A 268,508-nucleotide genomic window follows, 5' to 3' on the forward strand; every position below is an offset into this window, starting at 1 on the left:
ACCCTCCCCCCATTCATGCTCTGTCTCTCTCTGTCTCAAAAATAAATAAATGTTAAAAACAAAAACAAGTATTATTATTTTTTAATTTATTTATTTTGAGAGAGAGAGAGAGAGAGATGGAGGGAGGAAGGGGCAGAGAAACAGTGAGAGAGAATCCCAAAGGTTCCACACCATCAGCACTCAGCCAAACTAGAGCTCCAGGCAGGGCTCAAACTCATGAACCAAGAGATCATGACCAAAGCTGAAATCAAGAGCCTGACACTTAACAGACTGAGCCACCCAGGCAGCCTGCTAGAGTCCCCTCTAAACTCGTCTTCTCCCTATTTCCAATTCTGGACCTGCTTAAATGGAATTCGCTCAGGGTCTGCAAACCTACCCAGTCCCACATGGCAATTATACACAGTCCTTCCCTCTGGCCCCATTCTCTAGCTTCCACCCAATTCTGTTTCCAAATCTTGGACTGACCATCTCTGATGTCACACCCTCTGTTTACTCTCTCACTTCGAACTCCGTCTTAACTTGCCATATTTCCTACCGGCAACTGAAACAGTCTGCTTCCTCCCTCCTAGCCAAATCTGGGTATCAGGGGGTGGAACCAGGTTTTGTGGGGCTTCAGGTTTATTCAATTTGCTCTCCCCTGCTTGCACACTGTTTCTCTCTCTCTCAACTGTAAATAAACATTAAAAAAAAATTTTTTTTTTAGAGGGGCGCCTGGGTGCTTCAGTTGGTTAGCGTCGACTTCAGCTCAGGTCATGATCTTGCAGTTCATGGGTTCCAGCCCCATGTCAGGCTCTGTGCTGACAGCTCAAAGCTTGGAGCCTGCTTCGGATTCTGTCTCCGTCTCTCTCTGCCCCTCCCCTGCTCCCACACTGTCTCTCTCTCTCTCTCTCTCTCTCTTTCTCCCTCTCAAATATAAACACTAAAAAAATTTATTCAATTTGGTGGGTGAGGGAAGGGGTCTTAAAAAATATAATAAAAGCCTCCAAACACAAAGTTTGGCATAGGACTCAGAGGGTTCCTGCCAGTGAGGCTCTGCTTTTGTGTCATCGCCTTCAGGTAAAATCTATCACAATTGCCCTGCTCCTCCCGCTGGGCAGGACCATGCTGGGGCATCACCCTCTCTGGGCCCCATTTCCTCCATGCCCCCAGCACTGGTGAGTACATTCTTCCTGCCCATCCCACCAAAATTATAACCACCTCTGGAGTTCCTAGGCTGCCCCACCATCTCCAAAAGACACCTTCTACCCCAGCCTCTGCTCCCATTCTCCGTTCCAGAAGGCTCCTGCCCCGACCCCTCCTGGCTCCGTCCCAGGCTGACCTGCAATTAAACTTTAGTCCTAGACTCTTATTAATCTGATCAAAAGCTATTGACTTTAAAAGACTCATTGTGGTAGACAGAATAATATTCCCCCCCAAAGATGCCCACTTCTTAATCCCTAGAACCTGTGAATATGTTAGGTTACATGGCAAAGGGGAATTAAGGTTTTAGACGGCATTAAGGCTGATCATCCGTTGACTTTAAGATGAGGAGACTCTCCTGGATTTTCTTGGTAGGCCCAACGTAATCACAAGGGTCCTTAGAAACAGAAGAGGGAGGCAGAAGGGCAGGAGAGTCCGAGAGGGCGGCAGCAGAAGGAATCAGCCACACATTGCTGGCCTTGAATATTCTGAGGGGTATGAACTAAGGAATGCAGAGTCTTCTAGCTACAAAAAGGCAAGGAAATGGAATCTCCCCCAGAGTCTCCAGGAAGGAACGCGGTGCTGCTGACACCTTGGCTTTAGACCAGTGAGCCCACATCAGACTTCTGACCTGCAGAACTGTAAGATAATAAATTTGTGTTGTTTCAAACTACTAAGTTTGTGGCAATTTGTTACAGCAGCGATAGAAAACACATCATCAGGCAGACAATGTGCTCACACCGAACTGCAAAAGCCGGGAACGATGTGCGTCCCTGAAGTCTACCCCCAACTGAGACATGGCAGAGACGGGCTTTGCGGCCTGTCTAGCTGGCCTGGTCTTCCTCTCACCTGGCTAAGGTTTTGGCATTTTGCCTGCTGGGCAGGTGGCTAGCCCTCCTGGCCTCTGTTCCTGAGCTTTCCAGCTAGAAGGTTGCCTCTGCCACCCCCAAACCCTACTCACCTTTCAGCGCTTAGTTCCAGGAAGCTTTCCCATGCCCCCAGGGTTCACCAACCACTCCCTCCCAGTTCCCAGTCCAGGGTTGTTTATATCTTTTCCAGGCTCCTTCTGGTTCCCTGACAAGAGAAGGGAGGCTGGGCCTGAGAGAGGAGCCAGAAGTCGGGAGTCCGGGGACCTGTGTTCCCATCCGGGTTGCCACCCCCGTCACGTGATCCTGGAAGACCTCCCCTGTCCCGGAATTCCTCCCTCCTCTACTTCTCCACACTAAGAGGGAGTGAGAAAGTTCTTGCGGTGGGACGGCGGAGTGGTGGTGGAAATAGTGGTTTTACTCTTTCATCGCAGACAGCTCAAGTACAACCACTAGCCCCGAACGTTATCGATCCCAGCTCGGCGGGGCAGGCCAGGCGGGGCCGGGGCAGCGGGGTGGTCGGCGGGGCGCCGGGAAAGCGGAGCGCTCCGGCTGCGTCGCCCCCTCCCCGGCCGCGCGCTTACCCATGATCTTTATGGCCCGGGGCAGCTTCTCGTCGCTGTCCGTCTCGGCGCGGGGCAGCGGCGCGTCCTCCTTCTCCAGCCCCAGCTCCCTGCAGCGGCCGCCGCACGTGGTGGGGGAGCCCGCGGGCTCCGCGCGCCCGTCGGCGGGGCTGGCCCGGCCCTCGGCGTCGAGGCCGCGCTCCGGCCGCGCTGGGGTCCGCGGCAGGAGCGGGTGGGTGGGGAAGGCGTGGCGGGAGGAGGCCGGGGACTCGGGCACCGGCACGGTGAGGAAGCGCGTGGAGGGCGCCGGCGAGGGCGCGCGGCTGCTCCCGGCCGCGCCCACGGACTTCACGCGCACGTCCACCTGCAGTTCCACCGGGGCCCAGGCGCCGGGCAGCTGCTCCCCCGACACCAGCTCGGCCCCCGGCGCCTCGCCGGCCCGGGGCCGCTCGGCCACGGAAGGGCCGGGCGACGGCGGCTCGGAGTCCGCGGACGTCTGGCGGCGGAAGGCGCCGTAGCCCAGGCTGGATGGCGGCAGCCGCGTGAGCGCCGGGCGGGCCGGGGGCTGCTGCTTCCCGCCGGCGAGGTCCTGGCCCGCGCCCGCCGCCTTCTTTACGGCTCGGACCAGATTCGGGCTGCTCTCGAGACTCTCAAGCCGTAGTTCGTCGGCGGGGACCTGCAGCTGCTCCGGCTCCGCGACCTGGCTCCCCAGGGGCTCCATTGGGAACTCGGCCTGGTCTCCTTCCGATGCCACCTGGGCCCGCTTCATCACCGACAGACATAGAGCGGAGCGCACCTGGGCCCAGGTAGGCACCTCCCCGGTTTGGATTGGTCCAGCCTGGACAATTGTTTTCAGGCCACGCCCCTCACCCGTGCCCCCGCCCACCCCAAGGGCCCCGCCGGGATTGGCTGTGGCTAGGATTCTATTGGCCACGCCCCTTAGGCTACCAGAGCCTCCTTCACCTGGCACCAGGAATGGAGAGGGGCAGTGGACCTAGCGGAGGGGTAACCCGGAAGGCAGAGCTGGGAACAGAGACATAAGGAAGAACCCAGAGCCACGCCTGACTCCTCCCTCTTCTTTGCACCCAGTCCCACGGCCCTCTGCCATTGCGCTGATTTTGAGGGTTACAGCTTTGGGCTGAGAGCGGTTGGCCAAGCCTGTGAGAGAGCCTGGGACTCAGATTAGCAGGTACAAAGGAAATTGGGCGGCCTGAGGAAAAGGAGCAGAGCTGGTTGTCCTGACCGTGTAGTGGGGGAAGGGGCACCACACCTGAGAGGACTCCGCCACAGCAAAAGTCCCCGGGACAGCTACTCTGAAGGCCTGACTCCTACTAGCTTAACTCGTTGAAAACTGAGGGGTGTATAAGCATGAATGTGTATTTTCCACGGGGAGAGAATCCTGGTCCCCAGTCAGCCTGGTGTGGTGCAATATGGGGTGCCCAAACCTGGCTAGTGATCTGAATACCATTTAAAAATACACATATTCCGGGCTGGGCTCCACCCACACTTACTGAATCTCCTAAGGTGATGAGGCCACTTTTAACAAGTGCCCCAAGGTAGCAATGACAGGTAAAATAGAAGCCACTCTGTTAAATCTGAATTTCAGAAAAATAAGAGTTAGGTTTTTAGTATAAGTGCACCCCAAGCACGGTGTGTCCTTCTATTTAAAAATTATTCATTATCTGAAATTAAAATTTAATCTGCCTCCCATATTTTTATTTGTTAAATCCGGCAACCTTACCCCAAGGGCTTCTACTGGATTGGTTTTAGGAGCAACATTTGGAAAGACCAGATACTTGTTACTCCTAGGGGAGAGGGGAGGAAGGAGAATGTGGAAGAGGGATTCTAGGAACAGATGTCCACCCCACCCCCCACCCCAGAAGACAAGTAATGGAGAGAAAAAGTCCAGTGGAAAGAAAGTGCTAGAAGAAAAAGTTACGTTTAGGGGCTCCTGGGTGGCTCAGAAGGTTAAGTGTCTAACTTTTGATGTTAGCTCAGGTCATGATTTCATGGTTCATGAGATTTGGCCCAGCACAGAGCCTGCTTGGGATTCTCTCTCTCTCTCTCTCTCTCTCTCTCTCTCTCTCTCTCTCTCTCTTTCTCTTTCTATCTCTCTCTCTGCCTCTCCCCCACTCACGACCTCAATCTCTCAAAATAAATTAACTTAAAAAAAAAAAGAATACATGTTATGTTTAATCCCTTCAAAAATCCAGACCATATATGTAATGTGGGGACATATCCATGCATGAAAATACATTTTAAAAGACGTGAAATGATACGCCCCAAAGTGATAATAGTAGATGCTGCTGTAGATAGTTTGGGGAGACAGTCTAAGAGACTTTAATCTTATCTGTAATGTTTCTACTTTCTAGAAAGAGAATGTATGCATATTCTTAAATAAAAATCCATTTTTACAAAGGTGGCATATTGTAAGGTTCTTTTAGAGCTGATGGAGATTACTATAAAAATTAAAATAATGCAGATGTATGTAAAATATTATTTTATTTTTGTAAATGTTTTTTATTTATTTTTGAGAGGAAGACAGACAGACAGAGTACTAGCAGGGGACAGACGGAGAGAGAGGGAGACACAGAATCTGAAGAAGGCTCCAGGCTCAGCTGTTAGCACAGAGCTCGGAGCCCGATGCGGGGCTCGAACTCGTGAACTGCGAGATCATGACCTGAGCCGAAGTCAGTGTTCAACTGACTGAGCCACCCAGGCACCCCAGAAGTATATAAAATATAAAGGAAAGGTCTCTCCCCTCTTTTTCCCCTCTCAGAGGTAGCCACTGTCCCTGCTGACATTAGTTGCTTATCCATTTTTGGAGTGACCTGGGGTAAGAGAGGAGCAACCTGACTTTGCTTTCCTGTTTACATATCTTTTCCTGGGATGATGATTATCAAATAGTTTATAACATCAAGCATCTCTAATGTCCCAGGTGTTTGGGCTCAGAGTCAATGTCAGTGAGGAAAACACAATGTGCTTACCATTTAGCCATGCTCCCTTGACCTTGTCGGGGATACCCCAAGGCCTGGCTCCTCTGGCCACAGCCCACTAAACTGGGCTAGGCTCCTGACTCAGAGGCACCCAGGGGCATCTAATCCATCTTGAATTTGAACCGGGGTTGGCACTGGCATCAACAGTGCCACAGGTGGAGCCACCACCGGCCGCAGGAAGTATGAGCAGGAAGCTGCAGGGACTGAAGATGTGGCCGTGGCCAGTCCCTCCCACCTGTTTTCTGGATTCTGTCTGCAGTCACACTTTCATTTCACAAACACTCGCCGAGCAGGGTCCCTAGCCTGCGGGTATACGGCTTTGGCGCATTCAGGGGAGCTGGTGCCGAGATGATCTCTTCCCCTTTAATCTCTTCCTTTCTACTGGTTCCTTCCCTCATCGGTAAACATGAGCAGGTTGTAAATGCCTCCTAGGACCCTGTCTCTTCCTCCAGCGAACACTCTTTATTTCCTCCTTGCACGACCAACTTTCCTTATCACTCACTTTCTCATTCCATCACATCCCAAGCCCTCCCTAAGCCACTGCAGTGTTTCTTCTCCCACGAGTCTGCCAAATTTTTCCTTGCCAAGGGCACCATACATCACCAACTCCTGCAGGTTTCTTCAGTGCTCGCTTTATCTCTCAGAAGCCGCACGTCTGTGGCTTTCCTAACACTGCACTCTGCTGGTTTTCCATCTGCTTCCAGAGACTCCTCACATTCCATTAGGTCACTGACTCTCCAGCTCTCCCTCCAGCCCAGATCTTTCTCCGGACCTTGACCACACAGGTAAGCTATGGGTTGAATTTGGTCTCTCCAGCGTGTCCCGCCCCAAATTCATTTGTTAAAGTCTTAGTCCCCAGAGCCCCATAACGTGACCTCATTTGGGATTAGGGTGGTTACTGTGATGAGGTCATTCTGGATTAGGCTGGTTCCCTAATCCCATATGACTGGTATCCTTCTATAAAAAAGGGGAGATTTGGACACAAACACACACACAGGGAGAACAGCGTGTGAACATGAAGCAGGGATCAGGGTGTCTACCAGCCAGGGAAGGCCAAAGATTGTTGGCAAACCACCAAAGCTAGAAGATTGGCCTAGAACAGATTCTCTTCCCACAGACCTCAGAAGGAACCAGCCCTGCCAAAGCCTCGACCTTGAACTTCTTGCCTCCACGACTATGAGAGAATACGTTTCTGTCCTTCTGGGAGAGAATACATTTCTGTCCTTCGAGCTTCTCAGTTTATTACTTTCTTACCGCAGGCAGCCACTGCAAACAAGTCACCGTCCAGGAGGCTGCCCGCCCTGTGGCAATGGCTCTCCAGGATGCAGGTGGTCTCTGTGCCCCACCCTTCGTCACAGCTAACAGTTGGGCCAATCGGATTCTCGGCAATTTCTCGGAATTTGGCACGGATCTGAGAGAGCCAGGGCTGGGAGGTGTCAGAGCTCCAGGAGGGCAGCTCCTGGAGGGAAGACCCACAAACTCCTCTTCAGGTCCCTGGAATTTCTCTGGTCCCAGCCCTTCCTAAAGCTTGCTTGTCTGTATCTGTGGATGTCATATGACCCTGGAGTATCTGTCCCTTACCTCCCTTTTTTAAATCTCGAGTTAGCATGTAGCGTTCACCACTCTAACTGTAAGTAGCAGAAAACCCCAATTTAGCCACCAGCTGTGTTAGGCCCTGTGGGCTCCCTTAGGGTGAGGCCCAGGCTTTGGAGCAGTCTCCGTTGTGCCTTCAATGTAGAGCCATGGGGGCTTTGTCATCAGGAGGCCATTTACGGGCCGCCTGGGTGACCCATGGGTTAAACGTCGTCCAACTCTTGATTTCAACTCAGGTCATGATCTCACGGTTCACGAGATTGAGCCCTGTGTCAGGTTCTGCGCTGACAGAGAGGAGCCTGCTTGGGATTCTCTCTCTCCCTCTCTCTTGGCCTCTCCTCGCGCTCTCTCTCAAAATAAATGAACATTAAAAAATAAATAGAATCTTTTTCTGCTTATAACAGCAATACATGCTTGTGATTTAAATTTAAATTTTACAGAAATTTAAATATTACAGAAATACATGCTATAGAAAGAAATTTCATGCCCCCCAGACATCTCGGTTATTAACATTTCAATATCTTGTCTTCTGGATTTTTTTCCATGCCTGTCTTACCTACGTTGTTATTATATGTGCATATATTTTATTTCCAAGACATTGCTATTAAATACATACCCATACATAATTCATTTAAGGAGTCTCCTGCTGGTGGACATTCGAGTTGTTTCCATGTGGACAGGCAGTCCTGTTTGAGCAAAATCAATGCAAAAGCTACAGTTATAATTCAGTGACATCCTCGTGCACTGTTTTTAAAAATCAAACCGATGTTATCTTCAGAGAGCTTCGTTAAAATGAAACTGCTGAGCCAAAGGGTGGTCACAGTTTTGTATTTGATGGACAGTGTCGAAAGTCCCCAAATTCTTCATAAGAAGCTGAACAAACAGTGGATGAGGGGTTGTTCCCCACAGCCTCCCCAGCACTTGATATGATCAATTTTCTTAGTCTTTATCAATCTGATGGGCAAAAATGTGAAACTTCAACTTGCATTTCTTTAGTTATGGGTGAACTTGACCATCTCTTCGTTTGTTAACTGCGTTACTGAGCAGTGTCCTTACCAGTCTCAGGGGCTGGGCACAGGGCCTCTAAGTCCAGTTCCAGGTCAGGGGCTGATTCCAGGAAGTGGCTCAGCAGGCACCCTTGTCACTCCTTCCTGCCCCCACACCATGGCGTTCACTGGCCCGGGAAGAGTGATGGTATCTGACCCACGTGAACAGGCCCAAGAGTTATAAAAGCATAAACCAAAGCACGGCTGGCTTCTCCTGGGGAGGAAGCAAACATGGCCACGCCAGGTTCTTGGCTGATGTCCTCTCCTCTGGCTTCCTGAGCCCTTCCAGGGTGTGTGGACACCCAGATGAGAGCAGGAGGGGTGGTTTCTGCACGGCCGGCTCCCTGGCACAGTCCCCCTTCAGCCCACATTCCACCTGCTCAGAGGCTCAGGGGCACCCAAGCCAGTGAGTAGCACTCCTGTCCCTCACTTGGGAACTGTCCTCCCAGCACTTCGGGGCTATCTCTGGTTAACAAGTTCACGTGTTTGTTTTGTCGTTCGATGTTTGTCTCTGGCCTTCTAGAAATCGTTGCCATGTCCCCAGAAGAGTATCTGGTATGTTCGTCTCTGGTTCTTGGCTGATGTCACCCCCAGTGGCTTAGGGTATATTATAAATTTGTTTGAATGTTTTATTTATTTTTGAGAGAGAGAGAGAGAGAGAGAGAGAGAGAGAGAGCATGAGCGAGGGAGGGGCGGACAGAGAGGGAGACACAGAATCTGAAGCAGGCAAGCTCCTCCAGCCACACGCTCACTCTGCACCCCTGGCTTTGCCTCTGTTCCTGAGACCTTAGCTGTCATCTGGGAGTGACAGGCAGTCCTGTTTCTGCCTCATTTAGTGGAGGATCCACCTGCAGCTAACCTGGGCAGAGGAGAGACAAACCCGGCTCTGGGGGGAGGGAGGGGCGGGGGACATAAGGTGGCTTCCAGTCAGGCGTGTGGGTACAGCTGCAACAGGGATGGGAAAACAGTCCACCTGGGTGCATGCAAGCTCATCGAAGGAGACTCACAGGAGAGCAGGAAAACATCTCCCTGAGTCATCAGCTGCTTGCTCTCTGCAAGTCCAAACAGAGGCCCTCTCTTGCTGGGAGCTCCACCCCTGGAATCTGTTCCTGTAGACAGCAGCACATGCATGCTGGATGGTGAGCAGCTAGTGTGTGTGTGTGTGTGTGTGTGTGCACGCACGTGTGTGTGTAAACAGCCCTGACGTTAGTCACATCTGGGGCAGACCTAGCTCTCTTGTGGATAACGGCCCCCACCTTAGCTGATCTGTGTCAGGGGCTCAGCACTTGAAACAATCTGGATGGAGCAGGTGTGAGCCCCAGGAGACAGAATGGACAAGGCAGGGGGACATGAGACACCTCACCTCACGTGTGTGTAAAAGACTCCACCAGGCTGGGAGAGAGCAGCAAATGCCCTTGAGCACCTTGGTGAGCAGGCCCCAAATTTGGCCTAGTGGGTCTCCGGCCTTCCAACTATGGAGCTTGGGATTTCTTAGCTAATTGGGTGAGTTACCTCCTTATAATATTGCATAACATATGTATTTCCTTATCATATATGGAAGGAACTGGCTCGCCCTATTATAGAGGCTGAGAAATCCCAGGAGAGGCCCTGCTGGTTCTGTTTCTCTAAAGAACCCTGACTAACACGACCCTTGTGTGAGTGTCACAGACTCCTCTTCCTGGCTGTCCTTACACAACCGCACCGCCCAGAGCTGGCCTCCACACACAACCATCCCCTCCCCGCCCTTTGGGAGCAGGTCTCTGGCACTGTGGGAACACCTGTCTCCACCCCGTATCCTCCAGCCCTGGGCTGTTCTTTGGACTCAATCCAGAGTCCTCTATCCCAAATCTCCCGTGTTATGATTATTTTATAAGTCTAAGCTTTTAAAAATAAAACCCTCAGCTCTCCCCTGGGGCTAGGAACACGTCCATTTTCAGGACAAAAAGTCCAACTGCCCTGTGAAGAGGAAGAAGCAGAAAATCCCTCTGTTTTTTGGTAACGAGTCAGGAAGAAAATAAGATGGCTAACTCTGAATCAGGCTCTTCCTACCCATCGGCTTTGTTTCCTTTCTGCCGTCAGGAGCAGACGGGACGAGGTGCTCCGCTCCAGGGGGCTCGGTCCTCACTCACGTTAGAGTCTAGGTGAGCGGCAACCCTGGGCTAAAGCGGTTCACAGCCTGTGCTGCTGGTGTACAGCCTGCTCAAGAGTCCCTCTTCTGGACCCTGTGCCCGGGGCCCCAGGGGGTGACTCACTACAGAGAAGATGGGGGGCAGGGTCTTCCTGCAAGATCCCACTTCCCACTCCAGGCTGGACTGTGCAGAGCTCAGTGAGGACAGAGAACCAGAGTTCATTTCAATCCTACATGATTCTGTTTCCAGCTGGATCTAAACGAAGGGTCCCAGGGAAGTTGGGCTGCTCCAGCGTGGCTGGATGCCAGACTAGACAGCGGGTGGGCGCCAACAGGCAGCTCTGGGCTGCTCAGGATAAAAGATCAGACACCAGGCCTCAGCAACCCCATAGCCAGCTTGGGGGTCGGTCTCCCCTGACCGCCTTGGGCTCTGAAATTGGGTCTTTTGGGAACTGACCCGGCTGCCCCTGCCCGTGCAAGACACGAGGTCGCCTGTCCAAGGTATGCGCTTGCCTGTCCGAGGCATGGGGTCACCTGTCTGAGGCGTGGGTTGCCTATCTGAAGCTTGGAGTTCCCTGCCCTCCTAGGCCCCGGCCCTTCTCAATCCTGTCCTGCTTCTGTGATGGCTCCCTCTCACCTGCCTCCAACTGTCCCCTTGGTCCCCTCTGCTTACCTCAAGGTAGGTGGGCCTGCTTCCTGAAACCAAACCCCACGTCCCTTCTCTCTAGAGGCTTAGGGGTCTGATCCCCCACTCTCACCCACAGATCCAGCCATACCTCAGTGTCCCCAGTGACCCAACACTTGAGTGGCAGGGGAGGCCCAGACCCTGGACGTTGCTTGACCACAGACATTTGTGCCAACCTCTCCCGCACCTGTTGGGACCACCCTCAAGGTAGAGACTCTCCACGTCTGACCAAGTATGGCTCAGAAAGAGCCCGAAATCCCCTTCCTGCCCCCAAAGTGGGAGTTTTAGGGACCTTCTATGGCCCAGGTTAACAACGCAGGTAATTCCCATGTCCTTTAATGGAGACCAGGAGCACTCGACCAATATGACACATCGATGCTAACACTGCTGCCTAAGGTTTGGCTGGGGAAGGGGATGTCACTAGGCCATACTCTTGGCGGACGGTGCAAATGCTTTCCGAAAAGCAAGACTATGTGGGCAGACACTGTTCGGTCCTGCTCGGTTATGAGCATAAGATGATTGCCAGCCTGTCAAATACAAGGAGAGGGAAGGCCAGAGAGAGATAGTCATGGCACACAGCAAGGTAGAGGTCTTCCTGGGGTGCCGGACATGTGCATCAAAGTGACCCAAGCTTTCTAGATGACACTGCAGTGAAAATGCAAGCAGGTAGAGGAAACGAAGCTTCTCTCCCCAAACTAAAGGCCAAATTCATCAGTTATGAAGAAGTGATGTCTGACGGGGAGGTTACTGAAGATCTCTGGCTGTGAAGGAACTCTATTAAAGAAAAAAAACGGTTTGCTAAAATTTCCTATTTTATTTCTGTAAAACTGGATATCTGGTCGTCCTTTTTATAATGCAGGCAGAACTTTCCCTACCGTGTACCGTGAAAATTATCCATTACATATATATAATACATATCAAATCTCTATATATGTAATAGGGTAGAGTGGTGGAGGAGGGTCAGACAAATGGGAGTATGATTGAGAAACAGAGAGAGTATTGGACCAGTTTCTGTCCTAATTCTAAACATGTGAATCCTTTGGCCAAGTAGAAGTTGTCTGCCACTCAACTCCAGCTGATATGAACAAAAACCCTCCACAGAAGCAAACTTCTGGGGGAAGGGCCTTACATCCCTAACGATATTGAAGCCAAGTCCACGGGCCCCATCAAGGTCCCCTCCTTAGTGGGGACCCATCAGAGACCCCAGGCCACAGGGGACCACATCATATGCCAATTTATGGCCACAGGAACCGACCCTGCACATTCCAAATTATAAATTCATATATATAATCCTAACAGGACGTTCAAGGCCCAAACTGGGAGATCGACCATCGTCAAGTTTAAAGGTCTTGCTCCCTTTGCTAACAATTCTAAATTTCATGATGAACTTCTACACTTTAGAAGAAAATTGAATTTACTATTTTACCATAAAGATGTGCGAGGTTTACTTGGTTTGTATGTAGATTCCTTTGAGAGTCTAACGAAAGCTGGGAACCTTCTCCCCTATGTAGTAAAATACACACATTTTGCAGTTTTCAGTTTTAGGAGGGTCACAGATTCCCTGAAGGCCACCCATGAGCAGCAATGCTCTACAGGATGAAGCTCTAACCAGTGGCTTATTGATTCCACCACATCTTTGCCCTTGAAGTTTTCACAGGCCACTGGGGGTGCTGTTCTCCACCCGCCTCATCAGAGCCCCAAACTGGGATTATGGATGACTTCAGATGCCAACAGATTTAAATAACTCAAGTACCATGACTCAGATAACATGGGAGCCACTCTGGCCACAGGGCTTGAGAATTAAACACTGACTGTCAACCAGAATTACGACATTTCTGCAAGCAAAACACATCAGCTAAAACAGGCATTTAAGTTACTGTGAACCTTAAGGAGACCTTCACAACGATGATTAAGAGAAGTTATGAGGGTCGCCTGGTGGGTCAGTAGGTTAAGCATCCAACTTCGGCTCAGGTCATGATCTCGAGGTTCATGAGCTTGAGCCCCGCTTCAGGCTCTGCGCTCTCTCTCCCTCTCTCTCTGCCCCTCACTCACTTGTGCTCTCTCTCAAAGATAAATAAATAAATAAATAGAAAAGAGAAGAGAAGAAAAGAAAAGAAAACGTATGCTTTGGGGCACCTGGGTGGCTCAGTCGGTTAAGTGTCCAACTTTGGCTCAGGTCACGATCTCACGGTTTATGAGTTTGAGCCCCACGTCAGGCTCTCTACTGTCAGCCTAAAGCCCCCTTTGGATCCTCTGCCTCCCTCTTTCTCTCTCTCCAAAGTAAATAAAAACATTTAAAAAGGAGGGGGGCAAGTCCTGCAAGGTCTGTGACACTCACACAGACCAGGTCTGCCAGGCCTTGTACAGGCCCACGTTTTTCTGGCTACTGAGGCAGCTCATGGTCTGTTCCGGCTACTGAAACCTCCCTCTCCTTTGTGGTCTGGGAACACATAAGAGACCCTCTGGCTCGTCTGTCTGTCTTAGAGATTTCATTGGTTACCTGGGGATAAGATACAATCCTGATGCAAACCTGATGCAGAAAGAAAAACTCTCTTGTGGCTTTTTAAAAAATTTTTTAAAAATATTTATTTATTTTTGAGAGAGAGAGAGAGAGCGCAAGCAGGGAAGGGGCAGAGAGAAAGGGAGACACAGAATCGGAAGCAGGCTCCAGGCTCTGAGCTGTCAGCACAGAGCCCAACATGGGGCTTGAACTCACGAGCCGTGAATCATGACCTAAGCTGAAGTCAGACGCTGAACTGACTGAGCCACCCAGGCGCCCCTTTCTTGTAGCTTTTATGAGGTGAGTCTCCTCTTCCCTCCAACATCTCGTTTCCTGTCACCGTGGCACTGGGTAGAAGATGAGGGTTTTAGTGCCATCTTGTTTGCGGTTCTTAATGTTATCAGTTGAATAGTGTCCTCCCAAGTTCCTATGTTGAAATCCCAACCCCCAGCACCTCAGAACGTGACCTTATTTGGAGACAGGGTCACCGCAGATGTAGTTAGTTAAGATAAGGTCATTAGGGTGGCCCTAATATAGTATAACTGTGTAATTTCACAAGAGGAGATCTGGACACAGACATGCATCCAGGGAGAAAACCGTGTGAACACATAGACTGCGGTGATGTGTCCACAAGCCAAAACCCACCGAAGATCACCGGCGAACCCGTAGAAGCTGTGAGATGGGAGCAGGTTCTCCCTGATGGCCTCGGAAGGGGTCAATCCTGCTGACTCACTGTTCTTGGATTTTTCAACTCTGAACTCCGTTGTCTACCCCATATATTTTGTAGTACTTTCTTACAGCAAATGAATACATTTACCTGCTTCTCCGGTAGGCTATGAGGAAACAGCTCACCCATTTCAAACATCAAAAAGTGCTTAACTGCTCAGATTTTATAGACCAGATGGATGAAGCATAAATCTGTCTTTGGACTCACCTTAATCTTTGTCCACTGGGACTGTAATGACCTTTCAGTCTGGAGTTGTGTCTTTGCACATGAAGTATTCTGGGAACAAGAGAGAGGAAGCCTGGGCTTAAGAAACCAGAATGAACAGAAGAGGGCAAATACATGTCTTCTGCCTGAAAAACCTTATCAAACACCAGGCACGGGCGTTATTCCCCAGCAGTGCCCCCGTGGAGACCACAAACACCAGAAGAGGTTTGCCCCTCTGGCTAGTACACTGTGCGCCTCCAGGGGAGTTTCTACTTGTGGGAGAATAGAGTGGAGTTGTGGCCCACACAAACCAAAGAATCCCGGGCTGGGGCTTCATGCAGGAGCCTTTTCTCCAAAGACAGTCACCTAAATCCCTAAGGGCTACAGCCTGCTCCTATCTGTGCCTGAGAAGGAAAAGGGGGCCCCTGTGGGCAGGCTCATGGAGAGCAGGTAAATTTGAAGACTGTTCCCCTTCCTCTTAGCAGACACAGCGCTCGCCAGGTTGCATGGCTTTGTGCTCAAGCAAGGGCTGAATTCCAGATCCCAGGGTCCCACCCTCAACCAGGTGCCCTTGTGCAGTGAGCTACCTGCACAAACATACGTGGCAGTTCTGATGGCTCTCTCCGTCCCCAGTCTGCATCTGCTTCTATTAATGACCGCATCCCATATGGGTGAGGCTTTTGTCCTGTTGCCCAAGAATGGCAGCGAAGGTCCAAAGTTGTAGATAAGAGGTACTAAATACCCTATATTCTAAATCCAAGGAACGCTTGCAGTCAGACTAAGCCTATCTGCAGGGTTATTGAGTGGTGTCCTGAGAACTTTCTTTCCTTCCCAATATAAGATCACAGAGGGAAAGAGGTCATCAACCGTGGGGAGTATAGTGCCTATAGAGAGAAACTATTCCCTTGAAGGGGGTGGTGCTTTTGTGACAGCTTTTGTAACCGGTCTTAAGAGTTGCCTTGCTTCAAGCTTATGCACTCCTCGCTAGCTGACCTAAGTCCCTTCGTCTGTAGCAGAACTAACTTTGAGATTTGCAGACCCCTGGCCTTGAGGAGTGAAGGGCCAGACTTTTCCAGGAGATAAGGCCTGACTACATTTAAAAACAGGGGCCTCAGACGCCAGCAAGTCTGTTCAGGATCATGCCGATAACATAGGACTAACCCCCTGGGCACCTGCTTCTCCTGCACCCAGTGCCCCCTTCTCTCCCCTCCTCTCCTTTCCTCTCTAAAACCCTCGGGCTTCGCCAGGACGGAGAAGATGGTCTTTGACACATTAGTCCACCATCATCCCAGTTGCGGGCTTGCTGAAAAAAGCAACCTTTCCTTTCCCAGCATCACTTGTCTCTGAGTACTGATCTTTTGTCCGAGGAGTGATTTTTCCAGCAATGAGAAGCCCAACCCCAACTAGGAACCGGTTCTCTGTCCAGTAACACGTTCCCCCCATGAAGCCAAGCTGGGGGATGCAAGAAAACCCCCAGTAAAGTTTAGTGTGTGTGTGTGTGTGGGGGGGTGTCTAAAAATACGAGACTGGAGTCCTGTCCCCACCTGAATGTGTGCTGCGGAAGGCTCTTGTTCCCTGGGTCTGTGCCTGCAGACCCAAGGAGTGGGGTTGGGGGTGGGGCTGAGGTGGCTCTCCCAGAGGCTGTTTCAGGAACCCGAGAGTTCTGTGTTCCCCTGCCCTCTCTTCCGGAGGTGGCACTCAGGGAGGACAGGCCTGTTCTGAGCTCTTAGTCACTGGTGGAGCTCTCTCCGGGACCCCTGTCTCCCGGAACGCCTTTCCCCGCTCCCTCCCCCCCACCCCGACAAAGAATGGGCTTTCCTAAGCCAGACACCCTTGCAGACAGGTGTTCTGCAGAATGCTCTCAGAGCCAACCTCACTGGGGCCACGGGCCTGCCCTTTCAAAGACCAGGGCACTGTTAACACGAGGCCTTACTCATATGTGGCCAAGGCCCACCTTCCTCTAGGAGGTGGGCCCGGGCCGCGGGGTGCAGGTGAGCGAAGGGCCACCAATCTGCGCACCCCAGCCCCCCAACGGGGCCTAGGATTGGGTCTACTCCCCACCCTAAAGCGTTCTCGTACTAACCAGAAACGTTCCCAACTTGTAGCGTCGGCCGGCTTCGCGGCCGAACGCAGCAGTATATCCTGCCGTCACTAGATGGCGACCCTGCGTAAAGGTACCGCAGAAAGTCGCTACTTCGCGTACCCCGCCCCGCTGCCCGAGGCGGAAGGGGGAACGCGGGGCGCCTTCCCGGACGCGGGGTCCGCGGTGGGACTGAGCCCGCGCGAGGCCGCAGAAGAGTGCGCGGGCGTGGCCGGCACCCCTGCCCCGTGCTCGGAGGCGGGGCTCTGGAGCGCTGCTCCGCCTCCTGCCCCGCAGCGCCCCCTATGTGCTCCGCCCCCTGCCCCTGCCCCTTCCCTCCCGTTCAGCGATCCCTGCGGGATTTTGGTGAGGCAGTGTCTCTGGGCCTGGGACGTGAGCCCTAGAGGGGGAGAGAGCCGCTCCCGGCCGAGCAGGGGCCCCTGAGGCGTCGACCCCGGACTCAAGACCACCCAGGGTGGGAGCTGAGCGTCAACTGCAAGAACAGTTTCCTCGAAAAACCAGAGTGGCTCCCCGCCTTGATAGCTTATTGTCTTCTCTCCCTCTCCCGCCGCTGTAGCATGCACTCCAGGAGCAGGTGCACTTGGGCAGTGCATGACGTTGCCTGCAGTTCTCCAAACTAGCCCCCTCACCTGAGGTTTCTCCCTTAATCTCCCTCCTGGCAGGACAGCCCCAGTTACCAGTTTTCTGGACGGGTTCCCTGAAACCACAACCTTCTGCTCCAGAAACCAAGTTATAGGTTTACTTGTTTGCGGGGCTGCTGGTCCTCTGAGGACCTCTGGTCCGCTTTCCTTCCATATTAACCACTCACTCTGCCCCATGGTAGCTGAATTCAGGCTGCCGGTCTGGATGAGAGAAAACAACAAATAATAACCACCAAAAGTCCCAATTAATTGGTTCCTGTGACTGGGGTCAGAGCCCATGGCGGCTGCTTGGTCTTCAAGAGAGATACTTCCCAAGACCTTTTTGAATCTCCCGAAGTTCAAAAATGGCAATAGTTCGGGGCGCCTGCGTGGCTCAGTCTGTTAAGTGCCCGACTTCGGCTCAGGTCATGATCTCACAGTCTGTGGGTTCGAGCCCCGCGTCGGGCTCTGTGCTGACGGCTCAGAGCCTGGAGCCTGATTCAGATTGTGTCTCCCTCTCTCTCCGCCCCTCCCCCACTCGCACTCTGTCTCTGTCTCTCAAAAATAAATAAAGGTTAAAAAATTTTTTTTTAAAAATGGCAATAGTTCAAGAGACATTAACGATAGTCATAACTGCGTGGGGTTGCTCGTGACATCTAGTGGATAGACACCAGGGATGGTGCTGAACATCCTACAATGCACAGGACAGCCCGCCAGGACAAAGAATCATCCAGACCAAAAGGTCAACAGTGCAGAAGTTGAGAAACCCTGGAATATGGGAATGTTTATTTAGCTTCTGTGTTGCCCCTTAAAAAAAAAAAATCTTAGTCCAGGAACACAGAGTTTGGTCCTGTGCTTATTCTCATTCTATAAGTTAACTACCTTTTCCTTGTCTGTTTTTAAATTTTTTTTTAATGTTTATTTATTTTCGAAGGAGAGAGAGAGACAGAGCATGGGCAGAGAATCTGAGGCAGGCTCCGGGTTCTGAGCTGTCAGCACAGAGCCCAACATGGGGCTCGAACCCATGAACCATGAGACCATGACCTGAGCTGAAGTCAGACACTCAACCGACTGAGCCACCCACGCGCCCCTCCTTGTCTGCTCTTCCCTTTCAAACAGTTGTGCTCTTTCCTTTCCTATCACTTCTGGAACTTTGCTGAATATTCAGCGATGTAGGGACAAGAGCAAAATGCAGTGATAGCTGGCTAGCTGGCCAGGCCTGCTCACTAGATTGAATATTCTTCCACACCATTGTCTGAAGAACTGCACATGACTGGTTACCGTGGGCCTTTGGTTATTCACAAAATGCAAACACGAAGACTTGCTCAGACTCACTAAGACTTACCCAGAGTCTTACTGTGTTCGATTGTATTACATTTATTTAAGAAGAAGTTTAGACAGCAAATATTTACTGGGTGAGTTTGAGAATAAGTGAGGAACTGACCCCCAGCTTATTGTCTAAACAGGCAGGGGATCGGTCCCCGTTGTGTGAACACGGGGGCTGATACCCAAACTCGTTTTGGGGGCGCTAGTTTATCTCGCTCTGTGTGATCCAGCCTCACGTGGGATCTACCGATGTGTGCAGTTCATGACTAATCCTGATGCTGACACTGAGATTTTTCTCACCTTCAGGTCAGTGGCATCAGGGAGACACCGACTCAGGAACCGTGCCCTGCTCATTTCTTGTCCTAATGAGGAAACTGGAACATTTCCTTTTTAATATCTTTTTTTTAATGTTTGTTTATTTATTTATTTATTTTTTAACGTTTATTTATTTTTGAGAAAGAAAGAGACAGAGCATGAACGGGGGAGGGTCAGAGAGAAGGAGACACAGAATCTGAAACAGGCTCCAGGCTCTGAGCTGTCAGCACAGAGCCCGACATGGGGCTCGAACTCACGGACCGCGAGATCATGACCTGAGCTGAAGTCGGCCGCTTAACCGACTGAGCCACCCAGGCGCCCCAAATGTTTGTTTATTTTTAATATTTATTTATTTTTGAGAGAGAGAGAGAGAGCCAGAGTGTGAGCGGGGGAGGGCCAGAGAGAGGGACACAGAATCCCAAGCAGGCTCCAGGCTCTGAGCTGTCAGCAGTGTGGGGCTTGAACTCACCAATGGTGAGATCATGACCTGAGCCCAAAGTTGGATGCTTAACCAACTGAGCGCCCTTTATTTATTTATTTAAAAAAGGTGTGTGTGTGTGGGGGGGAATACGTGTGTGCATGTGGGGGAGGGGCAGAGAGATAGGGAGAGAGAAAATCCCAAGCAGGCTCCGTGCTGTCAGTGCAGAGCCTGACTCAAGGCTCAAACTCAGGAATGGTGAGATCACGACCTGAGCTGAAATTGAGAGTCGGATGTTCCACTGACTGAGCCACCCAGGTGCCCCCTGGGAGAAAAGTTATTTTAAAAATGTATATGTTGGGGCGCCTGGGTGGCACAGTAGGTTAAGCGTCCGACTTCAGCCAGGTCACGATCTCGCGGTCCGTGAGTTCGAGCCCCGCGTCAGGCTCTGGGCTGATGGCTCGGAGCCTGGAGCCTGTTTCTGATTCTGTGTCTCCCTCTCTCTCTGCCCCTCCCCCGTTCATGCTATGTCTCTCTCTGTCCCAAAAAAAAAAAAAAAAATGTATATGTTTGCATGAGAACAGCCTAGGTCGTACTTTGGTAGTAAAATATGCATTTATTTTTGTCCTTACAGAAAACAAAAACAAAAACAAAATCAGAGTTGATTTTTTTCCCCAGTCTGTACAAGTTGAGTTTTCTGTCACTTACTGGTTCCTGTCACCCTCTAGGGAGAGGGCTAATGCATGAGGCAGTGGTTTTGGCAGGATTATTATTGAAGACATCATTCTCATCCAAAAGTCAATGTTTTGGCCAGGACCAGCTTTTCTTGACTGCAGATTTTGGTTCCATCAGGAAATGCTAAACATAGCTGTCTCCATGCCGTCAGGGCGGGTACCCGGGGCACTCCCCCTTGTGGTGCATGAGGCCGGGTGGTCTCTCACTCAGAAACTTCTAAAGAGAAAGGGAGACCATGGAGAGGCTCGGCTTCCACCCACTGGTGCAGGACTGGGTATGCTGTCCACCGGATACACCGTCAACTTCCATATTCCCAGCACCCGGCATGGAACCCAGCACGTAGTTGGTACTCGATAATTGTTGAATGAATTTGTTAAAGGGGGAATTTTTTGATTCTTGTCGACTTGATTTTCATGTATCATGGGAAAAGGAGTGTCTGTGAAATGGCCAGCAGTTCCTGGCTGGTGAGTCAGCGTTGTCTCTTAGATCCCTCATTTGGCACAGTTGTGAGCAGGGGGGCCTGACTGCCCGTGTGGCACCTGAAGAAGATTTAACCCAGGAGCAGACACTGTCCCTGGACTCAGAAACAATACCACGGAGTTGATCTGACATGTCTTGGTGATTTGCAGAATGTTTCTAGTATTAGCTACATATAAACGTTCATCACCCTAATACTGGTGAGTGGTGTATATGGCCACAGCAAAATCAAGCACTTCTGGGCATCCTTGGGGGCAGGGTACCAAAAAAGGGCCCCAATAGGCCTCAGATCCCCCCAAAGACCCTTTGAACCCCAAATGCAGGCCCACTCTGTTTCTGAAAAGGAGTTAAGTCCCCAGCCTTGAGCCAAGGCTCAAGGCCCCAGAGAGCCAAGCCCTCTGCCCCCCTCTCCTGAAGGTCTCCCCAGCCTCTGCTCCTGACCAAGGCACATGACAGCTCTGTTTCGCCCAGTTCCTGGTCTGTGGCCTTGAGGATTGCTATCCCAGGCCAATTGCCTCGCAACCAAAATCTCAGCCACGTCACCAATTAAGTGCCCCCAGTAATCTTCCCCAGTAGCTATGAGGCAAAAATTCTAACATAGATGCTCTGAATACAACTTAAAGGTGATGCTTAAGGAAAATGTGCAGGTACTCAGTTAAACATTCAGAAGGATAGAAAACAAACAAAAAGAGTCTTACTTCTGCCCTCCATATCCAGTTCCGCTATGTGGAGATCAACACCCATGAACTGTTTCTTGGGTATTCTTGCAAAAATCTTCATAGAAGCACACACACACATCTTAGTAGACACACATGAGTTCACACCATGCACACCCTTCTGCATATTGCTTTCTTCTAACTTTTTTTAAAAGCTTATTTATTTTGAGAGAGAGAGAGAAAGAGCATGAGTTTGCAAGCAGGGGAGGGGCAGAGAGAGAGAGGAAGAGAGAGAATCCCAAGCAGGCTCTGCACTGTCAGCTCAGAGCCCAACTGGGGGCTCCGTCCCACAAACCGTGAGATTATGACCTGAGCTGAAATCAACAGCTGGACGCTTGACTGAGCCATCCAGGTGCCCCTGCTTTCTTCTAGCTTGATTTATCTTGGAGATTGTTCCAAATCAGTATATGCTGATTTACCTTGTTCTTTTTAAACAGCTGCATATTATTTCAAATATATGGCATATATTTGTTGTCTTTTCTTGCCAGCAGCCTTTCCTCTTTCTTCCGGGAATAGTAACCTGCATTTGCTTTGGGGAATCATTTCTTCCTCACGGTCAATCCTGCGATGGGTGGTCGTGAGGGGTGGGGGGGGATGACCCTGACCCCATCTCCGGGCTTGGACATATGTCCTGGACCCTACTGCAAGGATTGATTCAGTGATGGACATGTGACTCTGGCAATACCACTTGTCACATGTCACATCGGGGCAATGCCAGTCATGGCCAGGACTTTATTCAAACCGTTAAGGAAAGAGAAGTCAGTAAGGGACAGGGAAAGGACTGTGACTTGGGCAGTAGATGGCTTTGTGACCCTTCCCTTGCACTGGGAAGCAAACAGCCTACAAGCCCCTGAAATCCTAAGGGAATTGTGTTATCAGAGACACTGGCGTGTGACTCACGAAGGCTGGTGTTGGCTAACCCACACGGACATCTCCAGCCCTGCCGCACCAATGACAAGCAGGCTGTGCCTTGATCCCGGGTGCAGAAATGGTAATGTGGGGATTTACAAGCTACCGCCATGCCCACCCTTATCGTCACTGTCACATTCTTTAACTCTTATGGACTCTCTCCCTTCCTGAGGACAATCTTTGGAGCAGCTTAGGGAACCCCCTGGCTGTGCAAAATTATTTGTTCCTTCAAAGATTCCTTCACCACGATCATCTTTTGAAGTGCATGGGCCGGGGAACTAACCAAGCTCATGCTCATTTCCTGGGCCACAGTATCATTGACAGCGTGTCTCACACCTGGCTCTGGGGCTGGAAAATCTCTTGGCCAAAGACGTTTGATGATCCCCTCTATGTCCACTCCGAAGGTTCTATTTGTGTGCTCTAGTTGGGTGTGCAAACATGGGCTGCATATTCGGGCTAGGCTGAGGATGGAAAAGATTCTGGGTTGTCACTTGGCCTGAGAAGGGGCTGATAGAAGAAGATGAATCACACACATCACTGGGAACCTGTTGGTAAAAAAGGGCAGGACGAAGGAGTGGTCCTTTCCTCCTGGGAAGACTTGTTCCAGCAAGATGAGCCATGGTCCAGAGAGAAACACGACCCAGGGGAGGCTCAGCCCCAGCAGAGAAGCATTTCTTTAACAGAAAGATGCCTGGCGCCGCCCCCATCCCTCTCGCTTTCCTGAACCCAAGGAAGAAGGACCTTGCAGACCCTTGGCTGCAATCGGAGTTGTGAATCATACAGCAACACTCACATGCACTTGGCAATGAGAATTTGATTGTTGACAGCCAAGAATAGACTCTGTGAAGGGGATTCTGCCAAAATGCAACCACGAAATAAAATATGTTCTGCTACCAATACTTAGTTTTTCTTCTTTTTGGGTGGTTTTACAATTTTTCACTTTATTCACTTGTGTAAAGTGAAATGATTGTAAGTGACGTGTTCCTAGCCTTCTTTCTGCCGAGAGGGAAGACCTCCCTGGTGTCTCATGGTAACGTGCATTCTGATTGCAGATCTTAGGTGATTTGGTTGACTTCTGGGTGTAGTGTGGTGGGAAGGCAATCTGATTCCTCAAGTCCAATCCAAAAGAATAAGCCGAGAAACCTACAAACTTATATGTAGGGTAAGCCCTCATCCCCATGGAAATACAGGAGGAAATGAGAGTGAGGGACCATTAATGAGAGGAAACAGATGCGGGACTGGGATTGGAGAGGGAGGTTCAGAGCTAGAGGCTCAGGTGACCCTGGGGCAGCCAGGTAGGGGGTACAGGCTGAGTGAAGGCTATGGAGGAAGGCCCGGCCTGGGAGTCAGAGAACCCACCAAGCCCGCGCTCGCAGGGTGCAGCCTTCGGAAATGCTGTTGACTTGGGATTTGCAACCGAAGCCGAGGATGTTGTCAGCGCACGTATGTAAGAGTCCCCAGCGCTTCGTGGAGGTTCACCAATGCGACCTGAATCTGAAATGTTCCTCCACTTGTCCCCTCAGACCGTGGTCCTCCCGTCTCTCTCTCCAGTGTCAAGAGTCCGGGCCGAGTGGCGGCCTCACCCCTCTGCCCTGACTCCACGACAGCCCAGAGGAAAGCCCCTCATCTTCCTGGAATCTCACCGCGTCATCCCTGTAAACTTTATTCCCATTTTACAGAGGACAGGCGGGAGGCTGGGAGGTGCATGCCCCGGATTAGAGGACAGGTCTCCCGGCTCCAGGATCCGCGCTCCTCTCTCCGCAGCATCTGGCATCCTGCCAAGGGAGCGGGTGGCCGGCGGGGCCCGGGGCTGTGGGGCTGTCCCTGCTCCTCGGCGCCTCCTCCCTCCCCGTCCCCTCCCCGTCCCCACCCCCACCCCCCCAGGCGCCACCCCGCCAGCCCCGCTACCGCCTGCCTCCACCCGCTCCTCCCCGTGCCCCGGCTGTGCGCGGAGGCTGCGGCTCGGCCAGGGCAGGCGCGGCGCGCACGGCTGGCGGAGGCGGCGGCGATCGGGCACGGGGGTCCGGCGCGGGGAGCCGGGCTCAGCCCCGGCCTGCGCGAACCGCGGCCCTCGTCCACCCGAGGCCGGCCTGGGGGGCCCGCAAGGCGCGCGGAGCGCCGAGTGCGCGTCGGGCTGGGCCCCGCACCCCGGCGCAGGAGCGCGGGCGCGGCGCGGCGGAGCGCCGGGCATGGAGCCGGCCCGGGAGCCCCCCGCGCGGACCCGGCCGCCGCCGCCCCCCGCCGCCCGCCCCGCGCCCGCCCCCGCAGCGCCCAGGCCGCGCTCGCCGGCGGAGGCGGAGGGCCGCGGACCCGAGGGGCTGCTGCGGCGATCGGGGTCGGGCTATGAGGGCAGCACCAGCTGGAAGGCGGCTTTGGAGGGTAAGCGCCGAGCGGCCCTCCGTCCCCCGGCCCGGGACCCGGGACCCGGGAGGCGGGTCAGAGTCACCTTGGCCGAGCTCCCGGAGGGAGGGCGGGAGCGCCGGGAGGATTGATTTCAGGGCAGTCAGATGCCACATGGCGGAGTTGGGGAGGACCGTAGCTAAGGACCGCTACAGTTACAGCCTTGACCCTACCTAGGCAGCTGACCCACTCTTTGACCTTGGGAGCGGGTTTCATGCTCTGAGCCCCAATCTCCTCCAGAATGAAGGGGGACGGTTCCTGACCGGCCCTCACCTGATGTGCACGTTGAGAGGGTGGCTTCCATCTGTAGTGGTGGAAATGTTTTGGGCAAAGTGACAAAAGCTGGAGACGCCGGAGAAGGTGCCCCTGCGCCGTGGGAAGGGGAGGGGGCGCTGGCGGTGACGGGGCCACATAGGGAGGAGAGAGGTGGAGAATATGCCTCAGGCTCTTCCTGGCAAGGTCATGCGTGCCACCTTCCTCTTCCAGTCAGATGGGCCCGGGGAGTGACCCTGGTCAGCCAAGGGGGCAGGAACCAAGTGGAAAATAGAATTCAAGTTCATGAGCTCATTGGGGAAACTTTGTGGCCCCAGGGGGTGTGTGGTGTGGGAGATGCTAGACTTGTCAAGGGAGAGGGCTGGCCCTCTGGACTTCTGGATATTCCCGATGCCCCCAGTCCAAAGGCTGAGAATCTGGGCAGCATTAACTAGGGAAGCCCAGGGCCTGGGTCACCTAACCCTTGGGGGCAGAGTATTAGAAAAGGAAGACTTACGGGGCACCTGGGTGGCTCTTGTCAGGGACTCAGATCATGATCTCACAGTTGGTGGGTTCGAGCCCAGCATCAAGCTCTGCAGTGACAGCACGGAGCCTGCTTGGGATTCTCTCTCTCTCTCTCTCTCTCTCTCTCTCAAAAATTAATAAATAAGCATAAAAATGAAAAGGAAAGAAAAGAAAAGGAAGCCTTCTTGGAGTGGAGAGAAGGCAGGGTGCCCCAGGCTCGAGGAATGACATGTTCAGGGGCCAGGTGGCCAGAACCAGCTTGTCCCCGTGGCAAACTGAACTCCAGAGTAACAGAATGGAGGGGAAGGGATGGGAAGAGAGGGATCTGGAGGGTCCAGACTGTGAATGGTCACCCAGGCATTGGACTTTGTTCTGAAGAAACTGTTGAGAGTTAAGCATAGAATGAGACAGTGGATTTGCCCTTGGAAAAGTGGTGGCGATCAAGAGGGGTCAGGCCAAGACCAGGTCAGTGAGGAAGGCGGGGTGGTGGTCGGGGGCGAGACCTGGCCAGCGCTTGCCAGGGCAGGTACCTTGCCGAGAAGGTGGGGGGGGGGGGCTGTGATATCAGCTCTTGGCCCAGAGGCCGGTGGGCTGGGGGTCTGGGCTGCCTGTGTGGGGGAGGGGCTGTGCAAACTCTGGAGGGAGGGACGGTCAGATGCCTGGGTGGTGATTTGGGACAAAGGAAGCAAAGAAGTTGGGTCACAGAATAGAAGAGCCATTGCAGGCGGGGAAGAGTAGAGTTGAAAAAAGGTGGGCAAACCGCTTTCTCTGTCGGGCATTGTCAGATTTGCCTGTGATCCCCGCATCCCTCCCGCCCAAGTTATGTCTGGAAGTTGCTCACTCCTTTTGCCTGTGAGTCTTCATTCATTCATTCATAGGCATTCCTGCAGGGTCTGCCCTAGCCTAAGTCCAGCCCCCTGATGGTCAGGGCCGCTTCAGGGGTGGTGTGGCCGCATTCAATGCCTCTGGCTTGCTGGTTCCTATTTTACCTCCGGCCCTGACTTTGACCATCCTGCTTTCTGCTCCCAACCGGGGCTGGGCTGACCATCTGCGGTTAGGCTGAATAAGGCCCAGGCCCGGTTGCTCTCTTGGGACACGGATTCTTCTACCCGCGAAGAAGCTCGCTGATCTGTACTTAGTGTCTCTTGCAGTCCAGCCTTGTCTTGCCGGTCCTTGCCTGGCTCTGCGTCTCATCTCATGCCACCTCTGGTTCTCCCCCTGGTCGCCCCAGAAGCAGCCCCACCCTTGATGTCCTTGGTCCTTGGAGGCCCAGCATCTGTGGCCTATGGACTTTTTCTGCAGGAATTGTAGTATCTGGGGTCCGAGTCCAGGGCCCCCCGGTGCTCTGAGAGTCTGCTGGGTGCTCCCTTGGCACCCCCATCTCCTGTCAGAAGAGGGGAACTCAGGGACCAGGCCTGGTCTCTCCAGGGTGCTGCTGTGTGGGCAGAAATCACAGGACGGGGGCTGAGGCAGCTTGGTGAGGTACAAAGAACTCAAAGTCAGGTAAACCCAAGCCAGATTCTTCCCCCACCATGGGCTGGCCGTTTTCAAACTTGTTTGACTCAGTTTCCTTTTCTAGTAAGCTAGATAACTCTTTCTGCCTCTCAGGGCCACACAAAGGCACAGGGGCGTGGGCTGTGCAGGTGACTCCTGTCACCAGCTCTCTGGACTTGGCATCCTGCGCCCGTGACGGGGGAGTGCAATTGCCTACCTTGAGTCTGCTCCCTGCCCCCGCTGAAGTCCATGGAATGAGCCGTCAGCTGACACTGAGAAAACACCTGTGATGGGATGAGGGGTCTGCCCGCCCAGTACCTGTCTTGAGACAAGTGAGAGACTTTTTGACTTGACCAAGCTGAACAGTCGGGGCGGGGCTGTGCTCCTTTGGTACCAAGTGCCAGGCATTTCTCAAGCACCTACTGTGTGCCCCACCCCGGGCCAGAGGCTTTCATGACACTGTCTCATTTAATACCCCCCCACACACCCTTCAGGGGCTGGTGAGTATTGTTACCTATTTTGCAGATGAGCAAGCCCACTGGGACAGGCTAAGCTTCTTGCCCAAGAATACAAGTTGTTTGCTGTTTGCTAACGTGTGCTTGCCAGGAGGGCCTCTGACCTGAGAGTTCTCGGGCTTCATGAGGCTAATCGGGAAGAACTGAGTTGTGTTTGTGATGCGTGTAGCTCTCTGGCCCAGGCTCTCCAGACAACGCTGCTACCTCCCGCCCGGACCTTTTTTCCTCCTCACAGGTTAAGTGAAATTGAGGACTTCTTAAATTTAAACCAGAATTAGAGCTCACGACTTCTCGACTTTCCTTAGATGAACAATTAGCTTTATAAATAGAAAGCCAGACGGAAGTTCTCCTGAGCAAGCCTTCTCTCCCTGTGGCTAACCTTTCTTTCCATGCCCTGGCCTCGGGGAGCGGCCAGGAAAGGTGACCCAGCGCGCTGCCGAGGCCTGGGTTCTAGAAAGACTGGGGGTGACAGGAGATGGGGATATTTCTGGCCGCGGGGGTGGGATTGGGGAAGAGCGAGTAGCCTGGGGGTACGGGAGGGGACGATTCTGCACATCACAGGCTATAGATTTTTCAGAGCTCACCGATTCTGAATTTTTAATGTTGAAAGTTTCTTGATTAGACATAAACCCACAACTTCCTGGTCAAAACCACACACATGCATTTAGCCAAGCCTTTTAAAATTTTAAAAATTACCAAACTCTGCATTTGATAGTTTTGAACAGTCAAGACTATGCTTGCCAGACTGTGGCCCTGACAACTGAGAAAGAGGTCAGTGGTGAGTCTCTTTTGGGCTGTGGGTGTGAGGGTGATGGGGCATCTTCTGGGTTGGAGCCAGATTTTCAGCGGTTCCTTCTAACATGAGGCTAATTCATATATATTTATAAACGCAAATAAACGGCACCCTCAAACTCCATCTGTTGTGGAGTATTGCATAGAAGGAATGATTGAGTTAGACATTTGTTATGGCTTGAATTGTTTTTTTTTTTTTACTGTATTTTTTAAAGATTTTTTTCAACGTCTATTTATTTTTGATAGACAGAGAGATGGTGTGAGCAGAGGAGGGGCAGAGAGAGAGCACAAGCAGGGGAGGGGCAGAGAGAGAGGGAGACGCAGAATCCGAAGCAGGCTCTAGGCTCCGAGCTGTCAGCACAGAGCCCAATGCGGGGCTTGAACCCACAAATGTGAGATCATGACCTGAGCTGAAGTTCGACGCTCAATTGACTAAGCCACCCAGGCTGCCCGTTCTGGAGTGGGTGGGTTTCTAATCCAATATGACTGGTGTTCTTATAAGGCCACGGTCACAGGAAGACAGAGACACACAGGGAGAAGGTTCATGTGATGAAGAAGGCAGAGCCTGGAATGAAGGGCTGCAAACCCGGGGGTGAGGAAGGTCACCAGCAAACCCTCAGAAGCCAGGTGAAGAGAGCAAGGACTCCCCTAGCTTTCGGAGCAAGTGTGTCCCTGCTGGCACCTTGATCGTGGACTTCTTGTCCGCAGAAGCGAGACAAATAAATTTGCGGAGTTTTAAGCCATGTGGTTTGTGGTGTTTTGTCACCCCAACCCTAGGAAACGAATACAGCATTGTTTTGGATTGTCCAGCCCCACAGCCGTCCTCTGTGAGAGCAGTAGTGGGCAAGGAGTCGGGACTCCCTAGAGGGTCTTTTCTGTCCACAGTGCAACGTCCAGAGCAGTTATCCCTGTGAAAGTCCCAAGAGGCTCCCTGGTTCTGTGATATTGGAGATGCACGTGCACATCCCCACCCCCAGAGAGCAGCTGTTCATCCATGTGGCTTTTCCTACAAACTCAGCAGAGTTTAAGGCTGACTAAGGACATTGTCACTCAGTGTAGCTAAGTCCCCCCCCAGGTTTTTGAGTACTGGCGGGTGCTCTGTACCCTATGTAGGGAATCCAAAGGTGAGTAAAGCACGGGCTTTTCCCTAAAGGAGCCTGTGGGCTCATCATCATCATCATCGTCATCACCATGGTGATTGCTAACATTGAAGTAGAGCTTTCTAAGCCAGACACCTGCTAAGCACTGAATAATGATTTCTCACAAAATTTTAGGAGGCAGATACTACTATGACCTCATTTTAAAGGCGGAGAAAATGAAGTAAAAATAGAAGCTAAGTAACTTTGCCGCAAAGTTACTAAATCATCTAGAAAGCGGCAGAGCTGGGATTTGAACCTACCAAAGTGGTTTAAGATGCTATGCTCTTATCTTCAGTGCACAAAGCGTTATGGTGCCAGCGTGTATCGGCCGAGACGGGCGAGTAGAGAAGGGAGAGGAAGGATACATACAGGGCACTTGCCACAGGCAGTTACCAGGCAGCTCAGGGGGGATCAGCCCTACGACAAGCTGCCGTTGAGGACAACAGAGAAGGTGCAGAAAGAGCCCAGTCCCGGAGGGCACACGTGAGTCTCTGCTCTCACCTGCAGCCGCTTGCCCCTAGGCTCCTGGCCACTTGCCAGCAGAGAACTTGCTCATAGGGAGGATTCCAGAATGCCGGCTGCACCCGTAGGTAAGGATGGCAAACTGAATGCACACATTTATCCTCTTTCCTTCCAGAAGCCCACTAACACATTGGTAAAGGGATTTTTAAAAGGCCAGAAGGACGATGAGAGAAGGAGAGAAGACAATAGCAACACAACTGGGAGCTAGGGGTCAATGATGAATGCCAGCTGATTCCACCGGCTGGACAAGCAGAGGAATGGCCTGAGTCACATGCAGGAACCCCAGAGTATGGAGATGGGGACACCGGTCATCACGGCAGCGAGGGAAGATGGAGCTGAAACGGGAGAGCCAGTCGAACATTTTAGAAATGATTTAGTTCCCCAGAGCCTCTTTGCCAGCTGTCCAGCATCTTCCCAGCGCTGGCAGGAGTCTGAGGCTGTCTTAGGGAGGGTCTTGAGACAGCAGTACATTTGGGAGCAAGCAGGTAAGCGGACATTTACATACTGAATACTTAGCATGGTCTCCCGGCCTCTCTGCCTGGGAGGGAAACAGAAGAGACTTCTCCGGGAATTCTGGCCCACCCAAGAGGAAAAACCTGGGGCATTCAGAGAGCCCCACCTGGTCACTCTGTTGGGACCCCACAGTTAATAAGGCTTTTCCCAGCTTCAGAGGCCCCAGTGGACTCTTTCCTCCTGCATTAATCAGGAACAAATAACCAAGGAATTCCAGACATCTGAGGAAACTCTGACTTGGAAACTAGAGACCAAAACAAATGAACAGGAAAAAAAAGCAATTTGGAAGAAACCCAGACAATCCAAGGAGAACTAAGCTTTCTGTCCACCTCTCCTCTTTTTCTCCCCCTCCAAAAAACTATTAGCAATATCCTCAAAGAGATCAGAGCAAATATGGCACCATTAAAAACAGGATGCTTTGAGAATGGGTCTTCAGAGAACAGGAGCAGACCATAGCAAAACAAAAAAGCCACCCTGAAAATTAAAAATACTTGCAGAAATGGAAAAGTCAGGAGAGCAGGAAGATAAAGTTGAGAAAAATCTCCTAGGAAATAGAGCAAAAAAGGCAAAAAGATAGTTGATAAGGGGGGAAAAAAGAAAAAAAACTCAGAGGACCAATTCAGGTGGTCCAACATCTGAAGAATATGACTTCCAGAAAGAGGACAGAGAAAATGGACAAGAGGAAACCATTGATGATATAATTAAAGAAAATTTCCTGAAACCAAAGGACACGAGCTTCCAGATGGAAAGGGCCCATTGATTGCCTACTTTAGTGGACGCAAATGGACCCAAACTAGGACATGGCATGCATGATGAAATTTTAGAAGACCGAGGGATAAAGAAAAGATCCTAAAAGCTTCTGGCAGGGGGCGGATAGCAATTGCTACTATTTTTTTTTTCAACTTTTTTTTTTATTTATTTTTGGGACAGAGAGAGACAGAGCATGAACGGGGGAGGGGCAGAGAGAGAGGGAGACACAGAATCGGAAACAGGCTCCAGGCTCCGAGCCATCAGCCCAGAGCCTGACTCGGGGCTCGAACTCACGGACCGCGAGATCGTGACCTGGCTGAAGTCGGACGCTTAACCGACTGCGCCACCCAGGCGCCCCAGCTACTATTCTTTTTTTAAGTGTATTTATTTATTGAAGTGATCTCGACACCCAATGTAGGGCTCCGGCTCACGAGCCCAAGATCAAGAGGGGCATGCTCTTCCAACTGAGCCAGCCAGCACCCGTGGAAAGCAATTGATATGAAAAGGATCATGGGTGAGAATGGCTCTAGACTCTTCGAGAGCAACACTGGAGCTAGAAGACCGTTAATTAACGCCTTCAACATTCTGCAGGAGAATTCTGTCCAACCTGCAGCACTCAGGCCTCTGACTTCACAGCTCCAGGGGGGAGCATTCACCATAGGACACGGTGCGATGGTTTACCGCTGGTGGTTGTGTGGTGTGGTGGTCCTGCTCTGTCCTTTCTCTGTTGGAAGATGTGCTCCACCCAAACAAGGGAGTAAACCAAGAAAAAAGAAGGCGTGGGACAGAAAGTGCTGGAGAGCCAGTACCTGAGGGAGGCAGAGAGATCCTCAGGCTGCTGGTAAAGGGAGATTCCAGGGTGGCAGGGGGGCTTAGAAGGCAAAATTAGATTAGAGAAGCTCAGAAGGGTTTGGGGGGATGCTTCTTCAAGAACATTGTTATGGGTTGGATGTTCATGCCCCCCCCCACCAAGTGTCGATCAACAGATGAATGGGTAAATAACAACAACCGTATATACACATATAACATATATATGTATCTGCACAACGGGATATTACGCAGCCATAAAAAGGAATGACATTCTGGCACATGCTGCCACGTGGATGGACCTTGAAGTGAAATAAGTCAGACACAAGAAGACAAATATTGTATGATTCCACTTATATGAAATATCTAGGCTAGGCAAATTTGTGGAGACAGAAAGATTTCGAGATTATCAGGGGCTGGCAGGGGGAGGTGGGAGCAGGGAATGAATGCTTAATCAGAATGGAGTTTCTGTTTGGGTGACGAGAAAGTTTATTTGTAAAACTAAAAAGACAGTGGGGATTGTTGCCCAACATCATGGATGTAATTAACGCCATTCATTGTACACTTCGTGGTTAAAATGGCAACTTTTATGTGATGTCTATGTTCTGACAGTAAGAAGAACTTTAATAGGCTGTCTAAAGTCTCAAAGGGTTCTTCCCTTAAAGATAAAATAAAAATTTTCAGTGATAGAAAAAATCATTAAAAGGGGAGAAGGCAGAGGTATTGTGAAGAGGATGCCAGGTATAGACATGGGCAGGATTTCCAGAGGCAGCAGTGGAGGAGGAGAGCTCTGAGGGCAGAGACCCAGCCCCAGGGCTGTGAGGACGGGTTGGGTTGTTTCAGGGAGACCATGTGGCCAAAACCGGGGACCAGGCAGAGAAGCAGCAGGAGGTGAGGACTGGAAAGCCTAACAACCACAGAAGACGGTCAAGTGCAGAGCCTTGGAAGGAGGGCTTTTAAGCCGGGAGAGGGCAGTGTCACAGATTCAGAACTGTGTTCCAGCACACAGGCTCTCAGACTTCAGCATGCATCCGAATCACGCGGAGGGCTTGCTAAAACAGATTGACGGGGCGCCTGGGTGGCTCAGTCAGTCAAGCATCAGCCTCTTGATGTCAGCTCAGGTCACGATCTCATTGGTTCATGAGTGCGAACCCTGCATTGGGCTCCATGCTGAGCCTGCTTTGGATTCTCTCTCTCCCTCTCCCTCTGCCCCTCCCTCTCTCATGCTCTCTCTCTCTCTCAAAAACAAAAACAAAAAAACACAAAAAACACAGATTGCCGGGCTCAGGCCAGATTTTCTCACTATGAGGACTTGGGGCTGGCGATGGGGATTGGCGGTGGGGTGGGTGGCCGGATATTGAACCGCTTTCTTTTCTTCTCAGACACCACCACACGTCTCCTGCTGGGGGCCATCGCAGTCCTTCTGTTCGCTATCCTGGTGGTGATGAGCATCTTGGGTGAGCATGCATGTCAGAGCATTTATGCAAGTGTATACAGAGACGCCTATATCCATATACACCCCTTGTCAAATTAGGTAAAGTCTAATTAGGTAAAGAAAGGTTCCAGACATACTACGTATTCTGTGGGGAACAAAGCACAGAAAACAGAGTGCTGTTTCCAGATGAGAGTGTAGCCAAAAATAATATAGTCACACATTGACTCCACATGTCCCCTTTACTAAGCCATGCGGGGAAGGAGCGATGTTACTTAGGGACTGTTCCGTACGTGCTTCAAGAACACAAACCAGCTTGGGGTGAGTTAGGCAGACCCTGCTTCTTGAAGGAGATGGCTGGGGGATGAGGGCCTTTAAAGATCACGTTCATTCATTTAGTGAACATTTATTGAGCCCTGCTGTGTGTCAGTCCCCCTAAATGCTGAGGACAAAAAGAAAGAAGGAAGGGAGGAAGGAAGAAAGGAATAAAAAGGAGGAAATTGCAACTAAGAACAGGTGAGGCTATATGACCAGGAGATCTGGCTGCTTTGAATGGATTCAAGTCTAAGTATGTCGTGGGTTCTCAAGAGTCTGCAAAGTGATTTCAGTGCCTCTGGCTTTAATCTTTGAGAAGCACCCTAAGACCAGAGGCGGGCACCTTAAAATGGGAGAAAAGTCCAATGACAACATCGGCTCCTGCTAAATCCTCACCTTCGGGCATGCGTGATAATCAGGGGATTTGTGAGTGTTTAGAAAAGAATATGGTGACCACTGGTGCCAGCCTAGCCTAGAATAATCACTACAAATTAAATTGGTTTCCTGGTACTGGGTGTCCCAGTGCTGGGTTGGGGAGGTCAGAGCCATGCAAAGACATAGCATGTTGTGATTTTACTAAAGCACAACAGAGTCTCTTTGGAGATCCTTGTGGAAAGGCAGTTGAAAGTGGCCTCACCATGGTCAATACTCCCAAGTGATCGCAGTGCACTGAGCAGATAAGCCAGAGTGTCGATTATTTAATTGGTGTCGGTGTGGCTATAGATCCTTAGGGGCTGGAGAACCACAGGCCTGTTCTTGGCTTTGTCCTGGTCTACATTTTAATCAATCGCTCGTACGAACACAAACAAAAATATGCTTATGGAATTTGTAGGTGTTACAAGGATGTTTAGGATGACAGAGGAAGGATGCTTAGAAGACAGATGGAAAAAAAAAATCAAGATTAAAGTGTGTCTTTCAAAACTCAGATGAGCCCATGTGAATGAGATAAAGGTGGAAGAAATGAAAATAAGATATCCATATGGACTTACAAAGTGATTTATACGAGTTCAGGACACAGGGGAGACCTGGCTTGGAAACAGATCATATGAAAACGATCCAAGCGTATGTTCTGCCGGCCTAGGAAAGCGCACGTATGCACATACCCACTGATTCTTTTCATTGAAGCTGTCTGCAGGCAGGAAAGCCCATAGCAACTGGAAGGCAGTATGGCACTGTTGCTGGGGGTGGGGCCGCCTCTGTCTGTCCTGGTGGCAGCCTTTTGGTGACCATGCGGACATACCACAGTGAGCCAGACGGGATGGAGAAGGGTGCGGAGAGCATCTTTCGCAAGGAATTATGGAAACCTGGATGAGCGGAGTCTGGCATCCTTCTTCAAGTAGGCGGCAGAAGACGGGCTGGGCTTGCTCTGGGTCACTCCAGGGGCAGAACCTAGACCTGGAGGTCTAGGTCTTAGGAAGGCAGGTTGGGGCTCAACACTGAAAAAGAACCTGGCAGCAGTTCAGCAGTGAAACAGGTTGAATTGTTAGCTACCGAGGGCACAGCCAATGAGATGGGGTTGATGGTTCCCGCCCTGGCCGGGGAGAGAGCGCATGTGGCCTCTAGGTCTTTCCTAATTCTGCTTCTGGGGTTCCGAGCCTCCAGGAGTTGAGAGAGAGAGATGAGATCTTAACCCAGGGGCTAATCTGCTGTCACCTCCCCTGGCGGTTGTGGCCTTGCCAGCCTCCCAGATCTCCCTTACCGTTTATTTAGTCACCAACCTATTACCTGCCAGGCACTGCGAGAGCCGCTCACGTGGGAAGACAGCCTACCTGAGTCATCACTGGAGGGCACCCAAGTCAGGCGGGGGTGGGGTGGGTGGGATTTGGGGATCCTTCAGGCCCAGGCAGGGGCCAGGCGTGCTGGCAGACACTGAGTCCTCTCCGTCTTCCCGGCAGCTTCCAAGGGCTGTATCAAGTGCGAAGCGCCCTGCCCAGAGGACTGGCTGCTCTACGGAAGGAAATGCTACTTCTTTTCTGAGGAGCCGAGAGACTGGAACACGGGCAGGCAGCACTGCCATACTCACGATGCTGTGCTGGCTGTGATTCAGAGCCAGAAGGAGCTGGTGAGCCCTGGGCCAGGGGGGGACCTTCGGGGAGGACCACACTCCAGGGATGTGGTGTCCCCCATGGCATGTTTCCAGAAAGCACCCAGCCTGGGGTGTGCTGGTGGGCCCCACGGGGCGGGAGCCCAAGTGGCTCCCGTTTCTGGGGCTGTCGCGAAGGCCGATGGTTTCAATCCAAGGCCGGTTTGCCGAGCTCAACTCAGTTTTGCCAAGTGTGAGAATTACAAGTTACCAGGGCACTTGTGGATGAAGAACACGCTGGCATCTTCTACGAGTCCACATCAGGGCATGAGCTCTCACTTAACGCCCACAACAGTTTTATCAGTATAAATGTGACAGAAATGCAATTAGTGAGTCTGTGGTCCGTTTTGCATTTTGAGGGTAACAGTGGCGTGGCAATCCAAAATAGCGGATAATCTAACAATCACTTCTTTTTTAAAAAATATATATTTTTTAATGTTTATTTTTGAGAGACAGAGAAAGGGAGAGAGGGAGCACAGGCAGGGGAGGGGCAGAGACAGAGAGAGAGACAGACAGAATCTGAAGCAGCCTCCAGGCTCTGAGCTGTCAGCACAGAGCCTGAAGCAGGGCTCGAACTCACAAACCGCAAAATTATGACCTGAGCTAAAGTTGACACTTAACCAACCGAGCCACCCAGGTGCCCCGAAGAATCTGACCTCAGAAGATGAACTTTGTTCCAGGCTTCCCGGTTCAGCAGGCACGCTCCGGGCCCCAAGGCTAGTGCAGGCCAGTGCTGGGACGGAGGTCAGTGGGAGCGCAGGGCACTCTGTGACCCCAGCTCCTTACTTTCGGGATGCAGTGAGGGACCCCCTTTCAGTGTCTGTACTCCTGAGAGCCGGCCTTCTCAGCCGAGATTAGTCTTGGCATGTCTGAACAGTCAGGAGACCTCATATGACTCAGGTTTCCCTCTTTCCTTGGTACAGGAGTTTATGTTCAAGTTCACGCGGAGGGAGCCCTGGATTGGCCTGCGCAGAGTGGGGGACGAATTCCACTGGGTCAACGGGGACCCGTTTGACCCGGACACGTGAGCTGAGGCTTCATCTTCTGGCCCCTGAGCTTAGACTGGGGAAGGCCTAGCTCCCTGGACACAACCCCCCAGAGAGAGCCCCCCGGGTCTGGGCCAGCTAGAGCTACTAACCTCCGGGTTCAGCGGCGTGTGACAGAGAAAACGATAACGGCTTTACTTCCCTGTCCTCTCCCGTGCAGCCTGCTTTGGCGGCTCTGCTGTAATGTAGCCATCGGGGCTTTCCGCCGCCAGGCTTTTTCCATCTTGGGGCTCCCCGTCCGTGTAGCGGCCGGTCTGCGTGGCTCAGGGTGGCTCCGAGGAAGGGGAAGACAGGCCCCGGATGTTCCTCTGCATTGGCCAGAACTTAGCCACGTGACCACAGCTGCCGGAGATGGGGCCTCCGTTCCGGGCAGCTGTGCTGCTTAAACATTGTTATCATGGAAGAGGGGGGCTCCGAGCCCTGCGCGCTGTGCGCATGGTCTTAGAGAAAACATCTCCTGAGGGTGCTGGGGGCGTGTGCAGTGGTGGTGTCCCTCGTGCGACCCAAGTGGTGTGGATGGGAGTGTGTGATGGGGTGGCAGGTGTGCCTTCTCAGGGACTGGTTTGTGGGGTGCCGGTGGCAGTGGTCGTGGGCGGTGGGGGGTGTATGTCTGTGGCAGTGGGGGGTGATGATAGTGGTGGGGGGCAGTCCAGGCTTGGGGAAACACAGGGGAGTGCGTACAGGGGAATAAGAACCTCAGCTTCTAGTCCAGACCCGAGAGACCAGGTGCAAGCTGCTCACCTGATGATGGTGATGATGATGCAGGAGGGACCCCAAGGCAGGAAAGGCGGGAGGACTGGCCCCCAGCGCTCCACCATGGCCTTCCCATTCGAAACTGGCTGGGGGCTGCATCAGTCGCTGGTAGCCTCTAGGGGGCGAGCAGCTCATCAGCTCCTTCCCTCCGTTCCCATGGGCTCCCTTGCCCTTCATTCTGCACCCCTCTTTGTCCTCATTGTCTCTTCCTTTTTCTCTCTGTTTCCTGCCTTCACCCCAGGCCTATCCTTAGAGCTGCTGAGAAGTCTTGCATTTTCTGCCCCTTTCTCCCCTCATCTGGAAGCTTCCTGTTCTCAGAAGCTGGGAGAGCCCTGGAGGCTGGGGTTCCCAGTGTGCTGACCACCTGTCAACCAAAGGGCCTTTAGGCCACGTTTCTCTGGCACCGAGGTGGTCCTGACTGGCACTCTCACTTGAGGTCATTCCGGTGTCCTCTCTTGTGAGACCCTGGCTGCAGCCTTGGCAGGGAACTCAGATCAGGGTGACCAATGAGGTTAAGAAGCAATACTGAAATTCACAGGAATGATTTTAGGTAGAAAGGACCCCCAACCCCCACGTCCACCGATGATGTCAGTGAATTTGTGGGCAACACAGCCTGGATATCAAACGCTGGGGTTAATCAGGTCCACCCCTGTGAGCTAGTTTAATTCAGCTCATCTCTGCTGGGCTCTTCTTGTGCTGGACACCGTGTGCTGTAGGGGAGCCGAGATGAGGGAGGCATGGAGCCCGCTCTTCAGGAGCTGACTGCCTGGGGGGCTGGCGGGGACAGACACAGTCCCCACGAGCTGTGACAGGCGGTGCCCATGGTGTAGGCAGGTGCTTTGGGGAGCAGGGGGCAGAGGGTGGTCCTGAACTGGATACTGGCTCATGGGACGGATGAGTGAGCTAACTCTGGAAGGACAGGAAAGTGCAGTTGTGTTTAGGAGATGTCTGCGGACATCCCCAGTGTGCCTGGAGCCGTGGTAGACACAGTAGGGAAACAATGAGAGGCTGCACGAGAAAGTTCTTTTGGGGCCCAAGGCACTAGAAGGTGGCTCCGGAGGGAAGGGACAGGTCACAGGGCCTCCGGGGCCATGCAGCGACAGGCTGTGCGTGCCAGGTTCTAATTGCCTGCTCTCTTGTCTTCTGGCCCCAGATTCCCGATCTCGGGCCTGGGAGAGTGCGTCTTCGTGGAGCCCACCAGGCTGGTGTCGACGGAGTGTCTTATGACCCGGCCCTGGGTGTGCAGCAAGATGGCCTACACATGAGGTGGGTCAGGCCAGAGGCAGCTCTCCAGCCAGGCGCCGAGACCTGCCCGCCCCAGGCTGCTCTCCAAGGCGAAGCAGTGAGGAGGGTGGCCTGCGCTCCGGCCCCCATTCAGGTCCCACAGCCCTGGTTCCTGGCTTCCTTGGCCCCAGGCAGGTCCTGTGGTTCAGCCGTCAAATCCCACATGCTCAGTAGTGTAGGCGTTCCCCAAACACACACACACACATGCACACGCACGCATGCACGCACACGTCTGCACACGGTCCCTTCTCAAGTTCAGAGTCCACCCTTAGCCACCCCAACAAATCCCCCCCTGGCCCAGGCCTGGAATACTTCCTCCGACACCGTCACAGAGTGCATTACAGTCATTTCTCCGGGGTGCTGGGGAGGCAGGGAGGGAGGCCTTCCCCTTACCGGGCCCCCTGCATCCGCCCTGTTTGCCTCGCCTGGGGCTCTCAGGCAGGCCCCTGCCGCGTCTGTGGTGCTGTGGTGTTGGTCACTGATGGAATAAAGAGATGACTGGCGTCCAGAGAAATCTGCCGCTGTTTGTTCCAGGGCCACGGCTTGGGGGAGGAGCAGAGGGACATGTTTCTGGGTTCCTGTCTGCGGGAAGGCACCACCAAGATGCACTTGATCTGGTGTGGCAGGTGGCAGCGTGTGGGAACCGAGGACGAAAAGCACATTCTGTGGCCTCAGGGCACCCTTTAATTTTGCTAAGCTACCGAGTTATTCTTAGCTGTCGGAGGGGGGTATCCATCTGGCTCCTTCATTACTATTCCACTCAGTATGACAAACTTCTATTCACATCACACCTACCGCGTGCCGGACACCACGCCGGGCATGGGGAGCAACAGCTTTATCCCCCAAGGAGCACGCAGAGAGCAGAGGCAACAGCTTGGGAAGCACCAGAACATTCTGGAACACAGTTGAGGGATGGCTTATCCTGCCTTAGCGGAGGAGGGGGGTGACATGAGCGGGAGGATTAGCCGTGCAGAAAAGATGACGTTCATGTTGGGCGGGTAAGAGGTTGGGAAGGTCCTGAGGCCCCTTCCTGTCCCCCTTGGTCTGCCTGGGGAGGAAGCAGGGGCCTGGCAGTTCCCCTGGGCCTGCAGGGGCTCCAAGGGCGCCCGGCCCCCAGCACACACAGTGGAGCCCGGCCTCCCCGGCGTCCTCTCAGGGCCCTGGGCTGGCTGAGAGGGGTGGCCTGCCAGGGAGTGGCCCATGTGAATGTGGGTCCTGGCCCATTTTCAGAAAATAGCTCAGAGCGAAACCAGGTCCTGCTGTGTTCTGCTCAGCCCTTCTACTGTCCATTTTCAGACAAATCTGTCAACTTGGTGATGTTGAACTTTCTGCGTGCTTTCCAGGTATCTAGTAAAATATGGGCATTTTGAGAGTTCACATTTTGTTTTTAGTGGGAAGCCAGTGAGGAACCCAAGCGTACTATTATGAGGTGATAGGGATTCAGGGCAGTGGTGGCGCCTGGGCGGGGTGGCAGGAAGCCCGGCACCTTCTCAGCCCCGGTGGGGAAACGTGTTGCGGGGCCGAGCACCCAGGCAACGGTCGGCTGCCGCGGGGACTACTTTGGGGGACGGAGGGGGGAGTCTCACTTCCCCCTATTCTCAGTCATGCACAATCTCTTCCCCTCAAAGACGTGGGGCTCAAAAGCCTTGCCGGTGGTACGTCATTTAATTCTCACAGAAATGCCCAAGGCAGGAAAGGAGGAAAGGCTGACGCAGGTGGCCAGACTGCGTGTGGCAGGATCCCGGGGTCCCGAGGCGTGGTAGCGCCTGGCCGGGGCTTCCGGGCTGTGCTCTCACCTGCAGACAACCAGGCACTGAAGAGGGCTGGGAAGGGAGCACGGCCAAACTTCAGAAACGTAGGCAATCCTTCCAAAGCGTATACCCAGGCGAAGCACCTCGGTCTCCCATGTGGCTGAGCGGACCCGGTTGCCGGGCTGCAGGGCAGGGTGCTGTGCTCTTGGCGGCCACAGGGGGCAGCACCGAGGGGGGACACCCCGCCGGTGCTGGATTCCCCACCCCAACCCCCACCGTCGCTGGAGCAGGGACCACCTTACTTAGCCCCTTGCGAAGGTTTTTCCTTGCCAAGGCGACCCCCCCTGGAGTTGAGAGAGTGCTTAGCTTGGAGCCTGGGCTGCTGTGCCCTGAGCGGATTTGAGCCCAAACCCCAGTCCCATCCTCGGTGAGCCCCTGGAGCGGGCAGCGCCCCCGCAGAAGGCTGAGCCTGCACACCGGACCCTCCTCAGATGTCCTCTGCGACGCTGGAGGACGACAGGGAGCCCATTTTAAGCGTGTGGCGTTGTGCTGCCAGGTCATCTGGTGTCTGCTTGGTCGTCCCTGCAAGGCCTGCATTATCATCTGCCCATGCTTACAGATGAAGAACAGAGAGGTTAAGGGGCTGGCTCCACATCACACAGCTAGGAGACGGTGCAGGCAGGATTCGAACCCAGCCCCACTCGACAGGGCCCTGGGGAGGCCACCTATGTGGCAGGCATGTCCCCTGGAGGCAGCAGACAGCTGTGGAAGGCTGAGAATTGTAGACTGGCTGTACGCTCGTACACACTGAGATTCTCGATTCTGCAAGTTGATGTCTCGGAATCAGTTTTGGAGAATTCTTCACCTTTACCTCTTTAAATATTTCTCTTGCCCCACCCTTCTTTTCTCCTTCCAGGACTCCAAGTAAGGCTGTTTGATGTTATCACGTGGGTCTCTAATGCTCTAGTTTGTTGTTGCTGTTGTTTTATTTTTGTTAATTGTTAACAATTGTTAATTGTTTTGTAATTAACAATTGTTAATTGCATTGAATCTGTAAATCAATTTGAAGGGCTGTGCCATTTTAATAATTTGACTATTCTAATCAGCAGTGTAGCTCTCTCAATTTTTAAAAGTTTTTTGTCAAATCTCAGCAACCTGTTACAAATTTTAAGGGTAGAGTTTTGCACATATTAAAAAAAAAAACTTATCCTCAAGTATTTTTATTTTTCATGCTACTATAAGTTTTTTTTTAAAAAATTGTCACATTCCAACGGTTTGTTGCTAGTATACAGAAGCAGAATCGATTCTTGTACATTGACCTTTTATCCTATAATCTGGCCAGGTTGACCTGTTAGCTCCGGTCGATTTTTTTGTAGACTACTTAGAATTTCTGCATGATTATCCACTGTTTTATGAAAGCATAGCATGGGCTGCCACTTTTCCAGATCCTGAAATCAATTTCCTTCTTTCTCTGTCCAGCTGCTAAGCCAATGCCATGTATTCTTGTTAAAAAAAAATTTTTTTTTAGATGTTTATTCATTTTGGGAGAGGGAGACACACACACAGAGTGGGAGCGGGGGAAGGTCTGAGAGAGAGGGAGACACAGAATCCGAAGCAGGCTCCAGGCTCCGAGCTGTCAGCACAGAGCCCGACACGGGGCTTGAACTCAGACTGTGAGATCACTACCCAAGCCAAAGTTGGACGCTTAACCGACTGAGCTTAACCTGGGTGCCCCATGTATTGTTGTTTAGATGTTTTAGGAGTACCTCACTTCCAGGAACCAATGTCTGAATTAGATGGGATAGGTTAATTGCTATAATAAAAACAACCCTAATTTCAGAGTCTTAAATATAAGAGAAACACTTATTTCTTGCTCTTTTGTGATTTTGTCCGGTGTGGTTGTATTAGGAGGCCACCCAGTCATTCAGCACCCTGGGCTTCCTCCACTTGGTGGCCCCACCGTTCCCCAGGCCCTCAGAGTCCTTCACTGGATCTTCCATATCTATCCAGAAATTGAGGGAAGAGAGTGTGGATAAACGTGTGACAGTTTTTTAAGGGTCCAGCTTTGGTCATATATATCTGCAAAGCGTGCTAGGAGATACAATCTAGCTGTGTGCTCAGTAAGAAGAAGAAACAGCTTTGGGGAATATTGAGCCAGTCTTGTCACATGTAGTATTATCCCCATTTTGCAGATAAGAAAACCGAGGCTCGAGAGATTAAGCGATTTCCCAGCTTTCACAGTCATGAACAACAGTGGCTGGAGGTGGCTGTCCCCACATCCTTGCTCCGAATCACTATGCTGTCAATACTGCCTTCTCTCCTATTGCCCTACTGCCTCCCTCCCTGGCCGCCGCTATCCTTTTTCTTTTTTTCGTTTTTAAATGTTCTTTATTTAAAAAGAATGTTTTTTTTCTCAAGTTTTTCTTTAAATTCCAGTTAGTTAAGGGGCGCCTGGGTAGCTCAGTCGGTTGGGCGTCCGACTTCGGCTCGGGTCATGATCTCACAGTCCGCGAGTTCGAGCCCCTCGTCGGGCTCTGTGCTGACAGCTCAGAGCCTGGAGCCTGCTTCGGATTCTGTGTCTCCCTCTCTCTCTCTGCCCCTCCCCTGCTCATGCTCTGTCTCTCTCTGTCTCAAAAATAAATAAAAACATTAAAAAAGAAATAAATTCGTTAGCTAACATACCGTGTGGTGTTAGTGTCAGGCGTAGATTTTGGTGATTCGTCACTTTCACACAATGCCTGGTGCTCGAGGCCTGTGCTATCTTAAGACCTGTGATTTTTTTTTTTTTTTCCCCCAGCAGGGGCTGCCTCTGAACATCCACTTTCTCTTACCGGCTCTGGCCTTTTATCTATCAGTGGGTACTTGGTTCTCTCACAAGCAGCCTGGTCCACAGGCTTAGTCTGCAACTGCTAAGGCCCCTGAGAGCCACCGCAATAAACAGAAGGCATTTATACAGCACATGAAAAGACATAAAAGTACACGCCAAGTGGCTTCTCCACAAGAGTACCTATACTCCAGCGTTGTTTCCGAAGCACTTCAAAGGGCAAGTGTCACAGTAGAAAGGACTGTATGCCTCCCGCAGATGGGCATGGGTAAAACAACAGGAAAAACGGGAATTAGATGGGCTCCCCTACAGACTGTCTAGCTCCTAGCCCTGTTTCTTCCCTGAGGAGTGAGGATTGGGGGTGTCGCTGAGCCGGGGGTTTCTTCCATCTTCAAGCAGTGCCAGACGGTGTAACGGAATTAGATCTTCTGAGGGAGATCTCCTGGACGAAACAGATCTCCTAAGAAGAGCTTTGGGTGGCCCAAGTGGGACACAGTGTGCAAGGTGGGGGAGGGGGCCCAAGCGGCCTGCTTCAAAGCTTCGTACTGGCAGACAGGAGGGACAAAACAGGTAAGTTCAGAGATCACGAGGTCATGAGGACACCGTCCCATCAGTGTTATGTTTACAGTCTGTTCTTAGGGTATTCTCTGCTTGTATACGTATTTGATATTTGCTTAGGCTTAGCTATCCTAGGGCATAGTTACAAAACATGTAAGTCAGACTCACCCAAAATGGACACCTGGTGGTTTGGAACAGGCTCCGGGGCGTGTCCTCCATGGGCTGTGATCCCTGGTGGTGCATTTAGAATTCAAAAATATGATATATCCTGGAAGAGTTCTGAAGTTCTGTCGGAATCTTTTGCATCGGTTTTTATGTAACTTTAAGTTTGGCTGAGTTGTATTTAACCAAGTTCACGCGTTGGCAGCATTTAGGTTCCGTTGGTATTATCTGAATTCTGGGAGACCCAGAACTCAAAGGAAAAGGTGGGTTGGTAGGGCAAGAGAAATGGGCTGAGTAGTTTGCTGATTTAGCCAAATCAGCTGTGCCTGGCATTGTACGAGATGCCGTAGCAACAGAGGTGAAAGACAAAATCTGGCGGTTCCTTACCTGCAAGGGTCTCGTGGTTTTTGCGGAGAAGGGAAATCAGGAAGTGTTGACGGTGTGGCATAATGAGAACCAGGCACAGGGGTTGGGGACCAGGACGGGGTGGGGGTGGGGGTCACCGACCTCGTCAGGAGCGCGAGGGCAGGCTTCCGGAAGAGGACGCAGGCAGCTTCTCGCGGGGCACCGCGCGAGAAAAGCTGGAAGGTCCAAAGCAGGGACGCTTGGCAAGAAAGAGCCTGCGCAGTGAGAAAGCATGGAGGTTGAGGCCGATGGGTCTGTGGGAGGCGGTGGGGGTTGAGGGGCTCTGTGGCCCGGGTTTCTCTGGGTTACTCTGCAGACTAAGGGTTCCGTAGTCAAGGGCATGGGCACCGTGGGAGGCTTCCAATTACCCACAGCGGGGGTGCTGATGAGCACCGAAGGCGGGCGGAGGTCCACAGGCTTGGGGGGTTCTTCTCCAGTAGGAGCAGTGAAGCGGCTGGTTGGATCACAGCAGGCGCGCGTGGCAGAAGCAGAGGTGGCAGGAAGCGGGGGGTACAGGTGGGAAGGTGGGTGCAGTTTTGATTGGCTGGGAAGCCTGTGAAGCCTCGAGGAACTGATAATGGGGGGTGGGGGAGGGGGCCAGGAGCCTGGCGGTCCCAAGGCCTGAGAACGCTGGCGACGGAGGGCAGGACGAGAGCGCGGGTGAGGAAGCCGGATCCCTGTGTGTGGCTGGTGGGAATGTAGAGTGGTGTAGTCACCGCGGGTAAGTCTGGCGGTTTCTCAAAAAGTTCGGCGTTTCCATTTAATCCAGCAATCCCACTCCGAAGATCCAAAAGAACCAAAAGCAGGGATTCATTTTTACACACCGATGTCCTCGGCAGCATCATTCACAAAACCCCAAAGGTGGAAACAGCTGACTTACCCATCCACAGATGAATGGATTATCCAAATGGGGTATATACATAACAGTGCGATGTTATTCCGTCTTTAAAAGGAAGGAAATTCTGATATGTGCCTTGAAAACAGGGTCAAGTGAAATAGGCCAGGGCAAATAGATAAAGGGCAAATACTGTATGATGCCACTTACACAAGGTACCCGGAGACAGAAAACAGAAGGGTAGGTGCCAAGGGCTAAGGGCAGGGGGAATGGGGTTTTACTGTTTAATAGGTACAGAGCTTCTGTTTGGCTTGATGAAAGTTCTAGAAATAGCTAGTGGTGATGACTGCCCAACAGATGAGGTTGAAATGGACTCAAGGCCCTCCCTCTAAAGCCATCCCCAGGCATCCTGGCAAACCGTAGGTGCAGTGGTGGGTTATGAACGCGTTCAGGGGTATGAAGTAGTTTCTGAAGGGCTAAATAACTTCCAGAAGATGTTGCTTGTGACAGTAACCTCTTTAGTCTTGTAGTTCTAGAATAAATAAGCAAGGCAGGCCAAGTGTACAGTGATTCCAAACAGTTTAATGTAATTCCAAGACAAAGTGTGATTACATTTCTACACATATACAATATGCATATGTGAGTTTACAAATTTTAATTAATAACTCGTTTCACCTCAGAGACCGAAAAAATGATCAAAAAGAAACTGTGAGTAACAAGCTATAACATAGTTCACCACAACGGGACCCCCCTTTCTCACCCTACAGTTAGTAATATTACAATTAAAATAACTATATTCTTCTATAATTTTTTTCTGTTAAAATCATCTCATAAATTTACAATGCTATTATTAGTTTCCAAGACTAATATAAATTCACTCCATTTTTCTACAACGAAAATGATTATTAATTTAGAAGCACACGACATCATGATGAAAAACACAAGCATTTTTAGTAGCAAGGACTTGATCAGTTAAGAATTATTTTTCTTGTAAAACATTCTAAAGCCAAGTAAAATATCCATTCTTATAACATACCTATAATATGAGACTAAGGAATAGGTTACATATAGGTCTACAACACATTGGTTTGTTTGTTTTTTTTTTTAAAAAAAGTAGACATTTATAAATAAAAAAAGAAAAGAGGGACAATTCACATAGGAAAAAGAGGTACACGAGAAAATACTGTTGCACGCAATAATTTTCACAAAGATTAACATGGATTAACACTTTTCATTACAGAAACCGTACAGTGAAGGAACACAACAGACCGGGGCTTTCGTAGGGCTATTGAGCTGAGATGACCTGGTGGAGGAAGGTGGAGGCAAGGTGACCTTGGGGAGGGAGCCATGTTCCTTGGACTGGTGACCAATCATCACCGGGTCTCCTCTTCCCGGCTCTCATTCTGGGGAGTGAGTCTTTCTATCCAGTGTCCGGAATTCATGGGCAGTTGGAAGGTAAACGTGTCTACAGATCTGTTCTCTTTCCACCCTAATGGATCCCACTTTCAGAAACGTGATATAGTATCAGAGGCTGCAGCTCAATATGTGTGGTCAAAGCAAAATGGGATGGAAAATTCCAGTCATTCTGATTTGCTGCCCCCCCACCCCCTCACTCATCCATCTATGCCCTGGAGGCTGGGGACCCAGACAGAGCAGTAGCACCCTTCAGGGCCGCCTGCCTCCGCTGCGGCGAGGTGGGTGACAGGCACCCGGCGCCATGCCTCGGGCCCACTCAGGGAAGGTGCGGCCTGGGGCCGGCCCCGGCTCGTCTACGCTGCCGATGCTGCCTGACTTCTGACAGCTCCTTTTCCCCCTTATCGGTAAAGCTATACTTCTCCTATCAGAAATTTGGTTTGATATATATATACACTAACATATATATCAACATCTATATCTATACAGTGATTCTACTAAACTAGAAAGCCTGCCGCCCCAAAGTAGGACTTCCTGGGCTACTTCATTTGGTTAAAAAACGCACACAAACAGGATGGAGATGCTTTGGGGGCCAGAAATGATCGTGCCCTGGAAAAGCCACGGAAGACAGCTTTAAACGAGCAGTAACACAAAAGCCAGAGGGAGGGTGACAGGGCGGCGAGAAACCCCGAGACGGAGGGGGCGCCCACTGGGTGGGGGTGGGGGTGGGGGGGTGTCTGCTTGGAAGTAAGGAGAGGCGAGGGGGGCGGGGGACGCTTCATGTTCCATTCAGAAGTCACGGAAAAGCTACAAAGGATGGGCATGGTCAAGTCACTTTCCACTTCCCAAGTTCTTCCTTATAACCTGAGCCGAAAACTATTAAAATCATCATAATAATATTACTAATAACGAGCAATCCATTGCCCCTTCAACCAAGCGGGTGAACATCTGACAGGGAGGCAAGACCACCGCTCGCGAGGCCAAGGGGGTGCTTCTCCCCGGCTCTTGAGAGCGTCCTGGGGGTCCGGGGTGCCCGGGTGTGGGGCTGAGGTGGCCACGGAGACACCGACCCCACGCAAGAAGTGAGGAGGCAGTTCCAGGAGAGATTTGTGTGGACAGGGGTTGAAAGGAAACTAGAGAGAGCAATAGTTTTTGTTTTTTTTCAGATTACAGCATATTCGCTTGTTTTTCTTTTTTAAAGCTAAATTTGATGCTTCTAGTTTTTAAACACATGGCTAAGCCCCAGAGACAATGACGTAAAGTCAGTTTGGTTAGTTAAAGCAAAGGCAGAAACCAAACAGAGGAAAAGCAGAAGGATAAGTAGGAAGGGCGAGATAAAGAGTATTTTACCCTAACATTTGTAACGAGAACATACTGTCCACAGAGTTCACAGGGAAAACACACACCAACGGTTCCCTGGTCCCGGGTGTTTTGCAGTTTTTCAAGGTCTTCTCTGCTAACGGAATGCCCTTTGTCACAGCGGGTCCTCTGCGCTTCGGTTGTGGTACGAGGAAACAAGAAACAAACCCAAACTCTTAGGGGAACCAGCACTTTCTAGCCTGTTCCTGTAAGACAGTGGGGCCCACTCTCTGAAGCGTCCCAAGGAAGATCTCTACTCCTAGGGGCTCTCTGACCCACTCCCCTCCCCCAGCTGCCCCTAGGTCCCCCGGCGCCCCCCCCCCCCCCGCCCTGCTCAGCAGCAACTTACACAATCTCTAGGAAGCAATCTAGCTCCCCCACTCCCACTGGCCTAGGCTTCAACTCTAACTTTGACAGAGTAAAAGGTAAACACATCCTTTTGCGTTTATTTTGCTTTAAAGGAGAAAAGGAATTAATGACAGCAGATATATGGAAAACCCGGCCATTGAGTATGGGCGTAGGGGTGTATGACTCCCTCACTGCAAAACACCGATCAAAGTATTGCCGGGTGGGGGGGCCCAGAAATAGCAGCTGTACCTCCAGGGCCACCTGAAGCCCAGTGTCTTCTACTGCCTGGTGACTGGACGTCAGTGGATTGACAGAAATGAAACATTTAAATCAAGACAAAATCAGTGAACCAGGTATCTGTTCTGTCTGCCTCTTCCACGGTGTCAGAGAGAAGGCCTCTTTAGAGACAAGTCTTGATACAGCATGGCATGAGGTGTTCACATCTGGCCCAGGCTACGGACTCACCCCTTCCCACTCAGTCCAGAAACCCGTTCACAATCTCTCGCGTTCACGACCAGTAACGTGGAGGGAAATGTGTGTGTTGGGCTACATAAGAGTACGGTTAGAAAACACCTGCCTTGGAGGGGCAGTCGCCGGGGTTTGAAGATGTCAGTTATAAACAGAAATTTTCTTTAAAAAGTACCAGTTTAAATGTAAACTATAAAACACTTTAGCTATAAAACGTAGCCAGAAATATGATTCAGTATCCACAGTCAATTACTTAGTCTACGCATTTAAAGTGTGGCTCTCTCGAGATCTTAGAAGGCTAACAGCATTTTACAGTAGCTAAAAACATATATACTCAACATGTGCATTTGAATATCACATTTCATTACAACACACAGAGAATAGTCTCTTCCTTGGTTTAGTTTTTGTTGTAAAGATCAGCTGTTTTCAGAATTCACTTAAGCAACAATGACCAGGGTGTGCATTAATCATTATCTGCAGCCCACACAGAGTTCATAGTCTTTTAAATCCCAAGATCAAGCTGGCTACATGATTTCAAAAAAGGCTAAAACCAGGATGAATGCCCACAGTTGAGGTAATTATTGCCATTAGGTCACAGTTTGTGTAAGGTAATGCATCTAAAACCTTCTTTAAAAAAATCTTTAGGTGTTCTGTCAGAATTCCAGAATACCTATTGAAACCAACCAGGATCTTAAATGCTGATTAGTTGGGTTTGCTTCCAATGGAGTTAAAGTTCTAGAAGGTTCTAGAACTTGTGTAAACTACCTAAGAATCGAGGCAAACAAGCCTGGAGCCAGTCAATAAAGAAGTTTTTTTTTTAAATAAAAAAGAAACAAAAAACCCACCCCAAACAACTGAGGAGATGTTTCATAACAAAGGATAACAGGTTCCTAAAAAATTAACAATCTCGTCCTAAAGCATTTCTAAATTCTCGTCACCTTTCAACCAAATTAAAAATGCTTCGGTGTGACTGTGAATCTCATACTGCGGCAAGAGACTCTCCTTCCTTATATCCTAAAAGTTGGCTGATTTTTCTGTTTACACAACTGTTCCTTCCACTTCCTTGAGAAAGCTATCTCAAAAGAAACCCTTATTTGGTTCCTCTTTCCAAGAGTCATCTTGTTTTTCTCCTCCCCTCCCCCCCCCTTTTTTGTTGTTTACACAAAGAAAAAAAGTTCCTGGACACCAGACCCACACACGGTATTTACACATTTGGTGTGAATCCTGCATCTGGTTCTACCCAGAGCTGACAAGTGGATCGATTTATAGAGACCAGAATTGTCATGATATTTATCAGTGCAGTAAAAAATAGCATTTTAAAAAAAATATATACCTTTAGTATTGCCTTTCTAGAATTAACTATAAGCAAGAAAAAATTATTATTTTTTTTTTAAAAGAAGAAAAGAACACTTTTTTTCTTCACTCGTGAGAGTTTGTTGTAGCAGCACTACTAAAGCTAGTTGGTACGCTGGAAAGGAATCTAAAATGACTTCTACTATGAATCAAAAGAAACTCCCCTAAGACTTTCTCTAAAAGTCCAACTCACTCTGCCCCTTCTGCTTGCATCCAGGTCACGGCTCCCTCTTCACTCAGAGCTTCTGCTGGGGATGGCGCGGGGTGACGCTCCTTCAAGGTTTTCTCTGTGCACACGCACCGGAGGTGGCGGAGGCTGGCGGCCGCGGGCCCGGTTTTGGACCTGGGCCGACCCCGGGGGGCCCGGCCCGGCTCCCTCCCTAGCCGTGTAGCCCCGGGCATGCCGCCAGCTCTCCAAGCCGGGTGCCTCATCTGTAAAGGGGCTAATGGTGCCCCTTTCAGAGCACTGTGGTAAGACTGAATGACTCGAGATGACCGGTGAGCAAGTTTTAGCAGTGTTTGGCACACAGTAAACAGACGTACCGTCAAACGGTTCCTCGGAAAACACGAAGCCACTCATTGCTGTTAATGAAAAAAAGCGAAACGAAACGGTAGCTCAGTGAAGTCCCGAATAACAAAAATTTCACTAGAAACGTGGAGATTTTGGACCACCATTCTATTTCCTTTCTTTGACACGTGTCACTTTCTCAGAGCGTCGGCTTCCTCCTCTGTGAGTGGGGTGGCGACGAGGGTTCCAAGAGGTGAGCTGGTACAGGGCTTGGCGTGGGGCCTGGAGGACTGAAAGCATTCAGCAAATGCTGGCCGTTGCTTCCTTGAGGGACACTGCGAGTTTTAACAAACGGGAGGGAGTCAACAGAATGTTCTATCGCTGCGGTCTAGATTAGGGGCCCTCAACGACTTGCGGGGAGCCGAGCCGGGGGAATGTAGGAGGATCTCTGAGGAAGCGCACTCTGCAGGAGGGTCACTTCTCGGTGCTGCTCACTGAGTCCGAAAGGAGCGACTGGCCGGGAGCTGGCCCTCTGGAACTTCTGGGAGCCGCGAGAAAGATGTGAGGGCCTTCCACTAGCTTGGGCCACTCTAGCGAGCATTGGTGCCAAAAGCCTTCAGAAGTTTCTATTGCGTTTAAATGTCTTTCCGCCATCTTCAGCTCTCGAGTAGCCCAACTGAGATTCGACTGAGTCTAGTCTGTGCAGAGTAGAAGCGAGAGTCCTAAGGCATCCAAGTGGAAAAGTACTGACACCCCAAGAGCAGCTCCAGCGTGCGCGGGACCCCCCTCCGCCACCCCCCCCCCCCCACCCCCGATGCAGCTCAGCTTCCCCGTGGAGGGTCCGCTCCGGTCTGTACCCGTGGTGACATGACATCAGTAAAGCCCACGTGTTTGTGAGGCGCCTCCAGGTTGCCAATAGCAGCAGCATTTAGGGTTACTAATCTCCACTCCTCTTAAAAGATGAATACGGTTTGAAACGGACGCAATAAAAAAAGAATACAAGTCAGGAGACGGGAAAGAGAAAGACAAATGGCATTGCATCACTAATGATGTCGTTATTGCCCGGAAAGGAAAGAGAGGGATGCCATTTTGTCCCTGTCTGGAGGTGTCTTTGAGAAGGGTTCTTTGGCTAAAAAAGGGAACATTTCACCTTCCTTTCCAGTTTGGTAAGGACATCTCTGGCCTGCTGAATTTCTGAGGCTTCCCCATCTGAAACCTGCCAGACGCGTCGGAAAGAACGGCACGGAAAGTGCTTCCGGGGCTGGAATGTTTCCTGGCAAAGTGGCTCACGCCGGCGTCGTGCAGTCGCAGGCCAGGCCTGCGGAAAAGAGTCCTCGCCTCCCTGTCGAATTCCCTCTGCTACGTGCGGGCGCCTAGTGATCTTCTGGTTTCTGTTCCCTGTCCCAGCAGCTGCTGGGCAGGCCGGCAGGGGCCCCACGCCCCACCCGGGCCCTGGCACCAGAGGGCCTGGGGTGAAAGCCGGGGCCGGCTCACGGACACCTCGTTTCACCAACCACAGCCCATCAGCAGTAGCTCCTTAAGCCTCCTCATCTCCTTCCTCCAGTTTCCAAGAAAGTCTGCTCCACTCGCTCACACGCACTCACACAACCGAAATCCCCCACCACACGCTTGCTCACAAATGAGTGTCTGCCCTTCCAAAGATCTGGTCAAGGGAAGTCAGCCCGTTAGCAGCTGTGCTAATCTCACCTTCCCTTCCTCACGTCCAACCATCTGGTGTCTGGGCGGGTTGAGCCTTCCAGGGTGAAGAAGGCAAGGCCAGCTGGCTCCCCCAGCCTGCAAGCCACTCGCCGCCAGTAAGGCCAGAATGCAGATACAGTCCAGGAGACAACCGTCGGGTTTGCCTCGACCCTTCCTTTCCCTCTGAATTCCATCAACCGCCATGTACCGCTTCACAGTATTAATTGGCATCGAGCCTCAGACTCTCCCACCCGTCTGCCTGCTCACCCCTTCCCTTGGAAACAGCCAAAACGCCATCAAAGAGGCACTAAGCACAAGAAGCATTATCCACCTGTCCTTCCCGAGGCTGCAATTAGATGGTTCTCCTTGACCTGTCCTTTTGCATTTTTCCCCCTTCGTCTTTGCTAGGCTTCTTTATTTTGAGCCAGTGAAGAAAAGATGATGCTCTAGGTTATTTGTGGTCGAAACAAGGCTGAGGTTGGCATCCCTTTACTTGGGAGCTTGGTCCCAGGGACGGGCAGGCTTTCAGTCACCCGACTGGCCAGGGTGACTCAGAGCCGAAGGACGGGCCAGGAGGTCCGGGCAAGTGCTAAGGAGCGCACAAGGAGTGGGGCCTCTCCCACTGGGGTCTTCTGGTCCCACAGCTCTGTGCTTGGGACTAGAGGAGGAGGGGGGGGTGGGACGAGGGGAGTACGCGCTCGTGTTTGCCGAGCGCCTGCAGGGCTGGGTACCGCCCCGCAGCGCCCTTCGTCATAATCTTCCGCAAAACCGGCATTTCAACCCCAAGTCTATAGTTTCTGGGTTTGGTGGGCAGTCTGTGGGCACCTCGAGCCGATCAAAGAAAGCCCATCACGCACAGGGCAGAGCGCACTGAGGGGATGGCCGTGAGGCCCCACTGTGCCCCTCCGCTGGCCAATGCTTTCAGGTGGAGCTGCGCCCACAATGTTGAGGGGCTGCTTGCCGTCGCCAGCGCTCCTCTGGCCTCTGACCATCCCTCTACCTTTTTTTTTGGCTCCTAGTTCTGTCCCTAGAATTGCGTGCTGAGAAGAGGTACTTGGGGGAGGGAGGGGGGGAGACGGGAGAAGTGGGCAGTGTGGTGAGTGAGCGGAAGGCAGGGAAGTGAGGCTGAAACTTCCCAGGGGAAGGTGCCACCTGCCTAGCACCCTTATGTCAGCTCATTCCACTCAGTGGCTTCTGGGAGGGGACAACCGTCTCTGCACTGAAGGAGACAGGCCACACTCCTGGTGCGCTGAGGGGAAAGGGAAGGACATCTGGTCAGCTCTAGGCAGAGGGGCTTTCTTTTGCATGACAGGTAAGCATCAGATGCGAGGCAGGCCAAGAATGCAGTCAGCAGATTCCAGAAGCACAGGAGAGCACAGAGGACGTGGGGAAAAAACCACAGCTAAGAGTCCGGCCCAGGAGATGTCACCTCAGAACTCTTCCCAGGCCACTGAGAATCTAGACGGTGACCATGTTGTCGAGAGTCCCATCTGGCCTGCACAGAGACAAGGCCTTGATTCTTCTTCAAACTTTTGTTCTGTGGTCGATCTTTCTTGACGGCTCTTTGTGAACTAGAGATGACAAAAACAGTTTTCCTAATTCCTGTGTCTTTCCTTTTTATTTTTGTTTTTTTTTGTTTTTTTTGTTTTTTGTCTAACAAAACTGGACATCCATATGTCCTTCCTGCCTACTCAGAGACTCACAGATATAATAAAATAAGTTTAAATATTAAAGAGAAAACACAAAGATACTGGGAATAAATGTGCATTTAAAACCCCAGCTAAAATATCAACATGATGAAAACGATAATAATTACAATGGTAATAACCAAAATAATTAGTACAATAATATTATCTTTATGAGCAGCATGGAACTTTCATTCCTGATCTGGAAGAAAAGAAAGAAAATATCAGGTGAAAGAGTAAGAGACTTCCAACGTAAGTAGACGAAACGAGCTTCTTTAAATGGAAGGCTATGTTGTCTTTGCCCCTAAGAGATCAGATCTAGGAAGGGCTGGAAGTCGACTGTGCAAGGGGATCAGGATGTGACCCAGCAAGGCAAAGAGAGTCTCATCTGCAGCCAAGACTTCTGTCCCTGGTCATGAGGAAATGTTCTGGGGCTCTGCTGCACGTCAGGAACAGGCGGACTTTCCAGGCCGGCGTGGCCCTGGCTCCCATTTCCCCCACTCTCTCCGGACTGGCCATTTTCCCTGTGGTCTCTGACAGAGAGCACTTCCTCACTTCTGGGTAAAGAGTATCGATCGGCCGATCGGTTGGTGGTTCCACAAGGAGAGGGTCTTGTCCTGGGCTTGCCTGCCGGGGACATGGGAGCTGCCTGCGTGCCTCCAGTGGGCCGTGGGGTCCTTCCTTCCAGCCTAAGGCCTGGACTAAGTGGGTTCCAGTTCGGGGACCTATTTCTTTGTTAGATGAGCAGAATTTATGGTTGGGGAGGGGGAGTTTCCAGAGTTATTTTACATTTCACAGCTAACAGCTAAGGTAGTGGCTTGGCTTCATGACTGAATCAGGCTGGAGAGCACTATAAAACCACTGTTCACAGTAGATGGTTAAGGGAGACTGTGGAGGGGGGCGGGGAGCGTGAGGATGAACTGACAAAACCAGGAGCCATCTCTTTGCACCTTGGAAACTTGGCTTTGGGATCGGTTAGGATTCAGCATCGAGAATCAGACAATTAGGACCACCCTTCCGAGCCCCATCTGTGACCAGACAGCGTCTCCCAACATTCACGTATCCAAGAACAATTTGCTATGAATGGAGCTCTCCCTACTCCCCCCCACCCCCACCCCCTGCAGTGTTCAAAGCCTGAGAAAACTTCCAGAATGTATCAAAGGTGCAAAGAGGGCAAAGGGCAAATTTCTTTGGAAACTTAAGTGCCCGTGGGAGTGTTCCAAAGTGCAGTGTAAGACCCCCTCGTGACCCTCCTAAATGTCCCTCCGACCTTCTGCCCACCAGACCCCTCTAAAAACCAAAGCCAAAGTCGAGTCTTGGGTAGGCCTGGTAATGTGAGGAAAGATTCAGCAGCAAACAAAGGTTGATGGTTGTCTACAGAGGGAGGGATCTGGCAGAATCGTGAGAGCAAAACACAGCTGGTGGAACCAGAGAGAGGGGCAGGGCCGTGCATGAACGTGGGGTGGGCCTGAGAGCCTGGTGCTGGGTACCAGGCCTCCTCTCCTCTGTCCCTTTCATATTAGGAAGGAGGTAGCCGCCAGGCAAGGCCAACATTTCCACAAACACAGCTGGGACCTCTGCTCCCACAGTACTAGAGCCAGCCCCACTGGTGGACTGAAGGCAGAGTGGGGAGAAGGTGCAGGGTGGGGAGTCTCTCTTGTTCTTTGTCTCCAAGATAAAAGTCAAATTTGTCCACCCGCCATCCATCTCCCACGTCTCTCTCAAGATCCACGGGTGCCCCCCGCTCCTGCCAGCTCCCTGATGCCCCTCTGTTGGCAAACAGCTCAAAAAAGACAACAGGTATTAAAATAAAGTTAAAACTCAAAACAAAACAAAACAAAACAAGGAAAGACCAGAGTAAAATCTACAACAGCACAAGAGAAGAGCTGAGGTGATGTGACTCGCCTCAGTCAGCTTCTTGGAGTACCATGGAAATCAACCCTCACACCGCGTCTGTCGGTCGGTAAGGCACTAGGAGGGAACGGTGTAAAATCAAGGATGCGAGAGCCGTGATGGCGGCGCCGAGGGACACACAGGGAGGGTGGCATCCACGCTCACACCCACACACACTCGTTCGTGCTCACACACCTGGACCACCACACTGGTTACATGCCTATGTTATACCACTTTTTTTTTTTTTTTTTTGTGCAATTACATTGAGTAATAGTCTATTGGTATCATCGGAGTTGAACACAAAGTAGAAAACGGGTGTAGACTGCTACATTCTACTAGGGTGTCGGCGACGACCACTAGCCCTATGCTACGTGACTAGGGATTGATTCAAAGAGAAAATAAATCTTCAGGAAAGAAAAAAAACCCCTAAAGTTTGCAACACACATTATTAATGACACCGGAGGAGTAACATTGCTTAGGGATTTATCCAGAGTGCTCGGGAAGAGAAAATGCGCCCTCTGCTAAGGGGTCTTCCGTCAGCCCTGGCCACCCCCCACTCCAGTCCTGACAAACGAGCCAGAACTGGGCTTTTGCCAACCCCACACCAACCCCCAGATATCAGCCTCCTCAGGCCATGGCCTGACCTTCTAGAGGGCTGCTGACCCTTTAGAGTTCTGGAAAAATCCCTAATTCTTATGTTCCATAATTAAAAATCTATTGGATTTCCACATCAGGTGTCCCTGACAGCAAATTCTTAAATGTCACTTGCCGCCATATGAAAATAATCTTTGAGAAGTTCATAGATAAAGTTCTTCAAAAACTGGGGCCCCCCATTTCCAGAATTTTCCGTCGCTCTCTTCTTCTCCTTTCCAGTTTGGTGCAGAATGGGTTCGTGAGCTGTGTTTTTTGTTACTGACGTTTTCTTTTTTTTCTTTTTCTTTTTTAAAATAAAAAGCATAGATTTCCCCCTCCTCAATCCCTTCTTTTTAAAAACGTTCTCTTCTCTGCTCTAAGTCCCCCCACCTCCTAGTTCAAGTTTCATCTGTGTCTGTCCCTGCCCCCTGCCCCCCCTGCCCCGTTGCATTGTTTGTGTGCCGCATCTTCAGTATAAAAAGCCCGGCTCCCACCTCACCCCTCCTCCCTCCTCCCCTCTGGCCATCCTCCCTCCCCTCCCCTCCCCTTCCAGTGTTTATATGTAAGGGTACTGGTTGACCTTGGCGGGGCTCAGTGGGTATCCAGTGTAGACGGTGGAGGCTGGAGAGGCGCTGATGTAGGTCTGGTGGGCAAACTGGGCTGGATACTGACTCGGGTGGATGGTGGGCGAGGGCAGGACCCGGGGGCCCATGCTCACGGGGACCTGATGGACGATGCTGGCCGGGTAGGCAGTGTGCTGCACGGTGTGCCGTGCTGAGCCTTGGGAGGCCACCAGATGGGCCACGGTGCCGGTGGAGCCCAAGGCCGCGGGCGCCGTGTAGGTGTAGAGGTGGGGCTGGGTGGGGAGGTGGGCTGCGGCGGCAGCTGCGGCCAGGTGGGGGTGCACAGTGCCGTGGCTGGGGCTGTTGTGCGGGAAGGAGTACGGGGCCTGAGCCATCGTGGGAGTGATGTAGGCCTGCTGCCGGCGGTGGCTCCCGGCGCGCTCTGCGGTGATGTGCTGCTGAGCCTGGAGGAGGAGAAGCACCAGGAGAGGGCTGCATTGGGGGCCAGACACGTGGGAGGAGAGGAAGGGGAGGAAGAGGAGGGGAGGGGGAGGATGAAGAGGAGGGGAAGAGAGTAAAGTGAGGAGGGGGAGGACGGTGCGGGAGGGAGGGGGAGGAGGGGGAGGTTGGTGAGTGGGGAGGGGAGGAGGGAGTGGGAGAAGGAGGGGGAGGTGGGCGGGGGGGGGGAGGAAGAGGAAGAAGTGGGAGGGAGAAGGGGGAGAAAGGGAGGAGGGGAGAAGGGGGGGAGTAGGGAGGGAGGGGGAGGGAAAGAGAGAGAAGTGAGAAGGGGTAAGAGAGGAAGGGGAGGAAAGAGAGGTGGGGGTAGGGAGGAGGGGAGGGCGGAGGAGGAGGAGGGAGGAGGGAGAGGGGAGGAGGCCAGAGCCATTGGAGTGACAGCAGGTGTCCCCCTTGCCACGTTAGCCTGGACTGAGAAGGGGCCAGAATGGCCGTAAGATCAAGCCAGCTGAAAAGGTAACAGGAGACTGTGTCTCCTCAGAGCACATGGGTCCAGGAAGTGTCAAAGGAGCCCCTCTGAGTGACAAGTGCTTCCTCCCTCACTGTGAAATCCTGTCCTCTAAAATCCTAGGCTCTTGGAAACTCTGTTGTTTGAAGTTATGTTGGTATAAATCTCTTCCAGAGAGCCTGAGTCATGACGACACAGGGACGCAGCCTCAGGTTATCAAGTGCACCGCCTCGGATGAGGGGTTTCTGAACACAAACTCCCCCTTCACTGCACCTCCATGGTGTCTGAGGAAACAGGCCCCTGGGTCCGCTTTGCAATTCAGACCTGACCTAGACCCTCTGCACACAGGCTGGCTCTGTCCATGGAGACCCTGCTTCATGTATAATTCCACCTAAACGCCACCCACCCTCTCCAAATCCTCTCTTGCCCTCGGTTTGGGGTTTTCTGGGTGTGGTCTGGCCTCCCTCACTGCAATGAACAGCAAGCCCGACTCCGTCAGACTATCTCCCTGGAATCCTGGTCTGACTGGGCCAGGACACCGTGGCTTACCCTTCGCTAGGCTGAACTGGCAAGACGTGGGCCATCCTATTGTTAAGCTTTGGCACTACGTCACTAAGTGCTTTGTGACATCGGACAACTCATTTACTTTGGGCTGGCTCTGTGTGACCCAGTCATACCAGCTCCCCCAATGGTAACCCATGGCGGGAAGAAGTCAGAGGTCCCTCAGGATGCGTCCTGCCGCGAGGGGGGGCTGAGGCTCTGTGGGCGGGGTGAGGGGCCCCAGCGGTGACCTGCTACCGGGCCGGGGAACGGAGGGGATGGCACTGACGTGCTGGCTGCTGGGACAGGATCAGGAGGCACTCACCTGGCTGAGATTGAGAGGCTGCTGCTGCTGGAAATGCGGTCCCGGCCGCTGTTGCCGGTAGGCGATGGCTCCGGACGAGCTCCCTGAAGAGTGACCGCTGGTGGAGGTCACGTTGCTGGAGGACTTGGACTTGTAGGACGAGTGCTGGCCAGTGTTGACTGTGTGAGGAGGAGCGACAGGTCACAGAGGGATCACACGTCCTCCGCTGCCCAGAAGACCCCGCCCCTCCAGGAAACAACGGTGGTCTTCCGGGAAGGAATGGGTTCCCAAGACTGGCCCATCAAAGTCAGCCTCGTCTCCCCTGGATCCAGTTAAGAGTCTGCCCAGAGTCTGGACGGGCCGCTGGGCTTTGGCTCGCCCCAGGGGTTAGGAGCCCATCCCAGCTTGCTGGGCTTTAGGATTCTCATCTGGTGACATGGAAAAGCACAAGGAGAGTGTAACGCAGGAAAGGAGGAGAGGTCTCTGTAGCTCTTCGTGCCCCATGGGGCTTGTCTGCTGAGATCCAGAGACACAGTGACAGATAAGCAGGGCGTGGATAAACAAGCCTCAGAAAGAGGACCACACACGTCCTGAGGGAAAAACAACTCATGGTTGCTAGTGTGAACTAGGCGGGTATGAATGAAGACGCTAAGTATGAATGAAGCATCCGCCAGTGAGCAGGCAGGCCCTTGACGTAACTGGGTTGGATCAATTCCATTACAAATCTCAGGGTGGTGAAACCAAAGTCAAGGAGGAGATGGCTAGGGCCAGCAAGAGGGAACACTGAGTAACCGCTGAAGGAGAGAAACACGAAGAGTGAAGGTTTGGGACACCGGCAACTTGGGGATGGGAGACGGGGGTGCGCGCTGAAGTCCACGAGGAGCCTCCCTGCCCCACAGGCAGCAGAATGCCCTCCCCCCACCCCCACCCCGGAGAGCGAGGGCTGCCTCACTGGGGAGGGAGGTGGTGGGTCCTACCAGGGACCCCCAGATCTGTGCATTGGCACCTGTGGGTCTTCTCCTCCCACCCACTGAATCAGAACCCCATGGGGAGGTGCCTGGGAATCTGTATTAGTAATAAGCGCCCCAGGAGAGGAGGCAGCCAGGCCCTGGTGTACGGAGCTATGCTAAAGCCAAACCCATTCAGACTCTCAAAGGCCTTCCAAAACCTGGGGGGTTGAGGGGTTTGGGGGACCCACTGCAGGGTAAGAGAAGGAAAGCCGCAAATGTCGGCCATGGGCAGGGCCTGGTTTCTCCCCTTTGCTCAGCCGCAGTGCTACTGTGGTGGGGCCAGAGTCCTTGCTGGTCAGTAGCAGGCCACAACTGTGCTTGCTGTGTGGGCCCCAGCGGTGGAGGCTGTCTCTCTGTCCCTGTTCCAACTTTCCGGGCACTGCGTGGTGATTATATTTGAAGGAAAACCCTGAGCTCGAGTTATCCGTAGCTTGAGTCTACAGTGAAGAGGTTAGAAGTTGTAGATGAAATGGTGTGACAGAGCCCAGCATGCACCTCTTACCAGCACTGCGGGGACAGGGAACGGGGGGCTGGGTCAGAGAAGGGGACCTCCAGATAAGGGGTGGGGTCTTGTGAGGGACCAAGACATTAAGATGGGGAGCCAGACTCCTGTGAGGTCCAGCCGCATGGCCTTGGTCCACTTAATTAATCTCTCGGTGCTTCCATTTTCGTATCTGGAAAACTGGGAGAATAATGGTAACTCTATAGGGTGGTCATGAGGTTCATATGAGTTAATGTACATAGAACACTTAGTGTCTGTCATGTGTTAAGCTCTTAAATGCATTAGCTATTGTTAATATCTTTCTTATTGAGCCTTGTCTCCTGGCTAAAGCTGATGCTCAAGGAACAGGCGTCTCCTCCAAGCCGGGACAACCAAATCCTGTCTCCTGGAAATGGGAAGCTGGAAGCCTGGGAGTCACCGGGTCAGGGTGAGGCAGTGCTCCAGAAAGCAGGCGTTGGGCCTCCAACAGCCCAGGTCTTAGGAGTTCTGGCTCCTGCCCAGCCTGGGATGTAGTTGTTGAACTTTCCCTCAGCTCTCTTAATTCCTTCCAATACATTATGGGTCTGACGGCATAAGTGTAGAGTTCACTCAGCTGCCTTCCAAAGGAGCCTTAACTAACCCAAGAGATCTGGGAAGGTTATGTGAGAAATCCCCAGGGCTCCTTCCTGAGCTCAGAACCACAGGAGGGGTAAGTTCTGTGAGAAAACGGACTGCGGTCTGCACAGCATTTGTTGTGACTTGAGCCCAGGGAACACCTGGCTGGCTACAACCTGTTCACACCTCGGCCTCTGTGGGTCACCTGGGCACCAGGAAGCTGAAGAAGGCTGCTGTTTGGATTTTTCTGAGCCTGGGTGTTTCTCAACACCACAGGCTGGGGACAAGCAGGCATCGGAATGAAGTTCCTTCCTGCCTCTTACCTGTCACTAGAAAGACTCTGCAGCATGTCCCCACAGGGGAAAATAAATCTCTCTTCACAGTGGAAAGTTAGACCATGGGGTTCCCCGGAGACGGCAGCACTGGTTGCTTTAGAACCAGTAGTCTTACCGCGGGGAATGACCTCCCCCGTTCCAACCTTTTTTTTTTTTTTTTTTCTTGGTTGGAAATATCCCTCAGAGAGTCTCAGCCGTTCAGACAGCACGCAGTCCTTGTGGAAAGACAGTGGGGTAAGACCTCTGAGCCGCCCCGCCGCACGCAGGCACAGAGCGCGATGGGCCGAGGATGCAACCGGTTAATGTAACCTGAAAGGCGTGAAATGCGGCTCCACAGAGCTGTCCTCTCTTGCCTTGGTGGTTTCTCAAGACACACAACTGCTGTTATACTGGCAAAGCTGGCCCTCAGCCTCTTCACTCGTCTCCACCAAGGGTTGGACCAGGTGGTCTTAAAGTTTCAGTAACTCTCCTCAAAATTTTGTCACCTCCCATAGAATGGCACCAGCATCAAAGCCTGACAAAGCTCCAAGCTGGACGGTTTCTTTCTTTTTTTTTTAAACATCTTTCTTTCTTTCCTTATGTTTATTTTTGAGAGAGAGAGAGTGTATGTGTGTTCGCGCACGTGCACGCGTGAGGGTAGGGGAGGGGCAGAGAGAGAGGGGGCACAGAGGATTTGAAACAGGCTCAGCACTGCCAGCAGAGGGCCTGATGCAGGGCTTGAACTCACGAACTGCGAGATCATGACCTGAGCTGAAGTTAGACGCTTAACCGACTGAGCCACCCAGGTGCCCCCACGCTGGAAGATTTCCAACCTGCGGAAATCTGGCCGCTCTCTCATGCATCCTTCATCTAGTTTTAAAAGGCCAAGAAACATTTAGCACCAGCCACCTTTAAAAACAAATGAATTCGTAGATGACCTCAAGAAGATCCGTTTTGAGCCGTCATCCATCTTTTAAAGGGATCATTACTGTGACAGAGTCCCCCTGGGGTGTCTCAGAGCAGGGGTATTCCCGACATAACAGAGTAACAAAAATCACTGTCTCATGGTTGCAGGTCTCAATCCCTGATTTGAAATCCCTGGGACCACACATTCATTTTTGAAATGCAGAAGTTTAGGTTTTAGAAAGGTTCAACGTATTAGGTTACCCCCAGCAGAGCCTTGGGCACCACTTTGTAATCAAAGACATGAAGATTCTCTCTCCAAAACACAGGGATATTTCACTACGGGGCACAAATGACCACGACAAAGAGACTGTGCACGGCCCCTCGTTGACTCAGGCCAGGTTTCACCACCAATGAGTTTGCTATAAAGTTAAAATTTGGTGTTCAGAGTTTTTTGGATTGCAGATGAGGAAGGACTATCTCCTCTTCCTGTTCGATAAAAGGGCCAGGCTTCCTTGAGGGTTTCAACAACATAGTCTTGAGACCCGCTAATTAAGCAGGAAAGCCCTTCCCACTAAACCGTGTGCACCACAGGCTGCATCTTTTTTTGTTTTGTTTTTCAGATTTTGTTTTTTTTTAAGTAATCCCAACATGGGGCTTGAACTCCCAACCCTGAGATCCAGAGTCGCATGCTCTACTGACTGAGCCAGCCAGGTGGCCTCTCAAAAGCTGCAGTCTTAAGCCCGTGTGCGTAGGGCTACCTGAGGGCTTGAGGGTCCATGGCGATAAAGACTTAAGGGGTCAATTTCCAGATTCCCAATTTGCAAATGTATCTTTTCCTGAACTGATTTACCAGCACTAACATCTACTGGTTTTCCTTTCCCACCTTCTCTCTCACATCCACAGTCTCCTATTCCTTCTGGAAAGTTAATATGGTGTGTTGCCTCCAGGCATGCAAAGCCTGACCAGCTCCTGAGGGGCAGATAGTCCCCTGATATCAAAGCCAAGCCTTGTGCAGTAAGAAACACGGAAGGCTGTCCAGCCTTACCTTATTCAGGCTGCAGACGCTTTTGTAAACTCCCCACCCTATCCATCCATTCACGAAATAAAATTCGGAAGTGAGGCGGTGGTCACGGGGAAGGTGTCACAGAGGGGAGAGCGGCTTTGGCTGCCTGGCCGAGGAGGAGTAGTTGCTCACTAGGGGGTAAGGCGGGGTGCCGGGACCGGGGGAGTTGACTGTGCAGCTCCAAGGTCTTAACAAACATTTAAAGTACTTCAGTAATGACGCGACATACACAACGTGACAGAAGTGATATCTTTGCCAGGATGTGAACTTAAAAACATGCGATGGATATCGTTTTAAACATTGAAGGATTATATGAGCAGCACAGTATGAGGGCCGCTGCTCTGAGGAGTCCTCTCTCCTGGGCAAACCACTTTGTCTGTCTCACGGGTTCCTTTGGTCCTAGAGAGTGTTGCTTTCTGCCAAGGTTACCAGTAAAACCCTTGCCTGGGAGAGAAAGAGGGTTCTGGAAGAGAGATACCCTGTGTCCCACACTATGTGGGCCGGCCTATGGTGCTGGGCTGGGAAAGTTCCTAAGGACCCCATCCTCAATTCTGCTCTTCCCTCTCAGGGGCAGAACCAGAGTGGCCCATGACTAGTGGGCCTCACACGTGGCGACCGCCCCAAGAAGGTTCCAAGGTCTCCTGCAGCAGGTGACACAGATGGGTGTCCTTCCTGGTGAATAGCTCCCTGAATCTTTTTTTTTTTTTTTTTAAAGAAAATGTCTATTTTGTGTGTGTGTGTGTGTGTGTGTGTGTGTGTGTGAGAGAGAGAGAGAGAGAGAGAGAGAGAACAAGAAAACGAGTGGGGGGAGGAGGGGCAGAGAGAGGGAGACAGAGGCTCAAACTCACAAACCACAAGACAGCGACCCGAGCCAAAGTTGGACACTTAACTGACCGGGCCAGCCAGGGGCTCCAATAGCTCCCTGAATCTAAGCAAGGTCTTTTTTTTGGCAGTTTGTTCCTCTTCCCTTCTAAACAGTGCTTTCGTGAAGGTGCTGCCTTGGATGGGCTGGTGACGGTCTGTGGCGGGGAAGCGGATGGCTTTTGGTTTGTTGCCCGAATTCTGCCACTGGTGAGTGTGAACAAGGGAGTCACTGAAGAGATGCCACCAAACGTGGGCAGAGCCACTAAGTTTACTTGGAAGGTTACGTTCTCGGTCTTTATTCTAGAGTGCACTTGTCAGGGCGAGCCTCCAGGGGATGGAAGGACTCCTTTTTCTCAAGCCACTGTGAGAGCAAACAAACACACCCGCCACGACCTCTCCTCCCAACAGTGAGCCCCGAGGCGATGCGGAGCCGAACCTCCGTCATCCTCACCTGCCAAGACTCAGAGAAAGTTCTTTCCACCCAGGAAGCTGCTCTACCACTAGGGCTTCTTCCTGCTAAAAGTCAGTCAGGAACTCCCTAAAACGGGTCATCGCCGACCCGTGGATAAGGAACCGGGTGGCGTTTGTTTCGTCCTTATCAGCCTAGTCAAAGGGAGAGCCACTGTAAAGGTGGCAAGGTATTAATTATAGAACCGAAAACTGAAAACGCTGCTTATGCAAAGTGATGGTGAGCAGAATCCTACCCTGGCTGCCTGAGCGAGACCCTCGGGGGGAGGATCGACCACAACCCGGTGCTTATCAGCCTCACACAATTGCCAATAGCAGGAAAACGGGCAAAGCAGTGTGCAGAGAGAGGTTCCCGGCCTGCCCTGGCCCCAAGTTACCTGGCCCCAGGCTATCACATTCCACCAACACTTCGCTGGCCTGGGTTTTTAGGGGTGGCACGATGATAGTCCGGGGGTTCCCAGTGCAGTGATTCTCCAGGCTCCCCTTGGTGTCAAAGGTGTTGGCGTGGTGCCCAGTGCGGTGCTGCACGGAGTAGGGGCTGGTGTTGCTGGAGGAGTCGGAGTAGGGAGAGTCGTGGACCGTGACGCAACTGATGACGTTTTTTCTCTGCTTGGAGACAGTGCTGAAAATGGAAAGGGAGAAATCAGAACCACCAGAAAGCTGTGAAGTGAGACACCAGCCGGCGTTCCAGAACTGGCCTGTGGGACAAGCCCCTCTCTGTGCTCCGGGACAGGGCTGGGGAGCGGGGCAGGAGAGGGGGTAGGAACGGGGAGGGTGGGCACCCAAGTGTCACCTGTCCAACCGGCAGCAAGCGGACATGTGAAGACATGAGAAAGGGGCTGGAGCTGGGCCCACAGGCACTTCTGGAATCTGGAGAGAAGCTTCCAGGTGGGCCTGGGCTTCCCCCCAACGCCCTTCCCACAGCAGAGCTAAGCAGAACTACAGGGGAGGCGCCTGTAGCCCAGAGCTGTGTGGAAGCACCCCGAGCCACCAGAAGGGGACATCTCAGCAAGTAGAGAGAGCCCAGCAAGACCCTGGCACCCCGAGGCCCTGGTTTGGGAGGACATCGCTGGGCGCGGAGCACCATCAGCTTAGGCTCGGGGCCTGGGACACCCCGCAAACGGAGGCAGGGAGCAAGGTGTTCAAGAGGGAGCAGGATGCAGACAGAGGGGTGGATAAAGAGGGAGGGTCTGAGGAGGTTGACCACACAACGCAGTTCTGACATGCCGAGAGACAGAAGTCGGGAGCTGGCCGTGACACTCTCAGCCACCTCTTTGCTGTGCGGTATTACGTGGGATGACTCTGTGGCAAAGGCCACCAGGACATCTGAGAGTCCCCTTCTCAGGGGAGGCCTGGCCCTCCTGTAGCTTCCCTCCCGCCAGGGCCCAGGACGAGGGAGGGGACGACACTGTGCCTAGTGAGGTCAGAAGGGCTCCCGTGGGGATGATGCCTACAAAAGAGTTGCCTGGACTCTCCTGTATCTGAAACTTCATTCTTTGCTGACAGGGAGGAACCAGCCTTGGAGGGCTCTTGGCCAGCACACATCTTCTCTCCTGAGATATTTATGCATGCGCGGCTACTAGGGGAACCAATTCCGTCTGCCTCCAGGATGGGCTGGTGGGATGATGGATGTGGAATTTGTTGCTTATTGTGAAGGTTGTAAAAATGGATTCCATCTATTTTTATATACTGATCATCTATTTTTAAGAAATATCGATCACCCCAAGTAAGACGGTCAGTTTCCAGCTGATTTGCTAAGAGAAGAAGCTGCTATTTATGGAGTGCCTAATGGAACCACAACCCCCTGAGGTGTCTCGCCCAAGGTCACACGGTCAGTCACGGGCCAGACTCTTTCCAAGATAGATCTCTGCCACCCTAAGGGCAGCAGAGAAGTGGACGAGCTCAAGCACCCCGGGCAGCCGGGCAGAAGGAAGCTAAGTGGAAGGACACGCAGTAGGTGGCCTACAAAAGGCTGGAGGGCTGAGAGGTGAGCCCACGGAAGGTCTGAGCCCCTGTGCCCCAAGGCCTGACGCTACTGACATCCGGGCTGAATAATTCTTCTAGTGGCTGCACGTTGTGTCCTTCTTGCTTCAGGGTAGAAATGTCCCTTCCTACCAGTGTCTGTGGGTAAGAACACGGGCCCTGCGGCCAGGGGCCTACCTTCGGCGTGTGCCGGGCGTGTGGCTGTGGGCAGCTAGCTGCTCAGCCTCTGAGTGACTGTCTCATCATCAGTCAAATGTGGATAACGGCAGCACTTACGCATACAGGCTTATGTTGAGAAATGAGAAAACCCACAGGATGTGCTGTGAATGGCTTACGACACACAGTAAGCAGAGGTTAGCCATCAGGATCGTTATTGTTGTGCTGGCTCATTGAACATGTGAAAGCAGGTTTGCAAGAACAGATCTAGGCAAAGTGATTTCTATCAAAGTATGGACTCAACGGAGAAGTTTCTAGTCTGTGAATAAACCAGAAGATTGATATGAGAGAAATTAAAAACTCATTACTCAGAGATCTTGGAGATCTGGGGTAGGTGCCATGGGGAATTCCTGTACAAAGAAATATAACACGTGCCTCTGCCCTGGAGGTGATTACAATTTCAGTGGGGGACTGTGTAAAAACATGACAAGTTAAACAGTAAAAGCTTTAAAATAATCGGTTAAAGAGAATAATGGATGTCACAAAGCCTTCTGTGATGAACTGTCAAATGAGTCGTACAGACGGTAATTGTTAAGAACTCAAAAGAAGGCAAGGAATGAATTGACTGCATATATTTGCGGCTCTTCACGTTAACTTTGATGAGATACATTTTAATTAATAAAGACCGACACTTCCCACTTATAACAGTTGAAATGCAAAAAATCCATATGCTTGCTCCTCACAAAGCTAAACGCAGAACTACCACAGGACCCAGCAATTCCACTGCTGGCTATATACGCAAAGGAACCGAAAGCCGGGACTCGAACAGAAATTCATTTGCCAGTGTTCACAGTAGCCTTATACACAACAGCCAAAAGGTGGAAATAGCCTGGGTGTCCATTAACGGATGAATGCATGAGCAAAATTTGGTACATCCACACCGTGGAATATTAGCCATAAAGACCAACAGAGTCCCAACGCATGCTACGATATAGATGACCCTTGGAAACATGCTAAGTGAAAGAAGCCAGATACAAAAGGACAAATATTGTATGACTCCACTTACATAAGGTACTTGGAATAACCAAATTCATAGAGAAAGTAGATTCAAGGTTACCAGGGATTAGGGAAGGGAGGAATGGGGAGTTCTTACTTAATGGGTACAGAGTTTCTGTTTGGGGTGATGACAAAATTCTGGAAATGGTGCTGACGGTTGCACACATTGTGAGTGTACTTAATGTCACTGAATTCTATACCTGAGAGACAACAAAGCAAATGGGATTAGTGGGGAGGGGGGAGGGCACCGAGACCTGGCGCAAAACCTAGAAAGTGGGGAACCAGGAAAAAGTCCCTGAGGTTGTGGAATGAGGAGGGAGCGCTGCCTTAGAAAGGCAGATAAGGAAGGGGCACCTGGGTGGCTCAGTCGGTTGGGCGTCCAACCTCGGCTCAGGTCATGATCTCACAGTTCATGAGTTCGTTTGAGCCCTGCGTCGGGCTCTGTGCTGACGGCTGGGAGCCTGGAGCCTGCTTCAGATTCTGCGTCTCCCTCTCTCCTTGCCCCTCCCCTGTCACACTCCGTGTGTCTCTCTCTCTCTCTCTCTCTCAAAAATAAGGATTATTTAAAAAAAAAAAAGACATGACTTGAAGCTGTTTTCTGTGGTCGGGGGGAGGGAGCGGATGATGGAAACGACTGCCTGTGTGCATGGTCTGCTGTGTATTAAGATGTTACTAAAGGAACCCCCCTTCCCATACCACGCACACACCATCACAAAGTGCTCCCGGTTCCTGAGGGGACGCAGGGACTTGTGCTGCCCTGTCCTTCACTCTCAGCTTCCGCCACCGTCAGCTGTGCATAACTGACGCACACACACAGCGGCTCATCGGGTCACCTCGCCAGACGCAGACGTGTCCTGCCGCAGGTGCACAGTCCGTGGCTGATGAACCCCACACGAAGAACAGAGCCTGGCTTCCAAATGTGTCTCGGGGGCTGGTGTTCGCTCTGGTCCCGGCTCCACTGTCCATTCATCACCTGGACAGTGGCCTGATATTAGCACGACCCTGGGCATCCCTCCACTTCCAACTTGCTCTGAAATCCACCAGGGAAAGTGGCACGAAGGGATCCATTGTGAGGGCCCCACAAAAATGCATTATTGAAGGCATTGAAAATAGGATTTGGTTTACTCCTAATTCGGAGAGGAAATCAATCTCTTTAGTAAGTGTACCTTCTATGTAGACCCAGACATGGCCAATTTCTGCTGACCAGATCCTCCTCAGGTTCTGGGTAGTTTAGAAAACAAGCAAACACACGCACACCAGTAATTTCAGCCAAACTGGAACAAAATTCAAATTGGATGTACTTAAATTCTCACTTTTCAATTTAAATTGTGGAGCAGCTTCACCTCAGCGTGAGTCAGAATCTAAACACACAACGGGCCACTTGGCGGATCAGTGGGCTTCTTATTACCGAAGAAGAATGAGTTGCTGGCAAAGGTCTTATAGCAGCGGACAGCTTAGTCTGGAAGACCTGGGAGAATTTCCTAGGGAAACCCCCTAGGGAGGGAACCTTTCCGCCAGAGGCTGAGGGTCCCGCACGTCAGAGCCTTGATATCTACCAAGGAGTGTGGGATAAGATCTCTATGAACGGTTCATGGGTCTCATCCTTTGTTTTCAGAGTTGACAAGTCCCTCTGCCTGATGAGCAAATAGGTCGACACAGTCCAGGGCTAACTTACCTACCTCTTTGGATTTGCCTCTGACCGGTTTGGAAAAGGTGAATCAGTTTTGACAGCTCTGTTTTTACTCTCCTCTACCGCTAAAGATCTCTGTGCTCTAACTGAATACACTATGCAGATTCGACAACGAATGGGAAGCAGTTATTTCAATGAGTCACTTTAACAATGAGCACCCATGTGACATTTATTACTACGGATTCTTTAGGCTCATTTATACTGATTCTATTGGGATTCATTCCACTAGTGTCTAATTATTACTGATCGTTTATCAATCTCATCATGAATTGAGAATCGGGCGTAGAATGAGAAATCTATGCTTAAGTGGCCTCGGCAGAACATCACTTCTGAATGAAGAGCAGAGCTTCCAGATTTCCACAACTGCATTGTGTTGTGATGGCGATAGCTGATGTTCATCATTTTTAAACGATGACAAGAAACGAAGGGCTACGAGCCACAGAAATCAGCCCCGAAGGAGGAAACCTTGCTGGAGGAGGGGATGCTAGCCTGTGACTCCTCCCCGTAGGCCCCTATCCGGAGCGTGTCTCTGATTTCTGTTTGCCAATCTCAGTCAACCTCATCCTTCGAGACCAGGGTCAAGACTCATCTCCACTAACAAACTTTCCACGACGTACTTCACCGCCCCGATTCCACGGTCAATGCCGTATGTGATAAAAACCGGGCGTCTCTTACAACACTGATTAACAGTCATAGGCGGCGTTTATAGGATGCGCAGCGGCTGTTCGAAGTACTTCACGGACATCGATCTCTGATCCTCACAGCAAGACCGTGCAGTAAAGAACATTCCACTTCTGACTTTAACAATACTTAACATGGGATCCACCCTCTCGATCAGATTTTAAGTACACAGTACCGCGTGGCTGACTATGGCCGCAGGGTCGGTAGCACAGCGCATCTCTGAAGCTCGTTCATCTGGCTCAACTCAGAGCCGCTGGCAACAGAGATTCCTCTGCTTAAGTCTAAGGATTGACTATTTTAGGAACCTTGTGTTAAGAGGTTTTTTGCTCACTGTAGAATTTCCTTCTTTTTCAGGCTGAACAGCATTCCATTGTATGTACCTGCCATGGTTTCTTTACCCCTCATCTGTCTGCCCATATGATGGACACTCAGGCTGTTTCCACCTCTTGCCTGTTGTGAGTAACGTAGCAATGGACATGGGAGTGTGCAGATGTCTCTTCAAGATCCTGATCCCGCTCTTTTGGATAAATGCTTAGAAGTGAGATCGCTGGATCAATGGTAGCTCTGTTGTTAATTTTTTGGAGGAACCTCAATACCGTTTCTCATAGCAGCTGCCTGTTTACACTGCGTTCCCACCAACAGTGTGCAAGGGCTACAATCTCCCCATAGCCTCGCCCATACTTCTCTTCTGTTCTTTTGATGACAGCTATTCTGATAGGTGTAAGGTGATACTTGGTTGTGGTTTGATTTGTGTTTCCCTGATCGTTAGTGATGTTAAGCATTTTTTTCATAAAGCTGGCCACTTACGTGTCTTAAGAAATAACTACTCAAGGGCACCCGGGTGGCTCAGTCGGTTAAGCATCTGACTCTTGATTTTGGTTCAGGTCACGATCTTATGGTTTGTGGGATCAAGCCCTGCATTGGGCTCTGTGGTGATAGCATGCAGCCTGCTTGGGATTTTCTCTCTCCCTCTCTGCCCCTCCCCCTCTCAAGCACGCACATGCTCTCTCTCTCAAAATAAAGAAGCTTAAAAAAAAATCTATTCAAGTTCTTAGCCCATTTTGTAGTCACGTTTAGTTTTTTTGCTATTGAGTTATCGTGAGCATGCTGTCATTTTGTCACTATGCCATTTCCCTTTTACCCCACCTTTCCTACCCACAAGCCCTGAAAATGTAAACTGACTGCAACTCCTCTTTCTGGTTCCGGTGACAGTGTTCTTCTCTAAGCACGGGACATCTAAGCACCGGGCATGGAGTCCTTCACACTGACAGGTGTCTCAGCTGATGGAGAGGAGGGCTGCTGGCTCTATCACTTTCACGGGGATGCGTGTGGCTCGCTGTCCTATTCCCATGCCCCCTCCACCCAGTTAGAAATACATGGCTGAGTACATTTAATCTGCCCTTGTGAGGACAGGGATCAGAAGCTGATACCTCCAGGCTAATGTGCTCCTTCTGATATATTTCTTAGCTCTCAATTTGAAGTCATCAGTGAGAACAACAACAAAAAAAACCCTACATTTTAAATTTGGCACATACGTTCAAGTTATATTATTTACATGTTTGGAAAAAAATTTTTTTTAACGCTTATTCATTTTTTGAGAGACAGAGAGAGACACAGCATGAGTGGGGAAGGGGCAGAGAGAGGGAGACTCAGAATCTGAAGCAGGCTCCAGGCTCTGAGCTGTCAGCACAGGGCCCAATGCGGGGCTTGAACTCACGAACTGAGAGATCATGACCTGAGCCGATGTCGGACGCTCAACTGACTGAGTCACCCAGGTGCCCTATTTACATGTTTATATCTATGTGTAGGTCTCTCTCTTACCACACACACACACACACACACACACACACACACACCAGCAGGAAGACAGTCTTGCAAGACCACCTTCCTGAGAAATTGGAAGCAAGGTGTGGATGAGCCACGGGCCCGGTCCCCACCACACCACACACAGTACAAGCATGGTGTTCCTTGTCCTTCCACTTCCTTCTACAATCCAGCCACGGAACACCGCTCTGCCCGTGTGACACCCAGCACTGTCCCGCCCCTCTTCCCTCTGGCCTGTGGAAGCTGCCATGGGTCAGTGATGGCCTGGTCACAGGCTGCAGTGTTAGGACAGGCTGCTGGGAATGGTCGGGTGGAGGGTCCCTTCTTCAAGATGCTGCCCTTTCATAAAAGGCAGCCCATTGGCCACACTACTCAACCTGCGGGGGTGTTGTGAAGGCACAGAAGAGGATGTAGAAAGGATGAGTTGAGGTCAGCCTGACACCTTTCTGTCTCCTGAAAGGAGTCGGATGACTGAGAACTCCTCCAACCTGGGGCTGTGTTGCAACTTAAAACTGCAAAATTTGAGGAGGGTGCCTGTTGGGATGAGCCCTGGGTGTTGCATGGAAACCAATTTGACAATAAATTCCATATTAAAAAAACAAAACAAAACTGCAAAACAACAAAGCCCCTTCTCATGATGCCACATGTTGGGTTCCAGTCTCTTCTCTGAGGCTCATAAACCAGGAGGACGAGTAGAGGAGTGGCATGGCTGCAGGTGGCCAAGGACGTGGGGTCCACCTTGGGGTGGCTCCGCCTGGCTGGTAACACCTGAGCGTGGGTGTTCCCCTCTGCCAAGGACACGTCAGTCTTTCAGGCCCAACTCTTTTGAGCAGCAGCTTATCGGCGTCCTGACTACGCCTTTTGTCTGCAGTTATGGGTCCAGAATTGCAATTTAGTGGAAAGAAGAACATTTAGGATCAAATAGTTTTTATACAAACATTTTAAGAGTGATCCCTATCTGAAATACTGAGTGATGTTAATGAAGCAACTTTCTTAAAGTTTACATTTTGGTGACACCGGTGGTAATACTCTGGAGTGGCCGCCTACACGCACAAAGGGATGCAGGACGTCACAGAGCCCTGCTGACCTCAGGAGATGAAAACCTGTCTACCAGAAATATCCCGGTAACTGAATGAAGGAATACATGAAGGAATGGTTTCTAGCTGATCAGTCGACATGAGCCACTCTGGTCACACATTTTAAAAACTACCCTCGTGGGGCGCCTGGGTGGCTCAGTCAGTTAAGCGTCCGACTCTTGACTCGGGCTCAGGTCATGATCTCGCGGTTTGTGAATCGAGCCCCGCATCGGGCTCCACACGGACAGTGAGGAGCCTGCTTGGGATTCCGTCTCTCCCTCTTCCCCCCTCTCTCTCAAAGTAAATAAAAATAAACTTAAAAAAAACCTTCTTAAAAAAAAACTACCCTCATGACTGAAGCTTGTGTGATACGGCCTCTAAAGGGCAGTTTCAGCACAAGGCAAGGTTAGCAAAGAGTCTGAATAATAAGATATGCACCAATAAACTTCGTTCAAGGAGATTTCAAGGGAGAGAAGATGGCTTATTCAGCACATACAGTCAAATGTTCCTCTAATCAAAATCATTTATAAATGATTAAAATAAGACTGGTTCTATGACTTCCTCTCAGGGCACCCAGAAAAACTGCAGATTGGTGTGCTTTCTTTTTCTTTTTTTTTAATTTTTTTTTTTTTAATGTTTATTTCTGAGACAGAGAGAGAGCATGAATCAGGGAGGGGCGGAGAGAAAGGGAGACACAGAATCAGAAGCAGGCTCCAGGCTCTGAGCTGTCAGCACAGAGCCTGATGAGGGGCTCGAACTCACAGACTGTGAGATCATGACCTGAGCTGAAGTCGGACGCTCAACCGACTGAGCCACCCAGGCGCCCCTGTACTTTCTATCTTTACAACAATTCTCCAGCCATGCCCAAGGAGCCCCCTAGTCCAGCAGCCACTCATTGAGAAAAAGCAGGCTGCCGGGTCTTCATCGGTCCCCTCACCTTAAAACGTCTTCTCAAAGAATCAGAAGAGCTGACCTCTGCCCTTCTTGCTGCTAGAGCTCAGCACTGTGACTGACACCAGGTACCCAGTCGGGGCTCGGTGGACAGACTCTGGGCCCCCCATAGCCTTGGGCTGCTGCCCTGCACACAGCGGGCATGACCGCGTGAGGGCGTGGGGGTGGTCAGAGGAGGGGGCAGGACAGAGTTCACATTGGTCAAGTTCATAACCAAAGAGAAATCAGTTATTTTTGCCAGTAACCCGAGACTGCCGTGTCTTCCACGGCACGGGACCCGAATTCCAATTGTGCTCCTCAGAAACGTCATCAATCGGGGTGAGTCACTTATCTTTCCTGGGTCTTGGTTTCCTCATCTATCGAGTGGGAGCAGAACTATTTGCCTTGTATACTCTACTGAAAGACACACAGGACAGTGCAAATGGGAACACTCAGTAAATGTGTGTCATGATTTCTCTCCCCTTTAATCGGCTCACTCCCAGCCTGCACCTCGTGCTCTGGAACCTTCCTCACAGGTAGGAGCTGGTGACCATCCGTCTGCTCTGGCAACTAACAGCGTCAAATATGGGGGTCTGGAATAGTGACTTTGCCTTGCGTTCCCCTAAAAATTCTAGGCAATGTCCTCTGGTCCCAGAGACTTGGTGACACCCTCAAATAGGCCTAACATTGTGGGTTCGCCACTGTGTGCCTCGTACCGGCTCTAAAAGACACCGGTGGTGGAAGGGCCTCCATGTGCCACCACCATGATCGCCGTCTCTGTGAGCGTCATCGGCCCCCTCACCCTCTGGCTGCTGTGCGGGGGCTGAGTCACGTTAGGGGAAGCAATCAGCATTTTAGACAGAGTCCCAGGGCCGGTCCTGGGGTGAGTAGCAAACAGGAAACGAGGTCGGGAACACAGCAGCTCAGGATCGAGACGCTCACAGCACAGGAGACATCAGGTTTGGGAACGAGCAGGGAAGTCTTGAGTGTTCAAATGGGAACACGGACAGGCAAGAAAAGCTTCTAGCTGGAGGGAGGCCAAGAGGCTCCCTGATGGGCTGCCCTTGGGGGTACATCCTTGTTTTCCCAAGACTGGTGCTCTCCCGTGAGCTCCTTAGTATTTCCTGAAGTCGACCACCTCCATTGAAGGGGAGACCCTCAAATCCCCTTTCCATTCGGAAATCCCTGTCGTCCCTGCCTCTGCTTTGTCTCTGATCTGCGGCCCCTCTGCGCTCTGGATGCTACGAGCCCACCTCTGAGGCCCCAGCTTCCCTGCCTGCCACTGACCTCCTGGAATCTGCAATCTCACCCCCTCTCCTATTTTCCTGCACCCTTTGGACCTTTGAGCCCAGAAAGTCCGCTGTTCCTGCTATTTTGTCAAGCTATTTTCCCTTTGAATGTCCACAGCACTCTGCTAGTTTTTACGGGACTGATACTCCGTTTTGTGTTATGATTTGTACGTGTCTTATCTTGCTTCTTACCCTGCAAACCTCCTGAGGACAGAGACTGTCTACCTTATTTATGTAACACCTGCAGTTCCTAGCATGATCTCTCACACTGGTGGGGGCAATAAATATTTACTGTGTTAAATTTTATGGTAATTCTGATTTTTAAGAACGAGTAATCATATTTCCTCTCCGTTTTTCTCTCACTCCAAAACACAGTCACAATAATGTGATCACATTATCCAGTGGTTTGTCTATAAATAAAACAGCTATGGGGTTCTGCTTTATCCTACTCAGACTCAAATACACTTTCCTGTCTTCTTGGGTCTTGAGACACTTTTTCAAGGCAACAGTCATTTGATCTCTCTCCAGAAAACACCCATCCCCTCATTCTGCGAGCTTCCTGTCACAACTGCCGACTGCTGGAACCCTTCCCGATTCCTCTCTGGCCTCACTCTGCAGCTTTCCCCATGTGGTGTAACGTCCCAGGCAGTCCCCTGCATTTTTCATTTTATGAAGCTCCGATGCTCGGTAGGCCACCGTCACTACTGGTGGTTGTTCCTCACACGCGCACCTGCCACGGTCTCCTTCCATGCCCTCCCCTAGGTCTCAACTGATTTACAACAAGGTCCTTGCACGCTGCCAAGAATTTCAGTTCTGTTTCTTTCTGGGGCTTTGGGGACCACCGCGGAAGCAGTCTGTGCTTTGGCTTGGCGCTGTGCTCAGCCCTGGCAGCCGTCTGATTGGTGGACAGACGGCTCTCTCATCCTGCTTTTCCTTAGACACACTATTCAATTCTCTCCTGAGCACGTATGTTGAGATTCTGTGTCAGTTCGAATCTCATACTTCAAAAATGATAGTCCAATCTAGTTGATTGTCAGATTTTTAAATTGCTTTTTCTTTTTCCCAGTTGTAGCAAAGGGCTGTGTGGGGGCTGCTTGGCCCGTTTCATGGCCAATGCTATAAACGTGTGGACAGACCGCTCCGGGCTGGGAAAAACCTTTCTCTTTGTGATGGGACCACCTGAGCCCACGACATTCCTGGGCTGCGGGGCATGAGGCTCTGGGGAGGACAGAGTATTGACTCAAGTTGGGGGCTGTTATCAAAAAGGGAAACCGAGGCCAGTCCCGGAACAGGCAGGTGGGGAGTGAAACACTGCGCCCGGTCTCCCCAGTGCAGCCCACCCCCCACGACATCCCCCAGTGCTCCCCTCCCCCACCCCAGAAGTGTTCCGCTATATTCTCTTCTGAGACACACTGAAGGCCACGCTGAGACGTTAAGAGGGGAAGGAGGATACTGGAATGGGACATGTACTAGGTCTGTCATGAGATAACAAAACAAAATAGAGTTCATTATGAAGACAGGAAGGGGAGAGCCTGGACTGGAACAGCTATAGTGAGACTGTTTTAATTAATCTATCTGTACATTTGGTAATGATCTCAAGTGTGGGAATGTATTATTTAATCAAGAAGACTGGTGATTACTAATTAGCTACATTGTATCCAATCAGGAATGAATAACCGGGGCCGAATTGTGAACGTTAAGCTTCGCATCAGGGAGCAGTGTGTGTGCTGACCAGAAGCGCTGGGCTCGGCGGTGACAGGCCTCCCGTCCCCGACTCTTGGTCCCAGCGGGAGAGGCCAGCGGGTCGGAGTTGGGGTTGTGAGCCTTTGGGATCTACGAGGCCCGGAGGCCCCTGGGGATGCAGAAGGCCAGGGGACCAACTGTTCCGGAGGGGCTAGCTCCAGGGGCTCATCAGGCAGCCCAAGTACAAACCGCACCCTGCTGAAGTCTGGCTGGAAAATGTAGGAAAAGAGGCTTTGGTGCCAGGGTTAATAGTCTTGCAAATATAATAAATATTCCTTTCCCCTTCCCAGGAGGCATACAGAGCATAAAAGGAGTTCTTACTACTTTGGAATAAACAGTAACGCTCTCTGGGTGAAGAGCCAACTGGCAGCTTGAAAGATTGGGTTAATCAGACACGGAGAAATTTCTGATTAATTGGACAATGATTTCGAATTCCGAGAGAGCCAAGGCGATGCTAGAGAAATATCCTGACCAACTGGGAACAAATTCAACAGCCCAAGGCAGAGATGTTTAAGCTCACACAGGACTTGAAATACACTGGCGTTGTGCACAATTGGTCTCAAGTCACCCAAATGTATGGAGACTAGAACTATTTTTCGAGACCAAAGTGATTCCGGATTGTTTTGGCATTGAACAATTATGGAAACTCTGTTTGATGGTCCCTTGACATCACTTCAGGACTCTAGGACACGACAAGACCAAAACTTGGGGGCCAGGAGCCAGAGCTCATCACGTCTGACGATGCACAGCGGCCCGGGCCCACGGAGGACCCGGTGAGGCGGCGGCGCGCGGCGCGCCCCCGCCCTGCTCCCTCCCGCGCGTCCGAAGGTGGCACAGCCTCACCTGGTGGGCGCATGCTTCTGTTCCTCCTCCTCGTCCGTGTCGCTGCTGATGGTGATGACGCTGACCGTGGGGCTGGGGGTGTCGGGAATGACAATCGTCTGCCGCTGCCGCTCCCTGGTGGTGCTGGACGCCCCGTCGCCCCACCCGCACGTGACGGAGGAGCTGCAGGCGGGACTGCTGTGCACCAGGGCGCAGCGCGGAGGCGTGTTCTCCTTGACGCGCTTGGACCGCTGAGGGGAGCTGATGGCCTGCGAGGAGGACACCTCACAGGTGGAGACGTTTCTGTAACGACAAAGCCACGCACGCTCACGGAGGAAGGCCGGGCCCCGCGGCTCCCCCCGAGGAGGTCCACAGACACCAGCCTTGCCCGATCTCCATTCAAGAGTCGGAGGCTCGGGCGCTCGGGTGTCTTCTGTAATTGCAGAAGCGGCTGCCCCTGAAGCTCTTTCTTTCAGTTACTTGCTACGCAGATGGCCCTGTCTGGGCTCTGGTTCGGGGCCACGTGCCTGTTCCCAGCAGGACAAAGGGAGCGGCCAGGGCTTTAAGCTCGTGCTCAAGGACCCGGCTGGTCTGTGGGGGCAGGTGCAGTGCCCTGGGCCTCAGGGCTGTCTGCTCCACTGCAGCCCCGTCTTCGGGGGTCAAGGCCTGGCTTCCTGAGCTCCATCTGGTGGTTCTCTGGTCGTGTACTTGGGTCTTGTTTCGAAGGGAGTTGAAAGAAATGTTATTTGCCACATAAAGCTTTGGTGTCCTTGCTAGCGGCTGTTTTGCCACGCGTGGAACGCAAACACCCACGTCTTTTTACACCACAGCCTCCTAGGAAGTCTACCAGTCTGTCTGAGCTGGAATGAAAAGCTGGGCAGGATGCAGGAGGAAAAGGTGTGCTTAACCAGGGACCTGTTAATCTGGAGTTTTTGATCGACTCGAAATTCCTTAACAAACTGGCAGCTGTGGTTTCTGGTAACTTTGGGGAAAAAATGTCTTATCTTTCCCCCACCCACTAACCTTTGCCGACCTCGGTCATATCTGTACAGTGAGAGGCCAAAGAAACTTTTGAAGATGCTGGTATGTCCTTACAGGTTCTAGCGCTTTCTAGCTAAAAGGCAGGAAGACGAAAACAATTCTGTAGATTTATTGAATTTTCTATCTAGCTGGTGTCAGATATGTTGCTTGTTCCTTTCTGGGGGGTGGGCACTAACTTTTACCGATACCATTGGCCCACTGTTTGTAGTCAGCATAAATCTATATATTTGTTATTGCTTGCTTTGTTACAATTTTGAGATTATGTTTTCACTACCCCAGCAGTTAAAATAGCTCCACTTGGCACTGTTGAAAGGAAAGGGAGCCTGGCTGCACCGCCCAACAAGGGAGAGCCTTCTGTTTTGCCTAAGGCATTGGTCTTAAAAATAGGCAAATACAAAACTTTCAGTATAATTATACCGATCTTGAGAAGCACTGGCAATAAGCCGTCATAAAGCCAGCTGGGTGGTGACTTGGCAACAGGGAGGGGCTTGTCAACAGGTTGGGAGGCTAAGAGTTCTTACTGCCCCCGCTTGACAAGGTGAGCCATGAGGATGCTAAGATCAGCACAGGGTCAGGCTGGTATTCCGTGTGACCACCCACATGGCTGGGCATGACAGAGCAAAGGACTGAGGCGGTGGCCTCCGTTGCCACCCCGTCTAATAATGACATGGGTGCATTGTCACGGGGCTGCTGCAGATCTGAGATGGATTTCTGTGGGTTGTCAGAAACACCCAAATGAGGAATCTTGAAGAAGAATGACAACTCAAAGGAAGTCAGCTCTTGGGTTAATCTTCAGAGGAGAGTAATAAAAAAAACAAAAAACAACAAAAAAAAAAACACCATAGGCCTAATATCTGGCCCCTGGTTAAATGAGGAAGTAAAACCAAAATTCACTAGACATTTTATGTACTGGACTTCTTTCTCTTGATTAACCTATTCCAAAGAAACAATTAAGGGCCTCCAAAGTCAGTGCTGCTGGAGAAAGCTGTAGAAGCAATTCTGTAGCCACACAATTTTGACTATACACACACACACACACCACAGTCACCCTTTGTAAGTGTTTGATGAGTTTTGACAAATGTACATGTTGCCTCTGCCAATCCAGAGAACTTTTTCATCACCCTGGGAAGTTCCCTCATGCTCTTTCCTTGTCAATCCCCTCCTCACCCACCCAGTAGTCCCTGGCAACTCCGGATCCAGTTTTGCCTTTCCAAAATGCCATATAAATGGGATCATGCAGTATGTGGCCTTTTCTCTGCCTTGATTTTTAAGAGTTCATTGAGGTGAGACTGAATTGAAAGGGAATGAGTAAGATTATTCTGCTGGTAATGTCTAGGATTAACCAAAATTATTGCTTATATTTCAGGAAGCAGCTAAATGAGTTACCTTAGACCTCAGATTTCAAAGAAAGCACATTTTGGGGTGCCTGGGTAGCTCAGTCAGTTAAGCGTCCGATTCTTGGTCTCGGCTTGGGTCATGATCTCATGGTTGGTGAGTTTGAGCCCCATATCGGGCTCTGTGGTGACATTGTGGAGACTGCTTGGGATTCTGTCTCTGCGTCTCTCTGCCCCTTCCCTGCTCTATGCTCTCTCTCTCTCTCTCAAAATAAATAGATAAAACTTAAAAAACATCTCTGTAACTTGCAATCTTCTGAGGTTTTTCTCCTCAAGGGCAACTCTCACCACCTACCTTGCAGAGGACTGGTGCTGCTTACTCTTCCGGGAGGAGGTGGTGCTGGTTGGCTGCTGCCGCATCACGTGGGCCACGCCTACATTTAAGGGCTGGGCTGCTGGAAGGGTCACATGACCAGTCAATAGCGCAGGCTGCTGCATGATGGGATTGTAATGGCTGCCGTGAGCGTGGGTGTTCCTGAGCGGGAGATGGGAGAAACAAGGCTCTTTATTGATTTTATAAATATGGAGCTTCTTTTTAAGATAAAGCTTCCTCCCCGATTAAAAGCCAAATTAAAACTAAAAGTTGGTTCTCACTAGCTCAGGGAGTTGTTGAAGAGATGAGCTCACCAGGTAGGTCTCCCAGGTGTGGTGAAGTTTAAGTGCTGTTCTGAAGGAGTGGACAGCAACACGATTTGTGGGTAAGTGAGAAAGGTCGTTTCGAGGGGGAAGAATTGGCAAGTTGCAGGTTCAGCGGAGAGGAGATAACTATCCCCTCTACCTTTTAAAGTCCCTAAACAGATGACTGCGCTGTGCATTTTATTTTAGAATTTACAAGTGCTTTTAAATGGGTTATTGCACTCTGTGAGGTAGGATACTGTAATACCACTTTACAAACGAGGAATTTGTCGTTTCTGTTAAAACAGCTTTGGAAACCAGGAGTCGTAGGTTTCTGCTGTTTGGAAGTGTTACCATTCTTTTGAATTCTCTCGGTGGCTAGCACAATGCTCAGGCGTGTAGCAGCTGATCAGTTAATGACATGCTTGCTGAATGAACAATTAGATTAACCGAAGGTTGACGAGATGTGAATGGAACTTGGTACTAAGTCAAAGTTAATACGAGACACCTATCGACAGAAGTGCTGCTGGCAGCCATTATCCTGAAAGCCGGTTCTCTTTCAAAGTTCTTACGATCTGGGTTGTATGGAGCTCAGAGGGCTGTTTTCCCAACGAAATATTACAAGTGGTGATTAATTCAGCGACTTGCCCATCAAAGCCCATTTATCACACAATGAAATGAAAAGTTAAAGGAGACTTCATTTGAATTTTACAAATACTACAAAATTCATCTTTGCAACTTGGGGAAAAGGATGAATAAGGAAAAAGAAGTAAGTAGGTACTTGTGTAGAGATTTTGATAGAGTCTTGGACATTGACATTTAGAAACAGATGTTATGGCTTCTTTACTGTGTTGTTGCTATTTCTTCTACGGACATGGCATTGTTTTTCCTTTGATAGGAAAGTCTAGGATCTGTACCTCTCTCTTTTGTTTATATGATTGTGCATGTTCTTTGGCCCACACATGAAATGGAGAAGAGATTGGAAAGAAAGTGTTGTCTTTAAGTGTTCTCTGTGGTAACCAGGTAGGAGCTGAGGAGGGAGGAGGAATGAGAAAATCTGTGTGAGTTTTGCTGAAGTTAAATGAGTTATAAATGCTGAAAGACAAAGGAAAAAAGTAGCACGGCATGTGTATGGTCTTTTAGGAGAAAAGGGGGCGGGGGGAGAAAAAACCAATTGGTCAAATAGCTTTCCACTCGGTCACTGTTCCTAATGAGCTGGAGAGGGAAGGCAATCTCTGAGCATGAACCAGCGTAAATGGGGGAAGGGAAGATAACAGATTTATTTACTGCCTGTCATGTACCAGGTGCTAGTATAATATGTGTTAAATACAGGTCAAGTGCTTTGTAGTTTATCTTCATTTAAACCTCCCAGCAGTTCTGGGAGGTAGGCATTGTTATGCCCACAGTATTGAAGAAGAAACTGAGGCTCATAAAGGCCTCACTCGGATCATGCAGAACCAGAATGGAACCCAGTTTTACCTTGTTTGAACGTGCTTCCAATGAGTGGGGGTGGACTTGGTGGGTGTTGTCGGTGGGAAGTGAGTGGGGCTGCAGGAAAGAGCCTGCGTCCTCTCTTGTTTGTACTAGTCAGAACATTCAATGGAGGCATAGAGGAAGCTTCACTTGAGGCCTGACCTGGGGCTTCTATCTCCACGCCTCTTGTTTTACCAGGCGCTCTTCATTCACGACAGCCTCTTAGATCCGAAAAGAAATTACAAGGCGGCTCCACGGTTGGTATGGAGAGTGTCGGAAGGTGGAGAGACGCCGCATGTTCGGGCTGCACGAGAGAGCCCAGAGGGCCACGGGAAGCCGGAAACAACTTGGGGACTGCCATCGGTGCGGGGGGCACAGTGGTGGCGTTGGGACGGAGTGGGTGGAGAGTACAAGGAGAAGTGGAAAGTGGCCATAAGAACAACAGAGCAAGGTGTTGGTGAGGAAGTCAGTGAGTGGGATGGGTGGGGTTCTGGAAACATACAGGGCTATGGTGTGCTGGTGGCCGTCAGCACGTGCCTCTGGGGTCTGTGGAAAATGGACTTTGATCTATCAGCTATGACTATTAACTGAAGAGGCACGTTCAGCAAACATGCTAGAGTTTACCATTCCAAATAAACCCCATTCTGTCAGCTTTCCCCCGAGAGGGCAGATACAACTCCAGTGTGCCCATGTCTCAAAACACCTTGAGAACACTTTCTAGAACTGCGTAGGAGCCTCAGGGACTCTCTTCCGCATTCTTTCACTGCCGACAAATCTTTGTTTTCCGGGAGTGGAATTTAATTCTGAGAAACAAACCAAGAATCATCCAGATGCGGGTCCCTGGATCACACTGGCGATCAAATGATGTAACTGAATTTGGGGTCGAAAATGACAAGTGACCGTAAAGTAATGAAGCTGATTTTCTTATGTCCTGGTACATTTATTTAAAAATTCACCCTCATAACACTGTAGTTGTATCCCACCTAATACTCTGTTTAATTTCAAAAGTTCCCTGTAGGGGCGCCTGGGTGGCACAGTCGGTTAAGCGTCCGACTTCAGCCAGGTCATGATCTCGCGGTCCGTGAGTTCGAGCCCCGCTCAGGCTCACGAGTCAGGCTCTGGGCTGATGGCTCGGAGCCTGGAGCCTGTTTCCGATTCTGTGTCTCCCTCTCTCTCTGCCCCTCCCCTGTTCATGCTATGTCTCTCTCTGTCCCAAAAATAAATAAAAAAACGTTGAAAAAAAAAAACAAAAACAAAAACAAAAGTTCCCTGTAAAGCAGAGAATTCACAATGCAGGCCAGTCCGGCAGCTCTCCGGGTGAGCCGTGGACACAGACACACCTGCTTTCCTGCTTACCTCCAGTCGGCCAACTGCTGGGTGCCTGCCATGGTCTCGGGAATCACAGTCGCGTGCTGCACTGATGTGTGGGTGGCCACTCCGGTCAGCTGCTGCCATGCTGGGGGAAGCAGGATTTGCTGGGTCCCACTTGGCCAGGCCTGCTGCAGAACAGAGGACATGGGCCATCAACATGTTTGTTAATCACACAATCACTCAATAATGAGTCAAGCCCTTATTCTGTGCCCCAGGTTGTTCTGGACCCTGTGATGGGTGTCAAAGTGGAGACCTGGTCTTTGGCCTCAAAAACTAAGGTAAGGGGAGATAAAATTCACATCTGTGAACTACCTAGAAGATAATAAGTACATGGGCAAAGAGTCGTATGGAAGGGATTTATTCATGTTGAGGAATGATTTATTTATAATTTGCTCTAAGAACAGTGCTCACGGTTTCCAAAAGTTCGCATATTGATTTGTTCTGGCACACAACCATATGCAAGAGATTGAGACAGTTGAATTGGACCATACAAGGGTGACTTTTGCCCTCAAGAAGTTTTCCACCTAATATCCTTTATTTACTATTTTACCATTTGTTTATTAGAGTCGAGACCTCCAATTTGTGTTATCTTCTGAATCTAAGTTAGCATAATTCTTTACTTTTAATTAAAACTATGTATTTATTTAAGAGAGAGAGTGCGTGCATGCAAGCATGGGAGGGAGGAAGGGAAGGAGAGAGAGAGAGAGAATGAATGAATGAATCCCAAGTGGGCTCCATGCTGAGCCCAACATGGGGCTCGATCCCATGACCCTGGGATCATGACCTAAGCCGAAATCAAGATTTAGATGCTCAACTGACTGAGCCACCCAGGCACCACTAAGTTAACATAATTCTGAGATCATCAAATATCTACTACTTGCCCACATCTGAGAGCAAGCAAGCAAGCATGAAATAAAATTCTTAGCTGGGACTATAAGCTTAATTGAGAATTACCTTGACCTTACCTCAAAGCAAAAATGAGATGTAGTTGGAGGGTCATAGCTTGATTCTACATCAATATTAAGATTTTTCTAAGAAGTCTAAAATGAACTGTCCTGACTCTTCCGTGAAAAGACTCACGGTGGCGGGGGGGATATATGTGGTATTCTCTGCTTCCTATATTCTCAATCACTACCCTGCTTGCCTTTGGTTATCAAGTGATTCAGACTGAACACAGTTGTCCATAGTTGGACACTGAAAGGAACACCACTAAGGTAAAATCTCGGGCAGGTCAAGAATTTAAAGATGTATGATTTCAGTTATATCTCGTTCTTTCCACTGGGCTGGATATTGCTAACACTGGGTGATTTATGTAATACAGTGCTCCACAAACTGTATCTTTTTTTTTTTAGGCTGCATCTTTAATATGTGTGTTTTGGCTCATATGTACAAACACACACTTGGAAATGAATCACAAACTTGAGTCAAAGCGTTATAAAAAGTGATGTACATAAAAAGATAAAAGCACATTTTATTTTATTTATTTAAAAAAATTTTTTTTACATTTATTTATTTTTGAGAAACAGAGTGAGACAAAGTGTGAGAGGGGGAGGGGCAGAAAGAGAGGGAGACACAGGATCTGAAGCAGGCTCCAGGCTCTGAGCCGTCAGCACATAGCCTGATGCGGGGCTTGAACCCACGAACTGTGAGATCATGACCTGAGCTGAAGTCGGACGCTCAACCGACTGAGCCACCCAGGCACCCCAAAAGCACATTTTAGATCTGAGTGGATGGTTCACCTGGTCCATCCTTCTCATGGTGCAGAGGAGGCCCCATGAGGTCTCATATCTTTTTTACATTGCCTGTTTGCTTACTGATCTGTTTTGATACAGGCAAAAAGCTTAGGGACAACAGTTCATACAGAAAGTGCTTAATGTTTGTTGTAAGATGAAAGAAGCAATCCTACCAAGGCAATTAATTATAGTTAACTATATTTCAAGCTTACTGAATTCAGACACAGCAGAAAAATAATTTAATCGATCAATTAAAACAGTTACGAGCTCAAAAAGTTAAATGAATAACAATTTCGTTGGCAGTAACATTTAAACAACTTTGAAACTCTTTTCCGCTTTCTGGAAAAGCATGTGTTTTGACTGTCACTTTTAAATAATAAATCTTGATAACAGGTTAAGGACATTTTTTCCCCCACTCCCCTAAAATGGATGTTAGCATTTTACCTGTAAGAGACGGGGTAAAGGCTGTTTTTGACCCCTTTCACTGATGGACACGTTCAACTCATTTGAGATGACACTTCATACTTGCATAATGACTTGTATACACTTGTATAGTTTATAACTTATTATTTTGTAATACATTTTTAAGATTACAGCCCATACTTCTTGGTGCCAAGCACAGAGCTAAGACCATAGATAGGTTTCTCACTTCATGCTAACACCAGTTCTGTGAGCTAAGGACTATTATTTTTTCCCATTTCTCAGATGGATAAACTGAACTACACAGAAACTAAATAACCTACCCAAAAAGGCAGTAAATTAAACGTATACATTTATTGCACTCCTTCTCTAAACCCAACTGAAATGATAGTGAAGGAATAAAAACATAATACAGAGATCCATAAGAACAGAAACAACAGGGGAGACAATAACCATTAGCAAAATTTTGGAAGCTGGGAAAGAGAAGGGCAATTACGGAGTCAGAAGACTGGGGCATCTAAGGTCAAGTCTGCATATTAAACCGTGAGATTCCTTTACCCCTCAGGTTGCAGATCCCTGGTATGTAGGCTTACACCGTCCCTCCCCACTCCCCACCAAAGCAGGAGGCAGGAAGATCCTCTCTAGGAAAACCCACAAGTCCAAGATAAAGAACTACAAACACATGTGAGGAGTAGGGAGTCTGCCAATGACAATCACGGGCTCACCCCTCTCAGACTAGAGAGACCACATTCAACAGTCCTGCCCCTTCTGCAGCTTTCAAATTAGCTTTCCAGTGCTCCAGTCTTAAATACAAGTGAACAGCCAACGATAACCAGATGTTAAAGGAAGCTTCTAACATCAAAGTCTAAAGCAAAACAAGAAACTCAGAGGAAACAAAAACAGTGTAGGAATCAGAAGAAAATTTCCCCAAAATTTATACTGTACACAGAGTTAAAAAAATGTTTATTTTGTTTCAATCATATATATATATATATATATATATATATATATATATATATGAAACAAGGTCATATATAGGAATATATATTTATATATCCATACCTGTATTCAGAGAATAAGAATTCTTAGAAATGAGAACTATAACAAATTAATTCCATAGAAGGTTTTTTTTTTTTTTTTAAGTTTATTTATTTTTGAGAGAGATAGAGTGTGCGAGCAGGGGAGGGGCAGAGAGAGAGATAGACAGAGAATCCCAAGCAGGCTCCACCCTGTCAGCTCACAGCCCGACATGGGGCTCAATCTCACAAACTGTGAGATCATGGCCTGAGCCAAAATCAAGAGTCAGATGCTTAACTGAATGAACCACGCAGGCGCCCTTCCATAGAAGGTTTTAAAAAAAGCTGAGAAAATCTCAACTGTGGTAAGATAGCACAGATAGAATATAGAGAGAGAAAATGGTGGGGAGTGGGGGGAGATACATGAAAATCATTATATCGATTCAGGAGTGCCAACACCCAATGAAGAATTTCACAAAGAAGGAGTGAAAATGGATGGGAAAAAATTAACGAAGGAAAAATAAAAACTTCCATACTGACAGGGCAAAAACAGTGTTCAGGACAATGTATAAAGAATCACCCATGGGAAAGCATATAGATTATGAAATTTCAGACCATTGTGGACAAGGAGAGTGTTAAAAAGTTCTCAGAAAGAGAAAAAAACAACAGACACAACTTGTCAATAAGCTGAAACACGTCAACACATCAGACACCCAAACCGTGACTGGCTCTGGAGGAATCTGGGGTTGCATATAAATGTACAGGAGGGAACCAACCAAATGAAAAAATGAAACCGCCATCAACTCCAGGAAAAACAAGTTGTCTAGGAAAAGAAATAGAATCATAGTATGCTGTGAGGCTCAACTGAGAATATTATACAATACTGATGGTAGTAAGTATTAATAATGCAGAGTGGTGGAATAAGAAACTTCCATGGTAAGAATGGGGGAAAGGAAGAGAGAGAACGAGTGAGAGAGAGAGAGCATGACTGCGTGTGTGCTGTTGGGTTGGGGTGGGTTAGGGGGCTAAGTCTTTATCTTCCACAGTAGGAAGTCCATTGATACCCAAAATGGGAATATCAGTAAAAAGCAGTTTAAGCACGTTATTTAGAAACATGGGAGTTAAATAACGAAATTAAAGACTTGGGGCACCTGGGTGGCTCAGTCAGTTAAGCATCTGACACTTGGTTTCAGCTCAAGGCATGATCTCATGGTTCATGAGTTGAAGCTCCACATCGGGCTCTGTGCTGACAGAGCAGAGCCTGCTTGGGATTCTCTCTCCCTCTCTTTCTGCCCCTCCTGAGCGCGCTCTCTCTCTCTCTCTCTCTCTCTCTCTCTCTCTCTCTCTCTCAAAATAAATAAACTTTATAAACAAACAAAAGAGTTTAAAAATTATTTGGGGGAAGTTGAAATTAGGGGTGGGATAGAGCAGGCAACCACTATTTTCTTAGAAGTCTGTGGACTCATTTCACTTTAAAAATTAGGTACATGTGTTAATTTGAAAAAAATGTTAAATTCGAAAGTAGGTTCCCTACAGTTATGTAGCTGGTAAGTGGTGGGACTGGCTTCTCTGACTTCCAGGCTATCAAATTTCAGAGCCCATGTTCTCACCAGTGTACTACCTTACTTTATGGAGAGGATGCGCAGAAACGATGGCTCTATTCAGGATCAGGGCTGGTGGTGAAGGCATAAAAGTCACATGAAAAAGTGTTCCTTATTCATTAACAACCGAGGCACCAAGCAAGACAGAAGCAGATAGCAAGACAGAATGGCTGGAGGGACTGCTTGCTGAAAATGTTACCAGAGGAGGTAATGAATGAGAAGCACTGAAGTTTTGTAATTTTGACGGCTGAAAAAGTTCTAGGGAGACATTTAAAGGGATTCGGGTGCTAAGACTAGAAGCATGCATAGACCTTCAAAAGGCTGGGGTCTAGAAGGATATGGCAAACCTCCACCTCTTGGGGGCGCTCTGAATTTCTGTTCCAGCCTTGCGAGTCCAAGGGGGTTTTGGATCCTGCCAACTTGAAAAGTGAGCTAAATTCAATACCGTCTCAATCAAGAGCTGTATGTTCCATCTCTCTGCCTTTATCCACTTATCCACAATCTCTGATGTGGTCAAGGTGTGAGCGCAGGCCCCAGGCATGGGACGACAGAGGGGACAGCCCCCTGTGGGTAGTACCAGCAAGGCTGGGACTGGCAAGACAGTTGGTAAACATCACTCCCGTATCATGTAAACAAGAGGGTGTCATTTCACTCCGGCCTCCCACGCACACATCCTTGGGGAACCCCGGAGAGACTGCTTCCCTTCAAAGGACATGGGGTGCTGCTGGAAGGTGGGGAGGAAAAAGCAAAGCAAACACAACTAACGTGGGATGGATTCAAATGACTCTGTTCCTAAACCTTCACAAATAAAAACCTTGAAAAGATTTAAATATTTTAATATTTTTTAAATGTTTGTTTATTTTTGAGAGAGAGAGGGAGCGAGGGAGAGAGAGAGAGAGAGAGAGAGAACATGAGCAGGAGAGGGGCAGAGAGAGAGAGGGAAACACAGAATATGAAGCAGGCTCCAGGCTCCGAGCTGTCAGCACAGAGCCCGACGCAGGGCTTGAACTCACGACCCATGAGATCATGACCTGAGCCGAAGTCGGACTCTTAACCAACTGAGCCACTCAGGCGCTCCTAAGGTGTAAATATTTGTAAAAAGAACGATGCCCACTTTTCAACGATGTTTAAAGGAAAGAATAATATCTGGGGTGCCTCTGCCTGATACCTAGCAATTTACCCAGAGAAAAATGAAGGCACTAGTTTAAATGTTTAGTTATTGTTCTTTTATAGCCACCATACTAGTTTTATAAGTCAGCTTGCTTTTGTCCTTTGAAGGGATATTTAAAAATACCTAGGAGAGAGCTCCCCCTTTACACTAACACACTGGCACGGATTAAGTGACAAACAGAGAAAGAAAAAGCAACCAACCGACAGACACAACGTGATCCTGGATAGGGCAGGAAGTTGTTTTCACCTAATACAAGAAATCTTTGCATGTGGAGGCGCATTGGTGTTCCGTGTCCTTTTTAATGGCTATGTGGCGTTCCGTTTTGTGTACACATCCATTTATTTAACAGATCTCCTACTGATGGACATTCAAACTGCTTCCAGCAGCTCCCCGTTATAAACACTGCAGTGACTAAAATCTTTGCACATGTAATTTTTATTCCCGCTCCTGATTACAGCTTTGGGTTAAGCCCGCTTGGAGATTTACAGCACTCTAGGGACTCTTTTTCAAGTGGGCAAAAAGGCAAAGCTCTTCCCTGCTATGATTAAAAGACAAACAAATTCAGAAATGCTGAGCCTGTTGGTTTGCACCAAACTGAACAACGGAGAAAGCTGAGGTTAGCTAATAAGAATGCTAATTATTGTTTCTTTCAGAAATGATTTCTGGCTTACCGGGGTTAAGTGCGCCAACGAAAAAAGATCTGTAAGTACATGTGAGTTCTCTAGGTTTTGGCTCGCAGAGGAGGAGCACTGGGAGGCTGGTCTGGGTTTCTGCCACTCAGATAAAGTACGAACAAGCTATGCTGCCCCCAGAGTGAGCCTGTGGTTCCTTCTCTTGATCTTTCTCGGCTTTTTCCGAACTCCCTACTATGAAACCGTGCGAGCAAAAAGAAGCCATGAGGACCAGTGAGAGAGGGAAGAAAAGGCTTGTTTTAAGTACAGAAGATTCTCTGTTTATAAATTTTCAGCAACAAAATTTGGTGTGCCACCAGAAGCTGGTGTTAGTGGTCACTGCGGAGTCAATTTGCATTTAAGAACAGAGATGAAGAATGGTTAATATCAACCTGAAATAAGCTGTTCCAGGAAACAGAAGAAGAGGTTAATAATATCCAACACATTTTATGAGACGGGGTAACCTTGATGCTCAAGTTAGATAAGGATTCTATAAGAAAGAGAAAGTATATGCCATTTCTCACTTCTGGACATAGAAATAAAAACACTAACCACATATTTACAAACAGCCCAATACTGGAAAGCATACAAGCATATCAAACGAACATGATTAAAGCTCATCTTGGAAATATAAGCATAGTTTAACATTAAGAACCTATTAATGTAACGTGTCACATTAATAGATTAATGAACAAAAAACACAAGTATTTTAACAGATGCAGAAAGAACGTGCGACATAACTCAATATTCATTAAAAGATTAGCAAGCTTGGGAAAGCTGTCTCCACCAAGTATTGATAGCAGACCAAATATGGCAAAGAGCTAGAAGAATTTCCTGTAAAGTCAGGGACCAATTAAGGATGTCCAGTGTCAACACTGTTAGTGATCATTGTTTTGAGGTGCTGGCAGCACAGTAGAATAAGGAGTGTAAAGGAAGAAACAAAGCTAGTAAGATGGTCCGTAGAAGAAATCCAAGGGAATTCCCAGAAACAATCATAACTAATCAGAGTTTAGAAGGACTTCCAGATAACAAACTCAGTAGACCAAAATCAGTTTTAGTCCTATAAACCAAAACCAAATACTTGGAAAATAAAATCAATAAAATTATTAATAGCAAAACCTGTAAAATATTTAGGAACTGTTCTACAGAAGAAAACTTTAATAAAAAGAGTGAAAGATAACATATATGGTTATGCCGTGTTTGTGCCTGAAATGACTTAATGCCATAAGGATGTCAGCTTTTCCTAAAGTAAATATAGATTTAGCCCCAGTCTAGTAAATGCACATCAGGGTTTTCTGTTTTGAAAAGATGATTGCTAAAAAAAGAGAAAAGAAAAAAGAGAAGACAGTTGCTAATTGCTGTGCGACTCTGAGCCAGTGACTGTTTTGTTTGTAACAGTGACGTTTAAATTCATATGAAAAGTGAAGGGACAAGGACAGAGAGGGGACTTTTGAAAAACGAAACAGGAACAGGGCTTTCCCAGTCAGACAGCAAGACAGGTGTTAGTTATCACAGTTAAGACGGCAGGATGAGGAAGGCCGTGGAAAAGAAAGCACAAACAGACCTGTACAGTTTCACTACGTTAAAATTAAAACCAAAAACTTTTTTTTTTAATGTTCATTTATTTTTAAGAGACAGAGCATGAGCAGGAGAGGGACAGAGAGAGAGGGAGACACAGAATCCAAAGCAGGCTCCAGGCTCTGAGCTGTCAGCACAGAAGCCCGACATGGGGCTCGAACTCACAGACTGCGAGATCATGACCTGAGCTGAAGTCGGACGCTCAACCAACTGAGCCACCCAGGCACCCCCAAAGCTTCCTTTTTTTTTTTTTAAATAAAGTTTATTTATTTTGAGAGACAGAGAGAGAGAGAGAGAGAGAGAGAGAGAGAGAGAGCGTATGAGTGAGCAGGGGAAAGGCAGAGAGAGGAAGAGAGAGAATCCCAAGCAGGCTCCGTGCTGTCAGCGCAGAGCCTGATGTGGGGCTTGAGCTCATGAACTGTGAGGTCACAAACTGAGCCGAAACCAACAAGTCAGAGGCTTAACTGACGGAGCCACCCAGGTGCCCCCAAACCAAAAACTTCTATTCAACAAAAGATACCGTAAGTCAAGTGTCCGTAGGAACACTCTGAGAGAAGGCTTTGGGAACCTACCTTATTTAAAAATAAATGTGCTTCTAAACGGACAACATGTAGGTTAAGCTGTCCTTGATGCCCAGTGATAGAAATGAAAGTATGGGGGCAATGTGGCACGGTGGTTAAATACAGATGCCAGCATCCGACCTCCAGGGTTCGTGTCCTGGTTCTGGCACCTATTTGCTGGGGGACTCTGAGCCAGTGATTGTGCCTGCTCTCCGTATTTGTCAACTGGAGACAAATACCTTACGTATCGTGCTGTTGTGGGGATTGAATCAATTAAACAGTTACAGAGTGTCTGGCATAATGATGATGTATTTGTTCAAGTGCCGTTCAGGATCGATTACTGTTATCACTGCATCCCTACGTTACCTTAAACTTCCACAACACTTGACACATTTCCAACCACTGTCACCTCTTGTGCTCTCCCTCTACCATTGGAGTACCTATGTGAACAGATAAGGAAGGTTCCAGCTCACAGCTTCTGTGATCCTGGTTTTGCAACTCCTTATAAAATAAGGAGATAAATCTCCAAGGCTCCTTTTGGCTCTAAAAAAAAAAATCATTTCTATCTGGTAAGAAAGAAATTTGAGGCAAAGAAATGTTAACTGACTTGCCTTAGGTCACACAGTTATTAGTAGAGTTAGGATTAAAACCTATGTCTTCCATATTAATTTGCATTATAAAGCCACAATAGTTAATAATAATTTCCCCAGACTCTCCCTATGTCTAAATTTCTTCTTGGAATTATAAGCAAGATAACGTAGGGAGGTGACTCACCGAGGGATCATTCAGAATATTACCGGTATCTTCTAATGAGTCCAAGCACCTAACTCATTACCACGGAGGGAATTAGCAGAGATATATCTCTTTTGTGAACAACATTAACAGGGATAATGGCAATACCAGTAGTAATAAAGAAGGAATTACCTGGGCCAGCAGACCTGGTTGGATCTGAAGGGGCTGTGCTCCCGGGGCTTGAGTGACGAGGGGAACCGCATTCTCCATTCGCACGGAATAGCCAGCGTGCTTAGAGGGAGAGGCCTGCAGCCCTGTTCCGGACAGCGGCAAGGGAGAGAGGGGTTGGTGAGCGGCTGGAAACAGCTGGACGCGGAGAACCTTCCTAGCCAGCTGCGTCCGCTCCCGTCTCCCCTTCGCACCAGTCCCCGCCAGGTTATCACCTGGTCCTTTGCAAGTCTCCCCTTCAGTTTCCAACTTAAAAATGTTAAAGCCACAGAAACCAACTTGCAATGTTTTCGGAGACTAGGAGGTCAAATTAAGGAGTCTGTAAAGCCAAAGATGGAACGGTTATGCTGACAAATTACACCAGAAAGACAGCTTCTGACATGAAAATACACTGGTGAATGTCAGAGCAGGGGTGTCGGGGAATAGCCTGTGAATCCACTAGAAGCCCTCTGTCTGGAACTGAGCATCCACACACAGGCTCACGCCACAGGGTGTCACGTTTGGGAACAGATACGGAGCTTTCCGTAGACCCTGAGACCTCGTACACAGTCAACCCTGGCTGGTTCTTAGAACTTTCAGGAGAAGAGTGTTGAGGTGCATGGCTAAAGAATCATTTGGGGGACAGGCGTGGGAGGTCCTTTTTGGACAGATTCATATTCTTCGTGAGAACTGGACCCAGTTGGCTGTCAGAGAGTGGCAAGCCCCGAGGACATTTCACTGGAGGAAATACAAGCTGACATCAGCCTAACAAGAAGAACACAGACAACGTGGGTATTTACAGACAGCTGGCCTGGGACAAAAACACCAGCAGGTGGGGAGAAAAACAACTTGGTGCTGAAGCCTAAGTCCTATTGTTTCTAGGCTGGCCAGAGTAGGAGAGGGGCCCTGACGTTCAGCAATGCCAGTGCTCTCTCGGAAATGAAGAGGGCCTTGGCCTCAGCCTTAGTCCAGGGAGGTGGGCGTGACAGAAAGGCGTGGGCGCCGGTTCCCTGGAGGTGGAACAGGAAGGAGCAGGTGACGGGCCGGGTCTGCTCAGCCTTACCTTGGAAGCCGGGCGGACACACGATGAGAGCTTGCTGGAAGGGGTCAGGCCGGGCACAGATCTGGGCTGTTCCCGTCTGCAGGGGCAGGCTCCGCTGGGCCACTGCAGCCATGGACGCCGCTGAGGGCTGGTAGAGTGCAGATTGGTAGTTTAGTATGGAGACTTCGGGATTGGCTAAGGAAATAGTGGCACTGGTGGAGGTGGGAGCCTAAAGGAATGATGGGGATTGAACAAAAAATAAACAAAAATAAAAAATGAGGGACGTGGCATGTTGGGAGACGCGAGTTTAAATCAAATAAATGAACTCAAAGAGGAGTAAACAAATAAACAAAAACCAAGAGCCAAAAAAGCAAAAACAGAGGGGAGTGGAAACACAGTTGAAGGCTCAGGGAAAAGCAGGCACCTGCAGCCACATTCACCTCAGCATCTCCTTTGGTGCTTATACTCGGGCCAATGCCTAACCTGTGTGGGGCCTGGACCAGAGTGCAAACGGAAGCTTGCGTGCCGTAAGTCTACAAACTGCAAAGTTAAAAATCAGGCCAGAAACCGTTCATGTTCTGCCCTTCTACCTTCCAACAACCTGGAAGGCCAGGTTTGAGTTCAAGACTCTTGGATCCCTTGGCTGCTGCACTGGAACACGGTGACGGTGGGGAGAGCTCACCCCCTAACTGCCTTCTATTCCTGACCCAGCTGTGTCCCATGACTTGGGGGGCTCTCGGTGCACGTATATGGGCCTGCCAGCCTACACCTCTAAGCTCTGTTCACACACCCCTTCCCTGGGGCCTGTGGTGCTGTCCACACTTGGGAGGCAGAGCCAGGAGGAGGCCTCTGCGGGCACAGCGTCCTGGGTACCCAGAGCTTGGCACGGAAGCACACAGACATGGAGGGAGGCTGAAGTGGGCCTCGGAAGGGGGCCTTCCCGCTCAGGTCTGAGGCGAGCACTGTTCACACATACGCTCAGATGGCTGCGGAACAGGTTACTGCAAATAAACGCGCTACATTAACAGCCAGCCAGGGAGAGGGACACACCGATCCTGGGGTTTCTCATTGGAGTTTGGGGCCTTCTTACGCTGGTTCAGCTTCGTAGGCTGGAGGCCAGAGAGGAAAGACGCCGACGGCTCAGGGGAACTTAAATGGAGAGGGTTAAATGGATTCTGAAATCATGTGCTTTCTCCTGCCTCTTTCGGAAAGAGACCTCACTTGAGAATGAACTTCCATGGAAAGCAAGGCCACAGAAGGAAAATCGGTTCTAAATTGGGAATTTTCTAGCTTCTTCACACGGATCCTGCAGCAAGATAGGTGGAGGTTACCGGGGTCATCGAATTCAACATTGCCTAACACAGGTTTTGCCACTAGAGGTTATGGACGAGGAGGAAAGAGCCACATGGCATCCTGGACAAGTACAGGAGTAGAGTTTTAAGAAGGGTACGTACACATGTCAAATTTGATAAAAAGGCTACTCAGTTTATGTGTTTTTTGTTTTTGTTTTTTTTTGTACCTAGGTTTTATGCCCAATTTCAGTGTTAAGCAAATTAATTTGCTTGAAAGTAATCACTAAATTATGTAGCACACACGTTTGGATTTTAGAATACAAATTGCCACAAAGAGTGCGTTTTGGGCCTCTGGGTTGTGCGTGCCACGTGTAGGCCGGCGTCTGTGTTCTCTTACTGTTTCCTCTCTGTTCTCTGCCCAGAGAACCTCTCCTGGAGCCTCGCCCTGTCCCCATTTCCCACTGCCGGCTTGTGCCCCGAGCTTCCCTCTTTGGGGACCGGCACCCTCCAGGTCCCCACGCGGGTCCTCGACTCTTCTGTCTCCCCTACGCCTGCCTTCTTCCAATCGTCCCTGGAACCTGACTCTCAGAGTTTCTCCCCTGGTGGCTGGGCTCTGTTCAGTGAAGTTCTGGCCTCCGCTTTCTCCCTTCCAGTTTTTCTTGGGCACTGAGGCTAGAACATTCTTTCCAAAAGACTACACTTTGTGCATGTTGTCACCTCTGCCCTCAAATCTCCAATTACTGTCTAGTAAACACTATATGTGCATTTGGGTCTGGCACTCCTTACCCATGGTTTGGCCAACCTTCCCTTCCAAATTTACCTCCCTCTGCTTTCTGCGCTCATGGCACCAGCCGGAGAGCACAGGCCCTGCAGACTCACACAAATCCTCCCAGCACATTCTCTCCAAGCCTCTGTGCTTGCTTCAAGGCCTCGCCTGGGTCCCGTGTGCTCCACACTGAAACCCTCCCTGACACCGTCAATTTAGATGAACTTCTTTATAACATTAACCCATCTGCCAGCTGACGTGATGGGGTTCTGGTGCTGAAGGACAAAACTGTGGTGGTATTTTGTCAAGGCGTGCATATGTCTGGCTGTGGACACCTTAGCCTGAGTGCAGGGCCAGGCACCGGGAGGGACTGTTTGTTTCTTTGGACTCCAGGTCCTAGAGAGCACAAGCTCTTCTCTCTAAGGACAGCTTTAAGGACACCAGTGGTCCCGAGGGCGGCACATTCCACGTGGCCTCTCCTGGAGTTTAGGTGGGGGAGAGAGGGATGCCTAGAAGAGGGGGGATGTGAGGGAGGAGAAGCTGGAAGCTGGGGTCGGTGCCTCTTCAGTGACAGAGAAGTGAGTGGATGGCCAGGCGGAGGTATTCATACTTCGGGATTAGAACATATACACTCCTCTCCTCCTCTAGAACACACACACACACACACACACACACACACACACACACACACGGGAGTGTTGTGGCCACCGCAGACTGATACCAAGGCTGGAAAAATCTAGGGGCAGTTAGTTCTTTGGGGGAAGTGATAAGACTGGAATTTGGGAATAAAAGTAAAAGTGTCTTAAATAGCAGAGGCAGCCCAGACTAGGATTTGGAAATTATTCAACCAGTAAGTATTTCCGGTAAGTATGTTACCCCTATTTTAAACAGCATGTTAAGTGTGGGGTTCTGCTAATTTTTTCAAAAAGTTGGGTATCTGTGAGAAAAAAGCCTTCCTCTCCTGGTCCCTTCTGATGCCAGCTGCTGGGATTCTGGTGACAGACTGATGAATTGATTTTCCCTGTGACTTGGAGAAAGGACAGCTTTTATCTGTCCTGAAAGGAGATCATGTGGACCCAGCAGTGTGGGGACAAGGGGGAGAGACCCGAATGGGGTGACCGCCAGTGTCCCTTCCAGTGCTAGAATTCTTTACCAGGCACATGTCAGGCATAAAAGGATTATAGCAGGAGACTTTCCGTTATTCCCACCTCAGGACCAAGGGAAACACTAAGAGGTACTATCTCAGAAAGAGTACCTTTACAGGGTCCCTGGGTCTCTCAAAGGAAATAACCGTGGAACCAAACACTTTCTTACATAGTTAAACATGACAGGAGAGGGACTTTGTGCATATTGTCTCTTCTATATGATCCTGGAGGAGTTTGGCCTCCTGACTAGGTTTGGTGGGAAAATACAATTCCTGATGCACAGTCAGCCTTGCCCACCTTCCCCTTCGCTCCCCATTCACCTGGTTGTGGACAGTGTTCAGCTGGTTGTTGAAAGTCATGGTCAGGTTGGTGGACGTGCTGGGGGCCACATGCGTGATGAAAGGGGTCTTGCTCTGGTTCACGGTGTCATACATATTCACCCGACGCTTGCAAATCTCCATGTTCTGGAAACATGATTTGACGCTGTTCATGCAAAAGACAGAGGCATAAGGGAAAGAGAGGAGGGTAACACAGTATAAGGGGGGAGAAGACGGAGAGAAAGGGAGAGAACAGTTAATCTAGTAAACAAGACCACCGGGAAAACTTAACTTTAGGTCTAAATTTCCTGGATTTCTCATGCGAAGTCTGCATTTGCTCAAGTCAGTTTGATTCAGATGAATTTCCCCCAGGATGGGCAAAGGTTCTCCATAGCACAACAGACTTGACGGCTCTCGCTGCATTTCCTCATATCGCTGATCTGCTGAACCAACTTCACTGACCATTCTCAGCGTTCGGGGTGGTTTATGGTTTACTCTGGGAACATTCAACAGCAGCTTCCCGCCTCCACCTTACCAAAGACAACTCCTTGTGCTTCTGGGGCACCAGCGCCATCTAGGGGACAGCCGAGGAACCAGCCAAACCCGTATCCGGGCCCAGTTGGCACCCTCTGTCCCCACTGGAACTGCACGTGTTCCAGTGCAGTAATGGGAACAGTAATACCAGTAATAACGGATAATAGTGGTTAACATTTATTGAGAAGTGTGGCAGTTGCTTGCAAGCACTCTTTCACTCAGTCCTACAACACCTGCAGGACGGAGATGGGATAGTTGTCCCTGTTTACGAGTTAAAGGTGTTAAGTTTTAGGGAGGACAGGTCGGGAATCTGCCAAGGCGAAGAGCTAATTACTAGCCATCTTCGTGTGTACACACACATCCTCTTTAACCTCCTTCATCCTCCCTTTTGCTCTTCTCGTTCTTGCCGAGTTACACGAAATAGAAGTTCTCTCCCTCTTTTTCTTCCTCCATTTGTGAATCAAAACAGAACCCTAGTTGTGAAAGTCAAGTCTAAAAATGCTGCTGACACCAGCGTCAAGGAAAAGGAAAGCCACAGCGGCCTCAACCACGGAGTTCTTGAAAACCCACCATGAAGTGTCCTTCAGAATTTATACACTGTTTCTCATTCGCTTCTGTTTTCTTTTTTTAATTTTTTTTTTTTAGCGTTTATTTATTTTTGAGAGAGACAGAGACAGAATGCAAGTGGCTTAGGGGCAGAGAGAGAGGGGGACACAGAATCCGAAGCAGGCTCCAGGCTCCGAGCTGTCAGCACAGAGCCCGACGCGGGGCTCGAACCCACAAACTGTGAGATCATGACCTGAGCCGAAGTCGGACGCTCAACCGATTGAGCCACCCAGGTGCCCCGCTTCTGTTTTCTAATGAAACTTACTTTTCCTCAAATGCTAACATTCAGGATAGTAAAACACATTTAGATTTCAATTTTAAGTACTGATATTGATTATAAATAATGTAATAACTGAATATAAATAAAATATTAGTTTTCTACTCCTTTGAGATTACGCATGTGTGCTATAATTTGGGCCAAGCAGGTGCTTGAGGGCTATCCCGAAACATCCTTTCCATGACAGGCATTCCGAACTTAGACATGCCCGAAGAATCCTTTCTGAGCTCATGACTACTTAAAATGGCCACACAGTGCACACGAAATAAACGGTTACCGACTGATCACCCTGGAGAAAAAGGAAAACATATTCTATGGTAACGAGTAGCTAAAACATACTACTTACAATGCTGGTGATACCGACAGTTTTGGGCATGTACTAAGTGCCAAGCAAACTGCCAAGTGCTTTCACATGGAAGCTGAAGGAATAAAGCGATGTATTTTGTATTCTTTTTGGAATGTATTTAAAGCATTATATGGTTTTGTGACAATTCAACCCAAAGCTTTTAGACGCAGAATTTTCTAATTAAAATGGTCTGAGTTTTAAGTTTCAGGAAGAGCAAACACTTACACCCTGGGTTAATTCTGTCAGAATGGCTTTTAAGGAATTTGTGCACTAGAATCCTGGTGTGGAGAAAGGAGTGGGGTCGCTTTCACCTGTTAATCTATATGTTGGGGCAGCTCTGGCCCAGCCCCAAGGGTGGGGGTCTTTGGAAGGAGTGGGGGCTGGAGCATTCTTCTCACCCTGTTGTTCTCATGGTCTTCCCAGCCCGTTCTAGGGACCCTTAGGGGTTACGCCTACTCTCAGGGAAGCCTAGGTGTGCTTAAAGACCTGTCTTTCCTTCTGGGGCCCGTTTTCTGAATTCTAAATTGCCAGCGATTCTCTTGGATCTACACCAAATTCTGAATTTGAGGCTCATGCTCATGGTCTCCATGCTTGGTCTTCACCAAGTACAGTGAAGCATTCTATTGCTGCTTCCTTAACAGAATTCAGAGCTAGGCAGGACCCTGAGGTCATTCAGCTACGGCCCTGACGTCGTGCAGGTGACCGTCTCATTGACAGTGCAGAGGGCTAACTGGGAGCTGTCTGCAGAGCACCACTCCATCTCCCACATCTACTGTAGCTGGTTCACAATTGTCCCATTTCACCCCTGAATATAAAAAGACTGATCTCGTGGGAGTCCTATCCAGAAAATCACCGAGTCTGCCTTCCTTCAGTGGCGCAGACTGACTCCTTGACTTACCCCTACCACCCCAGAAATAAGACAAATCCTGTAATGAGAGTTTGCGAGGGAGGGGGTCCAACTTCCTTCTCTGAACTGGACATTGGTGGTTGTTGCCATGTGATCTGACTTGCTCAACATCAACTGATAAGGACCAGAACTGAAATCAGAGGCGGTAATTAGGGTACCACCCACTCATTTTCTGCAGACCAGATAGGGTCAAGTCCAGCCTTGAGACTCAGCCCAATCAGACTCTGGCTGTGGCAGGAACAGCCAGGATGTGCCAAGGTCTCTCATGTTCAGCCTCTTCACGTATTTCTGTTTCCTCCTAACCCCGTCTAAAATCTGGTGCTCCCTTGAGCATACCGCTTCTCCCTGCAGACTTCCAGGGATGGGACTATCTGTTCTTTCACATCCCAAGTGCCTCCAGGTTGAGCGGCTGAAATGAGATCCCTCATTACCCTCTGATACGGGCTAAACTCTGCCCCCAAATCCATCCGCTGAAGTTCTAAAGCCCCAGGGCTTCAGCACGTGGCTGCATTTGGAGATGCGATCTTTATAGAGGTAAAACGAGGCCATCAGGGTGGGCCCTAATCCAATTGCCCGTGAGGAGGACGAAATTAGGACACAGACGTGTCGAGAAGGACCACGTGAGGACACAGGGAGGAGCCGGCCATCTAGAAGCTGAGCAGAGCAGCCTTAGAAGGAACAGTGCTGCCCAACACCTTGATCTTGGTGTTTGGTGTTGGTCTTCCAGAACGGTCAGAACATGGACTTCTGCTGTTGAAGCAGGTCAGCCTTCAGCGTACTTTGTTACTACAGCCTCTGCAAATTCCTCCTCCCTCCGTTCTGCCACCCTGGCCTCTCCTCTCCCCGTCAGGCACCGGGGCCTCTGCCCCACTCCCTGCCCACCAGGCAGGGCTTCAGAGGTCAGACATCCTGGCTCCTCACTTCTTATCCCAGTGGCCTGTGGTCAATTCTGGCCACCCTTTCCCCACTTCCCCAAACTACAAATTCAAGTGTTTCATCCCCTGGCCACACTTTGGCCCATCTGGCTCATTCGGCTGTTGCTAAAGTCACCAATCTTGGAGGTGATCAACCTGTTCGGCCCCACTGGCCCCTCTGTCTTCACTTCCTTTCCCTTCACAGCTAAGCCTCCCACAGCCATCATTTGGGAAAATGACCGCTCTCTTGCCAACATCCTAAGCCTGTCAGTTTGTCTTATTCTCTCAACAGCCTGGCAAAGCTCCAGCCCGGATGACCCTGAGTAACGACCTGCTGTCCTCCTGACGTCACCTGGGGGCCCGGTTACCCTCCACACCATTCACATCTGCCATGCTCTGTTCCCCTATTGCTCTGTCCACTTGGCCCGGCCACCTCCTGCCCCGACCACCCGGGCTTTCCTCTACTTCTTCAGCCACCAACCACCTTGCTCTCCACAAGGGAAGACAGGAGCTGCCTGAAGAACATCCACTTCGCTGGCCAGGCCAGCACGCCTGCCGACACCCACGTCCCTCCCCGCCCGTGACGCTGGCCTTGCCATCCTGGCGCCTCCCCGCCTCTCGGAAACCTCTGCATCCTTCTCTTCAATCCCTCGTGCTGCAGACACGTCCCACCAGCACCCTGAACTGCCCTGGTCCCTTCGTATCAGAAGAACCCCGTCGGGCCCCTCTGGTCGCTCCTGTTTCTCCCTCCCCTCTCCTCAGTCCCGCAGCCTGCTCAACTGGCCGTTGCTTCCCCGCAAACGGCTCTCTCAGGCCACCAGCAGCTTTCACGTTGCCTCCCTTCATGGGCACTTTGCCCAGGCTTCTCTGACCTGATGGTGCAGCAGCAGGCCGGTCTCTGTCAAACGCAGCTCTGACAGCCATCCCCTGCTTAGAAGTCCCTCCGTGACTTCCGCTGCTCTTACGATGAAGACCCAGACCCTTAACACGGGGCCTTACCCGGCTCGTCCCGAGGCCTCCCCTCCTTCCGAGCCCCAGGCCCTGTGCTGGCAGTCACTGCGTGGGCAGTGCCCTCTCTCCCCTGGCTGGCCTTTTCACTGGTGACCTGTTGCTAGTCGTTCAGCGGTCATTTCCTCGGGGGCTGCCCTGCCGGGCCCCGACTGCAGCCCGCTTTCCCTGGTAACAGCCTGCTTCTTGGGGGATCACCCACGTGATGTCTTTCTCTCACCTACAGACTGGAAGCCCCGGTGGGCAGGGGCCCGACTGCTCTGCCCTACGCTGCACCCCAGCACACAGCCCGCTGCGGGGACGAATGAATGGACGAACAAACCCAGATCCAAACTAGAATGGTTCTGGGAGTGATCTCTGGCCCTGAAAGTGGCTTTGCTTCCCAGGTGCCGCCACTGTGAGCACCCCGTTTACGTACAGACCCCCGGGGCGGGTTCACCCAGACTTGAGCTCTCCCACGCTTCCCGTTCCCTGCTTTTTGGTGTAGAGCAAAGTGTGGCTCAGGGCCACCCAATCTGGCTGCCGCCTGCTTTTACAAATAACGTTTTATTGAAATGCAGCCTCCCTCATTGGTTTCTGTACGGTCCACGGCTTCCGTCAGCTACAACAGCAGAGTGGAGTGGTTGTGACACAGACCATATGGCCGCAAAGCCCGAAGTATTTACTATCTGAGGCTTTAAAGAAAAAGTCTGCTGACCCCTGGTAAAAAGCATCGAGCAAGACACCTACTGTGTGCTGTGGGGAAAATCGAGTAGGTGCGTCATGGTGACAAAGGGGTGGTTCAGGGTTTCAATTGGAGTGATTCTCTTATCAGCATCTATGGTCAGCATCTTCTTTAACAGGTCGATGAACTCCCGCCGGTCTGCCTTCTCCACCAACATGTCACTCCCTTCCAAATCCGTTGTCATGTTCACCTGGAGGCAAACAGGGACAGGTTACCAAAACCCCATTCGGCCACCCCTCCCCCGGCTTCCCTTCTTCTCTGCCGGGAACTCCATCCCCATGTCTGTCACGCCTTCCCAGTGTCCAGAAGGCTGTGCGGGTCCTGCTGCAGGCACTGCCATGGGCTGTTACTGCCCACAGGCGGTGGCTGCTTCCTCTCCAGGAAAGGCAGAGGGTGGCCATGCGTGGCGGAGGGAGCGGGTCGCTGCCCGTTCTAGAAAATACACAGAAGTGACAGGACGTGCCCTGTACCTGCTTCCATCAGTTAAACTGAAATGTACTTCACATCACACCTCACGGAAAATAATCCCAAGATGGAAAGACTTCTGGGCATTCGTTGTATAACAATGGGGTTATACCTGATACTACTGAATTATATACTTAAAAATGGTTAAGACGGTCAGTTTTTCTTTTCTTTTCTTTTTTAAGTAGGCTCCACGCCCGCCGAGGAGCCTGGGGCAGGGCTTGAACTCAAGACTCCGAGCCCCAGACCTGAGCTGAGAACAAGAGTTGGCCGCTTGATGGACTGAGCCATGCACGTGCCCCAATTTTATGCTATGTATATTTTACCACAATTAAAAAAACAAGAACTACAACCAAGTAGAAAAAATGAAATGCAAAAAGGGTTACGCATTCAACCTTCAGAGGCCAACCTTCTGCCTCCAGCTACAGTGTTATCTGTCCTCTGGTAGTGCCCTGTGTTAACGCCAGAACTGTTTTAGCCCCTGTGCTCACTGGGATCACCTCTGGCCAAGACAGCAGGGTATCTGAACCCAGGATTCTTCTTCCAAGAGTAAGCCTCGGATGGTTTTTGAAAGGCCTGTTGTGTGGTGCTTTCCGTTAATTTCCAAGGCATGCTATGGAAAGTAATTTCAGTTTTCTCAGACAATTTAAGCTTCTAATCAACTGACAAGTACCCTTTACGCAGAATCGTGATTTTTGGTTCCACTCACCCTCAGGAAGAAGTGTGCTTAGTGTTTATTGGTCTAGTGTTGTACTTCTCATTGCTTTTAGGAAAGACTCTTTAGGTTGCCCTGCTTTTAGACTAGTCCTTACACTAAAAACAGCTGAAGTTCTAGAATTTTCTCTGGGCACAAAGGTGAGAGAACCTGTGATCCCTCTGGTGAGCTGGAGTAGGATGAGTCCCAAATCCAGTGACTGGTGTCTTTATAAGAGAAAGAAGAGGGAGATTTGGGCATAGAGGCAAGAGGAAACCCAGGAATAAAGGCCATAGGAAGAAGGGTGAAGAGGTCGGGGTCAGTCAGCTACACATCAAGGGAACACTGAGGACTGCCAGGGGCCAGCGGATGCTAGGAGTGAGGCATGGGACAGTTTCTTTCTAGAGCCTTCAGAGGAGGATGGCCCCGGTGGTACTTTAATGTCAAATTTCTAGCCTCTTGAACTGTTGGAGAATAAATGTCTACTATCTGAAGCCACCCAGCGTGCAGTACGTTGTCAGGGCAGCCCTCGGGAACCATACACTGAGTCGTGGGCAGTAAACTCAGATGTACTAATGATCTTGAATTCTTCTCATGAAAACATCAGTAAGATTGGCTAGCACTTTCTTTTTCTTTCTTTCTTTCTTTCTTTCTTTCTTTCTTTCTTTCTTTCTTTCTCTCTCTCTCTTTCTTTCTCTCTCTCTCTCTCTCTTTCTTTCTTTCTTCTTTTTTTTTCTTACAAATGGGAACCAGTAAAGGGCGGCTGTAAGGTTCTGAAAACGTTCCACCAACCCAATGCTATTCTTACTAGGAGTGACCTATCATTGTTCAAGGTCAAGGTCAACCACCGCAGGTGAGTACTGTGAATTTCTACCCGCCATCTTCTATTACGCAGAACTCTTGCTGTGCTTGGTTTTTAAGGGGTAGCACTGCATACTCACCCATGGGGCTTACCTGGGCCATATCATCTAAACAGTTGAAAATGTACTTTCTTGCTTCTTTCGACTTAATCCCCGTCTCTGCTTCATGGTCATCCGGTGTCTGGTCAAAAGACGCAAAAGCTGAGTGGTCATGTGAATTATTTCCTGGTCACTGTGACTCAAACCCTGGTTTCTGCTTCTCACGGAGGGTCTTTTTCCCATCTTTCAGAGGACACTCGGATTCTTCTTAAAGTGCCCTGCACACTTAACTCGTCCTCCACACTAACTCCTCTCTCTTCTCTCCTTCCCACAAAGACCTGTCGAGAGCCTGCTCTGAATCATATCTAGAAGGTTCCAAGATGACCAAGATATGCCATATCCCTGAAAACCCTACATTCTCCCCTAAGTTTAAGGGATAAGGTAAGATTCCACAAGTGGAAAAGCAGAAGCCCTTTTCCACATGGTTTTAAGTTGTAATTTAATTTTATTTCTCAAGCTCTCATATAGATAGCTGTCACCGCATGCCAGGCACTATTGTAAAGCACAAGAACTCATTCGGTACTCCTGACAACCATCCTAGGGAGGACAAACACCGACCCACTTTCCAGGGAAGAAGCAGGAAGAGCAAGCTCCAGGAGTGTGCCAAGGCCACGTGGCCGGGAAGCAGCATCTGGCCCCGGCGTCTGTTCTGTGCTGCCCCTCTGCCTGGGGCTGGACCATGCACGTGCACTGCACTGGCCTTGGTCTAGGAAGCTGCTGTCTCCAGTTACTGTGGGTTTCTGGATGCATCCATGGATGCTCACATTGTCACTCAAGGAGGGCATACCAGGAGCTGCTAGGATCCAGGCTCTGATCCCGGAAACAGCTGGACAAGGAGGACCGAGGCTCCAGATGAAGACATAAAAGTGAACCCTGCCCCTGCCTGGCCTCACCCTCCTCCACCCCTGAACTCTTTTTTACTGGACGTGACCTTGAGCTGCTAGCTCTCACAGTTGTCGAATGCCAGCCCCCTCATCAACAGTCTCGGAGTGCTTGCTTAGCTCTCAAATCTCTTTTTAGATCTTCTGCAACTATTGGCCACACGTTCTCTTTAAATCCTATTAGAATTTGGCTGTGGTTTCTTGTCAAACAAACAAACAAAAAAAAACCCCCAACAAACAAAAAACCCCCACCCACTCTCTTGTCAAAAAACCCCCCAAAAAACAACAACAACAAAAAACCACCTAAAATGAACACAAAGCATACTTAAGACTTGCATTATCTTCTCCTTCTCAGGAAAATACACTAATTTTAATTGCTAGGCACAGATCAGAGTGAAAGCAAAATACATTTGCGTTAAAGTAAAACCACTCGGGAGTTGACAGTGTGCAGTGATGTGCTATACCACCTGCCGGCCGGGACAGACAGACCCCTCCCGGAGCCTTAGGACGTCATCTCTCCGAGGCCATTTCCTCTGCCTGGAAGACACTCTTCCCCCTTTAGGGCCCAGCTCAAATGCTCCTCCTGACCCTCTGGTTCCCTCCTCTTGGCCCCACGCTCTACCCCTACCAGCAACGGGGCACTTGTGACAGCGGGGTGGAGGGGTGGGGGGCTCCCTGCATGCGTCCCTGGAATAGGAGCTCCTCGAGGACAAGGTGGGGCTCATTTCTCTCTCTAGCACACACCCGACACGTCATTACGGTTCACTGGGATTTCATCCCAGGAGTTTAGCCACCAGAACTTGGGATCTGAGCTTCGCAGGCAGCTGGCCAAACAAAGCGGTGCTTTCGGACATTCGAATTCATCTACCTCATGGATCAACAACGGTCGCCCCCTCTCCCGGGCTTTTGGCCGAATCAAAGCAAAGTGCAGGATCAGTGTGGCAATGGCAAGAGCTCCCCGCCAACTGGATGGTGCCCCTCTTCCCTGAGCGTTGGGCATGGGTGAGGAGTGGTGGGGACGCTCTTCCTACCTTCAGCCTCCACAAAGGATACGGTGAATCTGTGTCACGGTTGAAAAACCTAGTCGTCTTTGTCCCTGCACTTAATAAATATTCAGCTGGCAGACCCTGTGTTTGTGAAATATACCGAATCTGCAAGAAAAGAGGAGAATGAGGTCAGGGCGTTTCCTGTAACTGGACACATGGTATAGTCATGGCTCTAGTGCCTTTGAGAAAAATGACAATTTTATAGGGAAAGAAAGAATAGAAGCAAGAGGGGAAAGAAAGAGGAATGAGAGAAAAGCAGTTATGGGAAGCAAGGTTTCAGAGACAAGGAAACACCCCACAATCCCACCCACAGGTCATGTTATAAAGGACGTGCTTACTGTGAAACCTGAGCTATCTGGACCCACCTGATCATACTCAGAAGCTCCTGGATAGAGCGGCCAGCCCAGGAACAGCTCAGCAATGACACAGCCCAGGGACCACATATCAATTGCCTCACAAAATGGTAGACCAAGGATGATTTCAGGGGCCCTGCAACGGAAGAACGAGAGAAATCATTAGCAACTTGAAAGTGCAGGTGGCAATTTGTGTATGAATTCTACATAAAACCCTATCTTTCAAATCTGGGGTGCCGTTACTGCTCCCCTCTAAAGGGCCTGTGGTTCTTGCACTGTGCGGCAGTGATCCCTCTGTTCTTGGGCCTGGTCCTCCCTGTCGGCAGGGAGCGTGGTCAGATGACTGGCTGAGATGAAGGGTAGATCTGTGGCTCTAGAAGGATCTAAGGGAACCACATCCATGGACTTCATTACCATTCTACTCCAGTTGGATGAGCTAATAACCGCTTTAGAGATACCTGGGAGTTACCTTTTGTAACTGAAAACCCAGGAAACCAATCATAGAGAATGCCCAGTTTTTACAAAGGAATTCTGAAATATAAATGTTCTATTTTCAGCAATATAGAAAACAGGTCGCTTCTACCCAGAACAAGGGGATTAAATCCAATATTGGTTAATGTCAATGATCCCCCTTCTTAGGAGTCTGAATCACACTTTTGTAAGGAAACATTATTATTATTTTTTATCATCAGCTTCTGAAAAAGTTAGTCTCCTAAAATGTCTTCAAATATTACAGTTATACAACCCCGTTCATGAATCTATAGTCTGGGTACCAGTCAGAACTCCATTATAAACCCATTCCTGCCTGTGGGATTATGTCCCTTCACATGAGAGACAAGGTTACATGCTGGAGCTTCCGAAGGAAACCACCTAAACTCAGAGGGAAATTTTCACACGCAGTTAGTAACGAAAGCCAAGGAGACCACACGGCGCCCTTTCTTTTCCGAGAACGTGTCATGATGAAGTAGGGGTACGTTTTGGAGAAAACCACGCTCAAATGTATGAGATATGAACCCAGCTTTGAAAAAAACGTGGCTCAAGGCGCTCGGCTGATAATGAAATGCATTAGCCCAGCTTCTGTTTTCTCTGTAAATTTCCCACTTGATTAAGCAATGCCAGAAGACGCCACTCTCCTACCCTTTCAGGAGCCTGGCACGTGAGCAGTGGGAGCTGGGGAGGCGGCTCTGTCTGGGTGATCTTCACCAGCTAGCACGGGAGGAAGGAGCGAGGCTGCGGCCAAAACAGCCCCACTCGTCTTGGGAGTGTCAAGCTGAATCTCCCCCACTTAAGAAAGCATCTCCCTACGCTACTCTTTTACATTTGCTCTCGTTGCTGATCTTTTTTCTCTAGATAACGTCAAAAAACAAAACCCAACATGTTTTGTCACAACGTCTTGGTTTTTCGGAAGAAGGAGTTCCCTCGCTTTCTTAGGGCTGGAGACTCAGCACTGCTGCCGGGTGCTTCTAGAGTGCCCTGGTCATCAGTCTGGGTGCACGACATCCTTTTGCCAGAGTCCAGGGCTGGGTGGGTCTCTTCCCAGGCTTGGCGGGAGGGAGTTACTCTGGGTGTGTGTGGGGGGGTGCAAGCTGCCACTGGCCCTACTTAACCTGTCTTCCCTGTCAGCTCACTGCTGGCATGGAGGCTCAGCCTGGCGCTGCACCCTAGCTCTGTGGTCTCTGTGTCCTCCCATCCCAGGTGCTGACTGTGCGCGGGAACACGGGATGCTGCTGTCGCCCCTGTGGTGCTGCCACACCGGGGATGCCCGTGCTGGTTCCAGGTACGTCTCTGCTGGACTGTCCTATGTTGTGGATTATTTAAACAACAACGACAACAACAACAACGACAACAACAACAACAACAACACATCCCTTGGAAGAGAAGGGGGTATCCGAAAAGAACATGACAGAGAAAACCACACACTCTTACTACGTGTGTGTCAGAACCTGCCCTCCTTTCTGCCCTCTCTGCTCCAGGGTCGGCGTGTCCACCTGCCTCCTCCCACATGCAGACTCAGACCTCTTCTCTGGAGAAGATGTCCTGTCCCGGTTCCCGCGAAGCCCCCCTCGGGCAGGCTGCTGACACAGGACAAGCTTCTCCGCACCTCTGTCTCCCTGTTCCTGTGACCGGGACCCTTGCCCCTCGTAGCCTCCAGGTCGGGTCTTAGGAACACACCCTGGGCTGCTCTCACGGGGACATCTCTGGATTCGACCATGGGGCCAACCTTCCTATCAGGTTAATCACCTGGTTCTCATGCCCCTAAGCAGGCCACTTGGAACCCGTGGAAATCCGTTTCCTGGCTTCTGTTCCCTGAGGATGTGCAAGACAGAACCCGACACATTAGAGTGACGCTTCAGTGACGTGCTCTGGCAAGAAACACTAGCCGTGGATTTTGCCAACTGACGTTATGTGAATAGGGCCTATGAAGACGGCTCTCGGTCCATTTTCTTTTCTTTTCTTTTTTTTTAAAGTTTATTTATTTCAAGGATGGGGGAGGGGCAGAGAAAGAGGGAGACAGAGGATCCCAAGCAGGCTCTGTGCTGACAGCAAGACAGCCTGCTGGGGGGCTCCATCTTACCAACCATGAGATCATGACCTGAGCTGAAGTCGGACGCTTAACTGACTGGGCCACCCAGGCGTCCCTCTACCTGTTTTCTGTTAGAACATGAAGTGGTAGCCATGCATGGTATCAGGGTATGTACAGCAGGATAGTTTTCTTGCCGTGACCATAATGAACGAATGCTCAAGTGTCAGGCTAGATGGCCGGGGGACAAAAGAAATAGAAGACGGAGTCTTGTCCCCTCGGGGCCCCACTGCTGGGACGCCAACGCCAGCACACGTGACAAATGAGGTCGAATATACTACTGGTATACAAGCCAAACCCGCGGACGTGAAGACAGAGCTAATTCAAGCATACGGACAAGCTCCAGCATCTCCCATTTTAAGAACCAAAATGGCACACAAGAACAAAGCGAAGCACACACAAAAGCAAGCCCTTTCTCCAGCCCTCCGTGTCCCTGCAGGTGCCGCCCTATTCCTGCCCCTGCTCAGCCGAACCTCACGGGGGTCTCCTGCAATTCCACTGTTTTGTGCCCCCCACCTCCCGTCTTGCCACCTGCCTCTTACTGGACTCCACCGAGGGGTCTCCACTCAGGGGCCACGCCCATCCGGACCCTCAGGGTCACGTTGTCATGTCGCATCCACAGGTCAACTTCCCTCTGTGACCCGAGAGCTGCATATTTCTCTCACGGTTGACATCCGTCCCGTTTTGAAACACACAGTGTGGTTTTCACGACACCATACACTCCCACAGCTGTCCTGCCTCTCCGTTTCTTTTGCTGGCTTGTCCTCTAGCTAGCTGCTGTGGGACGGCAAAGCCCTCGGACCCCTGGTCTCCTCTCTTTTCATCTTTGTTCTGGGTTAACCGTTATGGGTTGAGTTGTCTCAAATGCCAAAAAAGACATGTTGAAGTCCTAATCCCCGGTACCTCAGAACGGGACCGTTTTGGGGGACGGGGTTATTGCAGATGTGACTAGCGAAGATTATGTCATTGGAGTAGGGTGAGCCCTTAAGCCAACAGGACAGGTGTCCTTACGGGAAGAGGGAAACTGGGACACAGACGCAGAGGGGAGACAGCCGCGTGGAGATGAAGGCAGAGACTGGACTTATACTGCCACCAGCCGAGGAGTGCCTGGGGCCACCAGCAGGTGGAAGGGGCAAGGAAGGATCTTCCCCGAATGGCGTCAGAAGGAGTATGTTCCTGCCCACACCTTGATTTCAGACTTCCAGCCGCCAGGACAGCGGGAGAGTAAATAGCTGTTGTGGTCAGTCCTGTGTTTTCCGGGAACTGTTTCTGCAGCCTCAGGAAGCTGACAGAGGAATTGTATGGCAGCCCCATGTCCACATTCCATTCATATTTCCTAATGTCCATCTCCACGCTGGACTCTTCTCTGCTCCGCACTTACACTCTGAAGGCCCAGCACCTCCATGGGAATGACTCACAGTCGCCTCCAACTTAGTATGTTCGCGAGGGACGTCTTCTCCCCGGCCTCCCCTCCCCAATGGCAACGGGTCCCTGTCTCTGCCGGGCTCATCTCGCTGAATGGGATCCCGGCCCCTCCCGCCTGCTCCCCACGCTGGGAACCCGGGATGCTCTCCGAGCCCCTCTGCTCCCTTCATCCTCGCCACCAAGGCCTCAATGCGGCCGCCCCCGACTCTCTCGGCCCGGCCCCGACTCTCCACCTCCGCCGCCACCCCTCTGGCCCTGGCCACCCCGTCGCACCTGGAGCTCCCCGGAGGGTCTTTCCTTTCATCCTTCCGTCCTCCATCCGCTGTCAGCACAGCTGCCTGAGCAGACAGACCGCCTCTCCCTGAATCCCTCCGTGACCCTCAGGACCTCCCTGCCCTGCTCTCCACTGTCATTTCCATTTCCATTTCTAGGCTCCTCCTGGACCTAGAGCCTTCGTGCCGTGTTGTGCTGCTGCCTCGAAGGCTCCCTGCACCGGCGCTCAGATGGCCGCCTCCTTCTCATCCTTCAAACCTCAGCTTAATTGTCACCGCCGCAGACAGGCATCCCTCGACACCAGTTAGTCTCCATCTACAGTGCCGTAAATGTCACTTTACAGCACTTCTCCAATAACCCGCTACTGTCCGTCTCCCCCTGCTACGTCCACAGGGCAGCACAGGGTGTGCCATTTAGTAGCCACTCAATCAATAAGGATTTGCTGATTGAATAAACCTTTATTAAATATAAGAAAGCACTAAAATATGAGATTCAGGCAGAAAGTTCTAAGGCAGCATAAACAAAGGGGAGCAGAAGGGGTCAATCTTGGTGGAGGAATGGAAGCTTGGCACCAGGAGCGAGGTGTCACCCGCGGGAGAGAAGGCCTCTGCGGGTGGGAGTGGAGGCCCAGAGGACACCTGCCTGCCGTGGCTCCCGAATTCCAGCAAGGAGGAGAGTGGCAGGGGTTTACAGGTGGCTCTAGGGTCCCGGAGGGGCTGGAAAGGGCTCGAGGTTTAGGCCTCTACCCTAACCCCTACTGGTCTCTTGCCCTTGGTTTCAACCTGTTCCAACCCACCCCGAAACGCTTCCTCATTCCTTTTCTCTGCACACGTGATACCCTGATCACATCTCTGCCCCTCTCCTTCCTCCTCAGACACAGGCTGCCCACCTTCTCCGTGCTGCCCACGCCGGGGGATGAATGCGTCAGCACCAATAACCAGTGCGGTCCAGTAACTATGAACCGAGCACCTGCTGTTCCCAACCCATGTTCCCATACCTGCCCCCTCTTAAGCCTTCTGGAAGGCAGGGTCTGTGCCTCACTTGCTCCATAAATACCTGCTCAACACCCAGGCCTAAGTAAGGAAGGTGCTTTTTCACCCGGCTCTCAGTAATCCTTGGGGGACCGAAGACCGTTCTGCTGTGATCTCGCAGATGCCTTGTTCCCTTTTCTGCTGGTCCATAAGGCTCTGAGCTCCTGGAAGTTGAGACGCAAGCCTAAAATCTGTTTCTTTTTGTTCAGCGCACCTGAGGCTCATTCACTCCCGAGGGAGGTGAAAGCCATTCTTACCAATGGTTAGTGTGACTGAGAAGTTGGCTCAAGGTCCATCCTTTCACTTACTTGACTATCCAAACTGCCATTTCCTAAGTGTCTCTGTGTCAGGCACTGTGCTGAGAATCAAAAAATAAATAAAGCACACCCCACGGCCCCTCCGGGAGTTCACTGTTTAGCTGGAGGCAAGACGTGCCGACAGCTGATGTACAATGGGCCAGAGTGTGTGCCCAGTACATGATGGGAAACTAACTGGGGGGAGAAGGGGCAAAGCAGGGAGGGCTTCCGGAGAGACGTGTGAGCTGAGTCTTGGTAAGTGGACAGGCCAGGGTGGCCTCTGGGCACAGGGCAGGGTGAGTGTGTACCCCATCCCGCCCTGTCCCCACGTCACAGCTCTGTCTGTAGCACCTAGTACAGTACCTGGGCATGGTAGGCGCTGTCTCCACATTTGTACAGGAATCTTTCTGTGTCAACCCCACACCCTTCAGGGGCACCAGTTCCCCTGAAGCTGGCACCGTCCCCTCGGCAACATGCCCTATGACAAGAGGCAGACTACCTGGCCTTTCTGTTTCAAAGTTTATGCAGTTTAAAAAACAAAATCACATTCCGGGCTCCCCCATGGGGGCCGTTTCTGCTCTCGGTTTGGTTCCACCGCAGGTAGGGCTGCTGGCTTGGGAAACGGGCCTTTCTCACTGGGCTCAGAATCACCCAGGCTCCGTTCATGACTCACCCTTCCTTTGCCACCCCACGGAATTCTCTTAGAGAGTCTCCTCATTGCTATTTTGGGACATCAAACATACTTTCAACATACATGAAGTGTCAGACAAAATTTGCACCTAAGAAAGAGAGAGACTGTTCCTTTCCAACATTCCCACAGTAAGACACAGAAGATTCTATTTTTCTATAGAAAGAGAATAAACAACTGTCGTTTTTAGCACATCAATTATCGAAGCTTTGGTATTTCGCTCACTAGTTTTCCGAGCGGCACGCAGAGCTGGTAGGGTATTCCCAGGTCACGTGCAGACCACATGACCCTGTGAGGGAGTGACCCCAACACAGGTGTGGAGACCACAGAGTGGAGTGGGAACAGCACACACTCGGGGGCCCCATGCTCGTGGGCGGAACTCGGTGCTGGCGCATTCTAGCTGTGCCTCGACTTCCTCATACCGCTCTGAGGATGAAATTAAACGGCGTCAGGGGAAGCGGCCAGCATAGGGCCTGGCATAGAGCAGGCAGTCAACACGCATTCACTCATCTATAATACGCTCAAGTCCACGTCGTAGCAATTACACAAAGAGCATCCTTTTTCCTCCTTTTTTAAAGCCCACTTTCCTCCTTATAAGTGGAAACATTACTAGGACAACGGCTTAAGCATTTTTGTTCCATTTATTGCTGTAAAAGGTACAACAATTAATATAACCAGCAGCAAAACGCCCACCAACTAACTTCAGAAAGAGCACTGCCCAGCCTACAGGCCCCACGTCTCCCCTCGCACACAGAAACGCCGTCCTAAGCCTGCATCCCCTTTCGTGCTACCTGGCTTTGGCTCTCTGGCCTCACCTGGCCTCCCGGCCAGATGTACGACCAGAGTCCATATCTTGGTCGTCTTCATGGTGCACTAGTAAAACAAGAGCAGGGTTCACGGCCACTCCCAACTTGGGCAATAAATTTGCAACACTAATCAGAGAGCACACGGACAACCGTGCCTTTCTGGAAAAATGTTACTCAATTTCTCTTGAGTTTTTATTTCACCGTCTATAAAATGTGATTATTAATCTCTCTCTCTCTCTCTCTCTCTCTCTCTCTTTTTTTCTCTTGTCTCTACAGCAGCATATGAAGACAAATGATGGTCGGTAGAATTATAAAGCATTTTGAACTCCTTGGAAGCAAGACACTCTATTAGGCCATGGTATTTTATAATCACTGATATTATAAGGTGTACTTGAATTGAACTGCAGAGAAAAAGCCCGTTCCCACAAATATATGTAGATTGAAAATAACCTCAGTATGGCTGGGGCAGAAGCAATCAAAATGTAAAATTGTATTTCAGATGGGCTGTTCAATCTTACGTTTCCGCTGCAAAAATAAGGGGACTTGGAAATGCTGACACGAGCTCTGAGCCACTATGTGTGCTGGTGACCCGGGGTGGGAGGCAAGGGGTCACATCAAAGCAACACAGGACCGGAGAAAGAGGAGAAATCCGAGGACTAGAAGGAGGCTATTTTAGAGAAATTGAACCGCAGAGCTGAAGGATCTGCATGGAAGACAGCGTGCAGGGTGAGCGCAGGGGAGCACGGCAGGGCGGCCAGGTGGGGAGAGAATACACCCTCTGGCCACTGGCGGGCTGCGAGGAAAATGGGGAGCAGCGTTCCTAAGAGATGCATTCATACCACGTCTGGGGGACCCAGGAAGGTCCAGTGGAGATCGAAATAGTGATCGGGGGGCCTGGCGAAGCCACGGCCAACCTGGGATTTTTGAGAAAGACACAGCTTCCTTAGTGAACAGGAGACGTGAGAGAAAGAGCTTTGTCTTTGACCAGGGGGCTGGGTAGATGCGAAGGCCAAAGGGACCCAGGGATGGAGCTGCAGGGACGAGCGACGGGGTGAGGCCGACCAGGAGCTCCCTTGTTGCGTTAGCTTGTACTGAGCCGAGGTGATGTGGACCCTGTCTGCAGGTGATGGCCTGACCAAACGCTGTAGACCTTAAGGTTTCTAGACACAAGGAGTCTTGCCCCGTAAGTAGCTGAGGACGGCGCTGTGGTGGGGGGCCGCCGCAGGGGGCCAGGCTCTGACTCTGAAAGGAGAGCTAGCCAAGACGCCCCACTCATGCCTGTGGGTGGCTCCAGCTCAACGATATACATGCACCCAAATCCCTGCACAGATGTCTTAGAAGTGTTACCTCCGGCGACACTGTTGACGTCCATGACACCGTGTGCCTGCGTGCTGGTGAGCATCATTTCAAGACCCTCCCCAGCGATCCTGTTGGCTGAATGTCTCCAGCTATCACCAAGAGAAACGCTCAGGACGCGAGAACAACTCAGTGCATCCGTATGGAAGGCTGATTGCAATAACCACGGCTGGGTCTAGATGCCGTCATCATTCTCGTGTCACATTTGGACGGTCTCCCAAAGGAAGCTGGCTTCTTTGATTCGACTGACCATTTCCAGGGTAGTGTTAGAATCAGAGTGACAGTTTTATTTGTATTGGCCATGAGCATCTTGGCTCTGAGTAAGACTTTCCTGGATGTGCACTCAATACATATACAGTCGACCCTTGAACAACACGGGGCTGGAGCACCAAACCCCGCTCCCCCATGCAGTCCCAAGTCCACATGGCACTTGACTCCCCCAAACTTAATACTAACAGCCCATCGTTGACTGAAGCCTTATTGATAACATCAATAGTCGATTAACACATACTCGTATATGTGTTACATACCATATTCTTACAATACAGTAAGCTAGAGAAAAGAAAATGTTACTAAGAAAGCTGTAAGGAAGAGAAGATATATTTACAGTACTGTATTGTATTTACAAAACCAAAAACAAAAGCCTGTGTATAAGGGGACCAGGCACTACCAACCCACGCTGTTCAAGGGTCAACTGTGTGTTCCCCACCCCCACTCTGCCTCCATGCTGATCCTGGGGTCCTGCCACTGTGTTTCAACTCTGCAAAGCGCAGCACCGAAATCTAACTTCCTTGCTTGCACACCAGAAGAAAAGATCTGGAACCTAATCTCCAAAGGCTTCTAATGACGTTCGTATAAATCGGGAACCGCTTCTCAGATGTCTGGAGTATATTCTGATGTCAGCCTCTAAATTCCTTCCAAACCTCAATGAGAAATGTTCCTGGGAAGAAATCAGCTTGGACCCCACAATGGGTCATTTCAAAGACACTCACCCTGCCCTGTAATTCCTAGTCCTGTGGACATGCACTGTGCCGACTCTGCCTGTATCTCCCAGTCTGGTCCCTGGTGCCTTTGCCACGAAGCCAAGGGATGCTGGACAAGGCCTGGTTTTGCATCCCACACCCTGCTGGACCGTAATATTTTGTTTTATGTTCTCACTTTTTGCCAAGGTATGTGCTCAATAAATGTCTGTGGAAGCACCGTCAACCAGGGAAATGGAATCACAGGTTTCTGCACGTATCTACACATACCGATTCTTTTCACTCATACACTGCTTCAGGTTCTTTATTTTAAAGTCTTTTTTATCTTGATAAAATTACTTTTTATTGTATAAGATAAGACACATACAAAGAAGTGCACAAAGCAAAAACATATAGCTCAGTGACTTCTCAGAAAGCAATGACCAGTGTCCCCCTACCAGCCAGGTGAAGAAACAGAACACGGCCCGTGTGGCCACGCCCCTGCACATTCCCTCCCTCGGGCCGTCCCCTCTGCCCAGGCCACGGTGCCCGTGCTCCCTGTGTATCGGGGGGCGGCGTGGACCCCAGGCCTCGGGGTGCAGGCTCCTGAACAGACGGGCTAGAGGGAGATCCAAGCTCCGACCGAGAGGGCTCGGCACAAAGACCGGGAGCTGGGAAGACGACAGAGCTGGCTGACAGAGAAAGGAGACAAAAACCTCAGACATTCTTTTCAGTTCCTTTGGTTGATTGTTTTTCTTCTGCTTTGTTGTTAGTCTGTTGACTGAAACTGAGCGTCGCACTGTGCATTTAGAGCTTCCCTGGGGAGCCTGCCCACACTCCAGTCCCACCACCACCTGCTGTCACCTTTCAGTTTCCGGAGGCTGCACCTCTTTTCTCTGCACGGGGAGGGAATTTGGAATTTCAATTCCTGTGGATCAGTTGCAAATGCAGCCCCTTCACTTGATTCAGGGAGGTGATACGTTACCCACCAATGGAGTGAAAACGAGATGTCAGGCCAGGCGGGAAAAGGCTGGCCTCTTTCACACTAAACAATCAATTCAAAGCTTCCTCTCTACCCCAGATAAAAGCACACCAAGAAGGTAATATTACTTATGCGACTTAAATGTCAGTAAACATATGGTTAATATTTAGCTTCAACCGGTTCACAGTGAGTACTCTATGATGTTTGTTGGATGAATGAATGAATGAACTCACACAGGGCTGGAGAATCATGATGCTTTCCTGCTAGGGGTCCCGGGCCTGCACTGGAGAGGCCCCGGGGTTCACAACTCTTAGCAAGCGAACCGTAATGAAGACCAGGCTCATCCTTGGGGTATTTCCTTTCCTTATATAGCGCTATCTGATTATGCGGCCTGTGGGGCTAGATCATGAGGCATTCTTTATAGCTGGTGGCCTAGGATAAGGAACAGGGACCGAAGATGGAAACTTGCTCCTTCTTCGAAAGGGAGGTGCATTCAGTGTCACTGACTGGAGATACACCAGCTGAGAGAGCAGAAGCTGGAAACCTGAGATACGGAACAGAATCCACTCAGTAAAGATGCCAGACACATGCCGGAGGGTCAGTTTCCACTGCAGCAACAGGGACGTGCCCACAGCCTCAGAAGAGGCCTCCCTCCCTGCGTTGCGCTTTTAGGAGAGAAATTACGGAGAAAGATGTGCCGGCTAACACACCAGCTAAGCCAGTTTTCAAATAAAGCCAGGAGCCTTTGCCGGCCAGTGTGGCTGGTTCTGGCCCAGGACGTACAGGACGCGTCCTGTCTCTAAGCACCCAGGTGTGAGTGGGACCAGAGGAGCCAGGTGGCAGCGGCCGGCCTTGCTCCCCGGGCAAGGGCATACCATTCTGGCCTGGCCAGGAGACCAAGCCCACGGCAGAGGATGAGGGTGCAGCCTTCACCCGAGTCTACGGCAGGGAACGTCACATGGTAGACTTAGCCACAGCCTGTTAGGGCCTGCCGTGGTCGGGACGAGGAGGGACCTCCCAAGGCGGCTGGCTGGTTGCTCCAGAAGGCATTTTGCCAAACAAAATGGGCGTAAACGTTAGGGGTCCAGCCAAGGGCAGCTTGTTTAGGGAGAGCCTTCCAACAGCCAGCTTTTCCTAAAGTAGCTGAAACAAAACCAAACCAACAAAGCCCAAGTTTGCTTTCTTGTGTTTTGCTTGGGTCCCGAGGAAGAACTAAGCTGGCTCTTTCGAGCTCACACTAGGGGGTGCTGACGTGCAGCAGACACACGTCCCAACGGTGTCTGAACCTTCGACCCCAGGGGACGGAGGCACGGAAGCCACCGGACGGCCGCTGGACCTCACTGTCAGAAACGCAGGGCCGACTGTGGCGTGGAGCACACAGTGGAAGGGGCGGAAGTGTCCCTCTACATGAAGAGGGACCGCTGCCCTATCTTCCCATAAACAATGGGGCCTCCTTGTAGTCCCAGAACTGGGACTCTCCTGCACGCCTGTGAAATGGAGCACCCTCCGGCAAAAGAGATGAAGACGCTCATTTTGCTGTCTTGGGCACCAAACACTAGTCTAGCCAAATGAGCGAACCAGCACGTGGAACCAGGGAGATGCCACTCGTCGGTGGAGCCCAAGAGGCAGAGCGACGAGAAAGGAAGGAGGGAGGCAGGGACTGAGGCCGAAGCCTCCAGACTCGTCAGAGTGGTCGGGGTGGGGCCCCCGGACACCCCCGGTGCTCCCAGTTTACCTCTTTGGAAAGCACCTCTCCTGGCTACTGTCTGAAGACTTCTGGGCTCTCGACTGGAATCCTGCCTCCTCCAGAGGTCTACGCTGCCCGAGGTGGCCTCCTGTTCTGTGTTCCCACAGCTCACCGGCTGCCTGTTCAGCTCTTGCACTGACAGTCATCATTTTTTAAAGTCAGCTTCTCGGGGGGCGCCTGGGTGGCTCAGTCGGTTAAGCGGCCGACTTCGGCTCAGGTCATGATCTCACGGTCAGTGAGTTCAAGCCCCGTGTCGGGCTCTGTGCTGACGGCTCAGAGCCTGGAGCCTGCTTCAGATTCTGTGTCTCCCTCTCTCTCTGCCCCTCCTCCATTCACACACACACACACACACACACACACACACACACTCTCTCTCTCTCTCTCTCTGTCTCTCAAAAATAAGTATTAAAAAACTAAAAAAGAAATAAAAAACAAAATCAGCTTTTTAGGGCACTCGGGTGGCTCAGTCAGTTGAGTGTCCGACTTTGGCTCAGGTCATGATCTCACGGTTTGTGGGTTCCAGCCCCACGTGAGGCTCTGTGCTGACAGCTCGGAGCCTGGAGCCTGCTTTGGATTCTGTGTCTCCCTCTCTCTCTGCCCCTCCCCTGCTTGTGCTCTCTCTCTCTCCCTCAAAAATAAAGAAACATTAAACAAATGTTTTTTAAAAATCAGCTTCTCAATGAGACTGGATGCATCTCGAAGTGGCAGACTGCGTTATTTATCTCTGTTCACCTCACAGCACCCTGCAGAGTCCTGGGCCCTCCACAGACACCGGCTGTCACGCTTCATTCACACTCATGACCTGGAAGAAGTTATGGTCTCATCCTTCTTCCCCTACCGCTGAGCACTGTGCAAGAATAAAGTAAGTGCTCAATATGCCATGTTTGCTGAACTGGACCTATTATCTGAGAACGAAGTAAACACAGGGCCTTCTTACTTTTTGCTCGTTTGTTCATGCATGTGTGTATTTTAAGGTAAGAGAAGGGATAGGGAGCAAGCAGCTCTTCGGAGTTCTTCTCTGATAATGGGGATTTCCGTGGGGAAATCTGAACAGAGACCGACAAAGCTCTATTTATTTTTAATGGGAGAGGCTTGGCAGAGGAAGTTTGTATCTTTAAAATATACCTATAAGCGGAGAAGTGGTGGGTGAGAAAGGAGACGCTCTCTATCTATCTGGAGAAGAAGAAAGAAAGAACTAGAGAAGACAGGAAGAAAGAAGGCGCCCAGGGAGATTTTCAAATATTCAAATAAAAAAAGCCCCCATAAGCAATTAAATGGACGTTTGAAAGAATGGCAGCGATGACTGATGTGACGAGCTCAGCTTTTTTCTTTTGCCAAAGAATAGAAGTTCTGAAATATCACTTAAAGGCACTGAGTGCCTGCCTGTCACGCTCGCCTCTGTGGAGTGCCGGCTATGTAAGTAGGTCTAGGTACGTATGCATTCAGGCCTGCCCTGGATTCCCCCACGAGATCAGAAGTTCCTTGAGGAGAAAGAACCTATATTTGCTTCCTTCTGCGGGTGGTGGCTCTGCGCACAGCAGGTGTTCAATCAGCATTAACCAACTAAATGGAGCTAACTAAATTCTGTCCCCAGTTTGAAGGGCTCTGACACAGAACTGTCTAGTTCCTTTTCATCTGGTCTCCAAAGACTTGGGTTTTCAAGAAACAAAACAACCCCAAATACCCCAGACATTCAACTCTAGATTCAACGGCAAGGCTAACTGAAACTATCCCGCGGCCTCTTACTTGTGTGGCAACCAAACAGAAATCTTCCTTCTTCTCTCTTCTGGGGTTCCCTGACTTCACAGAGGCTGATGTGATAGGCTTCAGGTGATCACAGAGCCCAAAGTTACGGGGCAGCACCAGAGACTCACTGTTCAGACCAGGAAATCAGTACGGGTAGAGGGAAGGGAGGAGGGTACACGGCTGAGTATTTCAGGTTGCACGGAGGAAAGGTTGACGAAAGACACACAGCACACGTTCCCCAGCCTTGTTATTTCTTTTCCCCTAGGACTGCATCAATAGCTTAAATGTGAATGAGCGTGATTCCTGCGTGCACGTTAACATCTGGCTAAAACGACTCCATTCTGCAAGTGCGAGCTTGGCTCCTACATCTTCCGACCGAGCGGCCATGTCCCACACATTCCGTACTGGTCCGTCTGCACCGTTACCTGAGAGGACCATTCTCAGGAGTGCCCTGCGTGGCGGGGGTGGGGTGGGGGCAGAGGGAGAGAAAGGATGCTGCAGGGCTATTTCCTTTTCCTGTACGTACACAAATATTTGTGTAGCCTCTGTGCTTAGCATTAAGACTGGGATAAAGTAATTAGCAGCTGGATTTTTCTACGGGAAGCAGCAAAGCATGGCGGGGGGGGGGTGGCGGGGGGAAGCAAAACCCCAAACGGAAGAACAGAAATGCTAAAAGCTGGCATCTAAAGGTATTATTCAAAAACAATATGGGAAAAGGCAGAACTGTATTTCCTCTGTTCTTCTAAGGGGAAGTTCAGAAAAAGGTCAGAAAGAGAACAATGCAGGCCATCTATCACAGCAGCCTCTAACCTAGAAAGGTTACTTACAACACTGCAGCCTCATTTCTCAATTCTGTAATTACCAACCCCCTTTCCACAGATTGCACACCACCTTGGCCTTATGAATTATACATTTCATTTCCATTTACCAGCACCCCAACTCGGTGACCACCGCCAAGGCAAACTGGGTGGGGCTCGCCGTGTGTGTGTGTGTGTGTGTGTGTGTGTGTGCGCGCGTGATGCCAGACCCTCCTCCCCAGGTGCACATGCAAATGTGGCACGGCTCCGTAGCCCCGGTGCACACTCCTGGATTCTGCTTGTGTTGACCTTCAATTCCCAGCCTAAGGTTTTGTTTATTGAACAAATAAGCACTAGGTACCAAGGGGGATTTTCCTGGGGGAAATCACATTGGGGCACCTTTTCTTCCCCTTAACATTTTTATTCAGGTAAAATCTGGCTAAAATGAATACTAAGGGTGGTCTTGAAGAAGGCAAAGGTAATGTGCAGCCTGAGGGTGTGTGTGTGTGTGTGTGTGTGTGTGTGTGTGTGTGTGTAAGTCCCAGCAGCGTCCACTCTAGTCCTGCTGTCTGAGTTGGGGGTGGGAGGCTGGAAAGGAGGTACCAGAAATAGATAACCTGGCAGAACAGGGGTAACCCCTCTCCCTGTCTGAGGCCTCTGATTTATGGGCACCCCTCCTACCAATGCGGAGGGCCCCCGGGAATCTCTGGGGGCTATTTGTGTTCACAAGTGCTATTAATATATCAAAGGGGTTCTACTCTTTATTCAGGATGGTACTTCTTGGGGATTTTCCTTTCAAATCCTTAAAAAAACCTTAGGTTCAGTAGAGAAGTGTCATTTCAGGCAACTGAGAGAATATGAGAACAAAGAATACCCCTGTGAGGCGGACGGAGGTAAGCAATAATCGAAAGGGTTTCCTTGAAAAGCAGGTGTACATCTGTATCTAGCATTCTAAGGGGTGATACAGGTAGAATTTTAAAATTATTAAAAAAAAAATGATTTTAGACACATCTAGGGAAGACGTTTCTAAGATGTGTTAAAAGATGTCAATTTAATTTGAGGTTGATTTCAAGAACACAATAGTAAACGGGATGATCATCAGGTATGCATCACTATGACATCATTGTTATTCCCTTAAGGTTTTTGAAAAATTACTTCCAGTGCTGGATTATCTGCCTAAGAAGGATTTCCTGAGGGCCTATGACAGCCAGCCTCTAAGATGGCTCCCACTGATGCCTGCTTCCTGGTATTGGCAAGGTCCTTGTGTGGTCCCCTCCGACACTGAGTAGGATTTTGCAGAAATGACTTGTGAGGTCATAAAGGACGTTGCGGCGGCCGCCCTGCTCTCTCTCGGATCACTGGCTCTGGGAGAAGCCAGTGCCACGTTGTGAGGACGCTCACTCAAGCAGTCCCGTGCAGACACCCACAAGGCCTGGAGCGGAGGCCTCCTGCCAGCCGCCAGCACAGACTGTGAGCCACGAGCGTGAGCGGCCACGGACGGTCCTCCCCCCACCAGGCGAGTCCTTGGACAAGTGGCCGCCAAGTTCCTGGCCCAGAGAAACTGGGGAGAGAATACATGTAGACTGTTCTGTGGAGCCACGGAGTTCTGGGGTCATTTGTTGCACGGCCGTGGGTGATGCCCACGTATGGGCATATGCCTCTATGAGAGGACAGAGCACAGAGAAGAAGTTGGGGACTCATCCTTTCCCCAAGCCTTAGTGGAGCCTCTGCCTGGCACCCAACATTGTAGGAGACACCCCGTTTGGTCCCTTCCCTGCAGCCGCAGATGCCCTGGACGGGAGTTAATTAAATACCCCCTAAAAATGGTGGGTGGCACAATGAAAATGATACCTGAGGGGGAATTTCAAGTGCGTAAAGGCAGGAAGGCCTGAAGGGACGGAACAAAGATTGCAGACTACCCTCCCATGGAAAGTCTCCAACACAGAGCCATAAGCGGTTTGGCCTGCAGAGGATTTAACAAATTTTTGAAAATTACGTATTAACATTTAGAAATCAGGTGATATTTCCTAAAAGCCTGCCTTTCCAGCTTCTCCGGAAAATCCAAAGCCCTGGCAAACTCTGGGCTACACATTCGTGCTTAGCAACAGTGCACCTGGGCTGACGCGCGCGGCCCCTTTAAACGGCGCACCTGTGAGCCACCTGCTCTGACCTCACCAGCTCACCGGTGTTGGTGTTACCTGCAGCGTTACCTGCCGGGCCCTACAGGCACTTGAGTTTGAGACTCCTAGGAGAGAGGCGGACAGAGGCAGGAAGGCAAGGGGAGGAGCTAGGCAAAAGTACTGTTTTAGCAGAACCCTGGGGACTTTTGAGGGGCATGAAACTAGTTTTCTCTTATTAAACTACCCCAGAAGCAAGGGACACCTTAGAAGTTGAGAGACATGTGAAATCATTATTCCGCTTTACATTAAACAGCATGAACTTTAACAGGAGAGATCCCGCGTTAAGTTTATGCAACGTTTGTTTACGAAGGTCTTCATTATATAAGACCTGGGCTGAGAGGAAGTGCAATGCTGGAGTCTCACTTTGCTGATTTGGCTTTCTACCCTAACAATTTACAATAACAGAAGAAAGGAAGGCTGTGGCGCCATAACTCAGGGACTCTCTGCCGGATTCTCCCCTCCTACGAGATACAATAATATACCCTTTCTGGCCCTCTCCCAACTCTCCGTTTGAAACAGGATTATCATCAGTTTTCAAAGTGGCTTACTCAGGAATTAACTGGCCAACCACTGGATAACAGATTCTTGAACACTCCAAACAGTCCTTTGCAAATTTTTAGAAGAGGAATATAATGTTAACAGCATCATGGCCTTCATATCCTCCCTAAACAGTCAAATGCTGGGTAGGAGGAAGGGGGACCTTCTGCTTGCTTAAAACGCCGCTCTAGGTGGTTTTTATATAAGAGGGCGGGAGAAAGACGCCGTGCCTGCCTCCTCACCCCCACCCCACGCTCGGGGAACATTATGTATGAGTGATTATGCAATAAACTCAATCACCAGTATTTATTGAGCTCCTAGTGTGTCCCAGACTCTGTGAGAGGGCGCTACAAAGCCCTGCTCTCTGTTCTGAAGCTTAGCGTCTGGTGTATGTGTATAGAGAGACGAATGAAGACAGAAGTAATATAGGACAGATGCTAAGTTTATAGACAGCAATCGCTGTCTTCCTGTCAACAAATGTTTACTGAGCAACTACTGTGGGCTGGTTGGTCGGTATTTGGTAATTAACAGAAAAGATGCTTTCTGCCCTCAGGGAGCTTTAAGTCTAATGGACTGTGGGGGGCTTCACTCTGGGCTGGGAAGACTAGGGGAGAATTCAGGGAGGCAGGACTTCCTGAGACCGTCAGGGATAGGGAGACTTTAGAGAGTTCAGAGCATGGCCAGGGTCTGCAGCCTGGAGGACAGCGTGAGTGAAGGGGCAGAGGCAGCACCCAAGGAAAGGACACGGTGGGCTAGGCCTGTGTGAGTAAGGGGCAGAGGGCACCAGGGCAGAAAACACTACTGCTGTGCTCCTTGGGCCTCAGCTCGGAGGTAAGACAATAAGCTATTCTTTGATTCTTTCACTCACAAAGTGCAGACACAAGGGCATTTGTCTCTCAACATGAGTAACTGGAAAATGCGGTGCTGAGGACTGTGAAGTGCCGTGAGATGGACAGTGGGCTTAGAGATTTTATGGGACAACTCTCGCCTCCCCATCGCCACCGCATCCCACAGAGGCCTGACAGACCTATGGCAGGAGGCCCTGCGCTGGAGACGTGGGCCACTGAGGTGATCCGTGAGCAAAGGAAACAGCTTCTGGCGTTTCAAGAAGCACAGCCCGGGGACTACCGACCCCGAGCGATGGGACTCTGCAAGTTCTATGGTGTGTCGGCAAACCCTGCCCACCTGTGCGATGTTTGATCCTTCCCAAAGGTGGGGGGTGGGGGGGAAGCAAACCACGCCTCCCGGGCCCCAAGACTGTGCCTTTATCAATGCGGAGACGGTTTAATCTGTGTGCAACCCAGCATGCTGAACGAAGAAACGTCAAACGAGGTCCCAGAGGTGCACAGACCTGATGGGTCCACGTTCATACAGGTTGAATGCCACGGGACACATGTGCTGCTGCACACACGGGGCGCTCCAAGTTCAACGTCAAAAACCCATCTTTGGAACGGCCTACTGCGTTTGGGAAGGGGAGGAGTCCTTGCTGCACCTGTGCCATGGGCCGAGGCCTCACTGAGCCCGTCGCCTGGGTCCACTGGGCCTCCGCCGTGAGGGCACCCAGCGCCATCTCCACGGAGGGGGGCCGTGATCGGCAAGAGAGCGGAAGCCTGTGCGGGAAGGACCAGTACGACGCGGATCCTTCCAAGGCCAGCAAAATTCTGGTTTTCAAAAAAAGCCTGCTTCTCTTGCTATTCCTGGTAATATCAACTCTCAAACCGCTGCTGGGATCACCCACCCAATATTTATTTTGGGGAACAGCTTAAATCCAGAAAAAAGGCTATTAATAAGTTAAACAAAAGCTGTTGAAGGGAATTCCTGTGAGTGGGCGGTTGAATAGGGTGATTCTGAAGTCCTTGCCAACACCATGATTCTAGGGTGCGAGCTACGCTCTCCTCCTGATCACATGCAATCACGCATCCACAGGCAACAAAGAGCATCGGAAGAGAATCCCTCTGCACGAGGGCTGTTAGGACCAGGGAGGCACTCACTTGGATAGAAACGTGCCTCTAGGAATGAGGGTCCTAAGCCTGGGGCCGAGGTGCCTGGGAGCAAGTGACTGAATGCCCAGTGGCCACAAGGTGCAGCGTTAATGGCGTTAACCACATGTAGTTAAGGGACCACAGTTACGACAGAGGCAAACCAGGGAAATCGTGGCGGGAAGTACTGGGAAGGCAAACAAATCAACAACAAGTGAAGCAACTTATGATAAATAAGCAAATCTCAGCCTTCCCTTTGGAACAATGAAGCCATAAGGCGCGGTGCAAAGGAGGTTTGTAGGGACGTCACGGGGAGACTCTGCGTGAGAACTTTCTGCTGGACGGGGAGGCGGCTGCCTGCAGGCCTTGGGTGGGCGCAGGAGACAGAGGGTGGGGGTCTGACCCCACACGGTGAGGGGTCCCGCTCGCTGCCTTTTCCTTTTCTCCTTTCCCCTTCTCTCCTTCCTTTTTAAACAGTCCACATTCCCTTCCTCAAGGTTCTCTCCTTTTGTTCCCACTGACAGACTGCTCACAGGTGGTCTACACAACCTTCCTTCTCTTCCAAAGCAACTCACGAATCCAATCTAAGTGCATGCTTAGACTTCTAGTTTAGAAACATGACTATTAATTGGGTTATGATTTTAAAGCAAGAGCACTCTCTCCTGACAGGTCCCTGTAGAAGAGTCGGGAGTCCAGGCAAGGAGAGGAACTGCTCTCACACCCACCCGCCCTCTTCTGTGCGGCTCCCCTGGCCTCCTCCTCAGCTGCCCTCCTTTGCTTCCTCTCCCTTTCATCACAGACCCTGGCGGTCTCCCGCCACATTCACTGCCAGGCACCAACGGCCAGCCAGTCGCAAGCCTTGCACCGCCCTCTCCTTGGGTTCTCTGTCCACCCGGCCTTAAAACCTCAAAGACTGAAGAAGTCTCTCTTCGGATGCCTTGGGTGGAGCCATCACCTTTTCTCCTCCAACACGGGGTTCCTTTCCCAACCGCTTCATTTATGGTGGCAAAACCACTCTTCTTTCGTGTCCAAGGGAGGCCCTCCAGTTTTTGCTGCCTTTGGGGTATGTACCTCAAGGCCCCTTCCCCCCTCTTCGCTCTCAGTGCCAGAATCCCGTGGCCTCACCCGGGTCACTGGAGTGGACTCCCAGCTGGTTTCTGGGTACAATTCCTAACTTCCTCTTCCGTCAGGAACCGTCAGGCCGGGAGCCCCACTTCTCACCTCATTCTTCTGTGTGTTCGCTCTCCTCTTCAGACCCGAAACATCCTCAGAGTTCAGGTCTACTGTCACCTCTTGTTCCGGGCTCATCGGGGCTTCCGCCCCAACCGAGAGCCCCACCTCGTCCGCTACACTTCATGCCAGCCCGGAGTCTTCTGTGGGGCAATTGCCTTGGCGTTGCAGGTCATGACTGTGCTGTCAGAATGGCGGCTCAAGATGACCCAGATGTCCCTTCAGACCTTGCTGTTCCATTTTTCACTTTACTGGTCCAGATCCTCAGGCCTTCCCTATGCGGAGTTCTTACATCTCCCCTTCAAGTGCCTTCCTCTCTACAGACAGACAGCACCTGCACCTTCTCCCTTCAGCCAGATGCTCTAGCAAGCCCCCGCTTGCTAGCCTCTCACTCCTGTCGGCCTGTGTCTGGTTATGCAGGTCTCTGCTCAAGATTCACTTTCAATTCTTCCCCTAGGAACTTTCTACATGCGCTCCAGAACTCTCTTCTTTCTCTTCATCCACCTTCCATGAGAGGCCGTTGTTTGTGGGCATAGTTTGGTCTCTCCAATTGAGCTGTAAGCTTCCTGATGCAAAACTATGGCATCTTCTCTTTCTCGACATCCACGTCACTGCACACAGTGTCATTATATACTAGATGCTCACCAAAACACAACTGGCTGACTTATTTTGTCTCATACCATGTGACTGGCCACCATTTTTCTAGATGCCCTTAAAGAATTCTGGGTCAGGAATCAGGAGACCTGGGTTCCATGCCCAACTTTGCCACCAACCTGACCATGTGTTTTCAGTTGTGTCACTTAACCGTTATTTATACACCTAGGTTTACTCTACTTGAAACGGTGAGAGTAACTCCTACCGAGTCACCTTATATACTGGGGTAAGACCAACTGAGTGTCAATATATAAGATTTAATGATAAGCTTAATTCACTCACTCAATCATTCAATGTATGCTATAGAAACGACAGGGCTATTGAGCGACACGGAGCCAAGAGTTTTCAATCCCATTAAATTATTTTCATAGAATAATAGCCATGAGAAATGGGAAAGCAAAACCAAATTTTCTTCACAGGAGCAAAGTTCATGCCAACTCTCACGGGAAGGTTTGACACGGGAGAGCCTTCGGAAGCGCAGATTTGGTTTACTAATAAACGGATTTCATCCTGGGTAGAGATAGGAGACAGAGTTCTGATGGCAGAGCAAAGCCGGCAGATGTTTCAAAGGTGGGATGGGATCGGGTTCTGTACGTGCCTAGCTCCCAGTGTCCTCCATCACAGCTACTACCTACAACCTTCAGGCAGATCCCCGGCAGGTTGCTACCATGTTTGCTGATCTCACATGGGAAGGCCAGTCTCAGGTCATGAAGGCCAGTCTTTCTCAAGGAGGGTTCTCCATCTCAACCACAGATCACAGAAAATCATCTGAGTAACTATACCTTCTTATGTAGCACCAGGAATCTGGGGGGAAAGCGGATTCATTACACACGATGGATACCTTAGAGCAGGAGGACTTAATTCCCCTCCGACAGCCTGGGTGGTGAAGGCTAGATGCTGACTGGTGGACGTATTTCTCACCCAGGCCAATAGCATGCGGCTGACCAAAAACAAGAGGGTCCCTGTTTCTTTGGGGCCACCAAGGGCAAAGGAGCCAGGAGGGACATTATTCACTGAAGAGCACTACCTTACTGAGCTCAGTTGCTTTTCTATGCCCCTGGTGTCCACAATTCCCTCACTGCCCTACTTCTTTCCTGAGAGTATCTCTTTTCCTAACCTTTTCCCTGCTGCACATCACAATTAGGCCATTCAAACCAAACTGTCTGCTCTAGAAGCATGCTCAGGTACGCGTCTCATGCAGCTGAATTCAAAGGCATTCAGTCCATTCTTTCTGTACTCTTTCAAGTCTTAAGTAATCTTCCTCAAGTCCATCCTTTTGCTAGATTCTCCAGGCTGTGAGCCCAGGGGTCCGAACTCTGGTCAGTAAACCCAATTCCAGTCCTGGGCTGTGGCTGCAGCTTTTTTACCTCTAGAGTGGGATTCTTCCCTGGGCCCCTAGCTGCCCAGGTCAGGCCTCCGGTTAAAATGATCATCCTGTCAGGGGCGCCTGGGTGGCTCAGTGGGTTGAGCGTCTGACTTCAGCTCGGGTCATGATCTCACAGTTCATGGGTTCGAGCCCCGCATTGGGCTCTGTGCTGACAGCTCGGAGCCTGGAGCCTGCTTCGGACTCTGTGTCTCCCTCTCTCTCTGCCCCACCCCCACTCACACTGTCTCTCAGTCTCTCAAAAACGAGTAAATGTTAAAAAAAAAAAAAAAAAAAGATCCTCATTCCTATAGCTTCTGCCCTAAGAATCCTGTTTGTGTCTTTATTCCCTGTTCTTGTCCTCTGTCACAGACCGTCCTTCAAAGGGCATGTCTCTGTGGACTGTGAACTCCTGCTTGGCCACAGCTGCATTCTGTCTCTTTTCTGTCCTTTCTCCCTGTCTTCATTTCCTCATTCAGCTCTCCTTGACCCCTCTTCACACCCCATCACCATACAGGGACATAGCTCATCTTTGCTTGGTTTGGTCATTTCCGGGCTAGAGGTAGGCACAGGTTCACAGTACCTCACTGCACGTTAACAATGACACCTATATTCCTACTCTCTTGTTTACAATCTGAACATTGAGATTCAGAGTTGCCTGCTCCCGAGTTCTGAAATCACCTTTGGACCGGTTATTTAGAAAGGCCTCTCACAGTTATAGAAGCTCATTTCTGGTCACAGCTTAACCATTTCTGGGTGCTATTGTCTGTCTCCTGGGAAACCAAAAAAGGGAGGGAGTGGAGAGAAGGCATCATGGGGGAAACAGAACAGCCTCTGGGGTTTCAAATGGTACATCGTAGACATATCAGACCAGTAAGATAATTTTTTTTTTTTTACTTAGAGCCTTAGAACAAGCACAGATAGAATTTGCATGACCAGAGCTGAATTTGCCTATCAGATCTACCACAGGACATTTGCTTTTCCCTTACACATCACAATTCAGACTTTATTCAAATCCTCTCTTTAAAAAGAAACGAGAGATAAAACAAGAGAATTAAAATCACTATTTACTCGGCCATAAGGCGTGGGTGGGGACAGAGGCTGATCTGAGGTCGACTAACACAGCCCTATTATCTGGACAGTTATTGCCATGTGGCTTGCAGGCTTTGTTATATCCATGAGCTGGACCTTGCACCTGTACTCAACAGCGCAGGTGTTTCTAAATCCCATTTCAATGGCTGAATTCATTTGTGACTCACAGTCCTTTTGGCTAGCGGCTGACAACGGGGTGGGAGCCACCTCTTGTGTAGGGCTAGCCCAGCCCCGATACATAACAAGGAAAGAATTATTCCAAGAGACAGAAGACATTCGAGTTTCCCTGGCAGATCTGGTGACAGAGAAATTCACAGGCCCCAGATCTCAGCAGGAGATAGGAAGTGGTTTGCAAACCAACGAGGGGAGCTGCGTACAATGAAGAGAAACAGAATCTGGAAAGTCCAAAGGACACAAACGTGAGCGTTCCCTTCCCCAGTCTGCTCTTTCACATTCCAGAGGATTCCGGCTCCTAACAGACACTCTTCATTCTGGACAGTATCTGTGGTATGCTGCTATACTGACGCTGGGAGGGGGTGCGGTGGGGCGGGGCTGATCCATAACATTTGTGGACTTCTGTGGTATAAATACCGTCCCCGTGGCTGATTTCAAGCTACCAACAGTTTCACTACCAGCTTGCAAAATTCCTGATTATTTAACAATCAGCTCCTGCAAGCCGGTACAAGCCAGCTCCAGCACATGCTGGATAACATACACGAGAAACCATACAAGCACAGCCTTAGACCCGACATTAAAAGTCTCTTCTCCAGAATCCCCGACAACTGTTCATCAAACCTCTGTTAACGACGAGCTGCACACTGAGTCAGAATCTGCCTACCCTAGAATTCCCTGCACGTCCATGGATGAGTGCAGGATAAATCTACCTGTTGGTGGGGTCTCCAACATGGCAACTTTCTATGGATTTGAAGATAGTTTTTATGAACCTTGAGGTGTTTCTCCTCTAAGCTAAACAGCCCCAGATTCTTTAACCACCACCCTTCACATCAAAAGTAAAACTGCTCACTCCCATAATAAAACGAATGTGATCAAAATATGATAAAATGAGACCATTACCTCCCTGGTTGTAAATACCATTTTTCTCACTCTGTCCTAAGACTGCATTAAGCCTTGTGACAGCCATTTGATACGGGCGGACTGCTTATCCTTACATAACTCTACCCCAGAGCCTTTCCCATCCCAAAGTCTTTTAATACGTTTTACCATTAATTCAGGTTTCTCCCATTAATTGATTTTTTTCACATGCTAAGACTAAATGGTTCTTACTAAATGTTATAGGATTAATTTGGCCCGTGCTTCTGTCTTATTGAGATCTTTTTCAAAAATTTTTTAATGTTTATCTATTTTCGAGAGACAGAAACAGAGTGAGAGCACGGGAGGGGCAGAGAGAGGGAGACACAGAATTTGAAGCAGGCTCCAGGCTCTGGGTTGTCAGCACAGAGCCTGACATGGGGCTCGAACCCACGAACTGTCAGAGCATGACCTGAGCCAAAGTCAGACACTTAACCCACTGAGCCACCCGGGTGCCCCTAGATCTTTTTCACTTTTATCATTCAGGAACTTAGATGTTCTTCCAAAGTCTGTGTTCCCCACACACTTGAAAAATAAGCCTTTTGTGTCTTCGTCCAGTTAACTCACACAGAGTCCTGCGACATGCTTTAAGAGACTTTCCTCTGAATGGAACAAATCCGTGTGTAACCTATGCTCTTTGGGTGAGGTCCTCCGGCCATCTAAAATCCACCCAACTCTACCCCTGTCCAGCCTATATTTGTCCATCTTGCTCACAGAATTTCGAACGCTTATCAAATGCTGAGCTGAGATTCAGAATGTACGTGTAGCAGAAAAGCACTACATAAAGGTAAGGATTTGCCTGTTGTCTGCCCCTCCCACTGCAGATCTATCCCTCCAAGAATGCGGTGGAGAAAATAAATGGTTTTCATTTTGCATGCTTTTTTTTCTCAGGGAAGTCACATGGGCATCAAGTGGTTTCTTAGAAACCACTTGCCAAATGACCCCTATTAGAATCCTCTTGGGAATCAATGACAAGCTTACCACTCAGGTGCTGGCCTGGGTTCCTGCGGGTCTTCTTCTAGCTCTCGCTCCCATACCGGGTCCTAAGTCTGCTCCCTGACTGTCAGGGCCCTCTGTCATCTGGCCGGACCACACCCCTTGGGCTCTGTCTCTGGAAGCCTCCTTTCTGACCACTACTGGCGACCCTGATTCTTGCTGACACTTGCTGTAGCCCATAAACTCTTCCCCTGCTTTCGCCTCGCTAATTCCTACCCTATCTTCAAGGCGCACTGCAAGCCCCTTCTTCCATGAAGCGTCTCCCCTCGACTCTGATCCCTAGTGACTTTGATTTTATACAGTATTCATTTAAATGCTTCCAGTCACATAGGCACAGGAAAATGGCCTTTGCAACCTCGATACCGGACCGGGGAGGGTCACCAGGTTGAGCTCTCTCTCTCTTTTTTTTTTTTACACTCACAGAGGCAGCAGCAAGGTGCAGCTGGAGAGCCACAGGGCCCGGGTCTGAATGACAGTTCTGCCACTCGGGAGCTGGACAACATCACAGGTTCCTTAACTGCCCAAGGTTCAGATGTGGAGACTCTCATCAAAGCTCTTTGAAACTGAGAAGAGCCACACAGCTGTAGGCCTCTGGTAGCATTACCAGTACCACTTAGCTGGAGGATATAAACCACAGAGTGACTGCTGAGCGAAGAGGGGGTTTGAAGGGCAGGGTGGATCCTAACACTATTTATATGCACCAGGGACCAAATAAACACACTTTAAATAATAGCTTCTAGTAAAACCGGGCTCATGAGACACTGGATACAACACCATGTACAAATACCATGTAGAAGTTAAAGTCACGTAGACTCGGAGGTAAAATTTTAACTCTGAGAGATTAGTACTTTCCACACGCCCCGCCTTTGAAGCCTAGAGACAAAGTTATTGATGAGAAGCAACTGGCCCAGAGACCTCCTAAATTCTACCTTCGGTCCTGGCAGGCCCAATGTCCTTTGTTTCAAAGTGCTCAGGGCTTTTCATGGTCCTCCCTCCAGCAGACATCACGGGCAGGCAGGCTTGCTCCCCGAGGACCCGCTCTCCTCCCTTCTGGTCACTGGCTTCAGGGCTGTCCTTCCTTCATGCACAACCACATAGACTTCGCCGGAACTGACAAAATTCCCCTTCCATCTTTCCCCCATCGTCTGCTTTGCCTGTCTTCCTCTCTCAACTGCTCTCTCAAACGCCTTTCCCCCCAAACTCTCTCGGTTCCTACAGTGTGGGTTCCATCCTTACTGCTGTGTTGCAACATCCCTTTGGGAGGACGCTGGGCTCTGTAGCGAGGTGAGCCCAGAACCACACTGCGGCCCTACATTTCTCGGCCGTCCCTCCCCCTCTCCACCTTTAACTTAATCCTCCCCTTGATTTTCGACTACTTTTTCCTTCTGCATATGAATTCATCCAAACACAGACTGACAAATCTAATCTCTGGCCCTAATTGCTCCCAAATTCTATACCTTCATCGTCTACATGAACATCCTACTGATACTGGATGTTTACAACTTAAATAGGCAGCTCAAAGTCTCTCCTCTGATCTCATTAGAGGTACCCTGTCCCCAGCTTGTCATCCACACCAACATAACAAGTTTCCAGAGGCTTCAAATTCCTTTCGGCTCTATCCCTTAGTTACCCTTCCTCCTTCTGATCCCACAGCCAATACTTTATGAAATTGAGCAGATTCCTTTTCTGTACAAGATAGGACTTTGCTCTGTCTTCCCATGTCCCAGCTAGGCAGGCCCTGACCCGGTTCTCCTGACCGGGTTCCTGTTTTCAGCCTCCTGGCCACATTAGTCAATCAGCCCACTGCTTTTTATTCAAATTTTATTCCATTACCCACTTACCAAAAATCTACAACTGCTCTTTATTCTTGTCACATTACCAAACTCATCTGCTTTAAATTAGCACCTGGTACTTAACTTTCTCTGACATGCGTACCAACCCCGCCGGGGACACCCAGAGCCATCTGCTTAGCTAATCTGACTCTGCTGCTCATTTGTTCAAGATCACCCAGCTTTCGGTGCAGCAAATGCTCGTGATGTGACCTGTTCTTCTTGAGCTCTGAGAACGTTCTTTAGTTGTTCTGTTTTCAACTAGTCTATAAGCTCTCTTAAAATTTTTTTAACGTTTATTTATTTTTGAGAGAGAGAGAAAGACAGAGAGACAGAGCATGAGCAGGGGAGGGGCAGAGAGGGAGACACAGAATCCGAAGCAGGCTCTGGGCTCTGAGCTGTCAGCACAGAGCCCAACACAGAGCTCGAATCCACGAACCATGAGATCATGACCCGAGCCGAGGTTGGACACTTAACTGATCGAGCCACCCAGGAGCCCCTAGACTATAAGCTCTTTAAAATCAGAAGGCAGATCTATTTCTTTTTCAAACACTGAGACGCCCAGATGGTGCCTTCAATATGGCAATTCCTCAACAGGCCACGCTGGTGGACAGCGACTATTAGTAGCCAGAAGCCCATCTCTATAAGGGCGGGCAATGACAACCCATCAAAAACCCATCAAGAAAGAGATAGACAGGACATGGTAAGCATGTTTCTGGAGATGGCAATTTTCCAAAATAATTCCTTGGTGTACATGAAGAGCAAGTATGTTACCTGTTTGGGCCCTCCCTTCTTTAATTTAGAAAGTCAAGAAGAGTACTCGTTAAATCAGAGTTTTACAACGGGGTGGGAATACCAAGCTATTCTTTAACCCGCAACCCAGCGACTGAGGGGTTCAGGCGTCCTGAGACTGGAGATGGAGGGGGCTGGCCACGCAGTGTCCTTAGCAAGAGGGGGCTGTCCCCATGGCAACACAGAGAACCCGAGGCCGTGTAACCATGAGGGACCCTCTGGCACTTCTTAAAGGTCAGAGGTCAGGGGGCCAAACGGCAGTTCATGCCCTGGCAAAACACCACCTTCTTCGTTGGGGTTTTTAACTGGACAGACAGGAGCCTACGGCACGTACTCTCCCAGGGCGGGAGTGACTCTCTGGGAGTCGGCAACGACTGTTAGGACACACAGTCAAGGAAAGGACGGAGTCACTTGTTAAATGGCACCGACATGCCACGAGGTGCCTTATTTTTGCGGACATGATGTGCAGGTGTTGACTGATCTCTTAGGTTCCTCCTTGCAGCAAGTGCTCTATGGCAGAAACATGTCGGGGCGCCTGGGTGGCGCAGTCGGTTAAGCGTCCGACTTCAGCCAGGTCACGATCTCACGGTCCGTGAGTTCGAGCCCCGCGTCAGGCTCTGGGCTGATGGCTCAGAGCCTGGAGCCTGTTTCCGATTCTGTGTCTCCCTCTCTCTCTGTCCCTCCCCCGTTCATGCTCTGTCTCTCTCTGTCCCAAAAATAAATAAACGTTGAAAAAAAAAATTTTTTTTTAAATAAAAAAAAAAAGAAACATGTCAGGAAATGTAGCGAGCAACTTTGTAACAATATTAGAAAAAACTAAATTAAAAAAAAATCTGTATCCCTAATTCCATGGTTTTTCATTTAAATTTCTTCCATACAGATATGCACATACAATTCTGTGCTCTTTGGTCGCTCGATAGTTTACAATGACTCTTGTATATTTCTGGTCTTTACACGTGTAATCCAAGAGCCCACTGACTATTAATATCCCATTTTTCAAACTTTGATTCTTCAACGCTCGCTTGCTGATTTTGGTGGTCTCTAATATCCAATTTTTAAAAACCATGGTTGGGTAATGATAAATACTCATACGGCTTCCAAAAAATTAATGACTTATAATTTTAAGGAATGAGGTTATCAGGTGAAAGGATATAGAAATATTTATGGCTGCTGGTATGATTTGCTAAATTGACCTTTAGAGGGACTACACAAATATACAGTTTTCATTTCAATTTTATAATTTTTGATCTGCCTCTTGTGCTGAGTCACTGCTGTAGGATCCTAAAATCGTGACTGCCATTTCAAAAATGGCACTGACTTGTTGGCTTTTAAATAAGGAAACAACAACAAAGAATGAGCTCTTTAAAAAAAAAAATTTCATACGTTTGTATAATATACAAAACATAATTTTCTTTACACATGAGAACAATCTGGTTTCATACGTAGTAAGTAGTGAATACAATCTATTTAACTTTGGGTTATCTTCTCGGTAAGGGGGAAGGCAGCATGTATTTGCATATGATACACATCCCTTAATCCATAATATCTTAAGCAACGCAGTCCGATAACCTCAATATTAACCAAATAAGCTCGATTAATGTTAAACATTGTGGGAAATGGGCAGGACTTACTTTTGTAACTGGGTGTCTGCTTTATCACATTTATTTCTTCTAGACTGATTAGAAGAAATTAACAATTGAAATCAGTTCTGTTAGAGAGTAATGCCATTAAGTCTGTGATTAAAAGTTACAAATGTTATTCAGATTTTTGGGGATTGTCTGGTTAACGTTCAAATTGCACGTTAGATGAGACAGTGGCTTTTCTGTCTAGTTGAGACAAAATCCAGCTCTGAATCCAAGTGGTCAAAAATGGTGAAATAAAAAAGGGCTGATGTCTGTCCTTTTTTCTTCTAAATGTAACTATTTACATTGATTGGCTTTTGTCTATATGCCTTTCAAATGTCAAGATATTTTGAAAATAATCAAATAACCATAGAAGGACTCAAGTGGTAGGATCAATTTAACCTGTGCCTTCTTATATAAGGTAGTGAATTTACAGAAAGCCCAATTCAATTTTCTTATCAAAAACAACAAAACCAAGGACAAGGCCTTAAAATCCCTTCCTTTGGGTTAATCCCTTTAGCTAACAACTACATTCAAAAATTGAGGGCTTCTCATCCTGGGTAGGGAGTGACCTTTTCAGAAGAATCTGAGCCCTCCTCCCACCCAGGGGGCCACAACCTGTCCCCCAGGCCAGCAGGTCACTGTGCACTCAACCTGATTTTAAGTCCTTTAAAAGCATGAGCCATAAACAGGAGCAGTAGCCTCTCCCTTGGAGGAGGTGGGGATGTGGCAGGGGAGATGAAACCCAAGAAGGGAGATAGTTACACTCCCATAATTTGAGACACAGAGAACATTAATAAGCCCGTTTTTTTCTTTTGTAGACTGAGAGAGAAAGCTCTTAAAATTGTCTCCTTAAAATCAGCCTTTCAAGACTCGTTTGTGACTGAGAAAACAAGACTGTAACAGGTCCTCCAAAAACCATCTGTCGAATATGGTTCTTATGTGGACGAAATCTGGCAGACGGAGAGATGATCACGAAGCCACACACACGATGGGAAATTCCTCGGTCTCCCTGAAGGTTTCATTAGCCACCATACTCTCACAGCCACACAGGCAAAGAGGGTACCAGAGCCCAGAATAACCGCAGAGATTACATCTCACAAAAACTTCAATAACGCTGAACCACATCAATTATGTGGAGGAAAAAGGACTACAAACATTGTAAATGTGTTAGTACGGCTTTTAGAGGAAATGGATTAAGGAGAAAGAGCTATTGATGGCAGTCAGATGGCAATGAGGTCAACACTGCAGCCAGGCACAGGCATGCCCCCGGCTGACTTTTAAACTGGGATAATTAAGCTTTATTTACTTCATGTAATGCCCATTATTTTAACCTTCTATTTATGGAAGTGCGAAGACACAGCAAAACAGCACAGTTAATGGGTTAAATTTATTTTCACTAGATTTACTAAAATAAAAAATTTGGTTTAAATTACTGTCAAACTGCCTTCAGGCATTTGGCAAGTGGGAACTGATACAATAAAAACTAAACACATTTTCAACTCATTTGCTGGTTTGGGAGGCGGACCAGAGAAGGTTCAGAAATCATACAAGAAGGCTCTTCTACAAGCAGAGGCACAGCTGGTGGAGGGGTACAGGGTCAAAGGGTCGCCACAGGTCTGCACCCAAACTAAGATTCTGGAAGCTCCTGCCCAGCTCTGCAGGTGGTAAGAGCAACATCGTGTCATTGTTGATGATGCCTGCAGCAAAGGACAGGGTCGAGCCCCACCTCTGCTTTCGCGATAGTCCCGTGGACTTCTTGTAGTCAAGTTTCAGTCTCTTCTAGTTTTGATTGCGACTTGAAAAGTAACACTTTTCAAACCCACAATTCGAAACAATGAACCAAAAGAGTCATTTGCCACAGAAAGAACGTTGAGATATATTTATAATACTTAAAAACAAGGTATTACATCTGGAATTCAGCCCAATGAAACTGGCACATCAAACAATAATAGAAGATTATAAAAGTAAAAAGGTAGAATAATTGAAAGAAATAGTAATTAGACCAAAGACAGGTTTATAGAAAACAACACTGGTGAACTTTGTATTTATAGACTTCTTTGAAAAGAACTGCTAACGTGACATTTTCTCCAATATTGTGATTGCTCTGCACCTATCTTGACGCCAGTCTCTATAAACACTGCTGAATGCAGATCAGAAAATTAAAGCCGATTACGAACTATTTATATGATCTGGGTGCCAAAGTGGATTAGACTCTCTTAAAGTCCTTTCAGTTGGGAGTGAAGTTTTAATGAAGAGAGTTCAAATGCATTTATTAGAAATGGGCATTGCCAGACTCTAGGCATGGAATGCTCTAGTTCAGATGGGCAAGGAACTTTTCATTATTCCCACTTGTTGCAGATTTATGGCTCTTGTTTAAAATTACACATTCAAGGGGCACCTGGGTGGCTCAGTCGGTTGAGCGTCCGGCTTCAGCTCAGGTCATGATCTGACAGTTTGTGGGTTCGAGCCCCGCATCGGGCTCTGTGCTGACAGCTTAGAGCCTGGAGCCTGCTTCGAATTCTGTGTCTCCCTCTCTCTCTCTCTGCTCCTCCCCCACTCATACTCTGTCTCTCCTTCAAAAATAAATAAAAACATTAAAAAAAATAAAATTACACATTCAAACTTTTAACATAATATATTGCTCTGCATTTTTACACAAAGATTTTTTTATTGATTTCTTTTAGTTTGATGTCTACATTCATTCAATATTTATCCAGTGACCACAGTGTATGCTGGGTATTGTTTTAGAAGCTAGAGATAACACAGTGAATAAAAGAGACTCATCCCCTCCAAAGATCCCCGCCCTCATGGAATTTACATTCTACCTCATAACCCTTGAATATTAACAGAATTGGTCAGCCTCTGACTTAGTGACTTGAAAGGAGATGTTACCTTTATTTAAATTGGCAAAAAATTATAAAACATCTTTGATAGTCAAGTTTGGAAGAAGAACTAACTGAGAAAGTTCTAATTATGTCATATCAATTAACCATTAACTGTGTAAAAAGGTCAGTTCAAGTCCCAACTTCAGAACACGGGGACTTTAAAAACAATAATTAAAAGTACCATTTTATTATTAATCTTGGGAATTAATTAAGATCATTAAACCAGAATCACAATTATGTAATCATTGTGGGCTATCTTCTGTGTGCCTACCTCATCTTTAACCCCTATTATAAATATATATACATATATACTTATATTTTGAATGTTTATTTACACGTGTGTATATTTTATTTTATTTTATTTTTTTATTAAAAAAATTTTTTTAATGTTTATTTTATTATTTTTGAGACAGAGAGAGACAGAGCATGAACGGGGGAGGGGCAGAGAGAGAGGGAGACACAGAATCGGAAGCAGGCTCCAGGCTCTGAGCCATCAGCCCAGAGCCCGACGCGGGGCTCGAACTCACGGACCGTGAGATCGTGACCTGAGCTGAAGTCGGACGCTTAACCGACTGAGCCACCCAGGCGCCCCTACGTGTGTATATTTTAAACATTTATTTATTGAGAGAGAGAGAGAGAGAGAGAGAGAGAGAGAGAGAATCCCAAGCAGGGTCCTTGCTGTCAGTGCAGAGCCTGACGCAGGGCTCAATCTCACAAACCGTGAGTTCATGGCCTGAGCTAAAATCAAGAGTCAGATGCTCAGACCAACTGAGCCACCCAGGTGCCCCCTAACTGCTATTACATTTATAAAGAATTCACAGTTTTCTCAGTCACGGCGTGATTTAGTATTTTTACAACCTACTCAGTATCCTCCTTGCAAAAAAATAATGCAAGTTGGAACAAAGCCCATAAGGCAGAGTTTACCACCTGCAACAATTAAGACAAATATTTTAATAGCAATAAATCTGCCTAGAACAGAAAGTCCCAGTGGTTAGAACAGTGGTGATTACAAAAGCAGTGGTTAGAACATTTTGTATGAAGAAGAAAAAAAAAGGGGGTGGGGGGAGGATGGCCGCTAAATTATAGTAGAAACCTACAGAGCCGCCCCCCTGCTCCAGGGCCCGAGGGGAGGGGAACAGTGGGCAGAGGTTGAACTGAAAGACTGTCAATGGAAACAAACGGAAGGAGCATGTTGGCTAGCAACAAATGAAGACAGTAGTGCAGGCATCTGACCTTGACAGTGATGTACCCTCGTTCTCATTCATACTCTGTCAGGTCTCTCTCCCGTCACAGAGGAAAAGTCAGTCAGCCAGCAGTGCTCTTGAGCGCACTGCCAGATCTCCCTCTCTAAGCAGCAGCCCTGACATCTTCTGCTTCTTGTTGTAAGGCTAAACGTAGGACGATGAGGGCTGGGGAGCCCCCCGGGGACGGAGGTCTGTCAGGCCATCTGTGTGAGGGCTCCGGGGGGCTAGGAGGACCGCAGGGGTTTGCCACTTGAGTTCTCTATTTGTTTCAGGTGGGTCTTCTCTTTCCTTCTCCCTACAAGGGCAGTAGGCAACTTTGAACCCAGTTCAAAAAATTTTTTATTGCCAGCAAACTGGCCCAGGGTAAGGCCCATTCGTAAAGGGTGTTTACAAGCTTGTTGATTTCTGGTTTGGAGATCTTAAGTATCAATGCAGTGGAGACACTGAGATATATAGAGCCAACAATCATAATGATGCCAATAGCCAGAATTTGTGTGGCACTTCATGGTTTATGAAGAGTGTTCCCTTCCACGATCTCATCGCACCCTCAGAGCTGCAAGGAAATCTGTTCATCAGCTCAGGGAGGTCAGATTTCACACCATGTAAAATGTGGGGGAATATTTGCTTTTAATCTTTTAATCCTTTCCCATTATCCCATACGTACGCTAAACTGTATGGTATTGATTAGAGAAAATGGTGACTTAAGGAAAGAAGAGATCCGTAAGGGGGGAGATAGCCCGAATACACGGGGTTTTAGAAAGAGAGTGCTAGAGACACGGCCTTCCTTTGTGGGGGGAGCAGGAACCAAAGCACAGCGATGGGGGTCAGGCTGTGTGGAGAAGAGCAAAGCTGACTCCAGGCAGAATGATCTAGCCTAGCCCCAAGCACCAAACCTGGTGTGGGCTGAACGCCGGCTCTTTCCACAGAAGGAAGAAAAATGAACACAGGGATCATATTAATCAATTAGTCTCCTGTTTTCAACATCAATTCCCAGAGCGGATTAATTACTTCGTTAAGTAGGAGATTCTCCCTTGATTTAGGTCATTAATGAATATTACAAAGTAAAACCTGATTTATATTTCCAAAAACTTCTGCATTTCATACCCTTGAGAGGGCTTAGGGTCCCAATGAGAAAGAGGTGCTAGACGTGAACTTGAGGTCCCAGCCGTCCCTTTCCTTCCATCCCCCAGGCTCTCCTCTGTAAGAGCCATCTCACTGAACTGCACCTAAAGTCCAGATGCTTTATCATTCTGTCTCTATCAATCTGAAAACGAACACTGGGATAAATGTTCTCGTCTTGACTGTATTTATGCTGTGTCTAATTTTAGTTTTATTGTACCAAAATGACTGACGTGGGTTTAACTGCTTTTATCTGATGGATGTTGGTGCATCAGACAGACAGATGCTTGCTCTTACAATTACTGGCCTGATGTATTCTGACTAATTTATGGAATGAGATAGGGTATGTTTCCTCCAACAACACATCCTGTTCAGTGACTGTATATCATCAACGAACGTTTAGAAAGGTCTAGTTATATTCAAAATATTAGCTAACCACTGAGAGAGGTGTGGCCAAAGTCCCTGGCCTCGGGGTATGGACAGGTTGTGAGATAGGACACACATCTCCATACAAACAACACTAGAAGTAAGAGCGTGATCAGTTAGTTGGGGCTGACTTGAGTTTTCTGGAAGGAGTTTTGGGGTGGAACCCCAAACTAGTGGCACGAACCAGGAGAAAGGCGAGGGTTTCTAGTCCGGGGAACAAAGCGTGTGGAGCCAACTTTCAGATAAGACTCAAAATGATGCACTTTCTTCAACAATGCCTGAAGAGAGGGCTACCGGAGTATCCTCCTAACTGGTTTTTCTGCACCCACTTCCTTCCCCAAAGCTCCACCCCACTGAATCACTCCCATATTAGCTTTCCTAAACCACACTCTGGCCAGGTCAGTCCCCCAATCAAGACAGCCAAATACAGGCGGTCACTTTACAATATGGTCCTCAGGAAACTGCACTCATTCTTGTTTGTTCTTTTAGAGCAGAGGTCAGCAAACTTTCTGTAAAGCAGCAGATAATAAATATTTTTGGCTCAGCAGGCCATATACGGCGACCACAGTTGACCTTTGAACAGCACGGGTAAGAATTGCACCGGTCTAATTATACACAAATTTTTTTATAATACAGTCTTGTGAATTTGTATTTTCTCTTCCTTCTGATTTCCTTAACATTTTCTTCACTCTAGCTGACTTCAGTGTAAGAATACAGTCTGTAACACATACAACATACAAATATGTGTCAACCGACTGCTTATGTTATTGGTGAGGCTTCCGGTCAACAGTGGGCTGTTAGTAGTTAAGCTGTTGAGGGGTCCACAGTTGTATACAGATTTTCAACCATGCACAGGGTTGGTTCCCCTAACTCCTGCATTCTTCAAAGCTCGACTGTACTGATTTCTGCTGACACAGCACAAAAGTAGCTACAGACACCTGGCAGGTGGTCTGCAGGCCACAGTTTGCTGACCTCTCCATGGGAATCCCACGGTTGAACCATCCTGAACTCTAGGTGGTTCCCGTTCTAGGCTTTCCAGATGGGTCTCCTTACCTGGAGCACCCTCACAACTTACTGACTGTTGTCAAGGTCAAGGTCCTCAACTGTCCTCTGTTTGGCTTATAGGTCCTTACCTCATTACACCTTTCTTGTTCTCTCAATCAGCTCCTTCATCAGGCGTCTGTCGGCTGCTCGCTGTGTGCCAAACACTTGCTAAGTGCTGAGTACACAGAGTGAAAGGCAGACTCCTGTGTGTGAGAATTATAATCCAGCAGAGGCATGGACAGCTAGTAGAGGATGTCAACAGAAGTCCCCCTTCCTCGGACTTGCCACACCACCTTTTCTCTACAATGAAACACTCCATGCCTCTGCACCTCACACAGTTAGTTCTGTGCACGTAGTAGGTGCTCAAAAAACATTTACTAAATTGAAATTAACAGTGCCTTCTGTCCTCCTGACACATGAATACAAATTTTAGAGCCTTAGTGTTTCTCAGTGTGAGACACACCGTGTCAAGGTGAGAGGACAGACTTCTGAAGAACGTGGGTGTGAAAGAAATAGGAAATAAATAGGAGCTGAGGCTGACATACTTTTCTTTTTCACAAATACATTAAACACCACCACCACCACCACCACGCCACAACTCTGTGACCATCCTTCTTGCCAGGTGAAGTGATTTTCATTTAGCGGACAAGCAATTATGAAGATTGCGCTAAGGAGATGTGCTACCCCAAGTAGATTAGAAAGGCATAAATGGGGCCATGGAATCGTCTTAGCAACACCATATGCTTGGCAGGTACCAATCTTTAAATTAAACCACCTATCAAACCACCTTCCCGGGGCACTGCTGGTTATAAATGTGCTCCACCTGACTGGGAGAAAATTCCATGAGAGCTTACAAAACCTTGCTAGAAGCATTAAAAAAAAAAAAAAAAAAAAAAAAAAAATCCTAGCCATTTCATTGTCATTCAGCGAATGTTAATATTTCTTTTTGTGTTCCCACTGAAGCTTGAAATTAACATGGCTTTTTGTTTATTTCTTCATTTCTGCATCCTTGTCAGCTCATCTCAGGGATCCGGTTTGTAAGGTGGCTGCTGCGGAGCTACATAAAAAGGCCTAAAGACACTCATGCACGGACTAGTAAGAGGCTCTGCGTGAAAATACACTCATTTTTTTTAACCTCTCAGAAGTAGAACATTTACCTTAAAATAAATATTTAACACCTAGGACGCCTTTATCAAGAATCATTTTGACACGGACACTGGTCTTTCTCATCCCCACAGCCAGAAACCCTGGGGAGCAAAGCTTTCTGCAAATTATGACAAAGAAGAGTGTCTATGGGGTATGAGAAGGTGAGAAAGCAAGGGTGAATATGGGATTTTCTAAGGGTGAGCCCATCTCTGAAGAATGCCCCTCACCCTCCCCAGAGACTTGGAGCAGAATTCGGTGGAAGTGTAACACTTTCAAGCCAGTGTGGGAAAAAGGTCCACTCTATCCAGGTTTATGTTGGATTCTAGCTGGCTCCCTACTGACTTTTCCTAAGGACCTGCCTCCAGAAGGCTTCTTCCCCACAGCAAATCCTGATTTACACCCCAGCTTAGCTGGTGCCCAAACAGCCCAGCAGGCAGCAGGTGTGGGACCTTGGGACAAAGAGTCCTCCCCTGGGCTGCAGCACTTTGAAGAAGTATGGGCAGACCATGACTTAGGTGCCTGATGTTAAATTTTTGCTGTGGACTTAAAATGCTGCCCCACAAAGCACGCTGGGTGTTAAGGGAAGCTGTTTTATGAGGGCTTTTATGGGGCAAGAGACATTTTTTTAAAGTACAGACCATGACAAAAATGGGTATCTTGAATATCCCTAGGAACAGAATAATCAGGGACTACATTCAACACTGGCTTAAGAAATGCCAGTGTTGGCATTTCTTCAAATTTCTTAACTTTATGTTAGGATCAGGTAAGAGTCTTCAAAAGACAGAATCCTTTTCATGTTGGAAGGCACGTGTATGTTTGAATGTGCTTCCTGAATGTCCCAACTAGGACAAGAGGGCACAGACCTTCTGTTTTGGAACACGGTCACCTGACAAAGCTCAGAGGGCAGCCTGACAGTGGCTCTGCCTGTCCTCTGAAGACACAGAGCCCCCTGCGTTACAGAGAACGCCGCCCCCCCCCCCCCCCAGTGTGCCTGCCCGTGATTTCCCGTGCAGAATATCATGATGCTATATTCATCCTTCCTCTTGGCTGATGTTGACTCACTAGATGATAAAGCTGCACTGACTCACTAGATGATAAAGCCAGTCTTCAATCTCTATTTTGGGTAGGCTTTGCACTTTGGGGAAACTAGTAACACACCTTTCCCAATATAAATGTACAGGCGAGGCCATTAAACGCAGCTCTCTGATGGAGCCTAGAAGTTTCAATTGGGTCAGCGTCTTCACCACCACATCACATAACCAATTTGAAAATGAAACTTGCAAAGTTTTCTCTGGCTTTAGCTTGTAATCCTATTCCTTGGCTTGTTTTTGTACTAGAAGCACGCGGCCATCCCAAATGAGGACCGGGCGACAGGCTGGAGGTGAGCGGGGGAGGAGGGAGGAAGCGATCCTGCTTTTCAGTTGTCTTTATTCAAAGCTGATTTTGAAACTTTATGGTGAAACTTGAGAATACCAGGCACCTCTACACGTAAACACAAGCACAAATCCACTTCCATGGCCAAGAGGTTTCTGGATTCCCCGCCATTTTGCATAAAGAGGCCGGGTGCTCCGCCCACCTTCCCACTGCCTCCCCCTTCAGCGCGGACCGTCAAGAGGGGGCTATGAAAGATGACCTCCAATGGTTGCTAAACACCACGTAAGAAAAAAGGCTCATTTTCTGTGAATCCAAGTTAAGTTGGTTTGCTTTATGGGATGATTAAGGCTGTTGCGGCGACCGCTGGGAGCGCACCTATGCCCCTCACGTACCACTCACTCCTGGGACTCCAAGGAGAAGAGGTTCCCTTTAAGGGAAGTCTCAGAAGGCAGCTGACTGCACTGCAGCCGCCACGGCTCCTAGGAGAGGGAGGCCTGAGGTTCTCCGAGTCAGAATCTCCCTGCATTTCTTTGTCCAGGCACCCAGGGTCCTGCTTCTGGGACAGCCTCTCCTGGGACCTGGAGGCGCCCCAGGCCACAGTGGCTCTGCTCTTTCTAGTCCAAGAGTCACAATGGCATCCTTCAGGTCTGGTTCCTCCTCTTAATTTGCTACCTCTGTCAGCGGCATGCTTTTGGTGGGCAGACTGTGGGCAATGCCGGGGGCCCGGCCCACAGGGCTAGGCCCCAGCTTCCAGCCTAGAAGGAAAAGGGCCTCACTGCCAAGGAGCTTAACATTCCTGGCATTCCAGGCCCTTATAATTCAGTCCGAGTGACCTCCCCAGTCTCATCCATCACCACATATGTCCGTTCGGTTCATTCACTCGTTTGTGAAGCATCCTCTGAGGACCTACGGTGAGTCAAGAACCATACTTGGCACCAGAAATTCTCAACAGGGGCAGGGGTAGCCAGACCTACGAGCATATATGCATGATAAAGCGTCAGAATGAAGGTCCGGGGCACCAAAGAGGAAGCTGTCACTTCTACCCCGCTCAGGGCCCAGGCCAAATGCTACTGCCCACCGGAAGCTTTCCCCCGCTCACCCTCAGCTGCCCTGCCCCCTCCCCTCTGGGTCCTTTTGGGTAATGAATATGCTCTCCTGTGCCCCTCCCCAAGGATTCCCGGCCCTTGAGATCAGGAGCAATGTTTCCTGTGCTTTCCACTGAAGCTGGCACAGCGGCTTGTACCTAGCAAGTGCTCTGTGCACGTTAATTATCGATTTGAATGCACCTAATGGTGAATCTTAGAATCAGAGTCAATGGCAAGTGTGCTGAACACAGAACATTTAATGTTACTTGAGGATTTCAGTTTGAATTTTAACGAAGGCTCTGAACAGTAAGCAACCCCCACTGTCACTCCCTCATCCGTGCACCAAGCCCACTGCCGGGCACCCCTCACCGGCACCTGGAGGACATACTGGTCCCCCGGACCCTCAAACTTGCAAACCTCAAGCATTAAGGGTGGGTCTAATAACTAGCCCTTCCTTTCCCAAACGAAACAAAATTCTGGCTTCAGTAGCTCACCTCTGTGTTCAATGACGTTCTGAGGCAGTTTTGGGGCCAGTGGATGGGCGAGTGGGTGGGAGAGTAATCTAGATAAGAGATGGAACAAAATTTCCCACCGAGGGGACACAGGTTGTCTCCGGGGAGAACCAGGCCTAGGATCCTTCCCAGCCAAGCTCTGGGAAGCTGAGCGTGAACATATGCAGGGGTTAAGTCTGCCCTTGTCCCTGAGCACCCCCAATCTACTGTAAGGTGCTGCCAAGGTCAGCAAACACACATGACCCGTGAGACTCGGAAGGACAATCCAGTGGGCCATCGCGTGTGCAAGTGGGCACGCACACACACACACGTGCGCATGCTCTGTCCTCCTCACTGCCCCGGAAGTCTGGCTCCTTCTTGACCATGTGAGTCTCGCGCTGATGACTCTCAACCTCAAGCTGCCCGCCCCCCTGCATTCTCCTGGCTCTGCAGGTTCCTCGTGCTTCCCTACACCCATCCTTCCCAGCTCCTCTCCCTACGGCCACCACCAACTGGGAAGAAGGGCTGTCAACTAAATGGTAACGTGACCTCTGAATGTCAGAAGCAGCTGAGGGGCGGCCAGAGACTGGAAGACACAGAAAGGTCTGAAGGAACTGGCTTCTTCCTCTCTCACCTCTAGAGTCCGGGTCAGATGTTAAGGGCCAGAAGATGGAAGCTGATGGCTGCTGTCTGGTTCTCTTCCAAGGGCTTTTATTGGGGGATGCGGGGGAGGGGGAGGGGTCTGATCCCATTTATAGGTAAATACCTCAGAGGGCTGGTCTCCTCTTTATTTTCAACCATGGCCTACAATTTTAGCATCAAATGCTACCCCGAATAACGCAGTATGGGATAATATTGGTGTATCAATCATAGGTCTCCGTTGACTACTATTTTTAACATCAGAGATGAATTCCCATGTAAAATTACTTTCCCTCTTAACAACCTCCCACTCAATCAACACCCAGACAGCTAAGTTAAAAAAAATACTAATGTTCATTACAAGGAGAGTTCTGCCTATGTGTACGTTTAACGTTAGCAGTGTAGAACCTGAAAAAAAAAAAAGTTAATAAAAAGGACCATTAACTCATAAGACTTTGGAGTACTTTTGGGAGCTTATGTATAGTAAAATATATCACAATTTTATTTTCAGTTTAATTAAGAGCTCGTATCTTATGGTATCACTGCAAGTCAAACCCTAATATTCCCAAGACACACGAAGAGAAATTCTCGTGAAAACATTCCTAATTGCCAGTTGGCCACCCACAGCAATAGGTAAAGATTCATCTGGATACAGCTTGGAGGTGCCGCTGAGTGCTATGAACCCCATCGTCTCCTCTCCAAGGGCTGTCAGGGAGGCCCCGCTCTGTTATGGGCGGAAACTTACCAAGCCAGACACGTGCAATCAGACCAAAGTGGTCGCATTTTGTTGGTGTTAATGGGACCGCCTAATTCAATCACGAAATCAATCAATTCGATCAGGAAGCTCATGTACAAAGGAGAACCTATAGTTCTCAGGATTAAGGTTTAGCCGGTGTAAGCGCACCATATTGAAGTTATTTGTGTTATGTACTCTCTTATGAGAAAGAATCAGCTTGTTATCCAATTTGGAAAGAAAACAAATATTTCCTGTGAAACAGCCCAGAATTATTTTCATGCACCATCATTTATATGCATCAGGTAAACTGCTGAAGGCGTCTCGGACTCTGCCTGCTCCAGGGGAGCTGCTCCGAAATGTTTCTTGTCTAACAAGCCCAGGTGGAAATTCCTCCCCCTGCACAGACCTGCCCACCCCTGCCTGTCACCAGCTTCCTGCTGGCCCGAGAGTAATATTTGACCTCACATTTAATCATGTGGCTCAGAACTCCAAAGTTATGGTTTGAATGTTGCCAGAGTTAGGACTACTCGGGGTCTAGAGATTTTTAACTCACACAAAGCTCCCCTGACAAGGACGGGGACGGAGATGACACACGGGGGTCCAATGCCAGGTACCCAAGGAACAGGGAACAGCAGAGGTGACAGAGTTTACAGGGATGGCAGGGCAAGTACTTGGGAAAGAGCTGTGCCCAGAGTGCCTCCAGAGTACCACAGAACACCCGTTGGCTGGTGTAAAGGAAAAGGGACCGCATCAGCCCACAGTCCACTTGCGAGAGAACATCTGCCTATGCTATCTGCCATGAGCACTAGACGCGGAGTCAGGGGAGCTGGGCCAAGGTCCTGGATCTGGTCCTGCTCACTGGACAGAGGAGGGGCACACAGCAGGCCCCCTAACCAACCAGGTGGCTGAACCTGGCCGGTCGGCTTCACAGGCCTTCACGCCGTTCCTCCTCAGCACCTGGCCGAGGGCCTGAACCTAGCATGTGTTCAACATTAAGGGTGTTCAACAAGATCCGCACCGAAGGAGGTGGGATTAGGTCACTGCCAAGATCGTTTTCGGGGCCACAGTGCTGCAATTCTGTGGGAAGGGTTCTCCTTAGACAAAAGGAGAGCTCCCCTCCTCGTTATCCCAGTCCGGTAACGGCTACGTATGTGGTTGGCTGCACAGCCCGGTTTGCACGTCCCTGTAGCTCGATAGTGTCTATTGTGCAAACATCTGGCACTGTTGCTGATAAAATGGAGCATCCAATAACATGACAGTTGCTGGTAATTTAGCACTCAGATGAGCCCTTTACCATTATAATTAATAAACTTCAGCATTCATGTCTGTGGAGGGAGTGCCAATGGATTTATGTTCTCTTTTTATACAATAAGACAACAATAGTAGATATACGATGTCATTGAGGCTTGCTCTTTTGAGTTTTCGAGATTTTTTTTTTTTCCTCCTACCACGACCATGTTGTTTGGAACCATTTAAACTCTGACCTGGCATTACTGTATGGAACAGGATCTATACGTGAGAAACTGGACTAAAATGAAAGCCCAGTGGCAGGAGAGCTGGCTGCGGTCGGGGACAGGCTGGCTTCACTCCTTCCTGGCTCCGTGTTCTCGGCACGGCAGGTTCTCAGCTTCCACAGGGAGAAGTGGGGATGAGACAGAACTGTTCTGATGATTAAACAAAATAGTACCTGTGATCATACTCTGTAAGTATCAGATTATATATTAAAAACAAATAACGAATTGAGAACCATGTCTTATGAAATGAATCCAGATACTCTTTGGGAATAGAAACATACTATGAGATACACTTATTTCTCTTTTCAGGGAAGGTGTTGAGTCTATCATGACCAGATTGTACAAAAAGGGAAATTGAAAAAAAAAAAATTCCCATATTCAAAAATAAAGTTTATGAAAGATGAAAGAAAGGCTTTTAATGCACCAACATGCATAGCTACATACAGACAGCTGAGAGTGTGAGTGTGTGTGTGTGTGTGTGTGTGTGTGTGTGTTTTAAGTTTTAATAAGCCAGTGCTCAGAGAGAGGACCAAGGTGGTATAATTTCTAATTACCAAGTATCTGAAACAGTATTTTCTTTTTAGTAGAGATATACAAATCTAGTAACAGTTGGAACTCATTTATTTGGCATCAACAACTATAGGAACATAATCCAGAACCTGGAAGTAAACTCCACAAGGCCTCTGAGCACCACAAACAGATGTCCCAAAGTCCACACACGAAGCTCACGCTCGCTGGCCACAGAGAGGCCTTCTCCAGGAGCCTGCTTCATGCGAGCACCACTCTGCACGGCGCCCCCTGCATGGTACTTTCACATCCTAGACGTGCACAGCAATTCTATTAGGGTGTGCGGGGCAGGTGCTGTCCCTGTGGCGGGGACCACGGCCCTGGACATTTAGTGGAACTTACCTCTAAAAGAGTAATCAAAGCCACATGATAGTAACTGTACTTTTATTATTAATTTCCAACCGAAAATACACAATGCCAAAAGAGCTACGGCATCCACATAATGTTTTTCAATGTATTAATCAAAATAGCATCTGTATGCATCAGAACAAAGTTGTCTGGACGTGTACTAAACACAATCCAGCCTACACACATTATGTGGATGGAGCATACAGAAATTCTCCTACACGTGTGATCAATGCCAGGCCGGGAAGCAGGGACAAGGGATTTATACTTCCAAAATTCCAGGAGTTCATGATTTACTCAAGGTCGCACGTCCAGCCTGAAGCTGGAATCCAGGCCCTCTGGCTCCTGCGCACTATTTTTTCAGTACCTCTAACAAGTCTGGGGACTTGACTCTGCACTCGTCACATTGGGAGGGGGGAGGGGCTGGCACACTGACAGTAGCGAGCCGACAGCTGAACCCTGAGATGACCAGAGACCAACCACTCTGAGAAAACATGACAGCTCTCGAGGCAGAAAGACCCAGCTCTATCACTTAGTGGTTATGTGACTGCGGGCAGTGTCCTTAACCTCTGTGAGACTGTCTCCCCATTGATAAAACAGGCCAAGTATTTAGCTGCAAGAGTCGTGCACGATAGAGATGACGTATACATATAAAGTCCCTGGCACACGATAGGCACTTAATAAAAGGCAGCTCTAGTTATTATTTTAAGAATTCAATGAACAGAGATAACAAGAGCCTTTTAACTTTGGAGCAAAGAGAATTAAACATCTAAATAGAATGCATAAGTGCATCTCCATAGACGAGCACATTTCATGACACTCATAATGATAACCCGGAGGGATTAAGAAAAGGCTCCGTTGGAGAGGGAACACCCCTCGGTAGAAGGAGCGGGTATCTGAGAAGCAGACACATCTGGTTCAAATCCCAGCAGCTACTTACTAGCCTTGTCACTTGGCAATGGGTTTCTTGAGATTCAATTTTCTCATCTACTAAATGGGGATGAGAAAGCTCATGAGGGTTAAAGGTAGGCCCTTGGCCTTTAGCAGTTGCTCATTAAATGTCAGTGCCGTTCCCCCTTTGTCCTCTCCTCTGTATCAGAGGGCAGTGGGTGCAGTGGTGTCTTCTTGTTCGATTTCTGTCCAAAAAATGAAAACATTGTAAGTGTGGTGTGGAAATGGATTAAGTTGCAGTCACTTGGAAAACTTACACGTATAGGATATTCTTCAGTCTCCAATATTGTGACTTATATAACCATTTCTAAAAATACCTGCATTCATCAGAGTATTAAAATATAATATTCAGTAGGCACTCAATAAACGTGCTGCAAATCGAATACGTGAAAGGAGTGATAATCCAATTGTAAAAACAGGCAAGTTCTACGTGCATAAAGAGGGCAGTCTGTCTATGGAGTAATTAATTCTAACTGAGACAACATCGGGAATTGAAAAAGCGGGAACATACCCTCCCCCCCCCCCCCAATTCAATAAGAAATCAAGAATGGTTAAACCTCAGTATTCTCCGCTACTCAGCACTTTGGGTCTCTCAGATCTTTTGACCTGGCTGAAGTAGACTATTTAATTTCAAGTTAGCAGAAATGCACCTGATCTCCCCGACTGGTGGAACGAGTATGTTCAGTTAGACCTGTCCCCTACAGCTCTCCCACAGGCACGCTCCACGATCCCAGAGACACGTGCGCTCGCACGCTCCACAAGACACAAGGTTTGTAGCCGAGGTCCTGTCCCCTGGCCCGATGAGGAACAGCCCCATCTTCACCACAAAGATCAGGATGTGGCCTGAAAGTGACACATCCCAGCCACGCTCAGCTCAGAGCTCCAGCGAGCGTCTTCCCCTAGAGCAGGACCAAAGGTACTTGCTGAAGGATCATTCTTGCCCCACCTCCTGTCTCCGGAGCCACATGGCAACTCCGTTCTCATCTGCCTGGGTCTCAAAGGGCCAGCTGCCAGTGATACTGACAAGTCCACCGTTACCTGCTGGCCCAATTATTCCTGTAGGCCCAGGGGCATCCACGGTCACACAAAAACAGAGACAGGCCGTGAGACGCGAGAGATGGGGAGGTCGTGCCGGCTTTGGTTTGGTGGAAAGATGTCAGATGAGCAGAGGAAGGGGACGGGGAGGGCCGTGAGGTCCAGTGTGGGAGGAGGGCAATACTCTCACGGCAACCCCAGGCGAAGGTGACGGACTCGCTCATGGGGTGGGGTGCTGCCACAGCCACAAGAGAAATTCCCTGCAAAGCCCAGCGATGGTATTTATCTGCCACAGATGACAGTTACAATATAAAAATTCCCAGGCTCATCCCATTTTGTGTGGCCTGCCATGCTGACCGGCATTTCTCCTAACGAGCTGCTCCTAAGCACACCCCTGCCTCTGGCTGAAGCTTCGACATTTTGTCAAGGAAACAAAACGCCTGTCTATGGCTCAGCACTTGGACTTCACTCACAAACACCATCTCCATGAAAACCTAATAAAAAAGCAATAGAAGTGAAATATAGTTTATTAATATTCATACTGTCTCCCACTGCCAGCAGCCACATGTGTTCGGTCATTAAGGAGGAGGCTGCGCGTAGCCCGGATCCCGGGGAACGGCAGTCTTGGCCATCAAAGTGACCATCGCAGTGGGCGGCTCCGAAACGGAGGGAAAGGCCTAAATATAACTGCTCGACCATGAAGAGGTCCGGGGCCACCTTTTATCACCGGCTGGCTGGGTGGCCTTGGGGGATTCTCCACATCGCCTCCTGGGGCCACCTGGCCATGCGGTGGGGCTGATAATGCCAACCCAATTACCTGACATCTGTGCTACGAGGGAGAAAAACTTCTGTATCCGTGATACGGAAATGGATACATTTGAGCTTGAGGACATGAAAAAGTTTTCCAAGAGGCCAGAGGAAAGGGAAGAACCAGAATAAATTGGAGCTGTTCTGAAGAACAATTTATAGGGCAGTTTGATATAACCAGTACAAATTTCCAGGAAGAGAAAGAACACAGACTCAAGAGAAAAACTGAGGGAAGGGAGATTTACAAATAGTCACAAAATACACCCTGCAAAAGATATTTTGGACAAATTACCCAAAATTATGGGGAAGCATGACTAGGGAATAAAATGGCTACAGAAACAGAGTTTAATGATGAAATCTTATCACCCTCAACACAGCTTTGCTGTGATCATAGTGATTTCTCAGTGTCCTTCCTGGGTTCTCCTTGAGGGAAGGGCCTCCTTCTCTTCATCGTGGTGCACCCCACCCCGCTTAGAGTGGGGGCCCACTAAGTGCTTCCTGGCTGAAGGGGAGAGAGAAGGAATAACCAATCCAGATTTGGAGAAGGATGGACATACGACTGGTTCAGACTTGGGAGAGGTGGCCAGAAGGGGACAGTGTCCTGCGGAATAACAGATACCACGGCAAGGAGAGGGTCCCCGGAACGCCAGTGATAATGTCACATTTGTTGAACTTTGGTTTTCTTAATAGCAGCGGGGGACGAAGACAATGTGTAAATACACATGTGGTAATATGCAGGTTCCTTTCTCCTCTAAAGGTCTGGGAGAATAAAGTACCACTACCCGCACGGAATCCAGGGGCGAGGAAGACACGTGAGGAAAATCCAAAGAAAACCCAGGCACTCTGTGCTTCTTCCACACGGTAGTGCAAAGAAAGCGCACGACACCGAGGGGCACGCACGTAAGGAGCGGTGAAAGGATAAGGGGGTTCAAACGCGAGACTGAAGGGAGCCCCTGGCCTCCCTGGGGTCATCATTCCACAGGTGACACACTTTCACCACCACTTCCCCTTTGTGGGGGAGGCTGGCTATGGTTCCCATGCGCTCTCCCAGGCCGTGCACTTCAATGCAGCCTCACGGCGACAGGCCGGTATGAGCATCCCCAGTGCAGGGACCGGAAAGCTGAGACACGGGACAGTTGAGGAACCTGCACGAACACGGAGTCAGGAAGCGGCACAAGTGGAGCTTTGTTTCAGGGTCGCCAACTCTGAAATCAGTTCTACTGTGTACTTTAGCAACACTAACGTATCATAAATACAGGTCTTTTTTCTCCCCAGACAGGATGGGTCCTCCTTATAAGAGAGAGAGAAAGACACACGCGTGCACGCGCACACACACACACACACACACACACACACACACACACCCCCCACAGAGACTCTGGGAACCCCTGGCTCACTGTGCAGACGGTGCCTGGCCTTCAGGTAATCCCACGCTCATCAGGGCAACATCAACCTCCACTTTTACGCACCGGGGTGCCCAGGGGCCTCGCAGACAGCTAGGATAAAGACGCTCCTTTTCTTCCCAAGTCAGTGAAAAAAAAGAAAACCCCTAATTTACTCCACTGTTTCAACCTAGCACCAGAAAAGTATAAATCACCCTCAAAATTCTGCTTTTGCAAGGATTTTTAAATCCATTCCTGGAGCAACTACACAGATACAGCTCTCAAAGCTACTCATATTCTAGCTGGCATTTTTAACAATTCTGGGTCCCCTGTACAAACCCAAAAAGGCCTAAATCTCAGTTCACAGTAAAATCCCATCTCATCTCCACTTCTCAGCCTGCAAAAGTTCTTTCTTCTTTTTCAATGTTAATTTATGGAAGTGAAATCCACAGAACATAAAATGAGCCACATTAAAGCACACCAATCCGTGGCACCTAGTGGCCTCACAACACTGTAACCAGCCCCTCTAGCTAGTTCTGGAACGTTCCCATCACTCAGAAGGAAGACAGCTTCCCCACCAGCAGAGCCTCCCCTCCTGTGTCCCCCAGCTCCTGACATCAGCCACCAATCTGCATTCTGTCTGTATAAATTCATCTATTCTGGACATTTCATATGAAGGGAATAACACATTTTATTGTTGCGTCTGGCTTCTGCGGCCTGTTTTGAAGGTTTGCCCTCATGTAGCATCTACCGGTATAGCTGAGCCTCAGACAACACAGGTGACAACTGCATGGCTCTACTTATGTGCGGGTTTTTTTCGATAACGTATAGTACTATAAATGCATTTTCTCTTCGTTATGATCTGCTTAAGAACATTTTCTTTTCTCTAGCTTACCTTATTATGAGAATATAGTAAATAACACATGTAACGTACAAAATACACGTTGACTTTATGTCATTGGTGAGGTTTAACTCAACAGTAGGCTTTTAGTAGTGAAGTTTTTGTGGCGGTGAACATCATGTGTGGATTTTTGACTGCGCAGGGTGGTCAGCGCCCCTAACCGCACATTGTTCAAAGGGTCAACTGCACCCTGTTCCTTTTCGCGGCTGAATGATACTCCGTTGTATAGATGGACCACAATTTTGCTTATACATTTGTCCACTGATAGACATTTGGGCTGTTTCCACCTTTTGGCTACTGAATAATGCTGCCATGAACACCTCTGGACAAGTATTGGTTTGAGTCCCTGTTTTCAGTTCCTTCAGGTATATACCCAGAAGTGGAACTGCAGGGCTCATACAGAAATTCCACTTTTTGCGGAAGGGCCAAGTTGTTTTCCACAGTAGCTACGCTATTTTGCATTCCTACCAGCAACGTATGAAGGTTCTCGCAAAAGCTCTTTTAAACATACCTAAATTATTAAAAAAAAAAAAAAATTTCCTGAAATGATTTTCATTAATGCTGACCTTTGCAGATCATGAAGGGCTTAGGGGATTTATATAACAGCTTTCCTTTAACAGACCTTGTGAAATCTCTAATCCTCAACTCCCCCGATCAAGTATGGAGAATATGTTAATCACCAGAACGGACACCCAAGACATTTACAATCTAGCCGGCTGCCCAAGACTAACCCCCAGGACAAATTATAAAACAAATGGAAGTCCAAATGTTCCCTCAAATGCAAGGAAGCATAAAATACAGATTTTAAATGCAATGAGAATTTACAACAGACAAGGGAGAGATGCATGGAAAACACAGCAGCCAAAGAAAGATGAATAGGGAAACAAAACAGAAGTCCTTGAAGGGCGGTTTTAATAAAGAAGAAAAACAATAACTGTGCAGAGCACTTAGCACCACGGCCCGCCTCCATCCCGGCCAACGGCCCGCCTCACCGACGGGGGCGCCCAGCTCTATTAATGCGGGTTAGCTCAGGCAGCGAGCGCCCTGATCAGGAGACACCGAAGAGCTGGGACCCTCCGCCTCCCTCGCTGGCACCGGGCACTATCTCATTTCCCAAGGGCGGCGGGGAGCATATCTCCTGCAGAAGAGCCCTCTCCTACCTGCTAGGAAAGGCAGTGTTGTCATGTTTCCTTAGAAATGTTCAATTTCTGTGGCAAAACAAACCCAGCAATTCTCATGCTGTGCAGGCAAAATTGAAAGTATTTAAGTGTGGTGAGTCTTGCTCGCTAGATGGGAAGAGGGATAACATGAATATGTACAGAGTCCCTCCTGCTTCCTCTCTGGTACCCGGAGGACACGACCGCACGTGCCTTCCTTCCGCAGCAGGCAGTTAGACTGAGTGCAGGGAGTTTTACCAAAGAGCAGGTGGGCAAGGGGCTCGGCACACCCTGCCGTCAGCCGGGGGGGGGGGGGAGGGTGCAGCCCCACTGCCCTGTGCGCCAGGTGGTTCCTCCCTGGGCAGAAGCCCGCAGAGCCGGCACTTAGGCATCGCAGTTATCCGCATCCTTCCTGTCCTCACGTTTAGGGGCACGCTCTTGGGGCCAAGGCTGACTTGCGCCCGAGTACACCGTGGGGTGACGTGCGGACGCGTGGCCTGCCCTGGCAGACACGCACGTGCACTGTGGCCGCGCGCCCACGCCGTCCGGTCTCTGGGCTGGACGTGTCCGCTTTCGAGTGGGTGCGGACACTGCCCTGTCCGGCGTGCCAAGGGCACCCTTTCACTACCACCGGGACAGGGGCCGTGGCTTGTAAAAACCAAGCAGCGTGCAAATCCAGCAGCCGCACCAAACCAAGCCTCGCTCGGGGCTCCTGACGTGACAGGAAAAGGCATTGTGGCTCCACGGCACTCTCCAGAGGACAGGACGCCTGTCTGTGTGAGGCGGGGAGGGCAGGAGGACGGACAGGACGCTGCTCACATCACACGCATTCCTGAGCCTACCCACAGCCACTAGCCCTCTCCAGCCCTTGGGGGCAAGCCTGGAGGCCCTCTGCAGCGGTGCAGGGGTCACCAGACAGAGTGGACATACAGGCTGCACTCGTGGGTTGGCTACCCACACGTGGGTGACCCCGGGCAAGGCCCGGACCACACGGCCAGACGGGGAAGCTGCTGCTGCCCCAGCTCCCTTCAGAGTTATGATAACAATCACATGAAGCCACGTTCCTGGAACACTCAGGAAAGATGAACGGCCATCATCACCATCACAACCAAAGGCCTGGGCAAATACAAACTGGTGCTTCCCCCTCACAGAGAGTGGGGCCCACTCGGCCCTTCTGCTAATTTCTCTGGTGCCTTCCAATCCTGAGGCTTTCATCCAAACGTGCGTGCCCGTAAGAGATGTTCTTTCCAAAGAAGCCACGGCACCCCCTCCAGGGCCAAGGGTACCCTGCAGTGTCTCACACACAGTAGGGACTGTTCTGCTGAGTACAGCTTATAAAGTAATGCACTGAGATGAAAATACGGGCCTTTCCATACAAAGCACGACACAGAACATAAACATGAAAAGTAGGGGGAAAAAAATGCAAATGGCACAGTTCTCAGAGAAAATCATCTTCGGTCTTACATCTTCCGTCAGAAGCCTCGTTCGGATCTGCATGGCACCAAATTGAGAGTCAGACGTGAATACATTTCTTTCAGGGGCAGCCCTAACACAGGACAGGACAGCAATTAACTGGCAACATTCTGAAAGCTCAGTTCTCGCTTAACTGTGTCCCCGTGTCTAAGTGTGTGACTTGTGGAGACTTCCCGTCACTGCTGGTATGTCCACCTGGGTTAGCTTGGGAGAGCCCTGGGAACACAGGTGGAGGGAAGAGAAGAAAAAGGAAGAACGAGGAATGTTACAATTAATAACCTACAGGGGCGTCGGGGTGGCTCAGTCCGTTAAGCGTCCGACTTCAGCTCACATCATGATCTCAAAGTTCGTGGGTTCGAGCCCTGCGATGGGCTCTGTGCTGACAGGTCACAGCCTGGAGTCTGCTTCGGATTCTGTGTCTCCCTCTCTTTGCCCCCTCCCCCACTCACACTGTCTCTAACATAAATAAACATTAAAAAAAAGAATAATCTATACACGCAAGACTCAGAAGAGCTGTGGAAAGCTTCAACACAGTGCCGCTAACTTGCAGAGACTTTCACGGTCCCCAAGGCCTTTATGGAACATCACGGGATCCAGAAGCTAAGGAAATGGCTAAGAGACTCATCCTGCATCACATGGTTGGTGGGATGCTGGGACCCAGGTCTCTGTCCCCATGGCACCTCCCTAGATTGAGCTGGTGTTAGCTAGTCATTTCAGCTCATTGTAAAATCATTTGTAACATCAGCCCTGGTTCTCCCACAGGGTTTACGAGCCAGACCCTGGCCCCAGGAAGCTCACAGTTTCCTTGGAGATCAAATGGACGAATGACTAACAAGACGATTGCACTAGATCTAAATGTTTTGAGGAGGGAGAGATCACTTCTGGTCATGGCAGATTTGGCTCTTGAGTTTCAGAAGGGAAGTGGAACAGGGCTGGGTTCGGGGGTCTGGGTGGAACGCAGGGCAGGGGTTACCGGAAGCAAAGGCGGCAGCACCGTCTCCTGGCAGGCACGGAGGCCACACGGGGTGAGGGGAAGGCTGGGGCCCTTGGAACAGGACTTTGAATTCCAGGTTAGGACCCAGAATATGGGAGCTGTAGCCGGAAATAGAGGAAGGGCATAGAATCAAGGAAGGAGATTTGGGGAATGTCTTCTGAGGAAGAAAAGGGAATGATTAAGAGCAAGGAAGGAGATCTCCTTGGAACTAATGCAGAGAGAGCAGCCTGACAGCACGACGGGGAGAGGCAAACAGGGGTAGTGTGGCCATGAGCTCCGATCTGCAAACCAGCGGACCTCTCACCGCCAGGACGGTCATAGCAGAAGACCTGTGTCTTAAACTGGCTGCTCTGAGCTGCAGAGGGCACAGTGAAATTACATTTACATGCTGGTGACTCTCTTGTTTCTTCCACAGGAGCAAGCAGAAAGCTCCTGTCAGCGCAGAGGGAAAAGAAGGAATGTGGCTCTGCGCCCAGCATGTGGCCTTGGGCCATGGCCCAGTTATTGGGGTGCATGACCCAGGCCCTGCTGCCAGAACTGGTCTCGTCATGCCTGAGATCACTGCCGGGGACAGGGGCCCCTCTTCAAGGTCTGTCACTTAGACGTAGACGAGCTACCACACCGCGTCCAAGATGGCACGCAGGCACCCTCTCTCTGCGGAGGAAAGAAGACCTGCCCTGCAAAACCAGCATGAAAGCCCCCTCAGATGGGGGGCCTGCCACAGGGAAAAGCTGGTTTGGGGAAAAACTGGGCTGTTTCACACATGGCTGTGCTGGCCATGGCCACAATAACGGGAAAGCCAAGGGCAGGACCCCATAGGCATGATAAAGCCGCATGACCAAATTCCACAGACTTACTCTTCTTTCTGGACTTTGACACTTTAGAGGGAACAATGTGTCACTTCTGTTTCCGGCAGCCACTGTCCCTAAGTTTTAGAGGACAAGTCCATGACTTGTCCCACAAAGCAGCACATAAAATAAAGAAACAGCATGATAGAAATGCTGCTGTCATCAGCAGCTGTTTATTCCCCAGAGTTGTTTCTACAGGTTGCCCTGTCCGGCCATTTCCAGAAATGTCTGTTACCCTGCCGGCCATCCTGTTGCAGGATGAACAAATCTATCTCTTTTGCCAGAACACAACACAACACAACACAACCAGGAAGAAAAACCAGGCAAGATAAGGTTTAAGGGTTTAATGTTACCAACATTTTCCTTGGAGGTCTTTATGGGTGAAGAGATCTAAAATTTTTATTTAAGAATTTTTTATTTAAGTTTTGACCTAAGTGCCATGAGTTCTGGTCCACGTACAGATCTGTGGTGCCACTGCCACAATCAGGACCCAGAGCACTCCCATCTCCCTGAGTCCGCCCGGCCCTGCTGCTCACTTCCCCAAGTGACAAAATCTGATCTCAGTGCCAGGTCTATTTATATTCGGGGGGGTCACACTCAGTGCATTTTTATTTGCCACTATAAGTTCTCATTTACAGAAAGAAGAGAACTAGAACTCCTTCACTGGAGGGCAGTGGATGATGAAGAAGCGACACCAACAGTTTGTCTCTCGTGTGCTGGCCAAAAAATTTTATTCTGTGGTCAACGTTTACATAAATCAGGTTGTGACTGAAGAGCACACATCCCCAGTCACAAGCAGCAGGACCAGAGGGGGCTCCAAATATGGGAAATTCTATGGACCAGTCTACCTGCTGCCCATGAGCATGCACACCCAACACACCCGCACCAACACCCACTCACGCCAATACTCACACCTCCAACACACACACACGAAACCCACATTTGGCACACACACGACACATACTCACATATCCAAGACACCCAACGTCCACATCCACCAACACACACTCATACACACCAACACACTCACACCAACACCCAACACATATACACACACGCTAAACCCACTCAACACACCCACAACATACACTCACACACACAACACACACACAAAATACATACTCAAATATCCAACACACCGACACATCCAATACCCACCCCCGACACACAATCATACCAACACACTCACATGCCATGGGACGGTTTCTGAACAGTCTCTTGCATCACTGCAGTCTTCGCTCCTTGCCCTTCTGATGTCGGCAGAGATGGCGAGTGGACGCGGGAAGTCCGGCAGGTGTCAAACACAATACACCTTCACGAGGCTTCCAGGGTGCCGTTCTCCGCTCTCCCGAGGCCCCTGTGCCCGGCCCAAAGAGCGCAGTACTTCACAGCCTTCCTCTGGCTCACCAGTGGCAGCAGGGTGGCGACAGCCCATGCCCTCAAGTGAGGAACAGCACCCTGTCTTTCTATCCACACCAACACAGTCCCGTCACCTCTCCCTCCCGCCTCAGAGGGCGGATGTTGCTCCTCTCCTCCGATGCTGACCCCTTCACTGTTGAGCTGGACACCGTCCCTCCCTGACGCTGGAGGAGACCCACCAAACACACTCCCTGCACGCGGGCCTTCCTTCGTTTAGCACCTTGTCGAAGGTAAAGCACGGTAGCGGGCCTCCACGTCGATAGAAATGATGAAGAAATCATGCACGACCCCAAGAAGCTTGGGAATACTGGGGATGTTGATAGCTAATAACGACACACACAGGCCAGACTGAGTACAGGCTAGACCAGAGGCGCCTAACCGTGAAGGGAGCCCAAGGGAAAAGCATGATGGTTATGACAGGCGCCTCGGGCCAGGCTAGGCGCACACAGGTGAGTCAGACACACGCAGCTTGTTCGTTTAGTCCTTATAAAAGCTTCGGCAACGGCTGTGATTTTTCCCTCGTAAGAGGAAAGAACAAGGAGCCTCAGAGAGGAGTGGGAACTTGCCTAAAATCACACAGCTCTACGGGAGCAGGTCTGGAATTCAAAGCCAAGTCCGCTGCCACACACGGCGATGAGAAGAACGGTGGTAAAAATGCCCGCAGCTCACATTTACGCAGAGCTCACCATGCGCCGAGCTCATGTGCAGCAACGCTCGAGCAGCCGCGTTCTCTGCAGGAAATCTCTGTTCGCTCAGCTCACACGTATGAAGACAGAGTTGAGGGAGTCATGTCTAGCATGTGAGTAAGGTCCCCCAGGGAAGCAGGTAAGAGGTTAGAGGCCCAGAGGACGGCACCGTCTTCACACCTTCAAGGTTCTCTAGTCAGATCGTGCTGTGCTCGACCCCTTCTCCGTGCTAGGGGAGTCGCTTCTAATTTTCTGCAAAGGTATAATGGGACATGACAGATGTTGGCTGATTTCAGGGAACTAATCTGTTAAAAGCCGAGTCAGCTGTCTTCGGGTTTTAAATTGAAATCTCACAGGTGGAAAGGCAAGATGCGAACGGCTGTTTCTGGTGAGACGTGTATGTTCCCCCAAAGGCTGCCACTGCAGACCCATACGATCGGGTTCAGAGATGCCGGACGTCACGGGCCCAGGGTTCGGGTGACCAGTGACAGAACACAAGAAACCGGGTGTGTGAGGGTGTCTGCCGTGTGGCAGTGTGAGCTGGGCTAAAACATATGGGGCCACCAATGCCATCCATTCATTCACGTGGCCGCTTAGCCATTGACTCATTCAACAAAGGAGCCATAGGGACCGGTGCCCGCACACGTCCTGAGTGTGCTTGGAGAACACGGGAAGAGGAGCAGTTCCCTCCACCTCCGGCCACTGTGCCCTCAGGCACCTGCCCCTGCCCAGGTATTCTCTCTCAGAGCCCAGCCCATCTCCCACCTCCAGCAGGCACCTAGTCAGCTACAAAAGGAAGGTGGGCTGGAGGCGGGACTTGTTAATGTCAGCTCGTAAGTCCCATCTCCCACTTCTAAAACACCAAAGTTTGGAGTTCAACTCTGAATTCTTAGCCTATACCGTCCTTACATTTGCCTAAAAGGGCATTTCCCTTTTAGTGGCTTTCCATTTAAACACACCTCACATGTGATTGGATTGGCGGGGAGGACCCAGAAGGACATCTGGGCGTGGTGCTGTAGCACACACCCTGGGGCCTGGGGCCTTTCGGGGCACGGGTGTGGTCCCTCTGATTTCAGCTGGTGACGCGTCCCCTTTCTTTTCTGCTGCAGCCTCCTCTCAGTCTGCCCCAGCCCACCGGGTCCTCACACCAGCGTGGCCCCCACACAAAGGCACAGGACCCTCAACCTAGGGGGGTGGGTGCAGAGTCCCAGCCTCTGGCCCTTCCAGGGCCTGATCCCACAGGCCTTCAGTGGCCCCCTTGGAGGGAGAATGGGGCAGCTCCCTAATTTTCCTGTCACTTCCCCATTCCCTATGTCTCCCAGAAGGACTCTAGGCACCCAAGTCCTGCCTCAGGCTCTGCTTTGGGAACACCCAACCTGAGACCTTCATTCCCACAACGCCAGCATTTGCATCTCTGAGGGCCAGGGCCCAATACCCCAAACCAAGAGCCCGGATCCTCCAGCTGGCTTTAAGACTGGTCAGCAGCCAACAGGGCCGAGGGAGAGAGGCGACTCCGGGCCTGTCTTGCACACTCTGCCTCCTCGGTTTAATAAGAGATGTCCATGCCGGGGGACAAGGGCAGTGGAACCTAGCACACCCAACCACTGGCTCCCCAAGGACAGCTCATTCCGTTACAGATTTGGGGGCAGAGCCGCATAGTTGACGGCACTCCTACTCATTTCTTGAAACCTCAGCACAAAGCACAGTGTCTGGCACATCTTCGGAATTCAAAAAATTACTTGTTCGATGCATAAATGAGGATTATAGCTCCAAACCCGCTGTGGCTCGAGGGAGAGCCCAGCAGCTACAGCGCGGTAAATGCTACATCTATTGTAAAGCATGAAGAGAGTAACCCGCATCATCTCCTCTGCTGCTCATCTGCTTTCTCACCTCACCCGACCAACCCACCTCCTCCTAACCACCCACCTGCCAGTTCACCAACACACACGTCTCCTACCTCACCAACTACTTTTGGATCTTCACTGTCACCACCACTGGGACATAAGGGGTTTGATCACAGGTGAAGGATCAACAGCTCGATGCCAGGCCGTCACCGGCAGCTCTGTTCTCCCATCTCAACCGGGCACACGGTATGCCCACTGGGGGGTAGGCAAGGGATGAGAGATTTTGGAACCCCCGCCATCCAGAGGAACAGTCCTCAGAGGATAAAATGATAATGGTGGTGGGGATGGTGATGGTGATGAAGAGCAGGTGGAAGGCAACTTCTGGACGTGATGGATCTGTTTACGGCACAGACTGTGGTGACGGTTTCACGGTGCATACTTATCTCCAAACCCATTATGTTGCACACGTTAAATATGCACAGCTTTCTGTATGCCAGTCATACCTCATTAATGTTTTAACAGCAGAATTAGCTATAGAGCTTGTTTAAATGTATGTCACCTGGCCCCACCCCCAGAGAGCCTGTGCATTAGATTTGCTTTGCAACTCAGGAATCGCCATCTTATTTTTATTATTTTTTAATTTTTTCAAATGTCTTACTTATTTCTGAGAGAGAGAGACAGAGGGAAAGAGAGAGAGAGAGAGAGAGAGAGAGAGAGAGAGAGAGAGAGAGAGAGAGAATGAATGTGAGCAGGGGAGGGGCAGAGAGACAAGGGGACACAGGATCCAAAGCGGGTTCTGTGCTGAGAGCAGACAGCCTGATAACGGGGCTCAAACTCACCTACCGTGAGATCATGACCTGAGCCGAAGCTGGATGCTTAACCAACTGAGCCACCCAGGCGCCTCAGGAATGTCCATTTTTGAGAAGTACTTGGGTGGTTCTGGGGCAGGAGGATCCTTAGATTACACTTTGGAAACAACAGGCTTATGCCTCGAGGCCCAAAGTGGTTCGGGCCCAGCCCCAAAGCGGTCTGGCCCACTGTCCTCAGGTTTTGGGACACGTAGTTGGTATCCCTGCAGCAAGGCAGGAAGCTGGGCCAAGTTTCCGGGGCACTAACACTGCTCAATCTCTAGGGTTGCTCGGCTTTGCCCGTGTGGTCTGTGAAGGTGCAGGTTATTTCACGGTCTTTGAAGGTGTGCGTGTGTGTCTTTGCATGTACGTGCCTGTCCGCTGCATGTGTCCGTGTGTGTCCTTCCCTGAGGTGGTGTGGGGGACACCTGTGCCCGTTGGCATCTCTGCTGCAGCCGCGTGTCAGCTTCTGCCACCAAGGCGCTCACAAGGACACCTTTGTCTGCAAACGCCATGCACGGGTTTACGCTGTGGCACGCAGCTGGTGTGCACGAACACTTGCATACGTGGGTGCGCGTAGAAGGGAAGGGGACTTGGGCCGATGTAGTCGAGCACACACGAAGCTTCCCACTTGAGCTTTCCAGTAAGAAAATCTTAATTTCAAATTATTTCACCGTACGGTTCAAGGTCCCAGAGATGAGTAAAGGGAAATTGAAGATAACCTACCAGCTGGACAACTTACTGGTTACTTCTCAGACAAGCTGCAGCCCTAAAAGCTTTCACGTATTTATGGCCGTCTCCCTGGGTGGATGGGATTGTCAATGGGTTGAGTATTTCACTTAATACCCTCAAACTGGAGCCTTGTCCTGTTGTTATCTGCTAGTAACAAAAGACTCATTTAAAAAGCCAACGCCTGCAATGTGATTGGTTTCTACACTCTTCAATCAAACCTAACTTCTAGTCAGGCATCTTTTATACTTTATTATCTGTACAAGTTACGTAATTTTTGAAACTACTTATGTTTATGGCTTTATGAAGCTATGCCCCTCTTCTGAAGTGACTCAGAGTACGGCGTTTTAGAATGTGCCGTGTCCCCTCCTCATAGAGAGGCGATCATGGAGGGCTCCCAGTTTGGGGTAAGAAGGCCAAACTCAATCCACAGGAGAGAAAACAGTCCCAGGGCCACAGACAAAACCACCGACTCTGACCCACCATACGGCCAAACACAGGCCCTGGTCATAATGGGGTCCAGATGCAAGAGTGTGGATGGCCCCGTTGACATTCTATCAGTGACTCAGTAGAACACAGTGAGCTGGGGACACACAGGGCCAGGAGAGGGGTGGAAGCCTCCCGACTCTTCCAGAGCCTATCACTCAATAGCAGGGGTGGGATTTGAAACCAGGTTCCAAAGAGACGAGAGCTTCGGAATTGTGCTTTAGAGAAAGCAAGGTCAATAAACAAAAGAAAGCAAAACAAACGGATAGAAAACTATCCCCTCTAGGCCAATTATGCAGTCACAGTACCTGGAAAGGTAAATGCACTAAAAGTGTTCACATTTATACTGGGGGGGGGGGGGGGGGGGAGGCATCATAATCCAGGGCTTATTCCTAAACAACTAGTACTGTCTCCTAACCTCTGCGTTTCCCCAACTCTGTTTTTCTTTGCCATTCCCGTGGAATAACTTCATTAACATCCTTAACTTCGTTCAATTACTCTGTTGTTAAATCCAAGCCCCATATGCCTATGTTAATGTCCACGATCAGACCTGATTCCCCTAACCCTTACTTTCCGACTCAAGCCTTCAGCTCCTTCCAGATGTGACCATCTTCCCTTATTCATGCCAATCCTGGTGCCTCCCAGGCCCCCCTACCCCCATCTCTCATTTCCTGTAAGACCCACCTCAACATTCCTCCGATACAGCTCTTGCTCTATAAATCTTCCCTGTTAGCCCATCTTGCAAATTCTTTCACGGACTTTGAGTTTCTTGAACTGGTTTGCTCATGATTTGCTCCCTCCAAGGCTCAATGAGTGTCTGCAGCGTGATCAAACACTGGCAATAGCAAAACATCGGAATTACACTCCGGGTGATTCGTTTGTGTCCTGTGATCACCTCAGAGACACCATAAACTCCTCCAGATGAGTGATCTCTCCTTACCTCGTTCCCTTTAGATCTGCCACAGGACGCACAGTAGGTACCTAGTGAATGGCAGATGAATGGAACTGAATTAAAATAGACCTTCACCCCACCTAAAACAACCATGTAACCAATCTGAAGACGGACTCTGCAACCAAAAGAATCAGACAAAAAAAAGGTTAGATTATTCTAAAGAAGGAGATCATCTGGCCATTTTTTATGGCCTAAATTTTTATGCCCATTGTTTTTTTGAGGTTTTAGTAACGGTCTTAAGTGTTCCAAATTAAGTCTAGACGGAGTGTTCTGAATTGCCAGAAACAAAAAAAAAATCCACACATCTTAATCACTGACTATCCTTTGCCTGAATGGCATGTCTTTCCATTTGCTTTTCCTGAGAGTAGAGCTTAATATTTGGTCCCGTTTTTAGTTTGCTGATCACGCCTATAGTGGAAATACCCCCATGTCAATTTACCATTGGCTTTCCCTCCACCAGAAAACAACAACAACAAAAAAGCAAACAAGCCCCACAAAAACTGGTATGGATGTAGAATCAAATAAGGAAATGGCAGAGACTTCCAAGGTGAGGTAACAAAAGTAAGTTGCCTACGACTCCATTTCTTAGGGTGTGAGCATGTGAAAAGCGATACCATTAAGGAAATCTTTCTCCCTAGCAGTATTTCTTGGAGTGGACCTGAGGCCACCTGCACAAGCTCACCCCCAACTGTGTACAGTGAAGTATGTGTGCGTGTGCGTGTGTGTGTGTGGGGGGGGTGAGGTGAGGGGGAGTGGAGAGTCTCTCTGGAGGCGCTCCTCTGGAATTCTGATTTGGTGGGTATGGGGCAGGACCTTGGTAGAAATGTGTTCTTAACAAGCTCTCCTGGTGATCCTTATGCACAATACAGTTTGAGAAGCAACGGGATTTGGCAGTTAACTATGTAACAGACCTTCAAGTTGGAAGGTCAAGTAGGAAGGGGATACTCATGCATCAGATATAAAAAACTAAAAAAAGGAGCCTCTGTTTCCTGAAAAACTCACAGTTGAGCTTGCCGCTGCAGTAATATGCCCCCAACCTCGGCCACCCAAATGCCAGAGTTCCCTCCCCATAACACCACCTACTTTTCCAGGTACCTTGGGCCGAGGACAGGAACGTCTATGTCATACTGTTTCCACATCACACGTTGGGCAAGGGAATAAGATGATATTTAATACTGTCCCATTTAAAATAAGGAGTGACAGGCTTAAGCGTCCGACTTCGGCTCAGGTCAGATCTCACGGTTCGTGAGTTCGAGCCCTGTGTCAGGCTCTGTGCTGACAGCTCAGAGCCTAAGCCTGCTTCGAAATCTGTGCCTCCCTCTCTCTCTTCCCCTCCCCCATTCACACTCTGTCTCTCTCTCAAAAATGAACATTAAAAAAATTAAAATAAAATAAGGAAGGGCATGCAAGTGTCCTCCTCTTTTAAAGGGAGAGGGGCGCCTGGGTGGCTCAGTCGGTTAAGTGTCTGACTTTGGCTCAGGTCATATCTCACTGTTTGTGGGTTTGAGCCCCACGTTGGACTCTGTACTAACAGCTAAGAGTCTGAAGCCTGCTTCGGATTCTGTGTCTCCCCCTCTCTGCCCCTCCCATGCTCATGCTCTGTCTCTCTCTTGTCTCTCAGTAATAAATAAACGTTTAAAAAAAAAAAGAAAGAAAGAAAGGGAGAGATCCCCAGGGGATAATGTACCCAGCATAGATATAGGGGGATGCTGAGGGAACCAAGGGATCCACAGAAGGACAGATGCAGTGTGCTGACTTCCTTATCCCAGGCAGCTCAAACAGACACATTCTCTCAAGCTATGGCTGTAAATGTCTTCCTTCTCAGATTAACAATGGACAATTGCAGATTTTCTTTCCATCCCCAGTCCCCATAAGAGGCAATGCAATTGGGAAAATCAACTAGATAAATGTGGCCTGGAGTTGGCTGTCCCTCAGAGCTAGGACTAACACAGATAGAGCTGGAGACTGTCCTCAAACACCTGGATTGCTCTCTATGGTTGCCAACTACTCTGGGATTCAGATGAGGCCTGGGGAAGGAACAGAACATAGGCCTCAAACTGGGCTGGCTTTCATGTTGACTGTGCCCTTGAATCCAGAGCTGGGCGCAGAAAGTCACTATAAGGACCCGAAGCAAGTTTTGGCCAAAGTGACCCTGAGGAGGAAAAGGTCAGCCTGCTCAGAATTTTGGTTAACAGTCATCTAAGGGCCAAAGAAAAGGAGTTACATCACACCCAGGTGGAGGACCTTCCAAGAGTAATGGGGGTGCAGGGGCCAGAGGTGGAAGTTGGGGAGGGAGGAGCTAAAGAGAGCCCTGGGACTGTCTGCAAAGAAGCCTTCCACGCCCACCAGATGCCCCGAGCTGGGTCCCAGGCCCCAGGTGCAGACACAAAAGCAAAGTAAACTGCAGAGACCATCTGGTGGGAAAGGGACAGGCACAAGATGGTAAGATGTGAGGACATAAAGAATACCAAAGTCAAAGTTACTGGATCCATCAAGTTGTGCTCTGACAACTTATATGCATTGCCTTTTTTTTTTAAAAAAAAAAAAAAAAAGAAAGAAAAAGAAAAAGAAAAAAAAACAACAACAACAACAATCAGTCCCACAACCCTGGGATCATGACCTGAGCCGAAATCAAGAGTTGGATGCTCAACCGACTGAGCCACCCGGGCACTCCTGCATTGCCTTTTGAACAGTTTTTAAAGGTCCTTTTATAAGTCGCCACGTTCACTTTCTAGTAAAGGCAAATAACACTGGTACCTGTTCGCTGAATGGCAATTTAGGGTAACTGAGTAATAAAAGCCCGAACACCAGCTATTCCTGAACCAGACCTGCGAAGGTGACAGGGCGATCACGCCGCCCAGAGCTACCCCTGGAAGAAGAGCACTTTCTAAAGAGAACATGCGTCGGCTGTCTCACCCCCGCACGTCCTTGTCCTTCAACCCTTCCCTGGGGGTTCACGCAGGGCCCTATCCCGCAGCCTCCAAGCTCAGGCCCCGCCTCCCCCTTGGCCACGCGCGGCTCATGGTTTCCCTCTCCACGTGGCTCCAGAACAGACGGACAGACGGCAGACTGCAAGCACGTGAGCAGTAGAACCGTCCCTCCCGGAGCTGGCAGGGAGGCAGGGAGGCCAGGAGCGGAGGTCAGCAGAGGCTCCTCTTGGGCCGGGGAGATGGTGTGTCTGTGCATCTGGATGGAGTGGGAAAGGAACGCTGGGGAAGGACTGGGGTAGAGCCTGAAGAGCTGCTGTGGCCCAGCCTTCTAAAGGGGAGGGCGGGCCAGCAGGGGTGGGGCCCAGAGGCCGGTGAGGCCCCACTGGATGACGAAGGGGGAAGGGGCGGGGACACGACCTGTAGGCTCAGACCTCCCAGGGAAGGAGGTGTGAGGTTATCTGCGGAGGCCTGCAGGCTGAGGGCGGTAAACGGAGCAGGGAGAGGGCAGCCTCGGGGACGGGTGACCGGTCCGCGGGCCCACGCGCCTCTGGCACATTTCGCAGCCTTTCTCAGTGGCCGCGAGCATCAGGGCAGAAGGGCTCAGGCACACACGAGTCTTGGGACTTCGGTTTTATGGCCTACACGGCAACCTCTTAAATGTGGGTCGGCCCTGGCTTCTCACGGCAGCTCAGCTTCGCTCCTCGCCGACTTCCACCCTCGCGGGCCTGCTCACCGTCACCTCAAACACCGCCCATCACGGTCTCCCCAGAACGGACTCTCCTGCTTCCCGTTCCTTCCCGCTCCTCACACACCAACCACGAGCTGGACAGTGAGCGAGGCACTCGGGTGTGGTGACAGTGAGCGTCACCAGGGCGCATCGTCCCAGCAAGCCCGAGGCCGGTGACCGGACTTCCCCAGCTGGTGGGTGAGGAAGTGAAGGCACGGAGAAACAAGGCAACAAGCCCACGCCACACAGCTCAGCGAGAGGGGGGATCCGGTTCAACCCCGGCTCTCTCATCAGGGGACCCACCAGAGCTGCTGTTTCCAACCCTAGCTGCTGTGCTGGGATCCCCAGAAAAGCTGTTAAAATAACATCCGTGCATGACCCCACACCCAGAGAGGCTGATTCAGCTCGTGGGGATTAGGACCCCACCCGGCTTATTTTTCAACTCCACCCCTCACCCCACCCCCCACCCCCACCCCCCCCCGCCCCCACAGGTGACTGCAACACCCAGGCCAGGGCCGGGAGCAAGTATGCCAGAGACTCCAGAGGGTCTGGCCGGGGTCTGTGGTGCTGTACCCCGGGGCCCAGCAATGTGCCTGGCACACGCTGGAAGGGCAGTCAATCCTTGCTGACTGACAGAAGGAATGCAAACTCCACACACTCCCCATCCAGGGCTCCAAACCTGGAGCTCCCACCCGGCATGAGCTGACTGGCCCCTGGGCCACACCTCACCCTCCTGCCCTGCCTCCTCCCCGGGGACAGAAAAGTCATTCTCCCCGCCTCACCTTCGTCCTGCCACCCCGTTCACCCGCCTCAGGGCTTGCTCCATGTTTAAGGATGCAGCTGTGGCCCCTTGGTCTGGTATTTCAGACCCCAACACCCCAGTTTATCCTTTCAATCACATCTGCCACCACCCAGGTGCCCCGCTGTGCGGGCGGGGGTCCTCCTCATCTCCCGTGCAAGTCTGGAGGCTTCCTGCAGCAGTGACTTCAGTGGTGCCCGCCCCGTCCAGGCCTGGATCCTTCTCACCCACGAGGACCTAACTGCCCGGCGGTGCCCTTCACCCCAGCCTCCAGGGATTCCCTTCTGACTCCGAAGGTCTATGGCCGAGAAGCCTACTCGGCTCTGGTCTCGCATGGCCTCTGACCATCATTTCCACGTGCACGTGTCCTCGTTTTCTGACTAAACTAAGATCACTTGAGGGCAACAACCGTGGGCACGTAATTTGGCTTCTCCCACAGCGGCCGCCACCGCCCATGCTCCGTGAGCGCCACCGGGCCCTCGCCATTTCGTCTCTGTGAGAGTGGCCTTACCTGTAGTATCTGGACTGCAGGTAGGTGGAACACACAGCCTTGGACACGTGACTGGCCGAACCGAAGTCGATGACCTTCACTCTGTACGGCTGCCTAGACGGATCTACCAGCATGATGTTTTCCGGTTTGAGGTCGGCATGGATGAGACCGAGGCTTTTCAGCTTCATCAGGGCTGTGGCTACCTGCTGGAGGACTGGGCGGATGTACTTGAGGGGCAAGGGGCTGAACTTGTTCTGCTTCAGAAAGTCATAGAGGTTCTGCTCCAACATCTCAAAGACCAAGCACGTGTGGTTCTTGTGCTGGAAACACTCGTAGGCGCGGACAAAGTTGTAGTCGTCGGCGCTCTCTGTGCTCAAGCGGGCCAGGATGCTCACCTCGATCTGACCCTGCCGGGCATATGACGGGTGGTTCTTCAGGATTTTGATGGCCACGATTTCATTGGTGCCCCGTTTCCAGCACTTGACCACTTGCCCAAACGTCCCTCGGCCCAGGAATTCTAAAACTTCGTAAGTGTTGGTCATGGAACACAGCACCTCATGCTGGACCAGCTGGTAATCACCCTCGCTGTTGGAGCCGCTGTTTTTGGAGGTGGCGGTCGATGTGGCGGCAGTGGCTACAGTGGCCCCACTGGCATTATTCTGAATCATGGGTGGATGCTCTTCGATGATCTGCACGCTGCTCGTGTTCTCAATCTCCTCACTCTTACGCTTGAGTCCACATTTTTGGTAGGTATCGAGAAGGCTCACAGTGCTGCGACGCATCAGGTTATGGGGTCCGCCGAGGACTTGCCCGGTGACGGAAGCGCTACTTGCTGATGTTACGACTATGTGCCCGGTGCTTCCTGGGAAGATGATGGTCTGCTCGTAAGGTAGGCTTGGGTTTGGGATGGGCAAGGAGGTGCTGACGGTTGTGGTGGCTGGCTGAGAAGGCGGGATGTTCTTGCCCTGGCCGTACGCTTTGCCGTGGGAGCCGTACCCAGTCATGTCCCAGGCGGAACTCGGCTCCACTTTCAGTTTCTTCACACTACAGAAGGCACTTGATTGAAGGGTGTGAGGGGAGAAGACTTGCACATGTGAGGCCATACCTAGGAGGAAAAGAAAGGGAAAGACACACGTTTTAGTCGCCGCGAAACGGACGAGCTCAGCAGATTCATCTCAGTTGTGACCGGTGGCTTGGGTCCTAGAGGATATCTTCCTCCCACTTCAAAGCAAGGTTGGGAAAGTGAATGTATCCACCCCCCCCCCCCCCCCCCCGGGGAAGCACATTCTGGTCACTCAGTTTGCGGGGCCGAGGAGTTCGTGTTCCGCCTGCCACCGTGGGGGGTGGGGAGGGGGAGAACCGTAGAGTCAGTCAGGAATACAGTCAAGACTCAGATACAGAGTTGGAATATCAGGACTTTGTTCGTGACTTCTTTGTTTTTATAAATACCGTTTGGGATAGAAACAGATTCTTCCCCAATTCTCGCTGGGTTGCAATCCTACTAAAACCGAGGACTGTATCAGGTGGCCCAGGTAACTGTTAGACTTAATTGTCCCACATGGTCTGCTACTCCTTGTCACAGACCCTGTTGGGTTAACTCGTTCGAAGAAACATCTTCCTCTACGGGTCCAGGCATGGCGCCACTCATGATCCGGTAGCTTCTGGATGAACCGTAATTACCCCCTGGGATCTTAGTCACCTTAAATGAATTCTCTAGGGCTGAGTAGATCAGCAGTTAGTCTGATGCTTCCATTTAGATGGTCTAAATAAAACATTTTGTCATTTATTTTGTTTTATATCATTGAAACCTTTACTTTTTTTGTGGGGGGGGAGGAGCGGGTAGCACCATTTATGGGCTCTACTCACTAACTTTTCCTGCTGAATTCATCTATCCATAAATTTATCTATAAAGTACTGTTCTTTCGTACCAACATCTCAGCCACAATTTAGATAACCTCCGAAATCTATTAGACTGTAACTCTGGAATAGTTGCACAATTTAGAATTTTGATGATTCTAAAAACAAACAAAAATCATAGAAAAGTATCAAGGAAAAATAAGGCAATGAAATGAGGAAGGTAAGTTCTTAACGGTGAAAGTGAAAACAAACACTGCTCATCATCTAACTGTAGTTGATAAACATTCGTTTTTGAGAGAGAGAGAGAGAGAGAGAGAGAGAGAGAGAGAGAGAGAGAGGAGAGAGAGAGAGAGAGAGGAGAGAGAGAGCAGGGGAGAGGGGAAGAGGAGAGAGAGAGAATCCCAAGCAGACTCCATGACCAGCGTGGAGGCCAATGTGGGGCTCAGTCTCACAACTGTGAGATCATGACCCGAGCCAAAATCAAGGTAGATGTTCAACCAACTGAGCCACCCAGATACGCCATAACCATTTCTCATAGAAGCACAAGGACAGTGGGATTTCCATCAAGGACTGCTGGTGTCTAGCCATCCTTGTGTTCCTGTCTCAGACCCCTCGCATTACCTAGAGTGGTCATTAAACATTTTCCTTCACACCCTGTCACCTGTCACCCTAGCCACCCTCTCTCCCAGCAGACACCTTCCACTTGTCCAGGAGCCCAACACCTGCAATCTTGCTTTCCACCTTTATTCTCTTCATTTCAGAACATTCCTGAATCTACATCCAGCCCCCATCCTTTCTGCTTTCTCCCCGGTCTCAGAGGAAGCTGTGTCTCTCATTTCCAACCCCCAAATCTCCTTTCATTCTCATGATTCCTCCTCTCCAGTTCCCTCCACTGTCCTCTCCCTCTCCCAGAGCTTTCAATTTCTGCTTGTTAATTAGATCCAGGTCCTTAGTAGGTATTTAATAAAGTTTTGCCAAGCAAATCAATGACTTAATCTTTTTCTGCCTTCCTGTGTCACCGTGTCACACATTCCCAACTCAGAAGGTAAGAAGAGTAACAGCCATACTCTCCCCCTTTAATTTTTTCCTTCTCACCTGTCATCAGTGGTTTATGCTCCCTTTTCTTCAAGGCTCTCTCCTTAGTCTACGCCCCCATCCCGCACATCCACACACTATAGCGCTGTGTTCTGCAAGGTTCTTAAAGGTAAATGACTTCCTAATTGCCTAAACCAATGGCCCCTTTTCAGCCCCTATTCTCCTTGACCTCCCTGCAACATCTGATATGCTGACCACAACTTCCTTCTCGATGCTCTTATCTGTGCTTATGAGAATCTGTAATCTCCTCCTCCAGTGTCTGATCGCACACTGTGTGCCTGGGTGGTTCCTTTTCCCCTTCCTCCTTTAAAATGTTGGTATTTCCAACATTTTGACTCTGTTCTCTCTGGAAGATATTCATTCAAACAGTTTGAGCTGTCATTTTTATGCAGGTGACTCCCACCGTTTATCTCAGGCCAGGTTCTCCCTCTTATCTTCCATTAGGAAGTTCTGCCTCCTGCAACATCAAAGACTATCTCCCAAAGCTGAATTCCTTATCTTCTCCTAAAACTTTAGCCATCTCACGCCCCTTTCTAACATCCCCCATTCTGTTCATAGAATATTCTTCTAGTCACTTGGTTCCAAAAATGTGGATTTACCTTTGGTGAGTCTTCTTTTATCCACGGACAACGTGCTAATTTTATTAATTTCTCTTTCTTTCAAAATGTCTTCTGTAGCCATCTCTTTATTTCCGTTCTGGCTGCCACTTCCATGATTAAAGCATTTATTTATCACTTCCTAATAGGACTAGGGGCAAATGCCAACATCTGGTCTACCTGAGAAGTCTTTTCCTCTAACTTGTCCATATTCAGTCACCAGATTAATCTTCCTAGAATAATTCTAAGCACATTACTCCCCTGTCCAGAAACTTTCAGTGTCTTCTTAGTGTCTACAAGATAAAGCTGAGGACTCTCTCACTTAACACTGTCACATTCAATTTCAATTACCTTCTTGGTTTCATCTCCAACGAAGAACTATCCTCAACCCCCAACTTGAATTAAGCAGTTCTATCACTGTTTCTAGAATGTCTCTACGTGTCCTACCTCCACACTCCTATCTCCATTCCCTCATCTGGCACGCCTTCACTGTTTCTCTGAAGTTATTCAAAGACAAGACAATTCGGATCCCTCCTCTTCCCAGACCTCACCAACCCACAGTGATCATTCCCGAATCTCTTCCCCTACAGCACTTACCACATGCACTATCCATTTGGCCACAAATTGCACCTCTGCCTTGCAAAATCTTGTCTTGTTGAGCTGAATTACTTATGTTTTGTGCTATTTCACTTGTTACACATTTAGGTCATGTTTCTATAACCAGCTTATATTCTGGGTCCAAGAGATACAGTCTCTATTATCCATGGCAGGCACTCAGTTGATGGAATAAAAGCACTCTAACTGGCCAGACCTCCAGGAGAGCTTAGCTCTCTGGCCATAGAGCAATGACCAGTCATAGGCACCTATGGGACCTGGCCATCCCCTGGAAAGTAAAGAAAAACCTGTAGCTATCTTCCCACCCATACCAAGGCTTTTTAAAAAAAAAAACGAGGCAGGGGTTGGGCAGCTCCTGCCCTGATGTCAGCACTCACAGCCTATCGGTACTTTCAGTCTGGACATGCTCTGACCGTCCACAAGCAGCCTCAGCCTGACACCCAGCACCTGCTCGGAACCCCACCTTCATCCTGATCCCGTAGATCTAAGAAAGGCTTCCCTTCCTGTTTGGATCCTGAACTCCAATATCTACCTATGCAAAATGACTACACCTCCATATACATCTTTCTGCCCGGCAAGACCATTTTGGCTTGCTTATTCAGAATCTACACTTTACCTATTTTTTCCCCATTGCTCTTTCTGTTCAAGTCAACCTCCCTCTAATTCTGTCGTAATACTGAAAATGTTGTTTTCTACAGTCACCAGTACTAAATATTCATATTGTCCTAGATGTTGTCCACTATGTAGAAATAACCAGTCCCTCGACTTTCAGTAACTTATCTACTGGAGGCAAAGCGTTTCCTTTGTCCTTTGCTACCTCATGTGCCCCTCATTCCTCAACCCTCAAGTACTTGGGGAGGGAAGGGTCGCATGGCATTGGAAGAAAGTTGCTGATGTTACATAAGGGAGAAGTGGCTCTTTTCTCTATTTTCACTGTTTCAAAAACATTTTGTAGAAAGGCCAGAGTGTAGAAGTGGAAATTTACAGAGGGGAAGAGGATGGCTTATGACTTATTTGTTATTGGGATGACAGCCAAGGGTCATAAAATTGTGGAAATCATCGCTGGCTACCTCTGGTGACAGATGCCCGGGACCAGAGAGGAGATGCGCGTGGCTAACAATGCCCTTCATCGCGCCTGGGGCCTCAAACGCTATTCCTCAGGATTACCATGATTCTCCAGATTTTAAAATCTCAAGTACCCACTAGGCTCTGGGCCAGATGTACTATGGACAGGGTAAGCACACGTCCGACTTTGTCTGGGACAGTCCAGAGTTACTCTTTCCAATCCATTCTCACAAAGGTCCTAGTTTGAAAGCTAGGAAGACAATTGATGGGTTTAGGCTCCCAGGATTAAGCGGAAAAATCAGGCCCTGACCCTAGACATTCCAACCAAAACAATTCTATGTGCCTCTCTGTCTCTGTCTTAATGGTTTATTGATAAATTCCATTTTCTAGGATTAAGAGTAATTTTTTTCCACCTAAAAATAAGAATAGTTAAATATCTTCCTGATTTTCCTGAAGGATTAGTGCACAAGATTTTTTTAAATGTCATTTATTAAAGGACTGGCTCATTTAGTTCTTTTTTCTCCCCCCGCTTAGTTGCTTAGTTTCTTCATAATTTTTTATTTCACAACTAGAAGAACTGAAAAGTTGCTTCACATCTGAGTACATTTCCTTTCCATTTCACCACCCCAAAATTATCTACTGGAAGATCAGACTCTGGTAAAACCATGGGGATGAGTGAGGGTTCAACCATGATTTAAAAAGAAATTAAATTGAATTCAACTTCACTGAATTCTACCAAAGCTTGAGAGAAGGAATTGTAAGTAAAATAATGGCACCATTTCCCACAGTGGATAAGGTTTAATTGTGGTTTGGCAGATGTGAAATAGATTACCACACAGAATCCAGTTACATTATTCGCGAGAACACAATCGTGAGCACCACAATCGTGAGCACCTTGGTGTAGAAGGTACACACGTCCCCACTTCCCCAAATCCTCTGACACACACTTCTGCTGAGTAATGAGTGTTTGACAGGAGCAATCAGGAACTTAAAGGAAGGATTAATTCCCATAGCCGACGGGATGCCGTATCTGTATCATAAATCAAATTATTACATGAAGATATCGTCCAGTTCTAGAATATTTCAAAAGAAATGTCAAAAATATACGAATGTTAGAAATGAGCACCTGAATGGATATTTTCCGACATCTAGGGTTAATCTGAAAAACCCTTGATCGCCCTGTACAACATGATAATTGGACGCCTCGGGGCTTGAAAAGTACTAGGAAAAAAATGTCTTCGTGGACATGCAAAACCATATTCATACAATTTTAATGATAGTCTCCCTGCTTATCAAGTTTATATTTCACAACTAGTGCAAAGATAATTTCAGATTAGCCAATTTTAAATGATATATTTCCAAAATAGTGTACACTAAATGCCTGTGGGGCTTTTACATTGTTTTCAATCAAAGTCGGTTTATCCTCTAGTGGTGTCACGTTAAATATACAGTCTACTCCATCAGAGCACAGTTGAGAAGCAAACATACACTCGACAGAATTCTTTTGTCGATAATGACAATAACAATACTACTGACTGCATTAAGGGTCCTCTCTATAAAAAAGGCTGGGGCTGGGCACGGAAGGAAACACAAAGACATCTAACACGTCAGCATTGCCTAAAGGAGCCTCAAATCTCATGGGTTTGTCCAGTTCACTGCAAATTAAAAAACAACAGGCAATTCTAGGCAACTTAAGTAACCAGTCAAGCTAAACATGACAGGAGTTTAGAGGAGCTAAGACTTGAGCTGAGATTAGAGAGAGGGAGTATCTTTGAAATGTTCCAGGTCCTGCTGACGGGCGTAAGCAAACTGTGGGGAGCAGCCGGCACTATGGCCCTATGCCCTCAGGAAGTTTAGGATTTGCTTGGAGATGACAATGTAGGGGCATTTTACATAGGAAAACAACAACAAATGCTAAACAAATAAACAACCGTGTGTACCAATAGCCTACCCATCCAGAACTGTCATCTTCTAACTCAGTCTTTCAGAAGTAAGTTTTGAATACTCAGTAAGGCTGGGGTGAAGCCCGACCACTAAAGCCACTCCCATCCAACCTTTAGCCTTCACCCGGCCTTACTGACTGTCCTTTAACACAATTAACAAGTTGCAGAGGGACTATCATTGACTTTGCTCTCTGTGTCAGACCCCGGGTGCTTACACCCCACAACTGTAAAGTGCATTTTCCCTGTTTTACAGATGAGTTAATGGAGTCTGGGGACATGATCTAGTTTGTCCAAGGTCACTTTGCTACTACGAGCAGGGCTGGGATTTGATCTGATGTCCGCCTGACTCTCAATTCATGCTATTAACCATTCTTTTTCACTCTTCAGGTTCTCAGACTAGAAGTTCCAAACAAGGAGACCGGTCCAACAGGCAAGGAGAAATAAAAGCTGATACGGGAGAAGCGACAGATGTAAAGTATGGGGCACCCCCGACTGCGCACCACCTACTAAAATCACGGGCACCCACGACAGTGATCATCCTAAGCCATCTACCATTTCTGCATCATCTGGTTCCCATAACATCCGAGAAACACAACCAGTCAAAATTGGTCAAATAAAATAAGTGTACGTCATTAAAGAGGTAAACCTCACTTATCCGATGCAGAGGGGCCCCAGTGGGCAGAGCACTGGTCTGGAGTGAGACGATCTGGGCTGTCACAGCAGTCCAGGGGTGAGGCAATGAGGATCTGGACTAAGGGACTGTCTGAGGAAGCAGAAAGGAGGTAGCAGAAACACAAGGCTTTGTGGAGAAGAAAAGACAAGACACACTGACAGGTGGGATGTAAGGGCAAAGGAGAGAGAAATCAAATATGTCTGGGGGACTCAAAGGAGCAGGGGTCCACGGCCGTGGCAGGAAAGACGGGGAGTGGAAGCAAAGCTGTCTGTCCCGGGGGCGGGGGATGGGATAACAGAACAGGTTTTCCACAAGTGGAGCTACAGCACTGACAAGGTACCCAAGTGGCGAGAGTCAGTGTTGAACTCTTCACGCTGCAACTCTGAGGCAAGGAATTCCTTAATTTACCAAAACTAAAGTGTCAGGAGTCTCTGGTCACTGACCATCAGCATCTAGTGTCCATTTGCTCAGTTGAGTCTTCAATGAGGACAAACCATCTTGAAAAGAGACTGGATTCCAACAAGGTGTGCTAACCTGGCACAGGATTAGTCAGAGGGGGAAGAGGGCAGGGCGACCCTGGATCAGCTCACGCGTACACCGAAGACTGCTAAACAAAGATCAGCAAGACAAGTGACGAAGATACCAAAAGGGGAAAAGGCTAAAATCAAAAGTTCACATCCCAAAGAGACTGAGGCAGGAAAGGTGTCCTTGGTTTTGAGGGGAGAGTCCAGCTGGAAGAGCTCTATTTTGGATAGATTTCGTTGTAGACATTGACAACAACATAGAGGAAACGTTCTATACGTACTGAGAAAAAAACCAGGACAGGAGAATGAGCGAGAGATCGTGACTGGAGATATTGACCTTAAGGGCCATCACCAACATCTAGATGGAAATGGAGTCCGTGTGGGTAAAGCTGTTTCCCAGGAAATATGGTGTAGAGAGTAGGGCAGATGGCAAATAAAGAAATCCTTGGGGGCACAGACGTTGTCGAATAGTATGAGGAAAGTATGAGTCACGGGGAAAAGTCAAGGATAAAATGATGATAAACACAATTAAGGGATTGATCCTAGAGAAGGAAAACAGAGAAAGAGCTACTGGGCCTGGCTGGATATAAGCCAATAGCCCTCTTTTCCCACAGTGTCAGGAGGAGAGAAAGAAGGGGTGCTTTCCTGGGAAGAGAAGCAAACGCACCATGTTATCCTCTCGCTTTTCCAAGAAATGTGATTCTCTTCAGGACTCTCAAAATCCTTTACGTCATCTGCCTTGAACCTACAAATTCTACCAGAAGCTGGAGTCCTTCAATTGAGAAAGCATCCTGTCCTCGCCATTTGCAAATTCTCCTTATCTGTCTTCCTATGGGCTCGTGATGTGTCCAAATCGGCCCCTCTCAGGTTCAGACTTACTTCTTCTTGGAAGTTGCTAACCTCACCTATAACAGCTTTGAGCCTCTCTCACGTTCACCTTGCTGTGACTCTACCATATTGCCTGAACAAAGCCATAAACCGTGATAGATGAACCAGCCTTTCACGGCGGCAGGTGAGTACCACAGTCCACGAATGGATTATGTGGAGGCCATGTTACCAGGTGTTTACAGGCAATCTGGAAATTAGGAATCCAATATAATTCTGGTGAAGGAAAGAATGATGCCATTAAGACCCACATGCTTTCCAGTTTCTTTCTCTAGGAAATTGGCGGAATCCATGAAAGGAGAAACAAAACTAACTCAAAAACTCCTTTTTAAAACAATAGTTGCATGAATCAACACTCTTGTTAGTAAAAAAACAAGGAACAAAAAAACCCTAAACTCCTGAACATCAGAGTATTAGTTTCCTGGGGCTGCTGTAAGACAGGACCACAGACTGGGTGGCTGAAGCAACAGGAATTTGTTCTCTCACAGTTCTAGAGGCTGGAGGTCAAGATCAAGGTGTTGGTAGGTTCAGTTCCTTCTGAGGACTCGTTCCCAGAATCCGTTCCAAGGCTCTTCATGGTCTATAGGAGGCTGTGTTCTCCCTGTGTGTCTTCACTCCCTCTTTCCTCCATGCATGTCTCTGTGTCCAAATTTCCCTTTTTATAAGGACACCATTCATGTTGGATTAGGACCCACCCTGATGACCTTACTGTAACTTAATTAGCTCTGTAAAGATTGTGTCTCCAAATAAGGTCACGTTCTGAAGTACTGGGTGTTAGAACGAAGCATGTGAGTTTGGGGTGGGGGGCACAATTCAACCCATAATAATAGGTTTAAGGAAACCAAAAGCTTTTTACCAGACTTTAATCTTCTCAGGATACAGAGTCTGGATATTCCAAAAGAACTCCCTCCGTTTTTCCCTCCTTAGAGAGAAGGTATTTCATTTTGTGATTTCCCCATATCTTGCCTCGAATGACCTATGAGGGCATTTCAATTAGTCACATATTACATATGGAAACAAGCAAAAGCAAAGTGGTTATTTTCAATTAAATTCTGCATGACGTGCATGTTCTAGTGCTTCTGGAAAAGGCCATGCAGGGATGTACCTGTTATGTATCCTGAGGATAACTGCAGTCCACTCTGATATAAAGGAGAGTTGGCAGGGACATGTTAGTAACACCCAAATGGGAAAGAGTCAGCCAAGTTTCTAGTTCTGACTCTGGGTGTATCAAATATTTGTAAGTAGGACATGAGTAAGCTCAAAAGAGAAATCATTTGTGGGCTGGGCATGGGATGGAAGTTTTCTTCTCGGGCCAGTCTTGTGTCACACGTACTAATTCTCTTCTGCTGTCCACACTGTCCTTTTCATGCGAAGCCTGTGGCGGCTGTGACATTTCCCAGCTTTGCATTTTCCTTCCAACTGAGGATCTCAAGAAGAGAGCCCTTCCTAAACAAACTTGACGGGATGAAAAGGGTAAATATCCACCAACTGTAAAAACAAAACCAGCTTTACTCCTGGTTTCAACACAGATAAATTCCATTCAAATATACATTTTCCAAGGATCTAGAAGGATGCTCATTTTGTTCCTGAAATGTTCTAAATAAGGCGGTTGAACTTTCAATGGTATTAATTTCCAGGTGTTTGAGTCACAAATTTTTGCAAAAGCCTTGTCCTCGAATCTCTCAGCCACTCTCTCTCACTACCGCCCCCCCCCCATTCACTACTGCTCCAAAATCATGACTGACACCTCAAGAAACGAGTGAGCCAGAACTGGAACAGATCTTGGGGAGACCAGGTATGTATCTGGCAATGCTATGCAAGCCTCAGTTTCGAGTTTTCTATCCTTTAGAAATGTCTTACAAAGTCTAGTCTAAATCAAGGCTAAAAATCCATTAGGCTTTTTACTCTCGAGTGCAAAACAGAGTTATTCTGGTTCCATACTGGTAAAGTAAAATCAAATGGTCTCCTTACTTAACCGTCACTCATCCCATGCCCAGCCCACAACCGATTTGTCTTTCTGAGCTCATTTAGGTTCACCTCCGGAAATGCTTGGCACACTCAGCATTGGAACAGGAAACCTACTTTCCTCTTTCCCATTTGGTATTCTAATTACTGTGCCACGCCAACTCTCTGACACCAAAGAGTATGCAAATTCCATTACTCTATGGAATGCTATTGCTATGTGTCCCCTCAAAAGATATGCTGGAGTCCTAATCCCCAATACTCGCAAAGGTGACCTTCTTTAGAAAGGAGGTCTTGAGGCTGTGATCCAGTTAAGATGAGGCCATTAAGGTGACTCCAAATCCAATACAACTGGTGTCCTTATAGGAAGAGGAGGAAAGACACAGACACACAGAGAATTCTGCATTAAAGTGGAATTAAGAGTGGTGTGGCCGCAAGCCCAAGCGTGCTGAGGGCTGCGGGTGCCACCAGAAGCTAGGGAGCGGCCAGGAAGGCTCTGCCCGGAGCCGCAGTGGGAGCCAGGCCCTGCTGACACTCTGCTTTCCGACTTCTGGCCTCTGAACTATGAGAGAATAATTTTGTGTTGTTTCAAGCCACATTTTGGGTACCTTAATGCGATCATAGCGCTAGGAAACGAATATACTCTATAATATATTTCAGGATCTATTTCACCGAAAAAAATATGTTTGTACTCGAGCTGTGATAAAGCATTTGTAACAATCGCAGGGTCACGCGGGCCAAATGGAGTCTGTCTTTGCCGCCTCTTGGTTGAAAAGCTCTAGAAGCATCCTCAGCTTTACTCCCATGGCTTAGTCACCCATCCTGCCAGGGCGCGGAGCACCTCCCCTTTCCATGCGAATACATTTGTTCAGGGCAACCCACGTTCGACTTCAGAACAACAAGATTTGGGACGAGAGCAGGCGACAGTTCCATCTGTGCTCAGCTGCAGCCCACCAGCAGTTAAGGAGTCCGGGGAAGGCATTTCCTCAGACCCGCCCTCTTGAAACCTCAACTCCTTGCTGTTAGACAAAGAAGCCAGGACAAAGGCCCGCCGCCTGCAATCTGCTCCCGGTACAACACCTGTTCGCTGCCTCTTGTGCTGTTTATGTATGCCTCCTAACGTTTCTCTCCTAGGCTGTTATCTACCCGCAAAGAAAACTTCGTGAAAGCTGTCAGGCAGACACAGGATGCCTGTGAAGCCGGCCGCACACAGGCCTCTCTCCCTTGGGTTCTCTTCAAACCCAGGATCCACCCCACCCTCGGCCAGGGGCACAGCAGCACACCCCTCTTCCCGGACTTAAATGCCGACCGCCGCTCCCATCGGGAACTCTCCATTACTGCTCCTTTGCTCCCTGGCGGGTTTTTTCATTGCTCTCAGTTGCTTTAACTGACATCTGACAAAACTCCATTAGAGATCATTTTGGGGAAAGGGAGAGGAAGTGCCACTCCCGTGGTGGAAAGAGAAGGAAAGTGGGAAGACACAAAGGAAGAAAAGTCAGAGAAATGGGTGGAAGGCTGGCAGGGATGCTGGAGGAAGATAGGGGAGGAGGAAAAGGTAAAAGAAAAGATGGCAGGGGCGCCTGGATGGCTCAGTCGGTTGAGCGTCCGACTTCGGCTCAGGTCACGATCTCGCCGTCTTGTGAGTTCGAGCCCCGCGTCGGGCTCTGTGCTGACAGCTCGGAGCCTGGAGCCTGCTTCGGATTCTGTGTCTCCCTCTCTCTCTGCCCCTTCCCGGCTCTTGCTCTGTCTCTCAAAAATAAACAAACGTTTAAAAAAAATTTTTTTTTTAAAGAAAAAGATGGCAGAGAAGTGAGAAAACGCTTGTGTAGATTAAGGTGGGCTCTTCTGTCTGCCGCAGACACTTTCATGCTAGGAGTCACTGCCATCAGGCCAGCCCCGGTGCGGTTATTAGCCCACAGCCCGGGTGCTGGGCTACCCACAGGCGGCACGGAGGGGAGGTGACGCTCTGACGGTTACTGGCGCCTTCCTCCCGCAGCATGCCTCACGCGTAGGAGAGCCTGCCCGTGTCCTGCCTCGTAACGCAGGCAGGCACCTGGTGACGGGGCGGGGGGGGGTGTCACAGCGTTCTGAGAGCTCGTTCCAGACTGCTTCCGAGTTCCCCGGGAGCACGTCGGCCGCGGGCTCTGCCCCTCGCTGGCTGCACGGTCTCAGCCCGCCGCACGGCCTCTCTAGGCCTCAGCGTCCTCCTCCAGAAAACGGGCACGGCGAGAGCTTCTCAGGGGGTCGTGGTGAGGATTAACGGCGCGAGGACACTCGAGCACTCAGCCCGGTGCCTGGCCCACACACGCAGTCCGGTGTGCCATCTCCGGATGGACAAAGGAAACAGAGAAACAATGAAATGGGTCTCATCTATTACTTATCTCAAATGCCACTCCGTCAGGAAAGGCAAGTTTGATCAGGAAGAAAGCAACTTCTGATGACCCTGAAGAGGATGCCGGGAAACTTCAAGGGCTTGAGAAGATTCACACGCAGAGCCTATATTTTACCTCCTTTGCCTAAAAAACATGTGCCTTTTTTCCCCTTGTAACTCTTTTCTTCTTTTCAAGTTTTGATTTGTTTTATTTAAAACAAATTTGTTTAACGTTTGATTTATTTTTGAGAGTGAGAGAAACAGACAGACGGAGTGTGACAGGGGAAGGGGCAGAGAGAGAGGGAGACACAGAATGTGCAGCAGGCTCCAGGCTCTGATCTGTCAGCACAGAGCCTGACGCGCGGCTCGAACTCGTGAACCCCGAGATCATGATGTGAGTGAAGTCAACGTTTAACCGACTGAACCACCCAGGTGCCCCTCAAGTTTTTATTTGAACTCTCCCGTGACGTGGCTTCTTTTCTCTCTCTAGTTGTGTAGTTCTCTCAGCATTCAGACCGATTTCCTGGTGTTTGAAATGATTTGGTATTCACCTGCTGTGCTCGAGGGACGAGGTGAGCCTAGGCCACCCTAACTCCTCCAGGACTCCTTATAATGCTTTATACCAAAGTTCTACCCCTGGTCATAATTGGGACTCACTTTCTTTTTATTTTATTTTATTTTATTTTATTTTATTTTATTTTATTTTATTTTATTTTATTTTATTCATAAGCATAATTGACATACAGTATCATGTTAGCATCTGGTATACAACATGGTTAGTGACTTGACATTTGTAGACATTGTGAAGTGACCACCAAATAAGTCTAGTCACCATCTGTCACCTTACAGAGGTCCTACAATATGATTGAACTATATTCCCCATGCCACATGTTATATCCCCATGGCCTACTTATTTTATAACTAGAGGTTTGTAGCTCTTAATCCCCTCCACCAACCTCCCCTCCCCCCCCGCCCCCTTCCCTCTGGCAAACACCAGTCTGTTCTCTGTATCTGTGAATCTAGGTTTTGTTTTGGTTGGTTGGTTTTTGTTTCTTAGATTCCACATATAAATGAAATCATGCAGCATTTGTCTTTCTCTGATTTATTTCACTTAACGTAATACCCTCTAGGTCCATCCAAGTTGTAACAAATGACAAGATTCATTCTTTTTTATGGCTGAGTAGTATTCCATTGTGTGTGTGTGTCACATATTCTTTATCCATTCATCATTTGATGGACACCTGCGTTGTTTCCCCATCTTGGCTACTGTAAATAATGCTGCAGTGAACACAGGGGTGCATCTACCTTTGCAAATTAGTGTTTTTCTTTTTCTTTTGCTGGAAAGCCAGTAGTGGACTTGCTGGATCATATGGTGGCTCTATTTTTAATTTTTTGAGGAACCTCCATACCGTTTCCATAGCGGCTGCACCAGTTTATATTCTCACCAAGAGTGCACAAGGGTTCCCTTTCCTCCACATCCTCTAACCAGCATTTGTTATTCGTCTGTTTGATTAACAGCCATTCAGACAGGTGTGAGGTGACTAGACCCAGTTTCTAAATACAACGTGTTCATTGCAGATCTGTATCTGTTACATAAACTATGACCTTTTTTGATTGAACACTTGGTAAGAAAAAAAACAAAAACAAAACTTGACCACCCCTAATACATGATATTTATTTTTAATAAATTATACATGTTCTATTTTAGTACCATAGTATGCTTACTAAAAACACAAACATACAAGATTTAAAAGAATGGGATAAAATATATGTATTTCTAGTGTTTGCTTCTATTTCCCAATAAATTGTTCTGAGCCCCTCACTTTGAAAACCCCCGCCTAGGACTCAGATGTCCAAGCCAAGTGAGTTAGCCTTGGCCACATGATTAACTGCGGCCAATAAAAAGTGAGCATGAAATACCGTTTCTGGGCAGAGGCTTTGCAGAGCCAGTGTGCGGTCCCCCTATTCGATCCTCCCGCCAGCGACGATCCCCGGGGTGGAGACTGCATGGCCAGAGAACCGAATGAGGATAACCAGGAGCAGAGGGACCCCAGCTGAGTCCCCACAGGTACGCAGGCAGCATGACGGCGAAACACACACACCCTTGTTGTTTTAAAGTCCCGGGTTGCGGGCGGTTTTTGTGGCCGCAGTATAACTCAGCCCCTCCTAACTACAATGCAACTTCCCTTGATGCTGCTGTCCCAGATGAGTCTAAATGAACGAGGTCGAATGTAATTATATTTTGATGCTCGTCGTGCTTACCCGTCGAAAGCAGAGAGCACCATTTTTAGAGACAAATTTAAAACTTCTAAATGGTTCAATCCCTACCGCCCCTATTTAGGCACCAGGTCTGTGCCCTGTGAAAAAGCTTCATGAGACCCATGCGTTAAACGATGGCAAAGCTCAAAGCTTTGATGATCCTCAAAGCTATTAGTGATTTCAGGTGTGCGCACCCTTATCCCCACCCAGGAACGCTCCAAAAAAAGCAGAAGGTTTAGGATCATCTGTCACACATGCTTATTAGGCTTGGAACCTTGGAGACAAATGACATGCCAGCACTGAAATGGGAAGCTGCTCTTCAGACCGGCCACGGCAGTTTGGCCGAATTGACGCTGAGGTGCCCTGGTCGGAGCCTCAGCGCATGCCCCTCTGCTGCTGCTTTCCTGGGAAAAAGAGACTTTTTCACACCCTGCCCCCAGCTGCATGATGCAATGCTTCTGTTCTTGGGAGAGAATACCCAAGTTCTGACATCATAATAACCGTGGGTATTACTCACGATACGCTCACAAGCCTGGCGAGGCACAGTCTGTACCCTCTTTATCACTGAAGTCAGCAATGGGTTTAAAAATAGCATTTGCTCCCACACCCAGGGTACCACTGACTCATTAATGGAGGAACAGACACTATCCTGGACTCCTTACTTCTATGGGGTTTTAGACCGAGGCTCCAAGAACTGAGGTACAGCACGTGTCCCCGCTCTAATAGGGGTGCTGTGCTGTGCTAACTTACAGAGAGAGCTCGGCAGATCCCAAAAGAAGGAATCCTTAGAAATTGCAAAAGCAGGATTTAAGATGCTGTCATATTTGTGACTCAAACATGATCATCCTAAAATGTCATTAAGGAAGATATCTATAAACTTGGGAACTGTAACATGCTGAACATCCCAAAATAAAGAGGGATGATGTTACAGTGGTAAGTGACAGTGTCGGAGTGAAGTTTATAAATAAGTCGGAGAGTTCTCATTGTTAAGGGGGAGAGAGGGGATTTCATTTTAGATGTGTGATTCAGGTTCTTTAGAGAGAAACATCCCTAGAGAGCCTTTTTTAAATTTATAGTTATCTGTAAAAAACACATAATACCTTTTGCTCAAATTCTGTGCTTACTAAGCAATACGATCTCTTACTGGGATTCCAGAAAGGCCTCCCTGACCAAGGAGGAAATGCCCTTGGCATAAGCATGCCTCGCCTCTCTCTGTAATGATCCAGATTAATCAATCAGTCTTCTGTAAGATTAGTTACTGCAAGTCAGTCCTTCCCGACCTCATAATCCTTGATGAATTTATGAAGCCAGATTTACAGATCTGCCAGGCTGAGGATTCTAGAGGCCATGGTGAGCATCCAGAAATGTCTGCCGAGAGACCACCATGTTCAAGCACCATCCCAAGGGCTATGAGAACAGTACTACTGCTTTTGAAGAGAACACAAGGAGATGGGTGATGGGGAACCGGTAACTGACCACGTTAAGGCTGACATAACTGTTACTGATGATATGCCGTAAGGCTTGGAAGGAGGACCGAGCACAGGACAGAGCACCCCAAGAGGAAGCAGTGGGAGGCTGAAGCACAGAGGCCAGTGGGTCAGCAGACATGCACTGCAGTTAGGGAATAAGACTAAACATTTTTTCCCCAGTAGGCTTCACCCCCAGAGCAGAGCCCAATGTGGGGCTTGAACTCACGACACTGAGATCAAGACCTGAGCTGAGATCAAGACTGGACACTTAACCAACTGAGCCGCCCAAGAGCCCCTAAACCCATTATTATTTAAGATTTATAAGCCATCTACTTCCCACAGGACCTGGAATAGTTTGCAGATATAAGAATAAGATAACTTAAGATACAAGAGGAACACCACTATCTGAAGGGAACACAAGGAAGAATGAGGACGGCTGAAAGCATCTGAGGACTCCCGCAGGGAGTGGCACATGCATTTCGAAAGACGAGTTATAGTCAGACGTGGTTTCAATTGTATCCTGTAGGCAGCGAGGACTCGTGAGGTGTTTGTGAGCGAGAGGGCCAGTCGGCCTGCCAAATGGAGAATGGCCTTGTGTGGCCAAGGCCAAGAGGCTCCCAGCCCGCCTTAGAGGAGGTTCTGTGAGGTGAGGTCCTGAACGAAAGGTGTAGAGCTGATGGGATGGGAAGGCAAGGCCACAGACAAGAGACTGAAGGAGCAATGTAAAGAGTGTGGTGGCGGGCGGGGAGGGAGAGGGCAGGAGAGGGATTGGCCGTACCGTAGAGCAGTGATGAGTGACAGAACACGGGGCTCTCGCTGACTTGGAGCAGCAGAAGGAGGCACGCCCCGGTGTTCGTGGCCAGGCCCGAGGGCTCTTTGAACCAGGATGCTCCCTGGGAAGCAGCTGTGGCAACGACCCCTCCAGCCGCCCAGATTCTCCGTGAATGCGTCTCCGAGGCCGGAGCTGATCTAAAATGAAATCAGTTCTCACACCGGGTCTATGAGTTGCTGCCCCATGACGATGCTCTCCAGCCGTAGCCGGAAGGACACTACCAGGTAACATAAAGCCTTAATCCCTAGGCCAGGGCGGGGGGGGGGGGGGGGGGGGGAGGGGGTCCAGGAGTGACAGGGACCTATAATCCTCGAGCAAAACCACACAGCAACCCTTCCAGAAGCACTCAACCAAAACCATCCGGCCTATGAGGGTACCTTTTGTTACACACGAGATATTCATGGAGAACATCCAGATTTCTGTGTTCCTTCTGATGGCGGGTGCGGTGAGAACTCTCTGGTCTTTCACTAACATCAAATACATACACTCCATCTACTCCCCACACCACCCCCCGCCCCAGCCCAAGTGAGCCAAGTGGGCCCAGTGCTCAAAGTCCTCTGTATATCAGTTCTCAAAAGGTGGTGAAGGACGAAACTTCGCCGCCATCCTGCACCACACGGCTCTCAGCGGCTCGCCTTGTGGTCTTGACCCCGCTGGCCAAGCCCTTTTCATTCTTTTTCAGTTAAGCAGAAAATGAACCATCAGCTCCATTTCCACTCTCTCTGCATGAATCCTTTTCCCTTTTCTTTCTTGGCTCAAACTATATGGCTCATATAGGATTCCCACCGTGTTCTTCAGGGACTCTTACCTTGCTAAGTATTCTTCTCTTCTAAGAAAGGCTGAATCCAAATAAAAGGTGGGAGAGAGTATGAACACATTCTAAGGGGCAAATGGAAATACAAGAAGGCAAAAGAATAAACTTGTTGATTTCTTGTCCCCCAGCTTTGACTCCTACAAAATGCTAGAAATTACTGGGGGCGATGAAGGGACCTCTAAGGAAGTGAAGTCAGCAGCCCGGGAACCTGTGTTCCATGCTTTACTCATGCCGTGAAATCCCATTAAGGCACCAGGAATCCCCAGGAGGATAAGCTCTAATACCAGTTAGTTCAAAAGTAGAAACCACTGTGCAATTTGCTCATTTCTCCCCACGCTTCAACCAAAGCACGGGTGAAAATCATGAAGAATCAGCCTTTCCCTGGGCCTGGTGGAGAGTGAGCCACCAACGGCCAGGGCCAGGGCCAGGGTGGGCAGCACTCAGGAATGTGGGCCTACAGATAGATCTGGCCTCCATGCACACGAGCTGGGGGCAGGAAGCGCCTCCATGCCCCCTTGGTCCTGGGCCACACGAAGTGACTCAGAACTATGGCATCACAACTCAGCCATGAACAGAAAACAAACAAGGAACAAGGTGGGCCTCTCTTTAGATGCAGGCTAAAATCTGGGGAAACTTATCAGAACAAAGAAAAATGGTGTGCTTGCTGGCAGCCTGGTTTCTTTTTACGCACGGGGAAGCCTTTCCTGCTAGTTTAAGAGAGAGCCCCACCTGCTCAGAGACCGAATGTCAGTGCAGAAGGAGAGGGAAACTGCACCTTGAGCGGCAAAGACACCAAAATGATCCTGAGAGGGGGATGCAAGCAGGCTCCAGCATGCGAGTCAAGTCTGCGGGAGAAGGGCCGCCCTCATCAAAGCTTGACACAGTCTTTAGCTCAGATGCTTCCCCTGGGCACAAACCACACAGATTTGGGCCACAGACAAGACTGGAGACCTCATTCCAAAAGGAATGAGAACACTACTGGGTCAACTGACAAAACTGGGATACAAACTGTTGTGCGAAACTATCGCATCTGCGTCGAGTTCGCCAACATTGGAGCCCATGCTGTTACCAGGGAGAGCACCCTCCTGTCGGGAAACATGCAGGATGTGCTGGGGGAGGGGGGGGGGTTAGAGCAGCGCCGCCCCCTAGAACTCCGTGTGATCTCGGGAATGCCCCCTCACCTTTGCCGACCAGCACAGGAGCCGCGAGCCACAGGGGGCTACTGAGCACTTGAAAATGTGGCCAGTGTGACTGAGGAACTGACTTTTACACTTTATTCCATTGTAACTTAAATAACCACGTGTGGCTTGTGGCTGCTGTATTCAATGGTGCAGAAATAAGGGACCATGACACCTACAGCTTACTCTCAAGTCATTCCCTGGAAGTACATTTAGACGTAAACATACATGTGTATGCGCACGCACACACACACACGTGTGACAACAGAGGGAGAAAGTGAGCGTGCATGACTGCAAGCATGCAAATGATAAAGCAAATGGCGTAAAATGGTAACCGGTGGATCTGGGTGAAAGGTACGGGGCTCTTCTTTGTAAATTACGCTTAGTTTCAAAATTTCAGTAAGTTTACAATTATTTCCAAACAAAATATTTTTTAAGTGGATAAGGGTGAGCAGGTATTCATTAGTTAATGAAATCTACCTGGAACTTATTTGCAGGTAGGGGGTCGGGACTTGGAAGTTCGAGGCGTCCTGAAATTGAGAGCAGACATGATGGATCCCGCAATGTGTCCCCAAACCCCAATGTGTCCCCAAAGCATTGCTCATCCAAACCCATCACTTGGTGCTTCTTTCCAGGCGCACGATCAATGCTGCTCCTCTCCCACCATGGGCCTTCCCACTCCTTCCACTTGACCCTTAGCCTATATATGTCCACAAAGGACTTGACTACAATGGCAAGCTCAGGGCAGTTTTAATCTAACAGCTTTACTGACGTATAATTCACACACTGTAAAAGTCACCCTGTGAAAATGCACAGCTCAGTGGTTTTTAAGTACATTCACTTGTGCAACCACCATCACTAGCTAATTCCCCCAAACGTTCTCATCAGGGACCCCCCCACCCACCCACCAGCAGCCACTCCCCGCTCTCCCTCCCTCGGCCCCTGGCACCCTGTAATCTGCTCTCTGCTCTGTGGCTTTGCCTATTCCGGACATTTCACATAAATAGCTCCGTACGACAAGCGGCCTTTTGTGTCCACTTTCTCTCCCTTAATGTAATTTTTTCAAGGTTCACGCCCGCCGTAGTATGTGTCAGCATTTCATTCCTTTTTTATTGCCAAATAATATTCCACTGAGTGGAGAGAGCACATTAGTTTACCCATCCATCAGCTGAAGGACATTCGGGCTGTTTGACTTTTTGGCTGTTGGGAATGACGCTGCTACGAACTCGCTAACGAGAGACTGTGTGGACAAGCGTGCGCAGCTCCCTTGGGGGTACCCTGCAGCGGAATGCTGGGTCGTGTGGATACTCCAGGCTTCACCTTTTCAGGAGCTGCCACCCTGTCTTCTAAAGTGGCCTCCTGCTGTCCCCAGGAGTTGTGCCATCCAATACAGCAGCCCCAGTTAAAGCCCACAGAAGGCAACTCTACAGAAATGGCTGCCCTTCTGTCATCTGCGAACTACCGCAGTCTACATTCAAAAGCAGGAGTCAGGGTTTGTTTGACTCGAGGTAAATAAATTAGGGAAGCTGTGACTCGCTCGGTGCCAGCAGCACGCTTAGCCTTGTACCGTCCCGGAGAATGAGCCAGCACCTGGCATGGCAGACAAGGTCTGGCACATGGTGTGCCGTTGCCAGATGAAGCGGCTCTCTGTCACGGCACAGCTGCAGCGGGACGCAAGCTGGCACTCTCTGACTGTCCCCTCGCTGTGGCAAAGCTGTTTGTGCTACTGGTCAAAGCCTTGGGGAGAGTTATTTACTATCGCCCACAGATTGTGCTCCTATAAACGCCTGCCGAGAACCTGGCGGGGAGAAAACCTGGAGAGGGCGAGGGCCATGAGAAATCCAGACAGCAAGCAGGCGAGGAAGGTATCGATGAGGCCGGCCCTTTGGGGCCTGTCGCCTGTTGGTCCTGATGTGTTCCAGAATAAGGGCAAAGACCAGCAAGCACACAGGGACTGAAGCCCAGGAAGGCAGCCAGGCCCACCACCGATGCAACTGGTGATTCCCTATCAGGCATGTGGCCCCTCCGAGCTGGTGGCAGACACACACACGCCTGAGCTTCGTGTCGGGGCACCAGACTGAACTCCTAAGGCAGAAGTACAAATTCCAAAGCTCCGCAAGCAAGTTGGGAGGCTGGGGAGATGGGCTGGTGAGACAGGGACGATTTCTGCAGAGGAGAGAAAGAGAAGTCGTAGAATGGCTGGCTCTCCACTCTGCTCCCTTGGGAACACTGGCGGGGGGGGGGGGGGGGGGGGGGACCTCAGACCCAGGCAGCCCCTGGGGCCCTGGGGCCCTTCCGCCTTTCAGAAGCCATACTTTGCACCGTCCCAGCCCCTTGCCACATTCTGCCTGTCTGTCACCTTTCCCGCCTCAGGACCAACTTTGTTCCCAAACCATTTAAAATACGTTGTAATCCACAGGCAAATTGCTACCGATTTACTAAAAAGACCTCAAGCATGGTTTTGTGTTGTGGGATGGAAAAGGGGAAGGCAGCTAGCTGGCCTGAGATGCTGAATGTGTCTTGCCTTGGCCACAGCCTGTCCCTGGGGCCCCAGTTAATCTACAAATTCTAGCCCATCCCTCTGTCAGTTTCCCCCTCGATTCCATGAATATTTAGCAGCTCAGTGTAGCTCTGCGTGCTCCTAGGTAACTACTCCTAACTCATGCTCATTCATTCTTTCAGCAACCATTCAATAAATATCACTTGTGACCTGTACTCCACTTCTTGGCATCTGTAATATGCTTAGCCTTTCAAAATCCTAGATAACGGGGCCCAGTGCCTGCTCTGATGAGAAAAGTCTGAGGAAACAGGGGTAGAAACACAGACTGGATTTTCACATATACTATCTCAACTAATCCTCACAATAACTCTGAAGTCACCGTTGTTATCTGTGCTTTATTGGAGAAGAGACTCAGAGAGACTAATGGGCTTAGCCGCCCATGGTCACACACTAGTCAAATGACAGAACCAGGGTTTCAATGCACATCGGCGTTACTCTGAAGCCTGTATTTTTTTTTCATTAGTAGCATAAACAGCAACGTTGTGAATGTCATGCATTGTCATTCCAGCATGACAGGATTGTTATTTGTACGCAGAACAACGGATTAGGAGTTAGAAATCTTGATTTCTGCGTTGGCTTTGAGTAAGTCACTCAGTATTTCTGAACACAGGTATTTTTGTCCGTATGGGACTCAATGTTTCCAGAGTGTGCTTAGAGTCCCGTGAGCTATTAATACTCTTTATGGAAAAAGAAGAAAAAAAATGAGATTCAAACAGTTTAGGAACTGCTTCTTCACTGCAAGACTCCTTGGAGCCTCGAATCTACTAGTGAGCGAGCACCGCATCTCCCAGAGGGCCACCATGTGGCCCAAATGTCTTTACCAAAGGAAAAATCCCCCCCAACACACACACACACACACACACACACACACACACACACACACACACAGTCAAGAAAGGAGACCGGAAAACACTGGATTGGATAATCTAAGGAAACTTCCAGCTCTAAGAGTGAATAATGGATTCATCTCATCCTTCCAACCAGAGGGCACACCTCCCGAGGGCAAGGTGTGCTTCTCTATGAAATCAGGAAGAGGGCAGCCAGGTAGAGGCGGATCCGAATGTTCAGAGGAGTAAAAGGAGCCAGAGAAAGCTCCCCTGGGGACAGCTGTTCTAAAAGGACTCGCATTCCTAGAGGTACCTCCTATCCTTTTATTTTTTAAAAATTTTTATTTGTTTATTTTGTTTATTTTTGAGAGAGTGTGAAAGCGGAAGGGGTCAGAAAGAGAGGGAGACACAGAATTGGAAGCAGGCTCCAGGGTCCAAGCTGTCAGCCCAGAGCCCGACACGGGGCTCGAACCCACGAACCGTGAGATCACGACCTGGGCCAAAATCAAGAGAAGGATGCTTAACCAACTGAGCCACCTAGGCGCTCCTCCTTTTAAAATAAGTAAGCATCATCCAAATGCAGCTGGGCTGACTTTGTCCCCCCAAAGCAAATTCCCTGGGCGCTAAAGAGATTTCAACCTGTCTTGATGAACTTAAGGGGAGGAATCACTATCGTCAGTCTATGGCCCTTCAAAGCCATATCTAAGGAAAGAACAAGTCTTCAGGGCAAATCTGCGGCTTGGCAGTTTCACAAATTGGTGGAGGTGGCTCTCTGAGGGGCAGTCCAGGCCGTCACTGCCCTGCAGGCAACTTTCCCCTGGTGTGCAGGAAGAAGGGGTTCTAACTACAGAGATTCTGCTGGGCCTTGAGGAATGGTTACACACGCCAGGCTGCAGGGATGGAGGAGGAGGAGGATGGGTGTAAAGATGAAGGGGCAGCAAAGGATAGAACATGTCTCAGGGCACAGAATACAGTTCAGAACAGCTCTCAGAACAGAGAACGATTTCCAGGTCTTCAAAGGTTTCCCATAAAACTCCCTTGTTTTTAAAGGAGACCCACGATTTTCCTTGGGACATATTTATACATGGCTTAAAATCGCCAGATCACTCTTGGAAAATATGTTAGTCATCTTGGCCATGGCACTGTGGAAAGAGGCCGATGTTCTCCTATACATTTCCATGTGGTCGTCAGCCTCAACTTCCAGATGCCCACAGCATAGGCTAGAGGATACCAGAATGCAGTAGCAGCCAAACAAACAAACAAACAAACAAACAAACAACAACAAATCTGTACAATCACCCCCTAAGTCCTCCATCTAGAACAAGACTAGAAATAGACTTAGACTTAGAAGTAGCCCAAGACTTAGAAATAACCACTGGCCCAATGGATTCATCCAGAGCTCATTTCCAGACCCTAGCTATCCCTTGCTAGTCCCGGTTCCAGATTTGGGCTCCAGGATCAGAACGGCTCATCAGAAAGGCCCTGTGCTAAGAGCTCTGGTCGAGACATAATGGTAGGGGGTAGGACTCAGGATACTGGGGATGCAACATCTGAGCAATTAGTTCTAGATGTCACCTCAAAAGGTTACAGACTTCTGTGAGAAACCTGGGGACAGGAAGTGACACTGACTGCATGCCTATTTAAAACTGCATGCCAGGCATAGTATCCAGAATATACTAAGAACTCTTAGAACTCAACAATAAAAAGAAAAATAACCCATTTTTTAAAAAGGGGGCAAAGAACTTGAATAAGACTTTTCTCCAAAGGAGACATGCAAATGGCCACCAAGCACATGAAAAAGGCTCATCGTTATTAGCCTTTAGGAAAATGCAAATCAAAAGAACAGTGAGATACCAAGGGAACTGAAAACACTCCACACAGAAACTTGTGTACGAATGTTCACAGCACTATTCATAACAGCCAGAAAGTGGAAACAACCCAAATGTCCATCAAGTGACTAATGGATGAGCAAAATGCGGTACATCCATACGGCGGAGCATTACTCGGCAGTGAAAAGGAGCAAAGTGGGGATACACGAAAGAAGGCGGACAGGGTCCTGTTGAGCAAAAGCAGCCAGACTGAAAAGACCACATACTGTATGATTCCATTTACATGAAATGTCCAGGCCAGGCAAATCCAGAGACACAGAATACGGTTAGTGGTGGCCAGGGACTATGGGGAGGGCGGGATGGGGGGTGGGGGAGGACTGCTGATGGGTGTGGACTTTCTATTTGGGGTGAGGAGAATGTTCTGGAATTAGACACTAGTGATTAATGCATAACTTTGCGAATATACTAAAACCCAAGGCAAACTTGTGGTGTATGAGTTTCTCATATAAACATCTCAATAAAACTGCCTTAAAAAAAGGACACAAACGCAGATGCTTGACATTTATTATCACCCAATGAACCTGAAATGGGCATTATCATCCCCTTCTCACAAGCGAGAAAACCTGAGGATTGGCGAGGAATGGCTAACTCCCAGAGTCGCGCAGCGAGCCATGTGACAGAGTGGGTTTAAGATCGGGTCACTGATTCCGAAGGCCGTGCTCTGCCCACCTCTCCACGCCGCCTCTTGCCAGGGTGATACGCTAACTAGCAACTGCAGAACGGTTCCTATGGAAAAAATAGCACTCCCTGGACAAAGAATCCCTGACCGACATAAAATGCTAGCGTTGGAAGTCGTGTTAAAGGGCAGCTCGCCAAATCCCTTCAATTTACAGATGAATAAGCAGAGCTTCAAGGCAGTCAACTGACCTGTCCAACCAAGGCGGCGAGGCTGGTGGGAACGCTCACCCCTCTCGTTTGACAGAAGACAAGCTGATGTATTGTTCGCTGCGATTAGTTAGGAATCAAAAGGTAGATGGAGTTCACCCAGTTGGGGCATGCGGGTCAACAGGTATTCAGCAACCTTCAAACATGCCAGTCTCACATCCAGATCCCAGCTAGAAGATCACTCAAGCCGGTTATAGCTCACATTATTCTGCAGTTACCCTGAAATTTCTCTCCCAACCCCAGGAGTGCTCTGAAAAGTCCCACCAGGGTGCGACTGTTCCAAGGATCCCTCAGAGCTTTTGAACTACTTAGCAGGAACGGGGAGTTCTGGATTCAGCATTCAAGTGTGAGGATAAAGGCTCAGGAGACTTGAGCAACGTTCCCCCCGCCAATCCGAAGTGACTCTACGGGGAACCACTTGCCAAGGGAAGGAGAGGGAAGCTGAAGACTGGGCTTTTTTAATGCCTACCTAATGTCTCCACGGCGATGTCCTGTCTCATACGGAAAATGTCCCAAATCAAGGTCGTGACCCTGTTCTCCATCCCACAAACCTACCCCTCCCTTGTTTCCCTTTCTCCCACAACTATATTGTCCTCACAGCGCCCCCAGCGGCCTGGGCGAAATGCCCAGCTCGCCTTCCCCCTTCCCTCCCTTCCCCCTCTCCTTCCTCTCCCTCCTCTTCCGCTCCAGGCTGGAGTCCACCTCCTGGGCGGCTCCTGGCAAACACCGTCCTAGACTCAATATGTTTACTCAATTAGGTCGATCCCACCCACTAACTAGTTAAGTCCTTCACAGCAAGTAGCAGCCAAGTCTATTTAAACACAGCAAAGGAGAAAAAGACGAGACGGATGGCCTCACGTGCACAGGTCACAGAGGGTTATTAAATAAAAGGTAGAGCCAGGAAGAGCAGAGCAGGTGGGGCTGTGAGCCCTTCTTTGCGTGTATTCTGCTGGAACGGAAAGGCACATGGACGCACCGGGGCTACTGACTGCATCTGCAAATTATGAATTATTTCAGGGTAGTCCCTCTGAACTCTCCATCTGCTGATGGCAACCGCAGTCAAATAAGCACGTTCGGTTGGAAAAACCTGCGACCTGTGACTTATTCCAGTCGTGCCAAGTCTGACACCCACTGTCCCCCAGCCGTGCCTTGTGCACCGCTGCCTGGAGCCACCACGGGCTCCCGCGCTGCCCGTCCAAACCAAGGCCGTCCTTCAAAGACCAGACCAAGTAAGACATCGCTGGTCGCTTGGGACCCTCAGGGTTGCCTCTTCGGGCCTCTCTGATGGTGCTCAGCACAAATGACCTTGCTATCTTTTGTTGCTTTACCTAACCCCGTCTGCAGTGAGTTTATAAGTTCCTGGAGAAGAGAGAACTGGTGCTTAAGTGGGCTAATACAGCGTTAATGCTATATGAGCATTAGCACTATTAGCCCTCATTGCTTACTGGTGTCCCCCAGGTCCCGGGCACGTGGCACCAGTCACCAAACGTGCTAAGGGCTGACAAGCGGTTTTCCCTCAGCCTCTTCTCAAACGAAACCTCTGCCCTCCGGGACCCAGAAACTCCAGCTGAACATCCACCTGCTAACTGTTCAGTCACATGTACTCCCTCTTCCTTCCACAACACCCCCTACGCTGTTTTGAGTCCAGCCCGCCAGAGTAAAGGGGGGCGCGGGGAGAGGCAGGCACCATGCCACCGTGCAGCGTCTCTGTGCCGCACCCATCACTTGTCTCAGGAGCTAGAAAAACCTAAGACTGATGAACCATTTACTTCTCTGTGAAATCAAAACGATAACTAAGCAGAGCTGGAAAAAGAAGCAGTTTTCAAATTATACCGGGCACTGAGCCAAAGCCAGCGGTGATACAATGACAAGTCATTTGTCCAGGGCTGACCAAAACATTCACACAGACGGGCTCTTTTTCATCTAGTAATGCTTGGGATGGGGTTCCGTTTTCGACTCTGAAACATCCCACGTGCACTCTCTCCCAAACAGCATCCTCTGCTCGCACATCCTGCGACAGTGGCCACCAGGGCAGAGGGCTGGGCCGAGGGGGCTGCAGCCAGTACTTTCTGCCAGGCCATCTGCATAAGCCAGTCTAACACCAAAGACTCGGAGGGAGACCCTCCTCCCTCCAGAGAAGGTGGCCCAATCTGGACGTCCCTGCAGTCCTAACACTGGGACTACAGGTCCCTCGGGGTACATCAGGGCCCGTGCACAGCCTGAAAGTAAACGCAGTCCACCTGGAGCCACACACCCACCTTCTCCGTGCCCTCTTCACGCTCACTTATCTGCCCCATCTCTCTACTGAGCACTAACTACTGTAAGACAATTTGGGCTCTGAGAAGTGACATCTAACAAAGCTCTGTGTTAAGCGTCTTTTCAGTAAAGCATCTAGAAGATTCTGTTGTGTTCTTCACTTTTACTCCCACCAGAGCCCCTTTAGCTGAGGACAAGACCACACGTGAGGGTGACCAGTTAGCCCAGCCTTCCCGTGAGCCTTACTAAAAATCCAGGCACCGTTTTCGCCTCTGGGTCCTAGCCTAGCACCAGGCTGCTGTTCTAGACCCACACTGTCCAATACCGTGGCCACCAGCCACAGTGGCAAATTAAAATTAAATAGAATTTAAAATTTAGTTCCTCAGCCACACCAGTCACGTTTCAGGTGTTTAACAGTCACACGTGGCAAGTGACTACCATTTTAGTGTGTACGGACCTAGAACATTATAATCGGTGCAGAAAGTTCTATAGACAAAACTATTCTGGGTGGTAACATTTAAACTTGTAGGTGGTCTAATTTTTTGAAAGCTGTCACCTTGTAGTCTTGAAGAAAATACATTTCCAACCCCAATGGACAAATGGTTTTTCCTAAAAAAACCCAGTGAGGTAAAAGGTCACCTCAGAGCAACGTCCTTCATAGAACAAGCGCTCACATTCCTCAGATGTTGGTCTGCTTGTCTGTATTGCTTGTCTTCTTTCTACTTCCTGACTCTCAAGCTTACATCCAACTCCACACTCCAATGCAAATTGTAACCAAAGCACGTGAGGTGACTCGTTTCTCTGTCGAATCGGGGAAGTCACTTCGTGGGCCCTGTTTCTGTTTGCCAGGGCTGCTGTGACACAGGACCAGGGACTGGCTGGTTTTACCAACACTAGCTTATTGGCCTCTCTCAGCGCTGGAGGCTGGAAGTTCAAGATCAAGGCATCGGCAGGGCTGGTTTCTTCTGAAGGCTGTGGGGGCGAATCTGTTCCGGGCCTCCCTCTTAGCTTCTGGTGGTTTCTGACGATCTTTGGTGGTCCTTGGATTGTAGAAGCATCATCCCCCATCTCTGCCTTCACACTCTCATGCCGTTCTCCCTGTGTGTCTGAGCCCAGATTTCCCCTTTTTTATAAAGGACACCAGCCATAGAGGAGAAGTTCATTCTAGTATGAACTCATCTGAACTAATTATATCCGCAATGATCCTGTATCCAAATAAGCTCACATTCTGAGGTGTGAGGAGTTAGGACTTCAAATATGAATTTGGGCAGGGGGGACACAATTCAGCCCATGACAGGCCCTCAAAGCCCCCAAGAAAAAGCACTCCTCCTGGCATACCATCTGTTTTCCATTATTCTATTAATATGAAAAGATCCGTAAGAAGTTACTGGCTGCTCAGCTTTGTGGGAGCAGGTGGTGACCCCAGGCAGAAACTTATACCACATAAGGCTATTTCCATCATACATAACGTCAATTCAAGTCCACTAAGCCAGATTTAACAAGGTCCAAAAACACAGACTTTGGCAGAAGTACAAAAGGAAAACCACGACAACTGTCACAGTCACAAAATATAGGGCTGGTAAACTCCGCCACGTTCGTCTAGCCAAGCTCACTCATCGTACAGGTATGTTCTCCAGGTGGCATGGCAGACGCAAATGGGAGTCTCCCCTGACCCAGACCCCTCAGCATAATGCTTGGTGGTCACAGTCATGGCACAAACCAGTGCCTGAGCTTATCAAATGCAAACAGAAAGAACAGAAAGTCATCCAGCAGCACAGGGTACCCAGAAATGTGCTTGAGTTTACTGCCCAAGCATCTCAGTGTGAGATATGAGAGCCATCCATAAATTCAGGTAGCAAGACACAGAGAAAAACCAACGGGTTCCAGGGCTAGAAAACCGGGTTTGAGCCCTAGCTTTGACACTAGGTGAAAGATCTTAGACAGCGTAGTAAATTAACATCCTAAAGCCTCAGTTTGCCCATCTGTAAAATGGGGAGCTTGAGATCCGCCGCACTTTATATAAAGAAAGACCTACTGATGGCCATCATTCTAATAACTAACATTTACCGAGCGTTGGTGATATATTCGTGACACCTCCCAATGAGTCTGTGAGGTAAAGTACCACCACTGCCCCCATTTTTTGAATGAAGAAACTCGACCTTAGAGCCCGGAGCTGGATCCCTGTGATTGCAAAGCCACACTCCTGACCATTTTATGATATGCCCAGTACACAGTAGGAGCTCTATAAATGCTTCCCATCCCTACCTTCCCCTGGCATTGAGTAGAGTAGGCAGTAAAGCCTGCTATACTGCCATCGACTGCTCAAATCTGCACAAGGACAGAAAGAAGATCATCAAATGTCACTTAAAATAAAAAACTTTGGTCTGTCAGGACACAATTACTGTCTCATTTAACACTCCCCGAAGCCCTCTTCCATAACCTTTTGCCACATAACGTTCCTGGCAGTTGGTGGTGGTGTCACTTACTCTTCTCCCTTCCTCCCTACTAACCTGCCTCAGTCTACCTGGTCACTTCCCACCCTCTGTTTATATACTGGAGACTAAGATGGACCTGAACGGTCTTGGCTTTCGGCTTCTGCACTCTTTTGAACTGTTCAGCCTCCATACAGAGGACACTGTCCCTGGGTAAATGGTGGCTCCTTGGTTATGGACTCACAGTTTTAACAGTTAGGCTTTGTCCCTGGGAGTGGTTAAATAAAGATAGATATTAGCACAGTTTTCCACCCAATTATCCTATTTACAAAAATAGAACTCTCCTCTGTGAGTGTTTCAAATAGAATCCTTAATTTCTACAGAAGATGTCAAACTTACCAGGTCGATTCTTAAAGCCTCAATCAGTGAGCTGGAATACAGCAGGGTAGGCAATGGAAATGGAATATAACCCGAACTGTCTCTTCATATAGACGTACATATACACGTGTACGTACGTGTTAGTATCATGTGAGTGTACACAGATATACGTATATACCTACTCATACACACACACACACACACACACACACCAGTTAAAGAAGTAATGGTTATGGAGACTATCTGATGGATGTGGAGACCAGCACTTGCGCTGGGTGTTTTGGGTTCTAGCGTTGCATCAAATCGTACCTGTTGAGGCTAGCATTCCTTTTGCTAAGTTGCATTCTCAAGTTCTGCCTTGAGTCTCCCATCAGGAGGACTATGAGAAAGAGCTACAAGAACCCAGCTGTTCATCTGCTGTGGGAACGTCACACCCTGTTCATGATACCACTTGATTCTTCCGAGATAAAAACAAAAAGTCCACATGCACAATTTAGTTTATAAATGGGGCGCCTGGCTGGCTCAGTTGGTAGAGCCTGCGACTGTTGATCTCGGGGTCATGAGAGTTACTTAAAAAACAAACAAGCAACAAAAGAAGTAAAAACTCTGGCTTCTCTTAAAGACTCAGTATGTCTTCCTTCTCTGGCACCAAGAATTACTGAAGTGACCGCACTTCCCTCTTCTCTTTGACCCTATGACGCCTCAGACACACTAGGAGGCTCAGCCAGAGCAATGTAGGGGGTCTCAGTGTCTGCATACCTGTGATACTTTTTCCTCCTGGCCTTGAACTTTTATATTTATTTCGATTTTTCCTGTTCTTCAATGTTCTTTTGTATTGTATCGGTTATTGTAGTATATGTGTTTATACCACAAAACAAAGCGTAATTTGTAAAACAAGGTGAGGTGTAAACACTTGATTGAATAGAACTCAACGAAAATAATTACTATAGTAAAGAGAGCCAAATTTAGAAAAAATACAATTTTTTTTCAGTAAAAAAAATACGATGCAGAGTAAAAAGTAAAATAATTAATATGCTGAAGCAGGCACCATAAAGTTGCCTTCCTAACAGCCATTTCCGCTTTGTCCTCTGGCAGAACCCTGATTTGGTTCAAGTGTCACCCCCAACACTAGCACCCAGGGTGGTTCAGGGGCCCATCCAGATTAGTCTAGGCTAAGCACTTCCTGTGCCCGGGAGTCACTGGCCTGGGCTGGGCACTTACACTTCTACCCAAGGGGGAAGAGAACAGCGGGGGGCCTTTAGGGAAGGTTTCCTGGTTTGAGGAATCGCTTATTTGGATGGCTGGTGGGCTGGTGGGCTGGTGGGCTGGTGGGCTGGTGGGCTGGCTGGCTGGACAGACAAACAGGGATTTCTGCAGGGCCAACCACATACACTAATTTTTACCCTCATTAAGGGCTGGGCACGAAACCGCACACTCGGGGAGCTCTAAGGATAAATGAGACATGACAAAGGGCCGGAGGAGGCAGATGCCGTAAGAACCGTAACGCTCCTGGAAAACACCCTCCGAAGGCAGCTCTCCAGATGCTCCCTTGAACCACGGGAAGGCTAGAAGGTAAACCCCAGAGAGATGCTTTGAGAAACTCTGTATGAGTCCTGAATTTGCCACCACTACATACGCATAGCTCTTATTCTTCCCCAAAAGAAGAAGGGAGGAAGGAGGGAGAGAGGGAGGCCAGGAAAGCTTGCTAGTCCGTTTCAAAGCACAAAACAGTTGTGTTTTCTCCGGACCAGGCAATGGTGCTTCTACACTGCAATGCTGCTGCTCTTGGGTCACCGGCAATATGGCCTTTTCTATCTGCTTTTTCTCTTAGAGGCACCAGACACACATGGGCACACCCACACGCCCAGAAACTATTTTAGATGTTCTCTGACCCACCCACTCAGCCACCTCCTCCCGCACACAGACATATCTTCTGGTCGAGCAGGGACTGATGTCCAAGCTCCTTCCTCGCCGCCTCCCCGCTGTGCTGCCACGGCCCCCAGAGGTCAGCGGTGTCCCGCCCAGGCCTTGTTCCTCTTGCAGTCTCGAGGACACCCAGCCCGCCGAGGTGTCCTGGAGACACCTGAAGCGTAAGGCATCACGCAGCTCTTCTCCACTCTCCAGATAATCTCGCACATGACAAAATGAAAGAAGGTTCTCTTACGTTCTAGTAACCCCCAACAGCCAGACTCTGCATGGTCTCCCTTCAGCCATTACATCTGTCTCGTGCCTTCTCTTTACTCAGGGTGCCTGCACGCGACTTCTCACTTCCACGCTCCCCTCTCTCCCTCCTGTACCAATCACACCCATCTCACTTCTGAACTGCTCAAAACCCACAGTCTTCCCGAACGCACCCAAAGTTAACTTCTTGGGGTGAGGACCACTACACCCAACATTCCCTCCGTCCCCTTGTCTTTCGGCTTCTTTTGCTTTTGAGGACAGGATTCTCCAAAGTCACCTCCAGTAAGGCAAACCCTATTTCTCACTGACCCATATTTCCTCACGGCAGAAACCAAAACAGTAAACCGTGCGGAAGCGTGTGGAGAGCCGGCCGCACCTGCTCTCCTGAGACATGAAGGGCTTTCCTTCACAGATGCTCTAGAGCCCGACTGAACATTTCCTAACTCCCAGCGTCAGTCCGACACCGCTGCTGGGGCCTGCACGTGCGCACGCCAGATTTCACCACGAAGGGGACCTGGGTGGCAAATGAGGCAGACGTGAGCACAGATGTGTCCTCGCCGCCAGGAAATCAACTCCAAGTGCATGTCCCAGAAGAGGGCATGTCCACCTGTTCCAGGGAGAGCCCAGGTGGGCATTTGTCCCCAGGTTCTTCTGTTCGTCTCTAAAGTGATCCAGAAGCACGGTCACGTTTTCTATTCCGTTCTCAGCCGAACCACCTAGCACAGGGCTTTACACGCAGTGGGGCTCAAATGCGGCTGCGGGTCTGACTTCTGAGAGCGAAGGGCTCGGGAACCGCGGCCGCCTTCGCAGAACAGAGGGTAGCACCAGTCGCAGCTATGCCCTGAGAGAAGCCTCTGGTTTAAGCCGAGTGGCAGGTAATAAGAAGCCAGGTTCCAAAGGAGTCCAATGGAAGGGGCTGGCTTGTCAGCTGGACTGGGAGTCAGAGCGGGCAAGCGACCACGGGAGACGCTCTCCATCCCACAGTGTTCGCTGAGCCCGGTCCCGGCTCTGCGGATGAAGAGCAGCACGGCACCCGCCCGACACCGGGAGCGTGAGTGAAGGGCAAAGATTCGTGGAGGAAGATAACAAATGTCAGGAGGGAGCAAATTCTGACTTGGGACGATGCAGGGAGGAGGCTCTCTCTTGGCTCAACTTTCGTTCTGGCAAGATAAAAAAAAAAAAAGCCTCGTGCGTACAGTAGTAAGCCTGCTTAAAACAAAAAAAATTTTTGTTTTAGGTTGAGCACAATAGGGAAAGTGTGAAAAGTAAAACTTGGCGTCTGCCTACGACTCTGAGCACTTCTGAAAATGGCCACTCTGAGGGCTGGAGGACGGGATATTTGTGCACACGCATACACGGTAACGCGCGCACACCCTGACGTGGGCCCCAGCCACCCACCCCGATTTAGCACGGTACAAGCAGCTAACAAGGTGAACCTGTTCCTTTAATTATGCCAATCGTCAGATGGGGAAGGCGCCGGTTGAGAAGGCATTTAAAGCAGATTGCCCCATCTAGGGAGATACGATTCTTGGAAATGAAGACTGGCACTCTTCCTGGACTAAAGGTTGCGCTGAGTAACCAAGGAGCGGGAGGGCAGCAGCTCGGCCCGTTGGGCTGCAACCTGACTTCAAAGATGGGTGCCAGACGCAGGAACAGGGAAAGGGGCCGGGCCGAGCTGTTATCTGACTTCTCCCTGGGAGGCACCCTTCGGAAGCAGGGGGAAAGCTGCTCCACAGCGAGGCCTCAACAGGACTGGACACGAGAGCTAGGGCACCTCGGGCCCTCGTCCGGCCTTCGCAGCCATTTTAACAAGAGTTACTTTCTCTAAGTCTCCCGCAACAGAAGGCGCACGAACGCGAGATGCTCAAATAAGTGTTGCCATCTGGCTCTGGGTCAAGGAAACACACACCCAACCGAAGCTTCATTTAGCTGGAAAACAGAAGGGGGGGGGGGGGCGGGCATCAAGACCTTTTCGTGGAGGTCGCGAGGAACAGAGCCGGAACCACATATTTCGGACACATTGCGTCCTATCAGGACGATTACCTTCTCCCTCAGAAGAAATTTTAGAGCTCTTCACGTCCACCCATCCATCTTATACTGGATCCTACTCCCCAGCAGGCCCAGCGAAAGATGCTCATCTTGAATTCCTCCAGTACCAAAGGAATCCCTGCTCCCCAGAACTGTCCATTTGTGGAGAGGCTGCAGCATTATAATGTTCTTCCTTACAGTTTGATTAAATCTGCTCCCTGTGGCTTTCAAATCATTGGTTCAAGCTGGATCCACAGTTACCTTTTTTTTTTAAATCCATCTGCCCTTGAGATACTGCTTCTGTCTCATACAGTTCAATTCTCAGTTCCCTTCAGACAAATGTTTCCTTACAGCAAATGCACATACTTTTGACCCATGTTCTACTTCCCCATCTCTCAGGCCCAGACACTTCAGGGAAATCAATCTGTCCCAGTCAATGAATGAAAGAACGAATCAGCGAATTAATCAATCTTTCCCTCCCTCTTACCCCCCCACCCAAACATGCCTAATAATATGAGGGTAACAATCATGTTAAAAGTCACACATTTTGAACAAAACTGTGGCAATATAAAAATCCGGGATTCTTGGCCTCTAAATCCTTGGACAGTGACCCCAAAGTCTCCTGCAAACACATACACACACACACACACACTCGTTCTCTCTCTCTCTCTCTCTCTCTCTCTCTCTCTCACACACACACACCAATTTTTATAGTTAAAATATCTTTCTTCATACGCTGACATTAAAGTAATCATTTCTTATTCAAGATTATTTTTCTGACATTAATTATTCCCTTTTGCTATGAAAAATACGTATTTCAGCTACTTTCTCTCTTTTAAACAATTTTACTATAGGCTTTATTTTTCAGAGCAGTTTCAGGCTCACAGCAAAAATGAGCAGAAGGCATAGAGATTTCCTATATTCCTCTTGCCCCCACACAAGCATCAGCCATGATGCTAAATATTCTTTAAGGTCAGCTGGAGACCCTAATCTTAACTGATACCACTTTCTTCTATCGTTAAATCTGATCTGTGTCTATACAGCTGGTTTACAAAGGAAATTCTGGAACACAGACCTTAGTAAACTTAGGACTTCTCAAATATATGAGTTAATCTCATTTGAAACGCCATGTTTCCAGGCCCAGAATACCTTTACGTAAGTTCTCATCTCTACTGTTTTTTTAAATTTTTTTTAATGTTTATTTATTTTTGAGAGACAGCATGTGAGCAGGGGAAGGGCAGAGAGAGAAGGAGACACTGAAGCAGGCTCCAGGCTCTGAGCTGTCAGCACAGAGCCCAACATTGGGCTCGAACCCATGAATCACGAAATCATGACCTGAGCTGAAGTCCAGATGTTTAACCAACTGAACCACCCGGGCGCCCTGCATCTCTATTTTTAATATGTTGCCAAGTAGTCTCCAATAACAACAGAATCTACAGCTTAAAATCATCCTCCTGAAAAGATAATGAGTCTTCTAGACACCAGCTACTCTCAGTAGCTGTACCAGCAACTCTCAGTCATTCAGTCTAACGTAAGAAAAATGAATGCTGGGGTGCCTGGGTGGCTCAGTTGATTAAGTATCCAACTTCAGCTCAGGTCATGATCTCACTGCTCATGAGTTCAAGCCCCACCTCGGGCTCTGTGCTGACGGCATGGAGCCTGCTTCAGATTCTGTCTCCCTCTCTCTGCCCCTCCCCTGTTTGCACTGTCTCTCTCTCAAAAATAAATAAACATTAAGAAAAATTAAAAAAAAAAAAAAGAAAAATGAATGCTGATCATCATAAACCATATATCATACAAAATTGTCTTTACTGGGCTGCTGGATTCACACATGACTTTCCCAGAGGGGAGAAAAACACCCTCTATTTATGTTTTGCCTAGAGTAACTAAAAATCAACTTATATGTGCTAAACCACATTTTAACTTTAAAAAGTAGAGGCGGTATGGAAATATAACAGAGCCAATTATTCGTTAAATAAGACTTGACTGAATATCAAACATTTGCCGGGCATTATGGCAGTCACTGGGGATTTAGAATTGAAAGCTTGCTCCCTGCCCTCATGACAGTTCACTAGAGGAGGTGGCGAAAGGAAACTAAACATTACAAACAATCAGCAAATCAGAGCCACAATGAGATGCTGCTTCACACCCACATGGAGGGCTATGATAAAAAAGACAGACACCTACAACAACATGGATGGACCCTGAAAACATAATGTTAAGTGAAAACGGCCAGTTGCAAAAAAACCCACATGTTGCATGATTCTATTTACATGAAATTCCAAAATAGAAAGTAGATTAGTGGTTTCCAGGGAATGAAAGGAGAGTGGGACAGGGGTGCAGGATTTCCTTCTGGGGTGTGAAAATGTTATAAAATTGGATAGTGGTGAGGACTGCACAATTCTGTGAATATCCTAAAAACTACTGAACTATACATGTTAAATGGGTGAATTACGTGAATTACATCTCAATAAAGCTGTTCAAAAAAATACACATGGAAATCAATAGCCCTCATAGATGAAAACGACCAGTTAAAAGTCAATGACTTCGTTTACAAGAATAAATTTGAGATCTCTACACACAAAAAAAACCCTTAAATGTTAGGAAAGTATGAACAAAAACACGTGGAAAGAAAACGTGATCTTAGATGAGAAGAGCTGACTTTGTAAAGTAATTTATAAATTTAACGTGATCCCAAAAAGAAAAGCCAGTGTGTTTTTCTGAAATCAAGACATGTGGATTCTCAAATTCATATGGAAAAACGAACAAGGAGGAGGGCCAGGAAAACTCTGGAAAGGAAGAGCAATGGGGAAGAACTTTCATATCTTTCAGATATTAGCTAAAAGACAATAGACACCCCAATAACGGACAACAGGCCAACCAGTCAAAAAGTATAGTCTGGAAACACATCCATGCCTAAAGGAATTTAATACATGATAAAGTAGACCTTATTATACTGTGGGGAAAGTATAAGCTTTTTAATAAATGGTGTTGGGACAGTTGAGTATTGAAAAAATATACACTTGGCTCCAAACCTCAGAATAGACCCTAATATAAACACCAAATGACCCAAGATGTAAGTGGAAAAGATGAAATGACAAAAGTGCCAGAAAGAACTTTAAAACCTGAAATGGGAAGTATCTAACTCTGACTCAAAACACAGAAGCCGTAAACAAAAAGATAAACTCGATTACATAAAATTAAACAGACTTTCGAAGGGCAAACACCACCACCATAAGGGAATCAAAACATACACAGCCAACCAGGAAAAAAGTATTTGCAACTCAGATCACAGACAATATATAAAGAGCTCTAAGAAATAAAGAAGACCAACAACACAGTAGGAAAATGTATAAAGTTCAAAACACAAAAAAATATATATAAAATGACAATTAAGCAAATGAAAAGATCCTCAAGCTCACTTATAAAAGAACTATAAATTAAAACTACATCAAAATACCGTTTCTTACCTATCAGCAAAATCCAAAAATTTGACAACAGATCCTATAGGTAAAACTCTAGGGAAACAGGCATGTTCTTACATTGCCTGTGTGAGTGAAATACAGTACAAATCCTGGCAGAAGGAATTTGTCAGTATCTTTAAAAAAAATTACAGATGTACTCACCCTCTGACCATACAGTCCCATTTATAGGACTATATCCCATAGATACACCTGCACGAGGATGAAATGACATGGATATAAAGTTATCAATTACAGATGGTTTATAAATAGCAGAGAAATGGATACAAGCCAAGATTATGTTAATGTTCCATAAGTCATAGTATGTCAACAAAATGGAGTACTTTGTGACCATAAACAAGACTGAAGATAATCTCTATGTACTAATAGGGAAGAGAGCTCTAGAATACATTAAGAAAAAAAGGTTAAGATGCAGAATATACAAGGTAGGTTACCTTTACTATACACAAACAAAGGAGAATAAGAGGACACTTACACACACACACTTAATTTGAATCTACAAAATGAAAGACTTAAAGAGTTAAATGCCAAGACACTAACAAAAATGGTTATCTATGAGGAAACAGAGCAAGACTTCATTGCGCGTATCTTTCTATACGCACAGTCCCCTCTCCCCCATCCATGATTTCGCTTCCCCTGGTTTTAGTTCGAGGTCAACTGCAGTGGAGAAGCAGATAATCTTCCTTCTGACGTATGGTCAGAAGGTCAATAATAGCTTACCGCTTATGTAGCAGTGCCTACGTCATTCACTTCACTTCGTCTCATCATGCAGGCACTTTATCACCTCCCATCACCACAAGAAGGGTGAGTGTGGTACAATAAGATATTTTGAGAAAGAGACCACACTCACACAGCTTTTATTATAATATATTCTCATAACTGTTCTATTTTATTATTGGTTACTATTGCTACTCTTTTACAATGCCTAATTTATAAAGCAAACTTTATGGTAGGAATGTTATGTATAGGAAAAAACACAGCATCTATAGGGTTCAGCACTATTCATGGTTTCAGGCATCCACTGGGGGCCTTGGAACTTATCACCTGCAGATCAGGGGAGTCTACTGTAGTTAAAATTTAATTGTCTTAACTTTCAAACAAAAAGAAATGTAGAGAAAATAAATTCCTATATAACTGTCATCCAGATTTAATACCTTCATAGTTTTGACCTTTCGGTCACGCAAAATGCATTACTTATCCCAAAAAAGCTAAATTTAAAAATTTCTTCCATTTTTTTAATGTTTATTTTTGAGAGAGAAAGAGCATGAGCGGGAGAGGGGCAGAGAGACAGAGGGACAGAGGATCTGAAGTGGGTTCTGCGCTGACAGCAGCGAGCCCAATGTGGGGCTCAAACTCACAAATCACAAGATAATGACCTGGACTGAAGACGGATGTTCAACCGACTGAGCCACCCAGGCATCCCCCAAAATTTCTTTAACTGAAAAGAAACTGAAAGAAATGAACCTAATACATATGTCAAACTGGTGACACAATCACCGTGAGGAAGGCTTTATTTTTAAGTACTTTTAGAACACTGTTTTTAAATACACATACTTAGTTGGATGCATTCTTCTAAGGATGACAAAAATTACAAAGATGTGTTAAGCTTTCCTTTGTAGCTTTAGTATTTGTAATAATATACGTATTGGTATTTCAAAACTTTATAATTATATTTATAGGTTAAACAAGAAATAGATTTGGGGAGGGGGGGGCACCTGGCTGGCTCAGTTGGTGGAGTAGGTGACTCTTCATCTTGAGGTCATGAGTTCAAGCCCCACGTTGGGTGTAGAGATGGCATAAATAAAAAAATGAACTTAAAAGAAGAAAGAACCCATAACCAGTAAAGAAATCGAATTTGTAATAAAAAATCTCCCACAAAACAAGAGTCCAGGGCTGGATGGCTTTCCAGGGGAATTCTACCAAACATTTAAAGAAGAGTTAACACCTATTCATTTGAAGCTGTTCCAAAAAATAGAAATGGAAGGAAAACTTCCAAATTATTCTATGAGGTCAGCATGACCTTGATTCCAAAACCAGACAAAGACCCCAGTAAAAAGGAGAACTACAGACAAATTTCCCTGATGAACATGGATGCAAACAGTCTCAGCAAGATACTAGTCAACCAGATCCAACAACACATTAAAAATATTATTCACCACGATCAAGTAGGATTTATACGTGGGAAGCAGGGCTGGTCAAATATCCACAAATCAATCAATGTGATACCTCATATTAATAAAACAAAGAATAAGAACCACATGATCCTCTCAATAAATGAAGAGAAAGCATTTGACAAAATACAACATCCTTTCTTGATAAAAACCCTCTGTTAGTAGGGATGGAAAAATCATACCTCAAGATCATAAAAGCCATATAGGAAAGACCCACTGCTAATATCCTCAATGGGGAAAAGCTGAGAGCTTTCCCCCTAAGGTCAGGAACACAACAGGGATGTCCACTCTTGTCACTGTTATTCAACTTAGTATTGGAAGTCCTAGCCTCAGCAATCAGACAACACAAAGGAATAAAAGGCATCCAAATCAGCAAGGAGGAATTCAAACTTTCACTCTTCACAGAAGACATGATACTCTACAAGGAAATCCCAAAAGATTTCCCTACAACCAAAAAACTGCTAGAATTAATCCACGAATTCAGCAAAGCCACAGGATATAAAAATCAATGCACAGAAATCAGTTGCATTTCTATACACCAATAATGAAGCAGCAGAAATAGAAATCAAGGAATTGATCCCATTTACAATTGCACCAAAAATCATAAAATACCTAAACAAAGAGGTAAAAAATCTATACACTGAAAACTATAGAAAACTCACGGAAGAAATTGAAGACACACAAAAAAATGGATAAACATTCCATGCTCATGAATTGGAAGAACAAATATTGTTAAAATGTCAATCCTACACAAAGCAATCTACATATTCAATGCAATCCCTATCAAAATAACACCAGCATTCTTCACAGAGCTAGAACAAACAAGCATAAAATTTGTATGGAACCAGAAAAGACCCCAAATAGCCAAAGTAATCCTGAAAAAGAAAACCAAAGCTGGGAGCATCACAACTCCAATTTCAAGACATATTACAAAGCTGTAATCATCAAAACAGTATGGTACTGGCACAAAAGCAGACACACAGATCAATGGAACAAAACAGAGAACCCAGAAATGGACCCACAAACATACGGCCAACTCAACTTTGACAAAGAATACCAATGGAATAAAGGAAATGGTGTTGAGAAAGAATACCAATGGAATAAAGCAAATGGTGTTGAGAAAACTGGACAGCGACATGGCAGAAGAATGAACCTGAACCACTTTCTTACAGCATACACAAAAATAAACTCAAAATGGATGAAAGGCCTAAACATAAGACAGGAAGCTATCAAAATCCTAGAGGACAAAGCAGGCAAAAAACTCTTTGACCTTGGCCACAGCAACTTCTTACTCAACGTGTTTCTGGAGGCTAGGGAAACAAAAGCAAAAGTGAACTATTGGGACTTGATCAAGTTAAAAAGCTTCTGCACAGCGAAGGAAACAATCAACAAAACTAAAAGGCAACTGATAGAACGGGAGAAGATACTTGCAAATGACATATCAGATAAAGGGTTAGTATCCAAAATCTATAAAGAACTTATCAAACTCCACACCCAAAAAACAAATAATCCAGTAAAGAAACGGGCGAAGACATCCAAAGAAGCCAGCCAAATGGCTAACAGACACATGAAAAAATGCTCAACATCATTCATCGTCAGGGAAATACAAATCAAAACCACAATGAGATACCACCTTACACCTGTCAGAATGGCTAACATTAACAACTCAGGCAATGACAGATACTGGTGAGGATGCGGAGAAAGAGGATCTCTTTTGCGTTGTTGGTGGGAAAGCAAGCTGGTGCGGCCACTCTGGAAGACAGTATGGAGGTTCCTCAAAAAATTAAAAATAGAACTACCCTACAACCCAGCAATTGCACTACTAGGTATTTATCCAAAGGATACAGGTGTGCTGTTCCAAAGGGGCACATTCACCTGAATGTTTACAGCAATGCTATTGACAATAGCCAAAGTATGGAAAGAGCCCAAATGTCCATCAACAGATGATTGGATAAAGAAGATACGGTATACATATATACAATGGAGTACAGTATTACTTCACAATCAAAAAGAATGAAATCTTGCCATTTGCAACAACAGGGATGGAACTAGAGTGTATTATCCTAAGTGACATTAGTCAGAGAAAGACAAATATCATATGACTTCACTCATATGTGGAATTTAAGATACAAAGCAGATGAACATAAGGGAAGGGAAGCAAAAATAATATAAAAACAGGGAGGGGGACAATACATAAGATACTCTTAAATATAGAGAATGAACTAAGGGTTGTTGGAGGGGGTTATCAGTGGGGGGGAGATGGGCTAAATGGGCAAGGGGCATTAAGGAGGACACTTGTTGGGGTGAGCATTGGGTGTCATACGTAGGGGATGAATCACTGGATTCTACTGAAATCATTATTGCACTATATGCTAACTAACTTGGATGTAAATTTTAGAAAGAGAAAGAAAGAAAGAAAGAAAGAAAGAAAGAAAGAAAGAAAGAGAAAGAAAAGAAAGAACTGAGGAAACTGAGTGAAACCACAGAGAAATGAACACTAAACTAGTCAATTGGAACTCTAACTTTTTAACAATATGTATTTTCTAGTTCCGTCCACTGGAATTGCCTAGCAACAAGTCACCTCTGTAGCAATAACCACCCCTAACGCACAGACTGTGGTCTCTAATACCATTGTTTGAGACCACTGAAAAGTCCAAGATGAGCCTTGGGCATTTTGTGCCATCTAGTAAGAAAACTTTATGAAGGTCCTGTCAAAAGGTCACAGCAGCTAGCGAAGGGGTCCTCACTGCCTGAAGATGTAACAAAAAGATTAATGACTAAAACACCAAACCAATTAAAAGAAAAAAACAAACTCATGCCTATAAAATGATTTTAAAAAGACAGAAAAAAACCTCATTTCTCGCTATTTGAAAAGACTATTATACAACTCCTTACTTTGAAAATTAATGATTAAGGATGGAGTATTAGCAAAGATCCTGCCTTTCGCATTAGAAGAATTTTTTCCGGATAACCAGACAGCCCCCAAAGATGAGAGAAAACCCAGTACAAGAAATGAATTAGAAAAGCATCATTTCACAAAACTTAATGAACATAAGATGACAGGCAAAACTTATCATTTGGTGCTAAAACTGTTCGGCAAATGGTCTATATACCAAAGTTACACCACACAGATCGCTTTTGGTGTCAAGGGGGGGGGAAGAGAACTGGACAGTGAAGGGTTTGGGGCTGCCCCAACCCTAATCCAGGGGGTCAATCTCAGCTTCTCTACGAGTAGGCAAGTGGAAGGTAAATGAAGTGCACAGAATCACCTCTGGGGTATTCTAGCAAACTGGTGAACTTGATGAACCCATGGAACCTTTAGATTCAGCAAATCCAGGGGATGGAGAAGCAGGTGCAGCAATGCCCTAAAGAAGCGAGCCCGCAGATGGAAAAGGTGAGAACTTCTACAGGAAACTGTCCATTTTTTCAGAGAGAGACTGTGCCAGGCTGAGAGACTAAAAGAAAGTTAAATCAGACATGGTGCGTGGTCCCCAATTAGATACTGACTTCAACAAACTGTCTTCAAAGGACATTTGGGGGCCCATTAAGGAAATGTGAATATGGACAAGGAATGAAATGAAATGAATTTCACTGAAATACAAGACTGGAAACTGTTCACTGAAAAAAGCAGATTACGAGACAGTAATATATCATCTTGGTTTTTCTAAAAAAAAAAAAAAAAAAGTGCTCGTACGTTTATATGCACAGAGACCTGCGATGTATAACAGTGGTAATCTCTAGAGAGAAGAAAAGAGAAAGTGTGTGCATGTCTGTGTTGCTTGCCTGTATTTTCTAACTTTTTATAACGCACAGGTAGTGTTTCTAATAACAACACATCTTTTCAAAAGACATTAAACAGGCTTTAAATCTTACAATGCTAATCCACGAAAGACCATCTAAGAAATGATGTATCATCTTTCCAAAATATGCTGTCTGTCCATCTCTAGCATGCAGGATTCTTGAATGACTTGCGAACACTCTTTGATTTTGGATTTCAATGCTAAAACGATTCTCTGACAAATCAAAGGTTTCTTCCCCAGACTCACACTGTAGGCAGTCTTTAAAGGGGTGCCAAATGCCTCCTCGAGCACACTTGACCCTCTCTTCCCCTGGGAGAAGACGTTACCGGCAGGGTTCAATAACTCTCCAGGAGCAAAGGGAGCCTAGCAGGACTTAACCCAGCACTCAAGTCCCAGGGAAGAAACGTTGGGCCGGATATACCTGTTGGCAGGTATATACACCCTTGAACAATAAAGACACGCTCACACCCATTTACAAATCCACTTCTCAGGATGACTTTTCTCTTCAACTATCACTCTCAATTTTAGAAGATATATTGTATGCCCTGAAAGGGTGACTTCTTCAGGTTTCTATAGTGTAGAAAAATCTATATGAACAAAACTGTGCTGTACAATCATCCATTGATTTAGCAAGTCTTAGGAAGTGTCTGCAACATGCATGAAGGCAACTTGAGTAGAGAACAGACACAACCACAGACGTGTTCTTATCTTCACAGAACCTCCAGTCTAATGGGGAAGGCAGGCGGAAGTAGGTAGGTAAAGACTGTAAGTGCTGTGAAGGAAAAGAACGGGGCGCCTAGAGATCAGAAGAGGGGCATCTAATTCACACCAGAGGAAGTGACATTTCGGTTATGACTACAGAGTGAATAGCAGTCAGCCGGGCAAGAGGCAGAAGACGATTCTAGGCAGAGAGACTGGAAGTAAGGTGCTGAAGCAGGAAACAGCTGGGAACAGTCACAGACCTGGAAGAGGCTCGGACAGGGCAAAGAAGGGAAGCCTGGCATAAAATAAGATTGGACAAATCAGCAGGGACCGTGTTGTAGCCATGATATTCAGATTTTGGATTTTATCTGAAGTGTGATGGAAACAGCTGGACATCTGAAGTGGAAGAGGGGATCAGATCTAACTCACACTTCCTATCACCACGGACGTTGGCTGGAGGCTCAAGAATGGACATGGGGAATAGACAGGTCAGGAAGACAGTTCAGGTGAGACACAACGGTGGGTTAGACTAGGCTAGAAGATTCCCAACTGCAGCCTGAGGGCCAATCCGGCCGAAGCCTGCTTTTGTAAATAAAGTGTTACTGGAACCCAGTGCCATCCACTCATTTACGCATTGTCTACAGCTGCTTTCACCACAGCTGCAGAGCCGAGCAGCTGTGACAGAGACCATTCGGCCTGTAAATCCTAAAATACAGTTGACCCTTGAACAACACAGCTTTGAACCACACAAGTTCAATTATGTGAGTTTTTTTTTTACAATAGAGCCCCCAAAATGTATTTTCTCTTATGATTTTCTTAATAATATTTTCCCTTCTCTAGCTTAATCTATTGTAAGAATACACTATATAACACACATACAAAAAAAAGGGGGTTAATCAACTCTTTATGTTATCAGTAAGGCTTCCAGTCTATTAGTACAGTTTTTGGAGAGTCAAAATTTATACATGGATTTTTGACTGTGTGTTGACACCCCTAACCCCACATTGTTCAAGGGTCAACCGTACCTACTGTCTGACCCTTTCCAGAATGAGTCTGCTGACCACTGGGCCAGGGGACATCAGTATAGAAAGAAATGGATAGGTTCACCATATACAAGTGGTCCTTCGTTATTCGCAGATTCCGTATTTGCGAATTCACCAACTCACTAAAATTTATTTGTAATCCCAAAATCAGTGCTCAGAGCGTGCTTTCACAGTAACTTCCGGACATGCCTTGACACACTGTGTTCCCAGCTGAGGTCAAATGAGGCCATGCTCTGCCTTTTAGTTTCCGCTCTTATACTATATGCAAGTATACTCTCCACTGTCTATTTAGTACCGTGTGGTTTGCATTTTTTGTGGATTTCGCTGGGGATTTAAAAATGATCCCCAAGCACAGTGCTGAAGGACAATCTAGTGTTTTTCAATGCAAAAAGGCTGCGATGTGCCTTACAGAGAAAGTACATGTGCTGGTAAGCTTCATTCAAGCATGAGCTAATAGTGCTGTAGCCTTTGAGTTCAATGTTAATGAATTAACACTATACATTAAAGAAGACGTCTTTAAACAGAAGCACACATAGACAAGGTTATGTATCGATCGGCTGATAAAAATATGACTAGAGACTTGCAGGCAGCTAACCTAGGAGCAGTGCTTCAGGATTTGCTAATTCATGTTTGTGGCAGCTTTACAGAGCATAACTCTGGCGAGAAACAAGAATGGCTATATTTGGGAGGCAAAATCAATAAAATTTGGTGATAGATTAAATGTGAAGCAAAATGAAGTCAAGAATGACTCTCGGCTTTCTGACGTCAATTACTAGGTAGAAGATGATGCCATTCACGGAAACAAGGAATTCTGGAAAAGACACATATTTCAGAGGGTTGGCCAAAATTTTTTTCTTTGTACGTGTTCAATGTGATGCCTGTGGGACATCCAAACAGAGATGTCGGGTCGATTGTTGGCTCTGGGGCTCTGGAACTCAAAAATGTAAATCTAGGTAGAGATACAAGTTTGGGAGTTACTGATATGTATAGATTGTACCCAAAGCCCTTGGAAATGATACATCCCCTGAGAAGAGAGGAGCTCCTCCTTCCTGAAGGGGTGGGTAAACCTAAGCCTTTATCTAGGTGGTTGGATTTGTTTGATACAAAAATACTTCGGGAAGGAACATAATCTGGCGGCACATATCTAGAACCCGAGAAATGTTCACACCCCTTGATTTAGTAATTCTACTTCGGAGAACCTCTCCTGAAATTCAGACACACCGTAACGCTACACTGAATAAACACTGAGGAACATCTCGCGATCGTAAAACCAGAAATAACCTTAACATTTGGGGAATGTTACACTGACAAAACTATTGATTATTTTGCTCTGTGATTTTATCCACAGATTCTAAGCTTAGAAATTTCAGCTCCTCCAGAGGTTTAATAAATAGCTACTTCTATTTCTTTTAGGCTTAAAACAAAAACCAAAACCAAAACCAAAACCACTGGATTAGTTACCTTTATCTACTAAAATGCACACTGCTTCAGGGTAGGGCTGTTCATCTGTTTTGTTCACTGAAGTACACCCCGCACCTAGAACAGTACCTGGCATGTTGAAAGCGCTCGACAGATTTTTGTTGAATTTAACATCTTAATCACGTAGAATTTATGTTGGTATAATGGTGCGAGGTGAGGACGTCCATTGAGATTTTTCAAATTGCTATCAGATGGCCCCACTCCCATTTGTTCAATCGGGTTTCCTTTCCCCCACTGCTTTGTGGCACCTCCTTCATCATCTATTAAATGCTCAGACAACAGGGCCTTCAAGCTGGCTCATGTATTCTGCCCCACTGATGGGCCTGTCAGATTTCGTGCCAAATGTGACGTTTTACGGTTTGTTTTAACACATGGTGGAGCTCACCCCTTTGCTACGCTCCCCTTTCGGGCCTGACTGTTCCATGCCCACTACCTCATCTCTCAAGAACAACAGAAATCAGTTTCTCAAATTTGGAAACATTTATGTAGATTTTGATTGAAACAAACAACAACTGCATTTGGAGGGGAAAAAAAAAAAAAAAAAACCAAAGAAGAACGTATTTCCAAATTTTACTCTCCATCTAGGTGGGGGCTGGGAGGACTTTTCCACCTTGGGGTGCGAGCTCTACATCCAGGCTGCCTGGGGTCAACCTCAGCTCTGCCGCTTTGGAGCTGCGAAACCTTCCTGTGCTTCTGTCTAACACAACGGTAGCAGAACCCACCCTGCAGCCTTGCTACAAGGATTCAATGAATTAATACGTGTGAAACCTTAGAACAGAACCGGCAACGGCTAGGGCTTGTTAGGGATTAGCTGTTATCATCTTCCCATAGCAGTTTTTTCTTAGAGGCCTCAGTAAGATTGTTCTCAGATATTTTATCTGTTTTGCTGCTCAAAGAGGGTTCATGTCTTGGCTGCCCTTTACTATAATCCAGCGTCTCTGCCAGCCACCAGACTAAGTGCTAGATCACCATGTCAACGTGATCCTGAAGAAGCGGCAAGTGGGACAGCAGGGCCTCGGGAGTGTGCGTGTGACGTTAATGCTCTAGGACCATCAGCCCCCACCGGGATTGCCGCTTCTCCAAGGGTCCTAATCATGTATCTCCTTGTCACATATGGCACAGACCCCTCACCTGTGAGAAGCAAGGTGGCCTTCCGGTCAAGACAAGGGCACGCTCTGGTACCAGGTGGGGCTCAGGCCCGAGCTCTAACCAGTTACTGCTTGAGACCTGAGACACATTAGTTAACATCTCTAAGCCTCAATGGCCTCTTGTGCAAAGGCAGAAGATCACAGAGCTTTTCATGTTAATGACAATATATTATTATTGCAAGAATGCTACCTGTCCAGTCTACTCTAGGACCCCAGGGCCAACCTGCATGAATTACAGACTGCCTGGCTCTGGAAGAACCAGAGAAAGGGAGGATGGGGCCTTGGCACTCCCGCAGCCAGAGGCAGGAAGGCCAGGGGCTGGATTTCAGGAAGTTTTGGCCACACAAGGGCAGTAGGACTAAAAATAATGCTCATGTCAGGTCTCTGACTCTCCCTCCTCCAAGGGAAGTTGTAATCAAAACAACTACCACCTCCTTTTAAAGGTTTACTGATTTTTCATTCTGAATACATTCATTCTAAAACAGGGGTTCTCAATCAGAAATGCAAATGCTCCAGCCCCACCCCAGACCTACTGAAACAGAAACTCTGAGGGTGGGGCCCACCCATGTGTTTTAACAAGCCCTCCAGGTGACTGGCAAAGTCCGAGAACCACTTCTCGGGACAGTTTCCTGCACAAATGGACCCAAAGGGAGGTTCCACGTGCTCCTCCACCTGGACCCTCACACCTGCGAGCGTATCAATGCGAACACACAGCTAAGACACACAAAGTAGAGAACAAACAGGTCGGTAAAGGAGCCCGGCTGTGGGCAGACGAGTGGGAAGTAATAAGTAGGTGGAAGCAGAGAGGTGACGTAACATCAAGGAAGGAGAGCCATGGAGAGGCTGTGCCCGTCAAGGGCTCCAACAGACGAAACAGAAAAGCCATACGATTTACTGGGCTCTCTGTCAAGTTTCGTTGTGGGAGGAACATACTGGTTATCGAGCTGCCATAGCAAGCAACAGGAAATGGGTCAGTTTCATCAAGTGTGCTTAATGGAGCAACCACAGTAGAAGATCAAGGCTGAAGAGGAAAAGAAAGGAAAGCTGAGTATCCAGTGAAGCAATCAACAGCCACGACTTGTATAAACAGGAAACGTTTCAAGTTGCCTTTCTTGCCCCAAGTTTTACAGCAAGAAGTCCCCGTATCACCACTGCCCTTAGGATGGGGATGTCCCCCAGGTCAAGGGGTGCGCCACCTCACGGGCTGCGCACTGTCCTCTCCCGACCGCGACCTAGGTCCCTGGGGCCCAGGGAATTCCTGCCCCAAAGGCCTCTGGCCCACTTCCAGGCCTTCCCCAGGGCCCATGGGTACAAGTTCTGGTCATGTCAGTGAGAAAAAAATGACTCTAAACTGTACCTGGGAAATCAGAATTAAAGAAAAGAAAAGCAAAGCTGCTTAATGACTGCAAGATACTCTGAGGTTCTCTGAAACTCAGCTCAGTTGTACTGGTTTCTCTGTGATTTTTCTGTTTTTGTTAATGAGTAGCTTATGGTGACAAGCTGCAAACCTTCTCAGAGAAACCGAGCAACAACTTCCTAACAGAAGACTCTGAACGCTGGAGCTGAGGGCACGGGGCCTTGCTTTCCTCGGGAACAGGGAAAATCCTGCCTGCGTACAAGCTCAGTGAGACACTGTGGGCCACAGGGGACCCAGGAGAAGCACAGCTCAGCAGCTCCCTTCCGGGTAGGTCTGGGGGGAAAGGCCAGGGCTCTAACAGCCTTGTCCCCCACCACCCCCGGCCCCCGGTAGGCCAGGGCCTCTGACAGCCTTATCCCTTCTGGGTAGGCCGGGGGGAAAGGCCAGGGGCTCCCACAGCCTTGTGGGAACCATCACCCCCGGAGCTCCATTTGCTAGTGCAGCCCAGCAAAGCCCCGCTTGGTGTCCCGAGCCTTCTGTGCACACTGCCCTGGGAGACAAGAACCCCGGCTCTGCCTCCCCTCTTCTCTCTAGGCGACATCAGGGCAGCCTCTTCGCCTCTCTGGACCTCGGTTTCCTCCTGTGTCAAAGGTCGATACTAATGTGTGAAGATCCCACTGGGTTTCTACTGTGACCAATAAGATACTGAAATAGGCCGATCTCCACGTGGAATGTGAGAGAGCCTAGAAAGAGAAGAGATTCTTGGGAAAAACAGAATAAATATCATGGTGTTGCCAACCCCTGCAAGCTTTCCTGATCCTAGGATGCTGCCATAAGGTGTGGGGAGGAAAGTGAAAAAGAACAAATATGTACTGAACCCTCGGGTCAGGCACGCTGCACGTTTTCCTCCGTGACCCCAACAAGGGCCCCGGGTCCGTCTGCACGGTGCTCATACCTTCCACTGCAGCACATGGCTTCCCAGCAAGGCTCACCCTCTGGTGGTCTCATTCCACTATGATACTCAGGCCAGGGAAAATTACCTTGTTCAAGTATCATTCTGATTAGATAGGTCCCCTTCTCCATACCATAAAATGTCTCTTGAATTAGAACCCCCTTTAAACCTTTCAACAACTGATCCCAAACACTTCCCGTTCTCATCTACTGGCCTATTTTGTGCTTACCACTCCAGCCAAGCAAAAATTACTTTGCAAATGAATTCCATTATGCTCTCTGCTTATTCACCTTGTTATGCTGGCACGGGAGTTTTGACTGCTCCTGTAGCCTCTTGGCGTAGGAATACCTCACTTATCCGACATCCTCGGGAATAAGCTGATCCACGAAACTCATCTACCTAAATTCATTTCCCATCGTCCAGAAAGTTAACCCTGCAAGCGGCCTTAAATCCTTTTGGAAGTAAGTCACGGTGCGATTAAACGAGTTTCTTCATTTTCACTATTTTCTAAAGGAAACACTGCTGCACTGCATGAGAGAGAACCTCCCAGTCGCGGCTAACGGAACATAACGAATATCGATTAATCTCTCCCTGATGGTGCGGGTCATACTTAATGAGTAACAGTAACCATACTGTGCTGGGGCTGCAAATGTAAGTGGTTCAGGGGATAAAGCTGAACTCGTGCACGCGTGTGCTCTCGCTCTGCCTGTAACGAGTTCCCCTGGAACTTACTTTCCGGCAGAAGTTGCTATCAGCCTGGATTCTGGTGAGTAGCTGCAGTCACACAGAACTCAGGAGGGTGTAACTTGCAGCCTTTCTGCACAATTTCAGGAACTTACATGCTGGTTTTTGTCAGAGCTCTATAAATTCTTCATTAGAGGGGGAAAAAAAATAAAAGAATATACTTCAACAATCAGCAAACCAGACTTTTCCAAATCTCCTGACCATATGACTTTTAAGAGGACTGCAGGCACAGGTACCATTGAAATTTGCTTCTTTAAAAAAAAATTTTTTTTTAATGTTTGTTTATCTTTGAGAGATACACAGAGTGCGTGTGGGGGAGGGCCAGAGAGAGGGAGACACAGGCTCCGAAGCAGGCTCCACGCTCTGAACCGTCAGCACAGACCCCAACGCAGGGCTTGAACTCATGAACCGTGAGATCACGAGCTGAGCTGAAGCAGGACGCTTAATGCACTGAGCCACCCAGGCGACCTGAAATTTGCTTCTTTAATACTTTATGAAACTAGAAGTTCTACGTAGAACTGGCATGATAAACTCTTGGAAAAATCATTTTATATTGTGAATAAGAACTCTGTAGGTTGAATCGGTGAGGTAATACTGATGCGGAGGAAAATGGTAAAAAAACAGAAACAAACCTTCCTTTGTCAGGATGCAATCTATAACTGCATGAACCAAAAGTGCTTTTCTTCCCAATGTTACAGCAGCTTCCGCAGCGATCTTTTCCTGAGCATAGGTACCACCAACTGAAGGAAAACGCCCTTGTTCGCTCACATATTAGACTGTATTCTTTTTGTGACAGTAAAGGTTTTATAAAGTCTACAGCATTAGCACATGCAAGAGTCCATCAATCTTCATTCTGCTTAAACACAGTGGCATTTAATTAATCAGAACCTACTAGAGCAAAAGAAGTTAGGCAAGAATTGCCAAAACAGACCACTTTCAAAACACTACAAATCTCTTCAGTGCCATGTGTAGAAATAAGTGACTGTAAAAACCACAAAATTATTTTCCAGTTTTCAAGGTTTGCTTTTTTTTTTTTTTTTTTTTTTGTATTGGCAACTATTTTACTGGCTTACTTTCTAATGGGAGAGTCACTCATCAGAAAGTCCCAAGTTGAATGGCCTTGTCCATCAGAATCTTTGGCCTTTTCTGTTGGCTTTAGACCAAAGACAGGGAGGAATACCAGCTGACTTGTAGCCGCTCTCACAAATGCCTCGCTTACTTGTCACAGAGAACCCAGAAAAACAGGTATGGCTTTAGCTGACTCAGAATCTGTAGAGAATTTGACAAACTGTCCTTTCTAAACCTGGAGGAACTGATATTACACTGAATCATCAAGATTCTTCTGTGTAGTCTCTTCTCTTCTTTCAAGAGCAGTTCAACTTCAGACACTCATGTCCTCTGCATTCTGTTGGTCGGATGTGTAGGAGATAAATAAGATTCTGAAGAGCTGGAAGTAGAGGGTGAATGAATTCAAAGGGATCCAGCAGACGCCGAGTCAAGCGGAAGGTGGCGCTGTTGGGGGAGGGATGACTACGCGTGCCACAGAAGGAACTCGAAGACTCGGGACTGAGGTGAAGCGAGCTGTTAGTTACCAATCCAGCGCTGGTGTATGTAAGTTATTACTTAGATATATTAAAGGAAGAGTCAATTCAACGGATATTTATGAAGTGCCTACGAGGTTTCACGGACTGCACAGCTACTGTGGGGGGTGCAAAGATGAATCAGATTTGGTTCCTGCCCTCTAGGGGTTCCCGGTGATGCAAGAAGCCTGAAGTCATTTTTCTTATGTACACTGTACTAATGAGACCATTATTAAAGAACTGCATTCAGTTTCGACCACCACCATTTTTTTTTTTTTTAATGTGGAGAAACTAGAGAGAGTTCAGAGGAGGGAGGGGACACAGAACAGGCTCTGTGGGGAAAGAGCTGAACAGACCCAGTTATTATCTTCAAATATATGAAAGGTTTTAGAGAAAGGAACTGAGTAAAAGAAAACAGGTTTGAACGATGGCAGCAGAGAACTGGTGGGCCCAGGAATTTTTTGGCAATCCAGTTACTAGAATCCTGGAATTGGTCACTGAGGGGGGTTCCTAGTGTGGCTCTTCCCTGGGCGGGGGGGGGGGGGGGGGGGGGGGGGGGGGGGGGGGGGGGGGGGGGGGGGGGGGGGGGGGGGGGGGGGGGGGGGGGGGAGGGGCGGGGTGTTGAGAGGTTGAGGTTGTTTTGATGAACTGACGATTTCAAGTCATGGACACTGACGTTCCTGAAGGCAGGAGGGATGAACTACATTTCTCCTGAGGTCCTCTCCTGCCCTGGGTTCTATGCTCCTGAGTGGCAGAGCCGGGTTTTCTTCTCCCACAATTCCCTGAGGGATCTATATCCCCACCAATAAGTACCACAACACAAGATCTCATCCAGGCAGCCAGGCCAGAAATTAATTCTCCAAAAGCCACGGCCAATGCAGGGGTCCGCTTGGTCCACTCACAGCACAACCCGTAGCCTTAAAGAACAAAAAGTCTCCGAGGGGCGGGTGTGCAAATTAGAAACATATTTGCATTTACAAGGATACAAAATATAAGCAAAGAGGAAGCAATGGTAACTAGAGATGGTGATTTCTAAGGAAATTTGTAACAGGGATTTCCTACATTCAGAAATAGTTGTTTGATCCAAATTAAACACCTTTCAAGAGAAAAATGGGGAAACGAGGCCTTCCCTATACAGCTTAAGAAACACTCGCACGTTAAGAATTAAAAACTGGTGCGCGCACGCGTCCCCCAAAAAGCATTCCACCTTGAGTCAGGCCACGGTCCGGTGAGCCCACGTGTACTTTTTGACTTTCGCTTCCCATACCTCCTGGACTCCTCGAGGAAAGAGCCCCTACGTAAATGCTTGTTAAGTGAATTCATTAAAGATGTGCCCTGCCTGCAGAGCGAGGGTGACAGTGCCCAGCTCGTGGGGCTGTTAGGACAGTGAGTTAATGTGAGTGGGGGGTGCAGCACATTCTAAGTGGCACATAAGTCACACTTCCCGCTGTGAACTTCAGGCACCTCGGTTTCTTTTAGAAGAAAAATAAAGACCTCCCTATACCCCAGCTTTTCAGTTTTCTTCCCCCCTGCTCACCCCCCCCCCCCCCACACACACAGAGTATCATCAAATTAGACGGAACTATTGCGAGTTCGGGCCTTTCACGTTCACACTCTATCTATCGGTGGTTATACAAAGTCGGCTGGCGTTATTCTGAATCCCGTCTCTGACGGCAACCTCAAGTGCTTGAATTGTCATCACAAGACTACCAGAAAGCCCTGGCAAATTACACGTTCAGAGAACAATAAAAAAAATGGTCACATATCATACCCTCTTGATCATCTCTACTTTGTTCCTTAGAAACCTCAAAGGTGGTTCCCTGAGGTTGGTCTCTACGGGGGGAAGGAAGAGAAATGAGGAAACATAAGAAAATTAAATATGAAGACAGGAGCAGCTGTAACGTGCATAAAGCACCAAGTTTTCTCCTGTAGGAAAAGTGTGTCAAACGCACGATGAGCCAGACGCCCCTCTTGAGGCTGGTGAGCCGACTGGCTGCACCCTTTCCCCGCCTGCCCCCTGGGTTAGGAAGGGATCCTGGTTAGGGCTGAAGGTTACCTTTCATGCTTTGGGATACTTTCCCACAGGCACAGCTGCAGCCCCTGAAACTCTGCTCTAACGGTTTGTTTCCTCATTTTTAAAGTGGCACAGAACGTGAGAAATTCTCTACCTGAAGCTGGCAGAAACTCAGTGGGAATAGAAATCTAGAAAGGTCACACAGGGGGTCAGAAAGGCTCTTTCTTGCGTGGCCGTGGGGGGTTTATTGTCGCTGGTGCCCAAACTGGAAGAGGAAAAGCAGGAGATTAATAATTGAAATGTTGCTATTATTGGTTTTCCAAACTATTTGTGGGTTATTCTTTCCCTGGAGTCATCATGCCTGTAAGCAGTGCAAAAACACAGAAAAATTAAAAAATTTAAAAAAGAAAGAGGGATTTAACACGCACAGAGAAAATGCCTACAGCCAGGCGCTTTACATATACTCCTTGCTAATGGAGTCCTCGTACAATCCAATGAGGCTTCAAACAGAACAAAACAGAACAAAGCTCAGAGAAGTTCAGTAACATGTCCAAAGTCGTACAGCCAGATTCAAACCCAGGTTTCTCGGATCTAAGCACTGTGCCACACTGCCTGGAATTGAGGATAAAATTAATGACCCTTGCTTCACTACTCAAATGTGGCGCGAATGAAAACAATATTTATACTTACTCATTTTAAAAATATAAAACACAAACACAGGAAAAGATATTTTAGAACGTGTGTCATCAAATTCTTTTAATGGAAGATGATTCAGAATCCATTTCTTGGTAGGCATTTTGGTAGGTGTCTTTAGACCCATCTGATGAGAGATTTCAGTACAACAGTTCTGGGAAGTCTGACTGTGTAAGCCAACACTAATTGACGTGACACATCTCAGGTACGGTGGGACATAATTAACTTGGAATGTAGGGTCCCCTAGTTCAGAACCCCTGGCAATACAGACCTATGTGGTTGGCCTTTGCACTACATATTGAAAAAAAGCCTTGCTAAGCAAGTGGATGGAGTAAACACAATCGCAAGGCAAATGTTTAACTTTCTAAAGAAAATAAACCTTTTTAAAGAAGTTTACCTTAACCAGTACCAAGTTACTGAAAATTAATGCGCTATTTAAAACCTAACCTTAAAAGCAGGAAGTGGAAGCCTGGTAACACCTGGCTACCCATTAATTCGGATTATCACACATACCCAAAGACGGCATTTCTCTCTCAAGAGCTGGCACTTCAGAATGCCCCACGGTTGCATTCAGGCCTTGACCCAGTATCCCCGCCTGGGGCAAGTGCACCCCATTTCAACAAAAGAGTACACTCCTGAATCCCAGCAGAAATACCTCACCTGTCACTGTACTTCTCCTTAGAAGAACCCCATGTTCGTTTTTTTAGTAGCTCGAAAACAATTAGAAATCGCTCTTCTGGGTGACTTCCCCAGGAAAAGCCCTACTCCTTCAGGATAGACACAGGGAGTCCGTGCATTGTGACCAGGATATGGTAAAAACCAGGCTCACTGAATGCAGCGGATGTCGCCAAGGAGGGGAAAAGGAGGTCACTGGAGTCTTAGAAGCACTCATCACACGAAATGAATGTAGGTTCCAGCAATACAATCCTTTATAGAGGTCACCTGTCTGTTTCAGAACATGACCAACAGTCTCCTTCAAGAAAGACCCAGGCCTGAGCGTGTGAGGCTGGACTGGTTGAGAAGGGGAGAGGAGAAAGAACAGAAAAAGGATAGAGATGCACAGAAACTCCAGCAGAATCAAAGGGTACAAAGTGTAGGAACAAGGCAAGACTGAGTGAAATCCAGGGCTGAAAGAGGTGACCAGGTAGGTCACCTGCCACAGGGAATGAAGCTTGCAAATAAAAACAGTGAGCTCCTGGGACCTTTGAGATCCAAGATCGTTCTTAACCCTTAACACCTTACCCACCCACAATTCTTTATCTGGTGTCATGCACTAAAAGAATAACTTAAAAAACACTGGAGTCAGAACCGCAGGGCCACGTCTTAGCCCCGGGGGTATGGCCTACATTCCATATGGATTTGGAACGGAAAGGCACAGGAGGAGAACAGCACAGTTCCCAAGCCGGCTTTCTACAAAGTTGACAAAATACATCCCAACCCACATACCCAGCCCCTCCTAAAAGGGAAAGCAGCCGTTTACTATAGTTCTGAATTCACTGCCAAGTTCCTTCTCTAATGCTCACCCGGAGTGTCCAGCAGAGGGAGTCTCAAGGAGGTACTTAATAAAGAGAAAATTGTTTCATTTTAACACTCCATAGACAGTGGGAGCATTGACTGTAGCCCCCTCCCATAGACACAGACGAACAATGAAGGCCCGACATGGGCTCTCCTAGCATGTTCACAGAGCCACTGGCTCGTTCTATTCTGCGTGGTGGAGTGATCAGAAATTTCGTTTTGTTTTGTCGAATGGTTAAATGGACCTTGTGTTCTTCAGAATCAAAGAGGAAAGCCCCTGGAATAACATCTCTCTGTTGCCTTCTAAACAGCCCCTTTGTTTCTAAGAGAGTCTGAAAAAAAATATTTACAGTCCATAGGTTATTTACAGCCTCATTATCCAGGGCCTGACTGGTAACTTTATTCCATCCAGAAACCAAATTCATTTGGAGCCCTGGAACTAATAACAGATTTTCTTTTCAGATAAGTTTTTTTTTTTTTTTTAATCTGCCTCTTGTAACAGAGATAAAACTATTAATGCGTTCCCTGTCTCACTCGCCAGCACTGTTCCCGGGATTTATAGAAGGATTAAAACCTCCTCTCCCCGCCCCTCCTCTCTGCTCCACACAAACCCTTTCCCCTCTCATTTGCTATTTCATCCACAGAATATCTGAACAAAACCGAAAGAAAGCCAGATGGACTGACGCTAAAAGTATGTAAAGGCTGCTATTTCAATGATTTCATGAGAAAAACATTTTCACGATGAAATGACTGAAAAAAATCGGGCACCCTTTGGTTTAAAATTCCTCCTACTACAAGCACACAAAAACACACCGAAGTGTAAAAACTTAGTTGATTCTGGTTTGATTTCTGGCTGGAAGCTGACAAGAACCGACTGGAGAGAAGCGAAACGGAGAGGGAGGGCAAGGGGAGTGGAGTGCTTTTTGCCCTCCGTGCTTTTCTTTCTTCCTAAAGACAGTCAAATCGGGAAAATGACCCCACGCCAGGTGAAGGTGCACCACGCAGGTTGAGCCAGACCCACCGAGGGAACCGTCTCGGCCGCCTCCCCCCCCCAGCCCCCCCCCCCACCCCGACTTGAAAAGCTCAACTACATTTTCCCTTCCACACGCTAATGCGGGGAGATTTTAGCCAATTTCATTGTTCTGCCTGGGTCTGAAATGGACTTTTCATCCGTACCCCCGTCTCATCACCTAGCCCCATACATACATTCCCATCCGACAGCCCCCCCAAAATCAGAGGCTCGCGAAGAATAAAGGAGTGTGGGGAGGGGGTGGAGAGCAGCGGAAAGGGGAGCCGTGGGGACAGAGTGGGAAGATCACCCCAAAAGGTAATTTTCCGGGGGGGGGGGGCGGTGCGCAGGGGAGGGGGGAGGATGAAAGCTAAACCGCATCACCTTTATTTACCCCAAATAAATGAAAAGCACAGTCACGGGTCCGTCTTTTCCCAGGCGCCCCCTCCCAATTTCTTTTCTTCGGGCAGGAGCCCACCCTCGCACCCCCCCCCCTCCACCCCCCGCCTCTTTCTCCACCCTGGAAATAAGATCCTGTTAAATTCCGGATCCCGGTCGTGCCGTGGGCAGGGGAGGGGGAGGCGGGGAGGGGTCGGGAGCCGGTTAAAGCCCCGGGGGGGTGGGGCGCCGGAGGCCGGGCGCCCGGGGGGCTGCGGGCCGGGGGTGGGAGGGGGGGGGGCGGCCCGGCGAGGGGCCGCGGGCAGAACAAAGCTGCGGGGGCCGCGGCGGCCGGGCGGCGCTGGGCGAGCGGGGTCGGCGGGCCGGGCGCCCCTTACCTTCGTACACGGGGGCCATCGGGGCCGGGGTGTCCGCGGTTCATGGCAACGGAGAAGGGAACGCGGCGCGCGAGCTCGGCCCCCCCAGCCTCAGTCGGAATCTGCCATCTTGAGCCTGTGTCTCCGCTCTCGGCGCAGCCGGGGCCGCCAGCGCCCGCATCACCGCCTCACTTGGCCGGCGCCGGGGGAGGGGGCCGGGCGCCGCCGCCGCCGCCGCCGCCGAGGCCGGGCCCCTGCGCGGGGCTCCGGGGCGGCCGGGGCGGGCGGGCGCAGCGGCCGAGGCCGAGGGGCCGGGCGGCCGCGGCCCCCGAGCGGGTCCGCGGTGGGGCGGGAGCCGGGGCGGGCAGCGCGCGGCCAGTGCCCGGCCGGAGCTCAGCTCAGCATGGCTGTGTGTGGGGGCTTCGGCAAAAGTTGCACGGGAGGCGGAGGAGGGGCGGGCGGAGCCGGGAGGAGGGGCGGGGGCGGGGGCCGGGGGGGGGGCGGGGGCGGCGGGCCGAGCGCGAGCGAGCGAGCGAGCCGCGGAGCGCGGAGTCCGCGCGCAATCGAGCGCCGATGGCACGGATGCGAGGCGGGGAAGGCCGAGCGGAGGGCAGGAGCTGCGGGCCGGGGCGGGCGCGGGCGCTGGGGGCGGGGTGGGGCGGAGCGGGGGGGGGGGGGGGGGGGGGAGGCTCGGGGCCGCCGCGGGGCTCGCGGGCAAGGTGCGCGCAGTTGCGTTCCGCCCGGCCGGGGACAGCCGGTCCGCAGGGGTGGCAGCCAGAAGTTTGTGTGCGCGCGCGAGCGGGGCGGGAGGGCAGAGACGGGAAGGGGGCACCGCCGGCGGAGAGGCTCGCCCGCCTGGCCCGGAGCTAGGTGTGCAATGAATGAAGGGAGGGGTAGGCGCTCGCCCGCCTCCCGGGAGGGTGAGTGGGGGGAGGAGCTTTGGAAATCCACTTGGGGTCGGAGGGTGCAGAGCTGTTCCGCGCACGCTTCAGACCTGCAGCCCCCGGTGGTTGCCGAATTCCTGGCTTGCAGTGTCCTGGGCGAGGGCGAGGGGGGGGGGGGGCGGCTCCGCCGCCCGGACGGCCGTTCCCAGGCCTCTGCTCTTCTCCACGCGCTCCGATCAGGGCTTCAAGTAAACGTCTCCAAACTCCCCCCAGCCCGGAGTCTTCTCCAGGGTCACTTCAGCTCCCTCCAGGATTCTTCCATAGGATGCCCAGCCATCGCCTCCAGCGTGAGAAGACTTGGGGCCAAACTCTTAAGCAGTGTTTTTGAAACTGTGGATCGGGACACATTAACTGATCATAAAATTAGTTCAGGGGATGGCGACCACCTTAAAAAAAAAAATCGAAATGCAACAGAATAGACAATATTAGGATCCATTGCTCTTAGTGAGCGTAACTATGGTTTCAGAAACCTTTTGTTTCCATTATACAATACTGGACACCTGTACTGGACCATGATGTAAATTTTATTTCCTACTGTGGGTCAAGGATCAAAAAAGCTTAAAATCTATACTTTGGGGGCTGTAACGTAACGATCACTGTACAACTTTCTTAAAAACAAAGTCATGATTTTCTCACTACTTATTCTTCCCAACCTCCATACCCTCTGACCCCCACCCCCAAACCCCACAAGAGGGAAGCCCGTTCACACACTTACCTGGTTTTGTTAGTGAAGCACAGTTCCCCCTTATCAGGGGGACCTTTGACTCGGCCATCTTCTTCGCCCCTCTATTCAGTGCTATGCTTTCCACTGCTTCTCTTAGCCTCATGTTATCACATTTGCAGAATCCTGGACTACGACTGCTAAAAAGAGCCTCAGACATCCTCTGGGCCAGGCCTGCCCTTTTAGAATGGAGAAAGTGAGGCCCAAAGAAGTGAATTTCGCTCAACGTTGCACGCTATGAAGTCTCAAGGTTACATCTTTTGGCTCCCACTTTGGTGTTCTTTGCTCCACACCATTCATTCGTTCCTTTCTTTCTATCCCGACTGCTATCCCTAACTGATCTCAGTCCAGTTCCCCCTAAGCACTGTCACCTCCATAACACACGGTTCTGACCGTGACATGGACCTGCCGACACCTTTCAAGGAGTCACCCTTTGCCGAGGTTCCCAGTTCCTTGGCTCGGAATCAAAGCAGGCAGGCCCTGACTTACCATTCCAAGCGCATGAGTTCAGCAAGTCACTGCCTCTCCAGCCAGACTGGTTTATTCATGGTCTTCTGCCAGCCTTCCCCATCTGTGACTTTGCCCAAGCTGCTACTTTCCCACCAAGGGCACCTTCTCTGTCTTTTCTCTTTAACCAGATTCTACCTGTGCCTGACAGTTCCCTCCACAAAACAGCCAGAGGCAACATGAGATTAAGATGTACCTGGGTTCCGATCCCAGTTCTTCCACTTAGTAGCTGTGTGAACTTAGTCAAATTGCTTAACCTCTCTTAGCTTCAGTTTCTGCAACGCTGTTGCATTGAGAGAGTAACAGTATCACTATTCTTCTCTCATGACCTTTACTGTACAGGTGTTATCTCTCCGCCCCTTTCCGGTGCTACCTGATAGAAAATGCTGCAGGGATGAAAATGTAACCATTTGTGGCTGTCGAGCACATGAAAGGTGGCTAATGTGACCGAGGAGCTGAATTTTTCATTGTCATGGCCACATGTGGCTAGCGGCTCCGCACCATACTAGATGGTGCATCTCTAAAGAGCACCTTCAACAAGGGCAGAAATGATGTTGATCTTGCTTGGCCTTATATCCCCAGCAATGAGCACATTGCCTGGCACATGGTAGGTACTGGACGAGTGTTAGTTGAGCGATGATAGCTGCCATTTAACATGTGCTCGTTTGCGTCCAGCACAACACTGAGAACTTGGTAGAAGTTATTGGGTCTAGGACTTTCCACGGCACCTGGGGTGGGACTGGACTGGAGACAGAGCTTGTATAGAGTGCTGGCAGACAGTAGAGGTTCGATAAGAGGTGGTTGTGATTATTTCGAAAACCTCCATGGGACTGACCTGATTTTTATCTCTTCTTCTTCTAGGCTTACAGAACAGTTCCTGGCATGCACACTCTGCTGCCACATGGCATCGCCCAGCCTAGATGGGCGACCCCCCCCCCCTTCTAGGGAGGCGGTCTGTTCCCCCATAGCTGGCTTGGCAGCATTCTGGGGCCAGGTCCATGGCATACTCATTTGGATGCCCCTCTGCTCAGAGCTTGCACCGATTGGTGTTGAAATAATTGCCTCTAAACCCACCCCAGTTGCTCTTAAGCCATGAGTGATGCCAGGCCATGTTGGTCTCTGGGATACCCCCTCTATCCTCCCCAAATTCACATGTTGAAGTCCTAACCCCTGGTCCCTCCGAATGTGGCTGTATTGAGAGATAGGGTCTTTAAAGAGATAATGCAGGGGCGCCCGGGTGGCTCAGGCGGTTAAGCATCCGACTTCAGCTCAGGTCACAATCTCACAGCTTGTGAGTTCAAGTCCCACATCAGGCTCTGTGCTGATGGCTCAGAGCCTGGAGCCTGCTTCGGATTCTCCCCCTCTCTCTCCGCCCCTCCCCCACTCATGCTCTGTCTCTCTCTGACTCTCAAACATGAATAAATGTTAAAAACAATTTTTAAAAAATAAAGAGGTAATGCGGTTAAAAATGAGGTCATTCGGGGGGCCCTAATCCAGTATGGCTGGTGTCCTTTCAGGAAAATTCAGACACAGACGCGGACAGGGAAGACCACAAGAGACACAGGGAGAAGGTGGCCATCTGCAAGCCAAGGACAGGGGTCTGAAAAGAAACTGCACCTCCTGACATGTTGATCTCAGGCTTCTGTCCTCCAGGATTGTGAGAAAGTAAATTTTGGTTGTGAAAGCCACACGGTCTGTGGTGCTTTGGCATGACAGCCCTAGGAAGCTAAGATACCCCCACGGAAGGTGAATTAAAATGAAGAAAGAGCCCTTGCGTCAAGTGCCAACATCTTGAGAGGAGTCTCCTTCCCACATGCCCACCTTGGGCATGGAAAGTGAGCCCCACGACAGGCGAGCAAAAGGGAGCCCAACAAGGAAGATCCCCACCTTCTCTTCAAACCACTGACTAAAGCTGCCTCATTACGACATACAACTTCGGTAAGAAGCATTCAGTTGAGCTAGCCTGCTTGGCCTTGCATGGTTGGGGAAAGGTTATTTAAGTGAATTTAGATTTAAAAAAAAATTTTTTTTAATGTTTATTTTTGAGAGAGACAGAGCACGAACGAGAGAGGGGCGGAGAGAGGCAGACACAGAATCCGAAGCAGGCTCCAGGCTCTGAGCTGTCAGCACAGAGCCCCATGCGAGGCTCCAACTCAGGAACCGCGAGGTCATGACCTGAGCCAAAGCCAGACAACCGACCGAGCGACCCAGGCGCCCCAGATTTTTTTTTTCTCATGAATTGGCAAGTTGAGTACCCCTATTTGTCTCCCTTCCCTCCGGTGACTGCAGTCAGGTGGGAACAGGGTTACAAGCTCACAGTGAATGGCTGAAGGAGGGTGGGAGATCAGGAAGGGGACAGAATCTGAGACAGAGCCCCAAGGAGCGCCCGTATCTGAAGTAAGGGAAGAGGAGACAGAACTCCCTGTGGAGGAGTGGACAGGGAAGGAAGAGGACAACCTAAACTTAGAATGACTCTTGGACATGGAAAGACCGCCGCAACGGGAGCTATGGTTGGCAGCGCTGTGCGCTCATGGGAGGTCGCATGAGACACACACGGGGAGGCGTCCACTGGATTTCGCAACAAGGTTACATTAGTGACTCTGGGGAGACCACTTCTGTGGGAAATGCAGGGAGGGTTCTTCATTTCAGCCTGAAGAGGATGTGCAGTGTTTTGGTAGGTGGAGGGGGGAGGGTGAGGAGGGTTCTGGAGGCTCCAGAAGAGGGCAGTAGAGAGTATTCCAGGTAGAGAGCTTGCAACCAAAGCCACAGGGTGAGACAACGAGCCGGGTCCAGGAGCTATCACATCTGGCTAGGTTAGTAGGCACTGCATTCCATTTATCCAATAAACACCTTAGCACTTAGTGTTCTAAAAAGTTGACAAATATTCACTCATTTAATACATCTGTTTTGTTTTGTTTTGTTTTTTTGCACCGCATGGAACTCTAGGTTGCCATAAGACCATGCGACTTCAGTGTCTTTTAAGACGCATAATAAATGCAAGAGAACCGGAGAGGATTTACTAGTCATCTATGCCAGTTACCTCTTCCCAATGTGTCTTTTCTATAAATGGCATGAGTAATACCTTTCTCGGGGGTTACCAGACGTGGAGGGAGTTTTGAGCCGGTTTCAAGTTCATTTTGCTTAAAGGGCGGATGACAAATGGTCTTTTCTTCATTTCTGCCTCTGGTTGTGAAAATGCGTAACATCCAGTATCTTCAAGACCACAAGATGGAGATATTTGTCCTTGGGGTGTATATATTTAGGTATTCGTGTCTTGTTATCGCTCTCTGGGTGTTTCTACTGCAATATCTGTGCAGGCTGTATCTTATCTGGACTCGGTGTGCGATGCTCCCGTTGTCCTGCCTGGTCCTTTCTGTGTCGGAGCCTGTGGTCTTGTCTTTGGGGGATATGCCTGGGGAGAGGCGGTTCACTTTCTCAGGCTCTGTCTTTCAAAAAATTTTTTTTTCAACATTTTTTATTTATTTTTGGGACAGAGAGAGACAGAGCATGAATGGGGGAGGGGCAGAGAGAGAGGGAGACACAGAATCGGAAACAGGCTCCAGGTTCCGAGCCATCAGCCCAGAGCCTGACGCAGGGCTCGAACTCACGGACCGCGAGATCGTGACCTGGCTGAAGTCGGACGCTTAACCGACTGCGCCACCCAGGCGCCCCTCTCAGGCTCTTTCAACATCCTGCCTCTCTCTTGGTCTCTGGCTCTATGTGTGTCTGTTTTCCTCTCTCTTGACAATGCTTCGGTCTCGTTTTCTTTTTCTGTGCATCCTCCTATCTCTTCCACACGTGATTTCTTATTTCTCTCCTCTCCTCTCTTTATGATTGATTTCTTAACAAGTCGCAATATTGACCTACATTTGTTTTAGTTATTTCAGAGAAATGACTTCATGTTTCTGCTTTAAACCTTTGATTGGCTTAAATGACACATTTTGTAATAGACTGGTGTTTAATAACTGCAGGACTCCTTAAACAAAGGACAGGAGGCTGACAGAGGATGTAAAAGAGTACACATTGCATTCAAGTTAGGAACAATAGGGGCTCTGGTTTTAAGGGCAAAGGGTAGAGCATGACTTGGCAGGGTGAAGGGGGTGTGGAAAATGGCAGTCTTGAAGAAATCGCACTGGCAAAATCAGGGGAATACAGAAACATCATTCATTTTCTGCTTCTGCTCCTAGAAGAAAACTGATCAGACACCTGATCAGGGATACAGGAAAGGCAAGGAGAGGCCAGAACAGCATCCGACAGAAAGGAGTCGTGGCCAAAAGAATAAATGCCATCAGCCTCTGAATGTAAAAGAAGCCGTGATGTACGGAAGATGAGGTGATTTTGTCGAGGTTTCGGGAATGGCAGATTAGTACGGATTTGCACCCGAGAAGCAGTTGAGAAGCAATCTCTGCAGAAGAATTTCTGTGATGAGAGGAGACGGGTAACAGCTTGGTTTGTCTGACATCAACTCTAGGCTGGACCAAGTAGGCAGAAGTGGCACGGAGGGAAGCCTCGAGCTCGAGCGGGTATAGACAAGAGGGTAGACACAGGAGAGCTCTTTCAAAAGCCCGAGGATCCTGTTAAGCCAAGTTAAGCCTAACTCACTGATTCATCAGTGGACCTGTATGTTTCCGTGTCATGTCAACCTCGAACTGTAAAGTTCCCTCTCCCTGGCAGGAAAGAGCTTGTCCCTGTGGGGCAGCCCCTGGAGGGAGGATGGTCATCACAGCAGAGGGCGGTTGGGGCCGCCTCTGCTCTGAGGTTGCCAGTGACCTCTCCCATGCCAAATCCAGTGCCCTTTCTCAGCCTCTCCCCTGCTTGATCTCTAAACAAACGTTAGTTAGACACTGTTAATCCCTTCAACCTTCTTGAATCAATCCCTTCCTTTGACCTTTCTTAACAGTGCACTTTTAAATTTTCCCTTCAACTTTCCTGGCCATTCCTTCTTTCTTTCTTTCTCCCTTCCTTCCTTCTTTCCCTCCCTCCCTCCCTCCCTCCCTCCTTCCTTCCTTCCTTCCTTCTTTCTTTTTCTTTCCCTTTCTTTCTTTCTTTCTTTCACCAAGAAATTCAACTCATCAAATGTTCAATGACTGCTTTCCGTGTGTTAGATTCTAGAGCAGGAGCTGAGAGTATAAAAGGGAAAAAGCCACAGCCCCTGCTTTCAAGGAGCTCAAGTTCAAAACCACCAGGTAAAGTAGAATACATTACAGTGAGTGCAGCAGTAAAAGGGCGCACATGGTCAGAAGCTAATGCAGAGGGACAAATGGCCAGGAGGGTGTGTGTCTGTTTTAATTAATTTATTTCTATTTTGAGAGAGAGAGAGAGAGCGCGCATAAGCAGGGAAGCAGGGGAGGGGCAGAGAGAAGGAGAGAGAGAATCCAAAGCAGGCATTGCACTGTCAGCCTGGAGCCCGAAGCGGGGCTTGAACTCATGAACCGTGAGGTCATGGCCTGAGCTGAAATCAAGAGTCAGACGCTTAACCAACTGAGCCCCCCAGGCGCCCCAGGAGTGTGTTGACAGTATGGGAGGAGATGGCCCACCTGTGCCCAGGAGCATGAATTCTGGCAGGGAGAGAGCATGTAGAAAGTCATGTGTGTCCAGGGTCTGTGCGAAGTCAGAATATTGCTAAACACCAAGAACGAGGCCCAGGCGGTGGTCAGGAATGTGGCTGGAAGGAAAGGCAGAGTCTTGTATTTGCCAAGTCAAGGAATGTCTTTATTCTATACGCACCAGGTGTGGGGAGAAAACAAGTTCAATTTTGAACCTGTTGGGTTTAAGGTTCCTACGAGATATTGAGATAGGGATGCTCATTTGCCAAATGAGTGTAGGAGGCTGGAGCTCAGCCAAGTTTTTAATAAGAGAGAGAAATCTGTTTTTGAGTCATCAGTATATCATGGGGAGCTAATCCATAGGCGTGAGGTGACCACACAGGGAGAGGTTACGAGGTGTCAGTTCTCAAAGTGTGGTCCCTGGGTCACCTGCACCAAAACCCCAAAGGGACTTTCTCAACATGCGGATTCCTCAGGCAGAACCCCAGGCCTACTGACTCAGGAATCTCTGGCGGTGGAATCTGGAAATCTGCATGTAAAACTCACTCTGTAGGGGATACAGTTGTCACAGAGATATTCCGGCCACCGGTATGGAATACCCCCTGGTGTGAGAAGTTGGAAACAAAAGCTGCATCTTGGAAGGGAGAGACCCAGTCACCTAGGGGCTGCGTGGTTTCCTCTAGGGTCCACGGTGCTAACCCAGAACCCCGACATCTTGGAGATGAGGCACTGACTTCCAGGCTTTTCCTTAAGTGAGAGAAGTGAGGTCTCGATTAAGCTTACTTTTACCCGGGCCTCCTGTTACTTACAGCATCTTCATTAATATAAGGAAGAATTTAATTTTGTGATTCCCAGAGAACATTTTATCGCAGTCCACGTGTAGATCTTTCAAACAGACCTCAACAGCCTGAACGTGTAATTTTAAAAAGTCCAAAAACAAAAAGATCTCTTGGCATACGATTCTGAGGATTTTCACTGTACGTGTGAGAGGAATGTGAATTTTTCAAGGATTTCTCTTGAAATACGGCAGTATCTTCAGCTCACATTCCATTTGCCCTAGGTGATGCACTTAACATTCAGAAACGGCCCGATTTGCTTATCTTTTCTGTGGAAGACTTATACTGCCTGGCTGACTCGAGCAAGTTTGTCTGGTAGAGCTGGACGTCTGAACAACAGAAAGTAAGCTTTTAAAAAACATCTTCTAGATGGGGCGCCTGGGTGGCTCAGTCGGTTGGGCGGCCGACTTCGGCTCAGGTCACGATCTCACAATCCGTGAGTTCGAGCCCCGCGTCGGGCTCTGTGCTGACAGCTCAGAGCCTGGAGCCCATTTCAGATTCTGTGTCTCCCTCTCTCTCTGCCCCTCCCCTGTTCATGCTCTGTCTCTCTCTGTCTCAAAAATAAATAAACGTTAAAAAAAAAAAACATATTCTAGAATTTCCTTGTGCTCTTTCGACATGAGTTTGTTGATTCCAAACTTTTGAATGTTAAATCCTGTGTTAAGCAGCCCCTGAGGGGGGGAGGGCGGGGAGTACCAGGGAAGGGCCAGAGTCCTTCCATTGGTGAAATAGGCTGGCATCGCTCGGTGCCTGAGTCCCAGCCAGGGCTGACTGAGGATGGCCGAGGTAAGTATGTGCTAGAAACAGGTTCGGCAGGACATCAGGTATGAGACTGACCCTGCCCACTTCATTTAGCATTGCAACTATCCCTCCACCCCCACAGTGTCCTCCGAGGTACCTCGTTTCCCCTTGCCTGGTGGTCTCCACCGTTTCTGTTTTGTGAACTCCTTTGGCAAGTCTGGTGGAGCCTAGGGATCCCTTCTCACAACAGTGTTGTAAAACGCCTTCAAAAAAATACAAAAGGTTACCAAAGAAACTAATTACATTGTGATACAGTTTCCAAAAGTATGTTTCTTTACTGATACATTAAATAACAAGCTGTAACTGGAGGTCCAACAGCTACAAAGCAGTGACAAGTATGAACAATAGTTGAACATATCTGTAACAACTGTGGGTATAGGATAAAAACTCCTGTGACTTCCACTGGTAACAAATTCACAAGTACTGCCTTTATTTTTTGTTGGTTGCCTACAAGATTTGAAAGTTTAAAGGGAATGAGAATAAACAAGTCATTTTCCGCGCGCCCATCCAAGTTCCCAGACCCCCTGAATTCTTTCCACGAACACCTTGTGGATATCTCCCGTTCTATTTTTGCACAGTATTTTCATCTTCTGACATATTATTTACATATCTCTTAAGTTTGTTTTTTTTTTTTTTTTTGATTGTCTGATTCTCCCTATTAAGATGCAACTTCCACTAAGTCAGGAGCCTTTGTCTGTTTTGTTCACTGATGCGTCCCGAGTTTCTAAACAGTGCCTGGCCCTTGCTGGAGGCTTCATAAATACTGGTCAATGAATCAGGCCAGAATGCACCAGCATCTGAGTCCAGGCAGGGTGGCAAAGAGTTCTCTTGTCTTCTTTCTCTGTTTCTTTCTCCTCTCTTCCTTCTGTTTTCTGTCACTTTTACAATCTCTCTCTCCTTTCCTTTCTTTCTTATTATCCTCTATTTGTTTCTCTCTCATTCAAGAAATTCATTTGGCAAGGATTTACCATAATAAGAGAGACCCAGACTTGGGGCTTCTAGAGCTCATCACCCACTGGGCAGTGGCTAAGAACATGGCCTGTGGAGTTGGGAAAACCCAAGTCCAATGTCTGCTGTCTGATCATGGGCAAATCTGTTAACCTCTCTGTGACTTAGTTTCTTTTACATCATTTGGTCCTTCATCCATTAATCAGGGGAGGGCTTCCTAGGTGCCTGCCATTGTGCCAGGCACTTGAAGTCTAGTGGGGAGACAGATGAGGAAATGCACAATGGCATGACAAGTGCTCTGATGGACAAAGGACAAATGCTGTAAGAGGGTAACTTGTGATATCTTGAACCCCATGAAATTTAGTCTTAGTGCACTGCCATAGTCAAGAAGAGTTCATCAGCTCCACCTACTTTCGGATGAATTCCATTGGCTTTCGCATTTCTGGAACAACACTAATGGGAATTCAAGTTCATAGCGCAAGACAAGCATTATTAAATCTTCCTTTATTCCACCCCAGACTTCATTTCCTTCTCCCAGACACCCCAGGATTTCAGTGTGCAGATTGACTAAAATTCTTACCTTCCTTTTGGGGCTGAAGGAAGGGGCAGGGCTGAAATATCGGGGCTGGAGATTTCAGGGTTCTCTTTGGTAGACAGCATAGGAGAGAGGGCTGTGCAGGCCCCCTCAGAACTAATTTTGCCTAGACCCAGGAGCACCCAGGATGAAGGACACCCTGAAGGGTGAAGCAGGAAGGGGAGGGTTTCTGGCAGCATGAAGGTCTGGAGAGTGAGAGATCTTAGTCCTTAACTGGGGGAAATTCAGTCTGTGTGGAGCATAAGGGAGGAATAGGAATAGCTGGCAGGAGGAAGAGTGATGGCAAAGGTGGACAGGAGAGGTCAGAGGGGTAAGGGTGTCAAGTCACCCAAGGCATCAGAGACTTTATCAAATGAGTTGGGATTTTCCCAGAGATAATGGGAAGTAAGGGAATGACAAGATCCCATCCAGGTTTTAGAAGCCCCTGTTGGTGACAGAGTGGGAATATGTTGGAGGGCCACAAGACCGGAAGACAGGGGGACCTGGGCATAGGGATGACAACAATTAGGGGGATGGCTGTTTGCAAAACACACTCCACAGTTGGAGCCTGCAGGACATAATGACCCATAAAAGGGGGAGGGGGCAGTGTCATGAGTTCAATTGTGCCCTCCCCCCCACAAAAGGAGATAGGTTGAAGTCCTAACCCCCCAATACCACAAAATGTGACCTTATTTGGAAATTGGCCTTTGTAGATGTAATTCACTAAATTAAGTTGAAGGTATATCAGAGTATGAGCACAGGCCCTCATCCAAGATAATAGGCATCTTTGTAAGAACACAGCACATGAAGACAGAGACACAGAGAGAATGCCACGTGAAGATGGATTGGACAGACAAGTCTCCAAGCCGAGGAAGGCCGGAGGTGGCCTGAAAACCTCCAGAAGCTAGGAAGAGGCAAGGAAGGACTCCTCCACAGGTTTGAGAGGGATCGTGGCTCTGAGGGCACTTTGATTTCTGACTTCTATCCTTCAGAACAGTGCGATGATACATCTCCGGTGTTTAAGCCACTCAATTTGTGTTACTTTGTTACAGCAGCTCAAGGAAAGTAGCATAGGGTGAAGTTTAGCCACACCAGGACCGTGAACGTTTAGGCTACTCTGAGCTTTTATTATTATAAACATGACAGAGCAAGAAGGATTGGGGATGAACAAACAACAGGAACAACACATTAAAAGGAAAACCAGAAAATGCTTGAAATCAATTCATAAATGCCTAAGGCCCACAACTGCTGCTGGGATCCAACATCCTCACCCCCCGGGGCCGGGGGTGGGGGGAGGGCTGGGTGGTTTAGACGAGGCAGTGCACGTAAAGTTGCTTCGCACACATAAAGTGCTCCAGGTACGTTCCAGCTTTGTCTTCATTTTAGTTAAATAAAATCACAGGGCCATGTGTTGGAGTTGCCCACGTGAATAGCTCCCCCCCCCCCGCCCCCACCACCACCACGGGCCTGGCGACAGGAGCCCAATACAAAATGGCTCCTTCTTCAGAAATTGTTTCAAGACAATGACAACAGAATATCAAACCAAGCACACAGTCCCAGTCCTGTGCAACTGCGTCCATGAAGCCATCCTGTCCTCGGGACGGTAGCCAGACCCCTGTGGAGATCTCAGAATGCTGAACTCCACGCAGAGCACCATAGGACTGGCCATGTGGAGGGAAGGGAAGAGGCAAGCAGGAAAGGCTTAGGCCCGGGAATGAAGGAACGATCATGGTGCCCTGAATGGAGGTTGCCCTGTCCCAGCAGGGGGCAGATGTTAGGCAACAGGGGACACAAAATATGTCTCTACAGTTAGATGGGCCTGGATTGGGTGGGGGTGGGGGAGGTGGGGCTTTGGTACCAAGCAGAGGTATTCAACTCTATTGCTACAAGCAATGGAGAAGCACTGAATATTTCTGAGCAGGATTCCAAGATGGTGAGTGAGAAATAAGGAGGTAGAGAAATAGGAAGGAAGGGCTGGACAGAAAGCTACAAGGTTTTAAGTCTGGGTAAGTACCCACCTTATACATTGTTATCAAGAGAAGGCGTAACCCTCCTCTCCAGTTCTGTACATGCAACACCCATCTATTTGCTGAGTGAGAGTTCTTGGCATGATGCTGTGTCATGACCCACCAGTCACAATATTTACCTTTGTGTCTGTTTTGTAATAAATTGAGAAATTAGAGAAAATGCCTATACTGTTAATAGGTTTAATCTCTTTGCTGGTAAAACATGCGACCCAGTGGTTAGGATTTGATGGTCTTTTTACTATGGTCCCAAATCACTGCATCCTTTGAGCATTATGTTTTTTTCTAGATTATTTCTAGGTCTTTTCGTGTACTTCTCGGTCAATTTTCCCATCAACCCACACTGAGCCCTAACTGCTGTTTTGTAATCTGAGCAATATGGTTCGTGAGGCCCACGGATGACATTCCAAAGTCACCTGTTTACACATTCCATCATTTCCTCCTCACCACAAAGCACAGATCGCTCCACAATAATTTCCCTTTATCCCACATACCTGTGACCAAGTGGCAATCTTTCTATTCCCACACGGCTGCATCAAGATCTTGGACTCTTAGCAATAGGGAACGAGGTGAGGGTTGCTGGAGGGAGGTGGGTGGGGCTGGGCTAGATGGGTGGCGGATACTACGGAGGGCACTTGTTGGGATGAGCCCCGGGTGTCGTATGTAAACGATGAATCACCGAATTCTCCTGAAAGCAATATTGCACTCTGTGTTAACTACCTAGAATTTAAATAAAAAATTGAAAAGGAAAAGAAAAGATCTTGGGCTTACTAACCAATTTGTTTTAGCTCTAAAGAGTCAATGTAGCTTTGGTTGAAAATGCCAGTAGGGGCCATGAAGATCCTTTGGGGTTCATGTCTGAATGAAACATGCCAACTTTTACCACTACTCCTTACTACTGCTGCTGCTGAGGCTACTAACGGTGTTGGGATGATTTGGGAAACTGGAATAATCCAGGTCCTGCTAGTTTCCTTTAATCCTCCTTCCTTTCATTTCCCCAGCTGGTTTCTATTCATCCTTTATCCTACCTTTAAAGTGATAAAAAAGGAAAAAAAAAAACCCTGAAATAATTATTTAGAAACTTTCCCCTCCTGTCAAGACAATAAAACCTACATGGGCAAGATTAGGCAAGAACAGTGGACAACAAGACAATGCTCAAAAAGAAAAACGATTCCATAAACTCTTGGAGAAGAGAAATGAAACGAACTGAAGTGACATGGGAGTAAGGAAAATTTTTTAATGTGAGAGCTTTTTCTCCCCCTTGCTCCTGGGTATTCATTCTCCTGGAGAAGGCAGGTGGGTTAGGACTCCACATTACATGTGTATGAATTAGTGGGTATTAAGAAAATGTGTAATAATAACTGTAGTATTGATTGATACAGGCTCTGGATTTTACATCTGGCTATCCTCTCTCTCTCTCTCTCTCTCTCTCTCTCTCTCTCTCTCTCTCTCTCTCTCTCTCACAAACACAAACACAAACACAAACACATACACACACACCCAGAAACGCTAATATAGTTAATTAAGTAGCCAGGGCGCTGTAACAGATAAATGCTAACAGTGGCCTAATGCGATGGGAGTTGACTTCTCGCTCTTAATGACGGTCCAGAGTGGGTGCTTAGCAGGCAGCCTTTAACGTAGTGACGCAGGGACCCACACTTCCCCCACCTGGGTGTGGGACCTCGGAGTCCTCTACTTCCAGGTGGCAGACAGGAGGAAGGAACGGAAGAGCCCCTGTGGGATTTTTTTATGGGCCAGGCAGGGAGTGGTGTCCTATCTTCTGTTCACAGTCCAAGGGTAAAACTCAGTCACATGGCTATACCTCACCGCATAGGGGGGTTGGGGAATGGGTCTATCTGAGTGCCCAAGTGGGAGAGAACGAGTTTGGTGAATGCTGCCCAGTCCCCACCCCTGGATTGTCGATGGTCCAGTTTCTGCACGGGTGCAGCCTCAAGAGATAATTAAAATGAGAAATTTAAATGTGAGCCCTAACTGCATCATCCAAACAAAGCTTCAAAGAAGAATTATATTCTTAATGCACAAATTTTGTAAGCTGTCTTCTCCCGTCTGTTGCTTTCCACATGCGTGTCCTGGATAGATGGCAGCTACCTGCCGAAATCCTCGCCTCCCCACTCCGCGCTCCCAGATTGCTTTGCAACTTAGATCACTCAGATTTTTTCCTCCCTTTCACCCTAATTGTGCCTCATTTAACCCTCTGGGCTTCAATTTCCCCATCTGTGAAATGAGAAACTTGAACCAGATGACCTTCATGTATTGAACACTCAACGAATATTTATTAAGTGCCTACTGGACTAGGCCAGCTCAAATACTCTCAAATGCTATGAAAAGGGCAAAATACTTAAATCAGGGGACTTCTCCCACTGCGGCTGAAGTTTTGCAAGAATCCACACCCCATGGGCCTAACAGCCCCTTCACGTGACTCGGAGATTCTGATAAAAAAGAGGGACCTTATGTTTCTGGCATTAGGAAATGGTCAAAAGAATTCACTGTAACTCACACAAAACAGCTTCTAGAACTAGAATTACCATTTCTTTTTAAAAGGCATTGACCCACTTTGGAGAAACTAATTTAGAGAAACAAAAATATCAATATCTAACAATATGGACACAGGAGTGTTTAACACTTGATTGTTTGTAGTGGCCAAAGACTAGAATTGACTGAAGTAAGATGCTGGGTCCATCCACCCACATCATGAAATATGATGTAGTTCTTAAAAGTAATGAGTTTAAGTTCTATCCATTGACCTAGGGGGAGTGTCCACGATGCATTAAGTGAAAAGAGTTAAGTTTCAGAGTCAAGTGCATTGCATAACCCCATACTTCTACATTTCAAGATCCCTAACTACGCTGCATATCTTTGTATGGCCCCGGTGTGAGGTGAAGAAGGGCCATACACCCAATCTCTCCACATCTATTACTCCAGGGCTAGGAATGGAGACTACGGCAGAGACAGAAGAGGGTTAACTTTTTCTTTACACATCCATGAAGTATATTTTTTTCTTACAGTGATCACATACTTAGGAATTAAAAGAATTTTAAGGGGCGCCTGGGTGGCGCAGTCGGTTGGGCGTCCGACTTCAGCCAGGTCACGATCTCGCAGTCCGTGAGTTCGAGCCCCGCGTCAGGCTCTGGGCTGATGGCTCAGAGCCTGGAGCCTGTTTCCGATTCTGTGTCTCCCTCTCTCTCTGCCCCTCCCCCGTTCATGCTCTGTCTCTCTCTGTCCCAAAAATAAATAAATGTTGAAAAAAAAAAATTAAAAAAAAAAAAAATAAAAGAATTTTAAGTTTGATTTTAAAATACTGAAACAAAGGACATTTTAGAATGCCATATATAAACGGAGGGTAGTCCTCATGAAATGTAGGGGAAAAAAAGAGAAATGAAGAAGAATGTGTCTTCACATTGTAGTATTCTTTTCCCTGGGAAGATATTTTCCAAAGAAGAGCAGGGCTCGTGTGTATACATCAGGCTACGCTATTCCCCATAGAAATACACCCCAAGACTCTGATTCCATGCTTAGCAAGCTGTCTCCTCATTAGAAATGTAATTTATCAGTTTCATGTATATCAGAAGGTAAGTGCCCTGAACCCAAATATTTGGACATTGAAAGGATCTCTCTCTCTCTCTCTCTCTCTCTCTCTCTCTCTAAATTAGTATGTTAGTTCTGTGATTGGGGAAAAAAAAAACAAAGCCAGTCTGTGGTTTGGTTAGAATGAATCAACTCATCAGATCCTGATAACTCTTGGGTAAACTGCTAAAATAGAGTTACCAAAACCACAAGGCTGAGACACGGAGCCCTGACGCCACGAGACTCCGCAGAGATACAATCCCTGTGAGCTGAAAGATCCAACCGGCCTCACCCATGATCTCTTTGTGGCTTGTTTCTGACCTGTGTTATCACTCACTCTCTGGTCTATTCTCTCTGCAGTTCCCCGAATTTGAAGACAGTGTCTCTTAAGTCAAATGTATCAGAGAACTTGGTCCAGCATCTGCCTACAGTCTATTAACAATCAATAAACAAGTCAGCAAAACAGTGGTAGAGATATGGGTGGTTATTCTTCAGAGATTCCACGATTGGCGAGCCGGTCCCTATCGGCCACTAGAGATGTGTAGCCCCCTGTGTTTAGACAGTTGTAGGAGCCTGGGTTTGCTCTTAGCCAAAGTGTTAGCTTGCTAACAGTCAGCTCTGCTGTGGGGGGTGAATGGGGGAGAAAGAAGAGGTTGCCTTCACTCCTCCTGCATTTTTAGAGTTGTAAACATTATTCAGTATCGCTTGGGGCCCAGATAAGAGAACGTCAACAGGAAACAAGACAAGATGGTCAAGGAAAAGAAAAGCAACACTACTTGGTGTGACATTATCTGACCTACACGAAGAAGGATCGTGTGGCTTGTCTGTCTGCAGCCTGCCTAATTCGTGGCCAAGTAGGTAAGACGTTTGAATCAGATCACCAGTTTCTAGATATGTAACTGAACGGTTATCGACTCTGTGAATGGCACAAACTAAAAGTTTGTGAGGAAGAAAAACAGCGTAAAACATTCTGGCAGGCATTCTATTAGTCATTAGTACATTTAGAAGTATTTATTGAAGGGCTCCTAGGTGGCTCAGTCAGTTAAGCATCTGACTCTTGATTTCAGCTCAGGTCATGATCTCTCAGTTCACAGGATTGAGCCCCGTGCCGAGCTCTGCGCTGACAGTGCAGAGCCTGCTTGGGATTCTCTCTCCCTCTCTCTCTGCCTCTCCTGCATCTCTCTCTCTCAAAATAAAGAAATAAACTTTAGAAAAGTATTTATTGAACACTTCCTGTGTGTCACACACCATTTTAGTGCATAGCGTACATCAGTGAGCACGTCTGTCTCACAGTCGTGTAGTAAAAGACAAAGCAGAGACCAGAAGAAATGAGCAAACAAAGAAAACCTTGAATTTCGAGCCAGACGTTTAGGGATGGATCTGACTGAGAAAAGCAGAGAAGGAGAGGAAACCTGTTTCACATGAGACGGGACAGCATGAATTGCAGCATAATTTGCATTTACAAAGCGCTCTACAGTTTGCACACTGTTTTCTCATCCATGCTACGGAGGTGAAATGAGCAAAGCTTGTCAGAGCCCACTGCTGAGGTCAAGGTGACAGAGCAGAGGTAATCATCTGTCCTTCCCCTCTGCCTTATCCTTTCTTTCCTGAATCAGGATTCTTGGTTTCATATTGACTTTCTAACCTAAAGCCCTCTTAGAGGGGAATTTTTCCGTACAAAGCTGACAAAGGGAACCAGGGGGCAGTGTTGCTTCTGTAAATCTGTGTGTGTGTGTGTGTGTGTGTGTGTGTGTGTGTGTGTGTGTGTGCGCGCGCGCGTCCACTAACCGTTGGCATGGGCACCTTCTATTGGGGATGAACAAGACATTTCACAGCTTATAATCCCCAATTAAATATCTCCTTGACCTTGACAGACTTCCCCTTAGCCTGTCTTACTCCTCATCCCTTGCTTCACCAAACCCTGTCCTATCACCACCCTTCAGTTTTTAGATCAAGCCCAACCACCTTCATGGGCTCTTATCCAGCTATAAATGCAACTGATGATTAATTGCACCCCTCCTCATTTGTAATATTGGGAGGAGGTGTGATACATCCTTTTGAGAATTTGATGAATATCTTGGACCCTGAGCACACCCTCGTGTGCACATGCACACACACACACACACACACACACGCACATGTCTGATTTCAAGAGATTCATGTTCCCCTGAAAATATGGTATTTCTAGCACACATTTGTTTCATGTCATCAATATACTTCAATTGATTAAAATACACTTCTATATTATTTTGCCTAACATGCCTTATCTTCATAGACTAACCTTGAAAATAAAGACATTTTAGAATTTTTTGCTATCCCTCATAGAACTAGGTAGAATTTAGAGCACATGGGGGGTATTTAATTAAAAAAATAAAAAAAGAGGGGTGCCTGGATGGCTCAGTTGGTTGAGTGTCCGACTTCAGCTCAGGTCATGATCTTGCGGTTCGTGGGTTTGAGTCCCACGTTGGGCTCTGTGCTGACAGCTCGGAGCCTGGACCCTGCTTTGGATTCTGTGTCTCCCTCTAGCTCTGCTCCTACCCCGCTCAGCTCCGTCTCTCTCAAAAATAAACATTAAAAAAATATATAAATAAATAAAAATTAAAAAAAAAGAATGGATAAGCAAACTGTGGAACATCCATACAATGGAATATCGCTCAGTGATAAAAAAGTAAATGAGCTATCAAGCCACAAGAAGACATGGAGGGACATTAAATGCGTATTGCTAAATGAAAGAAGCTGGTATGAAAAGGCTATGTGCTGTATGATTACAACCAGGTGATGTTCTGGAATAGGCAAGACTATGGAGATATCAAACAGATCAGCGGTGTCCAGGGGTCCAAGGGGAGGGAGGGATGAATAGGTTGAGCAGAGGGGGTTTTAAGGGGCAGTGAAACTATTCTGTCTAGTATTATAATGGTGGATACATGTCATTATACATTTGTCAAAACCCATAGAATGCACAACACAAAGAGTGTAAATTAGAGATTTTAGTTAATAATAATAATATATCAGTATGGACTCATCAGTTATAACAAATGCACCATATTAATATAAGATGTTCATAATAGTGGAAACTGCCAGGGGTGGGCAGGGGATATGGGAACTCTCTGTATTGTCTGCTCATTTTTCTGAGAACTTAAAGCTAGTCTAAAAAATAAAATCTATTAATTAAAAGAAAAGTTTTAGATTTCTCACTGTAGCCTCTAATGGCTGTTGGGATAAAGAATATTCAACTCCCTGAAACAATCCTGTATCTTAGCTTTCCAAAGGCTGTATCTATTGGTGTTAATCTTGGTTACACTTGCTGTTTGACATCATGTTGACAATATCCAGGATTCTCAAATGAATTCACTGAATAAGATATGTTCTCATGACACAGACTCAGTGCAGTCCTAATGTCAATGGAAGACTCAACGTTTAACACACAAATTTCAACATGAAAAAATCCATTCGTGTATCATTGTAGGTCTTAGACATAAACGGAAAGAAGGCCTACAAAGATATTATTGTCATTTAAAATAGTTCTCTCTTCTTGTTCTGCCTTTATATTCTTAACAGAAGCTTTGAGGAAAAGCCATATCTACCTGGGACAACATGACTATTTGGAGCCCCAGAAAATCAGTTCAGTGAGTAATGGGGTCAAATTCAAATGCAGCCAAACTCAACTTTGAAAGAACGTAGTTAGGAGTAACTGACCCAGGTGACTTCTCCCCTAAAGATCCTGCCTCAATTGATTATTCTGAGGTCAGACAAGGATTTTGGCCATAGTATTAGCCATTTGCCCCATATTTATCCTTACATAGTGTCTTCTTGTCTAGGTATTAAAAAGGCTGAAATGACGGCGTGAGCCATTCGAAAGTCCTATTATTCTGCCCATCTCAACAAATGGATTAGGTTATACATGTAGCAATTCAACTGGTTGGGTAGAAGGTGCTTTGTTATGAGCTGGGGAAGAGGAAAGCTCTCCTTCTGCCCTTCCATGTTTGCTATCTCTAGCAAACCTCTGAACTTGCCCTAACTCATTACCTTCTTGTTTGCTCTTTGGCTTTGGCGGGGAAAGAAGAGAAAGAGAGAATAGTTAAGAGTCAGCAAATGAAGGGGCTTCTGGGCATCTCGGTCGGTTGGGCGTCCGACTCTTGATTTCGGCTCAGGTCATGATCTCATGGTTTGTGGATCTCACGGATGGTGTGGAGCCTGCTTGGGATTCTCTCTCTCCCTCTTTTCTCTGCCCTTCCCCACTCATGCTCATCTGCCTTCTCTCTCTCTCTCTCTCTCCCTCTCTCTCAAAATAAATAAACTTAAAAAACAAAAAAGTCAGCAAATGACGGCTCGCATGTGGTTCACGGGCTGCACTGAAGCCTCGTGTGTCCACTCCCAGCAGATGGTGACCCAGCACTCAAGCCTCCTAAAAAGGGCCGCGCTGCCCTCATGATGATTCCTTTGGTCTCAACCACTGATCTGGCCACACGAAGCATCCATTTGACTCGATTTACTGCCTTCTCCAACAATCATCAAAATAATGTTTTCCAGATAAAACAAAGAGACTGCTTGCTTAAACTCCACCTCAGCACGCCCATGATATGCATTCAGAGTGCATAGCCTGGGGGTCGCCACTGTGTGCACACAATAAATCTTAGTTTATCTGGAATCCAGGCAGTCACGAAGCTTGGATGACAAGAATTTTTTTTTTTTTTTTAACAGACAGAAGTCAGGGAGGGCAGTCATTGCTCAGACAACGAGATTCAAGCAAGTGCTGTTCTGAATCTATGAGCTCTGTGGGGGAGAAGGTGGATGAAGCAGACAAACTGAGAAAGACAAGGCAGAAGGGAAAGAAGGGAGCAGGTGAAGAAGGAAGAGAAGAAGACACAAAATGGAAGAAGCGGAGGGGGAGAAGCAGATTGTCAGCAGGGGAGGCAAAGCGGGGAGAACACAGGGACACCGAGCGGATGGAGCCATTTTCATTGCTCCGGGAGCTGGGGAAACCAGGTATATACTGTTCTGCAAACGACATTATTAGCTGCCTACCATATGGCTTCTGAGGTACGTGAGAAGGGAAAGGCAGAAAACAAAATGTTAGTCAGTTAACACTGAAAACAGAAAATAAGTCTGGGTAAATTCTGCAAAGTGTGAGAATAGCAACCTTGCGGGCAGGAGATCAGGGTCTGCACACGACATATATCAAGGTCCAAAGAGGACATTTGTTCCCAAACCACGGTAGCGCTGTTTCAGATAAGGTTGTTTCCTGCCATCCATAATTCGTGTTCCTAATGGTGACCCTGCAGCATGACAAGAACTTAGAGGAAACTTCTAAATTTTCAAAGAAAGATGAATTACGTTGAGTGTGTTTTGACTAGTGGATGCAGTTTGAATGGTAAGCGTTCTAGTTTTTGGAAAATTGTGAATCCACGGATGAAAGACAGACCAGGTCTATGATCCCACAGCCTGGTGGGTGTGGCAAGGAGGCCGGGGCTGCAAAGCTGTCCTAACAGGGAATCATAATCCTTATCATCAGTAGCTCCCACTGGACATGAGGGCTTCTTACGAATATTTTACATGGATTTCCTTACTTAATCCTCACAATAACTCTATGAGGTATATTTCATCATTATCCCCATTTTGTAGATGAGGAGACTGAGGCTCAGTTTTAAGTAAATTATCCAAGCAAAGAATTAGTAGAACCGGGATTCGAATCCAATCTGGCTCGGGAATCTATGTGCCTAACTTCTACGTCACTGATGTATAATTTCTTTATTTATGCCTCTGTCTTCCTCATGCGTGTTGGTTTGCAAACTGGTCGCCGAACCCAGAGGGCAAGGAGAGACTGAAGACGCAGAGTGTGCAGACTCCCAGGCAGCAGGTGAGACAAGCAGGGAACTTACGGGCTGGTCTGAGACGCCACAAGACCAGTAGATCTCCGCCACCTCCAGCTAGGATCTCGAAAGTTGAGATGGAGGCCATAAGGGGGCTCATCACATATTTAGTCCGGGCCTCAAGAACACCTTGCTCTCTTGGGAAAATGGCTCCCACTGTGGGAACAGAAGGCAGAATGTGCATTCCAAGGACTGCGGCCAGGTGAGTTGCCTCCCCAGTCTAGCTTGTGGGTCACCCGGGGGTCACGTCCTCTCGATGACCTTCTGCAACACTTCTGGTTGAAACCTCCAGGTCAGTTTTCTCAGAATACTTTAGGGAGGTCAGTTGCCTGAGGGCTTCCCCCCCTGGGGTGGCCACACCTCATTCCTGATGCTGGTTTGGGGGAGGATGCTTCCTTCTCGAGCAGGCTCTCCCTGCCCTCATCACCTTACTCCACTTGCATCCCTGGACACGTATCACTTTCTGGTAAGTCGAATTTTGGGTCTTCCTTTCTCATTTTGGTTCCCCCTTGCCTGACTACCTAAAACAAATCATGGGGGCGCCTGGGTGGCTCAGTTGCTTAAGTGTCCGATTCAATTTCGGTTCAGGTCATGATCTCACGGTTGGTAGGTTCGATCGAGCCCCGGGTCGGGCTCTGTGTTAACAGCACGGAGCCTGCTTGGGATTCTCTTTCTCTCCCTCGATCTCTGCCCCTCTCCCACTCACAAGCACATGCAGGCGTATGCACTCTCTCTCTCTTAAAATAAACTTAAAAATAAAAAGCCTAAAACAAATCACAGGGTTTTGTTTTTGTATTTGTATTTGTATTATTTGTATTTGTATTTGTATTTGTATTTGTATTTGTATTTGTTTTTGACAACCACGCGGCTTATTTTGGTACTTCTCTGTCACAGAGCAGGATTTCCCCCAATTTTTATTAAAGAAATGTTTTTCGTCTTCACTGTGGTTTGAATGCCTGTGCTCTGTTCCTCTCTTTCCAAGTCTCCCTCCTGCTCCCTTCTCCCCTTTCTCTCTCTCCTGCTTCTTGAAACACCTCTCTCCTTTGCTGTCCATTACCCTCCCTTCCCATGGGAGGGTCTCCAGATGAGCCTCTTCCTGTGCCCCTTTTCTGTGGGCACCTTGCTTCCCCTCCCCTGCCCCCTGCTCCCCCAGCCTCTTGCACTTCTTCCTCCAGACCCTCTCCTGGTGGCCCCGTGCACTCAAAGTTTCACTACCATCCACACGCCCACGATGCCCGGTTCAGGGCCCCCGCCCAGATGCCACTGAAGCTCCTTTTACACGTCCAGCTCTCTGCTAGATCTCACAGACCAGACACCACAAAAGTCCTTTGAAGCCTCCAGTTCCACCTCCTCAATGTGGCCTGAAAGGTCATGTGGGATTTGGTATCCTCACTCCCTGCTCCCTGCGGCACTGTGTTCCCAGCTTTCTGCACAGCTTGGAGTTCCCTGCCTTGATCTTGAATGGCCTTGCCCCTGCCTGCTGGTAAATGGCCTTCTGGGGAGGAAATAATCCCTGATCTGTAGCATGCGTGGCTTTTCTGGTGTAAATACTCCCACCACAGCCAACTTCAAACTTATATGATGTCATTAAACGTGGAGTTGAGAAGAGGTCGGCAGTGGCACAGTTAGACAGTATTTTCACCAGACGTATGCAATAGACCTGAAAAAAAACCCAAGGGCAGAGATAATAGTAAAATGTAGTAAAATAATTAGGGAGTGATACATTTTTAGTATTTATTGTCGTTTTTGTGATTTATTCAATCATAAACTTGCATCATTTACTTTTTAATAATTGTAATAATTAAAATAATTTTAATAATTTATGATCGTGTGTAACAGCCAGCTAGCAAGATGCCTGAACATTTAATGATTGGTCCTCGTGAGCCCATTCAAACCAGCTCCACAGCCCCACTGACTCCTTTCCCAGAGACCCCTCCTCTTCACCAACATCTGGCCAATGCTTATTCTTCCTTTAAGAGTCAGCCCTGCTCATGCTGGGAATGTACCGCTCTTCTGTCTCCATCATTGTTCTTACCACATGGCATGGCAATGATCTGTCTATACACCTCTCTCTTCTCCTATTCCATGAGCTTCTTCTTCTTTATTTTTTAAGATTTTATTTTTAAGTAATCTCTACACCCAACGTGGGGCTCAAACTCACAACCCCAAGATCAAGAGTCACATGTTCTTCCAACTGAGCCAGCCAGGTGCCCCCCCTCTTCCATGAGCTACTTGAGGGCAGAGGCTATGTTCCATTCATCTTTATAATCCCAGTACAGTGCCTGGTACACAGCAGATACTCCAGGAATTATTATTTAAAAAATTGTTGATGCCTTTGCTCTTGGCCCCATCCCTCCCTCACCCATCTCCCTTCCATTCACTCTGGGAAGGGCTATGGACTGCATTATGGAACAGGGAGTCAGGTCTCAATGAAAACAATGCTTGTTGATTGGCTTAACTGACCAACTGGACCAGAGCATTTATAGCTGCGAATAATTTATTCACATATTCAAGGTAGGAAAGGGTGTGCTCTCCCAGCTAGTCCCCAGACAGGGGGTCCCCCACGGCCATGAGTGTCATGGTTCATGTTGACAGCATATAGGATGTAAACTCATCACTCGTGGGAAAGTGATCATTTAAAACAGTTGTACATTTGATGTCCTTCAGCCTTTACGCTCAGAACTAGTCTGTTTTACTGAATGAACTGAACATTCTAAATCATCATTCTGACTGACAGAAAATCAGAGCCGTCCACCAGGAAGTGTCGTTATCTGTTGGACTGGACAGAACAGTGAGTAAGCATCTCTTACGTAACAGGTGTATTAGCAATGGGGATGGATCAATGGAAAAGGAATCTATAAATGTACTGATGAAACTGGTGATATTTTTCCAATTTTTCAAGTGAGTGCTTGTTATTTAAGGACACAGACCCTCATTTCTCAGCATTTTTGAGTCACTCACATTTTTTTTTTTGATTGACCACGTAGGCTGTTATCTTAGGGTTCCTAACTTACCACCCATCTGCAGAACATAGCTCCAGCCTGACAGAGGCTCTAGAATTGTTATTTGATGCTTCACTGGTATGATTTGTTTATATAACTGAATCTTTTTGTTTTCTAAGAAGATTCAACAGTTCCATTAAGCAACAGCAAAAGCAGTAGTCATTGCTTCAGAACAGACTTCAATGTTAGCAAGATTTATATTTCACAAATAAATATTTAAAAGCAAATCATAACAGAGTGAAAACCAACTATCACACATACCCAAACTACGCCAGCTAGTCTGGGCCCGTGTCTCATAAGAATTAAATGTTTATAAAACCTGTGTCAATTTTACTCCGTCCCCCAAGAAAAGCTTGGTGTCTTTAAGATTCTGTCTGTACACATATATCAGTCTGAAAAGCAAAATCAAAAGACTGAGGTCACATGAATTTAAATTGAATGATCTCAGCCTTTTGGTTTTAATTTCTGAATTTAATTTGAATTCGCGTAAGTAGAATTTGAAAGAACTTATTTTTGACTGGATTCAACCTGAAAATACTGACATTTCTTACAAATCTCCTTTTACAGGGAAACATCATTTCTTGCCTCTAATGGGTACAAATCTGTGTATACCCTGCACACACAACCATTCTTTGTTACAGTGGATAATGGGTCACATCTGAGGTGAATAGATGTCTCCCAAGAGTCTAAGATTCACGAGCCGAGGTGTGGTGTGGGTGACAGGGATAAAGCTGTTCTCAGTAGATGTTTCAAAAAAAGAGCTGTGCCTTTCAATTAGTCTGAGAGCCAAATTATCCCCACTGGAGAAGGACAGAAAGGCATGAACAGACTCTTCCCACGTCTTTGAAAACATCAACATCTTTGGAGAACTGACTGTTCATTCTTGACAATTCTGGACTAGAGATGATTCCATGGCACGACTGGGGCTCTTGAACAGGGAAGCCAGGGACCTAATTCTGTAAGAAAAACCTAGACATGGTCTACAGAGTCAATACCCAACTGTCAAAGCAACAAACGAAGGAAAAGAAGAAAAAAGAAAAGGACTTTTTCACTCAGACAAGAACCACAGGAGTAATTAACCTGAAAGATGGAAAGAGCAAATGACCTTTGGTGAGGAATCTTTTCTGAACATTTCAAGCAGGATTTGACTGCTTTATGATACTTCAGATGGCACAGAAGATACTCTACTGTGAATGAGAAATACCCCCTTTAAAATGAGCAAAGCCTTAAATTAGTCCACACGACAGTGTCTCTGGCCAGGTGGAATATTTCAACCCTGCACTTCCTGGCCTGTACCCTTTAGAGCAATTGCATTTCATAAATTTCGGGAACGTGCCTGGAGCAGATGGTTGAGACACGGGAACGGTCATAAATCTGGGGCTCAATGGCTTCTAGCTCCCAAATTCAAGGTGCTCAAGTGCTGATCTTGGCACAACTGGAAGTCATGCCACAGAGTAGTCTTCCATAGGTGGAAAGTCGGTATCTTATATTTATTTCTTGTTGCTATCCTTGAAAAGCAGCAGCATATAGGAATGTTAGAAGAACTTCCCTTTTTCAGTGCACCATAAAAAGCTAGATGGAAGCTCTTTCCAAGGCAAGGATAATTAGGTTGAAATGTTGTACATTTTGTGGCCAATGCCGAATCCCTCCTGAGCAAATACACGTGAGCACAGGGAGATGATATTGACGGTACATCTTTGGGAAGAAACCGAGATGGAGTGAGGGCACCTGGGTGGCTCAGTCGGTTAAGTGTCCAACTGCAGCTCAGGTCACAAACTCATGGTCTGTGGGTTCGAGCCCCGCGTCGGGCTCTGTGCTGACAGCTTGGAGTCTGAAGCCTGCCTCAGATTCTGTGTCTCACTCTCTCTCTCTCTGCCCCTCCCCTGCTCATGCTCTGTCTCTCAAAATAAATAAATAATAAATAAATAAATAAATAAATAAACAAACATTAAAAAATTAAAAAAAAAAGAAACTGAGATGGAGTGAACGAAAACCTTCTATGAATAGTTATCTTCTGAGCAGTTTGCTTGCAGCCCAAATCAAAAGTTTTTCCAGAACTTTCCCCCATTTACAAAAGTAATATATGTTCATTCTAGATTTTTGGAAGTTCAGACAAACATATGGAAGAAAATTCCCACGTGTATATGCAAAAACACATCCTTTGCCCTGTATTACATTTTGTGGATTAGGCCTAAATAAAGATAGTACTCTTCTTAGAGATTGGTTTTGAAATGAGTAGGAGGGACATGAAAGAAGGACTGGAGGTAGACCATACCACCTCACTACATTCTCAACCCCATTTTGGGGGGAAAGAATGGAGAGCCCCTGTATTCCTACATGGATTAACATGGCACAGGATAAGCTTCCCATGAAATATGCATAATTACTACCTCATTCAAAGTACTCTGAATGTCTGAAAACGTTTGCTGGGTCACTTGGTTAATCTTCTGAAGAGGCACCCATTCTACTTAAGGACAATGAGTGAAGAACATCTCGAGCAAGGCACGGACCTTTCATATTCAGTCCTTCCAATAAGCGATGTTTCAGAGACCTCCCAGCATTGGGTCAATGACGTCCTTTCAGGAGATGTTGGACTACCCTTGTTGGAGTCATCAGATCATTTCCTTCATGTGTAAGTCACTCCACAGTACCACAGAGCGACCGGCCACACACTGGCCAAGAAAACATGCTTCTGGTCAAGGGGCTGAGGAAAATGTATTGCCCACTAGACTGCTCATGGCTTCCTGAAAAGTGTTTGAGATGAAAGGATAAGTCTAGGGTTCCTTGGGTTTGTCCAAGCACTAAGTTATTTATACCCTGCTTCTTTTGAATAAAAACACCCATCACAGACTTGTGGACTATGGCCACCCAAACTGTTCTCAGACCTTGGATTGGGTCCCTGAATCTCATATAAACATTTTTCTTTGGTTATGTAATTGAAGCTGCCTGATCGTGTGTCAGGAACCCTAGAGCGCAAGGACTGTGGGTTTGCTAGATCTTCTTTGTAACCGTGTTAAATGTTCATGAATCCTAGGATCAATAATAACAGATAGAACATACACCTTTTCCTGCCAACAGCAGGTATAAATCAGAGTTGTGATATCGGGGACCCAGTCTCCAAGCCAGCCAGGATAAATGAGGCAGAGGCAAAATGAGAGCTCCCTAGGTCCTACCTCCTGTCCACTCTGCACAAGCGATGTGTCTGCCCCCAGTCTGTTGGTGTGGATCTGGCTATCATCTCTCTGTCTGGCCCCCCCTGGATGGGTGTTCTTTTTGGACACACACTTTGGTCACGTGGCTTTGACCAAAGCCTTCCTCCAGCACCACCTTTGCTCCATCTCTCCTGGGTCAGGCACCACAACATTGGGATGGCATCATCCCTTCACTACAGAGAGGTCATCTAAACAGGAAGAAAGAGCCTCTAACTCCATATCTCTAGATAGAGTATGAAGAGTAGCCTTCCCTTTGACCCTCCGCTGTCTTCCCCATTGACTCAGCCCCTAGCCCAGGCAATTGGCTTGTTCTTCATGAAGGTTGGAATTCTAGGGCCTATGGTTCCAACCTTTGCTTTCTCCCCCAGATTGCTGGGAAGGTTAGTAGCGTGGTTATGTTTCAAATTCAGAAATCTGGAGTCTGGACTGCTCGCAACATGATGGCAGAGCTGTATGATTAAAAAAAAAAAAAAATGTTGGGCAAGGAGTTCAGCAGCCGGAGTGCCAGTATTGTCTTTGCCAAATTTCACTGAACCTGACCAACACTGAGTGTAACTGCTTGGTCAAGTGGGCACTCGACGACCCTGCTTAAATCACAGGGTGATTGTCACTATCAGGTGAAAGACCAGATGTGGGAGTGGCAAGGGGAAATACAGCCTTGGGGAAACCTGATACATGTTCTGAAGCCTGACAACAAGAGGACGTGAGCTCCCCAGAACTGGAGGAATTCAAGCAGAGACCAGTCGACTAGGTGCCCAGGATAATGAAGGCAAAAGACTAGACTAAGTGCCTATAGTCTTTCATTGGTTTCCAAAGATTGTGATTTTCCTGACTTTTCCAAAGAGGGTGATTCTTGGCACTGACCTAGAGTCCTCATATAGACTGCATCCTGTGGTCTTGATTGGAGTCTGGTACCCTGGGTCGCTGAGTCCCAGCTCCCTGAGCACAGAGCACTTCTCTTATCCATCTTCTTCTCCTAGCCCCTGTTCCAGAACTCCTGGCGGACGTTCCAGAGCGTTTCCTAAATGGGTGATGGCTCCTCTGATCTCAGTTACGAGCCTGCATCCTGTCTCAAATCCAAACCGGCTGGACCAAGTTACAAAACTTTTCGGGAAAGGAGAGGCATCCCCATGATACTGACAATGGATGCAGTTTGAATCACAATTTTACCGTCCAGGTGTTTCCATGTAAGAGAACGCAGATTCAAGGCATTCACATTTGGACTGTGAGTTAGAGTTGAGAACTCTGGCCTTGCTGTTCCAAGCCTGTGGGAGTCACATAGGGGAGCAGGACAGATGGCAAGACAGACAGGAGACAGCCAGCCAGCCAGAGAGACAGAGAGGTGTCCAGCAAAGCAGCCAGTGACAGTGGAGCCCCCAGGTAGCTCCCAGGCCTTTCCTTGGCAATTTCCCTGGTTTCTAGGTAGCCTGACGAACCAGACAGAAAAATATGGCCACTTCCATGAGGGGGTTGCCTCTTTGGAGACGCATTCTTCCAATCTGTAGCTCGTTTGACAAAGGAAATGCAGGGAATAACACACCCCAAACTGATTTTGTCGGTAAACATCACCCAACTGTTTTCTTATTAATTTACCTTGGCAGTATCTCTCCATTATATAATTATGTGGGTTTTTCAGACCCATATTTACTTCTATCCCACACACACCTTATGTTACCTCTTCTTTCTACTACCATATTGAGAGAAAGGACACACTTTTTTTAGTTCCTGCAGAACCTCAAATAACCTTGGTGGCAGATAAGGCAGACATCTACTCCAAAGCACTGGGTGGCTGCAGAGGGCAGGGGTGGGACCCGGGTTGGGGTAGGAGGAGCTCATGACAGGGGACGGGGGTGGGGTGGGGGCGGGGAGGGCAGGGGAACCGGTAGCTCCTATTCAGCAGGTGAGCAGTAAACAGGCATGTCCGGCCCACAGAAAATTCTGGAATCTCTAAAAGATATCTAGAAGAGCTAGGAAAAGCAAAGTGGCAGGTACTTATTATGAAAGAAGTAGGTTTTGACACAGTTCATCTTGCTTGTTAGGGAGGACTGGACAATTCGGGCCAGCCTGGTACTCCTGTCAGGGAAAGAGGGGAAGTTGAAGCCTCTCCTGGGGGAAAAGGGGAGTATTAGAGATGAAATGGGGGAAATTCATCAATAGGAACCAAACAATTTGCCAATATCCTGCAGCTCAAATACAGCCGCGTCTTCAGACCTGAGCTGCCCCCAGAGGTGCTATCTTTGAATCTAACGTGTGGGTGGAAGAAAGATGTCCAGGAGATGCTCTTCTACCTGGATTCTGATTCATCTGGTTTGGGTAGGGCTCTAAGAGTGGTCCCGGACCAGCAGTAACAGTGTCACCAGTGAATTTGGTAGAAATGGAAGTTCTCAGGCTCCAGCCCAGATCTATGCAATCAGACCCCCAGCGACCTGTGTTTTAGCAAGCCCTCCCTGTGTGTCTGACGCCCACTGACGTTCGAGAACCACGGCACTGGAGATGTATGAGACTCGGGATGCTCTTTTCCTTAAACCATTTCTCTCAGAAATACCCTCCCTGCCTCCCACAGCCAGGCTTGGAATGCTGGGGTCCCACCCCACCGTGGAGCAGGGCGGGCACGGACTGGCTGCCTCAGGGGCCTATTCACCTGGGAGCTTTGCAGGCAAGACAGTTTGGTGGCAGGTAGAAGCCAAGTGTCCTGGGAAAGACAGGCCTTCTTCTAATTTGCACAAGGTCAGGGTTTAGTCCAACAGTGAAGCTCCTTGCTTGGTTCTGGGCTCTCCCCGTCCTTCCCAGTCAATCACCCAATCCTCTAGTGGATCTCCCTGCAGAACTTACCTGAATCCATCTGGGCGTCTGCCATCCGCCACCCCCACCGTCTGGTGCCTCAGCCCTACACCTTAGGTTGCTACAGTGACCCCCCGCGGACCTCCCTTGCTGCCCCCCAGCCCCATCACCCATCCTTCTCGACACCGTTTGGTACCTGTCCGTCCCTCCCCATTCCTCTCCCCTTTCACTCATGCACACACGCGCCGCCTGCCTGCACACGCACGTGCACATGCGTGCGGCACAAGAGCCTGCCAACTACTTTGTCGTGTGTGGGGTAAAGTCCACACTCCTCAGCCTGGTATCCAGAGGCCTCCCCTGCCGGCCCCTCCCTACCGCCAACCTTATCTTTCACGAACCTTCATAAACCTTCCTCTCCAGCCAAACTGGTCTACTGGTAAAAACCCTGATAAGATAAGGAAGTAAAATTAGAGCCAGTGAACCCGGAACAGGCACAGGCAGCCACAAGGGTGTCAGGCTGGGATGGCTTCAGACGCGTCAAATGCTCAGGAGTCTGAATGGGTGTTCTCGGGCCCTCGAGTTAGGTAATACCATGCCGAGATCCCATGGAGAATGGTACTAAGGGTTCAAGCACTCCGTGGTGCACAGGTACCTACCTCTCCCTTTCCTTACGGGATTTTGTTTGCTGTGTCTCTTGCACAAAGTCTGGCTTGAGCAATGACTTTGCGGGTATTTCGATAAACTGATATGTTTTTTAGAAAAATAGCCAAGTGCCGCGATTATGGGGACCCACCTCCATTTATTTCAGGTGCTCTTGCAGAAAGCTTACCGTTTACCTTTATAGCCCAAAGGACACTGTTGCCATCTGGTGGCTGCTACCTGAAACACAGGCGGGCATTCATTCGCTCAAACATTTCATGAACACCTACTGAGTGACAGGCAGGCTTTCTCCTTGCCACTGGAGATACACTGTTGAATCAGGTCCGCCCTCTGTTCTGGAAAGGCTTCCACCTAGAGTATAGATATGCAGTCAGGCAACTTCAATGGAGAAAGCCTGGGATGGTATGGCAGGACGTAAAAATGCAACTCATCATCACGGGTAGTCCCGGAAGGCTTCCTTGAGGAGGTGACATCCATTCTGCATTTTGGAAAGGCACAGGAAAGAGCCTGGCCTGTTAGGGGAGGGTGAGAATATAGAATGACACAAGGCCTGTCATAAGTCAGGTGGCACAGGTAAAAGGCAGGCAGGGACCTCAGTACACAGACCAGTACGAGGGGAGGGAGCTGGGACCAGGAAAGGCAGGGCTTGACGGAATGCTCAAGGCACCAAAGTTGACTTCTATTGGCAGAGCAAATACTTCTGATTCTCATAGCCCGGTGGGGTGGGGGGAGTTGGTTCAAGCAGCACCACATTCTAAGAGGATCTAGTGAAGTGGACCAGTCGAGTCTGGTTGGGTCTGGATGAGCATCATACAAGGCTCCAATGGCCCCAGGGAGCTGTGGGCAAGCTCCCGGCCACCACCTAGAGCAGAACCCCAGCTAGCAGCCGGTGCTACGGAAAATGGGCTCAGCTGGGGAGAGAGCAGGGAAAATGGTCAGATAGCAGCACCCTATTATCTTAGAGGCTGGCTGCTCTTTATCCCTGATCCTGAACTGACTACTGGGCTTAGGCTTTTGGGGGGGCCTCAATAGCTCCACCTTCTACCCTGTTCTAGTAGCTGGCTTCCTAGGCAGGAATCGCTGGACGGAGAACATACCCAAGACGGGACCTCCCTGTGGCAGGAATGCCGCGTGTTTGCCGAACTTCCTTTCTTTTTTCCCTGGGCCCACTCCACCTCCAGCCTCTTCTGCGGGTAGGTGTGGCCGTGTCTGAATTCTGGCCAAGGATATGAAGGTGGGAGTGTTTACGCCACTCCCAGGCCCCACCTGTAAAAACCTTCTGCTCACCTTTTCTTCTTTGCTTTTCCCCTGAGCCAGTTGGCTGCAGATGATCCAGCAGGGGCATCTCAGGGGTAGTGGATGGCGGAGCCACAAAATTGAAGGAGCCTGAGTCCACCAAACCCACTGCGTGGAAGGCTGCCCACGGGACGCCTGCACTTGGACTGTCGGGTGAATGAGAAATAGAATTCTGTAGCGTTAAGCCCTTGAGATGTGGGGGCCCCTTGTTACAACACCTTTCCTACCCATTCTCTTTCCATCCCCGCCCCCGCCAGGACGCAATTCTTATTTCTATGTTGCCGTTCTGGGGCCTGGGATTCTACCTCCCGCTCACGTATATACTTCCTCGAAGGCAGCTGCTGCCAAAACTTCTGATTATCTTCTGCTTGGGGATCCCCATCATGAGGCCCCATGCATATGTCACAGTGCCCTCTCTACTCTGTGTAGGGACTTCATCGTGCTGACTTGACTGGAATACCATTGCACTGTGCTGTCACACTCTGGATTATGAATTCTGCTTTCTGGGCATGCAGTCTGTCTTCACAATGCCCGTTCCCTCTCCACTGATAGGAGGTGAAAAATGGCTGTTCTGGGCACTAGCCTGCCTGGAAACTCCGAGACTTGCCTTAAGGCAGTCAAGCCATCTGCTGACTCTCCACGTTCACAAGCAGAACCATGCCTAATCATCAACACGGAGCCACCCTCAGCCACGCGGAGTGCCAGGAGAGATCGGATGACAATTTAGAAAGTGCTAACATCTGACAAGCTGAGATCATGGGCGACGCAAATTGATAGAGAAGCTGAGATGTGAAGGAGGTAGGATGGGCCATGTCTGATCAGCAATATCGAGAGCAGCCCTAGAGTCAAGTGCGTCTCCCGCCCTCTGACGAAACACACAGTCAAGGTCTGAACGGTAGCACTGCCTCGGTGCCCCTACTGTGTGACTGGGGCACCTGGGCGATGGTGACATGTGGCTGTTAGACTGTCATCTGACGAGCTCCATGCTCATTTTAATGATGAAGCCACATGGGATAGAGTTGGCCCAAATAGCATTATGTCATTTCCCTGCTTGAAGCCTTTTCTTCAATGGCTTCCCTTTCCTTTTGAAAGGAGATAGTATATTTTTCACAGGGCCCAGCAGATCTTAGGTGTTCTGACCGCTAGCCATCCTCCTACGTCATCCAGCCTTACATTTCCCCTTGCTTGATGAATCCCAGTCACGCTGGTCTATATGTTCTTCAGGCATACACAGCACAGG

The 268,508-nt window shown here is 48.7% G+C and overlaps 3 protein-coding genes and 2 long non-coding RNA genes across 15 annotated transcripts in view; 3 read left to right on the top strand and 2 right to left on the bottom strand.

Annotated features, from left to right (window-relative positions):
* Nucleotides 1-3,423, bottom strand: part of KLRG2 (killer cell lectin like receptor G2) — a 12,976-nt gene extending 9,553 nt beyond the window's left edge. Inside the window, exon 1 of the mRNA XM_042973480.1 lies at nt 2,630-3,423. Coding sequence (XP_042829414.1) covers nt 2,630-3,377 — 748 coding nt within the window. The 5' untranslated portion in view covers nt 3,378-3,423. The remainder of the gene's footprint in view (nt 1-2,629) is intronic.
* LOC122235061 lies at nt 3,242-7,247 on the top strand. Of its 2 annotated transcripts, none has more exons than XR_006213169.1 (3): nt 3,242-3,797; nt 6,309-6,389; nt 6,864-7,247. It is a non-coding gene; the product is annotated as an uncharacterized LOC122235061 (long non-coding RNA). The 2 variants fall into 2 exon arrangements; XR_006213170.1 differs by lacking the exon at nt 6,864-7,247 and adding an exon at nt 6,722-6,857.
* A 17,046-nt stretch (nt 7,248-24,293) lies between these two features.
* On the top strand, nt 24,294-39,237 carry CLEC2L (C-type lectin domain family 2 member L). Its single transcript, XM_007082649.2, has 5 exons — nt 24,294-24,483; nt 33,196-33,270; nt 35,456-35,622; nt 36,567-36,667; nt 38,596-39,237. The coding sequence occupies exons 1-5, from the start codon at nt 24,294-24,296 to the stop codon at nt 38,705-38,707; spliced, it is 645 nt and encodes a 214-aa protein (XP_007082711.2). The 3' UTR covers nt 38,708-39,237.
* Nucleotides 39,238-51,526: 12,289 nt separating this feature from the next.
* Nucleotides 51,527-234,182, bottom strand: HIPK2 (homeodomain interacting protein kinase 2). Of its 9 annotated transcripts, none has more exons than XM_042973511.1 (18): nt 194,562-194,912; nt 192,898-192,968; nt 192,036-192,226; nt 173,965-175,048; nt 107,830-107,953; nt 107,450-107,569; nt 105,533-105,619; nt 103,428-103,612; nt 98,110-98,272; nt 94,608-94,734; nt 93,530-93,651; nt 83,841-83,980; nt 80,692-80,871; nt 77,983-78,264; nt 65,089-65,333; nt 59,012-59,169; nt 57,200-57,646; nt 51,527-54,295 (listed from the first exon to the last, which is right to left on the bottom strand). In XM_042973511.1, exons 1-18 carry the CDS (start codon nt 194,694-194,696, stop codon nt 54,245-54,247), a joined length of 3,912 nt encoding a protein of 1,303 aa, XP_042829445.1. In that variant the 5' UTR covers nt 194,697-194,912; the 3' UTR covers nt 51,527-54,244. The 9 variants fall into 9 exon arrangements, with proteins under 9 accessions (XP_042829445.1, XP_042829442.1, XP_042829438.1 ...); XM_042973508.1 differs by having other exon boundaries at nt 83,841-83,983; XM_042973504.1 differs by having other exon boundaries at nt 94,608-94,815.
* LOC122235084 lies at nt 58,326-64,076 on the top strand. Of its 2 annotated transcripts, none has more exons than XR_006213205.1 (3): nt 58,326-59,812; nt 60,833-60,929; nt 63,948-64,076. It is a non-coding gene; the product is annotated as an uncharacterized LOC122235084 (long non-coding RNA). The 2 variants fall into 2 exon arrangements; XR_006213208.1 differs by lacking the exon at nt 63,948-64,076 and adding an exon at nt 61,616-62,060.
* Nucleotides 234,183-268,508: the final 34,326 nt, after the last annotated feature.

Source organism: Panthera tigris, chromosome A2, assembly GCF_018350195.1.
Source record: "Panthera tigris isolate Pti1 chromosome A2, P.tigris_Pti1_mat1.1, whole genome shotgun sequence".
NCBI lineage: Eukaryota > Metazoa > Chordata > Mammalia > Carnivora > Felidae > Panthera > Panthera tigris.

Excerpts from the sequence above, each read along its gene's own strand:
- HIPK2 (XM_042973497.1), bottom strand. The coding sequence starts at position 194,696 with ATGGGTTTGGATGAGCAATGCTTTGGGGACACATTGGGGTTTGGGGAC. Across the intron at positions 105,620-107,449 it reads ATCCTTTGTGGAGGCTGAAG|ACACCGGATGACCATGAAGC; the intron begins GTAGGAAGAGCG and ends TCTTTTGACCAG. Across the intron at positions 103,613-105,532 it reads GTTTAGATGATATGGCCCAG|GTGAACATGACAACGGATTT; the intron begins GTAAGCCCCATG and ends GTTTGCCTCCAG.
- CLEC2L (XM_007082649.2), top strand. The coding sequence starts at position 24,294 with ATGGAGCCGGCCCGGGAGCCCCCCGCGCGGACCCGGCCGCCGCCGCCC. Across the intron at positions 35,623-36,566 it reads TTCAGAGCCAGAAGGAGCTG|GAGTTTATGTTCAAGTTCAC; the intron begins GTGAGCCCTGGG and ends TCCTTGGTACAG. Across the intron at positions 36,668-38,595 it reads GACCCGTTTGACCCGGACAC|ATTCCCGATCTCGGGCCTGG; the intron begins GTGAGCTGAGGC and ends TTCTGGCCCCAG.